Consider the following 225,419-nt stretch of genomic DNA (forward strand, 5'->3'; position numbering starts at 1 on the left):
TGGGAAGATCCCACATGCCGCGGAGCAACTAGGCCCGTGAGCCACAATTACTGAGCCTGCGCGTCTGGAGCCTGTGCTCCTCAACAGGAGAGGCCGCGATAGTGAGAGGCCCGCGCACCGTGATGAAGAGTGGCCCCCACTTGCCGCAACTGGAGAAAGCCCTCGCACAGAAACGAAGACCCAACACAGCCAAAAATAAAAATAAAATCAATTAATTAATTTTAAAAAAAGCCTATAAAAAAAAAAGATAACCAACTGTTTAAAGCAAAATCAAAATAAATTGTGGGCCTCTGTAACATATGATACGGATCAGGGCCCTGTGGGCTCCTGGGCACAGAAACCTTTCTGCGTTCCCCATTTGTTGATTACAGGAAATAAGCTTCATTCAGCCTCCAGGACCTTCCCTGAGTTCCAAGGAGCAGGTTCAAACAGTTGCTAATCAGGGAAGGGAGGGGATGCAGAGACAATAGAGGAGCAGTCAGGAAACAATAGCGCAGCCTTGGGCCAGGGTCCTGGTCCCCCTCAAGGGATGCACACAACAATATCTTTGAGCTGTTTTGCTGACACTGAAACCCCCTCCAGGTGGTAGAAGTTAACTGTCTGCTGCCCACAAGCACGTAGACCCCAGACCTGTTGGAACCAGAAGGTTGGTGATGCCGACTCCCGATTACCTCACCACCAGCCAATCAGAAGAGTATCCACGAGCTGATCACGCCCTCTTTGAACCATTACTATGAAACTCCTCATTACCCTCTTGAAAGGGAGCACAGTTCTTGAGGCCCTAGCCAGCTGTCTTCCCTCTTTGCCTGGCAAAGAATAAAGCTATTCTTTCCCTTCCTCCAAAACTCTGTATTTCTGTTCAGCATCGGTGCACAAAGAGCCAAGATTTTTGGCACAAACATAGAAGTAAAATGTATGAAAACAGTGGCACAAAGGCTGAGGAGGGTAGAATCAGTGTATTCGAATAATAAATGCTCACAAAATATGTGAAGAGGCATAATGTGTATCTTTAATATTGTGATAACTATCGATGACAACTAAATACGCATACTTCGAACTCTAGATCACAAAATTTTAAAACAAAGTATGCCTCTTGAGTCAAAAAAGGAAATAAAATGGAAACATAAAAAATACTAAATTAATCCAAAGGAGTCAGGAAAAGAGGGAGAAAAAAGAAATAATGAAAGGATGAAGCAACAAAAAATAGCAAAATTGTAGATTTAAACCCAATCACGTTACTGTGAATGGTCAGAACACTCCAATGTTAACAGGCAGAGACTGTCAGGTTGGATTTTAAAAGTAAGATACAGCTATCTGAAACACTACTTTACTAAAACACTACTTTAAAGATGAAGACAGACTAAAAGGATAGGAAAAGCATATTTCATGAGAATAGGAATGAGACAAAAGCTAAAGTGGCAGCATAACTAAGACAAAGTCAATTCAGAACAAGGAACTGCACCAGGGAGAAAAGGGGTCATTTCTAAATGATAAAGGGGCCAATTCACCACGAGAACCTATCCATCTTACATGTGTTTGCACCTAATAACTGAGTCAAAATACATGACGCAAAAAACTGATAGAATTAAAGAGACTTGCAGATACCACAGGCCTTAAAAGGACAAATCCACCATTGTAAATGGAAACTTCAACAATGTTCTCTCTGTAACTGACAGAACAAGTCGAAAGAAGATCTATAAAGATATAGAAGGCTTAAACAACACTATCAATCAATTTGATCTAATTGACATTTAGAGATCACAGCCAACCCACAGCAGCAGGACACACGTTCTTTTCAAGTGTACACAGAACATTCACCAACAAAGAACGTATTTTGGACCATAAAACCAGCCTCAATAAATTTAAGAGGGCTGAAATTGTATAAAGTATGTTCTCTGACCACAATGGAATTAAACTAGCAATCAACAATGGAAAGATACCTGGGAAATTCCTAAATATTCAGAAATTAAATAACACACTTCTTAGGAAAAAACCCTACAGGCCCCCCAAAAAACGGCAAATTTACAAAATATTTTTAACTTAATTAACACAAAAACAGACAAAAAATTTCGTGTGATGCAGCTGAAACACGCGGTCGTGTTTTGTGTCGGGCCTTTAAAGAGGTAGGTAAGGCAAATGAGGTCACACGGGTGGGCTCGAATCCAACAGGACTGCTGTCCTTGTAAGAGGAGGAGATCAGGACACAACGCACAGAAAGCGCCACGTGAGGGCCCAAGGAGAGAGGCCTCCGGAGCAACCAGCCCTGCTCACACCTTGATCTCAGACCTCCAGCCTCCAGAGCTGCGGGGAATTAAACTTGCTGTTTAAGCCCCCAGGCTGTGACGGCACCCCACACGCACTAAAGGGCCCCTTCTTCCCGAGAATCACTGTTCTGTGATGCCTGTGTTCCAATGTCCTGTGTTTTGTCTGGTTTCCTAATTGTGTCAGGCGGAAGGGTAAATCCAATGCTGTTTTTCCATTATGTCCATAAGCATAAGTCAGAACTGGCCTTTGGTCACTCAGCAATGTCTGCTCCATCTGTGATCCACGGAGAGACAACCATTCTAGAACGTCAGGTTAGAAGGCAACCCAGTGGAGATTGTAAAAAAAAAAACACAGGTGTAAGAGGAAGAAGAGTCTCCCAGTGATGGTGGCTTGAACAGACAAACGTTTACTTCTCTCTCCCGTGGGCAGGCCATCCACCGTGGCTTGGCTGGTCAGAGCCCCTCCTCCTCCTCCTTCTCTGCTGTCCACAGAGTTTGCTCCTGTCTTCGTGGCTGGAGATGGCTGTGACACATCCACGCCCCAGCTTTCAGAAAGCTGGGAAGAAGGGGGGTCCCCACTTATGGCCTGGGCTGGCTGCAGGGCAGTCTGGGAAATGCATTTCGCGGGAGGGCGGGGGGAGTGGCGGCTGTCGGTGCCCGCCATCCGGGGAGAGAGAGGCAGCCGTCCCAGTGGGACGCAGGCGCGAACTCCCCTCCACCCGGGGACAGCGGCCACGCCCGTCTCCACCGCCTCGAGGCTGTGAAGTGGCCGCACAGGGAAGCCCCTGACGGTGGCCTCATGCCTGGCACCGAGAAAGAGGAGAAACGAGCAGCGCTGAGACACTGGGCCCAAAACCAAATGCTGAGGCGTCCCGGGAGCACGGCCTCTGCTGAGTATCACGGACAGTGCTGAGTGGGGTTGCCCAGCTGTTTAACCTGACTTTACAATCTCAATTCTGGATCACGTTTCCAAGTCTAACCACACTGACGAGACCCTCCAGGAGTCCATTAGAACAGCAGGCCCCCGACCCCCGACGGCTTGTCAGCTGTTACAGGAACAGCGCACAGAAGCTCCCACTCGCCTGGGAGACGTACAAAGGGCCGTGGACCGTGGGGAGCAGCCACGCAGATGGGTTTCCCGGCCCCCGCCCCGTTTCCAGAAAAAGAGCCCTGCTTTCATCGGCTTTACGTGCTAGTCTTCCACAGAAGATTGCATCTGAACAAAGAGTTCCAGGGTTCTGAAAATATAAAATCTAGAGCACTTTTTTTTACAATTTTACTTGGTCAATGCAACTTGACCGTCTGTACTAACAGACAATTAATTCCAAAGCCTGGAAAGTGACCTAGTCTATAAGCGAGGAGAAGCCCGCCTGCCTTGCCAGTCCTGCCCCTTTGTCCTGGGAGTCCCCTCCGAGTCCTGATCCCTGGGGGCAGCTGTGTCACCACTAATCCCTCCCCAAGCGCCACAGCTGCACGTGCCCTATGACAAGCGAGCCGCCTCACAGGACTCTCCGCGCACCCACCTCGGCAGTTTTGCATTTACTTATGCCACATTCTCCTTTTGGAGGAACCCTGGTAGCGCTGCTCCGTCAAACACAATAAACCGCAGGTTTCTGTACATAAGGTTCTACAATTATTCCGGTCGTGCACGAATCTCTTCCCTTGAGGCAACTGTGACCTTGGTTCCGCTGTCTGTTATATCCACCTGTCCCACCAGGCTCTGGGTAATTGACAGATGTGATGCTCACGCCCTGACGCCTTCACCTGAATCACAGCGTGCTCTACGGGCAGAGCCCTGGGGTGTGCCACCAGAGACCTCCCTTCGCAGTCACAGGGATGTGACTCGGCCCCAACAGAAGATTCTGAAGCCTTTGATTAAAATCTAGGTCCTTTGATGAGTTCACCGAAAAGACATGCATCAGCGATGCGGCGGGCGAACAGCTGCGAAGTCATTCCCAGGATGACTCACGTTTATCAGGGCTCTGATGCATATTTAAGAGGCGCATTAAAGGGCTGAGTCAGCGGCGCGCATAGACGAGCCACGGTGCTAATAACTCGGCGGTGCTGCAGAGCCTGCCCCTCTCCCCGTTGTAAGTCAGCGCTCAGGCCACGGGGGCCGAGAAGGGAGAGCGCCCTGGACCCTCCGAGGGCCGCCGCCAAACACGATCCAGCCCAGAGGGTGGGAGGCCGCCGCGTCGGAAACCAGCGTCAGGACTGCAGCTTCCGACGCGGAGCCCAGGAGCACCGACGTCCCAGGACACGCCCCAAGCCGAGTCCTCGAAGGCCCGGCCAGGCCTGGGGTGGGGGCGGGGGCCGCGGGAGGCTCCGGGTTCTCCCTCCCTCTTCCAGCCCCGCCCCGCCCCCAGCTCAGAGGCTGCTCCCCCGCGGCGCCCCCGGGTCCCTCTCAGCCGCGCCGGAGGCAGCGGCTGCTCAGCTTCTGACTCTCACTCCAAACAGGTCATCTGACTTAGACGTGGGAAGCCACGTTCCAATGAGGCAGGTATTTACGTGGTAAACAGTAAACGGCAGCGCTGAGGAACCTCCACAGACGCCCCGCCCACCGCCCAGGTTCCGCTCCCGCGCACACACGAAGCACATTCCGGTGCCCGCCACCTTCACACACGCTCACTCCTCCACGTCCCCTTCTCACAAGAACACGCGCGCCGCCCCCGCATCCTCACCTGCTCCTTCAACCACTGGCGTGGAGCCGCCGCAAACCCCTGTCTCCCAGGTCCGAGGGCGGAACCCGTGCGCCGACGTGCCGTGCGCCGACGTGCCGTGCGTGGGCCCTGCGTGAACGTCCCTGTGCGTGAGCTCCGTGCGCCGACGTGCCGTGCGTGGGCCCCGCGTCCACGTGGCACCTCCTGGGGCGCAGGTGCGCCAGGTCGCCCTCTGGGGCGTCACCTGCGTCCCGAGCAGCGTCCCGTCTGCGGGTCCCGCGGTGTCGTGTGGACCCCGTTCCTCTGATTACGAGGGCGGCTACACGTCTTCTCTTACGGGGGCCGTCTCGTTTCTTTCTTGGAACCGTCAGGGCAAGAGCTGCTTATTTAGAGAAAAGGGCAGTTTGGTGCCAAAAAGTTGAGGCCCTGAGGGCCCTGGAACGGGAGAGTCATTCCAGGAACGACCGAGCGGGGAGGACTGTCCCCCAGCCTAGCCCGAGGCAGAGGTTTCATCCAGGGGGCGGGGTCCGTGGGAAGGAACCTGACCTCCCCCCCCACCCCGGGTTGGGCCCCGGGCGAGCGCGGGAGGCAGGTGGCAGAGCCCGTCGCCGCCCACCCGCCCCTGCCCGCCTTCCGCGTCCCCCCCGGATGCTCCCCTCCAGGGGACCCACACGCACGCTGTTTTCTTGGCCCGTGTTCAGCCCCTGCCACTGCCGTGCGCACCCCCTCCTCGCGGGGCAGGCGTCCTGCCCGGTGCTAGCTGAGCCGCCCCCTCGGTGGCCCCTCCGCGGCAGCCCGATGCCGGCGCTCACCTCCTCCGTGGGGGCCTCCCGGTCCGCCTGGAGCCAGTTCCTTAGCAGTTCCGGATGCTCCCCATCAGGAGCCCCCTCCCCGTTTGCCCTGCTGGCCCTCCTTCCGTCCCTGTTCAAACAGACCCACCAGCCCTCCCGAAATGGCCCAAGGCCCGGAGGGGTCCCGGGGGTCATTCAGGACCCGACCCGGGTCAGAGGAGCGTCAGCCTTTGGTTCCTTCAGCTTCAGAGTAGGCCCTGGGCGCCTCCCGTGCGCGGCTTTCGGCTCTCCGGCCTCCCTGATGTCCTTGCAAGGACCCGTGGGCACTCTGGGCCCACCCAGGGGGCCAGGAGGGTCTCCCTAACTCAGGGTCGGCCGGTTAGCAACCTCAACCCCTCTTTGTCACGTAACCTGACAGGTTCTCAGGTTCCGGGAGCGGGACACGGGCCATGGTTCTCAGTCTGCAGGGCGCTTGCACACAGCCCCTCCCTGCTGCCCTCCCAGTCCCCCTCCTGCTTTGCCGCCCTGTTACCTCTGCCCTGCCTGGTGCAGGGGCTCCTCACAGGCCTCCTCTCCCCTTCCTTACCCAGAATCCCTTTTCTGAACCGCACACCCTCCCCTGTCCCTTCCAGCCTCAGTCCTGTGACTGGAGGTCTGGCTCCAGGCTTCCCAGGAGGACTGGGGGCTGTGGACGCACAGCCCGAAAAGGCGCGTCTGGTACGATCCCTGGAACAGCCCTCGCTCTGCTGTGGGCTTGGGGGGAGGAGGTGCGGTCTGAGGGATGGGGAAGGGTGAGGCCGCGGGGGCGCAGAACACCGCCACTGCGCAGTCCACGGTGTCACCAATCTGTCCTCGCCAATGAAGGGCCGGCTGTGGAGCGGCTCCCCCGGGAAAGGAGACCCGAGTTTCCCCAAGGCCGACGTGTGCCACCTCGTCAGTGTCAGGGGCAGAGCAATGACTCCTGCTCCCAAAAGCCACGGGGCTGAGGTCTCAGCGGAGTCCCAGTTCCCTGTGGACAGTGGGGTTGTCTCTGCTTCACAGGTGAGTGTCCAGCTGCCCTGACCAGCCTGGATTCGGACGTGGCTCCAGGCCCAGGGGCAGCGGGTTGCCGTGTCCGTCCCTGTGGTCAGACTTGCCAGGCGGCCTGCGGGTCATGACAGCGCTGCCGCCCCCGGCCCTCAGGCCTGACGCACTGTTTCCACAGAGGGCCTGGCTCAGTGCCCAGCCTTGGGCACTGGTCTTGGGGGTGCACTGAGCATAAGATCTGGCCACTTCATCTAACGGCCCACCTGGCGAAGTGTCTCTGGCCCAGCTTGCTGGGGAGTGCGTGAAGCCCTCATCACTGCAGCACGGGCTGTCCTCCCCTCCACACCCTGCAGGCGGTGTTACCAGTCTTCCGCTAGTTCACTGTGTTCGTTCACATAGAAGAGGGAAGTAGCTCCTGGCTAAGCTCCCCTCCAGCTCCAGTGATGTGACGGTCAAGGCTCTGGGTGGGAGGCCCGGCCAGGAGGGCAGCGGGGTCTCCTCCAGGAAATGCCCTGACAGGTCTTGGGTCGTGTGCAGCCCTCTGCCGGGCCTCCCTCTGTCTGGCTACTGGAGACAGGCCCCCCGCCCCCCACCTTTGGAGATCGGCAGCCTCCTGACGCCCCTCCTGCGGGTGGGTTCCAGAGGACAGGTCCCTGTGGCCCAGGCACCTGAGGCCAGACACACAGGCAGGGTAGTGAGTGTGCTGGTCTGGGAGGCCGATTCCAGGCACTCCTGGCTGACAGGACTTGAATGACTACTGACATGAAGGCTTCCCACAAGCAAGGAAGGGGCATCACCTACAGAAAGTCACTCTGCTTTTCCAGGCAAGCAAGAGCCTGCGGGGGTCCTAGAAGCCGCCCAAGCCCCACTGGCCAGGCTCAGTTCTTCCTCCCCAGCAGCAGAATCCCAGCCTGTGCCGGGAGTGGCAGTCTGGCGCCCCCGGTCCCCTCAGCGGCCCGCCACCCTGACACAGACCCCGGGTGGCCCACTCGGAAGCTCCTGGGGGTGGCAGGGCTGTGCGCCCACAGGCTGGCAGAGGGGACATGGGGGACACCTGCCGATTCTCCTGCCCAGCCCGGCCCCACCTGACTGCTCCCCGATCCAGACACCAGGCCTCTCCACGTTCAGTTTTATTTAAAGACTCGGAAACACAGGCATCATGGTTTGTCATCAGTCCGTCCCTCCAGAATCACACACTGACGTCTGTGTCTAACAGAAGCAAGGGGTGCATGTGTGTGACTGTGCAAAGTGCCAACGATTTCCCACCAGAGCCCGGCATTCACCGTGAGGCTGCCATCTCCTGACTCTGTGCCCGTGGCCCTCTGATGGCCCGATGTCCCTGTCACCTCCGTGTCCTCTGATGTCAGTGCACGTGGCTGAGGACTCTACCCTGCTCCTCCGTGTCCTCTGATGTCAGTGCACGTGGCTGAGGACTCTACCCTGCTCCTCCGTGTCCTCTGATGTCAGTGCACGTGGCTGAGGACTCTACCCTGCTCCTCCGTGTCCTCTGATGTCAGTGCACGTGGCTGAGGACTCTACCCTGCTCCTCAGAGCATGTCGCCTTGGCCCCAAAGGCCACGCCACGGCCACGGTGCGTGAGGTCTGGACCTGGGGAGTCTGAGGGTGTCAGGCGAAGGGCTGGTTCATCTTAGCGGCCAGGACGAGGGACCCTTCCGGGCAGGACGGCCCCCGGCAGACGGGTCTGCTTCTGCTCCTGCCCTGTCTGTGGTTCACTGGTCACGAGGGCTGATTTTCTGACCAAGGGTTTGAAAACAGCCCAAAGCAGGGGGGTGGTCGTGCGTGTCCATGCTCCCCGGAGCCTGGCCGGCGAGGAGGCCCCAGCGCCCAGCCCTGACTCTGCGCAGGAGAGGCTGGCGACAACTTTGCTAAGACACCTGCAGGGGGGCATGCCCCCTCCACCAGGCGCCAGCCTCTCAGCATCACGTGGGCGGTGCCGGAGCGGTCTGTGCTGTTGCTTGGTAACTGCCTATGTTTAGAAAGAAGACTTTCCTATCATCTGGGGACGAAGTCGGCTCTGGTTTCACTGGAGAACACGTCTCACTCAGCATGTTAATCCACGCATGTTTTTGGTGATGACATAATTGTAGACACGCACAGGATTTCTGTGCACAGAAGGTAACTAATTTGGCAACCAGTGACAAACGCGCACCTTCTGGCTGTCATAAACTCGGTGCACGGGACTCCCTGCATTTAAACCAGATTTCTTTTCCTTTGATTCGGAACAAATTTCTCAACTCTGTCAATCTATCACGTCCTGGAGAGAGGAAGAGCACTTTCCCTGGGGGCGACCCGCCAGCGTGGAGCCGCCTGGCATCAACAAGTAGCCAGGTCACACCCCAACACAGGAACTCTGACAACAGCGTTCCTGCCACGGCCTCATGGCAGGCCGGGGAGTGGGCTTCTGGATTTTGTTGCAGAGACATCCCAGAGGCTAGTGTGTTCAGCCTGATTTAACCCTGAGTGGCTTTGTGAAGAGAGAGAGGGTTTGGGAACTGATAGGAACGTATTCCTAAGGTGTCTCTCTCACGGGCTCCTCCCATCGGGGCTTGGGGGAAGGTGGACTCGTGGGTGCCCTTCGTGGACCCCCGACGGGGAAGGTCCCAGGATCAGAGCTGCCCCTCCCCGCCCAGCTCCCTGGACCTGCAAGTCTGCGTGACGCCTCAAAGCCCTCGTTATCCTCGTGGCTCTGCTCTCGAGACCAAGGTGTGCACTGAGAGCAGAGCAGTTATTTAAAGAAAAAAAGGAGAAACCGTCACAAGGCAGTCGATCTGAACGGTGGTAAAAACCGCACGTTTGGACAGTGGAAGTGCTGGCTGTGGTGTCCCCTCTACAGCGCAGAAGGGAATTCTGCCTCCTGACCTGGGGTCCACCCTCCTGTTCCTTTACTGCCACCTCTCGTCAGAACATCTCCAGATGCGGCAGGGGCTCTGGAAGGGTGGAAAGACACGGGCTTTTCCTAACTCCCTCCAATGCCCAGGCCCCTCTGGCCCCACGAGCACCGAGGCTGTGAAGACCTGGCTCTCCAGGTTCACATGGTGCCTGTAGAAGTTCTGCCCCTTTGGCGTCTCCCCAGAGATTTTTTCTTTCAAGCTCAACCAAGTCCTGACTAGTTTTACAAAAAGGCAGCACCAGATGTATGAAAAATAGGCAGTGAACGACCTGTTAGACATTTAGAAAGTCTAACAGCTTTGCAGTAAAAAGATGTAAGAAAGAAGCACGAGGGAGAGGGGACAGTGGTGGCAAAGCACGAGGCACTGCTGCCACCTCGCCCCGCGGGAGCCACGTGCTGGCCTTGCCCGGATGGGGCAGTGGACGACCCCGGGCCGGGGCACCGTGCTGAGGGTCCAGGTGGAGGTGCCTGAGGTATAGCCGGAGACGAGGAGCAATCAGGACCCACGTGAAACCCGGAGCCGCCCAAAGGACACTCTCCAAACGCGCGGGGCCCTACCCCGCACCGGCCCCGCCCGCAGACAGCAGAGGGGCATCCTGGCAGCCAACCGCCCCGGCGCGTCTGCTCCCCGTCGGAGGACGCGGGGCGGGTGGAAGCCGTGACCTCCTCGCCCCCGGGTCCTGCGCGTGGGGGCGTCCCCGCCAGGTCCCCGGAAGGACCCGGGGCCTCGGGCGGCCGCTCCCCTGGGGTCCCTGCACCTCCGTCCCTGGGGGGCGGCAGGCACAGCCTCAGAAGCTCTCCACGAAGCTGCCGGGGAAGAGGCCGGTGCGGCCGTTCCTCTGCAGGGTCCCCTTGTACCAGCCGTCCTCACGCTTCTTGTGCACGAACACCACGTCCCCTTCCTTCAGCTCGATCTCCGCCTCGCTCTGGGGCGGGTATGAGACCACCACGCGGTACCTGGGGAAACAGATACGCAGGGGTGAGCCGCCCGCCACCTCCGGGGCTCCGGGGCTCCGTCCCTGTTTTCAGACCAACGTGCCGTAAGATCCACCTGCAGACGCGAGTCTCCGCTGTGCCTCTGCCTGCCGGGCGCCTGAGCTCCGACCAGGAACAGACCCCTGGGCCTCGGCAGCTCCCGCGGTCTGAGACAAAGGCCTGCACCCCACACCTGCCCAGAAAGCCTCAGGGGAGGAGGAGGCTCTGGGGACCAGCCTTGCTCTAAGACGCCCGAGGGCGAGGGCAGACCGGCCGGGCCGCGTCCCTCGCTGCCGCCCAGCCCGGCAGAGCTGCCCGTACCCCCCTCCAGCCGGGGACCCCACAGGGCTCGTGTGTCCCGCTGTCCCGCCGGCCCCGAGCCCACCACCCTTACGGGGGTCAGGGCTGGTCAGGTGAGCTGGGGGCTCCGCGCGCAGATCCTCACTGTGGGTGTTCTCGTGGCCGGCAGGGCCGCCTGTTCTCGCTGCCTGCGAACCCCAGCTCGTAGGCACCACGGACCCCGCGGGCTGGGTGCCGGGGGAGGGGAGGGGAGGGGTCAGCAAAGGCTTCCCCATGGACCTGCCGGGCGCCGGGCACGCTCCTCTCCCTCCGCCTCCAGCCCACCATCCACACTGCCCTCCTCCGCTGGAACCCCGTCGCTCGGACTAGAGGCAAGCTGGGAAGAGGCTCTGTGCTCCCATCGCCTGCCCCTGCCAGTGCACCGGCCCTTCCCAGTCATGGACCAGGCCGGCCGGTCCCTGCCACCCCCGGGCACCGCCCGCCTCTCCCTCCGCACCAGACCGACCTCAGCCCCACACTGCGCCCCCAGGTCCTCGGGGCGGGTGGGTCGAAGGGTAGGGCTGCTGGGAGAGTTGCAGGAGCAGTGGCCAGGAGTTCACGCACAGCTGACCCCGTTCCCTGCTCCTGGGCCCAGTCTGGCCAGCACCCCTGCCGTGGGCACTGGCAGAGCAGGAGCGCCTGTGGGCCGGGTCGGGGAGAGCAGCTCACGGGCGCCCTCCGTCCTCAGCTGCCTGCTCCCAGCCCCGCCCTCAGGGCCCGGGTCCTCCTCTAAGTCCCCAAAGGCCCAGGCGGCCTCCCTGGGCCAGAGATGCAGACCGTGCTCCCCCTTCCCTCCGGCCACCTCCCCACGCTCTCCGAACTCCAGGCTCTCCTGTCCCTCCTCCCTGGCAGCGCCTGGCCTGACCCTGTCCCCTGGGCCGGGCTTCCCTGTCAGCCACAGCCAGACCAACGGCCCCTGACGGAGGCCATCCGTGTCTGGCAGCTGGGGGTCCCTAGGGCCCTCAAGGGGTTCCGTATGTAGAGCCTCTGACCTGCTATTTCCTGGACGTGGAGAAACCGGGATGCTATACAGCAGGTCCCAGGTCAGCTCTTCTTGAAGTGAGGCCACAGACAGGGACCCTGGCCCTACCTGACGGGATTCTGGGGGACGGGGACCAGGGAACGGGGGCTCTCGGGATCTGCCCACGGACGCCTGAGGACCGAGGTGCCGAATGAGGCCGACTTCATCCCCCTCCAACCACCTGCGCACAGCCTGGGGCTGGCCCGTCCAGCTGGGGATGGTGCGGGGGACTGGGGAAGACGCTCACGTGCAGAAGACCCGGCCCGGCCCTAGGAGCTCACGGGCCCAGCCCACTCCAGGCGGTGGAAGCAGGGGGCAGAGAGGAAGCGGGTCGCGAGGCCGGCCCGGCCTCCCCAGGTGCCTGCAGCATGCAGGCCAGGCCAGTTGCCACCGTGGTCCCTTTCAGGGTGTGGACGAGGCGAGGAAGGGGACAACAGCTCCTGCCCTCCCAGCCCCGCATCCCTGCAGATAGCTGGGACACATCAACGCCTGTGAGATCAGCCAGCACACGCAGACTGCAGCTCCCACACCCCGGCGCCCAGGCTGCATGACTGCCAGGACCAGCACCGTGGCCCCCCAGGCTTCCTGCCCATCCTCCTCCTCCAAACACTCGCCCCCTTGCCTCAACTCCCCAGGAAAGAACGCGTCGAGATCATTCCTCATGCTCCCAACATAAGTTTTAGCTTTTGCCTCAACTGCCAGATGTGAAACAAGCAACTTTAAAAGTGTAATTTGCTAGAAAAAAATTAATTTGGTGCTTCTGAGCAATCCCGTGATTTAATGAGCCCGGATGGATGATGTGGGCTGAACGTCTACAAGACCAGCATTCAGTTTTCTGTCCAGATCCTTCCAAGACACTGAAAGAAACTGATGTTCAGCGGCCCCAAAGGGCCAAGCGAAGAGTGGCATGATCCTGGTGTCACACGTCAGAGACTGTCCTGAGCGGCTGCGTCCACCACAGCCACGCTGTAGACGTCAGACTCGGGAATCAAAGGTGCAGAATTCGAAGGGAATCCGACCGCTGCAGATGCAGTCGCTTTGCCTGTGGGGTTGGGCACGTCCTCCGTGTCACAGGAGGGGCCCTTCAGAGCACCCGTGTCGGTCCCCATGAGGACAAGTGGTCTGGGGTCAGGGGCTGTGGTCATCACAGTGGTGTCCCTACAGGACCTTGAAAATGGTAAGAATACTCCCTGGACACCAAACTCTAAGGTCTACACACGCCTCGGGTCCCTGTGGCGGCTCTGACGGATTCCCACGAACAGCGCCTGACGACGTACACGTCTCATCTGGGGGTTCTGGAAGTCCGATGTTCGACACAGCCTCACGGGGCAAAGTTGAGGGATGGAGGCTCCGAGGCAGGTCGTGTCCCCTCCCCTCCTCCAGCCCCCAGAGGCTGCGGCGTTCCGGTGGAGGCCTCTCCCTCCATCTCAAAGCCAAGACGGCGGGCTGAGCTCCTCGTCCACCTGCGAGGACTCCTGAGGTCACACGGGCCGCTGCGGGGCCTGCACGACCTCTCCACTTTACGGTCAGCTGCTCGGTCCATCTGCCACCTTATTCTTGGTTTGGGGATCAGGGCAGAGACGTCTTTGGGAGCCTACCATGACCCACAATAGATCAAAGCAAGAAACTTCTAAATCCCAACAGAGCCAAACAGCTGAGAGGCCGGCGAGAGGTGAGGACACACGGACTGGGCGTGTGAGCACGTGGGGAGGCCCGTCAATCAGTGCGGAGGTGCGGGGACCACGGCCCTCCCCATGGCCTCACTGTCGTGTACGTGATGTCACACAGCGTCGTCTCACACGTCATCCCGTGCGTTGTTCCGGTGGTTGTTGCCCTTGGCGTTCACTACTCATTCATCCTGTTCCAGGTATTAATCTAGGTGTTTTGCGACCATTATGGCCACCAGGCACTATCATCCCCATGTTGTAAGTAGGGGCCGGGACTCAAAAAGCAGACACTCGTTTGGGTGAAATGGCTGTTAAGTGGCAGGTGTTTCTCTTGCTGCAAGACTGTGATGCACGTTGGGGGCGTGGACTGAGCCCAGCCTGCCCTTCACGCACGGCCCCCCGCGGCGGGCCCCCCAACAGGGGCTGGGGTGTGAGTGAGGGTGCGCCCTCCGTGCAGGACTCTGGTCACAGCTGCGAGGTCAGTGTGACCCACCGGCCCGAGTCCAGGTGTTTCGGGAGCTGCCCCGGCCTGAAGGTGACGTTGCCATTGTCACGTCCTCAGCTCCAACCTGCTGGGGGCCGGTACATGGGAGTCATGAGGGCTGCGCGGGGTGAGGGCCGCGCTAGGCAGTAGTGGTCACTAAGGAGCTGTGCAGGGTGCTGGGGGCAGGAGGGCGCCCAGGGCCCCGGGTACGACATCCCCAATTAGACAGGAGAGTCAGCTAACGGGAGTAATTCCCTGAACTTCCTAGTTAATCCTAGACTCCCATGATTTCTTTACAACAGGGTCTTTAAGCCCTTTGTGGAGTCTAGAAGTTGAGGATCTGGGAAGGCAGAAGCCCAGGGGAGACACGAGAGCAGCTTTGACACGTTTAGGGACCTGTCATTCCCCAGAGCCCCCAACTTTGGGACCCAGAGGAGGGGCCAGGACTCCCATTCAGAAATCACAGGCAGCTGGGTTGGTCCCGTGGAAGAAAGAAGGTTCTGATGTGGGAGAGCCGCCCAAAGGCGGAGGCTCCCTTGGAGAGTGGAGGGAGAGAGGAGGGGGTGTGTGGAGTGCACTTGGTGTGTGTGTGTGTGTGTGTGTGGTGTACATGTTGGGTGTGCGTGTGACGTGTGTGGTGTGTCTCAGGCCACACGGAAGGGCTGGCATCGGTCAGTGTGGCCGAGGGGGGGAAGGATCTGCCAGGAATGCCAGGACTGTGTGCTCAGGAGATGCTCCCCTTTTTACCGTTTAGGCAGCTCTCCCAGGAGGAGGGGCACTTAGAAAGGAAAGCATTTCCTCCCCTGAGCACCCTCAGCCCTCTTTGAGGCTCTCTAAGGACCCATGACTCAAACGGGCTGGCCCACAAGCAGGACATCAGCCTCTGGCCCCTTCCACCCAAGGCCTCGGGGGACTCAGTTTCCTGACCTGGAAGACTCTGTGCTGAACTCTAAGAAATTGTTGTCTTTGGCAAAAAACACGAATACCGGACATTTCACATGGTGTAACCCTGAAGGCAGTTTGGGGCCAGGTGTCAGAGTGGGCCGAGCCTGGAACAAGAGCTGCCCCAGGGCAGGGCTCGCTCAGGCCTACGGGGAACTCAGCCCGGGGTCACTGCGGGTTCTTTTGGGGCAGGAGGATGCAGGTCCCTCACTCCATTGCTCACTCTCCGGGCTCAGGACACCATCAGCTCCACCAGATTTCCAGATGGATCCCTTGTAAATACAAACTCAGGACCCAGATGAACTCAGAGTGTGAAATGTGCTCCCGTTTTATCTGAGCCGATGGGATAGTGAGGGCCGCCTGGCGGGTTGAAACCCCAGAAACCTGCATCGTCCCTGTTCCCCAGCATGGCTCCAGACCTCACAGACCACCACACCCAGGCCCGGGAGGACGCAGGCCCACCCTTACCTCTCTCTGGGCAGCAGCTTGGGCTCGGGGCGGACGGCGGCCATGGAGAGAGGGGCCTGCCGGGAGGGCGACGGGAAGCTCAGATCCAAGGAGCCCGCCTTCCTGTGCAGCGGCTCCAACCCCAAGGCCCCCTGCATCTCGCCCTCAACGGGGCAGGACCCGGCCCTGCCGTGGACCGACAGTGAGGACACTTCGGGCCCCACCGCGCCCTGGAGTGAGGCGTCCACCGCTGCCTGGGGGTCGTGGGTGGGAGAGGTGGACGGCGGGGAGCGCGACTTCTTCCTGGTGGACGCGCCGGCCAGCAGCTTCAGCAGCCCGGGCTTCTTGTCTTTCTAGAGAGACACACAGAACGGAGGCCAAGTGGGTTAGTTCTCCCGGAGGCCCTTGTTGTCAGCGAGGGGGTAGGACCCTGTCAGGAAACTCTAAACACGGCCCCGTAAAGATGCTCAGAGGAGGAGAACAGTGGAGACGGAAAGCTTTCCCAACTCTTTCCTTCCCAGGTGTGGCACAGGTGCCAGCACAGAGCCGGGCCTGGAGGCGCCGATCCGACAGCAGCCCCGCCATCGCAGGACTGCGTTCCAGCCTGGAAACTTCACCTGGGGGGGCCGGTTATTCCACGTTAGCCGCCCCCCGCCCCAGGCTCACAGAACCCATGTGTACAGACACAGCCTCATCTGGAGGCCCCGGCAGCACCGTGTGGTCTGTACCACACGGGGAACCGAGATGCGCGTGTGCGTGCACGTGTGAGTGCGGGGTGTGGAGGAGGAGGTGTGTACACGCAGAGATGCTTCCAGAGCAGTGTCTGGAATCTAGACAGTTCCAGGACCCTCCTGGGATTTACTTTTCTGACATTGGATGCGGATTAGCTGGCATGGGGTGTGGTGTGAAACAGGCAGCGCACGGAGCCTGACACGGAGCTCCTGAGTCGGTGAGGCCACCACAGAGTCTGCTCTGGTCACGGGGCCCGCCGGACCCTATGGCGGCTGGATGGGGACTCCTCTGCCCGCCCAAGCTGGGGACAGTTAGTGGTGCTGAGATCCCCTTAAAGTGCACTTAGTAGGGATGTGCATATCCTCAAGGTAAGTCAACAACACTTTAGTATGAACAAATCTGACGTTTTTCTCTACTCCCAGCACTGGTACTGATAGGAAGGATGGAAGCTGATGTCCTGCATGCTGTCCACGGGTGGCACGGGCGAGCCCTGGCCTGGAGGGGAGCAGGTGTGTGGGGAACGTGGCACAGGGCAGCCCTCTTCCAACATCCAAGAGAGATGTGTGGGGGGCACACTTAGGAGAGCGTCGGTCATTTGGCCACCAGGGGGCGCCATGCAGCTGGCTCAGAGGCGTCCCCGTCCTCCAAGCAGCCGGGCTCCTGTGGCCACCATGCAGAGGAAGGGGCTCCCAGGATGCCAGTCTCCTAAGCTGGGACCAGCAGGATAGGCACTGGCTCCGGTGGGCTGGTGGTCCCTGGCCCTCGGGGCCTCTGGAAGGGAAGCCACGCCGCAGCCAGACACCCACACACTGCCGGGTCTCAGGAAAAAAAGCCACAGGGTATCAAATGGTCAAGTGCGATCCTGAAGCCCAAAACTCTTAAAAGTGATTTAACTGTATGTGTGTATGCATGTGTATGTATGTGTGTATATATGTGTGCGTGTATGTGCAAGTGTGTGTGCATGGGTGTATGTGTGCATGTATGTGTACGTGTGTGTATGTGTGTGTGCATGTATGTGTGCGTGTGTATATATGTGTGCATGTACATGTACGTGTGTGTATACATATGTATGTATACGCATGTATGTGTATGTATGTGTGCACGTGTGTGTAAGCAAGCACACAGGTGAATAAAACTAAGAGCCACGTGATGGGTCCCCAGGGCTCCCAGTGGCCCTGTGGTGCCGTCCACGACAGGGGGGGGCCATCACCCGACCCGCCTCGTCCCCGGGCTCCCCCAGAACACCATGCGGGCAGGGGACGTGGCTCTGACGTCCCGGCGCCCCCGTGTCCAGCCCGGGCCGAGAACGCTGCGGGCACCGGATACGCGCCCGCCGAGCGGACGCGATGGAGGGCACGGGCTCGCCAGCGGGGGGCCCTGCGGGTGTCCTTCCTCCTGACGAGCACGTTCCATCAGCGAGCGCCTGCCTCGCGGACCCGCAGGAGCCCCGGGAAGGGAGGGTGCGCGAGGCCGGCGGCTGCGGGTTTGGAGCCGGGCGCCCACACGCGGGGGGATTTCCTGTTGGTCCCCGTGGTCAGTCACCACCGGTCACCCTCCCACTGACCTCGGCGGACGCCGCCCTCCCCAGACGTTCGCGTCCACACACCCCGTGGAGCGGAGCGAGGGCTCGGGGGCCGGTCCAGCCCCTCCGGGCCGCCCTGGTCTGTGGGCGCAGCCGAGAACCCGCCGATGGGCCCCTCGCGGGCGGCGGGAGAGGGAGGACGCGCGCTGGGGGGGATCTGGGCCAACAGCTTACGCTACAGGAGCACGGGCTTGCTGGGGTTTCCCCGGGCCTTCGCAAGCCCGGGCGGCGTGGGGAGTCGCGCCCTGTTGCTTTTTGGGGCCACCGCTTTCCTCACAGCCCCCCCTCAGCACCTGGCTTAAATTCCCCTCCCCTGAGCACGGGTCACTTTCCACCCCAGTGACCCTCCGAATGACCGAGGCTCAGTCATTTCAGCCTTGCTGGGGGACCCCAAACATCTGAACTGTGGGAACACAATGCCCCCCGGCCCCCCACCGCCTGCGGGGGCGGAGGGCACACCTCCAGAGAAAGGGGCCCTCGCTCCCCCAGACGAATGACGGCCCCAGCCACCCAGCCGGGCCGGCCCTTCCCCTGCGACGCCCCGGCTCCCCGTGCAGCTGACCACCCCGCACCCTGCCTGCCCCTCCCCTGACAGAGCTCACCGCGGCGGCTGCGCACTGGACGCCAGGAGCCCAGGGCAGCCCCGGTCCAGTCCCGGCTTTGCGTTTGGCTCACCGAGTGTTTAAGATCAGTGCAAGAGCTGGTTTAAACTATTAAAGTCCTCACAAAAATATGATTCTGTTGCTGTTTTTATGGTGTGTCTGGATATTTTTAAATGTTTGCAAAAAAACAAGTTTGCAAAATCTTTAGCTCCCAGTACATCTTTGCTTGTTTGTTTTTGGCAGGGCCACGCAGCTGATGGGATTTTGGCTCCCTGACCAGGGATTAAACCCGGGCCCGTCGGCAGGGAATCGTGGGGTCCTAACCACTGGACTGCCAGGGAATTCCCTGCCAATACATTTTTGTTTTTTTTTTTTTGTTTGTTTTTGTTTTTTTAATTAATTAATTTATTTATTTATTTATTTATTTTTGGCTGTGTTGGGTCTTAGTTTCTGTGCGAGGGCTTTCTCCAGTTGCGGCGAGCGGGGGCCACTCTTCATCGCGGTACGCGGGCCTCTCACTGTCGCGGCCTTTCCCGTTGCGGAGCACAGGCTCCAGACGCGCAGGCTCAGTAGTTGTGGCTCATGGGCCTAGCCGCTCCATGGCATGTGGGATCTTCCCAGACCGGGGCACGAACCCGTGTCCCCTGCATTGGCAGGCGGATTCCCAACCACTGCACCACCAGGGAAGCCCCTACATTTTTGTTAAATGAATAAAATCAACTTCACTTCCTGTTAACCCTTGCCTTGCCTTGGGAGAGCCCAGGGACCAACACGGGGCTCTCGGCTCCAACTTGTACAAAGAACCAACCAGGGAGTTCGATAAAATGTAGATGTGGGGCCCTGCCCTCAAGGATTCTGATTCAGCAGGTCTGAAATGGTTCTGATCTAGAACCAAGGAAGTGATCAATTAGAAGCCGATGGTCACCTGTGCAACCAGATAAGTGATTCTGGAAGACGGCAGACAGGTAAGACACAGGGAAGGGCCCAGCTTCATGGGAAGGTGATCAAAGAAGGACACTGTGTCCCCTACCTACTAAGTGCCCCAGCCCAGGGGACAGGCATGGGCTTAAAGTCGTGCTATGAAGTGCCGGGGTGCACGGGGGTGGAGATTCTGACCCGTGTGTCTGGCTGCCTAGCTGGCTCCCAGGCGAGGCTGCCCTCCCCAGTTGCACTTTGGGTGGCAAGGGCCATCGTTTGCGTAGGAGCTCACCAGGCACGGCAGCCACGCCGGGCATAGGAATGGGTGGGAGCCAGGCCTGCAGGCATGAGAAGCTCCGGCTCTCACACTACACACGCACCTGGGTCTGCCCTCTGCCTCCCATACAAACAATGTCATTACGTTAGAGAAGGGATTACAGGCGACATTAGGGAAGCAAGCACACCGGCACACACTCACACATCCTGAAATAAAGTCACATCCTACTTTAAAAGAGTCATCTGGAAATCTAATATGAAAAAAAGAGACGTTCATTCATTATAGAAAAACTGTAAAACATTTTACAAATAATAAAATGATAGTGTCTGTCCCCAGAGGCCTTGTTTCATAAAATATTAATGCAAAAACTTGGCCAAAGGAAACAAAATTTAAAGCTTAAATTACGAATTGTTGCCAGTTAAAAGTCAATTAAAATTATGGAAAATTATCTCTGAAATTAAAGGAAGTCAAAGAGAATAGAATTTGATTTATAAAATGTGACATTAAATTTTTCAGGGAGTCAATTCATTTCATTAAAACGAAGTAAACCCGTAACATGGCCTATGAGTGCCATGTCCTCACCGTCATCTCCTCATTATCCTATGGTGATTAGGTGGAGAAATTACAACTAACACCACAGAAATACAAAGGAGTAACAAAGTGTTACTATGAACAATTATACGCCAACAAAGTCGACAACCTAGAGGGAATGGAAACATACAATCTTCCAAGGCTGAATCATGAATAGAAAAATCTAAATAAACCAAATACCAGTAACAAAATTGAATCAGTAATCAAAAATCTTCCCCCAAACAAAGGTCCAGGTCTAGATGGCTTCACAGGTGAATTCTACCCAAGATTTAGAGAAGACTTATACCCATCCTTCTCAAATTATTCCAAAAAACTAAAGAGGAAGGAAACTCCCAAGTTCATTTTATGAGGCCAGCATTTCCCTGATACCAAAACCAGTCAAAGGCACCACAAACACACAAAAAGAAAACTATAGGCCAATATCCTTGATGAATATAGATGCCAAAATCCTCAACAAAATATTAGCAAACTGAATCCAACAATACATTGTAAGGATCATACACCATGTCAAGTGGGATTCATTCCAGGGATGCTAGGATGGTTTAACATATGTATATCCAACAATGTGATACACCACATTAACAAAACAAAGGATAAAAATCATATGATCATCTCAATAAAAGCAGAAAAAGCATTTGACAAAATTCAACATACATTCATGATAAAAAGTCTCAACAAAGTACATATAGAGGAACATACCTCAACATAATTAAGGCCATATATGAGAAACCCACAGCTAAATTATACTCAACGGTGAAAAGCTGAAAGCTTTTCCTCTAAGATCAGAAACAAGACAAGGATGCCCACTCTCGCCACTGTTCTTCAACATAGTATTGGAAGTTCTAACTACAGCAATTAGGTAAGAAAAGTAAATAAAAGGCATCTAAACTGGAAAGGAAGAGGTAAAACTGTCACTATTTGCAGATGACATGATACTATATATAGAAGTGTATTCAGCAAAGTAGCAGGATACAAAATCAATATACAGAAATCTGTTGCTGATAATGAACTATCAGAGAGACAAATAAAGAAAACAATCCCAGGTATAATCGCATCAAAGGAATAAAATACCTAGGAATAGATTTAACGAAAGAGGTGAAAGACCTGTACTCTGAAAACCATAAGACATTGAGGAAAGTGACGGCAGATGATACAAATAAACGGAAAGATATACCATGTTCATGGAAGAACTAAGGTCATTAAAATGCCCATACTACCCAAATCAGTCTACAGATTAAATGCAATCCCTATCAAAATTCTTATGGCATTTTCCACAGAACTAGAACAAACCCCAAAATTCATATAAAAGGCCCTGAATAGCCGAAACAATCTTGAGAAAGAAGAACAAAGCTGGAGGTATCACAGCCTCTGATTTCAGGCTATACTACAAAGCGACAGTAGTCAAAACAGTATGTTACTGGCACAAAAACAGCTCCATAGATCAGTGGGACAGGCTAGAGAGCCCAGAAATAAACCCACAGTTATACGGTCAATTAATCTATGACAAAGAAGGCAAGAATATACAGTGGGGAAAAGACAGCCTCTTCAATAAATGGTGCTGGGAAAACTGGACAGCTACATGAAAAAGAATGAAAGTGGACCACCTTCTTACACCATATACAAAAATAAACTCAAAATGGATTAAAGACTTAAATGTAGGACCTGAAACTATAAGACTCCTAAAAACATAGGCGTATGCTCTTTGACATCAGTCTTAGCAAGATTGTTTTGGATCTGTCACATCAGGCAAGGCAAACAAAAGCAAAAATAAACAAACAGAACTACATCAAACTAAAAAGTTTTTGCATAGCAAAGGAAACCACCAACAAAATGAAAAGGCAACCTACTGAATGAGAGAAGATATTTGCAAATCATACATTCAATAAGAGGTTGATATCCAAAATATAAAGAACTCATACAACTCAATATAAAAAAAACCCCCAAACAACCCAATAAAAAAATGGGCAAAGGACCTGAATAGACATTTTTTCGAAGAAGACATACAAATGGCCAACAGACATATGAAAACATGCTCAACATCACTAATCATCAGGGAAATGCAAATCCAAACCACAATGAGATATCACCTCACACCTGTCAGAATGGCTATTATCAAAAAGAAAAGAAATAACAAGTGTTGGTGAGGGTGTGGAGAAAAGGGAACCCTTGTGCGCTTAGTGGGAATATAAATTGCTGCAGCCACTGTGGAAATAGTATGGAGGTTCATCAAATAATTAAAAATAGAACTACCATATGATCCAGCAATTCCACTTCTGGGTACTTATCTGAAGAAAACAAAAACACTAATTAGAAAAAATATATGTACCCCTTGTTCATTGCAGCACTATTTATAATAGTCAAGATATGGAAACAACCTAAGTGCTCACTGACAGATGAATGGATAAAGAAGATGTGGTACATATATACAATGGACAACAATGTGTATATATATACTCAGCCATAAAAAAATGAAATCTTGCCATTTTCGACAACATGGATGGACCTGGAGGGTATTATGCTAAGTGAAATAAGTCAGACAGAGAAAGACCAATACTGTATGATTCCATGTGTATGTGGAGTCTAAAAAACAAGACAAATGAAGAAATAATCCAAAACAGAAACACAGTCATAGATACAGAGGACAAACTGTTGGTTGCCAGAGGGGAGGGGGTTGGGGGAGGAGAGAAATAGGTAAAGGGGATTAAGCGGTTCAAACTTCCAGCCATAAAATAAATAAGTCACAGGGATGTGATGTACACATAGGGGACGTAGTCAATAGCACTGCAACAACTTTGTATGGTGACGGATGAAAACTCGTCTTCTCGGGGTGAACATTTCATAATGTGTAAAAATATCAATTCACTATGTGGTATACCTAATATGATATAATACGGTATTTTAATTTTAACTTAGAAAAGTCTAAAGTCCAAAGTCTCATCTAAATATCATCTAAATCAGATGTGGGTGAGCTCAAGCTATGATTCATCCTGAGGCAAATTTCCTCTCCAGCTGTGAGCCTGTGACACAAAACTAATTACATGCTTCCCAAATGCAAAGGTGAGGAAGGCAGAAAATAGACCTTCCCATTCCCAAAAGGAGAAATGGGAAGAGGAGGGGGTGACAGGTCCAAGCAAGTCCAAAACTTAGCCAGGCAAGTTCCACTAGATCCCAAGTTGGAGAATAATCTTCTTTGGTCAACGCCTCTCTTCCAGGCCCCCCACCCCGGCTTTGGTCAGAGGCCACCTCTGAATAGCCTTCGGGGCCCTTCATCCTTTTCCCGGAAGAAGAGTGCATGCTTGCAGCCAAACGGCCCTGCGGTCTGGTCCTGCAGAATCCAAGGAGCCCCACAGCCGTCCTCCCCTCCACCCTGCTTCCTCTGACCCCTGAAGTTCAGGCTGGCAGAGCCCTTGGTGCTTTAATCCCACCTCTATTCCGGGCCCGGCTGCGACGGCTGGCTTAGCCCGTGAGTTGCACCCGTGGTCTCTTTATCAAATGGTGGTTTGGCCACATCCCTGGCGTCTCTTCAGAGCACGCTTTCTCATTTTGCACAATACGGTGAGGCTAAGGGTTTTCCAAATGTCCAAGCTCCGGTCCTTTTTGGTTAACAATCAACTCATTTCTTTCCTCTTGCATTTAACTGCCAGCCACCAGGAGGAACCACGCCTCTCCTTCAATGCTGCTCAGAAATCTCCTCAGCTAAATATCCAACATCGACCTTCTACAAGACACGAGGACACAGCTAGGCTGCCCTCTTTGCCACTTTCTAACCAGGGCTGCCTTCCTTGCCATTAACAGTAGCGTGTCCCTCCTTCCACCTGGACGTCCTTTAGCATTCACGCACCTACCAGCGTCTGCTCACGATCACTCTCGAAGGACCCTCGCCAGAACTGCCTTTAAGGCCAAACGTCAAGCCTCCCAGCCTCTCTCCGTCACCTGTTCCAAAGCTGCTTCTGCATTTTCAGGGTTTGTAACAGAAGCCGCTGCCGCACTCACGGAACCAAAATCTGTATGGTTGTCTCTGGTGTCCACAACCCAGTACCACAGCCTGGGCGGCTTAATCCACAGACCTGACCTTTGTCGCCGTTCTGGGGGCTGGGGGCACCAGCATGGATGGGACCTTGGCGAGGACCCTCCTGGGCTGCAGACGGTGCCCTCGGTCAGGTGGCCGCGTGGCCTTTCCTCAGGACCCGTCTAACCCTAATTACCCCCAAGGGCCCCCCCACGCTGGGGCTTCAACTTATGAATTCTGGGGGGACACACACATCCAGTCTGAAAGGGCCACAGCTACCTCAGTGAGAGAGAGGAAATTCAAGTCCAGAGAGACGACGGGGATGGACCCCGGTCTCTGGCTGCAGAATCCCAGACTCTCTCGGCCACCTCACCGCCTGTCCCCGTGGCCGCTGGTGCATGAGGAGGAGGAGGCTTTGCTCGTCCTTCACCCGCCAGGCCCTACTCTGCCCCGTGCCCCAGGGTCTTACTCAGTGTTTGCTGAGCCCACCCGGTCCCCAGCCAGCGCCCCCTGAGCACAATCACGCGTCCAAGGCTGACCTGGCCCCAGCTCGCCCTCAGCTCAGGCTGGAGCTCCCTGGACCCAGCCCCACCTTCTCTGCAGAATGCTCTCCTGCCAGCCCTGGGCTCCCGCACCCGCTGTCCACCAGACACTGGCGGTAACCGCACACATCACCCTGACTTATGAGGAACAGCACCCTGCATGCCCCCATCTGGCCCAGAGATCAGCCCACGTTCAATGAGGGTCATGGTGTGGCCTGCACCCGTCACCAGCCTCCACGGCAGGAAACCTGAGCAATGGACCCTGGGTGCCACCTCGAGATCTAGTTCAGCCGCTCTGGGTGGGCAGCCAGGTCACCTCTCTTGTGACCCTTGGTCCATCAGAGGAGCAAGCGCTGGCATCCCCAACTCCTCAATGTCCCACAGGCCGTCCTGGCCTCCCGGGGGCAGGACTGAGCAGCTCGCACCCTGGGGCCGAGCCCAGCCCAGCCAGCACCCCGAGAGGGCCCTGAACGCGGGATCAGAGCCTGGTGGTCCAGCCTCTGCCGTGGGGCCCCGTGATGCTGTCACTGTGCCTGGGGCAGGACCAGGCGCCCTGGGTGGCGTCACAAAGGCCACCACAGGGCAGGCGCCGTGGCCGGTGCTCAGCGAAGGTGGGAGGCCTGTGGCCATGCACGTTCCACAGGGGCCAGAGCCCAGGCCAGGACCCGATGCTGAAGGGCAGGGGCCACACCGCCTGGCTCTTCTCCTGCCTCCCAGCCGGGTGCCCTTGAACGCGTGATTGCATTTCCTGGGCCTCAGTTTCCTCACCTGTGGAGTGGGGGTAACGACGGCACCTGTCCGAGAGAGCCGTCTGGGGACCGGATGAAATACGACATGTTAGACATTAGCCTGCTGTCACCAGCACCCTCTCCATCACCATGGTTACCACATAGCCATTTGGAGCCTTCTTTCTGCAACAGCCAGTTCGTCCAGTGATACATGAGTCTCCCTCCACTGCTACATCTTACTGTTTGGGAAGGAAAGTGCCACTCCTCAGCCAAAGGCACCGCGCCAGGATCTTTTTCTTCTAAAGCAGCGGTCCTCACAGGTAGTGAGTTTGAAACCGCACTTCCCACAGACTGCGATGACACATGTGGTGGAGCGGACCCTCCCCTGTGCTGTGCTGCAGGCGCCGCCAGCAAACCCGGAGCAGGAAGGAGAATGGTCTGAAGGTCTGTCCCTACCCGGATGTGTCACGTGCTGGGCCGTGAAGGACCTCAGGGGTCTGAACCGAGGTGGCTTCTGGGCTCTGTGAAGCCCCTGGATTTGCCAGGCTGGGCATGAGTAGCTTCTCAAAGCAGGCCATGCCCCTCCCCGGTGTGAAGAGGCTGATGGTGTAATTCAACTGAGAAAAAAGGAGGTGAAGGGCAGTGGGTGTGCAGGTCTGACCGGTGGAAGGCGTGGACGGGGCCGCGGGCCACCCGCACCCAGGCCGCTGCCGGGACGTCAGCTGGAGCCGGAGGCCAGGCTCTTTGGGGACAACAGGGACAACAGGGCGTCCTTTGCTCTCAGCCTGAGAGCCCCAAACAGGAGGGAGCTGTGACAGACGAGGACTCAAGGGAAGAGGGAGGTCACATGTCACCCTGGGTGGCGTGGCGAAGCGAAGCTTCCAGACGCGGCATGGTGCTGTCTCTCCTCCCTCGTCTGCCTCACGTGGCCCCTCTTGTAGGATCCACGTCCCTGCCATGCGCTGGGGCCTTCCATGGCTCCAGACGCAAAGCGCGGTGGGGACCCAGGGCTCGAAGACGCTGCCAGCTCGCCCTTGAGCAGAGACCATGGAGGGGCCGCACGAGTGTCCGACCGACGGCCGACTGAGGTGCAGGCCAGCAGCTAGGGAGCGGCCCGCAGGTGGCCCCGGCCCGGCCGGTACGGCGTCCAGGCCTCCCTCCGCTCAGCCGAGGCCCAGCCCCGGAGCAGGATCATTACAACCCGACGGGAGACGTTCTCCCGCACTGAGGTGCGGCAAGTTGTTGTGGCCTCTACGTGAGTTAACTTGAATTTTGTGCTGACTAAACAGCCTGTGTGTGACCTGTTAAACACACACTGCACGCCGGCTTTAATTATTCAAGAAAAGGGTGCACTGACCAGAAGTAAAGAATGTCCATGTTATAATCAAGACTGGGGCTTCCCTGGTGGCGCAGTGGTTAGGAATCCGCCTGCCAATGCAGGGGACATGTGTTCGAGCCCTGGTCTGGGAAGATCCCACATGCCGCTGAGCAACTAAGCCCGTGTGCCACAACTACTGAGGCTTCACTCTACAGCCCACGAGCCACAACTACTGAGCCTGCAAGCCACAACTACTGAAGCCCACACACCTAGAACCTGTGCTCCGCAACAAGAGAAGCCACCGCAATGAGAAGCCCGCGCACTGCAACGAAGAGTAGCCCCCGCTCGCCACAACTAGAGAAAGCCCGCGTGCAGCAACAAAGACCCAACACAGACAAAAATAAATAAATACATTTATAAAAAGAAAAAATAATAAAGATGAAATGCCTCCCTTCCCAGGACACCAGTGCTGGTCCTCCATCCATGGTAAGCCTTCCTCCCCAGGGGCCAAGGCCACACTGACTCAGTACATGCTGGTCTGTTGTTTTTCTAAACCTTGAAGGAATGCATCCCTGACTTGATGTTCTTTGTTCTGACAAGACATAACACTGTGCTGAAAACCCTGCTTCTCCAGGGCAGTTCCTCAGGTTACCTGAGAGGCTGTCTTCTGGGCTAGAGTCCTCAGTTTGGCTCAGGAAAACTCTTTGCTACCCCTAGCAGAGACTGTTTATTGATTATTTTCATCACCAAAAGTGAAAGCTGTTCTACACAACTGAGGCTGGGTGTGTGTTACACGGCAGACTTCACGAGATGCCTCCAAGATTCCCCGTCCCAGACCCAGCAGCGGGGCCGGGGTGCTGGCGGCCCTGCCCTCTGACGTGACCTTACCCGGGAGCTTCACACGCACACGCACACACCTCGAGCACAGGCACTGTAGTTAACAAGTGTGGGACGGAAAAATGAAAGCACCTCCCAACAGACTTCTTTGGAAAAGTTTACAGAAATACTGGAAACATGTACAAGTAACAGATGAGAAGAATTCCGTGCGGAAGGAAGCCCAGAACTGAACTTCAGCAGAGTTTTACTGGAAACATGAAGACCTCCAGACAACCTACAACCAACCAAAACGCAGGGCCCTAAAATCCCAGGTCACACCCCACACTGATAGGGCCTTGGAAACTGGAAGGCCCGCCCTGATTCGGAGGCAGGACGCGTTGCCAGACGCCCGGGGACCCCAGCCACGCAGGTCTGAGAGCACCAGAGGAGCAGAGCCGGAGCCGCAGGGACAGGGGCGACGCTGAATGAGACCGTCCGCGGCTGCTCAGGGCCACTCCTCGCGTCAGGCGGCTCATCTTCCCTGTGCATCGGAGTCCCCGCGGCCCTCCCCTCGCTGTCAGGGATGGAGCACGCGGGGGTCTCTCCCTACAGGCCTCTCTCAGCCTTGTAACCATCCCAGTAGCATCACTGGGGGTGGGCAGAGCAAGCAGGGCCCCCCGGGTGGAGAGGTGTCCTCTGCAGGCCCACCCGGAAGGAGGGTTCTGTGGGGCCGGCGTCCCATCGCTTCAGTCTCCACCTCCTGTGGGGAGAAGCCCTCAAGGAGGCGGAGGGCAGCCGCCCGCCCACCCACCACGTGTCCGGTTGGAAGGGGGCCCTCAGCAAGGCGGGCACAGCGTGAGGCTGACCCACAGGGCCTCCTGTTTCTTTCTGACAGGCAGAGGCTGACGCGCTCTTTGGCGGGAAGGCTGTGCCTTTGTGGAGGAGGGGGGAGTGACTTTCTCTCCTCTGGGTCAGGTCCCAGCAGCCATCACGTGATGTGGGCTTGTGCGCCCTGAGGCCCCGCCTTGGGGAAGGATTTCCAGCCTCCCTCAGCCCTTGCACAGCAGAGCCAAGCTTCACACCCATTGGAAGAGTCCCAGCACCTTGCTTCGGGTTACGTTACAGCCGCCAGGGACTCGTCTGAGCGTGAGCTCATTTGACCTTCACCCGAGTCCCCAGGGGCACTAGGCCGCAGCCTTGGTGTCCCCCGAGGATGCGGCACCTTGGATGCTGGCAGGCCTGGCGTGAGCGAGAGCCGGGCAGGCTTCTCCGCGGTGGGACCTTCTGTAGCCTTCACTGTGCCAATAAGCTAATCTTTAAATTTAAATTTTATCTTGTAAGAACACGTAACGAGACATGTACTCTTTTAGCGAGTTTGTAAGTGACCACGCTGTCTGGTAGACACCGTAGGGGCACTCGCCGTAGGGACAGTCATCGGCGGATCTCTAGAAATAACTCACCTTGCTTCACTGAAGCTTTATCAATGACCTTAAGTTTCAGCGGAGCAAGCCAAGTTCTAATAAGCTGGGTTTTCCTGCAGGAGTTTTTTATTTTTTATCTGTTTTTTTTTGGTGGGCCTGGGGGTCTTCTGAAAGTGAAGGGAGGGTTCCGACGCCTGGAAAGGTAACACCCAGCCGGCCCGGTGCAGGGAGGCCCCCAACACTGCTCTCAGTTGCCCTGCACGCCGCTGGCTCCCAGCGGGGGAGACCCTGCGGCCAGGAGACGCTCGCGACCACGGGTGGAGGTACTTCTGGCTATTGCGAAGCTGGGGTCCCGCGGGTAGAAGCCGGGGCTGCTCCGGGTCCTCCAGGGCGGGACTGCGCGGGCGTCAGGCTCCCTCCCCGACAGCGGCCTGAGGCAGATGCTGGCCATTGGCCTTCTGCACCCAGGCCGCCTCTCGCATCCCATCCTCCCCCACCCTTGGCTCCACGACCTGGGGGCTCAAGTGCTGAACTTGGAACAGCTCTTGGAGGCTGGGGGCCGGCGGACCCTGGGTTTCCTCGGGGGGCGAGGAGGTGAAGAAAGAATGATCCAGGAGCCCTTGCAGAGCCACAGAGAACACTGGAAGGTGCTAGTCTGCTTCTGGGACGCGGGGAGGGGGCCAGCCGGGCCGGCTCTGGGAAGGCCGCGGAGCTCTCCAGAGTCGCCCCACCCCGAGCGCTAGGGACCCCAGGTCTCCGGAGCCATCCACGGCCCTGTCTCCTGCGGCAGCAAAGAAGTATCTGCGGCACTTTGGACAAGGGACAGGGCCCGGCCCCGACGCTGTCCAGGGAGGGCCCCGCGTCTCCCCTGCCCCCAGCGGGCTGCCCACGGTCCTGAAGCCGACGACACGGGCCCAGGGCCGTTCTGACTGAAGTCCCACCCCCAGGCCAGCATGGGCCTTGCTCACAGCGCCACGTGCCCTGCTCTCGGTTGTGCCCACGTTTTCCATCAACAGGGTGCCACGTCCATCGTGGAAACAGCCCCCCGCCCCGAGCTCTGCTAGGACCTCACCAGGCAGACATCCATGATCAGCTCGTACCCAAACAACTCCCAGAAAACAGGGGCTTTCTTTCCTCGACCAGCCTGACACACAGCCATCAGACTCACACTTCAGCCCCTTCCTCCTGGCCCGAAAGGACAGCCACAGACAGTGTGCCCACACCCACTGCCCCGGAGAGTGGCCGGGGTCCTGTGCTGGTGGGCGACAAGCACGGATTCTTGGCGGCCGCGCCCCCAAAACCTGCGTCTCTGAACACCCGCGGGCTCTGAAAACCGCCGCCCCGCCGGCCTGCCCGGTCCATCTCAAGTGGGAGTCACACCCCAAAACCAGGGTGATGAGTCCAAACAGAGGCATGGCAGGTTCCCCCGGCACCACGGCCCAGTCCAGGACCACACTTCCCGCCTCTCTGTGGACCTTCTGACCCCTAGAGCGAGGGGGGCTGCTCTAGGGTGTGGGGACATGATCCCCCAGGAGCAAGGGTGGCTGTGTGATGGGGTCGAGCCACACAAGTCAGCGGTTAGGAGCGAGGGGACAGAACGTGCGCCCCAAATCGTGTCTCTGTGGCATGAGGATTAATTTATTATGATGATTATATATATAAATAGAATTCACTTATGATTCTTTCTAAGGCCCAAAAGACTCAGGAAAAGCCTTCCCCTAACTGCCTAAAAGAATGTAGATGGAGGACCTGTTCCAGGAAGAGGGCATCACCACAGGTAACTGTAGTAAAAACTGTTTGCTGAAACTTCTATGTCCACGGTTCCTGCCTGGCCCAGCAAACACGCGTTCACCAAACGTTTGCTTTTCCGTCTCCAGGTGAATTGCCTCCCTCCCGCTCTGAGTCCCAAACCCCCATCCCTGACATACTCCTTCGTCTGGGGCTGAAGATGGGATTTAAGGTGAGGGCTTCCACCATTGGGGGAGTTCGTTTTCCTGGGCCTCTCCCACGCGCATGCTTTTAAACTTTTCTGATTTCCTCCTGTTGATCTGTCGCCTGTCAGTTTAATTCTCAGATGTACCAGAAGCACCTGAAGGCAGAGGACAACGTCTTCGCCCCGACAGGAGACACCCCAGGAAAGAGGCGCCGGGGGCTAAGGCGGTGGATGAGCCCCACCGAGAGGGGGCCCAGGGCTCCCAGACAGGCGCGCTCAGGGCTCTCGCAGGGGCAGCCGGGCCGGGGTGCCGGGGGGGCACCCCCCTCTCTTCGCTGGCACCGCAGTCCCCTATCCCCGCCAGCCCTGTTCGTGCTTGTCGCCCTGACTGGGAGCCGGCTCCTCCCTGGACCTTGGTGAGCATTTCCAGGAGTTCATTTCTCTCTCGCCTGCTCTGTCCCCTCACACGTGTGCTGCTTTACCTGCCCCCATGTGGACCCCCATCGTACTCATGCTGGTGCAGGTGCCGGCACCTGGGAAGCGGCCTGCGCCCACCTGCAGCTGCCCCCACGGCCAGAGGGAGGGTCTGGCACAGGCAGGGCTCCGTCTCAACCCCAAGTCCCCAGAGGAGCCTGGCTGCAGAATGGCCAGACTGGACCTCTGGGTGGCACTCACGTCTCCAGGCAAGAAGCCGGCCCCTCGGCGATGCAAACTCCCCCAGAGCTGAGACAAGGGTTAACGGGCTTTAACGCAGTTAAATGAGGGAGAGTTAAAGTGCTGAGCTTTCACTTCTTTACAGATTCTTCTGGACTCAGCACCTGAGAAGCCGCGGCAGCAGGTTCTGTTCCTTTGCCATCTCATCCAATGCCATCATCTTTTCACTGAAGCAGGAAGGCCTGTTACCTCAGTAGAATTTATAGTGTAACATTAATTTCTCTAAAATGGCTTCGGAGGAGGTCAGGCCAACAGGCAGAGACGAGAAACCAGAACAGCCCTCTGGCTCCAGGCTGTGTCCGGGCTGCTTTCGGCTTCGTCCTGTAGGACAACCTTGCCTTGAATGTACGTTTCCAGCAGGCCTCTGCTTGTTTTCTGTGGAACAAATGTGGGGCTATCACAAATTATTAGATTAAATGCAACGCATTCAGATGAAACCTCTGTAAAATCTGGTATCCTTCGGAAAGGGTCTGGAACGGAACATGAAAGATAAACACTTCATTATCTACTCGGGTGTGCCAAGCTCATGTGCTTCTGAATATTTTTTAAACAAAACAGAGGGGTAGAAATCACCTCATCCAACCAGAAAGGCAGCAGCAGGCCCGTCAGTTCCACATGGGAGGGGCTTTGTCAAGGGGATGCAGGATTTTGGAGGGTCACTTAGGAATCTAAGCTATTATTTCCATTAGCGCTGACGGGCAGCCCTGCAAGCTCTCAGGGAGGATGGGATCTTCTTCCTGGACTTTGTGTGCTTCTTCAGACAGGCTGCTTCCAGGAAATGTGAGATGACACCCAGCCTGGGCACCAGCTCGGAGATCCAGGTTCAGAGGCCGCTGGCCGGGCCCCTCCTGCCGCTGCCCGCTGCACGCAGCCCAGACCCTGGCCCAGCGGCTCCTCCCTGAAAAGGGCCCTGCCTGGGCTTCCATCTGGCCCTAAATTTCTCTAAGGAGCCGCCATCATGACTGCATGCCTGGTTGTCGTTATCCCATTAGAACGATTGGGAAAGGATGGAAATTTGGAAGAAGCCGAGGTGTCAGAATCCAGGTGAACTCAGCCCAGCCAGGGGCTCGACGCGGCCCTCCCTGAGCTGCCAATGTAACCAGGGAGGAAATGGCCCACCTGGGAGATGGGGTCACAGGACTGGAGAGTTGCGGCATCCACTTCACCCTTCTCGAGCAGTCCTGGCAACGGAGGGTGTGGGAAAGTTTAACTAGAGCTGCTCCAGTGCCAAAGGGTGGGGTGAGTTATCCATGGGTTATGGGTTAGTTTATCTTCTACGACTCAACTCTTGGGGCCGTTTCTACTGCTGGCTACTGGTGGGGGACCCTGACGCCCAAGGAGACGGGAGGAACCCCCAAGTGAACCAGCAGGATGTGGGGGGACTGAGGGGGGAGGAGAAGTGGAGGCCAGACAGGGTCGGCACCCCTGAGGCCGGGGAGATCTGGAGATGTAGGCAGGAGGGGCCTTCCGAGAGGAACGGGAGAGGAGTGGAGGGCGATCGCCTGGCCCACTCGAGCCCAGGAAGCCTGCTGGGCTCCCAAGTGAGGTCCGCTGCCCTCTGAGACCAGGGGTGGGGGGCACGCCTGGGCCCCTTCTGTTCCTTGAGCCTAAAGCCCCACCCCCACAGTCCCCAGGGCCTTTTCCAGCCTTGTGGGTCCTGAGCGTTGGCCCCGCCCACCACCCAAACTACACCCTTGCTTAGGCCCTGGCCTCCACAGCCAAGGCCTTCGCCGCCCGCCTTTTTTTTTTCTTTTCCCTCCTCCTTTTTTTTACTATTGTGGTACTGTGGTACCTTCCGGTTGTTGATTCATCTGTATTTTTATTTTTATATTCTTTCTAGCATGTCTGTTAGTTTCCTAGTCTAAATTTATTTTTTACTTTGTTATTGTCCTCTTTTTTTTTTTTTTTTGCCGCCCCCGGCAGCTTGCGGGATCTTGGTTCATGAGCCGATGGTCGGGCGAAGCTCCTGCAGTGGGAGCTCCCAGTCCGAACCACTGGACTAACAGAGAACCTCAGGCCCCAGGGACTGTTCATCAGAGTGAGGTCTCATGGAGGTCCTCATCTCAGCACCAAGACCCAGCTCTACACAACAGCCTATAAACTCCAGTGTTGGAAGCCTCAGGCCAAACAACCAGGAAGACAGGAACACAATCCCACTCATAAAAAAAAAAAAAAAATGAGACAGCAAAAAAATATGTCACAGATGAAGGAGCAAAGTAAAAACCTACATGACCAATTAAATGAAGAGGGAATAGGCAATCTACCTGAAAAAGAATTCAGAGTAATGATAGTAAAGATGATCCAGAATCTCAGAAATACAATGGAGGCACGGATTGAGAAAATACAAGAAATGTTTAACAAAGATCTAGAAGAACTAAAGAACAAACAAACAGAGATGAACAACACAATAGCTGAAATGAAAAATACACTAGAAGGAATCAATAACAGAATAACTGAGGGAGAAGAACAAATAAGTGAGCTGGACGACAAAAGGGTGGAAATAACTGAGAGGAGCAGAATAAAGAAAAAAGAATGAAAAGAACTGAAGACAGTCTCAGAGACCTCTGGGACAACACTAAACACACCAACATTCGAATTATAGGGGTCCCAGAAGAAGAAGGGAAAAAGAAAGGGTCTGAGAAAATATTTGAAGAGATTATAGCTGAAAACTTCCCTAACATGGGAAAGGAAATAGTCACCCAAGTCCAGGAAGCACAGAGAATCCCATACAGGATAAACCCTAGGAAAAACACACCAAGACACATATTAATCAAACTAACAAAAATTAAATTCAAAGAAAAAATATTAAAAGCAGCAAGGGCAAAACAAAAAAATAACACACAAAGGAATCCCCATAAGGTTATCAGCTGATTTTTCAGCAGAAACTCTGCAGGCCAGAAGGGAGTGGCAGGATATACTCAAAGTGATGAAAGAGAAAAACCTACAACCAAGATTACTCTACCCAGCAAGGATCTCATTCAGATTCGACAGAGAAATCAAAAGCTTTTCAGACAAGCAAAAGCTAAGAGAATTCAGCACCACCAAATCAGCTTCACAACAAATGCTAAAGAAACTTCTCTAGGCGGGAAACACAAGAGAAGAAAAAGACCCACAAAAACAAACCCAAAACAATTAAGAAAATGGTAATAGGAGCATACAGATTGATAATAACCTTGAATGTAAATGAATTAAATGCCCAACCAAAAGACACAGACTGGCTGAATGGATACAAAAACAAGACCCATATATATGCTGTCTACAAGAGACCCACCTCAGACATAGGGACACATACAGACTGAAAGTGAAGGGATGGAAAAAGATATTCCATGCAAATGGAAATCAAAGGAAAGCTGGGGTGGCAGTACTCGTATCAAATAAAATAGACTTTAAAATAAAGACTGTTACAAGAGAGAAGGAGGGACACTACATAATGATCAAAGGATCAATCCAAGAGAAGATATAACAATTATAAATGTTTATGCACCCAACATAGGAGCACCTCAATACATAAGGCAAATGCTAACCACCATGAAAGGAGAAATTGACAGTAACACAATAATAGTAGGGGACTTTACCACCCCACTTACACCAATGGACAGATCATCCAAACAAAAAATAAATAAGGAAACACAAGCTTTAAATGACACAATAGACCAGACAGATTTAATTGATATTTATAGAACATTCCACCCAAAAGTGGCAGAATACACATTATTCTCAAGTGCACACGGAACATTCTTCAGGATAGATCACATCTTAGGTCACAAATCAAGCCTCGGAAAATCTAAGAAAATTGAAATCATATTAAGCATCTTTTCTGACAACAATGCTATGAGATTGGAAATCAATTACAGGAAAAAAACTGTAAAAAACACAAATACATGGAGGCTAGCCAGTGCGCTACTAAATAACCAAGAGATCACTGAAGAAATCAAAGAGGAAATAAAAAAATACATGGAAACAAATGGCAACAAAAACATGACAACCCAAAACCTATGGGACGCAGCAAAAGCAGTTCTAAGAGGGAAGTTTAGAGCAATTCAATCTCACCTCAAGAAACAAGAAAAATCTCAAAGAAACAATCTAACTCTACACTTAAAACAACTAGAGAAAGAAGAACAAAGAAAACCCAAAGTCAGTAGAAAGAAAGAAATCATAAAGATCAGAGCAGAAATAAATGAAATAGAAATGAAGAAAACAATAGCAAAGATCAGTAAAACTAAATGCTGGTTCTTTGAGAAGATAAACAAAACTGATAAACCCTTAGCCAGAGTCATCAAGAAAAAAAGAGAGAGGATGCAAATCAATAAAATTCGAAATGAAAAAGGAGAAATCACAACTGACACCACAGAAATACAAAGGATTATAAGAGACTACTACAAACAACTGTATGCCAATAAAATGGACAACCACAAAGAAATGGACAAATTCTTGGAAAGGTACAATTTTCCAAGACTGAACCAGGAAGAATTAGAAAATATAAATAGACCTGTCACAAGTAATGAAATTGAAACTGTAATTAAAAATCTTCCAAGAAGCAAAAGTCCAGGACCAGATGGCTTCACAGGTGAATTCTATCAAACATTTAGAGAAGAACTAACACCTATCCTTCTCAAATGCTTCCAAAAAATTGCAGAGGAAGGAACACTCCCAAACTCATTCTACAAGGCCACCATCACCCTGATACCAAAACCAGGAAAAGATATCACAAAAAAGAAAATTATAGACCAATATCACTGATGAACATAGATGCAAAAATCCTGAACAAAATACTAGCAAACAGAATCCAGCAGCACATTAAAAGGAGCATACACCATGATCAAGTGGGATTTATCCCAGGGATGCAAGGATTCTTCAATATATGCAAATCAATCAATGTGATACACCATATTAACAAATTAAGGAATAAAAACCATATGATCATCTCAATAGATGCAGAAAAAGCTTTGGACAAAATTCAACACCCATTTATGATAAAAATTCTCCAGAAAATGGGCATAGAGGGAACCTACCTCAACATAATAAAGACCACATATGACAAACGCACAGCAAGCATCATACTCAATCGTGAAAAACTGAAAGCATTTCCACTAAGATCAGGAACAAGACAAGGATGTCCACTCTCGCCACTCTTAAAGACGTGTGCTCAGAAAACTATAAAACACTGATGAAAGAAATCAAAGATGACATAAACAGATGGAGAAATATACCATGTTCTTGGATTGGAAGAATCAACATTGTGAAAATGACTATAGTACCCAAAGCAATCTACAGATTCAGTGCAATCCTTGTCAAACTACCAATGGCATTCTTCACAGAATTAGAACAAAAACTTTTACAATTCGTATGGAAACACAAAAGACCCTGAACAGCCAAAGCAATCTTGAGAAAGGAAAACGGAGTTGGAGGAATCAGGCCCCCCAACTTCAAACTATACCACAAAGGTACAGTAATCAAGACAGTATGGTACTGGCACAAAAACAGAAATATAGATCAATGATACAGGATAGAATGCCCAGAGATAAACCCACATACATATGGTCACCTAATTTACGACAAAGGAGGCAAGAACATACAATGGAGAAAAGACAGCCTCTTCAATAAGTGGTGTGGGGAAAACTAGACAGCTACATGTAAAAGAATGAAATTAGAACACTCCCTAATACCATACACAAAAATAAACTCCAAATGGATTACAGACCTAAATGTAAGACCAGACACTCTAAAACTCTTAAAGGAAAACGTAGGAAAAACACTCTTTGACATAAACCACAGCAAGATCTTTTTTGACGCACCTACTAGAGTAATGGAAATAAAAACAAAAACAAATGGGACTTAATTAAACTTAAAAGCTTTTGCACAGCAAAGGAAACCATAAACAAGACAAAAAAACAATCCTCAGAAAATATTTGCAAATGAAACAACAGACAAAGGATTACAGACAAAGGATTAATCTCCAAAATATACAAACAGCTCATGGAGCTCAATATCAAAAAAACAAACAATCCAATTAAAAAATGGGCAGAAGACCTAGATACACATTTCACCAAGGAAGACATACAGATGGCCAAGAGGCACATGCAAAGATGCTCAACATCATTAATTATTAGAGAAATGCAAATCAAAACTACAATGAGGTATCACCTCACGCTGGTCAGAATGGCCATTTTCAAAAAATCCAGAAACAATAAATGCTGGAACGGGTGTGGTGAAAAGGGAACCCTCCTGCACTGTTGGTGGGAATGTAAATTGATACAACCACTATGGAAAACAGTATGGAGGTTCCTTAAAAAACTAAAACTAGAACTACCATACGACCCAGCAATCCCACTACTGGGCATATACCCTGAGAAAACCATAATTCAAAAAGAGTCATGTACCACAATGTTCATTGCAGCTCTATTTACAATAGCCAGGACATGGAACCAACCTAAATGTCCATGACAGATGAATGGATTAAGAAGATGTGGCACATATATACAATGGAATATTACTCTGCCATAAAAAGGGACGAAACTGAGTTATTTGTAGTGAGGTGGATGGACCTAGAGTCTGCCATACAGAGTGAAGTAAGTCAGAAAGAGAAAAACAAATACCGTACGCGAACACATATATACGAAATCTAAAAGAAAAAAGGTTCTGATGAACCTAGGGGCAGGACAGGAATAAAGATGCAGACATAGAGAATGGACTTGAGGACACAGGGTGGGAGGGGGAAGCTGGGGCAAAGTGAGAGTAGCATCGACATATATACACTATCGAATGTAAAATAGTTGGCTAGTGGGAAGCAGCAGCATAGCACAGGGAGATCAACTCGGTGCTTTGCAATGACCTAGAGGGGTGAGATAAGGAGGATGGGAGGGAGGCTCAAGAGGGAGAGGATATAGGGACATATGTATACATATGGCTGATTCACTTTGGTGTACAACAGAAACTAACACAGTATTGTGAAGCAATTATACTCCAATAAAGATCTATTTAAAAAAAAAAGACCAGTAAAATTGATAAGCCTCTAGGTAAGCAAACTAAGAAAAAAAAGAGAGAAGACACAAATTTCTAATGTCAAAAATGAAAAACCCTATGGATAGGAAAAGGTAATAAAGAAATATTACAAATCATTTTATGCTCACAAATTTGATAAGCTAGATGAAATAGACCAATTCGTTAAAAGACACAAAGTGCCAGATCTTGCACAAGAAGAAATAGGCAATCTAAACAGGCCACTATCTATTAAAGAAATGGAATCAACAATTAACCTCCCAAAATAGCACCAGCCCAGATGGGTTTGCTGGTGAATTCCAGCAAACATTTAAGGAATAATGATGTCAATTCTCTACAATCACTTCCAGAAGATGAAAGCAGAAGGAATATTTCCTAACTCATCCTATGAGGCCAGCATCATCCTAATACCAAAACAAGACCAAAAAATCACAAGAAAACTACAGATCAATACTTCTCATGATTATAAACGCAAAAATCCACAACAAAGTATTAGCAGATAGAATCCAACAATGTTTAAAAAGAATTATATACCACAACCAAGTGCGGTTTATCCCAGGTATGCAAGGTTGATTCACAGCTCAAAAATAAATTAATGCAATCCATCACATCAACAGCTAAAGAAGAAAAATCACATGATCATATCAATAGATACAGAAAAAAAATTTGACCAAAATCCATCATGATAAAAACTCTCAGCAAACTAGGAATAGAGGGAAATTTCCTCAACGTGAAAAGGAACATTTACAGAAAACCTTAAGCTAACATATTTAATGGTGAGAAACTAGCAGCTTTTCTGCTAAGATTAGGAACAAGGTGAGGATGTCCCTTCTCACCACTACTCTTCAACATCATACTCGAAGTCCTAGCTAACACTAAATCAAGAAAAGGAAATAAAAGGTATACAGGTTGGGAAGGAAGTAATACAATTGTCTTTGTTCACAGATGACATGATTGCCTACATAGAAAATGTCAAAGAATTCATACACACACACACACACACACACACACACACACACACACACACACACACACATACATAAGACTCCTGGAACTAATACACGTTATGGCAAGTTTGCAGGATCCAACATTAATATAAAAATGTTAATTGCTTTCCTATACACCAGCAATGAACAACTGCATTTTGAAATTAAAAACACAATATTATTTACAGTAGCACCTCCAAAAGTGAAATACTTAGACATAAATTTAACAAATTATGTACAAGGTCTAAAAGAGGAAAGCTAGAAAATTCTGATAAATGAAATCAAAGAAGAACTACATAAATGGAGAGATAGTCCCTGTTCAGGGCTAGGAAGACTCAGTACTGTCAAGATGTCAATTCTTCCCTACTTGATACACAGATTCAACACAATCTTAACCAATATTCCAGTAAGTTATTTTCTGGATGTTTGCAAACTGATTCTAAATTTTACATGGAGAGGCAAAAGACCCAGAATAGCCAACACAATATTGAAGGAGAAGAGCAAAGTTTTAGGACATACTACCAATATCAAGACTTACTATAAAGCTACAGTAAGCAAGATGAATTGTATTGGCAAAAGAAAAAGATCAATGGAACAAAACAGAGCACCCCAAAATAGATCTGTACAAATATAGTTAACCTATCTTTGCTAAAGTAGCAAAGGCAATAACACAATGGAGAAAAGATAGTCTTTTCAACAGAGGGTACAGGAACGACTGGACATCCACATACAAAAAAAAAAAAGAAAAGCAAGAATTTAGGCACACACCTTATACTCAAAAGGGCTCATAGACTTAAATGCTTAAATGTAAAATGCAAAACTATAAGCCTCTTAGAAGATAATGTAGGAGACATTTTAGATGACATTGGGTTTGATGATGACTTTTGGATACAACACTAAAGGCTTTCAAACCATGAAAGAAAAAAATTGATAAACTGGACTTCAATAAAATGAAAAACTTCTGCTCTGCAAAAGACACTGTGAAGAGAATGAGAAGACAAGCCACCAACTGGGAGAAAATATTTGCAAAAGACAATTATGATAAAAGTATACAAAGAACTCTTAAAATGCAACAATAAGAAAACAAACAACCTGATTAAAAAGTGGGCAAAAGATCTGAACACCTCACCAAAGAGATATACAGAAGGCAAATAAGCATATGAAAAGATGTCCAATATCATATGTCATCGTGGAACTGCAAGCTAAAACAACAAAGAGATACCACAGCACGCCTATTAGAATCATGAAAATCCAGAGCACTGACGACATCAAATGCTGGTGAGGATGTAGAGCAACAGGAACTCTCCTTCACTGTTGGCAGCAATGCAGAATAGTGCAGCCACTTTGGAAGACAGTTTTGACAGTTACAAAACTAAACATGCTCTTACCATATGATTCAGCAATCACACACCTTGGTATTCACCCATGTGAGCTGAAAACTTATGTCTACACAAAAACCTGCACACAATGTTTACATCATCTTCATTTTTTTTTTTTTTAAAGGTAATTTTTTTTTTTTTTTATAAACCTTCCATTTTATTTATTTATTTATTTATTTATTTTTGGCTGTGCTGGGTCTTCGGTTCGTGCGAGGGCCTTCTCTAGTTACGGCAAGTGGGGGCCACTCTTCATCGCAGTGCGGGGACCGCTCTTCATCGCGGTGCGCGGGCCTTTCACTATCGCGGCCCCTCCCGTTGCGGGGCACAGGCTCCAGACGCGCAGGCTCAGCAGCTGTGGCTCACGGGCCCAGCCGCTCCGTGGCATGTGGGATCTTCCCAGACCAGGGCTCGAACCCGTGTCCCCTGCATTAGCAGGCAGATTCTCAACCACTGCGCCACCAGGGAAGCCCCATCTTCATTTTTAATAGCCAAAACTTGGAAACAACCAAGAATCCCTCAGTAGGTGAATGGATAAACTGTGATCCACCCAGACAATGAAATATTATTCTGTGCTAAAAAGAAGTGAGTTATCAAGCCATGAAAAGACACGGAGGAACCTGAAATGCACGTTACTAAATGACAGAAGCCAATTTGAAAAGGGTCACGTAGTATGATTCCAACTCTGTGACATTCTGGAAAAGGCAAAACCATCGGGACAGTTAAAAGGATCAGTGGTTGCCAGAGGTTAGGGGGAGGAGGGATGAACAGACGGAGCACAGAGGATTTTTAGGGCAGTGAAATTATTCTGTATGATACTATATTGATGAAAACACGTCATTATATATTTGCCCAAACACATAGAATGACCCTCTGTTAACTGTGGACTGTGGGTGCCCATGGAGGTTCACTGACTGTGGCAGATGTCCCACCTGGGGGGATGCCGTGCATGGGAACAGGTGAGGGTCTATGGGAAATCTCTGCACCCTCTGCTCCAGAATCCAGAGAGGCCCACTAGGCATTGTGTCTCATTTTTGGCTGTCTCAGTTTTGCAGCCACTTATCCTTCACCTTACAAGGGGTATCTCGACATGCTCCACACACTGGACCCTAGAAATTTCACTGAGGGGGAAGAACCCTGAATTTTTGTTGGATTTATTTTCTACCCTCTGACATGCAATTGTCCTCCTGTAAGTCTGGAGTAGGTGCTCCTTCTCTCTCAGTAGGTCCAACCAGCATAATCACCAATGAAATGGACCAGTATGATAGTTTATGGAAGGGAAAGTGATCAAGATCCCTCAGAACTAACCTATGACTGAGGGCTGGAGAGTTGACATACCCCTCAACAGAGGGGTAGGACAGCAGAGGTGTGTTGCTGACCCCACTAGGTAAAAGCAAACCACTGCTGGTGGGCCTCAGGGATGGGGTGGAGAAAAGAGCATTTGCCAGATCAAGAGCTGCAAAGCAGGGACCAGGAGATGTGTTAATTTGCTCAAGCAATGAAACCACACCTGGTTCAGCAGCTGCAATTGGGGTCACCACCTGGTTAAGCTTAAGATAGTCCACTGTCGCCCTCCAAGACCCAGCTGTCTTCAGCACAGGCCAAATTGGAGGGCTGAACGGGGAGGTGGTGGGAGTCACCATCCTGCATCTTTCGAGCCCTTGGTGGTGGCACTGACCCCTGCAATCCCTCCAGGAATGCCCTATTTCTTTGGTTCACTGTTTTCCCAGGTAGAGCCAGCTCCAGTGGCTTCCACTTGGTCTTTCCCGCCATAACAGCCCTCACGCCACTGGTCAGGGAACCAGTGGGGGATTCCACCAGCTGCTGAGCACGTGTATTCCAATGATGCATTCTGCACCTGGGCGGTGGGGGGGCACAGAAAGGGTCTGCGGACCCACTGGACCCACGTGAGAGGGGCCTGTGCTAACCCTCCACTGATCAGTTGGCCTCCATGATGCCCTGCTCTGACTGGGGGGCCACGGTGGCATTTGGGGTCCCCTGGAATTTGTGTCAGTTCAGAGCCCATGTCCAATTATTTCCTTTTCTCCAATGTGCGGCCACCCTGGTAAAAAGCTGCAGGTTCTTTTGGGAAAGGCAGGGAAAGATTAACAGTGTAAATCGTTGGCAATGTAGTGGGGTCCTTCCTCAAGGAGACCTGGCTTCCCCTTCACTGAAGGGGTTCTGGGTCTGGAAGTCTGAGAACTGACCGCGGGGCCGTGACTCTGTCTTTGTGACCCAGGCCAGACTTCTGCTCACTAGACCCAGAGCTCTGCTGCTGACACGGGTGGAGCCTGAATGCCATCGCCTGCTCAGCTGCTTCTCTCCTGGGGCACCAGGGTCCATCACCCAATGCCGTGGGTTTCTTCTGATGGATGGTTTGACGCTGCTGCCCACTGTGGGAACTGTGCCCGCCTTGTCCTTGGCAAGTAACCACTGCCCCAGATCCAATCACCCTGTTGCTTTCTGGTTTCCTAATTCATGCCCAGCTATCACTGTGGGGTCTGGCCTATGCAGGGCAGCAATCACAGAGCCCTCCTCACAAATCCCTTCTCTCCGTCCTGGGTGGGTGGGCAGGTCTTATGAGATAAACCCACGCGGACTCCAGCCTCCCTCTCTGCCTCTGCCATGAGCCACGGCAGCTCTGGCATTTCAGCCTAATTTGCTGCATGTCACCTTCTGGTCCATGTTTCAGCCGAACAACCAACCAAACAGAGCCTTTCTAACCCCTTTAGGTGAGTCCAGGGCAGGCCATAGGGTTTGGGAGCAAAGCCCTGCCAGCCTCTTCAAATAACTACTCTCCTCTTGAGAAACAGCTCTTGGCTGCTACTGGGCCTTAGCAGAGACTGGACGCTTGACCACGGGTCACCACGGTACCATGTGACCAAGCTGCCCATCATGAACTGGCTGTTATCTGACCCACAAGGCCATAAACTTGGATGTGCACAGCAGCACTTTACCACCACATGGAAGTGATAAATATGTGATCAGGCCCTGAGGGCACAAGGAAGCAGGCCCTGAGGGCACAAGGAAGTCACATGAAGAAGTGGCCCAAGGGCCCATGGTCCCCACCCCTGCTACACTGCCTTCTCTCCCAGCCTGAACCCAGCCTCCTGGGGAAGTTCATTCCCTACAATCAGTAACAGAGGAAGTGACGCCTCGGGCCGGTTTACAGCTGGTTCTGCACGGTATGCGGGCAGTCCTTGAGAGTGGACGGCTGCAGCTTGACAGCCCCTTCTGGGACGTCCCTGAAGGACAAGGTGAAGGGCAGTCCTCCCAGGGGACAGGATCTCAGGCCATGCATCTGCTTGTGCGCTTTGACTGGAAGAAGCAATGGCTGGACTGTGTGATTATAAACTGAGTCACGGGCTGTGGCCAGTGGTTTGGCTGGACCGTCAGGGACTTGGAAGGAACATGGTGGAAAATTGGTGACAAGGAGGTGTGTGGGAAAGTGGTTTGTGGACAGACCTCTCCGAATGGGCAGAAAATACAGAGATACATTTGTGTCCCATGTGGGTGTTCACAAAGGCGACCTCGGCAGGGAAGGGTTTCCATGACCCGTCCTGTGGACACCAGTCAGCCTCTTTCCGCAGCCAGTCCTGTCAAAGTGGCCGTGGCGGCAGGGATGGAGATGACGTGTAGGCTCATTATCATGGGCGTCCACTCACCAAGGCCTCCCCGGCTGTGGCCACTGCCAAGTGTCCAGTCTGCCAGCAGCAGAGACCAGCACTGAGCCCCTGACACAGCCCATCCTCTGGGTGGTCAGCCAGCTCCCCGGTGGCAGGCTGGTTTCACTGGACCACTTCCACCACGGAAGGGGCAGTGTTTAGTTCCCACCGAAACAGCCACTCATTCTGGATATGGAGCTGCCTTCCCCGCGTGCAGTGCTTCTGCCGAAACTACCCCCTGTGGACTTATGCAATGCCTTAATCACCCGCACGGTATCCCACACAGCACTGCTTCTGATCAAAGAACTCACTCCACAGAAAACGAAGCGTGTCAGTGGGCCCCTGCTCATGGAGTTCACCAGTCTCACCGTGCTCCTTATGGTCCAGAAGAAGCCAGCCTGACAGAGAGGTGGAGTGGCCTTTTGAAGACCTGGTTCCAGGACCTGTGAGTCTGGATCCAGGAGACCCCACGGGGCGTCTCAGTGTCACCACGCCCTGTGCTCAAGGTCAGTGGGAAACAAAGGCTGACGGCCATTGTTTCCCCAGGCAGGCAGGACCGTTGACGACCCAGACCCTTCAGGAACGGAGCCCTGAGTCACCACCAGGTCAGAAGCACGGCAGCCGAGCTGCTTGCTGAGGGCGAAGGGGAGACGGAGCAGGTGGGGGGAGAAGGTGGATACAGAGACCAGGGCTGTAGTCGGCGTGACGGTTTCCTCCTCGTTCTGTTAGGAATATGGCTGTGTGTGTAGGTGCACCCGTAAGATACCCTTGTTTCTTCACTCTCCCATCCCTCACGATGGAACATCAGTGGTGCTGACTTTACAGCGCAGCGTTTCAGTTACAGGACACCAAGGAGGAGCGCGAGCGTCACGGAGGACTTGGCGTGCTCCCTGGGGAGCGTTGCGCGTTTCAGTGGCTCACAGCACAGCGGTCTCACGCACATCAGCAGAAGCGAGCTCCGCCGCTGACTGTATGTGCAGACAAGGCTGGGTCACAGAGTTGGGCCCGGGTGCCAAGCTGACGAGGGTGGATTGCGATGGTCCGTCTGTGCGGCAGCTTGGCCAGGCTGTGCGGCCAGCGGTCAACCGCTCGTCTGGATGCTGTGGGGAAGGCACGTTGCAGACGTGATTCACTCCCACAACCAGGGGCTTTAGGGAAGGGGGCGCCTTAGAGCATGCGCCTCGATGGTCTGGGTGGCCGGTGTCAGCGGTCGAGGGCCTGGAGGGCAAGCGAGGTTTCCTAGGGAAGACCTTCTGCCTTGAGACGGTGTGTCAACTCCAGCCTACGTCCCAGCCTGTCGGCCCCAAGGTCTCAGCTTCCAGCCTCCCCAATCGTCGTTAGAGCCAGGCCCCCAGATGAGTATTTCCACCTACACCTCTCTCTCCTATTGGTTCTGCTTCTCTGCAGAACTCTGACTGAACAAACCAATAATTAATTTTTTAGTCGTTAGCAGAAGACGTTATTCCCATCTTACTATTAAACAAGCTGAAATCTTTGGGATTTGTTTAAGGTGATAAAAAGTGAGGACGTGAGGACCTCCCTGATGGCGCAGTGGTTGAGAATCCGCCTGCCAATGCAGGGGACACGGATTCGAGCCCTGGTCCAGGAAGATGCCACATGCCGTGGAGCAACTGAGCCCGTGCGCCACAACTACGCAGCCTGCACTCTAGAGCTGACTCAATCTGCATGACAGACTGGAAAAAAATCTCCCACGTCTTTATGAGGACACAGTGATCACGGAAGGCGGCACCAGTGGTGGAATTCCGCACAAGAGAATCCAACCTGAGGTGGGATCACCCGTGGCCACTCGGACACACCGGATGTCCACCTTCCACACCACCAGCGAGCTCTCGTGGCTGCCCTGGGTGTCCAGGTGTGAAATCCACCCCCCATTCTGATTAGTTACAGCAACTTCTGCCCTCTGGGGAGAGCTACAGAACGGCTATTACAGGTGATTCACAATTCTTTTCCATTTCTAGAGTTTATTGCTATTTTAAAAATGAATTTTGGTTTATTGTTTTGCAGCAGAAACCCAATTTCTGACTGGAATAGTTCTCTTGGGCGCCATCCATCCTTCATGCTAAATGTCAGGTGTGAAACTGACAACTTAAAAAAAACCCTTTCTACCCGTGTTTCTTGGTGGACACAGGAAATGGAGCCTCCAGTGAGGAGATGAACATGTACCATTTCACAAACAGAATGCCAACTAATCTGGCTTCATCTCGAGTAGCCTACGTGTCTCGATTTGGCAACATTAAGTGTCCTTCTTCTGAAACTGCAAAATCAAATCCCCTCTTAATTTTTCCTTAGAAGCCTTGGGGATACAAGTTTTACCTCTGTATCTACCCCACAATTCTTATGGGATCTGGCCTTCAATGAACTATCAAATTCCTAAGAATGATCTCCAATAGTTTTGTCCAACTACCTGTGCTAAGCATGTATGAGATTAACTCACTTCCCCCCTCCAAACCCCAGGGTGGGAGATGCCATCGTGCCGTCTTACTGATGGGGAAACCGCGGCAGAGGAAGCTCGCCTGAGTCCTCACAGCAGGCTGCCTCACCCCAGCCTCACTGCCATACTCATTCATCCACTTGTGCCTTCTTTCTCCAAATTCAGGTTTCACTGGTTGTGCAGTAGTTTTGGCTCCTGCTTCCTCCCCCATCCTCCGCTGTACCCTGAACACCTGGACACCCAGAAGGAGAAGCTGCCCAACAGGGCAGAGGAGAGGGTGTGGGCCCTCACTGGCCAACAGGGCCTGGCTTTACGCCCAGTGGTTACTAGATGCCTGACCTTGGGCCCTCATGGGCACATCTGTGCCCTGAAAGGCTCACCAGCACCACGCCAAGCTGAGACCCAGAAGTAGCTGGATTGAGTCTCAGCCCAGGACAAAGTCCAGGGGCAGTAAAAGGAGAACTGGGGGTGGCCAGGCCTTCCTGGGAGAGAGCAAAGGAGAAGGTCCCGGGCTGCCTCTGAGTTCTCTGCTGACCCAGGAGGCCCCATCCTGTCCCACTCAGGGCCTGTGCCCTTGTCACAGGGAGGGACGCTCCAGTGGCATATCCCCTCCAAAAATAAGTCGCCTGTAAAACCTCTGATGTTGCTGTTTGGACAGCTGGGATTCGTGCTTTCAGGATGGGCTCATTTTCTGCCTGAAGATGACTCATCCACCACATGCCAGCTCTCCTCCTCCCACAGAGGGCAGTCCAGCCACAGGGAGTCGAGGGGAAGGCCTGAAGTCACCGGGGCTCCAGCGGCCCAGGGCATTCAGCAAAGGGCCCTCTGCCCCGCCAGGGCGCCAACCCCAGCGCCGGAGCAGGCTGCCCAGCACGCGTGTCCCCGGGAGGACGCAGGCTTCCATCGGCCACAGCTGACCGGATGACGGCCAGACTTCTCAGCGACTCATTCATGAAGCGGACGGGGTTCCCAAAGCCCTTGAGCACGTGCCACCTGGGCCGTGGGCTCAGCGGAGCTTCGCGCGTAATCTGATTCCACTGCGGCCACACCTGAGGCGCAGCACTGATCGCGGGGCTCCCCGTGTTTGGGCCTGTCCTCCCCAAGGAGATCAGTGTGAGGACGGGGCCTGCAGTGGACTCCAGTCCTGCTGCGGTCAGACCCGGCCCACTCCCCCCGGGTTTAAGGTCTGCAGGACGCCTCCCCCACCCCCGCAGCCAGCGTGTGAGGCGGGAAGGCACTGCCTGCCTCAAAGCTGGAAACACGCTGGCAGCGACTGATATATTGGTTACAGAGCGACGGCAGCCCCCTCCCAGTCCACATGTTAGGAACAGCACAGGCAACGGCTTGCTTAGTGCCGTGAGGCTCAGTGGGGGAAACCAATTCACAAACCAGTGGTTCTTCGCTTTAGGGAAAGCTGCCTGGTTGTTCTAAGAGCTTCATCTGCAAGATTTCTTCAGATTGCACAGTCCTGAGTTTTCACTAAATGTATCATTGTAACCCTCCCATGGTATATACCACACTTTGAATCGGGGGGTGTGGTTAATAAAGGACCGTTCCCCTGCACTCCCATTTCCACGAGGTCCCGACGGCAGGCAGGCCCGCCTGCTGCTGTCCTGGCTGTCAGCCCCAACCCGTCCCCCAGAGACGTAGCCACAAAGGCCACACCTCGTGAGTGGGCTCGGTTGAGCGGTTCACTACTGTGGGGCCCCCTACAGCTGCACTCGAGTCGTGCGGAACCAGAAGGCAGACAGCCCAGCTCACAGGCCCCTTTCCTGGGCTGACCTCAGGGCCTCCTGCCAGCAGTTACCCTGGACTTCTCACCCCTCAACTCCTGGACGAGACAAAAACACCGGAGGTCACGGCCTCATGGGGATGGGGGGGCCACCAAAGTCAGCGCCCTGGATCCCAGACGGCACTGAGACCAGAGTTAGGCTGGCTCCACTGCCAACGCTCTGTGACCCCAGGCAAGTGCCAGCACCTCTGAGCCTCAGGAGGATCACCAAAAATGAACATTTTAATGCAAACATCTTTAGAGGCTCTTTCCAGTTCCAACACGCTATTGCTTTGCGAAACGGAAACTCGCTCATCCATCAGCAGAAAGTTAACTTTCTTCTGACCCATAAAGTAAAGAACTTCCCACAAGTCACGTGAGTGAAACTCTCCTGGCAGCAGTTTTTCTGACACTCGTCAGTCAACAAATGTCACCAGGCCTTCTATGCACTCAGCAGCCTCCAGGATCTGCCAGTCAGAGCCCTGAGACTATCTGAAATAAGTTTTAAATCAGGACTGAGCACAAAACAACAGACGCCCCCAAATACGCAGACCCCTCCTGTGTGCTGGACCTGCCGACCTCCTGCTGCGTGTCCTACTCTGTCTAAAAGCACGCTGGTCCAAGCCCACTAAGCTGGTTTCGTAACGCATGATGGGTTGCTTCAGACTCGGGGCCACAAGGAAGACCCTCAGCACGCTGGTGCCACGGAGAGCGCGGCCAGAGCCAGGCCCCAGCGTGAGGTCAGCGGGAAGGTGAGGGCGCAGGGGCGGAGGGGGCGGTGAGGGTCCTCGGTCAGGCCTGGCCCCCGACAACTCCAGCCGGGCAGCCGCGCTGACCTGAGCCGCCTGCCGCCCCCCCAGTGGCTCTTGGGCTCGCCCCCTTCAGGCCGCCTCCTCTGGCCCTCGCTCGGCTACAGCTCCCAGGAGGCCTCCCAGTCCCAAGGCGCCCCTGCTCCCCGTCCTCAGGCCTGCCGAGTCCACGTGCCCGTCCTGGACTCCGCCTGCCCCCTCGCCGTCGGCCCAGTGCCCAGCGCTCTGCCTGGCCTGGCGCCCGCCGTGTGACAAACAGACAAGTGAGTGGGGAGTGAGTCCAGCTGGCCGGCCAGGAGGGCTCTAGCGCCAGATGCTCTCGGCTGCAGGGCGACCGCGAGATGCTTCCACCTTCCTGGGGGCCCAGGACTCCCCTTTCTGATGACTTTCCCTGGAGTCACCCCGAGGGATAAGGATCCCCGCCACCTGGTGCTAATGTGCTCATAAAACCTCAAAGACAGGAAACAGCCGCTGACGGACATGAGAGGTGAAATCTGGTAGTTGTTCCAAGCACAAAATAGATTTTCTAAGTGCAAAAGGGTTAACTGAAATCCTACAGAGCACCTTCTTAAAAGGCTTCCAAGATCTGGTTCCTGCTCTGCGATTTCTGGGTGCCACAAAGATGACCCCAAAAGTAGGATCCCTCCTTCAGAAGCACTAGATCCAAGTCCTTCAACGGGAAGATATGACTCCCACCTGCTGCACCTTCCGAAGACGAAACCTCCCTGTCTCCACTCCTGGGGTCTTCCCCACGCCCTGGAGGCCTCTAATCCTTCCACCCATGGGGGCTGGGGGATCCCGCACTCGATGGCTGCACCGAGGGTCTGCTTCAGACTGGCAGCTTCGAAGTACACGTACTTCCAGGTCTCCTCGGAAGCACCGGCCCCTCCCATCCAGGGCCACCCCAGGCAGACCCATCCCCAAGCAGAACAGATGCCTGGCCGGGCCAAGGGACCCAGGTTCTGGGAGAGTCTCCGGTGCTGGATCAGAACCAGCCCACCCAGGCCCCCCGGCTCCACACTCCGCCCTGCATTCCTGGTCCTCATCCCTGTGGGCTGCAGGGCCGTGGAGCTGCTCTGTGCCGGCGGCCTGGCCGCAGGGCAGGCCCTGCAGGGAGCGGGTGCGACCAGGCCGGCGGGCGGGAAGAGCGCTGGGAGAGCGGCTGGGGGGTACACACGCTGGCTCAGGGCCCTCCTGCCAGCACGTGAGTCTCTCTCACCCCCACCCCCGGGGGCTGAGCAGGGCCCACGTGCAGGGCCCGCCTGGAGCAGGGCTGACAGGCCCGACCCCCAGGGGCACAGCTAGCGATGCCCGCCTGCCAGGGATGGCCAGCAGCACCTCCACATGCTGGGCCACCGCGCTTGGAGGGCCGGATGGAATTGCAGCGGAGCTCAGCACTGGGAACGCGGGCGCTGAGGTTCGGGTCCCTGCGGACGGTGCGGGTGGAACTCACTGCCTTTTCCTGAGGAAAATTCAGTAACAGAAACAGCCTGGAGAATACCGCCGATTACCTTAATAAAGCCTTTTGCCGTAATTAAACACGTGTGCACCTACGATGGGCTCACCCAGGGATAGACGGGAAGCAGCCCGCCGCACTCTCAGGGGGTGCAATCTGCGGCTCTGGTCTCAGAGGGGCAGGGTCAGCCCAGGGCCCCGCGGACAGGCCCCTGGCGCCCAGCTCGCCCCGAGTTCCCTCCAACGGCCGCCGCCAGCCCTGCTGCCAGAAACGGCAGCTGCGGCGCTTTGCGCTTCACTCTAAATTGGGAAAAATTCAACTGGGGGTGCAGGAGGGAAAACACCCACAGGTGCCTTTTCAGACCGGTGCTTCTTCTCGCTGTGTCTGAGAAGTGAGAAAAGCAAGCCACACAGACGACGTGCTTGTCTCCCGGCTTTGACGCTGCCGGTCACGGTTGCCCCTGCGGACACCTGCCCACTTCCTGCCACCAGATCCACGTCACCTCTGCCGGGAGCGCAGCGGGAACCCCACACTCCCAGCTCGGCTGGCACGGGCTGCTGCCTGGCCGACCCGAGCCGCCTGAGCTGAGGTGACGCGGCCGTTCCTTGTTAGGCGGGAGCTGCTGGCGGAGCGTGGGCCTCGAGCGAAGCCAAGCGCCCCTAAGAGCGGAGCCAGCGACCACGGAGGAGGGCGGAGGGGTATCACTCCCCACGAGGCCCCCAAACACCCGACCCCGCTCAGGCAGCAGCCCCGTCTCTTTCACAAACTAGAAGGGGGTAACTTGTTCACAAACTAGAAGGAGGGAACTTGCGGCCAAGAACCAGAATCGGTCACGGAGCTACCACGGCTCTTCCCTTTCTGAGTCAGAGGCCCCAGGGAGCTTGTCTTCAGGAAGGTCGTCCAAGTGAGAGGGTGGGACCACCCACCCTCCTGGGGAGACCTGGCTACGTCTCCCGCCCAGGCAGCGAGGTGGGAGAAGTGGACCACGACGGGTGATCTTCAAGCAGACGTGGACGCAAAACACAGAGCAAAGAGTCCCTTCATGCCCAGGCACCTGCCGGTCTCAGGAGGAGGCAGCCGTCATGGCCGAGACGGAGGCCTCTCCTTCTCCAGGGAGCGTGGGGAGAGCATCCCTCTGGACCAGGGGACAGGCGGTGAGGAGGCCTGAGCATCTCTGCGAGGTGCCTGGGCCCCGAGAGCACGGGGTGGTGAGGGGTGGGTGTGCCTCTGGGGTCCCAGGCAGATAGCCTGAGCCATCTGGATTGGGTACTGTCCCCGAGGGAGAGGAGAGGCTGCCATCTAGGTCGAGGGGCACACTCTAATCAAAGGCTGGCTTTACAGTGAGAGGTTTGAAAACATCCACAGACCGTGGCAAAGCCAAGAGACAGTGAGAACAAGCCGCTTCGAGAACAAGGCCAATAAAGGGAGTGGCCCCTGCCGGGGACCCAGCCCACTCTCCAGCACAGCCCAGGCAGCTCTGAGGCCTGACCACCCGACACGTCTCACTGGCTTTGGATGTGAAAGAGGCAAAACAGCTCATCAACAATTTTTTATACAGATCGTATGGTGAAATGACAACGTTTCTGGATATTCGGTCTAATAGAGTATACCGCTAAAACAAACTCTATGTTTTATCTTATTTTTAAATTGTTTTAACTTTCAAAAATGTGACTTACTGGAAGACTGTAAGTTACATACGTGGCTTGAATTATGGTTTCATGGGACAGCACTGACTTAGAAATCTGGACTCTCGTGCTGGCTCACCTGAGGTCTAGCTGGTGGCAATGGAGGCAAGCTCCCTGGACTCTGATTTCTTTCTGAAATCAGCCCAACTTCCTTCACTGCTAAAGAAGAGCTGAAACGCCATCCACACCCACTGGGAGGCTGGCCTCCTCCTCTGGCTGCTGCCCCGTGGCTGAGCGGGTTGTGCTGCACGAGGACAGCACACTGAGGGAGAAGGCCCTGCTCACATGGCACGTGAGTAGATCCGTGGATTTGTTCTTAGAGGCCCTGGCACTTGGCAGAAGGTGTCTAATCCCAGCAAAGTAAGTAGTTTACAATAACTTTGCAACAGGAGGAACGAAGCATCTTGAGGGGGCACTTTTTCTCATGTGCGAGAAAACCAGCTGGGCTCTGGTCAGCCCTCCCCGAACCCGCGGCCACCGGAGCGCCACCGCTTTGCTGGCTTGGCCTCCCTCTGTGTCACGCGCCCGGTGCCCACACGTGAGCCTTAATTTACAAAACGAGATTGGCGTCTGATACCCAAGAGGGACAACCAGCCGGGCCCGGGCCGCCCAGGGTGGGCCACTTACCCTTTCGCTTCTCCTCTCGTCGGGTCTACCTCCTGCGCTGGTGGGGCTGGGTGCCGACCGGCCGCCCGCAGGGCCCGCTCCGGCCTCCCCGTTGAGGTGGACGGCGCTGACGTTGGGAGGAGTGACGGCCGAGGCTGCCGACGTGAGCGGGATGGCTGGCCGGGGGCTGTGCTGCGGGGACCCCACGGCGGGCAGGCTCTGGGCGCACAGGGGTGACACCGCGGCGGTGGGCCGGCCCTGGGCCTGGGCCGGGTGGGCAGCTGGGAGAGAGGGGCGGAGAGAGCAGGGGGAGGTGAGTCTGCAGCCGGCAGCGTGGGGGCCGCGGCCCGCCCTCCACCCGCACCTCTGCTGAGTCTCCAGCCCCAGCGGCAGCCGCAGGCGGGGCAAGGAGGCCTCTGGGCAGCCGGCCGCCCCCGCCGCACCAGGAGCCGGGAGGCGGCCTCTGAGGCTGCCGCAAACGGGGCCCTTCCCAGTTTCTCCCGTCTTTGAACTGGTGTTCTCTGCTCTAAGGAACCAGTACGCTCGGGAGGGTTTCAGAACCACCCCGTTCGGCCCTTCGTAGACCTGAATCCCTGCAGGAGCCCGGAAGAGGCCCGGGGAGGCCCTGGGCTGCCGGGCACCGCTGCGCGTGAGAGGACCCCTATGGACAGCGCGGCCCCGGTCGGCCTCCACCCGCAAGTGGAGCGGCCCAGCCCTCGGCCGCCACGCCCGCTGCTCGAGCTGGCCGAGCGGGGGCGGTTGTGTGAGGATCCACGGACCGATTGCTCACCGTCCGTCTCCCCACTCCAGCGTGAGCTCCACGGGTGGGACTTTCGTGTCTAATTCACTAATGTATTCCAAACAGCTGGAACAGTGCCCGGCACGTAGTAGGTGCTTAATAAAATTCATTCGGAATGAACAAGTCTTTGAGAAAGGAGAACCCTGGCTAAAACATCTCTACAGATTTCCCAGAACTGAATGGTTGGAGAAGAAAACAACACTCCATGAGAGAGAGGCATGGCTCACAACACAGGCCTGTGGCAGGCTCGGAATCCACAGGCCTTCGGTACAATTCACCCTCAACCTCACCCGCCCGGCAGGACCCAGACACACGCGGCCGACCCGTCGCCCTGCTGGGCCTGCTGGTCAGTGACGTCAAAGCAGACGTGGGCTGTCTGAGGACGAGCGTGGCCACGCCATTACTCCCAGTCTCTGCCCCTCCTCTCCTCTCTATCCCGTTGTTTCAGTAGCTCTGGAGCCCCCAGATCCCGCTACCCCGCACAGGTCCACTCTGCCTCCCAGGACCAAGGTCCAGTGGTGCTTTAAAGAGAGCAGGTGAATGAGTAAATGACCTACCTTATCGCCCACTCTGTCCTTTCCTTACTCTCAGGCTATCACTTCCCACTTCATGGATGGAACGGACGCTGGAGACTCCCCCAGCGTCAGGGCAACCTCTGTCCAGACCCAGCCCCTCAGCCTCCAGGGTGCAGGGTCCCACGGGGCGACCCTTCACCCTCACTGACACCTGCCACACCCCATCTCTCCTGTCCTCAACTCCGCCCCTCCTATAACTGACTAACCAGCCCGAGGCCCTCCTCCCATACCCCCTCCTCTCTACCGGCACCTCCTTTCCTGCTGCCTTGGCCCCTAGGTGCTCGGAACAGTGTCCACATGGCCCTTCCTTCCTTTTCCCTCGACTCTCTGATGGGCCTGTGTTTGGTGTCTGCTCGTCCTCTGAGGCTTGACGGTTATGGCGAGTTTGGGTTTGCGTTTATGTCTGTGATTCCGCCTCACACGAGGGCCCATCTTCCATCTGGGGGACCCTGCCGTGATCATCCTCGAGGATTCTCTCTCCCGGCCTCTGCTCTCTGCTTCTGAAAGTCGTGTTAGAAGTCATCTGGAGCTCGGCGTCCACCCCGTGTGTACTTTCTTCTCGTTTCGCCTCTGCTCCATCTCTGGACAAGCTCCTCTGCGGGGCTCCCGGTGTGGCCAAGTCCATCTCAGCTGTGTCCAGTCCAGAGCATGTGTCACCCACAGAGGTTTCGTATTTAAATATGTTTCCTTTCCAAAGTTTCAAGTTGCTTCTGTCCTATCCAGTGGTTTCTGATTCACATCCATCTACCTGCTGTTTTACTTTTCTTCTTCATAATACTATTTTTTCTTCCTTTTGTGGGATGGACATTATTCCTTCTTCTTCCTCTTGGAGGAGCTGAAATGTGCCGATTTCAAAGCCTTCTTCGGTTCTCCTGCCCGTTCTTCAGGCTGCTGGCTTCTGTGATGCAGCACTTTCCCACGAGCTGAGTGCAGGCTTGCCCTGAGCGTGAGTGTCTCGCTGCCCTGTTTCCCTCTTTTATCCCCTCCTGCAGTTTTGTTGCTGCTTCTGCCTGGCCTCTGGGACCTCCCCTCAGAACCAGGTGTAATCGGGTGGCTTGAGTCCGGTCCTGCAGGAAAGGTGCAGATCTAGCCCTCAGGCCAGAGCCAGACTCAGCTCCAAGTCCAGGTGGGGCTCCATTCCCTCCCTCATCCCAGGCAGGGGCTCCGTACCGACCAATCCCAGGAGGGGGCGCAGCCCTTAGACCAGTGCACCTGGCTTGCATCCCTGACGCCCTCCAGGGGCTGCCTGTCCGTGTTCTCCTGCAGGAGGGGAAAGCCACCACCACCTGCTTCATCCCGGAACCCAGGAGGCCAGCATATCAACCCTCTCGTGTCCCATCTGTTTACATCCAGAGTTGCTTCTTTAAGCATCAAAAACCAACCAACCTCTCTGTGTTCACAGCAGAAGGGGGTGGGATTTCCACATGAATCACTCTTCCAGGCTTCCAGGAGTCCTCGACTCACTTCTGTCTCCTGAAATACGGTTTCTCACCCCATCATTCCATCAAATGTATCTGGACAAGATCAATTATGACTCCCCTGTCACCAAACTTAATGGACACTTTTCTGTTTTCAGAAAAAGTATCTATTGATCTAGCCATTTCTCTTCACACCAATATCACACTGATCACTGTGGCTTTTTAATATGTCTTGAAATCAGTGTTAGCTTTCCAACTTTTTCTTTTCAAGGTTGTTTTAACTATTCTAGGTCCTCTGCATGCTTGTATGAATCTGGGAACCAGACTGTCAATTTCTACCAAAAAGTTGGGTGAGATCTTGATTGGTATTCTATTGAAGCTATAGGTCAGTTTTTGGCGAATAAACACCTTAACAATACTGTTTTCTCACTCCTGAATAAAGTATACCTCTCTACTTATTTAAGACTTCTTTCTTTCTTTAACTTGCAATATTTTGGAGTGTTCATTGTGCTGGTCTTACTCATCTTTTGTCAGATTTATTCCTAAGTAATTTATATTTTTGATTCTATTAAAATTGGTATCATTTTTTAAATGTCAATTTCCAATTATTCATTGCTGGTGTAGAGAAACAAAACTGACTTTTGTATATTGATCTTGTATCCTGTAACCTTGCTGAAACTAATTTATTGTCTCTAAAAAAATCTTTGTCTGTGTCTGTGTGTGTGTGACTGTGAATTCCTTACGGTTCTCTATGTACAAGATCACGTCATCTGCAAACACAGATGGTCTTACTCTTTCCTTTCCCATCTCCATACCTCTTCTTCCTCTGCCTTGACTAACTGTTCTGGCTAGAACTTAACAGCACAATGTTGAATAGAACTGGTAAGAGTGGACATCCCTACCTTGACGCTGACCCTGGGGAAAGCTTTCAGTTTTTGTTTTTTTAAATTAATTTTATTTATTTTTGGCTGTGTTGGGTCCTCGTTGCTGCATCCAGGCTTCCTCTAGCTGCGGCGAGTGGTGGCTTCTCTTGTTGCAGAGCACAGGCTCTAGGTGCGCGGGCTTCAGTAGTTGTGGCGCATGGGCTTAGTTGCTCTGCGGCGGCATGGGGGATCTTCCCAGACCAGGGCTCAAACCGGTGTCCCCTGCATTGGCAGGTGGATTCTTAATCATTGTGCCACCGGGGAAGTCCCAGCTTTTAGTTTCTCACCATTAAGTCTGAGGTTAGCTGTGGGTTTTCACATATACCCTTTATCAGGCTGAGAAGCTCACTTCTCTTTTCTCATTTTCTGAGAGTTTTTATATGCAGACGTGCACAGCGCAGCAAAAAAACTTGAGTCATTTGATGCACATCTTTGTTCTGAATCCTACTCTAATTTATGTTGGATTTTGTCAAAATTTTTTTCCACATCTACTGAAATGATATTATGTTCATTTTTGAGTTTGTTAATACATTGAATTGTATTGACTGTCAAACATTAATCAAACCTTAAGTTCCTGGGATAAACTCTACTTGATCATGATGTATTATCCTTTTTACTTATCTCTGTATTTTACTTGCTAAAATTTTGCTGAGAACTTTTACACCTATGTTTTGAGTGATATTGGTCTGTAGTTTTACTTTTTAATGTCTTTGTCTGGTTTTGTTATGAGGGTAATGCTGGCTTCATAGAAAGAGTTAGGAAGCATTCTCTCTTCTTTTCAATTTTCTGGAAGAGTTTCCGTAGAATTGTTATAATTCCTTCCTTAACCAATAGGTATAATTCATCAATGAAGCCACTTAGGCCTGGAGTTTTCTTTGTGAAAGGTTTTAAACTAATTCAATTTCTTTAATAAATAGAGGTCTATCCAGGTTTTTTAGTTCACCTTAAGTTATCAAATTGTGTCTTTTAAGAAATATATCCATTTTGTCTAATTTGTTGAGTTTATTGGCATAAAGTTTTTAAAAATAATAATCCCTTATCATTCTGTAGAATCTGAAGTGATGTCAGTTTTATTATCCATGGTATTGATAACTTGTGTATCTCTCTTTATTCTTTATCCATCTGTCTAGAGGTTTATCAATTCTGAATCAATTTGGATCCTGACTCCGTCACCTGTTAGTCAGGCAGCCTCAGGCAAGTCACTTAATACTTCTGAACCTCATTTTCTCTTTTGTAAAAGAAAGAAAATAGAATCTACCCGGATGGGTTGTTTTTAGTATTTAAGACTGTAGTCTGTGTGAGACGCACACATCTCACTTAGGGGCCACAGCTCAGTATTCACTAATTCAGTGCTCATGGAAACCTTACAGAACACCATAAAACCACAGAGACTGCGAATAACGGGATCAACTGTGTGTCCTTCTAATTTTAACTGATTTATGGTTTTATATTTAAAGTATTAAAATCTGTTTTCTGTTCACAGCATATGGTTGGGTCTTGTCTTTTTTTTTTTTCCATAACAATCTCTGAATTCTACTTCAGATGATTTGTATTTAATGTGATTATTTATATGATTAGGTATAAACCTACATTTTACTACAAGTTTTCTATGTGACCCATGTGCTTTGTTCCCGTTCCCCTCTTTTTACACCTTCTTTTGGATTAATGGAAGTTTCTGTGATTCTATTTTATCGCCTCTGTTAGCCTGTTTGCTGAAACTCTTTGCTTTGACGTTTAGCGGTTGCCTGCGTCTCTAGTTTATGGTCACCTACCTACACGTCCTCACACAGCACACGAACAGACTCAAGACTCCCGACAATGTGCACGGTGCTTCTGGGCCTCCCCTCCCACCCTCTGTGCATCTGCCATCACATACTTTACTTTTATACACATTTTTAATCCCAAACTGCACTATTTCTATTTTTGTTTAAACAGTCAGTTTTAAAGATTTTTAAATAGTAAGGAAAAAATCTTATGCATTTATCCATGTAGTTACCATTTCTAGTTCTCCTCATTCCTTTGCATAGATTCCCATTTCCAACTGGTGTCATTTCCCTTCTTCCTAAAGAACGTTGTTCAACATTTTTCATAGTGTGGGTCCATTGGTGATGAAATCTTTTAGCTTTACTGTGTCTGAATGATTCTTTATTTTGCTTTCATTTATTTATTTATTTATTTTTTTGGCTGCACTGGGTCTTCGTTACGGCATGCAGGCTTCTCTAGTTGTGGCACACAGGCTTAGTTGCCCCTCGGCGTGTGGGATCTTAGTTCCCTAACCAGGGATCGAACCCGTGTCCCCTGTATTGGAAGGCAGATTCTTAACCACTGGACCACCAGGGAAGTCCCGCTTTCATTTATGAAAGGTACTTTTACTGCGTATAGAATCCTAACTTGACAGATTCATTTCTTTCAGGATTTATTTAGTTTCCTACTGTCTTCTCACTTGCAGTATTCCTGACAAGAAATCTACCTTCATCCTTATTTTTTCCTACTTCACATGTGTTTTTTTCTCTTGCTACTTCTAAGGTTTTCTTCATCACAGATTGTGAACGATTTGATGATAATTTGCCTTGGTGTAGTTTCCTCCATGTTCCTTGTGCTTGGGATTCGCCAACTGTCACTGATCTGTGAGTTTACAGTTTTCATCAAATTTAGAACAATTTTGGTCATTATTTCTTCAAATAATTTTTCTGTCCCACCCTTTTCCCCTTTAGTTTGGGGACTCCAGTTAAAAATATATTTGGCCACTTGAAGTTGCCCCATTGCTCACTGATGCTCTTTTAGTTTTAAAAAATTCTCTTTTATCTCTGTTTCACTTTTCATAGTTTCTATCACTATATCTTCAAGTTCACTAATATTTTCTTAGCAACGTCTAACCTGCCATTAATGCCATCCAGTGTATTCTTGATCTCACACAGTGTAGTTATTTCTTAAAGTTTGATTTTGGTCTTTAACGTATCTTCCATGTTTCTACTTACCTTTCTGAGCATACTGAATGCAATTATAACATCTGTTTTAATATCTTTGTCCGCTAATTCAAACATCTGTGTCAGTTCTGAGTCAGCTTTGATTGACTGGTTGGTTGATCTCGTCACTGTGGGGCATGTTTTCCTGCTCCTCCCCACGCCCAGTGCTTCTTTACTGCCATCAGACACAGGTGGGACGAGAGCGGTGCTGCCACTACCAGGCGAGGCCCCTCTGCACGGACGGCCCTGTGCCCTGGGAGGCGGCTGGCGGGAACAGGCGCCTTCCAGCTGCGTATCTGCGGACACTGAGAGTGAGGACCCTTCCTGTCACTGTGCTCCTGGCTCCATGCATTCCTCACACACACCTGCCTATTAGTCCTCAGCGTCCTGGTCCAGGGATGCTGTGTACCCGCTGGGCTTTTCTCTCTGTGCAGATCCCTCCCCACTGGGGCTCGGTCACCCAGACCCTCATCTCCGCACCGCCCCCTCCAGGGCACCTGCTGGGCTCACCTTCGCGACCCTCCCCATGCCAACGCCTGGCCTTCTCTCCAGGCAGCGAGCTGGGATCCTCCTCTTTGCTCTCATCTACCGTGGGTCACTGTCCTTAGTTTTCTAGTATCTAGTGTCTCACAAACCACTGTGTTATATATTTGTCTGTTTTTTCAGTTGTTCTGGTGGAAGGGTAAATCCTGACCTCATTACTTTATCTTAGCCGTAAGCAGAAATCTAGTTTTATCCTTTGGATACAAAAATCTGGTTACATCTATTATTTAAAACCCTTCAGGAGCCCTGCTGCCCTCAGGATAAAAACTGAGGTTCCCGGACACAGTGGAAGAGCTGTCCTGCCCTGCTCCCTCCCGCACTGGGCCCCTTTGGGTCCTCAGGCCCCAGCCCTCAGCTGGCTGTGAGCCCCTCCCGCGTTCCACCTCACTCCACCACTGCACGCTCAGCTCTGCCGCTTTAAGACCAAAAGTAAACTTTGCCTCGGCAGGGAAACGTCACCAACACCCAGCTTCTCCTTCCTACCTCTGGCTCAGTCACATCCAATTAGATAAAGTCACCCCACGTAGAAACCACAGTCTCTCTCCTCCCCACCCTTCCGCCCGCTCATCCCCCTGCTGGACTCCCTTTCTGCTTTGTCAGCCCACATACTTCCTATCAGTCCTTTAGGAAGCAAGGCGGCATCACCTCTCGAAGACGGTTCACAGGCCCCTCTGCAGCCGCTCCCACTTTCCTCCCTGGTCTGAGTGAGGTACCCCTCCCACTCCGTGCACCTTAGTACCCCCCAGGCCTCCACCCCAGTGCTTTTCAAATTCCACTGTAAGCGTGTGTCTCCTCGTCCTCCTCTCTGAGTGGGGGTAGAAACGGGTTTCTGGTTCTTCTCTGTATGTCTGGACCCCGGCAGAGGCCCCAGGTACCCAGCTCTCTTCCAGCGCTTTTTGCTGATGAGCGAATGGCCGTACAGGGCTCTTGCCCTCCAGTGCCATGGCCGGGGCAATCGGGCCTTTGTTCAACTGCCTGACTTTGGCTCGGGCTGAGAACACTGATGAGGGCCTCTCAGGTGCCTGGGCTGGGGTTTGCGGAAACGGGCAATCTCTGCAGTGAGCAATCCACTGCCTGTGCTGTCAGCAGTGTGTTCTCGCCCTCTAGATGCAGAGTGAAGTGGAAAGTGCCGTGGGAACTCCGTGGCATTTAATTACTGAAATGATGGGGGGGAGCCTCCCGTAGCCTGGCTGTGGCAGCACAAGCATGCGGACAAGCCCTGGGCTGGAACGCGCCGGGGAAGCCGTTAAACCATCCTGCGCCTCGCTCTTCCCACACGTAAAATTAAACAGATGGAAGAGCATGCCTGTCACCCATGGTGGTTACCATGGTGATCGAGGACAGAGACGCAGTGTTGTTCTGCCCTGGCTGTGCCAATTTCTTTCATTCTGCTCTCCTTCCGTTCCATAAATGAGACGGGCAGGTCACGTTCTGCTCTGAATTGGGGAGGGCGCTGTAATGGCGGGGCACGGAAAGGCCACCGCAGGGCACCTGGTGCAGAGCCAGGGCGGCCATGCTGGAGGCACACGCCGACCTCTCGGGGTCACCAGGCACGGGGAAGTGCGTGAGGCGGGCTGGGCGAGTGGATGAGAGGTTCACAAGCAGAAGGGACCTGGCTTGGGACTCGGGCTGCCCAGAACCTGCTCAGGTGCTCCCAGGGCCCAGGAGACCAGCATCTGGGTGCACGTCTCACCAGTCATGCAGCAGCAGTCAGGGAGCTCCCGGGCTCACTTGATCACTAGGCGCTCCGCGGCTGCATCGTAGCCAGAGGCTGAAATAAACACCATCAGCTGCTCTAAGCCAGGGCCAGCTGGAAGGTAACGGCTGGGGCGAGAGGTCTGGCACAGATAACATTCCTGCAGACTCTTTTAGGACAGAGACAACTGGTTCTTCCCCAGGGCCCCGGAGGTCAGTTGCAAGAACAGACCTTACTTTTCATTAATTTAAGCAAAACAACAACAAAAATCCATATATGAAGGACTATAGGCATTTACAGGGTCTCTGAGATGGCAGAGTCAGTCTTGGAGGCTCTACACCAGGGCAGTACCAAGCCCACCCATGAGGCTTCCTTGGTACAGATCCCATTGCTGCTGTTTGGGAACACCACCCAGCACGAGGCTGAACACCAGGCACCAGAAGTCCACCCTGTACCCACGGATGACCGGGCCCTGGGCACAGGAAGACCACCCTGTACCCACGGATGACCGGGCCCTGGGCACAGGAAGTCCACCCTGTACCCACGGATGACCGGGCCCTGGGCACAGGAAGTCCACCCTGTACCCACGGATGACCGGGCCCTGGGCACAGGAAGTCCGCCCTGTACCCACGGATGACCGGGCCCTGGGCACAGGAAGTCCGCCCTGTACCCACGGATGACCGGGCCCTGGGCACAGGAAGTCCGCCCTGTACCCACGGATGACCGGGCCCTGGGCACAGGAAGTCCGCCCTGTACCCACGGATGACCGGGCCCTGGGCACAGGAAGTCCGCCCTGTACCCACGGATGACCGGGCCCTGGGCACAGGAAGTCCACCCTGTACCCACGGATGACCGGGCCCTGGGCACAGGAAGTCCACCCTGTACCCACGGATGACCGGGCCCTGGGCACAGGAAGTCCACCCTGTACCCACGGATGACCGGGCCCTGGGCACAGGAAGTCCACCCTGTACCCACGGATGACCGGGCCCTGGGCACAGGAAGTCCACCCTGTACCCACGGATGACCGGGCCCTGGGCACAGGAAGTCCACCCTGTACCCACAGATGACCGGGCCCTGGGCACAGGAAGTCCACCCTGTACCCACGGATGACCGGGCCCTGGGCACAGGAAGTCCGCCCTGGTCCCCTGAAAAGCTGGGTGTTTCACCACCACCTTCACCCCCAACAGGGATCCAGGGGCCCCTCATGTTTCGTCCTCTGAAAGGGAGTCACGTTCAGGATGTCTGTCCCGAGTCCAGGCCGGCGCCAGCACCTCACCTGCCAGGCGCGGACGAGCAGCACTGCCCCCTACCGTGGCGAGGGGGGATTCACACACAGACAGGAGCCCCACATCTGGAGGCTGGTCCAGGTCTGCCAGGGCCACGCTGGACCAGCGCCCACTACACCCCTCAGAGCCACAGGCCATACCCTCCCCCGTAAACCAGACCCCTCTGGTCGCCTCTAGGTCAGGGGGCGGCTTCGCTGTTCTCCAGGGCAGCCAATCCAGACACCGGCAAACTGCACTTGCAGCCCTGCCCCTCCCAGCTCTTCCATGCGGCCCCTGTGCCCCCCAACAGCTCATTATTTTGTCCCAGTTCTGCAACCCCATCCCTGGGGCCAGGCCACTGTCACCTCTCACCTGGACAGCAGCACCTCGCCAGTCCCCAAGCCAACTCTTCCTGCCTACTGTGCCCGGTGACGTCTGCTAAAGCGTCACCCTCTTGTTCGAAAGCCCTGGGGGTTCCCACGGCCTGGACCAGAGTTCGGCCCTGACCGCTGGTAAAGAATCACATGTGCCTTGTTGACTCCGTGCCCTGCGCGCTCCAGGGCTGTCCTCTCACAGGACGGTACAGGCGGCTGCGCTGAGCACGCGCCACACCCGCCGGGGGCACGTCCTCGCACACCATCCCGGCAGCAGGGGCCCCAGCGCAGGCCCCCTGCTGCCCCTCGGGCCTTCAACCCGCCCTGCTCGCTGCCCTCGCTGAACCGCTCCTGCTGGAGGACAAGGACGCTCTTCTCCCACTTCTGCGCCTTTGTTCCCTTCCCTCTGCCTGGGTGCTACAGGCGGCTCCGCCTGGGACCGACCCCTGCGGCGAAGCCCCCACCCCAGCCTCGCCACAAGCGCCCCCAGCAGGCCCCGCGCCAGGCACTCTCCGCCGCCCCCGCCTCCCCGCCGGCCCCGCCTCCCCGAGGGCCAGTCCCGGGGCTGAGAGCAGGGCCCGCTCTGAAACGCTGGGCTTCCCGCCAGCGCTCAGCAATTCTTCCCCGACAATGGGGGGCGGGGGGCGCCCGGACACCCGCCCCCCTCGTGCCCCTCGGCCGCGACTGGGAGGGACTGTGGCCCCACTGTGCTGAGTGTTGTCTGGGCTTCTCACACCGAGGAGATGCTTTCTGGAGACTCCTAGCGGGCCGTCTCTGGCTGGCCAGAGTCTAGAAAACAGTGTACTTTACTGCGCTAAAGAATTCACATGTTTTGTCCTTTAAGCCTTACTTTGAAAAGAAGAGAGATGATTTCTGAGAATAAGGTTAGGGTGGGAAAAGGAATTCTGTGTCATTTAAGTGAAATTCAGAGGTACCTCCTCCTGTTCTGGTCCCTTGTCACTGCACGGTGACAATGTTACTGGTTCTACGTGTCAGAAAGTTACTGGCCTGGCTCCCAGGAGCATCACATGAGTCACGCTTAGCAGCTCCTCTTAGCTCACTGCCAAGCTTCCAAGCAAGACGTGCTAAACCCTCTTCACGCCTTCACGATCCACCCCACACTTTCCGTCATCTCACTCTACACTGGGAGCGACCTGGATTCTCCTGAATTCCGGTCAGTCTGGCTATTGGTGAAGCTGCATGAAGGTGAAGAGTCAATGGCCATCACTCCCTCCACCCTCAAAGCATTTCAGGAAGGGACCCTCTGGATCTGTCTCATTACCGGCTCTGTCCTGGGGGTGCTGCCTAATCAGGAGACCCCTTTAGCACCTGGCACTTGGATGTAGGTGACCCACAGCGGCTGACGAGGGTGCCCAGAGGCGCCAAGGTAACCTCACTGGTCAACCCAGTCCTCTGGCTACCTGAAGTGTATAAACACCTGTGAATTCTCTAATCCATTCCAGCTGCCAGAACAGGCTAACATGATTAAGTCAACACATCCCCCAAGATTAGCACAAGTTCATGATTACGACGGGCCCCTCCATGGACTGCTCGAGACCTGGGCCAAAAGGATGCTCATGACTTCTGACCCTGAGACCACCCTCCTCAAATTTTCCAGCAGAGTGAGGCCCATGGGAGCCTGCTACGTACCGGGGGTGCCGGCGCTCCGGGCTTGGCTGGCCGCTGGCTGAACTGAGTGCCGCAGACAACCGCCCAGTGCGGGCGAGACTGCCTGGTGCTGGGCTGAAGCCTGGGCCATGGTGAGGGGGAGGGCCGGCCTCAGGGCCGTGGCCGGGCTACTCAGACTCCCACCGCCTGCGTGAAGGGTTGTGGCCATCCCCTTGGCCAGCGGAGACCCTCCGACTGCATTATTCCGGGGTGGCCCAGCCCCGCCTACAGGAACCCTGAGGAAATAAACAGAATGACGTCAGGGGAGGGCACAGATGCAACCACACCACACAGGCCATTGACGAAGGCCCTGAGAGATGGAGGCCACGTGGTCCAGGGACAAATCCTGAAGCACCACCAAGAGAACACCTGCAGGCATGCAATGCCCAGAGCTCAGGCTGGCAGCAGAGCCCCCTTTACAACGGCATGGTCTCTCGATGCGAATATTTGAGAAACAGCAAGAGAACCCTAAGAAACAGAGAAATGATGCTAATCAGATATTTTGTTCCAGAGCCACTGCCTTGATTTAGTGTAACAAACAGCTGTGTGTCCCCAACACATGCAGAAGGAATGGGCTTGGACGCATCTGGCAGGCGGCAGGCGGCAGGAAGCAGGACCCGTCTCCCTCTGGACACAGCTTCCTGGCTCTGGGGCCTCCAGGAAAGGGTGCAGACAAGCCCTGCGCTCCTCAGGGACGCCGGGGAACTTGCAGTTTCGCCCCATACTTTCCAGATGAAGCTGGTGTCGACAGCCCAGGAACACAAAAGAGCACAGGACCCTGAGACGGGCTCTGAGGGTCTCTCCTGCACGTGCCGGCGCTGAGCCGTGCACCAGCTCTGAGCATGCGGTCTGGGCTGGGAAGCTCCTGGGGTCCAGTTTCAGGGATCAAATGCCTTCCAGTTGTCTAAGAGCTGGGAAAACGTCCCTTCTGTCCCCTCAGGACCTCAGTCGTGAAACCCCAGAGCCACACGTGGCGGAGGGCGGGCACTGCCGCCGGGGCCCGGGGCCATGTGGGAGGGCCCCGGGGAAGCAGAGCCTCTGCGGAGCAGCTGTGGGGAGAAGGGCCTCCTCTCCAGGGCCACGGGGCCACGGGGCTCACAAATGGTGGGCCTTTCCAGGAGGAACCGTGGGTGACGTGGCCCCCCTCCCCGCTGCTTCGAAGGTGCGAGTCGGTCCGGCGTCAGGGCAGGTTTGGGCATTGTTCAGTTGTCTTCCTGGAAGTCTTGTTCCAAAGAGAGCAGAGGCCCGGGGGTGAGTCTCCAGCGGACCTGCGTGTCCTGGGCTGTGCACCAGGGCTGGGTAATCCAGGGTTCCACCCTGCAGTGGACGCTCCCCTCCACGGAGACATCTGACAACCCTGGGTCATCTCTAGCGAATTTTTAAACTTGCTTTTCCTAGGTTATAAAAACTATCAGTAAATTTGTAAAACACAGGAAATCACAAGGAAAAAAAGAAATTAATCATCCATAATGCTCCGCTCAATAATAATGGTTAACTTCTGGGAATATGGAATCTTGCCTTCACGTGTGTGAATGGCATGTGCTTCTCGCACACCCCCCCGCTGTACTCACACGTGCACACATGCACACGCATTCACACATGCCCGCGTGCCCACGAGGTCCCGCCCTGGAATGCACGCCCCCGCGTGGAGCTGCCGCGCGCGGCTCTGCTCCTCGTGGGCGCGCCTCACCTGGAGACGGGCGTCACGTAGTTCCCCGGGAACACGCCCGAGAGCCCCGTCCGCAGCGCTGTGCCCTTGAACCAGCCGTCCCGACACTTCTCCAGCACGCGGTACGTGTCGCCCTTGCGCAGCTCCAGCTCGTCGCTCTTCTGGGGCTTGTAGGCATAGAGCGCCAGGTACCTACGGCAGGAGAGGCAGGCCGGTGAGGGGGCGCAGCCGGGATCAGCTACCAGGAGGGGCGGGCAGGGAAGGGACCGAGCTCCCCTGGGGACCCAGCAGCCACGGCCCCCAGGCCCTGTGCTGAGCCGGCCGGCGGAGCCCACGGAGGCCACGCGACTCGCCCGGGGCCCTGGAGGACCTGCCAGACCAGATGGCGGCGCCAGCTCTCTGGGCGACCCCCCCCCCCCCCACCGCTTCATTCTCTTCTCTCTGCTCCATGCCTGATGCTCTGGGCAAGAGAAAGCCTTCGGGAAAACGGCGGTGAGCTACGCAGCCCCAGGCTGGGTTTTCCTCATTTCCTCTCACCTGCCTGCTTACCCATCCATCTAAGCTGGGAGAGACTCAGGGGCCCTTTTAAAGAAAAGGCAGCCCAGTTAGGGACTCCTTAGATCTGTGACTAATTGAAATTCTGCTTTTCTTTTAAGCCTTTTGGAACAATTTAGTGGTGTGAATCCTGGCCTAGGGCTTAGAAGCTGCGCCCTCAGGCACCAGCTGTATGTGCTCTGCTACCTTGGGGCTTTGTGGAACGGGTGGGTTTGACCTAACGAGAGAGTGGTTTCAGGCAAATACACTGCTCACGCTATCTGGGCAGGAGAAGTGGCGGGGCCTTCACTCCAGCAGGAAACCAGATGCATTTAAAGAAATATGTCTTGGCCGCACCACGCAACATGTGGGATCATAGGTCCCTGACCAGGGATCGAACCCGCGCCTCCTGCAATGGAAGCACGGAGTCCTGACCACTGGACTGACAGGGAAGTCCCAAGCCGCATTTTTAAGAAGTGTCATCTCCTGGGCCGCCTACCAGGACGTGCCTGATGGGCACACTGCCCCTCCCGGGCGGGCTCCTGGAGACAGGAGCTCACCGACCCCCAGAGCACCCTCCTGACCCTGGAGGCCCTTCTTAGCAGGTGACGCAGAGATGGGACACAACTCACTGGGGTCAGGCGAGGAGAAGGGAGGCCTCCTGGCTCAGAGGGGCCTTGGGAGGAAGAGGCTAGAACAGGCGGAGAGCCCCGCAGAGCACAGACGTCCCGGCTGTAAAATTCAGTAAAATGAGATAAACTAAACAAAACCCGCGCCACTCGGGTGCCCCTGCCCCGCCAGGCGAAGGCCTGGCCTCACCACTACCCTGCTCCCCTGTGAGAGGGAGACTGGGTGTGAGAGGATGGACTGGGTCTTAGAGACAAATCTGACAGGAGGAAGGACTCGGGGCCTCGGGGAGGGTGAACGAGGCCCCATCGGGAGGACCTCCTTGTCTGGGGTGAAGATTCACGCCAGCCACATGATGCCAGGCGATCAACAAAGAGCTGGGTGTCATCCTTCTGCTTGCACGTGTGTGCTGCTCGGGGGCTTCTTGGAGGGCGAAGAGGAATCACTACAAACCAAAGTCCCATGAAAACTGTGTTCACACCCAGACTGCCTCACTGGGGGGCAGGATGGGAGGGAGGATGGGGGGAGGGCCGCTGGGCTGGTCCTGGGGGGCTGTGAGCCGATAAGGATGAGACCTGCTCTCAAGGAAACAAAGTGAAACACAGATCTCACTCGTCTGCCTCATTCTGCCCTACGGTGGTGTGAGAACAGTCTTTCTGATTCTGCTGCCGGGGACGCCAAGCTGGGGGACACGTGGGCAAGCATCATGACTTGGGCATCCTCCCTCGAACCCCTGGTCTGTGGACTGAAGTCCTGCTGACTGAGGCCCCTCTTCCCAGGCTCCTGTCCCACGGGACTGCAGGGTGGGCGACCTCGAGGAGGGTGTGTGTGGAGAGTGCAGGTTCCCTTCTCCCGTGAGGAGTCCTGGCAGCTTGTCCTTCTGGGGCAGATCTTTTGTCCTCAGCTGGGATCCTGGCGGGTGGCCACCTGCTGCCCTGCGGCTGCGTCCATCTGCTGCTGAGGGAACCCAGGGACCCACCCAGAAGAGGGTGCGTGTGCCTGTCCAGCTGAGGGGACCCAGCAAACTGAGGTGCTCCCGGCACACACAGGCACACTCCTGCCTCAGGACCTTTGCACCTGCCCCCTCCACCTGGGGCTCTCCCCTCTCAGCTGCCCTCCCCCACAGCACGCTCCCCACGGGGTAGAGACGTTTGTGTTCTGTTCGTGCCCCACCCCGGGGTCTAGAGCAGTGTCTGCACCAAGCAGACGCCCACTCAACATTTACGGAAAGAACAAAATAGGGACTCTGGTTTTGAGACTAAGATCAAGACTGTTGAAGGAAAAGGGGTGTGTGTGTGGACGTGTGTCCATGTGTATGTGTGCATGTATGTATCAGCATGTGCGTGTATGTGCATGTGTTCATGTATTTGCACGTGTATGTGTGCATGTGTGTGCATGTATGTACTTGTGTGTGTGTGCTGTGTGTACGTGTGTGTGCACTGGGAACGGTTTCATCCAGCCCCGAGTTCTGCCGGACAAGCTGGGCTACGAGGATAAGTGGGGGAAGCGGGCTATGAGTTTCCTCGTCTGGGGTCCGAGCGCACAGCTGGGACCAGAAGGAGGAGGGGGTGCCCTGGGAGGTGCTCCTAGGAGGATGGAAGGAAAGGCAGAGGGGCTGCTCTCCAGAAAGGAAAGGGAAGAAGCGAACAGAAGCAGAGGATGGGTGACACAGGCGTCGGTCCACAGGGCGCTAGGTCCAGAGGGAGGTGGAGGGCTGGCGGGACGAGGGGCCCAGACGGGAGCTGAAAGGGCGTCTCTTAACACGGATACCAACCGGCGTGCAGCCCCGGTGGGTCAGGGTCCCTCCACCAGGGCCCGGCAGGTGGCCTCTTTCTTTGCCCCCACCAACCCTTCTAGCCCCTGGGACCGGGTGACTTCAGGGGCCACCTGCCGTGGAGCGTGGAGCTGTGGATACAGGGGCTCCTGTGGGAGGGGGCGCCGTCCCTGCCGGGAGAGGACAGACCCCGGGTGGCGAGCGTGAGGCTCGGGGGTCTCAGCTGCCCAGGGCGGGCCCCCCCCACCCCCGGCGCAGCGTCCGCCAGCACCCACCTCCACGGCGGAGTCAACTCAGGTTTTCAAAGCAAGTGAGTGTCAGCGACCTCGGCGAAGAGCCGACGAGCCGTGTGTGTGTCTGTGATCTGGGGAGCGGCCATCAGACGACAGAGTAACGTTCCTGGGGACAAGCTGATGGTCTCACTCAGCATTCTGGGATCCCCAAGCCGTTAGGGAACAAGGTCTGTGTTGACTTCTCAGCATCTTCCCATCACACAAGAATAAGCATTCTTCAAACCGTGGGCCTCAAGTCATCTGGATTAAGCCTTTAAATCAGAAGAGGCTTCTTTCAAAATCCCACTGGTACTTTAGAGAAATACACCACGGTTCCTGATGAAGTCATAAAGGCAGAAAACGGGCAACTGAGGCGCACCTGGCTGAAACCCCCAGCCGACTCGCCCGGCCTGGACCAACTGTGGGCCCCGCAGGGGCGGGGGCGCCGGCCTCCAGGACCACCGACTCTGCTGAGGCGCGTCCTGAGCGAGTCTGCAGGCAGACTGGATCTATTCTGCGTCCCGCCTCCTCATGTGGGACGCCCAGAGTCTAACGGGGGAAGCGAGGTTTCCTTCCCAGTTTCAGCTATTTATTTATTGGATGCATACTGGTTCTGGCACCCCTCGGGCGCTAACCACACGTGGCAGAGGGGCTTACTTCCAAGGATGCCTTCAGCCCCGGGGAAACGAGGCGTCCTCCTCCTCCAAGTCATCAGAGTCAGAACTCTGCCCTACCTTGTTGACGGGGAGCTGTTGACGGGCAGCTGCACCCGTGGGGCAGCGTGCAGAGCCCCACCCCACCTCGGGTGCCATGGGCCGAGGCAGGACGAGGGTGCAGGGCAGGAAGCTGGCATTAGTCATGGTCTCGCCCAAGCCCCACGTGAGCTCTGAGGGTGGGCTACCCGCCCATTTCACAGCTGAGCACACTGAGGCTCAAAAAGATGGAGAATCTGTGTTTACACAGCAGTGAGCTGCAGGCTGGTGGTTCCGTGGCCCCAGGGACCTGGCGGGGGTGAGGGGCACTGCGGGAGGCTGGGGAAAGGCCCGGGCGGGCGAGGCCGGGGAGTGGGGGCTCCACGTGGGGGGCCTGTGTTGAGTGGCACCAGGGCACTAATGCCCTTGCTGCCTTCATCTTTATTTTCAATTTGTTCTCTGAGGAATAATCCCTCCTCTGGTCTCAGTATTTCAAGTTCAGCCTCTCAGTGTGCATGGCTGGGGGGTGGAACGTAAACAAATCTGACTTCACCTGGAACACCTCTGCCCCCCCTCCCCACGGGCGTTCTCCTGCACTTGGGGCCCGCACATCTGCGTGCAGCTTGCGCTGGGGCGGCGCTGGCCAGGGAACGTGGCATCTGTTTCCCCTGTTGTGACTCAAGAAAACGCCCCGGAGGGACCAGCCGGCTCCCAGCCCGATGCCTGCAGCTCTGCGGTCCCTGCCGTGCGCCGGGTCACTCCGTCCAGGTCCGAGTGCGGCCACAGGGTAGGGTGCATCCTTTGCACCCCTTCCCACCCCATGCCCTCAGCCGCGCCCACCAGAACTGCGTGCTGCCATCCTGGGAAAACTGGAGGACGATCCTCGATCCTCATGGAACCTGGGGGCCCCACGCTCCCTTTCCACTCCTTCCAAAGGCCTTGAGCTCAGCACAGGCCTCCACGGAGGACGCAGGGGGTCCTGCGTCACATGCAGAGCAGGCCCGGGGTTCGCCTCTGCGCGTTCACACTCAAGGTTGGTACTGAAGGTACTGATTTCAGGCAGGAGTGGGAGCGTCTGGATCCCAGCGCCTCTTCCCCACAGCCTGGTGGCCAGCAGGGGGCTCTCGTGCCCATCGAAGAGGCGACCCCTCCTCCAGGCAGACGCAGCCCCATGTGAGGCGGGGGGAATGTCAGGCCCCTTCCCGGTGCCCTCGGCCGGCAGTGGCAGCCGTGACCACCGAGCCTGGCATCGTGGGAACAGCAGCCAGCTGGGAACAGCCGTCACTCACCGTATTACTTGCTCTTTCCTGTAGAAGATCTTCACTTGCTGTTAATTGTCTACAGACTCTAATCAAGCAGTGATTAAAGAACTCTAACGCCGTCATTAACTTCACACCCTTCCGCCTCCATGTGACGGCTTGCTCATTTCTTCTGAAACAAGCAAGGTTCCTTTCCATTCCTCGTGGGAGGAGTCTGCTCCTGTTCTTCTGGCTGCCAGGGCCGCACGGGCTCAGGTCAGTGAGACACGTGCTGCTCGCTGACTCACAATCAGCAGGATCAGCTGAGGAGAGGGTTCAGCACAGCAAGTTCCCGAGCTCGCCTCTCCCCACGGACACAGCAAGTCCACAACCACATGTGGGACAACTTCCTCGGAAAGGGACCTGAAAACTGGCTGAATGGAGCCTCCACCACGAAGGGTAGAAGGACAGCATGGAGACGGGCAGGGGAAGCAGAGAGACGGACTTGCCCAGGAAAGCCCCTCCCCAGCCACCGCAATCCAGTCAGGAGGGACCACAGGGGACGGATCTCTTCCCTGAGGAGTGAGGGATTCCAGCTCCACACGCAGCCCCCAACCCTAGATCCTGTTCAGAGAGACCAGCCCCCAAACACCCAGCTCTGAAAACCAACAGAGAATACCCAGGAAAACTACAGAAGCACAGGGAATGGAAAACCCGCTCTCAGTGGAGTTGAGTGTGCAGACTCACTCAACCTAAAAACCAGCGCAAGAATACCAGACTGAACAGCTCACAGTCTACTTACTGACGCTGAAGCAACTGCCAGAGAGGCAGGGACCAGGTGGGATGGTCCCTGGGGACTGAGTCTCTGGTGGGAGCCATATCCGTGATCTCCAGCTACCTTGCTAATGCTGGCTGGTGGGTGCAATTTTGGAATGCTCCATCTAACCTGTTAGTGTCCGTGGGCGTGCCCTGATGAAGCCCCGCCCACCCTGCACGTTGGCTAGGCCTCCCAGCCAGCTGAGCAATAGCCCTGCCCACCAGTGCCCAGCAGCTGCTGCGGCTGGGCCCACGGCCGTTTGGAGGCCAGCCCCACCCACCAGCATGCCTCAGCAGTGGCTGCAGCACCCCCACAATGGGAGGCTGCACACAGCCCACACAGGGGGCCCTCGAGTGCCTGACTCTGGTGGCCAGGCAGGATTGCACCTCTGGGCCCACAGGGCATCTCCTAAGAAGGCCACTCCTTCAAGACTGGGAGCTGAAGGAGCTGATTTACCTAATACATAGAAGCAAACACTGAGAGAATTAGGCAAAACGAGGAAGACAAAGAATATATTCCAATTGAAAGAACAAGATAAAACCTCAGAAAAAGAACTAAACAAAATGGAGATAAGCAATCTACCTGATAAAGAGTTAAAAGTAATGGTCAAAACGATGCTCACCAAACTCAGGAGAAGAATGGACTTAATGGATACGTATAGAATATTCCATCCCAAAGCAGCAGAACACACATTCTTCTCAAGCATACATGGAACATTCTCCAGGATTAATCACACCAGTTTACAAAACAGGTCTCAATAAATTTAAGAAGGTGGAAATCATATCAAGCATCTTCTCTGACCACTATTGTGTGAAACCAGAAATCAATCAAAAGAAAAATTGGGGAAAACCACAAAAACATGGAAATTAAACAACATGAATGGACCATTGAAAAAATCAAAGGAGAAATTAAAAAATACCTAGAAACAAATGAAAATAGAACCACAATGATCCAAAATCTATGGATCACTGCAAAAGCAGTTCTAAGAGGGAAGTTTATAGTGGTATGAGCCTACCTCAGGAAGCAAGAAAAATCTCAAATAAATAATCCAACCTTATACTTAAAGAAACTAGAAAAAAGAAGAAAAAACAAAGCCCAATGTTACTAGAAGGAAGGAAATAATAAATATCAGAGCAGAAATAAATGAAATAGAGACTAAAAAAAAAACAATAGAAATGATCAATGAAACTAAGAGCTGGTTCTTTGAACAGATAAACAAAATTCTCAAACTTTTAACTAGGCTTATCAAGAAAAAAAGAGAACTGGCCCAAACCAATAAAATCAGAAATGAAAAAAGAAAAATGAAAACTGACACCAAAGAAATAGAAAGGATCATAAGAGACTGCTGAGAACAATTATACGCCAACAACAACCTGGAAGAAATGGAAAAATTTCTAAAAACATATAATCTTCCAAGACTGAATCATGAAGAAATAGAAAATCTGAATAGACTGATTACTAGTAAGGAGAATAAATTAGTAACCAAAATTCTCCCAAGAAACAAAAGTCCAGGACCAGAGGGCTTCGCTGATGAATTCCATAAAATATTCAAAGAAGATTTAATACCTATCCTTTTCAAACTCTTCCAAAAAATTAAAGAGGAAGGTAACCAAACTCATTTTACAAGGTCAACATTACCCCAATAACGAATCCAGATAAGGACACCACAAAAAAAGAAAATTACAGGCCAATATCCTTGACAAACATAGATGCAAAAATCTTCAACAAAATATTAGCAAATCGAATTCAAAAATATTGATACATTGAAAGGATCATACACTGTGACCAAGAGGATTTACTCCAGGGACGCAAGGATGGTTTAACATCGGCAAATCAACCAATGTGATACACCATATTAACAAATTGAAGAATAAAAACCACGTGATCATCTCAATAGATACTGAAAAAACATTTGACAAAATTCAACATCCCCTTATGATAAAAACTATCAACAAAGTGGATACAGAGAGAACATATCTCAACATAATAAGAGCCATATATGATAAGCCCACGTCTAACATCATACTCAACAGTGAAAAGCTGAAAGCAATTCCTCTAAGGTCAGGAACAAGACAAGGATGTCCACTCTTGCCACTTTTATTCAACATAATACTGGAAGACACAGAGAACGGATGTGTGGACACAGGGAGGGGTGGTGGGATGAAATGGGAGATTGGGACTGGCATATGTGCACTGCCATGTGTAAAACAGAGAGCTGGTGGGAACCTGCTGTATAGCGCAGGGAGCTCAGCTTGGTGCTCTGTGGTGACCTAGATGGGTGGGATGGCGGGGGCGGGGGGTGGCAGGGAGGTCTAAGAGGGAGGGGATATATGTATACGTATAGTTGAATCACTTCATTGCATAGCAGAAACTAACACAACACTGTAAAGCAACTATACCCCAATTTTAAAAAATAATAATAATACTGGAAGTCCTAGTCACAGCAATCAGACAAGAAAAAAAAAAAAGAATCCACATTGGAAAGGAAGAAGTAAAACTGCCACTGTTTGCAGATGCAGGATATTATACATAGAAAATCCTGAAGATACCACCAAAAAACTGCTAGAACTCATCAATGAATTTTATAAAGTTGCAGCATATGAAATTAATATACAGAAATCTAGCAACAAACTATCCAAAAGAAAAATGAAGAAAACAATCCCATTTACAATTGCATCAAAAAGAATAAAATATCTAGGAATAAGTTTAACCAAGGAGGTGAAAACAGTGAAACCTATAAGACATTGATGAAAGAAACTGAAGACACAAAAAATGGAAAGATATTTTGTGCTCATGGATTAGAAGAATTAGTATTGTTAAAATGTCCATACTCTCCAAGGCAATCTACAGATTCAATGCAATCCCTATCAAAACTTCAATGGTATTTTGCATAGAACTAGAACAAATAATTCTAAAATTTGTATGGAATCACAAAAGACGTCGAATAGCCAAAGCAATCCTGAGAAAGAAGAACAAAGCTGGAGGTATGATGTCTCTGATTTCACACCATACAACCACAGAATGCGCGCATTAACTTGCAGTAGTCCGTTACGCTCAGGCTGGCCACAATCCGTCTGATGACCACCACGGCCAGCAGACACATTCCTGCCAAAAGGCTTATCACCCTCTGAAAGATGTATCTGACTCCCTTCTGTTACCCAAATGAAAACCTCCCCCCAAGCAGGGACAGCCATGCTCTGGGGGTGAGGCAGAGGGAGTTGGCGGGGGGCTGGGGACCACACTGACCCCTCATGCCCCAGGGCAGAGCGGGGGCAGGGGGAGAAAGAAGTCCCTCCAAACTTAAAATCCCTCAGTGATGTGGAAGTCTGTACGTGGCCGAGGCCTCCAGGATGTGCTGATGACTCTCAGGGAGTGATATTCCTGGAACTGGGTCTCCGAGGCAGAGCGGCCTCCTTGGGTGGCTGACCTGGTGTACAAGAGCAGGGGCTCTGGGCTGCTGCCAGGACCCTCGGCACCCAGGAGGGGAGGATCGGGCGCTCTCTGAACAAGGAAGAGTCACTGACAGCCTACGTGCCAGGCATCTTGCTGGGGACGCCAAGATGAAACACCCGGGCCTCATGCTTCACGAGCTCTCCTGTCCCGCCTTGCACTTGGGCAACTACAGTAAGGCCTCACTGTCTCCCATGGACCAGGCCTGCTTCCTCAGGTAAAGAGTCCTGCACCCAGTTCTCATGAGCAAGAACACTGCCCATCCTTCCCCAGGTGCCCCGTCCCCAGGTTTCAGTGGAGGCTGTTGGAACTCATCCAGAGACCTAGTTGGAAGACGGTGCCTTCTGTCCAGTGTTGGTGAGGCCTGAATTTCTGCCTAAAGACATCGAGACAGCACTTACTAACCTACGTCCCCTCAGGAAGCTATGCAAAGATAGGTAGGTCCCAATGTCCTTGGCTTAGTTGGTTTCGGCAATAACCCAGTCACAGGAGGATGTTCAGGGATTCCTGTCTACCGCCTGATAGAGCTGAGCGTTTGGCCTGGGCTCGAAGAAGGTGAACCTGTACCAGCGGATGTAACCGCCTTCTAGGAATCCTTCTGAAGACTGGCAAACTGCATTTTCAAAAGGCTTCGTTCGCTTGAAATCCATTTTGATCTGCCACTACACAGGTTCTAAGTGTCCCTCTGGCCATATTGGACCTTGGGAACTTCCTACCTTGCCACGTTGTTTGCCAAATTCATATTCTCCACCTTAAACGGTCATTCAAGTAACTGGACTCATTGCCAAATAACAGAGCAGCCAGCAACGTGACTCTTCGGAGCACTCTTTAAATGGCGATTTTAAACAGCACATCTTTTAGGAGCTGTCATTTAACAAGAGCAGATTCTCTAAACAGACGAGCATCTCACTTCCCAACAACGGTTCATCTGGCTCGATTTGCAGCTGCTGTGCACTGGATGGCGGTGGGCTGTTAAAACACAGAGCTGGGCTTCCCTGGTGGCGCAGTGGTTAAGAATCCGCCTGCCAATGCAGGGGATACGGGTTCAAGCCCTGGTCCAGGAAGATCCCACATGCCGCGGAGCAACTAAGCCCGTGAGCCACAACTACTGAAGCCCACGTGCCTAGAGCCCGTGCTCCGCAACAAGAGACGTCACCGCAATGAGAAGCCTGCGCACCGCAACAAAGAGTAGCCCCTGCTCCCCGGAACTAGAGAAAGCCCCGGCGCAGCAACAAAGACCCAACGTAGCCAAAAATAAATAAATAAATTAATTAATTAAAAAAACAAAAACAAAAAAAACCCCACAGAGCTGCATCTGGGCAGTTGGTGACGCCGGCTGCTCTGGCCGCCCTCTGCCCCGCAGGGCCCACGCCCACCTCCTCAGGGGCCTCTGGGGCCCTTTCTTGAGTGGCCAGTGAAAGTGTCATTAAATATCTGGACCCCTCCCCCGCTTGTACCAAATGCCGGGGGGCAGTAACGTTGAACCCGCCAGCCTGCTGGCCAGGCGGCCCCGCCATCAGTCCTGTGAGCTGCACAGAACCAAGCGGGTGACACGCTAGAAAACCCCACGTGGACACGCTAGCAGGGTGGTGGGGGGAGGCGCTGAAGGCTGGGACCCCAAAAACATAAACGGCAGCTCACACGTTGAGGGGCAGCTGGACTTTGGGAGCCGTGCCCTGCTGTTCAGCCGCTGGGGTGCATCCGGCCGAGGCGTCCTGGAAACAGACAAGAGGAGACAGTGAGTGGACACAGGCTCCAGGGGCAGGAAGCAGCCCGGGTGGAGTCTGGGCATCTGGCCCCCTCGGCTGCCTGACTCTGTGGCCTCCACGGGCCCGGGTTCCGCTGCCCGGGCTTAGTAGCCGTCCTTCAGCCCCGAGGGGGCCTGGCAGCCAGCGACCCCCGTCCCTCCCGCAGCAGCTCGGCCCGCGTCTGCCTCGGACAGCGTGGTGCTGTGTCCATCACGGAAAGGGGCAGTGGGGTGGCCAGCCTTCATTCTCAGGACTCGGATTCATTCCTCCTGTGTTTGGCCAAGAAAACCCAGACAAAACCTTTCACGCTACAACACGTCAGCTTATTTAGGAACCGCGTCCCCGAAAGCTAAAGAAAATCGGTCCTTTGGCAGTGGACAGAGGGGCAGCTAGAGGGTGCCAAGATGTAAAGCACTGCCTCTCCTGCCTGACCCAAGGCGCGCAAAGCTTCAAGGGTCTACTCTGCGAGACGACGGAGGGATGGCCCTCTTGCAGGAGGCTCCTGCCAAGTGTCAGGTGCACGGTGAGCTGGGTGAGGGCCAAGCAGCGGGCTCCGGGCTGCAAGATGATGCTGGGCTGTCCTTAGGGAACCCCGTAGACCCAGCCTGCCAGGGGTATCATCCCCCGAGTCCCCTCACCACACACTGGCTCGTGCCGCCCCTGCCCTCCCCAGGTGGCATCCCATCTTTCTGCTCAGAGTACTGGGTGGCATGGCGAGTTGAACTCTGATCCCCAAAGATGTGCACAAGTCATAGCCCTAGTGCCTGTGAAGGTGACCTTATTTGGAATTGGGGTCTTTGCAGGGGTAATATCAGGCAAGGATCCTGAGATGAGATTATCCCACGAGACAGAAAAGAAGAACAGAGACACCAGAGGGGAGAAGGTGGCGAGCAGACACTAGGGCGACGCGTCTGCAAGCCAAGGAGGTGGGGTGCTGGCGGCCAGCAGATGCTGGAGGGGCCTGGGTGGGATCTCCATCAGCCCCATAAGGAGCCAATCCACCGACAGCTTGATTTTGGACCTCTGGCCTCCAGAACGCTGAGCAGGCACTGCCTGCTGCTCTGAGCCACCCGGTTTGTTACAGCAGCTCCAGGAAACTAACCCAGATGGGGACACCCAGGGGTATCTCAAAGCTGAGGGAGCTGGGGTGTCCTCCCCTCCTGGAGGCCCCCGACAGGGCAGGACAGGGACCCCTGAGGAACAGGGACCCAGATGAAGAGGGAACCGGGCAGCCTTGGGCAGAGCCCTCAGGAGCTGCTGGTGCCTTGGCCCCGGGCAGGTGGGGAAGGTGACCTGTCACCACGTGTGGGTCCCCAGGGCACAAAGAGCACTGAAGCACAAATCACAGAGAAGCACCTGGAACAGGCCTGGGGCGGCAGGACAACCCACACAGGACCGACCACCTCAGGGCCCTCTTGCTGCGCGGGAGGGTCATTCTTGCCCATCGCTGACCAGCTCCATCCTCGAGTCTGGTCTCCGAGGCAGCCTCCCAACCCCCTCCCCCAGGGACCACGATGGGTGCCGGGACCACGGCCTGTCAGCAGCCCCTCAGGCGGATGTCAGAACTGCTTCTCCTCGTCAGGACACGGAGCTTCTGGCAGACTGAGAACGTGCGACACCCACACGGAACGCCGCCCGCATCCCCAGGTCACTGACGTCCTGGGGCCTTCCCCCCGAGCTTCTGCACCTGCGAGAGGGACCCAGCTCCTCCGCAGACCTGTCCCTGCGGTTGCTGTGTGGATGCTGCGTAGCCAGGAAGGCGGGGACGTCCCTTTCTGCCCAGAGGCTCCGGGTCTCCTGCTCGCTGGGCACGCCTGCCCCCAGGAAGGGACAGCCCCGCAGCCAGGGAGACAGCACCCAGGCCCACGGCTCCCCTCGAGCAAGTGAGGGGCCCTCCCTGCTCGCTGACAAGGAGCGGGCAGGCGGCATCCGCCGACCACCTGAGCCCAGGCCCGGCTGGGGGTGCAGACACAGCCTGCGATCTCACGGGTTTCCCTGGGGTGGGGAGACAGGCATCAGGCAGGTCGTTACAGACACGGGGTCCCAGCAAGAGCAGCGCCGCAGAGCACACGACGGGGGCCGAGGCTGGGTGTGGCCAGAGGGGCTCCTTGAGCACCCACTGAAGGGAGAGGGAGGAGAAGGCAAGCTTTGCAGGTTGGAAGCAGAGGCTGGAGGACCAGGGGCAGGGGAAGCCCCGGGAGCTCCTCCAAGCCAGCTGTGGATCCTGGGCAGCACCTGGAAGCCAAAGACACAGCTGGTAGGGAGGGCACCAGCCCACGTCTCCGCCGAGGACGGTCAGTCGTGGATCGGCGGTCAGGGTGATGAGAGGGTGACAGGGGGTCTGGATGCGCAGGAGGCCGTGGGTAAGGAGGGTAAGAGCAGGGATCAAAGCGGCCACCCCCCCCCACCCAGAGCTCACCAGGGACCAGGCTCTGCTCCGAGCACTTCGCCGGGAATAACACATTTACTCCTCAGAAAAGCCTGTAGGCAGGTGCTGCTTTCTGTCACCACTTGACAAAATGAGGGAACCCAGGCCTAAGGCAGGAGGTGCGTGGCTCACAGTCACCCAGCCAGCCAGCGCCCCAGGCTGGGCGTGAACCTGGCAGCCCATGCTGGGGGCCGTGTGCGTCCCCACCACCCCGTCCCCAGGGGCTTCCCGGGGAGGCGCCAGCGAGTGACCGCAAGCCCAGGGCCCGAAGCAGCACGGAGTCACCATTTCACAGGCCTGCGTCCTCACAGCCAGCAGGGCAGGCGGTCAGTCCTCTCGCTTCTGACTCTGACCCAGGGGATCCAGGACCCTCTTCCGTCTCTAGTTCCCTGTCTCTTGCCAAGGGAGACAACGTATTCGCAGGTTCTGGGGATTAGGACGTGGACACGTCTGGGCCGTTATTCCCCCTCTACCAACACAACTAGTGGATTCAGAGGCTGAAGGGCGCGAAGGAAGAGGATGAGCGAGTTTCCAGCCTTTGCGACTGGCCAGAGATGCCACGAGAAGGGATGGAGCACGAGACCCGCGGGAGGTCACAAGCTGGGCGCTGGACACGGAGAGTCTGATGTGCTTGGACACCCTGAGGATGAGGCAGCAGGGGAGGCCGACCAGGGGCTCAGAGGCGGGCATGACCTGGACGTGTACGTTCGGGGGTCAGCACAGGGTTGATCTGCCCTCAGCTCTCAGCGTGCGACCCTGGACGGGTTATGCCATCGAGCCGTGGACTTCTGCCCCGACCACGGTCGAGTGACAGGGACTGGATTTACCCTCCACCCGGAACAACTGAATACCAGACAAAATATGAATCCCTGGTTCCCAAGACTTTGGAAATCACGCAGTGAAGACAGAGGCCCTGGAGGGATGAGGAAATGGGGCCATCGCGGCCCCCAGCTTCTAGGTCAGTTGGAACATTAGACACAGTAATTTAAAGTTTGAGCAAGCCCTCAGGAAATGCTGGCATCGTTCTTTCTGCAGCCATAGGAGGTGAAGATTCGGCCTCAGGAAAGGGCGGATGGAGGAGAGGGCTGACCCGAGACTCCGTCTGCAAACCAACACAGCCCCACACGACGGGGAGAAGGACCTGCACGGGTGGGTGTGGAGGGCTGGCGGAGCACAGCGAACGGGATGGCGTGAGGGAACTGGACACCTAGGTTTAGCTTGTTTCTGTACAACGACGGGTGCATTTACATGGGGAAATTTACATACAAATGATAATGCCGGTACTCAGGGAGCTGGGCTTTGAGTTAATATTTTTAAAAATCTGTACGTTCAAATTTTCCATCGTTTTACTATCAGCAGTGGTTTTCCACTACATTTTCAAAGTAAGATACACAGAATGACAGAGTTCAATTATCTGAGGTCTGTTTCAAGATCAAGCTCTGGCTGAGGTGACCCCACGTTTACTGGATTCTACCCATGCCGCCTTTGTGGGGGGCCAGGAGGGGACAGGAGAGGACCATGAGGGGACCCTGATGATTGGCTATTCTGCTGACCAGACCCGGGCACTGCTGGCCACAGTGGGGCCGAAGGGCCTTAGCCGGGCGGCAGGGCCCACATGACTGGCTTGGACGGAGCCAGACCCGTGACCCCGCTCTTGTCAAAGGGCCTCCTGGCCAAATAAGCTCTCCTGAAACAGCCAACCAGCCAAAGGCACCACACGGGAAGCCCCATGACCCGGCTGGGGGCTGCTGAGTCCCATTGTGCCTGGAAGGTGGCCCGCCGGGGCTCTCTGCACCCTGCCGGCCTGCCGGCCACTCGGGCCGTAGTTCAACAGGAGGCGACATGTGCAGAGGAGGCTGGTCCCTGCCTCCAGGGCAGAGGGAGAGGCTGGCCATGGCTGTGGGCCTCCAGACGCCCACCCGCCAACTCCGCGCTACAGGTGTCGGGGGGCAGCAGGCCTGTGGCGCTCCCCCAGCGCTGGGGCAACGAGGCTGCCCTACAGGAGCCACGGGGAGCAGCTTCGCCAGGAGCCTGGCCCTCAGCTGAAACCCGACACAACAAAGGCCACAAAGCAAATAAGTGGGATTTCACGGCAGACTCTCTGAGGTCGTTCTGTGCAGCGCCAGAGTGTCTCGTGCCCCACGCCCTCGGCTACGACCACGTGGAACAGGCTTCCCGCGGGACTGGGGCCTGTTTCCTCCTGGCTGAGGGCCCTGAGGCTGATTCCGCTCTGCTTTTTAATGGCTTACTTTTAAATGGCTCTGGGCCTTAGGGGATTAGTGAAGGCTTGGCAGGAGAGAGGGAATCGGGCAGGGAGGAAGGAAGGGAGGTGAGGGCTCCAGCTGCTTTTGGACAGAAATAACTGGGACCACAGCCCGGGGACAGGCTCTTCTGCATCCTGGCGACACCCCGCCCCTCCCTCCGGGCCTGGCCCAGCCCCGTGCGCGCATGGCCCCATCGTGGGAAGGTGGTCCACCGTGATGAGGTGGAATTCCTTTCAGCTGACTCGCAGCGGACGCGCGTTGGGGCTCAGCCCAGGAGCACAGCCCGACCCGGGGGAGCCGCCAACAGTGTGAGGATGCCGGTGGCTCAGTCCTTGGGGCCACTGAGCCCATGGGGTGGGCGACTCCAGTGATCCCTTAGGCCTCGTTCAGCAACAGCCCACGGGCATTTGACAGGAGTCTATGCTGAGCGGCCCTGGACCCTGATTCTAAACCGTCAGGTTGTTACTAGATGCCAGAGGCTCCAGTGCTGCATCTGCCGGGGCCCCTGAGCAGTAGCTGCGAACCAGGCCTTTTATTTCCCATTGGGATTAATAAAAGGGAAAAGGGTCTGCGGTTGGCAAGCTGCACCCCCGCTGAAAGGGGGCTCCAAGTCGCTTTCCTTGACACAGACCAAGACCCTAGGAAGAAACACCTCCCTTTAATTTTTAACATGTGTCCAGAAAACTCTGTCATCACCCTAAGGAGCCGTGCAATGGGCATGTTTTACTCAGCACACGCCACCCCTCCATAGCACAGGGTGAAAATCGGGCTCTCAGGAACGTGCTTCCCAGAGAAAACTTCAGAATAAAACGTCTACAGCCTGATTCTTTGCTTGGTTCCAAAAAGAACACCCAACAGCCTGCAGGGCCAGGGGTTTGGGCGGGGAGGACGGTGGGCGGGGCCTGGGCTGGCAGCTGGAGGTCGGAGGCCAAGGAACCCGGAGGAGACGGTCTGTCCTGGAGAGGGAGCCGGTCGCTCCGTGCCGACAGAAAGTCCCCGGTTCTCTCCATCAGCCCCAGGAAGCTGGCTGGCCACCTGAGGCAGAGGCAACCAGGAGGCCAATCTCACCTCAGGTGCCGACCGGCCCACAAACTATTGACTCAGCCCTGAGCATCCGAGTCCAGGTCTGCTCGGCGGTCGACAGACTCCTCCGAGGTCACACCTGGCCGTGCTGTCCCTGCTTTTGTAAGTAAGGTTTTCTTGGCGCCCAGCTGCTCCTGCCCACACGGCAGCTGCAACAGAGACCACGCGGCAGCAGTCCAGCATGCTGGGAAGTCGGCCGGCCCGCCGAGGCGTCATCTGCCGTGAGGGGACAAGCCTCCAGCCTCTGCCCTCGTCCCACGGGGCCTGCAGCGGGCACCAAACGGCCACAGCTGTGCCGAAAGCGGGGCAGGCCTCCCCGGGTCACCATGAAGGGGAGCTACGGGAGAACAGCACCCCCAGACCTGCCCAGTTCAGGGGTGAAAATCTCAAAGCGCTAACGTGTTGGGGGCTGGGGGAAGGCGGTTATAGGCTACTCCTCACCCATCGGGCATCGCGAGGCTCGACTGTGAACCAACAGGTGGAGCCTTTTTCCACCAAGAAGAGTCACAGGCGGTCTCCTCGCTCTGCTTCCCCACACACGCGTCCGCCTGCTTGGTGGTCTTTGGCCACAGGAAGGTGCCAGTAGCTACTGCAGACCCCCCCACTTCCACGTGTGTCCACAGACGAAGGCATCGTCCTTGGCTTGGCACAAAATGCACGGCTTTCACATCCCAACGACCTGTCGCCTGCCTTCAAACAGAAGGTGCCTCCTATGGAGAGGCGGGACTCAAGAACCCGCAGCCCCGTTCAGCGTGTCTGCCTTCCCTCCACGTGTCCGTGAGCCCCCGTGTGGAGGGCCCCTGCGGGCACTGAGGGTCTGAGCACGGCTTCCGTCTCGGCCGAGCTCCCGGGCCGCCGGCCGGTGGTGGCCATGGTCGGGCCACGGCTGCAGGGCCTGGGCGTGCAGCCGCACCCGTACCGTGGTCCACGTGACGGGCCTGGGAGGGGCAGGGCCGGGCGAGGGGAGCGGGGAGGCGGGGAGGGTCCTGAGCGTCCTCATCGTCCTCATCCACAAGCCACGAGCCTCTGCAGAGGGGCCTGAAGGAGACATGGGGCACCACGGGAGCGGCCGCGGTCCCCAGTGGCCCCTCTGGCCTCGCCTGCTTCCTCCGCAGGCCCACCTCCCAGCGGCCGCAGCCTCTCCCTGCCCGGCTTGCACAAAATGCACGACTCATCCCTGCAGCACTCCCTGCGCTGAGCCGTGTCCTCGTCGCCTGGTGCGCCGGCTGGTCCCAGGGGCTGGGGTCCACCAAGAGCCCTCCTGCATCTGCCCGGGCTGCTCCTTTAGCCAAGAGCTCGCCAAACGAGAGGGAGGACGGAGGGACCCGCAGCTCACCAGGCCCAGGGTCCTGTCCCTCAGCCGCCGGCGATGGCCCGGGGCCCGGCGGTCCCTGCCCTTAACGTCGCAGCAGAACAGACACGGTCGGCAGCTGACGTGGTGGACAAGACGCCCGGGCCGGGCGGCCAGTGTTCTCATCCCTGCAGCCAGCGAGGGACAGCACTGCCCACGTCTGCAGAGAAAGCTCTTCTTGTGCAACGTCCTCAACGATGAGACGGTTTAGTCGTCTCGTGCTCGCTTGGTTTTTTTTTTTTTGCTCCTGACAAGGCACAGAATTACCTTTGTAACTTTCTGAAAATGCTAAACACAAGCCCAGGCTCCCCGCGGGCAATGTGCGCAGGAGCCTGGAGGTGGGCTGACAGCGGGAAGCCCGGCGCGTCAGTGCCCGCACTTTCCGCTTAGAGCCTGTCCTGGGCCGACCCAAGAGGAGGTGGTGAGAGGGGCTGCAGGCCACCCCACACACAGGTGGATGCGTTGAAAGACGCCCGGAAGCTTCCAGGAGGACTCTTAGAATTCACTCCTCAGACGCTAGAGAAATGCTCCCTTTTGATGTTCTCGCTGCTGAATTTCAAACACTCCCCTTTTCTCTGATTTTAAAGCATGTCTTTCTGATCTCAAGGGCTTCTGTTGGCTTATTTGAAGCTGGCCTGTAAGCCATGGTCTCTCTGAAGCTGAGAAACACCGAGTCTGGTGAGAGCCTGCCGTTGGCTGGACGAGGCCAGAGCCTGCTGGGTGCAGGTCCCGCCCACAGCCGTCCACGGACGGCAGGCACAGAGACGCCGGCTTCAGCTTCCGTGGGTCACCTTTGTGCTCCGAGGTTGCCGGCCTCTGCGTTGAGCAGTTAAAGCTTACAGACAACACGGAGCCTGCAGGGAAATGGTGCCGTGGGCTGTTCCCAAACACCCGAGCTCCCCCTGGGTGCCCTGGACCCCACTTCCCACTCCCATCCCCACTGTGCAGAGCCAGGCTGGAGGACTTGCTTTGGCCACTGAACATCTCCACGCGGGAGCCTGTAGGGGCCAGTGCACCAGTGGCCACATCCCACCCCTGCCACGGCAGTGGGGACACTGCCGCCCGGGGCTGGGCCATTGTCCCTGCACAAGGCCGGGAGGTCAGAATTTTAGCGTCCCTGGGTCACGTGGTCTCTTCACAACCACCAGCCCTGCTGTTGTGGCCTGAGCACAGCTGGGCAGACAACATGCAAGTCAGCATGTGTGGCTCTGCCCCAGCAAGGCTTCTATCTACCGAACAGGTGGCAGGCGGGCTTGGCCCACGCAGCTGCGGGTGTCGGGATGAGGGCGCAGCGCCCCCCGCCTGTGGCGGATGTGCGGCGTGCGCAGGAAGCAGGCCTGGAGGATTGGGGCTGCCCGTTCCGGGGCATAACTGGCCACGCTGCCCAGCCCGGGAGCTCCTTGCACCCCCTGGGGCTTCCCAGGCAGCGGGGGGGGGGGGGGTGACCTGGGTCACCTGGTGACAGGCCGCTCTGAGCTGTGGGCAACCATCTCCTGCTTTGACCCGCGACCTCAGCAAGCACACATTTGGACTCTGAGCAGTGGAGCTGGCCTAGACAGCCTCTCTCCCCGTCCCCTCCTGGGAGCCCTCCCTCCCCAGCAGCAAGGCGCCCGCGGTGCTCCGCTGCTCATGAGGACCTCGGCCGAGGCCGGACTTCTCCAAACGGCAGGGGGGGATGATTCATCAGGGTGGGCATCGGAGGCCCAGCCCGACCTCGCTCCCCTGGGAGCCCCGCTGCCTGTGGTGGACGCGCCGCGTGCGGGAGCAAGCCGGCCACCTCACAGCTGCGCCCTCTCGGCAGCCGGCGGTGTGGGCCCTGAGCCCGTGGGAGCCGTCACGGGGGGAGGTCAAGTGGCATCCTGGGGCCACGGTGTTTTCACGCTCAGACCATTCAGAATGCAGCACGGCTGACTCGGGTCCCACGGCCACCCGAGGAGAGACGGCCGGGTGGGGGTCAGGAGCCAGGACACGGCACACGGGGTGGACGACACCCCGTCCCTGCCCAGGCCCTCCGAGTCCAGGGGTCGGGGAGAAGGCCACGAATACAAGCGACAAAGGCAAAACAGTCCACGGCGGATGCGGGGGGAAAACCCTGCGGGCGGGTGCTGAGCGGGACGCAGGCCTTTCTGTGCTGTGGGCGCGTGTCTGTGCCGCATCCACGTGTCTGTGCTGCGAGGTGGAGGAGGGACGAGCGCGGGGAGGAGCAGGAACAGCCGCGGGGGGAGGGGGGAGCCAGGCCAGCACGGGCGCACAGGTGCAGGGCCGGTGCGGGCGGCGCAGGGGAGAGCGGTGGAGATGCTGGAAGGACGGCAGGGTGGTGGCCTAAGTCTGAAGGGCTTCTCAGGCCACGCTAAGAGCTCAGAGCTCCTGTGAGGCCACGGGCACCTCCAGGAGCGCCCAGGTGAAGGTCAGCGTGACCGCAGGGCCGAGGGGCAGCCAGAGGCAGGCGGCTGGAGTGTCTGAGGATGCAGACCCAGAAGGTGGCGCCGGAGGTGGGGGCAGAGGGGGCGGGGTCGGCCTCTGGGTCCCACCCATGAGCACGGACTACGCTGGCACCTGCCATTCGCCGCCCTGGTGGCTGGCCCTCAACTCGCAGGCGCTCAGCACCACCCCTCCTGTCTCCTGACAGGTGAATTAAACGGGTCCACAGACAGGTTGCAAACTGCTTCCCTTGACCTCTCACCCTTTCTGACGACGCCCACTAAAGTCCTGAGCCGGGTCACAACTTTCACTTCGAGTGTAACTGCGGGAAAATGGGTCCCAGGGCCCGGTCATCTCATTCCTGGCTCCGACACTTCGTCTCTCGATTGACTGGCCTGTCGCGCGGCAAGCAGGACCAGCGTGGACTCGGCACCAGCCTGGCTCCGGGGCTGCCGGGTCTGGTTGGCTGAGAGCAAGGTGCCCCCTTTGCTTCCCTGGTGGACGGAACCAGTGCCCCGTCCCACAGAGGAGGGCTCTGTACACGCATGGTCACTTCTGGTTCTGTCCACAGGGAGCACGTCAGCCAGTGTCACGAGATGCTGAAGACACAGCAGCGCTAACCCAGACTTTCTCCCGAGGCAGAGGGCTGAGGCGGGCTGGGACGGGACCTTGAGAGGCTGAGTCACGGGCACTTGAGAAGCACCTCACATCCCCCTGGGCTGTCTGAATGCTGGTTGAGACCAAGACACACCTCCCACCAGGGCTTCGGGGGCCCTGAGGCGGGGACCCCAAAAGGCACTGTTGCCTGGCCTCCCTCACACCCACCGGGGACCAGGGGACGGGGAGCAAGCGGAGCTGAGGAGGGAGCCCCGCCCCAGCGACGTTACCTGGGTGGGAGCGCTGCGGGATAGGTGCGCCAGGTCCCCGATCCTGGCCGCGGCCCGGGGGTCGCTGGAGCTGATCAGCACGGGCGCGCTGATCTCCATGGAGCGCCTGTGGCTGGCGGCCTGTGTGGACTTGTGCGTCACGCTGAGCGCTGTGAAGGAGTGCCGCTTCTTGGCATTCTTCTTACTGTCCACACGCCGCTGGAAGGCGCTGACCGCTCCCGTGCTGCCTGAAGTGGGACCCGGGGCTGCGCTGGCCCCTGTGCCGGGGTCAGAGGGCACAACGGCGAGGCAGCCGGACGCTGAGGCCGGGCCCAGCCTGTCCATCTCCATCAGCTGCTTGGCGGCGGCGTTGAGCTAAGGAGAGAGGGGAGAGGCAGGCGTCAGTGGACAGCAGCTGCACCCCACGTCCGGTCTTCCGCTCGCGCCTCAAAGCCACCAGTGCGTTCAAGCTGCCAGGCCCTTCCAACAGCACGTCCAGTATGAACGGTGCGGAGAAAACACAGCGAAGGCCAGGGCGGCATCTGGACATTCTACTGGAAAGCTGTGCTTTCCAGGGGCTGCTCCCTTCTCCCCACTTTGGCCGAGTGGGGCTGCCTGGGAAACACCCAGAGGGGGTACCCAGGGTGGGAGCGGCCCCCATGTGCTCCCCACCTCGTGCACCAGCAGGACGCAGCTTCCCCGGCACGCGGCCACCCTAGGCTGACCGGACTCACGGTGGAGAGGCCTCAGGCTGCCGGCAGAGCCCTGCCCGCAAGGTCCGGGGAGGGGGCAGAACAAGGGCCCTCCTGGAACAAGACACACCTGTAGACCAGGTGGGGACAGTGGGGTCCAAGGGAAGCAAAACCAGAGACCAGGGTGCGAGCTCAGTGCTGGCGCTGGGTCACCGTCCCAGGTGCCAGTGTGAGGAAGGGTTTAAAGCCTTTGTGGGGCGGGGGCGGTGCTGGAAGGACACACTGGATCCTGACAGGAGCAGGAGAGGAAGCGTGTGTGCCAAGGGAACCTTCAAGGGCACGAGGTCCCTGCAGGCAGGTGAAGGCCACGTGGTGCCGGCTGTGGATCTGCAGGGCGCCTGGTGCAGGCGCCGTGCCACGTCCTCCTGGGAGCCTGGAGCCGTGGGCCAGGCCGGGAAGGGCCCCTCGGCCCTGCAGGTCATCCCTCGCATACCGACCGGGGTTTGCGGCTGGCAGCATCTCGATGAGTTAAAACCGAACAAAAGCAGCACCGCTGGATTTGCGCAGCGAGAGGGAGGGATGCCCTGTGTCCACAGGCCAAGTCGATCACAGGCGCTGGGTGTGCAGCCGTCTTCAGACGGCTCAGGCACAGGCTGTCAGCATTTCCACTACAAACTCCTGTCCTTCGCGGGGGTTTGTAAAACTCACTCCAGGCCCCAAACCGTGTGATCTAAGTCCAGGATTAGCCCTGAAACGCTGCCTCCAATCAGGCTCAGCTGTCTCGCTCTGCTTTCAGGCTTTATTCATTTGCCCCGTCAGCAGTGCTGCTCGGAGAGCAAGCCGGTGCCCAAGCCCCTCCCTCGCAGCCTTTGGGGGCCCTGTGACCCCCGCGGGCCGGCCTCCTTCACCCCGTGTTCTGCGCCCGCCTGCAGGGCCAACAGAAGAGCAGAAGCAGGAAGCGCCAGGCATGACGCCTTTGCTTATGGGCACCAGAACCCGGTCTAGACCTGCTTCCACGTGGCAGGCTTCCGTACAGAAATAAGGGCACCGACGACGCCCCTGGGTTCAAATAATCCCATTCGTCCCCAGAGCAGCAGGCCTGGAGTCCCTCACTCAGGCCCCGGGGACCCTGCTGAGTCAGTATCAGACACCGCAATTTCAGGATCAGGAAATCCAGGCACAGGCTGGCAGTGTGCACATGTCCAGACCTGAGCAGGCAGGTCACCAGACCACTGGTTCTGTCCAGAGGGCTCTAGACTGAACGGAACCTTTAAAACAGGAGTAAGACTGGAAAGCCAGGCCCAGGGGAAGACGTCAGGGATAAGAGCGATCGGTGGGACGCGCCCAGCGGTTTTCAAGGAAAACAACAGGGAACAGGCGAGCACGCCGACCCCTTCGCCCTGACCCAGGGGGAGGACTGTGGTCCCCACACGTCCGCACAGGAGCAGCGGGCCGTGACCGCGCCCTGGGGAGCGATGTGTGCCCTCCCTTCCGGGACTCAGGGGCTGGAGGACAGGGCTTAGACGTAGGGACAGCACGTGTCTCTGAGCCCTGCCGCCCGTCTGGTCAGATCCAGCTGCACTTCAGTGGGCGCTGCCACCCGGGAGCCTTTCAAGACGCAGATTCCGGCTCAACAGGCCTGGGGTGGTGCCCATATCTCTGCATTTCCACAGCCCCCAGAGACCCTGCCGCTCTCAGGAGAGCCAGCTTCAGAGTGGAAGCCCCCGCCCCGTGAAGCATCCACGTGACCCTGGACGGCGGCTCTGCTGGCACTTCCTTTAATCTGCTCCTCCCGGCCGGGGGCTGAGGACAGCACAGGTCGTCACGCTGGCAGGCGGCTGTTATTCCTCAGAGCTTCACAAACTCGGCAGCTGGCGAGGAACGGTCTTCACCCGCCCGAAGCTTCTGTGAGGAGACACTGCAGGAGCACCCCTTCGCTGACAGGGGCAGGCAGGCAGCTGATGGGCATTTTGATCAGTGCTGCTTGGGTGTAAAACACTCTGCTTTTCACCAACTAAACCGTCTGTGGGGTGGTGAGAATGGAGCCCCAGCTCCCCTCCCCCTCCCAAAGGCTGTATCTGGGGCACAGCTGGAGCCCCGGGCACCAAGCCTCTCGACAGCTGGCCGGGCTGGTTGAGCGTAGGTGGCCTGCTGATGACCACCGGCCAAGCACGTCGGACCGAGAGCCGCTGTCCCCCCCAAAGGCTCGTGTGACCCTTACGCCAAGTGAGCAAGTCCCAGGCGGCAGTACCACCGCTCACGCCTCTCTTCTCCATCTCGCCGGACACACCACGGCTCCCCTCACGCACGGCATGGGGGTGCTTGTCCAGCCCTGCAGCATCTTCAGGGTCCAGTGAGGTATACCTGTGCCTTTGGCAGTTAGAGGGGTTGGGTTCATTTTGGAGATTCAAATGTCTTTAAAAATCAGACCTGGGCTTCCCTGGTGGCGCAGTGGTTGAGAGTCTGCCTGCCAATGCAGGGGACACGGGTTCGGGCCCTGGTCTGGGAAGATCCCACATGCCACGGAGCAACTAGGCCCGCGAGCCACAACTACTGAGCCTGCGCGTCTGGAGCCTGTGCTCCGCAGCAAGAGAGGCCGCGATAGTGAGAGGCCCACGCACCGCGATGAAGAGTGGTCCCCACTTGCCACAACTAGAGAAAGCCCTCGCACAGAAACGAAGACCCAACACAGCCATAAATAAATAAATAAATAAATAAATACAATTAAAAAAAAAAAAATCAGACCTTTTTTTGGCACGAAAATTAGGTCACGTGAATTCTCACACTGGGAGGCCAGCTACAGCTACTGAGGTTCGGGCGGGGAGGTTCTGTTCCCTTCCTTTTGTTACAAGCATGTGCCGGTGACCTCGCGGGCCTGCTAGCAGCCCCAGCCTGTGTTTAGCGGGACGCCGAACGTGAGACGTCTGTAACACCAGGTGCAAGGTGTCCCCACCCACTGCAGGGTGTGTCCTACACCTGCTGTGGGACAGGCCCCCACGTGGGAGGAGGTTCCCATCCTTCGAGTTAACATTTCACACAGTGGGCAGCGAGGCCGGGGGCCCTGAGGGTGTGGCGGAATCACAGGACGACCGCCCCTGGCTGCCTCCCCGCCAAGCCCCCGCCGCCCCCCGCGTTCCCACTCGAGCCTGCTCTGTCCCCATGTGCCCGAGGTGACGAACGAGCCTGCAGTTCTGCTGCCGAAGTGAACAGGCGAACTGAGGCCGCTCTCCGGCACCTGAGGTTAAACGAGAAACATCCATCCACTAAGGCCAACGCGGGCCAACACCGGAGCCGCACACAACTGCCTCGTATTGCAGGAAAAGGCTGATTAGAGGCAAGGATTTGGGGAGAGATGATGTCTAAAAATGGAAGCGGGGAGGGGCAAATGGCATTCACTTCAGCCCCCATCACCCCGGGCTGGACAAAGCCCACCTCTGCCAGCCGCCAGGTGCTCCCCATGAGGGGTGGACCGCCGTCCGCCAGCCTGCGGCCCAGCTGTCCTGCCAACGCGGCCCTGCTCTGAGGCGCCCCCTCCTCCTGGGCTCACCCCGCCTGCGGGAACGCGGCCGCCCTCTTCGCCCTGAGCCCCTCCGCAAGGTGCATCTGAAAGCCAAGGGCCCCAGATTGGAGGTTCCAAGGTTCCTGAAGGACCTGTGGTAATTCCCCCTGAAGATGAACTTAAAGGAGACAAAGGCAGGGCTTCCCTGGTGGCGCAGTGGTTGAGAATCTGCCTGCTAATGCAGGAGACACGGGTTCGAGCCCTGGTCTGGGAGGATCCCACATGCCGCGGAGCGGCTGGGCCCGTGAGCCACGGCTGCTGAGCCTGCGCGTCTGGAGCCTGTGCCCCGCAGCAGGAGGGGCCGCGATGGTGAAAGGCCCGCGCACCGCGATGAAGAGCAGTCCCCGCACCGCGATGAGGAGTGGCCCCCACTTGCCGCAACTAGAGAAAGCCCTCGCACGAACCGAAGACCCAGCACAGCCAAAAATAAATAAATAAATAAATAAAATAAATAAATTAAAAAAAAAAAAAATGTACGTCCAAAAAAAAAAAAAAAAAAAAAAAAAAGGAGACAAAGGCTGTTTTCCAGCAAAAGAGGGGGGCACAGGGCACCACTTCCTGTGCACATTCTAGGGAACTGAGCGGGGCGAGGTCCCCAGGGACGTGTGGCTGGGGGCTGCCTGGGCGCTTGCAGGGCACTTCTGACCAAGGTGACCAGTCCCACAGGGCCCTTTTGCCTTCAGGAGGCCACGGAAGTCCTTACTGAGGAAGGAGGGGCCTGCTGACACCCGGGGAGGAGACAGGAGGTGGGAGCCCTGGGTGTCCAAGGAGGAACAGCAGGCAGAGGGGCCGGAGAGACACGTGGTTGGGAATGGGGGCCAGGGGTCAGCGGGGCCGGGGCCCGGCTCTCCTCTGTGTGGGTGGAAGGCATGCAGGACTCCAGCGGGAGGACCCCCTGACTTCTGTCAATTTTCCAACAATGTCGTTGGAAAATTCTCACAATTTAATGAAGAAAGCAACAGAAATAGTGATGCAGCACCATCCCAAATTTGTTCACAATGTATGTAAATTTACACGTAGAAAAGAATAAAGAGAACAACAGCACGCTCACAACGTTTCTGTTCATTCTTCTCCTACACGTGTATTTTATTCACATTTACTGGTAGGATTATGGGTGACTCTGATTTTCCTCTTCACACTTTTCTGAATTTCCCTGTTCTGAACAATAGCCAGGTGTATCCGGAAGTCATTAAAAACAAAACGAGCAGATTAGGCTGGGACAGCGTCCGATGTATGGTGAGACTTCCCAGGCCGCGGTAGTACCATGTTTTTTCCACTTCGTACAGAGCCTGAGGTGCCGTAAGAGACCTTGCTGCTCCCCAGTTTAGATGCAGTGGCTTTGGGAGCCGAGGTTCCACGGCGATCCGGCACCGGTTTCCTCCCCGTGGGTGGCTTGGTTAGGAGCCCGGCTGGGGGGTCTCTACGGGGAGCACAGGCCTCAGAGGGCTCACCCCCGGCACCACACTCCCACGGGGGCCACAGGGCTGTGGAGAGCTCAGAGGCGGACAAGAACCTACCAGCCAAGCGGGGGGAAGGCTGAGAGAGGCGGCCCGGGCAGGCCGGCCCCCCCCTCCCCCCCCCCCCCCCCCCCGGGAATGCTCGCCTGTGAGTGCTCTGGGGTGGGGGAGGACGCCACTGCGGGTCCGTCTTCTTAAGCAGGTGGAGCTCAGGCCTGGGGGCTCCCCTCCCTGCTCCCAGCTGGCACAGGGCGGCAGTTCTAGACCAGGGGCCAAGCCCTCGGGCGGGCGGGAGGCCCAGGTCTATGCTTGAGGGCGAGGCGCTAGCGAGCTCCACTGCCTCTGGATCTGACCCATGTTCCTCCACTGAGATTTGTTGGTAATGAAGTTAGCACTTAAATTTCCATCTCTTAGACTTTCATCTTTCTCTCAGCTGGATCTGAGAACAGGGTAGGAAGACTTCTCTGGGGACTTCCCTGGCGGTCCAGTGGTTAGGACTCTGCGCTTCCACTGCAGGGCCCGGGTTTGATCCCTGGTTGGGAAACTAAGATCCCACAAGAAGAAGAAAGCCTCTGCAACTAAAAGCTCAAGGACAACTCAATAAACTCTCCCCAAAACTTACATATTTAAGAACATATTAACATAGGAACAGTGTTGCAAATTTAGCAATAAGAAGTCCTAACAAGAGCAGGTTTCAAACACACGTTCGTCCCCCTTTAAATACAAAGGTTTACAGAAGTGTGAATTAACCCCCGGGGATCATTTCTCTGTAGCCGGTCCTGAGCCGAGCCTCAGCCATCAGTTCCCACGTGGGGAGCTGGGCGTCACGGCCCAGCCTTCCGATCTGAATCTGCACCCCCGCCCGGTGACTGCAGGTGACCGGTGCAGCCCCCTGAGAGCCCAGGCTGGCTGCTCTGGCCTGGCCCACACGCACGCCGCCACCTTGGCCTTGGCCTCCAGCAGGACTTGAAGCCCGATTATTCCCGCGGAGGCCCCGCCCTGCACAGTTCACAGATCCTCATTCTCCAAATGACAGTGTTCCTTCATTCGGAATGAAACGAGAAACTGTTCCAAATGGCTTTTTAAAGGATCAAAGATTTTCTTCCTTATCCATACAACAGCCTCAAAGACAACACCCTCGCAGTAGAATACAATTTTGCGAGGAGACTCGAGGGCTCCTACTGCCCGCAACGTGGGGCTGGACATGCCGTCACGGGAAACGAGGTCCCCATGCGGCCCTCACGGCACCAGCACCGCTCCACGCCTGGCACCCAGGCCCAAGGAGGGGGAGGCCATCACCCCGCGGCACAGACCGGGAGCCGAGGCCGGGAGGAGCGCGGGCTGGGCCCCCAGCCGCCTCTGTGCCCAGGCACGGCCTGTGGGCTGCAGGGAGGAGCCCGGATTTACTCTGAGAGCCACGGGCCCCCCGGGGGCTGTAGGCAGGAGTGAGGCCCGAGTCACCTTCATGGAGACGGTCTGGTCCACGTGTGACAACGGACCCTGGGGAGGTGAGATCGCTGGAGGGTAGACTGGGAGATGGTGACAGATGACAGGGCTGCTCTCAGGGGCCCAAGACCCAGCACAGCTGAAAACTTTCCGCCTAGAAGGTTCTCTCTACGTTCGTTTTACGCTATCAACCCCAAGGTAAAGGCAGGGCTAGAAATGAAGGACACGGCTTGGGGGTGGTCAGTGGACAGAGGCCCAAAGGCCGTGTCCTGAGCAGGGCGGGGATGTGGACTCACCCACTTGCGGTGCGTGCAGCGAACTCGAAGGTCAGGCCGGCCTCCCGCGGCCCCCGCCCCCACCCCCCCACCTCGGCCCGCTGCTCCTCCCCCCTCCCCTCCTGCCCCCAGGGGGCTTCTCTGAGGGGCCCTCTGAGCAGGAGGGCCCGTTACAGTCCCTGCCCCAGCCTCCCGGCCCCTCTCAAGCTCTGTCTGCACAGAGGATACACTGCCCTCTAGGCTTCATCTTCTCTTCATCCTTCTCTCGTCCAACGAGAACGTGGGTTTCAAGATGATTCTCCCCAGGGCCTGGCACACGGCAGGCGCTCAATAAAAGAGTGACTGAAGGGCTGAGCAAGCGGAGGGGTGGCCGGTGGCCCCCGCGGGCCTGCGAGGCACAGCTCAGACAGGCTGGAAACCTCTTTCAGTCCAGGGCTCAGACGCGCCAACAGACACAGAGGCACAGGAACGGCCGCCCAGGGAGACCGCGGAGTCCTCACCGGCCTCACACCGTAACTCCTAACTGCTCTCGCTTTGAGGATTTGGAAGAAATAAAACAGCTCTGAGTTTCTCTGAGGAGGCTGGGCAGAAGGAGGTGAGGCCAGAGCTAGCTGCGCTTTCTCCCTTTGCAGTAACTGGCGAAGTCGAGGCGGCTGCAGAAGGTGGCGCCCCGAGTACACGCTGGTCTCCGAAGGGTCCAGGTCACCAGCGACTCACAGCCTCCTTCCAAACAGAAGTGCCAATCAAAGGTAACGGGAGAGACACCACGATGGAGGCCCAGACGGTTAACCTGGGAAGTAATTCGTGGTCAAGTCTTAGAACCACTGGGGAAGCGGTGGCTGGCACTGCAGGGCCATCTCCCCACAAATGCTCTCTGCTCTGGAGGGAAGGCACCTGGAGGCCCCATGACCCTTTCCAGCTGCACAATCAGACTCGCTGTGCCTTCCGCACTGAACACAGGCCTGAACCTCAGCCAAGGCATACTCTGCTGTCACCTTATAAACACCCAGAGCCAAATCTCTCCACGGCTAAGTGTGCTTTCACCTTCACCAAGGAGGCCCACCCAAGGGGCAGGTGGCCTCGTAAGCCACCTGGGTAGGCGGCCCCCATATCGATGGCCAAGGCCCACCCTTGGGGCCAAGTGGAATCTGCAAAACAAGCCTCTTCCCCAACTTATTTCTTAGACACGGGTCCGCCCAGACCCACCGCGTCAGACTCGGGGCTGGGCCCGGAGCTTTCCAGGGGACTCTGACGCTCACTGAAGTTTCTGAGTCGCTGACCTGGATGACTCGGTAGGGAAGGTAGGGATGTGGATACCCAGGAGGGCAGCTGAGTGAAGGCACCTGTCGAAGCCACGGCCAAGGGGAGGGCAGGTGGGTGGGGAGGCCCAGGCAGCCTGCGGGGACAGGGAGGCCTGAGGAACCTGTGTCCCTGAGCAGGATGAGGATGAGTGGACGGCGGGTGAGGACAGAGAGATTCTGAGTCAAAAAGCGTCCAGTGGAGGGAGCTCAAGTTGGCTGAAAAAAATCCCATCCTGCACGTACTTGGTTTTCAGGGTTACTATTGCCCATGTGAGCGACACGTGATGGGAAGGAAAGAAAGCAGCTGGAGCCTGGGCAGAAACGGTCAGACACAGCACAGCTGGCTGCCGTTCCGCCGGCTGGGCGAACCGAGGCCCCAGGAGAGGCTTGGGCTCAGCGGGCAGCCAGGCCTGGCTCCTTCCAACATCGCCGGCACTTCAGCCGCAGGTTGAGACGCTGTCATCCCTGCTTGTCTACTGAAGATGGAAGTCATCTCTGCTTTCTTCTGGGCCCACCTGCAGCTGGACCTCCAGCCTGTGGGCAGGGCTACCACACAGAAGCTCCTGGGGAAGCTGCAGGGGCCGGTTTCACAAGGCCTTGCTAAGTCCCACCACGTGCTTCCAAGAAGACAGGCTGAAGGTGTCCCAGCTAAGACCTCAGAAATGGCTGATGGCTTAGCCCTTATACTTTGACCACTTCTGTGAAACACTGGCCCAAAACTCAACAACACTACACAAACGCACTAACTGCCTACTATGTGCAACCACTATGCCAGGACCCAGAAGGGAAAAGAATTGTTACTAGTCTGGCCTCAAAGTGGCTGCTTATGTAGTTATGAAGACAGAGACGATGACCGGAAAACTGAGACATTACATGTCATTTTGTGTGTAGTACATTACAAGATGTCAACTTCACAAACTGTTCAAAAAACACTAAAGGAGGGAGTCATCAGGGAGAGCTGGTCCCTACGCACCTACCTATCTCCGTGGAGGAAAACCCCAGTGACCACGCCCCAGCGCCCAGATCATGCTTTGGGGTGCAGACCCGGATGCCGGCGGGGCCACCCAAAGGACACTGAAGTCCTGCTCCCCGGGAGCCCCACCGCTCCTCCCCTCCGTCGCCTCCCTTGCTGAGCCTGCCCTCTGGTGACTGGGCATCGCCTGTTGGGTGAAGTGCATTAAGTCTTCACGAAGGCACAGTCGGCACCCGGACACAGAAACGTGGGCAGGACTCATATTCAGGTCCGGCGGGATGTCCCTGCCCCCAGATGCCCACTGACGTAGAAGCCCGTGAGAAACAGGTCGTGCAAACGGAAAAACAAAACGGAGCTTCAGGCAAGATCACATCTCCCCCACGTTCTGCGGCAGGAACCCCTGAGCGGTGTCTCTCCTGCTTCCTTCCTGGGGTTTTGTCGGGTCACCTCTGATGTGGCAGAATCAGGGTGTCCTGAGAGTTAGGATCTGGGTGAGGAAGCAGGGGTCACACCTGCTCGCAAGAAACGGAGGAGCTGCCAGCCCACGCCACCCCACGCCACCCCACTGGCCCACCAGGAGCACTGGCCGCAGGACGGTGTTTGGACTTGGTTGTAACCCGTCTCCACAGAGGATGAGGGCCTCAAAGGCTTCCACCCAGTCCTCACGTCTCTGATGAAAGCTGACTGTTTACTCTGGGCCCTGGGCTGGGGAGACTCAGCAAGGGAGAGCCATGGCTGACCTACTGCTTTTCCGTTCTGTCAAAAGTACCTCTTGCATCCTAATTTTATCCTTATTTGTCCCCCCCCCCCGTTTTACTGAGGTATAACTGACATATAACCTTGTATTAGTTTAAAGTGTACAACATAATGGTGTGTCACCCTTATTTCAAAATTCTAAACCACTGCAGGTTAACAAGACGGAATAACAAGGACCATTTTTACCCTCTCACCTGAAACGCTAAAACCAAATTTATGAAACAGTTTTCAGACATGAGACATCAGATAGCTCAGCAGTGAAGAACCTCATAAACCGCAGGACATGGAATAGAGAATGCAGCTTCGCAAGTGGGGATGGGGTAATCAGCCCCACATTAGAGGCACCCTAGTCCTACCTATCAAAGGGCAAGACCAAGGCACAAAAACATCATACTGTTTCTGTATAACTTACATCCCAGAACAAGGCTTGCAAATATTTGTAGGAATACAAAAACATCCAGCACTGGAAAAGCCAGAATTCACAACACTGGCATCCAATTAAAGATACCAGGCAGGCAAAGAAGCAGGAAGATGCAGCCTATACATCAACCATATAGACATTCATAGAAGCGAAAAGTCGGCCAGTGGAGCAGAGCCAGAAGCAGCCCAGGACACAGAGTCCGTAGAGAAGCACGACGCAACATCCCGAGCACCCCGCGTCCGAGAGGCAGGGCAGCGTGCATGTCAGGAGACACACCGGGGCACGAGGAAGACGCCCTCCACCTTCCAGAGACGAGCCCCGGACACCCAGCCCAGCCGTCTGCGTTGCAGAGGCCCCGTCCACCTGTCCGCCTGCCGTGCGCTTCCCACCTGCTGCCCCCACCGAGGCCGCTCCCGCCTCCTTCCACACAGGTGGGGATGGAGCAGCCGGCGCCAAACCAACCTCCACGGGGAAGAACGCGGAGGTTTCGACAGGTTCCGGGGCCAGGCCCGCCCACCCGCCGGCCGCGAGAGAGGCCACGGGACGCGAGAGGTGTGGGAACAGCTGCAGCCACGTGAATCCACCTCGAGCTTCACAGAGAAATGACCACACGTGGCTGCAAGTTTCTGGTTCTGAACCGTGTCCAGGTGAACTGGTATCGCTGCCTTGTCAGGCACGGGCCTGGGGGTCTGCGTGGCTGCCCAACGAGGGTCCCGTCTCCGTGTCTCCCTCTGGAGAGCCCGCCTGGCTGCACACCGTCCCTAACTTCTAACAGCCTGACGGTCACACAACCATCCCTGTGTCGGCGCCAGGACCACTTCAGAGAAGTTGGCAGAGCTGGTTGTTTGTAGGCAGTACAGAATGATGGGAGGAAAGGAAAGGAAGAAAACGTAGCTAGAAGAGGGGCTTCACCCCGGGGAGCCCCTCTGCTCGGAGCCGTGGCCCCCGCTCGCGGGGCTGCTGAGAGCGTGGGGAACGGCGAGCCGGCCCCTCGGCCGCTCTGAGGGCCTCCCACCTCCTCAGAGGCCTCGGTCCCCTGAGAAGTGCCACACGCAGATGCCAGTGGCCGCAAACCATCACCCTCTGGGCGTGTGGCGCTGGACCACCACTCGGGACTGTGCCTGGTACCTCACGGGGTCCTCCTGGCGTGCTTTTGGACGTGGCACCGTCCATACCTGCAGAGGGAGAAACTCGTGCTGACGCATCACACAGCTCAACGAAGCTCAGGCAGCCTGCAGGTCCAGTCAGACCAGGAGCAGCATCTTTCCAATCCCCGGGCCCGCATCCCCCAGCGGGAGCAGGAAGTTAGAACCCCACTCCCCTCTCCCACCGCCCATGCTGGGCACGACACGTGGGGTTTCTCGTCCAGGAGCCGCGCCCCCTCAACCAGGGACACCCCTGCAGGTCTGTCCACCCGCATCCCAACTAGAATGTAGGGTCTGTGGAGGCGCTGAGGCCGAGACAGGGCTCGGGCCTCCCGCGTCCATCTGCTTCTCCCCTGAGCTTGGGCGTGGACCTTCCACTAGAAGCCACAGACCCTCCCCAGCCTCCTCCCTGGAAACGCTCTGCCTGCCCCAGGGCCTGAGCTGAAAAACCAAGACAACGGTGAAGAAATAACCAGCAGTTACTGGTGGGGGGGCAAACCCAATGCATGAGGGGCAGCTCCAGGCTGTGGGCCTTTGAAACAATAGAGACAACTTCAGAGCTGCGTGTTCCCAGGGAAGTTGGCAGCTTCGATACCATATTTAGAGACGGAGGCTCAGAATAATATGCTCTCTTCGGAAATAAAGTGACAAGGAGACGGCGGTGCTATGGGTGCAAGAAGGGCCAAGTTCAACATGGCAATTAGCTGAGGCTTAGACGACATCCGCCCTAATTTCCGCACTGAAGACAAGGCCTCTCAAACGGGAAGCAGCTGCCGTTAGTAACCGCACCATTTGGGGCATTACATCCATTCGGCTAAATCAGGTTTCAGTTTCTGCCTCCATCATCTCCCAGCGTCTGTAAATAGCATCACTTCAGCAGTTCGCCCTCGCAAGTCACACGATTAGCCGAGGTCAAGGTCGTGGGACCCACCAACAGACAGAGGCCTGGATCTGATTCCCCGAGGTCAGAACCCTCTGGACGCGCACTGGCCCTGGGATGAGGCTGCCTCACTTTGTGGGGCTCGCCCATCCTCCCCCATCTCTGAGTCCAGAAACCTGTAGGTGCCGCAGGGCCCTAGGAGGCGGCACACACATCATGGTCCCCACACCTGGGGGCCCTGAGTGAGCATGGCAGGGACTGGAGGAAGCCCTTACCCCGAGGGGTCAACCCAGGGGTCTCCTCCAGAAGGCATGGGGGCTCCGGCCACAGTGAGGCTGGGAAGTGAGACAAAGTGTCCTCAGAAGGAGGGAGCGCCGGCCAAGCTCACCACGCGAGGAGGGGCCTCAGGGGAGTGAGCCGTGGAGGGCAGAGCCCAGGGGAGGCACAGGGCGGGCGCCAGGAGAGTCTGATGAAGGAGGTCTGGCGACCGCATCCTCCCTCTGCTTCCAGGCAGCCCGCCTGGGTTCGCCCCTCTGAAGGCCATGCGTTTTCCTCTTCAGAGTTAGCTAGTCTGACAGCTCTCCTGCCTCAGTCCGTATCTCCAAGTCCCCAGAGCCCCGGCTCTGCACAATCCCTGCGTTCTGCAAATCCAAAAACTGGCCCCTAGCCACTTGTCGGGCTGCTGTCACTCTCGCAGTCATTTATTAAGCACCTGCCACGTGCAGGCACTTTGCCAAGCATGAGGAACATTAAGAACGAACACGGGGACCGGGGTCTGGGTGGGAGCCAGTGCAGAGGCTGAGGAAGGACCGGAAGGGGGCTCAGCACGGCTCATTAGGTGAGCGGGAGTGCAGGGCTCCCGGCACAGGGACCCGAGCCTGGAGGGGAGCGGGGAGGCCTGGGTGGCTGGGGTCTCGGCGCAGGGACAGGGACATGGGGGCTCGAGGCACTACACCCTCGAGGCAGCGGAGCCCGGGCTGAGAGAAGGAGGCGGCACAGGGCGGATGAGAGAAACAGAGCTTCCATTACAGTGAGGACACACGCGTGTCAAGGAGCGGGTGTTGGGGCAGGAATTATTCTAAAGAGACACCAGGACATGATCTGAGGACCCCCAACCTGCACCCATTCCTGCGGTCGTCCCGTCTACCCTTGGGAGGTAGATCCCACCCACGTGCCAAAGGCTCCGGCCCAGTGTCCCCATCCTGCGCCTGCGCCTCCGATCTGGCCGACGCCCACTCAGAGGTTTCCCAGGCAGCTGGGTGCTTCCATTCCTCATCTGCCCTCTTTCGCACGGCGTCTTGGGTGTTTGGGGGACAGGTCATCCTCCCGTTTGGCTGACGAGCAGTGAAGCTCCACGCACGGGGCCCTGGGGGCTGGCGCCTGACCCCAGGCCCTCAAGGCCCAGAGCACGGAAGGGAGGCCCTGCCACGTGTGGGGTTTGTCCTCCGAGGACAGGAGTGACCTGGCCCACTCCGCTCTGTCCTGAGCGACCCCCGACGAGCCGGCAGGTGTCCGTGGGCTATGCCTTGGTCCCACTGTAGAGATGGCTGCTGGACGGTGCCTGTCCTTGGAACCAAGGGGGATGAAGAACAGGAGGTGGGTTCCAGGACGCAGGAGGAGGAGCTGGGAAGGCAGCGAGGAAGGGTCTGGGCCAGGGGATGTGCCGACGGACGAGTGCCCCTCTCCCAGAGCCAGCGGCCCGGGCCCTGCTGTGGATGCAGCCAGCAGCTGAGGAGAGTGTGGGTGAGAGGAGGGTTTCTACAGTGCGTCAGACATATGGATGCTTCTGGAGACTGGATACCCGCTCAGAAAACAGCACGAGGCCAGGCCAGCTCAGACTGGTTTAACCGCTTGTCCCCCAGCCCACTCAGCGAGCCCCAGGAAAGAGCCTGCCTGGGATGGGAGCGGGTGCCGCGTCCCCAGAGCAAAGGTCACTCCGGAAAGGTCCTTCTTGGGCAGGTGTCACAGCTGGACTGCACGCGGGGCCCTAGCAGCCTCCCCCCATGCCCTTCAAACCACAGCTGCAGGGCTGGAGAGGGCTCCCTGTAATTCAGCCCTGTGAGGGCGTGATTTAAGACAGGGCAACACCCAGGAGGATGACCACCACCCCAAACTGCCATTCGCCGACACACGCCCCACTCCCTCCCGGCCCAGGCCCAAACCTGCAGACCCCAGATCCACCCTGTGGCCTCAGATGCCTGCTTGTCGCCCAGAGGAAGATGGTCTGAGCTCTATCACCCATGCGGGATGCCCTCGAGGCCGCGTGAGGGTGAGCGTCAGTTCAACGCTTCGAAAGGGAGTGGGTACATAAACAGCGAATCAGCCTCGGGAAACACCTGGCCAGGGCCTCCTTCTTCGGTGCTTCCTGAGGTCCTGGGTCTGTGGCTATTGCCAGGGCCCCTAGGGCAATTGTGCGGGGCCGGGCGCTGTGTCTGGGGAGGTGCAGGACTGGAGCAAGGGCCCTGCTCTGCCTCGGCCCCTGGAGGAGAGCCCAGCCCCCGGCTCAGGGGACCTGGGGGGGCAGGAGGCTGTGTTCAGAGCAGAGCGCCTGGGAGGGCGGTGGGCACACAGGAGCCCCTACGCCCTTGCACTGAAGGAGCGTCTCCAGGGTCCAGTAGTTGAGCCCCAGGGGCACTGACCCCCAGTTGGCTGAGTGTCTGAGCCACGAGAGCCTCAGGAGGCCCTGCAGACTGGTTTCCAGCCCCGAGCCCACACTCTCGGCCTCTGGGATGAGCCCGAGTCCCTTCCAGAGCAGGGGTGCCAGTGTGCCGGGCTCGGCCTCCCGCAGGGGCACCATTACCTGCCTCAGGTTCCCTACAAAATTTTTTCTTAGCTTCTTAAACTGCATTTTAAAGAGAATTGCAAAAATGTTAGCTACACCACTTCACAGCTGCACAACTGCACCAGCACCTCCCAGATCAAGCCTCGAAGCCTCTCCACAGCCCGGGGGCCTCCCTCTCGCTTCTTGCGCTTGGTCTCCCCCAGGGCACCCCCTTCCATCAGCCGGGGGTGAGGGGGGAGTTCTGCTGCTCCTGAACTTCCCAAAAGGGAAGAAAGTCTTCAGTGCACTCTCTTTTCCATCTGGTTTCTTTAAAAAATGTGTCCGGGAGCTGCATCCATGCTTTTAAACGTCCGTCCTTTCACCTTCTCTGCCCCCCACTGGGCAGATGTCCCAGCTCCACAACTCGTCTGAGTTGACTTCATTTTGGGGCGTTGTCACAGGCCCCTGGGATCGTTCTGAGTAGGGCTCCATGAGAGTCTGCCTTGGAAGAGGTTCCACTGGCCAAAGATGTCGGGGAGACAGACTCTCCACGTCTGGACAGCGCTGTGGTGGTTTCATGCGTCGAGTTCTTGGGTCTGAAGCCGCAGATGGAGAAGACCACCTCCCAGAGTTGAAGCAAATGCACAAGTGAGGCCGGAGGTGCTGTGGACTGTGGTCCTCGCCGGGGTGGGAGGGGGCAGAGAGCAGAGTGTGTGTGTGCACGTGTGTGCACATGTGTGCCCCTCGCAAGTGTACCAGAGAGGGGAGTGTGTGTGCGGACTTACTGTTGGGGAGGGTCTGAGAGTCACCCAGGGAGTTGCTTCAGAGTACATGTAAGAACCGCGGGTTCAGGACATGTAGGGGAAGGGGAGGAAAGGGCCGGAGATGAGGCTGGAAAAGCAGAGGCTAATAAGCGCAGAGAGCCTGGGCCACCCACCCCAGCCAGCGGCCTTCATCTGGCAGGTGCCGGAATCCACTGGCCCACGGGGCTCAGCAGGGGCGAAGCTGGCCATGTCCCCTGCATCGTGTGTGGCCCGCCCTGGGCTGGGGGAGCACAGGCTCTGAGCGAGGAGGCTGGGGGCCGGGAGTGGAGCCCAGTTGAGAGCCGCTGGCCTGCGATCGCACCCGGCTCTGGGCCTCTGCGGAATGGGGGGCGGTCCTGCACACGTGGGGTGCGAGAGGCCGGACAAGGACTCCTCAGGAGGATCCGGGGCCCACGCCCCGTGAGCACTGGCTGAAACGACTCCCGGGGGTGACGCAGTGCGCACAGGCGCGGCGTGGGGTCAGCCTGGGGACGTGCGCATGCGGACATGTGCTGACAAACAGCAAACACACACACAGCCCATAGCGACCAGGGGCTGAAAGGTCAAAGGTTCTGAACGCTCCTCGCTTGGCCACCACCCATAACTTATTCACTGGAAACCCAGAGCATCTCGGTCACAGAAAAGAGGCAGGAAGCCAACAAGCCTCAAACAAGCCCGAGCACGCTCCACTCCAGGGCTGGAGCTGAGGAGCCACCCCAAACCCCAAGTCCGGGGAGCCTCAACGTTCCCTTCAGCTGTTGGCCGTGTCCCCGGGGAAGCTGCTTCCTGTGGTGAGCTCTTCTCCCGGGGGTTCTGGGGGCAAGCCCAGCAGAACCTGGAGGGTGTCGGAGAAATGGGGCCGGGCCCAGTTTTCCGTGAGAAGTAGGGAAGATCCTCACGGGAGCCCTGCCTCATTGCCCACGTGGCAAGATGATGCGCTAGGATGGACCACCCCCAAGAGGCGGAGGCAGTTCTCACAGCCTCAGGGTTGAATAAAACCCACATGTCATCCCCATCTGAACTCAGATTACTGTGGGGTAACCGTCTTCCCATGAGGAGAGGTCACCTCTGGTCTGGTGAAGCAAACAACAAAGGGCAAGAGAGGGCGTGGGTCTGGGAGCCTGGCCTCACCACCACGTGCAGGAGGTGTAAGTCTGGGAGCCTGGCCTCACCTCCACGTGCAGGAGGTGTGAGTCTGGGAGCCTGGCCTCACCTCAACGTGCAGGAGGGGTGAGCCTGGGAGCCTGGCCTCACCTCCACGTGCAGGAGGGGTGAGTCTGGGAGCCTGGCCTCACCTCCACGTGCAGGAGGGGTGAGTCTGGGAGCCTGGCCTCACCTCCACGTGCAGGAGGTGTGAGTCTGGGAGCCTGGCCTCACCTCCACGTGCAGGAGGGGTGAGCGTGGGAGCGCAGCCTTACCTCCACGTACAGCAGGGGGAAGATCCCGATCTTGTCTCCCAGCATTCCCTCCGCCCAGTTGTCATCCACTCTTCTGATTACAGTCAGGACTTCATCCTGGAATTGCCCCGTGCAGGCAAGCACAGGGACACGCACAAAAACAGAACCAAGAGATCGGTTAGTGTCATTGAAGCTAAGGAAAGACTCTAAGCGATGACTCATTCTGAGATGGGTCGTGAAAACCGTTCCTCCCCACATCTTCACCCAGGATCTCTCTTCCTCTCCCATATTGATTTTAGCGGCAAAGAGCCTCCAGGGGAAGTGTGTGGCAATTCACAATCTAGTGAGCACTTTAAAATTCATGTTCCTAATATTTGCTTATAAATATAATGGTTTTCAACAAATATAAATTCAACTAAGTATAAAACTTTCTATGTTCCTGCCTCCACCAAAGCACAAAAGATGACCCAATCCAACTCCATTTATTTAGAGTCGTGGAAGCTCTGAATAACCCTGTTAAATCCGTGTCGTGCCAGGCAAGTAGCAAGGACAGAGGCAGAAGGTGGGCAGACGCAGGAGGAAGGAGGGGCGTGAAGCAGGGACACAGGCGGGCGGTGAGGGAGGACTCGTCCGGTGCCCCCGGAGGTGCCACGAGCCGCGGGGACAGAAGACAAGGGCGGGGGAGAGGACGAGGAGCGAGGGGACGACCGGGCAGCAGCAAGCGTCGGGGGGCCACGCTGGTGCCGCACGGGGTGCAGTGGAACCGTCCACGGGCTGTGTGCCCAACCGCCCTCCACATCAAAACTGCCTGCCTTTATCCCCCAGGACCTGCATGGACCCCAGAGGCCTGCCTGGCGCTGCAGTGCGCTCAGGAGCTGACAGCCAGAGCAGCCTTGTGGGTCCGGCTGGGTCTGAAAGCACAGCCTGCCTTACCAAGGGGCCTTCGACCCCTTCGTGTGAAGCAGTGATGTGGGGTGTGGGCCCCTGGGGTCAGAGGGATGTTCCAGGCCAATGGACTTCCTGACATCACCGGAGAAGCTGCTTCCCTGCGAAAGGAGGGGCCGCACAGTTTGGGGAGTTTATCTGGGGCGAGGGGGGATGAGGTGATGGGCGCTGGACGTGCCTCCCAGAGGACATGGGGCGGGAAAGGCAAGGCCGGGAGTCTGTACTGGCAGGTCCCCATGCTCCCTTCCAAACCTCCCCCTCCTAGGGGTTTAGGGGACAGCACAGGGGCAACCGCACCCCTCCTTCTCCAGGTCCTCACCCCAATTTCCCAGCTTAAACAAGTACCAAATAACAAGGGCTGTGTGACTTCAAAATATTTCTTTTCCCAATTGATACAGTCTAGAAAACGCAACAGACACTGAGGGAATCTAGGCTTTCCCACGTTTCGGGGTGGCTGGTTCTCCACGGCAGGGTGACACCGACAAGAGTTTCCTTGTAGTCAGTGCTCGGCCATCAAGGTGGCGGGCTTTCCTGATAAGCATTAGGGCCAAAGTGGCCGAGTGGCTTGAGAAGGGATGAGCAGAGAGGGCACCTTGCTTATCTCACATAAAGTTCATGACCAGGAGAGCCCTGTACCCATAATAAACTCCACTCAGACTCAGCCAAAGGGCGGCCCCCAAGACCTCGCCAACGGTGCAAAGGAAAAGGTAACTGAAGGCTTCCTACAAGCCAGAGCTTTTGCAAGAGCAAAATAAAACAAAAAAAGACATTTAATTTTGTAAAATTAAAAGTTAAAAAGAAAAAATACCAGATTAATTTTGGTAAAAAATAAAATACCATAATATCTACACGGTTATTTGAGACTGGTCTAGAAATTAGAGCCATAGAAATAAAAGGAAAAAAATAGGAAGTATAAATATTGGGAAGAAAAATCATATGATTTTCTACCTAGAAAAATAGAGCAGTAGTTTAAAATTAGAATAAGAATTTGAGAAAGGCTGATAATTTTAAAATAAATACATGAAAATCATTGGGTTTCCCATCTACCAGCAATAACCAGTTAGAAAATGTGATTAAAATTGGCTAATCATTAAAAAAACAAAATTAATTCTCTAATTCACTGTATATGCCAAAATTAATTCCCTAAGTATTAAAGATTTAAATGTTAGAAAAAAACCTTGAATAACCAAGAAGAAAACGTGAATAGATGTTTAATCTTGAGGTGGGGAATGGTCTTAAGAAGTAAATAACAGGGGCTTCCCTGGTGGCGCAGTGGTTGAGAGTCTGCCTGCCAATGCAGGGGACACGGGTTCGAGCCCTGGTCTGGGAAGATTCCACATGCCACGAAGCAACTAGGTCCGTGAGCCACAACTACTGAGCCTGCGCGTCTGGAGCCTGTGCTCCGCAACAAGAGAGGCCGCGATAGTGAGAGGCCCGCGCACTGAGATGAAGAGTGGCCCCCGCTCGCCGCAGCTAAAGAAAGCCCTCGCACAGAAACGAAAGACCCAACACAGCCAAAAATAAATAAATAAATAAATAAAAACAAGCTCCTGCTTTGGAAAAAAAAAAAAAGAAGTAAATAACAAAGATTTGGTTACAGAAAAATGAAATTCTCTATGTTAAGAACAGCAAGAACAAAACAAAAAGGGAAATACTCTAGAAAAATACTTGCAGGACAAACTGGAGACAAAGACCTAATATCCTTGCTACATAAGGACGTAAGAGACACAGCAGGAAAGAGAGACACATACTTTAAAAGAAAAACAGGCATTTTATGTCCAAATATCAACAAGGAAAAAAAAAATTACTAGACATCCTAAAAGGCAAAGAACAGTTTGAAGAGACAGAGCAAGCATCAGAACCAGACTCAGATATGGCAGGAATGGTGGAATTATCAAACAGGGAATTTAAAACAACTGTGCTAAGGGCTCTAATACATTAAGTAGACAGCATGAAAGAACAGGTAGGCAATGCAAACTGAGAGATAGTAAGTCCAAGAAAGAAGCAAAAAGAAATGCTGGAGATCAAAACACTGTAACAAATAAAGAATGCCTTTTATAAGCTTATTAGTAGATTTAACAGCTGAAGAAAGAATCTCTGAGTTTAAGGATGTCTCAACAGAAACTTCCAAAACCGCAAAGCAAAGAGAACAAAGACTGAAAAAGAAAATAAACAAAAACCCAAAACAGAACAGAATATCCCAAAACGGCAGGATAACTACAAGAGGTGTAATATACACGTAACAAGAATATAGGAAGGAAAAGAAAAAAAGGAACAAAAGAAATATTTGACACAATAATGACTGAGAATTCTCTACCCTGAAAAATAACCCTTCAATAGTGAGAAAGAAATAAAGACTTTCTGAGACAAACAAAAATTGAGGGAATTTGTTGCCAGTAGACCTGCCTTGCAAGAAATGTTAAAAGAAGTTCTTTAGAGAGAAGAAAAGGTACATAGGTCAAAACCTTGATTCTACATAAAGAAAGAACATTGGAGAAGGAATAAGTAAAGGAAAAATTAAAAAAACAGTTTGTTCAAAATAATAATAGCAACAATGTATCTAATTACATATGCTTATGTACATACCATATATATGTATATCATATATATAGTGTTTGTGTATATATATATATATACACTTATGTATGTTTATATATAAGTTAAATGAATAACAGCAATGACAAAAAGGACAGGAGGAAGGAATTAGGATTATTTTGTGATTATAAGGTACCTGCACTACCTGTGAAACAGTACAGTGTTATCTGAATGTGGACCTGGATTAGTTGTAAATGCATATTGCAATCTCTAGGCCAACCACAAAAAAAGTTTTTTCAAGGTACAACTGATATGCTAAGACAGGAGAGAAAATGAAATCATTTAAATTGCCTAGTTAAAACTGCAAAAGGCAAAAAAAGGATGGAAAACAAAAACAGGAACAAAAGTCAAAGACAACAAATGGGGTAAATATTAATTCAACAGTATCAATAATCACTTTGAATAGCAATAGTCTAAATGTACAAATTGAAAGACAGAGATTGTCAGGGTAGATCAAAAAAACAATACCCTACTATATGTTATGTACCAGAAGCGCATTTTAAATATAAAGATATATATAAATTAAAAGTAAAGAGATAAGGAAAGATATACCATGCTAACACTAATCAAAAGAAAGCAGGAGTAACTATACTAATTTCAGGAAAAGCAAACTTCAAAGCAAGGAAAGTTATGAGGGATAAAAAGGGGCATTACATAATGATAAAGGTGTCAATTCTCCAGGAAGATAACAATCCTTAACATGCATGCACCTAACAACAGAGTGTCAAAACACGTGAAGCAAAAACTGATAGCGCTACAAGGAGAAACAGATGAATCCACTGTTACAGATTGGAGACTTCAATGCCCCACTATCAGAAATGAACGACCCAGCAGGCAGAAAATCAGTAAGGACCAAGCTGAACTCAACACCACCATCAATCAACTGGATATAATTGACATCTATAGACTACTTCATCCAGCAATGGCAAAATACACATTTTCTTTGAGGTCACATGAAACATTCACCAAGATACATGACATTTGGGGCCATAAAACACACCTTAACAATGCTAAAAGAACAGAAACCATACAATGTCTGCTCTCAGACCACAGTGGAATTAAACTAGAAATCAATATCAGAAAGATAATTGGAAAATTCCAAAATACCTGGAATTAACACAATTCTAATAACATTTAGTTCAAAGAAGAAACATCAAGAGAAATCTTAAAATATTTTAAAACAAATGAAAATAAAAACACAATTCGTCAAAATTTATGAGCTGCCGTGAAAGTAGTGCTTAAAGGTAAATTTATAACACTGAATGCATATATCAGGAAAGAAGAAAGATCTAAAATCAATAAACCAAGCTTCCACCATAGGAAACTAAAAGAGAAGAGCAAGTTAAATCCAAAGTAAACGGAAGAAAAGAAGAAATAAAAATTCGAGCAGAAATCAAGGAAGTTGAAAACATGAAATCAATAGAAAAAAATCAACAAAGAGCTGCTATTTCAAAAGATCAATAAACTCAATTAGCTTCTAACCAGGATAACCAAGAAAAAAACAGAGGCAACACAAATTACTAATATTAGTAATGAAAGAGGGGACATTACCACAGATCTCATGGGCATTAAAAGGATAATAAAGAAATATTATGAACAATTCTATACCCACAAATTTAATAAACGAAGTGGACCAATTTCTTTAAAGACGCAATCTGCCAAAACTCACACAAGAAGAAATAGACAATCTGAGTAGGCCTATATCTGTTAAAGAAATTGAATCAATAATTAATAAACTTCCAAAACAGAAAGCACCAGACCCAGATGGGTTCTGAATTCTACCAACATTTAAGGAAGAAATTATGCCAAATTCTCTAACAATTTATTTCAGAAGACAGAAGCAGGAGGGCTACTTTCTATCTCATTCTATGAGGCCAGAATTATACAAACTAGACAAAGACACAGTAGGCAAAGAAAACTAAAATGTCTCTCATGAACAGAGTTGCAAAAATCCTCAATAAAATATTAGCAAGTTGAATGCAACAAAGTATAAAAAGAACTATATAGCATGACCAACTAGGATTTATCCCAGATATGCAAGGCTGGTTTAACATTCAAAAATCAATTACTGTAATCCATCACCATCAACAGGCTAAAGAAGAAAAATCACATCCTCACATTAATAGATGCAGAAAAAGCATTTGACAAAATCAAACGATTCATGATTAAAAAAAAAAAAACCTCTCAGTAAGCTAGAAATAGAGTGAAGCTTCCTCCACTTGAAAAGGACGTTCACAAAACCCTTCAGCTAACATCATACTTAATGGTGAGAAATGTGACGCTTTTCCTAAGATCAAGAACAAGGCAAGGATGTCCCCTCTAACCACAGCCTTTCAATATCATAGTCAAAGTCTTAGCTAATGCAATTAAAACAACAAAGGGAAACAAAAGGTATACAGATTGGGAAGAAAGAAACAAAACTGTCTTTGTTTGCAGATTACATGATTGTCTATGTAGAAAATCTGAAAGAATCAACAAAAAACTACAACCAATGAGCAATTATAGCAAGGTTTCAGAATATAAAATTAGTATATGAAAGTTAAATATTTTTCTATATACTAGCAATGAACAAGGGGAATTTGACATTAAAAAATGTAATACTGTTTACATTAGCATGTAAAAAAATGAAACACTTAGGTATACATCTAACAAAATAAGTACAAGAGCTACATGAGGAATATTACAAAACTCTGGTGAAGAAAATCAAAGACGAACCAAGTAGAGAGATGTCTCACGTACATGGGTAGAAAGACCCGGTACTGTCACAATGTTCTTCTCAACTTCTAGATTCAATGCAATCCTGATAAAAATCTCAGCAAGCTTTTCTGTGGATGTTGACAAACTGATTCTAAACTTTATATGGAGACGCAAAAGACCCGGAATAGCCAACTCAACACTGACAGAAAAGAACAAAGACTGACACTATCCGACTTCAAGACTTACTATAAAGCTACAGTACTGAAGACAGTGTGGGATTGGCGATAGGATATAAAAACAGATCAATGGAACATAATAGAGAGCCCAGAAATAGACCCACATAAATGTAGTCAACTGATCTTTGATGAAGGAGCAAAGGCACTACAATGGAGCAAAGACAGTCTCTTCAACAAATGGTGCCAGAACAACTGGACATCCACATGTAAAAAAAAAAATGAATCTAGACACACACCTAACACCCTTCACAAAAATTAAGTCAACATGAATCATAGATCTAAATGTAAAATGCAAAACTATACAACTCTTAGAAGATAGCACAGGAGAAAATCTAGATGACCTTGGGTTTGGTGATGACTTTTGGATACAGCATCAAAGACTGGTCCATGAAAGAAAGAACTGATAAGCTGGACTTCATTAAAATTAAAAATTTCTGCTCTGTGAAAGACGCTGTCAAGAGAATAAAAGGACAAGCCACAGACTCGTGAAAATATTTGCAAAAGACATATCTGATAAAGGACTATTATTCAAAATATACAAAGAACTCATAAAACTCAACAATAAGAAAACAAACAATTCGATTTAAAAATGGGCCAAATACCTTAACATACACCTCACTAAAGAAGACACACAGATGGCAAATAAGCACATGAAAAGATGCTCCACATGATATGTCATCAGGGAGATGCAAATTAACACAACAATGAGGTAACACTACATTCTATTAAAACGGTCAAAATCCAGAACAATGAAAAGACCAAATGCTGGTGAGGGTGTGGAGCAACAGGAACCCTCTTCACTGCTGGTGGGGATGCAGAATAGCGCAACCACTTTGGAAGACAGTCTGTGGTTTCTTACAAACCTAAACATACTCTTACCATACAATCCAGCAATCACACTCCTTGGCATTTACCCGATGGAGTTAAAAACTTACATCCACACAAAAAACCTGCACATGGATGTTCATAGCAACTAAACTTGGAAGCAACAAGATGTCCTTTAGTAGGTTAACGGATAGATAAACTGTGGTCTATCCAGACAATGGAATATTATTCGGTGCTAAAAAGAAATGAGCTATCAAGCCATGAAAAGCCAGGGAGGAACCTTAAATGCATATGATTAAGTGAAAGAAGCCAGTCTGAAAAGGCTATATAGATTGTGCGATTCCAACTATATGACATTCTGGAAAAGGCAAAACTATGGAGACAGTAAAAGGAACAGTGGTTGCCAGGAGTTGGGGGGAAGGAGGGCGGAACAGGTGGAGCACAAAGGTTTTTAGGGCGGTGGAACTGCTCTGTATACTACACACGTGCATACGTGTCATTACACATTTGCCCAAACCCACAGGATATGTAACCCCAAGGGTGAACAGTAATGTAAAAACTATGTGCTTTGGGGAATGCCAAGTGTCAGTGTGGGTTCAGCAGTTGTAACAATGTCCCACCTGGGCGGGTGTGGATAACAGGGCGGCTGCGCCTGTGCGGGGGCGCGGGCATCAGGAAATCCTGTACCTTCTGCATGAACACAACACTGCTCTACAAACGGAGTCTATTTAAAAAAATAGCTAAAAGTACCCCAGACTGATGAACGTGAACAGACTATAGCACTCACAAAATATAGGTGCAGTTCACACACGTACCGTGGAGAGGAAACAAAGTTGGACACGTGAGTAGGTTCTGCACGATCCGTTTATTGGAAGTTCAAGAACAGACATGCGCACCTACAGTGCTAGAAGACACGGAGGGGAGCTGGGCGCCGGGGTGCTGGCACCCCGCCATTTCCCCACTGGGTAGTGGTTATAGGACATATTCTTTCCGACCACCAAGCTGCATAATTTTGATCAGTACACCTGTCGGTACATTACACTATACTTAGATGAAAAGCTTGTTTTAAGGTCACAGTCTTTCCGGTGTGGACAAGCCACGGCACGCCCTGAATCCTGCCTGTGGCCCTGATGCACCTCTAAAGGGACGTTGCATTCTGAGGAAGCCAACACGAGGTGAAGAGTGTGAAGCACAGAAAACCAGAGAAGTGGGCACCAAGCCTGCGGGTGAGGAGGCCAGGAGGGGCCGCGCCTTCATCACTGCACTGAGGATCCAGGCTCACTGCGCGCCACCCAGGAGGCTCCGGTGACTGAGAAGCAGACACAGCTCCAAGTAAGGGACAGCTGCCCCCAAAGGAGCCCCGCCTCTTAGGCCGGGGAGCTTGTCGTCACCCGAGGGCCACGAGGGGCCAAGCTACGCCTCCCCCAGCTCAGCGGCATCCCCCGGGCATCCCCTAGGTGCCCGGCACCAGGAGGAAAGCATCCCTCACCACGGAAAGCTCAGCACCCACGCGCAGGGCAAGTGCAGCAAAATCCCAGCGCAGTGCAGCACGTGGGTCCCGAATCCAGTCACATCAAACTGCTCCGGCGAGGCCGGGACATGAGCAGACGCAAATCCGGGCCGTGACCCGAGGACGTGGCAGGACCAGATGCTCCTCTTCAGCTCACGCAGTTTCGGGGGGGAGGCCGGGCTCTGCAGGGGGCAGCCACACCCAGAACACCAGCAAGTGACTAACTTCCCGAGGTCGCGGAGGACGGGTTCCCGCCGCTCTGCTCTGCCTCTAACCCAGCTCTCGCCAGGGACACAACTTCGGTGAGGAGTGCTGAGCGCCGGGCAACACCGCAGAGCCGCCAGCACCAAATGCCGTGGTCCTGCAGCCAACACCTTCTCCCGCCATCCACGCATGACCGGGAGAGCGATGCCTGGATCCCCGTCAGGCCTCGGATTTGCGGTCGTATTTCACAACCCCGGGGCCGGTGCTTTCACAAGGACAAGGACAGGGGAGGCACCTGCTCTGCGGCCTCTTGGGAATGCGGAGAACCACCGCCCCCAAACCCTAACTACGCGAGACAGGGCGGGCCACGGTCACGAGGGGCAGCCTGGCACGACGCCAGCTGAGCGGACGGACGAGCAGGGAGCTCTGCGCTGGGCCGTCGCCGTCCAGGCCCCCACACCCTTCCAGGCCGGGCCGCGGCGTTGGCGTTGCAGGATCTGCCGGCCGTACCGTGCCGTCTCTGCCTCGTGCTCAACTCTCCTGTTTCAGGAGGGAAGCAGCCAGAGATGTGGAGCGTGACGGGGCCTGGCTGAGGGCCAGTGAGACTGTGGACAGACAGTGGGCAGGCTGGCCTGCACCCCGGGTCCCCAGCGCTGCCCGGTGCGGAGGAGCAAAGGGCCTCTTCCGGACACCACAACGCCCTGAGGGATGGCGGCGGGGCAGACAAGGTCTGGGCCAGTCTGGCAGCATCGAGGATTTTCTGGACAAAAGCTGCTTCCACGACATCGTTTCACTTTCAGACGCACGACAACTTCACCTATAGGCTCCTCCGCAAGCGCTCCTCTCGCGGGTCAGGGGCCTTCCCTGTGCCGCCTCCCCGTCCCCCCGTTTCCAAGCTCTGAGGGACACCGAAGGCCAGGGCCCAGCGGCAGAGCTCCCTTGGAAGTGGGTGGCCTTGGGGTGGTCCCGTGCGACCCTGAACACAGAGTGGTCATGGAAGGAGTGGACTGCCTTCCCGCCCAGGCTCAGTGGGCAACGCACTTGCAAAGGAGTCGGGCACCACCTAAAGGGGCCTTAACTGCATTTCTGATTAACTCACCGAACTCCCCAGTGTTGGTACGTGATTCCTACCGGGGGGAAAGCCGAGCTGCAAACAGATGGGGCTGTTAGGAAGCCCAGGCCTGAGGCTTTCCCTCCCTGACCTGCCAGGAGGCTGGAGTCTCTGTCCCCCCTTAAGTCCCCAGACACCAAAGCATGGCTAGCGGAGTGCACTGTCCTCAACACCAGGTCAAAGGTACGTCTCACACTCCGAAGGCCCGGCCCAAAACACCCGGAGAGTTCCCGCAGCGGCTCCTCTGGGGCCTGACAGCTTCCTAAACGCGCTGTGGGGCAGACCACACGCACGGAACCTGGACACGGGCCGGCTGCCTGCCCTCCCGGGGGCCTCCCTGCTCCTCCGCTCCTCTTACTTGCAACCAAGTGGCTTCCAAGAGACACCGAGGGGCAGACACCAGGATGGCCCTTCAGAAACGTGGCCACGCGGCCTGTCCGCTCAGCGCTGACGCCCACTCAGCCGGGCCACGGCCGCGGCCACCTTGCGCTGCCCCATCCCTGACAGTCCCTCACTGCCAGCCGCAGACTGAGCGCCGGTCACTCCGGTCCCAGAGAAAGGGGAAAATCCCAAAGGAAAGAGCTCACAAACCCCCTGCACCTTCTGCTGCAGACGCAGCACAAGACTCCCCCCGATGGCTCCGGGGTCCCAGGGGAGGCTCTGAAGGGACCGGCTGCTGGGCTGTCCCCTCCTTCCTGGTGTGCACCGCAGCTTAGCTCCAGACGCTGCTGGGGGCTGGGAGGGCTCCTCCAACCCCGCCTGACGCCGAGAGAAGGGGCTGGGTGGGGACAGACTTCAGAGCCCAACCTGCTCCGAGCCTCTGGGGGGTCGGTCCCCTTAGGAAAGCCGCCTCCTTGGAGGAGCCCGCAGGCTGCTGCCCAGCTGGAGGGTGGGGGTCCGGGAGCCGCCCAGCCCGAGCAGAATGCAGCACTGCCTGCTCCCTCAGGCTCACTTGCTTTGGTCACTAGGTCCCCGAGACTTCCAGCCCGGGAAGCATCCCAACTGCCCCTCAGGGCAGAGGACATGCAGTGGGTCTGGGTTGCCCACGACGGGCACGGCAGCCTTGACAGGAGGGCTGAGGGGCTCCACACCCCCGGGCAACCCTCTCCAAGACGCAGCCACCGGGACAATACAGGTACAGGCGACCCGTCCGCAGAGTCTCAGCTCCAGGCGGCGGGGGTTTGTGGAGGAGTCCCATCTCCCCCACCACGAGCATCCTGGGCCAACACAAAAAGTGATGCGCATCTGACAGAAGCAGGAAGCCAGCTAGGGTGGAAGCCAGAACTGGTTGAGTGCCTATTTTGAGGTTGGTTCCCTAAATGCCTTTGTTCACGGAAACCTATCAACTCCATTTTATCATCAAAAAAGAGACTCAGAGGTGAAGTAAATGTCCCCAAATCACCATATAAAAGTAGAAGTGTCACAATTCAATCCCTGTCTCACTCTAGAGTCCAAACCTCAAATACATTTGATTTCTATCCACCTACGTCTGTCTCCCAATCAGAAGAACATAGTTTGGGATTAATGCTAGGTTCATTCACAAAGGAGAGAATCCCCACATCGGGGACGGACGATTAAACACTCAGTGGTGTAAGAGGATCATGTGGAAGGATATTGTGGTGACACCAGCAGGAGGGAAGTCTGCCCAAGTCAGGACAGCTGGTGGTGTTTTAAAAGGGCTTTGCTGGGCTTCCCTGGTGGCGCAGTGGTTGAGAATCTGCCTGCCAGTGCAGGGGACGCGGGTTCGAGCCCTGGTCTGGGAAGATCCCACATGCCGCTGAGCAACTGGGCCCATGAGCCACAATTACTGAGCCTGCGCGTCTGGAGCCTGTGCTCCGCAACAAGAGAGGCCGCGATAGTGAGTGGCCCCCGCTTGCCACCACTAGAGAAAGCCCTCGTACAGAAACAAAGACCCAACACAGCCATAAATTTAAAAAAATAAATAAATAAAAAACAACTCTAAAAGGGCTTTGCCAACTCAAAGCATCCCTCCGGCCGTGCAGGGCTGGGCGGGTGGGAGGGTGTGAGATGGGGACCAGCAGGGAGCTGTCGCCGTGTCCACAGGTGCTGTGGCCTCTCCGAGGGGCCAGCGTAGTGATGGCGGGTCTCCAGTCTCCGCTGCAGGGCAGGTGCAGATGGCTCTGAGATGAGACACACGTGGGCTCCTAAGGCCACAGGGCTGAGGCCACACAGGTGATCCCAAGCGCAAGGTCCCTGCACCCAGCAGCCCCTGACCCCAGCCCCTCCCCGTCACGTGGAAGGCACTGCACACGCGGGCCTCTGGGGACAGCGGGGAGCCACCGGCTGACAGAGCAGGGACGCTGCACTGCCTCCTTTTGTCTTTTTACCTGCACATGCCCAGCTTTTTGGAGTGGGACTGCTAAGAAGTTATAAATTGTGCTTTTCATAGCTGCTTTACAAGAAGTAATTATCCACTCTCTTCTTCAATGAAACAAAGGCTTTGGTTTTAGAATGACTTTAATTAATGCAATTTTTTTTTTTTTTAAAGTTTTTTACTTGATTTTATTTATTTATTTATTTTTTATTTTTTGGCTGTGTTGGGTCTTCGGTTCGTGCGAGGGCTTTCTCCAGTTGCGGCAAGCGGGGGCCACTCTTCATCGCGGTGCGGGGACCGCTCTTCATCGCGGTGCGCGGGCCTTTCTCTATCGCGGCCCCTCCCGTCGCGGGGCACAGGCTCCAGACGCGCAGGCTCAGCAATTGTGGCTCACGGGCCCAGCTGCTCCGTGGCATGTGGGATCTTCCCAGACCAGGGCTCGAACCCGTGTCCCCTGCATTAGCAGGCAGATTCTCAACCACTGCGCCACCAGGGAAGCCCAATTAATGCAATTTTAACAGGACTGTTCAGAAGCTGACACCAAGGTAAAAACCTTGCTTTGATACACACGCTTCAAGCCTTTGTAAACCTCATCGATCCCATCACAGTGAAGGTTTTTAAAGGTAAGTTAGCACCCTCCATGGGCTTTAGACACCCCTGCTTTCCTTGCTGAGTCCAGAAGGGAACATATCCAAACAACAAAACATTCCCTGGAGGCAAAACCAAGCTGGCCCGGACCATGTGGTCACTTCAGGTGACGAAACGGAGGCTGTTAGAACCAGCATTCCAGGCAGGTGGAGGGAATCCCTCAGGCTGCCATGTGGGGCGGCGGGGATGCGGAGGCGGGAGGCGTCTGGAGAGGAGAGATGAGAAAGAACAGGTGCTTGGGCGAGGGGGCTGCGCCCTAACCTAAGGCGGGGGGGGTGGAGTGGGCGCTGGTGAAACGCTTGTGTGAACACAGTGGGGAACACACGGGGGAGTCAAAGGACGGTCTTCACCGGGAATCACACCCAGGGGCCTCCAGCCCTCCAGGTTAATCCACAGACTGAGAGAAAGCAAGCCCTGGAAGAGCAGCCTGAGGGACGCGTGGCCCAGCAGCTCCCACACCTCCGCTCCCCAAAACGGGCTCAAAGGTCAGGTCCCGGGGAGCCCTGAGGACCGCCCCCCTCGACAGCGCTGCCCGCACAGCCCAGGGCGCCGGGACCGCCCCCCACCGGGACGCAAAGTGGCAGCAGCGCCCACCACAGGACGAGTCTCAGAGAGCCATCCCGAGTTCTCACTGTTCCCACGAGGGCGGCTTTAATGTTTCTTTTGAAATACCGAACACTGACCGCCTCCTGATCAGACACCCTGCACACCTCCTGGGTGACTCGCACAGCCCGTCACTCTCAGAAGCTGTCCCTGGACTTGCTATTCCTGCCTCTCCCACGCGAAGTCAGGCTCCCCGGATACAGCACAGCTCCCGGTGGGATGAGCAGGCAGGTGCCCCTCTGCCCCCTGTCCAGTGGGCTCTGGTCTTCGCCCTGGAGTCGAGAGTCCCAGCAGAGGCCCGCACGCGGAGCCGGAGGCCTTCACCAGAGATGCTGGCTGCTCCGGCTCTGCATGTGTCCGCTGGGTGAGCCTCCCGCCACCAAGGCTGGGAGCGGGGCCCTGTGTCTGTCCCTGTCCCTGTCAGCCCCTAACGGGTCTGTCTCCTTCAAGGCCTCGATCGACCCTGGGGGTGGCTGGGTCCCTGCTCTTGATCTTGAGTGAGAGCACAGAGCACCAGGGCCCAGGGTCTCTCTCAGGGTGGGCTGGGCAGAGGGGCGAGCGCGAGGGGCTCTGTCCGCCTGGCCTCACACTCTGCAGCCTGCGTTCCAGCCTCAGGAGGAGAGGGAGCGAGGGAGGGGGAGGCCTGACCCTGCGTCCAGGGAACCTGCAGGGCCAGATGACAGCTGGAATTAGCATCAGAACACCTTGCTGAAAGGAAGAGGGAAGAGTGGAATCCCTGAATGAAAACAGATCATTCGTCGTCGTCAGGCTGAACAATGGAACAAGACATAAATAGCAGCTGCGACAGCCTGCACAGAACAGGCCAATTGTGCTCAAAATGGAGCGCAGGTACTCACAGCCCCGCGGACAGCTTGGCACCACAGCCAAGCTCTGCTCTGAGCAGAGGAGAGAATCACAGTGAGCTGGACGTGCACTCCAAGGTCAAGATCTGAGCTGGAACCCAGTTCTGTGCTGACAACCGCGTGTGCAGAGAGACTGACAGAGCCACAGGACACGAGGACGGAGCAGGGCCAGGCCCGTGCCAGCCTCGGGCAAGCGGCGCAGCCTCTTAGCGCTGTGCTCTGCTCGGGAGCCACCGACCAAAGCCACCGCGCTGGCCAGGCACGGTAATAACCACTTGCACGAGTTCTCTCACAACGCGAGATCCTGATGGGAACTCGGAACTAACAAGCTAACGCCGCCGCCGCCGGAAGGATCTGGGAGGGGTCGAAGGAGGGAGGGGACGCCAGCCCAGAATAAGCTCTGCCAACCTCCCAGAAACCCTCACGCTGGAATCCATCTTGGATGAGAGATGTGTGTGCCACCAGGAAGGGCCCTGAGTCAGACCAGATACAGGCCGAGAAAGATGACCAGCCAAAGACAGCCCGGGAACAAACCCGATCACCGTGGAGCCCGAGACTGCGAGCCGCGTGGCTGAGCAGTCCTCCTGGGTTCCCTGACCTGCTGCTCTCCTCCCGGGCGCCCCTTCCCCATGAAGTCTCCTGCTTCGTCAGCACGTGTGTCTCCTCGGACAGTTCATTTCCGAGTGTTAGACAGGAGCCCACTCTCGGGCCCTGGAAGGGGTCCCCCTTCCTACAACAGCTTCAACATCGGGAAGACAGGCTCCCACGTCTCCCCGGGGACCCTGGCGGGCAGTCATGAAGGTAATTAATCAATCGATGACGTAACTCGTTACTGCCATCGGGGAGAAGCAGGTGTTCCAGAGTTCCAGGCGCCCCTGCCCTCCCAGCCCTGGAGTGGGAGGAGGTGAGGAAGCCGGGAAGGAGGCACGTTCACAAGGCCTGAGGCTGCCACCTCTGTCCTCCACGCTGCACCCCCGAGGCCGGCAGGCCAGAAACCAGGCCCCTCCACATCTCACCCGCACCCCAGGACGAGCGCACAGGAAATACTACTGGTTTGTCTAAGCGGGTCCCGTGGCCTCACTGGCCACCTCAAGTGGCCCAAGCACACGCATCCACCTCCTGTGCTCTCCAAGAGGGCGTGACGGGCTGGCCTCTGGGCCCAGCTCCCACTCCCAGGACCCGACAGGGGGCTCTGCCACAGTCTCCCCAGCAAGACCCCTCCCAGGGCCTGTGAGCTCTGGGCACACAGTGACTCCGGCAACGAGGGTCCTGCTCCCGTAACCTGCAGGCACCTGTCGGGCTGGGTGCCCGCTCCTTCCACCCGGCAGACCCTCAGCGAGGAGAAACCACTGCTCTCCCCACGGGGAGGCACAGGAGGGCCGGGATTCCCGCTGGCCAAGCGCCATGCCCACGTTCCCTGCGGGGGCTGCGGTGGGAGGCCGGCGCGCTGGAACCCACTTACCTTGCTGAAGGTCAGGCAGTCCTTGTCCTGGTCTCTGTCCTTCATCTCGAAATCATAGAGTGCTTTGCCCTGGGGCGGGGACTGGGGCAGGGGCCGCACGCCCTGGACGTAGCTGGCGGGCAGGAGGCCGTGGTACCAGCGCTCGTCCACCCGGTGCCGCAAGACCATGACGTCCCCCTCGCTGAACCTGAGGTCCCCGGGCTCCTTCCCCTCGCAGCTGTGCAGGGCTTTGCTGGGGGACGGCTGGGGAAGGCTCTGGAAGCAGAACACAGCGGTTACTCAGCAGCTGCCCAACCGGCCCGCCTGGCACCTGGCCTGAGGGGCCCCCAAGTCTGAAAGCCCAGGTTGGGGAGATACCTCAAGGGAGCAGCCCCCCATTCCAGGAACACGGGGCCAGGCCCTGCGGGACAGGGGGTCTGCAGAGGGTCCCGCGACAAGCCCCAGACCTCCACGCGGGCTGCCACACTCCACAATGGAAGGATGCCGAGGAGGGCGCTGGGAAACTTTCATCCGAGGCGCAGAGAGAGATGGGACCCCTCGCCGGAAGGAAATGCAATCCCCCCGCCCGGGCTCTGGCTCCAGATACCCTGGGTGCTATTTCTATCCGCCAGATTTCCAACAACTACTATCCCACAGCGTCCCTTCCCTGAACCTCCACGGCAACTCAGAACGTGCGTCCAGGGGCTTTTCGAGCGGAGGAGACAGACTTGCAGGACCGTGCTGCACCCTCCCATGTCACTGCCTCACAGCCAGGGGCACGGGCTCGAGGTCCACAAGGGACCCCCAGGGCTGGGAGCTGTAACGAGGGGTTCCGGCCGTCACGGACCCCTGCCCCCCGCCCGCCATGGCTCCCAGCTTCCTGAGGCCACGGCAGCCTCGCCCACAAGTACAATTTCAAGAGCCTGAGACAGGATCCTCTTCAGGTCATGGGATGACCCCACCCTCCTGTCAAAGGTCAGCCAACCCACCCACCTGTCTGACCTGCCATCCGGCCACAAGCAGAGCCCTGGGCTCCCTGATCTTCAGCAACGAGGGGTCCGGGTTTCTCTCCCCCTTCTCTGCAGCAGCCAAGTTCCGCTCAACTGAGCAGCCTTGCCAAAGGTAAGCTGCCCGCCAGGAAAAGCACACGGACCCTCACCTCGTCCCTGTGTCCACACCCAACGGCTCCCCAGCAGAGGCCGTGTTTCCTCCCCAGGGCTGCCCGGCCAGGATCCCTTTGCTGCTTGAATCCACCTACACAGAGGCACGAAGCCCGAAGCCGCTGCATACAAGAGGCTCTCCGAGGAGACGCAACAGCGCGCAGACCGGTCTCTGCGCCGATGCCTCCGCAACACCCGGGACGGCAGTGGAGAGAGGACCCGCGGCAGAGGGACGCTTGGCCACCACCAGCCAGGGCCACAGCAGCACCACAGGGCTTTCCTGGAAGAACCCAAGGGGGAAAAGCCACAGCCAGCTCTGTGCTGGGGCACGACGGGCGAGCTCAGGGAGAGCCATGGCCAGGAGAGAAAGGCAGCCACGCGACTCCACGGCCAGGGGGCAGCGAGCCCTGCCGTTGGCGCTCCATCAGGACACTCGGTCCCCCCCACCGCCCCCCCCATCTGGCAACACCTGGAGACATTTCTGGTTGTCATACTGGGAGGTGGGTGCTCAGGATGGGCCCACCCAGAGCTCCTGGCTGAGTGTCCGTCCGAACCCCGCCCCGCCCCTGAGGTTAAATTTCCCAAAAGAAAGGAGCTTCCTCATCCTACGTGAACTTTCAGTCCTTCACAACTAGAAGCCTTTGTTTTCGCAGTGGGCGTGTTTCACCGGTGACTCTGGAGAAGCTGGGACACCCATCAAGGTGAGAGGTGTCGGGGGACCTCCTGCCGCCCTGGAGCGTGGGCTCGGCGAGCGCACACCCCCCATCCTTTCACATCCCCCCCCCCCCAAGGGCCACGCTCGAGAGCTGCTCTCTCACAGCCACAGATGGAGGCCAGCTGGGAATCGTCCCCACTGGGGAATAAATGAGAGCAGAAGGGCCGGACCCACCCTCCCCGCCTGCGGGCCCTGCGCCCGCCACGCCCTCCCACGCCCCCCCCCCCCACGCCGTCCCGTGCAGGGGACGCTGAACTTCCCCTCGGGCCTGCCCACCACCCCACCAGCCCCGATACAGAGGCCGCGGGCATGCACGGAGGGTCAGCGGAGGAGCACCGAGGTGCCGCCCCGGCTCCGGCCCGCGTGGCCCGCACTCCGGACGTTCAGGGGGGCTTTGTCCTCCGCCGATTCTGCAGAGCGGGCACGGCCCCCAGAGCCGGTCTGCGTGCGGGCCCCGGCCTCCTGGGCCGGCCTCTACCAGCCTCTAGGCTGGCTGTGACCTCAAAGATCTGCGCTTCCAACTTCCCTCCCACGAGGTGACTCGGGTCAACCCAACTGCAGGCTCCACACCCCTGCCTGGCCCTGCGCGCCTCACCCCCGCCGCTGAGGGCGCGCTTCTGCTGCCCCCGCGCCCGCCTTTCCCTCAGCCGCAAGCGCGGCTGCCCCCGCCGCCGAGGACCCTCCGGGGACCCGCGCGCCCCGCTTCCACCCCACCGCCCGGCCCTCCCCTCTCCTGCCTCGTACCTGGGCCCCGCGCTCTCCCCCTCCTGGGGTCCGCAGGGCGCCCTCCGCCCACCGTGGTGCCCCCGCTAAACCAGGGGCTCCGGAACAGGGCGCAGCGCTTGCCCGGCCGCCCCGGGCGCTCCTGAGACACGCTGAGGAGAGGCGGGTGAGAGAGCGGCCAACGACAGATGTGTCCTGGCAACCGCTGGGAGCCGCGCGCCTTTGGATCTGGGAAACGCCGGGCCGAGCCTGGGGTGAGCGGAGGAGAGGCGCCAGTCACCTCCCGGGCAGGGGCAGGAGCGGGCCTCTGCCTCAGCCTCAGGCAGCCGCCCTGACCCCGAGGTCAGAGCGCGGGGCCGGGAGCCAGCAGGCAACCTCACCGGCTCCGGCCGGCCGGCTGAGGCAACCACGCCCCGCCTGCTCCCGCCGGCCAACCAGGAGGCCGCGAGAGAGCGAGGAGGCGGGAGCAGGACGGGCAGCGCGGGAGACACCCCTCACTAACCCCCGCCCCAGACCGCCGAGACCAGCCTCTGCTGGAGCAAACGGAGAGGGCGGAAGCCTCTCTCAGACTCGGGCTGCGCTCCCGGGAGGGAAGAATAAGAGACGCCGCTAGAGGGGCAGCTGCCCCTGGACCGACCTCCCAGCCCGGCACTGCTCAGAGCCGGTGGCTCTCGGCACCTCCGGCCTCTCATCTTCAGAGACCTTGATGACGTGAGCTGATGAGTCCCCGATGAGGGCCCAGGGCAGGCGGACGCTCTGACAGGGGAAGACTCCACAGACGTCACGGCAGCAGCCAGAGGAGCCCTGAGAGCGGCCCCTGGCCCAGGCCGAGGACGTCCACGGGGTCTCTGCAGCCGGTCCCTCTAAGGCCTCACCGCGCACTCCCCTCGGAGGAACCGCGAGTCCAACACTGCCATGGAGCCCCCCTCTGGAGGCTTGAGACGTTCAGGAAACAAAATACAATAAAAGGGAAATGAAAGGGAAACGCAACTGGGATGCCTACAGGATAATTAACACAGCCACCCCGTGGGGCGTTCGTGATAATTAAGACAGATGCCGTCAATCTCACGGCTCACGACTCGGACGTGGAGGAGCTACGGGATCTCACGCGTGCACAGCAGCCCCAGCTCTGTCTTTCACTGGGATCGACATGTAGGCGGGCTTTACAGACGCCCTGCTTGCACCAGGCTGCCCACGAGGCTCCCGAGGGGGCTGCCCGGGACCGGGTCTCACTGCCCAACCCCCCAGCAAGTTGCGGTGAAGAGTGTGGACAAGGAACTCACTCAGCCTTTAGACCCTAAGGACGCACCGGTTCTCCTCCCACGCTGCTCCCCGGGCGGCACGTGTTACCAGTGGAGGCCGCGGGACTATCTGCCCCCAGGACAGATACCACGTGCTTTCGTTTGCTGTTGCATCCCTGACCCTGGCCTGGTACAGATCACACGCTCAAAACACCTACCGAACGGATAACCCTGTGGGCTGCCAAGCCAATCCCCGGACTAGGGCCTGGCTGAGGGCCTCGGGCTGGAAGGACTTTTCCCAGGATGGGAGATCCAGGATGCATGCAGCTCTAAATCCTGTTGTTAACACCGGCCGGGCCCAGAGGACCCGAGGAAATCCCAGTGATCATTCAAAGAGGAGCCAGGCTGAGCGAAGGCTTGGAGATGGAGACCCAGGGCCTGGCCTCCTGGGGGAGACAGCCGGGTGAGGTCCCTGGAGCGTGAGCGGGCCACAGGGGGAGAGCGCCCAGCCCCAACCAACCAAGCGTCACGGGATCTGAGAAGGCAGCAGAGACAGCCAGTTGTCCCCCGGGTCCACCTGATCCTCCTGTCGGGGAGAACGTTCCAAGTTTCAACTGGGGCCAAGCTCACCAGCTAAGAACCTTACCTCCCAGCCTTGCTCGCAAGGAGCCTTGGCCACACGTCAAAATTCCAGTCAATGGAGACAAGCGAGAGGGACTTGTGCCAATTCTGGGCTGTGTTGTGTTTGGTAATGACATTTTTTTTTTTTGAGTCTTTATCGAATTTGTTACAACATTGCTTCTCCTTTTTTTTATGTTTTGGTTTTCTGGCTGCGAGGCATGTGGGAGCTTAGCTCCCCGACCAGGGATCGAACCCGAACCCCTCGCGTTGGAAGGTGAAGTCCCAACCACTAGACACCAGGGAAGTCCCCTGTAATGCCATTTAGAAGGAAATTCCAATTCCTGTCCCTCCGCTCCTGTGGCTTGAACAGCATGGTGGGGGTGGGCGGGGGCAGCTTTCCCCACCAAGATTACACTCCATGCAAAGGAGGGACGGCCCCGGGTCCTCAGATGACGCTGGGGAGCAGAGCCTGGATGTCACGGGAAAAAAGGAAACTTCATACTGATTGAGCCGCCATGTTTTGGGATCTTCTCATCAGCAGCTCAGCCTGTATCCTGGCTAATCCGAGGGATCTGAGGTGCGATTTACGATTTCTATGCTCATAAGCGGTTTTCAAGCCAAAGCGTTTACTCTGACATCGCCGTGGAGGTTGTCCCATGTATACTTTCCTTCTAACACAGATGCTCTCAGATTTACAATTACCTGAAAAGGCATGTGTTAATAATGTATTTAACCAGAACATCCCTGTTTGTCTCCCAGTTTACAAATTTCACCTGTAATGAAACCGTCACTATATCACACTCCAGCTGGGAGGTCCCTGGGTTTCACCTTTATTGTTGGTTAAATTTTGAGTTCCTTCTTCCCTTTTTCTTATTAAAAGCTACCCTTGGATCCTGGCTCTTTCTTTGATCCTTTCGTGCTGTTGGTTTCTTCCTTCCTTGTGTTTGGACGCTCGCTTCTCCGAGAATTTATGGAATAGCACACTGCACCAGGTCCCGCACCAGGCTCTGTGCTGCAGGGAGTAAAACATCCCCCACCCAGAAGGTCACGGAAACATACGACTGAGACAAGTGCACAATGTGTCCCCACGCAGGTGGGCGGAGGGCCCACCAAGGGCTGCCCTGTGATGTGACCACGAGGGCAGAAGCTGCCTTTAGCTGAGTTTCATGTTTCAGCGAGATTAAGGAGGCTTAAAGAGCCAACGTACCTTTCTTTTTCTTCTTCACCTTTTTTCTTCCTATTCCCAGACTCAGGCAAAGGCTGTCTCTCAAGTGTCTGCTCCACTCTCTGGGGGGCAGATTCCCCCATGCTCCTGCTGTTCTGCTGGAAGGTGGTGAACTGTCAGGGGAGGTGGGATCCGACGGGGACCCCTGGGCCTGGCGGAGTCGCCCCGCGGCTACGGGCATGAACGGGGCTGTACGGGCAGAGCCACCGCTGCGCCAGGTCAGGGGTGTGGCTCGCGCGAGCTCTGCTCCAGTGAGCTGATACAACCCGATAACAAAACCATCCTGTCGTAAGAAGAAAAAAGCCTCTTCGAATAGCACCCTCCTCTTCGCAGAATTTATGCTTCAGCACTCAATTCACCCTTCCGAGGGCGCGAGGCCCGTGTCTAAGCCACCGCGGAAGTCTGGCTGGAAAGAGACAAGGGCTCAAAACCCAGTCCCGCGGAGTCACAGGTCGCAGTGAAGGGGGAGAGCGACTCGGGACCGCCCTTAGAAAACGCAGCTCCTGACAGAAGTGGCTCCGTCTCCATTTGGGGGGATGTTTACGGCCCACATTCGTGGAGATGCTGGGAGTGAAGGTAACTGTGCCGGACAGTGGGGGCACTCACACTGGACAGTCCGCACGTGGCCGGGCTCGGGCTCACGCTGACGAGGCTCCCCGGGGACACTGCTGGCGGGGCCACGGTCGCCTTCATTCCGTAACACGGAAAGGTCCACCACTCAGTGCGCGCCCTTAGGGCCCGGCCCGATCCCAAGTCCACTGAGGCCCGCGGGCGTCAAAGTGCCGGCAGCTCCCGACAACACGGCTGTGTCCCTGGGCACTGGCTTTTCAAAGTTCCCACAGGACCAGAGAACGCCTGCCGCATTGTGGCCGACACGACTTCACAACGCTCTGTGTCGACTGCAAGCTCCCTGTTTCTGGTCTGTCTTGGTGGCAATCTCCGCGTTTCCGGTCTGTCTTGGCGGTGGTGGCCGCTTTCCGATCTGTGTCCGCAGCATCTCCCCGTTTCCGGTCTTGGTGGCGGTTGCTGCTTTCCGGTCTGTGTCCGCCGCAGTCTCCGCGTTTCCGGTCAGTGTGCGCGCTGGTGGAGTCGCAGTGGGAGAAGCCTCCCAGGCGCCCTCGTGCCGCAGTCTCTGGGGCGGGAGGAGGGGCGGCCTCAGATCCTGGCGGCCGGGGCAGTCGGGGCTCAGCTCCTCCCCATGAGGGCCCCTCGGAGCCTCCACATGGAGGAGCGCGGAGATGTCCCTGAGCAGCCTGACAGCGGGCGCCCGCCTGCGCTCCCGCCCCCGACCAAGGGGATGTGAAGAGGCGCCTGGTGTCGCGTGGGCGCCAGCCGGAGGGCGGAGGAGACACGCAGATCCAGGAGCGGCGCAAGGCAGGCCGCCCACGCGGGAAGCGAGGCAGAGACGGGCGGGGCGGGCTGGGTTCGCTCCAGCCTCGCGGACCCGGTCCCCGAAGTGCACCGGACGTGCCCTGCTCCCCCGCCCCTCGAGGGATGACCCGACCCAGGACGACCTCCAAGCCGGCCCTGTGTTCGTGTTACATTCCCACGCGGGAGCGCCGACAGCCTGGTTCCTCGCCCAGGAGCCCCTGCTCCCCACGCACCGTCGTCACAGGTCCCGGCGGCAGACCCTGGGCCGGTGCTGGGCTTTGCTTCCCACCCACCCGCATGGGGAGGGGTGCTCTGTAACGCCCGGTTCACAACGAAAATCACAGTTCTTCTGACAAGTATGGAAGGGTGAGGTAGAAGGTCAAGGGGAGCAGCGGCCAGCTTCAGAGCCCGAGTCTCCCCTCATCCCGGGGCAGCAGGGCGCCCAGCCACGTGCGGAGCAGGCTCTCCGCTCAGCCCTGGCTCACCCACCAGAGGTCATCAAATCCATCCTCCCGCATTTCCCAGGAACACCAAGAGGCTAAAACTGGTGGTACGTAAGGAGTTTTTTGTCTCTTAATGGAGAAGCCTCTAGGGAAAAGATTCGTAGAGGATGCTAAGGCAAACAAGTGTTCCAGGAGCCTGGACGTGGTCCTAGAAAAGGCAGACGCTTCTAAGTACAGAAGATGGCCAATAAGGAGCCCACCTCTCCACCAGAAATACAGGTCAGATGGGTGCAGTGAGGACATCCCCTGCCTAGCACTTGCACACGGCCCGCTCTATATCGCCTCGGATGGAAGTCAGATCAGAAAAGTCTAACCCTCGTGTGACACCCTCTCTCCCCTGCTTTGCTTCCAGAGGACCCCCTTTATCCTGACTCACAGTCACTGTCACCCCTTCGTTGTCAGGACCGGCCGCTTCCTCCTGAGTACCCGGGCTGCACCCCTTACAACCCACCGGGTCCTCACAGCAGCCCTGTGAGGCTGGCCTTTGTTACTGATGCTCTGCAGGCAGGAAGCTGGGGCACAGTGCAGTTCGGTAACTCGCCCGGGGCCCAGACGTGGTGAGGGCGCTAGGCGGTCTGCCTCCCAAGCCCAGGGCACACCCGCCACTCACGCTGCTCCTGAGAGCAATGCGACCGCTTATCTAGCTGCTACCCCGAGCCACGCACGCCAGGTAACCTGATTACTGCTCACAGGAACCCTTTGAAGTGGGAGTCATAACTACCACTTTTTAAGTGAGAAAAGTTAAGAGGCAAGTCAGCTCCAGGATGTCATGGGGCTGGTTAAGAGGGGGCCAGCTCTTAGCTCTTCACCACCACCCACACCGGAGAGAGGGGGGCCCCCAACAGAGCCCTGATCCTTCTCTGTTTAGTGTGGAAGGAAAAGGAAAGGTGGATCGTTGACCATTAGGCTGGAAGGATCCAGACCTGTGTTTGCATTTATCCAGTTTAGAGAAGAATTGCTCATTTTTCCACTTTCTGGGAAGACACGCCCAAACTGCAGGCTGACTGTGAGAAGCTCCTAGTCATATTTTGGACAGTGGTTACCAAAGGAGAGTGTGACGGAGTCCCCTGGAGGGGTCTATTTGGTGGCATGCATGCCCAGGTGCTCCCCGTGGGGGATGAGGGGCTCCCCCCCCCAGCCCCAGGACTGTTCTGGCCTCGATCCAGGGATGCTCAGCCAGTCATATGTCCGACACGTTCCACCCAGCCTCCTGCGGGAAGTCCACTCACCAGAGCCTGCATTATGGGGTCAGCGGGGCCTTGCACTAGGATCTCCAACCACCTTGGAAGAAGGCCTGGGTGTCAGGAAGGAAAGCAAAGGCTTCCCATCAGCATCTGTCCTTTTTTCAGGAAGGGAACTAGGGGTAGATGGTTCCTTTTAGGCCCTTATTTCAGCCCACACTAACCACCACATTATCTTTAAATACTTTTTAAAACATCATTGTTTCAATGCTACCAAAAAAAAAAAAAAAGAGTAATACAGGAAGGTAAGGGAAAAATAAGGTATTTGTAAATATCCAGGTTAAAAAAAAAAATAAGTTTCCTTAGGAATCCAGCTCTGAGGGCCAGAAGGGAGACCCGCGTTAGAGCAGATCCCAGGCCCTGGAGGAGTTTGGGGGTGGCTGTGCATCAACATGTTTAAGGGCCTGGCTCTGCCACATCCCAGCCACCTGTGCCTCCGTCTCCTCATGTGCAAAATGGGCATCTTAAAGCGCCTCTCTCCCAGGGATCTCGTGAGCCTAAACGAGGGGACATCCCTCTGTTGCTCACACAAGTGCCTGGAAGCAGCAAGTCCGATGCGTGGTTCCATGTTGGTGTCAGAAAGCGAGATGTGACGTGTCCTCCAAACTTGTCCATGTCACACGACACACAACGTATACACAGGCGAGCTCTGTGGAAACAAAGACCTTAGCCGGTAAATCTGATGAGGACAATTTTTTTTTTCTTTCTTTTTTTTTTGGCCATGCTGCATGGCATGTGGGATCTTAGTTCCCTGACCGGGGATCGGACCCCGTGCCCCCTGCAGTAGAAGCGTGGTATCTTAACCACTGGACCATCAGGGAACTCCCCGACATATCTTTTGGTATTACGTGGCAGCATCAGTTACAAGACGGAAAGGGGGAAACTTCCTGGTGCAGCTTTGCTCCAAACATATTCTGAGTGCTAGAGAGCCAGCCGGCTACGTGCTGTCGTGCCCATGGGAAGTCCCTTCTCGCCTTCACGCTCCCGTGTGACTTTAGAGTGAAAGTGGGTAGACCCTGGGCGCCAGTGCCCATTCCTGCGGCGCACCTGCCAGGAAGCAGACGCAGGGGAGGTGGCCGCTCCAGCCAGCCAGGCTCGGCTACACTCGCGGCCCAGGGCCCACTGCCGCGCAGCGCTCCCACGCGGATGGGGCAGGTGAGCAAGGCTGCACTTGCCTTCTGCTGGCTGCCATGCCAAGGCCTGGCTTCACCGTTCCTTCCCCCATGAGAATAGCTCAAAGGAACCCAGCGGTTTCCGATCATTTATTATGCATGGCAGGAAATGCTTCCAAACGTTCGTGAGGACACGATTAACATCCCACGTAAATTCAAGAGCGTGGTATTTCTCGCCGCGGCCTGCTGACCCTGGGATGCTGTGAGACCCGCTGAGCAGAGAGGCGGATGCTCCCACCTCCTGCCTGGCTGATTAAAGCAGGTCCTGCGCACCTCGGGTGGCCAGCCCGCTTAGCGCTGCAGGGAGAGCTGGGAAAGGCACCCCAGCACCAGTGGAGGCACACGCCTCCCTCCAGCAGGGGCTGAGCCGAGGGAGCCTGGGCCCTGTGCGCGGGGGCGGGCTGCTGGTGGGCTGGCTCTGCCTCCCTCGCACACAGTCTTGGGAGCGGGTAGGGCTCAGCGGCGCCGTCAAGGACTTCGTGCTGCACCTGCTAGAAGAGCTGCCCTTCGTCCAGGCTGAGCTGCAGGCGCAGAGGAGCCGGCTCGGCCTTCACAACACCTGCCGCAAGACCGGACTCGGCGCTGTAGGGCGTGCACTCCTGTGAGACAGGGACAGCATGGCACGGGGGACACGGCAGGTAACTGGCTGTCCCCACCCCGAGCCCAGAGAGGCCACGGGGGCCAGAGCGGGCAGGACGCAGGCAGGCCGAGGGGGGCTCCAGGCCGCAGCCCTCTTGGTAAAGAGCCTCTGCTGCCGCTGTTTACAGTCAGCCTCGGCCAAAACACAGGCCAGACCAGAGCGCTCGGAGGGTCCGCAGACATCACACCATCTTCTCACTGCAGCTGGAGGGAAAGTCACCGTCCTGGACCCGCTGCCGCCCCACAGGCACCCACAGCTCAGTGTGGACGGGCTCAGCCCCAGTCCTGCCCGGGCCCAGATGGCCACGAGGCCGCAGGGAGGGCCTGGGAGCCGCAGTCCCTCCCAGAGTCTTAACAAAAGACTCTTAAGAACTGTTGTTCATATTCATTCACCTGCTGAGTGTACACTGGCACCTAACATGTACCAGACGCAGTTCTAGGAACTGCTTACACGTCAGAAACAAAACAGAAAACATCTCTGCCCCGTGGGAACACACATTTCAGAAGGGGAGAGAAATATACAAAATAAGCCTTTAGTACCTGCGGCACATTGAAGACAGTGAGCCTTGTGGACCGAGCATGCCAGCAAGAGGATCGGAGAGCCAGCGCGCACGGGCTTCACAGTTTAAGTCGGAGGGAGAGACCTTGGAGGGGCTGGGGGAGACCCTGGAGAGGCCGGGGGAGAACTTGGAGGGGCCGGGGGAGACCCTGGAGGGGTGTGAAGTCTGCAGCTTCTGGGGACACACTCCAGGCGGGGAGGATGGGCCGCAGGCCTGGTGAGGCCCCGCCTTTGAGAAGTCCTCTTTTCACACTCAAGTCGATTTCCTTTTTTCTTTTCTTTTTTTTTAAAAAAAAACTTTGGAATTTAAAAAATATATTTATTTATTTATTCTGCCTGCGCTGGGTCTTAGTTACGACACGCAGGATCTTTAGTTGCAGCATGCAGACTTCTTAGCTGTGGTATGCGGGCTTTAGGTCCCTGACCAGGGACTGAACCCGGGCCCCCTGTGTTGGGAGCGTGGAGTCTTACCCACTGGACCACCAGGGAAGTCCCTCAAGTCTGTTTCTTTAAGAAGCAAAAGGGCAGAGAGAAAAGGGGAGGAAGAGGCAGGAGCAGCTGGGTGGCTTTGACTGATGTCAAATTTGGGCTCCCGTGATGGCCAATTCCTGGCCCTTGCTCGGCCCAGCACCCCAGGGGGGCGGGAGGAGGGTGCGTGCTCAGTATGGAGAGATCTCAGCGTCATGATTCCCGATGCTTAGGGCAGCGGAGCTCCAGGCGTACAGCATGGCCTTTTGGTTTATCTTCTGTCATCTTGGAAAGAGCACCTTCCTGTGCTCAAGAGAAAAGCTGAGGAGTCCTTTGTAGATTCTGGTCCAAAGTCAACCACAGACACTGTGAAGATTCCAAATCCCTGGCTTTTCGCATGGGCTTGGGCCACGAGCTGACCCTCAGCACCACCTGTACTCAGCGCATTTATCGGGGCTCCCATGATAAATACTGCCCAAGTTGCTAGTGACTGGCGATGAGGGACTCAAAGACCCTTCCAGAGGGTTCCCAGCCCCAACACAGAGCCTGTACACACACACACACACACACACACACACACACACACACACACAGAGCTCTTGAGGGGGTTGGGGCGGTGGCATCTGTTGTGCATCTGTGTGCAGATCTGAAGTATCCACCTTGTTCCATCCATCACCCACCCACTTCGTGGCTACTCCTCTGTGCAGGTACTGCGTGAGGAACCGAGCGTGTAACAGTGGCAGGGCGGACACAGGCGCCCTCTCACAAAGTCTGTGATGAAGATGGAACATTTATTTATATGATAACACACAGAGCTTACAGGACTTGAAAAATCTACAGGATGAAAGTCTTGATACTTCTGAGATAACGCCAAGATGAGAAAATGAACAACAAAAGTAAGGAAAGAGACAGAGACATGGCACAAGGAGGAGTTTGCCGTTTCTCTTTAGTTTTACAATAACATTTGAAATCAAACCCACACCGAGCTGGGCAGGCTGACCGCACACATTCCAATGTGACAGAAGCTGGGCAGAGGATGCTTTCCAGCACTTTCCATCAGGGAAACTCCACAGCCCGGAGCGGGAGGAGACAAGACAGTTGGTACAGGCCACATGCAGCTCATCACGTACTCGCTTTGAAAATCTTTTAACCATTGCTTCCTCCGGATGAAATTAAACACTTCTTAAGGGCCAAGAACCTGAAGGCATCCCCTTCTCAAGGCCTGGTTCAGTGACTGGTAATCCGAGAACCCACTGGACCCAAAGCTGAAGGTTCCCCAGAGAGACTCCTGGACGCCATTCACTTTCACATATCCCTCTTCTTCTGTTTGCTGAGCTGCAGACACCACAAAACCACCCGAAGATGGGAGAGCGGGAGGGCTGAGGTGGAGGCTCCTGCGGTCTGTTTTCCCTTCCTCTGCTTTCTCGCGTCTTGGCTGTAAATCAGGCTGAGCGCTGCCCTCATGCAGCCCGGGAGGCTGTGAGCCTCTCTGCCGAAGCTCCCCTGAAGCTGCAGCTGGTGGGAGCTGTCCCCCAGACTCATGGGGATCAGCCCCCATCTCGGGAGGAGCCCAAGGAAGGCGGAGCGGCGGGGGCGGGGGCAGGCACGGGTTCTAGTCTTGACCTCTGGGGCCATTTGTTTTTTCTCTCAAGGCAAAGCTCCCAGTGATCTTCATCCACTGGAAAAGTCTTAGTGAAGAGCCCACCTGCTGATCAACCCGACTGTTTTGGCCTCATGGGGACCTGGCCTCAGTGCAAAAGCCTTTTCCCCAAGAGTTACTCTTTCCTCAGAAATCTCCAGATGGATCCACTAAGCTTGGTGGGGGTCTGCCAGTGACTCGGCCTAGAAACTGGGGACACTGGCGAGCACTGGGTGGGGGTGAAGTAGCAAACAGATGCACAGAGACGCCACTGAGAGCAGAGAACCAGGAGGGAGAGGAACAGCCTTGGGAAGGAGAGGAGCCTGGCACACAGAGGTGTCTTCCCAGGGCATTTTGTGCCCATGTGAGGCGCTGTCACATTCCTGCCCCCAAAGTTACGTTAGTCTCTCCGGTTCACATGCACAGAGATTTGGGGGCGAGGAGAGCATGCTGCCAGGCCGCATGACGGTGGGCAGCTGGGAGCCTAATGTGGAGAAGCGTCCCATTCCCAAACCCCATTTCTGGACTTCCTTTCTGTTAGTACCGCGGCAGAGGCACCCTGGACAACCCCCTCACTGAAACAACTACAGTGTAGATGAAAGAACACTCCGTCTTTGAAATGCATTGCTGGGACTGGAGGCTCACAGCACCACCTCAAAGCGTTCTTGGAAAAAACTAACACAAACAGGTAGGTAAACACACTGTTCTAATCAAACGGTTTACAAGAAATTCAGGGGATGGTGGAACATGACAAACAACAACACAGGATGCAACCAACAAAGTCAAGAATGGGGGACTCTCCAGGGCAGATGACCAGGTCTCTTCCACAAATCAATGGCGTGAAGAGGCAGCGGGGACCTTTAGAGGTGACAAGAAATGGGAGAGACATAACCTGTGCCATGTGTGGGCCTTATTTCAGACACTATCAGGGAAACTGCACATGGACTGGTATCAGGGAGATATTATTCATTTTGAAAGATGTGATCATGGAACTGTGGTTACTTTTTTTTAAAGACTTCATCTGTCACGGATACACACTGAACTGTTTAGGGGTAAAATAACAGAATTTGGTAATTTTCTTTAAAAGATCCCCCCCCCCGGCAAAAAATGTGGAGGGAGATATGAAACAAGATTGGCAAATGCTGATAACACTGGGCACGCAGGGGCCACTGTACCAGACTGTCCGAGATCGTCACTGTATTTGAAAGTATCCGTAATTACAGAAGAAGAAACACCTTGCTCAGATTTCAGGAAATGGAGGGTTAAAGCCAGTGGCCAACAGAGGGGCCCTGAGAGGCAAGCACCATGGTGGTTTTCACCACGAGGTTTCTGCTGAGCCGTCCTGAGGTTGGCAGTGGGTAGGCTGGGACGCTCGGACGGGGGTCCACCAAGAGCCCCCTCATGGAAGCAAAGATGAGAAGCGTGCCGGCTGCCCTGAGGGCCAAGCACCTCAACTCAGGACTCGCCAACTGACTCCACCGAGGTCTGTAAACAGGACGTTGTGTCTAACTTGGGGACTCCAGGAATATAAGGTTGGTTTAATGTAGGACGATTACGCATTTCTCACATTGAAGATTGAAAGGGAAAAACAATGTCATCTCAAAAGTTAAAGGAAAATCATTTGATAAAATTCAAATCTGACTTATGATTTTAAAATAACCTCTTAGTAAGCTGAGACCGAAGAGAATTTCCTTAACCTGGCAAAGAATATTACCAAAGCCCCAACAACTACTATAGTCCTTCACGGAAGATCTTGAGCACATTATCTTTAAGCCCAGGAACCAGCCCAGGATGCTTTTCTATCCCTCCTATCCAGCACTGCACCAGAGATGCTGTCAGACAGACGAGAAGTGATGGAAAGGAAGAAACAAAACTATGCTCATTTGTAGATGACATGATTGTCTATGTAAAAACCCAAAAATACCAGCCAGAAATTACTGGAATTAGTAAGAGTTTGGAAAGGTTATTGGATACAACCACTAATATACAAAAGTCAATTGTTTTTCTATACACAGTCAACAAGCAGAGTACATAAGTTTTAAAAATACTTTATATTTTTGTTGCTATTATAAATGGTACTAGGATAAATTTAACAAAAAATGTGCATTCTCTTTATGGAGACTATTATGAAAGTTTATTGAAAGATGTTAGAGATTGCCTAAATAAACGGAAAGAAATACTATGTTTTTGAGTAGGAAGATTCAGAAGATTCAGATTACAGAAAAGCTGTAATTGTCTCTCAAATTGGTGCATGGTTCAAATGCATTTCCGATGGAAATCTCAGCAGGATTTTGACAAACTGATTCAAAATTCATATGGAACAGCAAAGTTCCTTGTCCTGCTAGACATCAAGGCTTTAAAGAAGTTATAGTAATTATTAAAACATAATGGAATCAGGAATAGACAGACGGAGGGGACTGAGCCAGTCCAGAAACAGCAGCACACAGAGAGAGGCGATCACGAGCGTGGGCACTCAGCAGGGAAAGGCCAGGCATTTAATAAAGGGTGTTGGCAAGATCGGATTATCCACATGGGAAAAAAATGGTCCTCTACCTCATACCATATACGAAATTATTTCCAGCCGAATTACAGTCTTAAATGTGAAAAGCAAAACTATGAAAGTTTTAGTAGCTAATCTAAGGATCTAAGGTAGGAAAAGACTTTTAAAATAAGACACAAAACACTGACCATAAAATGTGTTAAACAAAACTAAAACTAAGAAAACTTCTCTTCATCACAGGACCCTAAAAAGAAAGGAAAAAGACAACCCACAAGGTGGGAGAAGATATTTACAACCCACTTCAGAAGCAAGTACTGGCCCCAGAACACATAAATGAGTCAGCGGTTAGAGTGGCAGGAGCCGCCCCTGCCCTGCTCTCGCCGGCTGGGGTCGGGTGAGACGTTCCGCCTGCCCCTCAGCTTCCTCACCTATGAGGCAGGCACCACCGTAATAGAAACTACTTCACTGGGAAGGGTTACAACAGTTAACGTATGCAAAACTGCTGAGAACAGTGGCAGTAAACACTAGATGAATACTGTCTACCTGTCTTCAAAGAAAAGACAGGTAATTCCAACAGGCATTGAATAAAAGACAAACACGAATGGTGCGTAAGTGCATGAAGGGGTCTCAGCAGCACCGGTCACTGGTCATCAGACATTTGCAAATTAAGGCACACAGCATGCCATTTCAACCCACCAAGTTGGCAAACACTGAAAAGTCTGACAATAGCAAGTGTTGGCAAGGGTGTAAAAACAAGCATCTGTCTCCACGGCCGGTGGGAGAGAAAGTGGTGCCCACAGCCCCGCAGGCAGGCCCAAGAGCTCAGCCCAGGGAGTCACAAGCAAGAACACACTGCCTCGGGGACATCGAATGCCCAAGGGCTGTAAGGAGGACGACGTGTGACACGTCGATCACGGACGCTCTCCAGTGGAAACGCTGGACGCCTGAGGTGAGGACACGGCGAGTCCTTGCCGAGCAGGAGCAGGTCACGGAGAAATCCCCCGCGATTCTGAGTACAGAACGTCCAGTCGACCAGCCAGACCCTGTAGAGACATGCGTCCGAGTCCTTGAGTGGCTGCACCCGAAGGAAACGAAGGAAGGACGGCAGGGCCTCCGGTCCTGCGGCTCCGGCTGCGCAGACACACCCTAGCCTGTCCCGCTGTCAGTCTGTAAAGTGTGCGCATGGGAACAAGCTCTCGTGTACCATGTGTCTCACAACAAAAATGCTGCTAGAAGATGAAGACTTGCATCGCTAACCTAAGCACCACACACGTTTCAACTCTCGGAGCTTTTCGCCAGGAGTGGTTTGGAATGAAGGCCAGGAGGTTCATGGTGGGATCAGGAGGGGCGGCCGTGGGAACCGCAGGCCCGACACACAGCTGCAGGCCTGGGGCTATGGGAGGAGCAGGGCGGCCGCCTGGCCTGGACACTAGGTCAGGGGGTGGGGTAATGGCTGTTTTTAACTGTTTTATTAAAGTGCCAGCAGGTGGACACTGGGACATGCGTGCGCCACAGGCGGGTGTTCCCGGGCAGCAGACTGGGAGTCCGTATAGAAGAGAACCTTCCAGCCGACAGAGCTGAGGAGGGAATGGGCTGCCTGGAGGTGGCGACTTCCACAGGTGTCTGGGACCCAAGCAGACAGGAAACGGCGCTCTGGGGACTGCTGTAAAGGAGGCCGAGCCGCTGGGGGTGGGGGAGGGGAATCCCAGGAAGTGAACAGGGTAGGGGGTCCCTGAGACCCACCTCAAACCGGAGATGCTATGATTCCTTGGCTTGCTCTGTGTGGACCGACCCACCCTGACTTCGGCGGTGCCAGCTGGGGGGATGGAGTGAGGCGCTGATCTGCACGGAAAACGAGACCAAGCGCTGCTTCCGCGCACAGCAGGAAGTGTGGCCAGCAGCCCCTGCACTGACCTCCAGGGCCTAGTGAGAGTCATCACACCCTCTGTCAGCCTCCGGGAAAAACAAAACCAAACCATACACACAGCTTAAAACGCCTCTAAATGCAAGCCAAGGCCTGTCCCAGGACAGACTTCCCTTGCCAGGTTCAGTGATTGCACCTTCCTCTATTAACCATTACATTACTTAGAAATGGGGACAGAGAGGATCTGGGGAGGCGACATCTCTCCTGCTGCTTCCAGGAGAAGACGTGTCAACACACGTGCTCACAGAACCACGTGGAGTTCAAACTCGCTGCACGGTGGGGAAGAACCATGCCGTGGAATCAGAAGTAGATTCGGGCGTCTGGACACCCATCCTGTCCTCAGCATCTCCTTTACCACTAGAACACATCCACAGCTTCGAGCAAGTCACTCAGAATAAAGGGTCAGCTTTGGGCTTCCCTGGTGGCGCAGTGGTTGAGAATCTGCCTGCCGATGCAGGGGACATGGGTTCTAGCCCTGGTCTGGGAAGATCCCACATGCCGCGGAGCAACTGGGCCCGTGAGCCACAATTACTGAGCCTGCACATCTGGAGCCTGTGCTCCGCAACAAGAGAGGCTGCAGTAGTGAGAGGCCCGCGCACCGCGATGAAGAGTGGCCCCCGCTTGCTGCAACTGGAGAAGGCCCTCGCACAGAAACGAAGACCCAACACAGCCATAAATAAATAAATTAATTAATTTAAAAAAAAAAAGGGTCAGCTTTGCCTTCTTAAAATATGACCTTTAAAGAACTTACTGGCACTTTACATACTAGTTCACAGATCATCAACATGGTTTTCCTTCCAAGGTACGTGGTGGCTTTAACCTTCATCATTACTTTATTTTAATTTCTTTTTTAAAATAGATTTATTTTATTTATTTATTTTTGGCTGCGTTGGGTCTTTGTTGCTGCGCGTGGGCTTTTCACTAGTTGCGGCGAGCGGGGGCTACTCTTCGTTGCGGTGCGTGGGCTTCTCATTGTGGTGGCTTCTCTTGTTGCGGAGCACGGGCTTCAGTAGTTGTGGCTCGCGGGCTCTAGAGCACAGGCTCAGTAGTTGTGGCGCATGGGCTTAGTTGCTCCACGGCACGTGGGATCTTCCCAGACCAGGGATCGAACCCTTGTTCCCTGCATTGGCAGGCAGGTTCTTAACCACTGTGCCACCAGGGAAGTCTCCCTTCATTATTATTTTAAAATCTAAAAGATAAACCCAAACCACTTCACACCCACAAGGAGGGCTATGACCATAAAAAGACCATAGTGAACACTGGCACAAAGGTGGAGAAACTGGAACCCTTGTACTTTGCAGGTGGGAATGAAAAATGGTTTGGCCACTTTGAACAACCGTCCGGCAGTTCCTCAAAAGACTCAACAGTTACCACACACTCCAGCAATTCCGCTCCTAGATCAATGAGGACGTTCGTCCACACACGACTTGGACAGGAATATGCACAGCAGGACTCGCCACAACGGTCCAATGAGAGCAGCCCGAATGTCCACCGGCTGATGAGCATCAGCATGAACTGGTGAGCATCTCCACGTGACACATCATGACTCGGCCCTCAAAAGAAGGGGGTGCTGACACATGCGCAAGCAAGACGAACTCTGAAAATACTAGGCCAAGTGAAAGAAGTCAGACACAGAAGGCCACATACTGTCTGGTTCCATTTATATGGAATGTTAAGAATGGGCAAATCCATAGAGACAGAAGGCAGCTGAGTGGTCCCAGGGGCTGGGGGACAGGCAGAGAGGGAGTGACGGCTACTGGGAGTGGGGTTTCTTTCTGGCAAGACGAAAAGGTACAGTGGTTAGTGGGATTAGTGGTGCCGGTTGCACAACTTTGTGACTATACTAAAAACCACTTAAAAAGATAGCATATAAACTTAAAAACTGAAAGGTTAGCACTCTGAGCGCTTTGGAGACCTACGCTGACAACAACTGCTGACACATGTAAACCAGGTCTGTGGTCTAGGCCAGCGTCTCCAGGCCCATCTCTCCTCCGGACTTTCCCGCCGCTGCAGGAGGGCAGGCGCAGGCATCCTCGTGCCCCGCACTCCCTCCGGCTGCTGCTGGCTAGCTCCCGGCCAGACCCGCGTGCAAACCCCACGGGCGTCCAGGGCACTGGCCCTGGGGCAGAACCACATCCGGGCCGGGTCACACTGGATGCTGCTATGTTGGGGGCTTTAAGTTTATCCCCCGCTACCACCACCTATATTCTTCCTGGGGGGTGAGGGGCCACAGATTCCTAGCAGAGAATGCACTTGGGGTGCTGATTATTTTACATCTCACTGAACTCTCCTTGGGGTGACATGTCCTACGTGTGCCCACGTGTGTGCCTGTGTGGCTTTTTTTCCCCCCACGTCCCCATTCGTGCAGCACACACAGAGCCCAGAGCTGGAGTCTCCCAGCCTCTTCTTCAGGGCACCCTCCCTGGTGTCAGCTGGCTTACAGGTGCCTGCACCTGGGTCAGCCCTGACTGAACACCTGACGACCTGCAGACCAGGACCTGATGAGCCGGAGGGTCCTGAGGGCCCTCTGGCCCTCCTTCCCCTTCAGAAATACAGGCCCCGCCTCTCCTTCCAACGCATCCTCCAGGGAAGCCTAGGCCTCTCCCCGGAGCAGGTGCTGGGAGCCCAGCACGGCTGGCAGACCAGAAGCAGCACAACAGCTAAAAGTTCCCTCCCATCTCTGCTGTAACGTTTCAATGAAACCGCCCCAGGGGTAGGACGATACAGACACAAACACAGTACAAGAGATCCCTCTGCAGCTCTGACAGCCATGCCCGCAACCCACACTTCGCTTTTTTATGATGTCTGCCTACTCATTAAATCCCAATCCAGCCAGGGAAAAGCCACCTCTTGGCCTCATCTTAACATTACAAGGTCTGAGCATGGAATTTTAATTGATGGCAATAAAGCTGTCTGCCCAGATCCTAACGTGGTGAGCACGCAGACCCCGGAAGCCTGACAGCCGAGGTGGAGAGGGTCCTCATTTGAATTCTTATCTGCTGAAAAACCGAAATCCAGCTGGTGGTCCAGTCCTTAATGAACTGGAAATCACTCTCCCAGGCACCCTTTGTGCTCGGTTGATGCACCTTTTCAAAGGTTATTTCTGCGCTGGACTGTCCTTTCACATCTGACTGGAGGTTACTGCAGATTTATTCATTCAGCAAATCCATTCTTGCAGTAGCTCTCAAAAATCAGCACACACTGTTGTACGGCACAGGCCCCAACTGTGAAATTATTCACAGCCTTATTTAGAAATCCAAGCTTGCTTAAGACTGACAAGTGGGGGCACAGTGCCTCTTAGCCCAGTGCCCTGGGCTCCCGCCAAACTTTCCTGCCAGGCTGCTCCAGGAAGCGCTTCACAGGCCTGGCTGCCCTCGGGCTCGGTGGGCTTACTTGCTTGGGGGTTCCAGGCTGTTAGAAGCCATGCCAGGTATTCATCTGTCCCCCACCCTGTGCTGTCCTTTCCTTCTCCCCCTCCCCTCCTCTTTCCTTGCTGTGCCTTCCAGTTGTCAAGGTGATTCTTTAAAAAACCATCCACTCCTTGAAATGTGGTATTTGCCTTGGTTCTGAATGATTAGGACTGATGATCTTCTGAGCTCAGACCTGCAGGAAGTGATCCCAGCTCTATGTCACAGAGGCCTCAAGTCCTGGCCACGCCAGGCTGGGTAAGCGGTGGGAACCCACTGAAGTCTGGTCAGAATTTTGTTTTTTTCGTTGCTGGTCTCTGGTGTCAGATGTGAACGAGCCCCTCCTTCCATATCTTGCACATTCGTCCGGGAAGTCAGAAGTAGACCCTCACCCTTCTACTCTCCGGAAATCTGCCTTCCCTCGAGCTGCACGGCAGGGACCAGGCTGACACTGCTACACATTCATTCATATTTACCAGGTCTCTGCTGCCACAAGAGGGTTTATCCAGACAGGATTCCTAAGTTGGCAAAATTTCATCCTCTATTGATTGGTCTCACCTCCTGTAATCCATCCAGTCACTGCAGAGTGTTTGTTAAATTTCTATTTTAGCTATAACGCCACCAACACACTTTCCTTCCTTTGTTAAGTGGAAACAAAGCATAATTTAATTTTTAAAATACTATAAGCAGGTATTCAAGATTCAACAACTATCTGCCCTGACTCAACTCATTTCTACTTCAAATGCTTCTAATCCATGGTGGCTTTGGCAGTGAGGAATGTTCTAGAGGGAGAGGCAATTTGCATGCCACATTTGCTCCACCAATTTACTAAATTAAGTGGCAAGAGAGTGAAGGAACGGCCTTTTGATGAGAACAGTCTAATTAAAAGTGACTCGGAGGATGTGAGGTTTGCTCCTTTACTGCCCGCATAACCTCGGAGGTTGCACAGAGCAGCAGAGTCCTTGATGGACGTGTTCCTGGCCCCCCTTCACGACCACATTTCTGTGACTAATGCTCGTCAGGAGTGACCACGCCTCCCCTCACTGTAGCTGGTCGTTACCCACAGCCTTGTTCTGAGCGCCTGTGAACAACCTTTGATGCTTTACATATGTCTGGTCCTGGTTAAAACCCTGCAAGATGCAACATTATCCTCCTTTTACAGGTTTGTGGCTCAGAAAGGTTAAGGAAGTTGTACAGGGGCACACAGATGATGGAGCAGGGCAGGGATCTGAGTCGGGGTCTGACCCCACAGCCCACGGCCACTGGTCACACAAGCCCGGCAGAGCCCCAGCCCCGGGAGCTTGATTTTCCTCCAGAAACGGTTCGTTTGCAGGCAGGACGCGGCTCACCCACCTGAAGCATCTGCCTCTGGGTGGACATTTCACGGGGATTTTACATCGACGACGCTCCGAGCGCTGCGTAAAGAAGAGGGAGAATCCACACCAGTCCTGGTGGCCTCGGAGCAGAGGGCTGGGACGTTCAGATCAGGCTGGGAGGGGCCTCGCTGCCCCTGGACAACAGGTGTGGATCCCGCAGGAGAAGAACCTCCTCTTTACCATGGAAACTGGCCTCCGACTAGGAAATGCCGGGAAGCTGTGACTCGGCCGAGGAGGGAGAGCGGACCGGCTGTTCTCAGCAGGGGAGAGCCCTGTGCTCCCCGTGGTCCCCTGGCCCCCTGGGGGCTGAGGAAAGAGCCAGAGCCTGGGCCTTGCTCTCCAGGGAGGGAGAAGGACCTCTCCTCTTGGTACCCCCCGCCAACCTCCCCAGAGACAGCCATGCAGGCAGGCTGGGCAGGACCAATGATGCCAGGACAACAGTCACCCTCACCCCAAACGTGCCCCGGGGCTCACGTCCTTCCCATCCTCGCCAAACCCCACGCGAGGCAGGGCGTGCTTTCTTAGTGAAGCCAGGACTGAGTCGGAGGTTCCAAGGGGGCAGACGGGCAGAGCTGGAGGGCTCGAGGGGGCCGCGCAGAGCGGGGACAGTCTAGACTTGGGAAGACGGGCAGAGGCTTGCCGGGTGGAGCAGGGGATGCAGCAGAAACCGCTCGACCTCCGGGCCCAGGTGGGGACCAGGGCGGAGCCGTCAGACTGACGCAAGACGACATCAGAGGCTGGTCCCGGGGCTGACGGCCTCAGACAGTGTAAACCTCGGCCACGGTCGCTCGGGTGGTGCAAAACTGCTCATTTTAAAGGAGCCACGCTGGGGCTGCGCTACTTCCTTCTGTCCGGTGGAGAGGTCGTGTCGGGCGATCCGACTGCCTGGAACTCCGAGCCATCAGCCAGGGGCTGCTTTCCCCTCCTTCTGGCTGCCCAGGAGGGGAGGCCAACTGAAATCCAAGTTGGCACACAGCCCGCGCCCACCCCAGGGACCTGGTCCCCAGCCGGGCTCAAAGCAGGAGCTCCCTGAAGATTTAAAACGGAAGCTACTCATGCTGCGGCCTCCAGGGTGACACACCCATCACTGCGGTCAGGGAGAGTCCTGACTCCTAAACGCAGGGCAAATGGACCCCTTCTGCCATCAAGGGGGCCCCAATCTCACCAGCCAAGGGTCGGCACCCACATGGTTCCCTCCAGAATCTGGTCCTCTTCAGCCTGAGTTTGAACCTGTACACCCCACACGACAGCCTTTATCCCACAGAGTCCCACATACGGAGGTCAGAGGCACTGGGACGTAATCGCTTGGGCAGATGCGTGCTCGGGAGCCGCCCTGGTTCGCCGCTCACACGGGGCCCCTCATCTCCCTCCACATGGGCACGTGCAGGCGCTGGGGAAGGGGCTCAGCGCTTCCGTCTCCCAGGGGCCGTGCTGCTGCACAACCTCAGTCTCGGCGTCTGCCCAGCGCTTAGCTTTCGCTTCACGCGAGATCACGCAAGGATTTCCACTCTCCCTCTCAGTATCACTGGAATGGGTTTTCCGCTTTGGGGGCCTTTTAGCATCTGAAATCCAGCCTCCTCGTGGTTTAGTGAAGCAGAAGGAGAGGGAGGATGGGGGGACCTCGCGGTGAAGGGTCTGCGGCCCTCAGATCCAGGCCTCCCTCCCGTTTTCGCTGCAGCTTCGGCAGTGAAGGCGCCAAGCTGCCCAGGTTCATCTCTCCTCTGAGCTGCACTGCAGCTCTGTGGCCCTCGAGAATCTAAGCCCCAGACAGATGGGGGCTCCTCCAGTCCTAGGGCTCGCCCCCGGCCAGCGCCAGGCCACCACAAAGGCACAAGCAGAGTTACGACCAGCGAAACATTTCTCTTCAAAGGCAGGCACCCTGCTAATTTTAATACCGTGATCTAAAAATAAGGGGAGCTAATATTATGTATCTGAAGTCATTTAAACTCGGGTCGGCTCTCTCTTCCCAGGGACAGCAATTCACAGAAAGCCCCGCACCTTGCAAGGGGCGTCGGAGCAGAGCAGGAAAACCTGGCATAACTCAGTCCCCCCGAGACTGAGCCACATGCCACAGCGCCCTCAGGCCCAGTGAGCCGGGGCTGGGGGCTGGGGGCTGGAGGGCGGGGGACACCGCCCAGGACTGGGGCGGCCCTGGGTCTCCTCCCTCTGCCCTTTCTCCCCCGAATTAACTCCCAGGGCTGGGGGGCAGTCACAGTGAAGCCAGGTGACCATGGGCCAGACCCTCCACGGGACCTCTGTCAGCTCTGACCGAGAACCGCCGCCAGGAGCCCACCGTGCCAAGAAAGCTCGTCCAAGCAGGTGGCGCAGCTGTGATCTCACGAACCCAACGCCATGAAAACGGAGGAGGAAAACAAAGTCCGCACAGAAAGCTGCCCACGGATGTCTACAGCAGCCTTATTCTTAATCACCAAGCGTGGAAGCACGTTCAGTAGGGGATGGGTGAGCAAACTGAGGAGCATCCGGACAACAGAGTGACACTCAGTGCCTGAAACAAGTGAGCCCTCGAGCCCTGAAAACACATGGAGGAACTTTAATGCATGTTATTAAGTGACAGAAGCCAGTCTGAAAAGGCTACAGACTGTGTCATTCCAACTACGTGACATTCTGGAAAAGGGCAAAGCTGTGGAGACAGTAAAGACTGGTGGTGGCCAGGGGCTGGGGGGAAGGCGGATGAACGGGGGAGCACAGGGGATTTCCAGGGCAGGAAACTATTCTGTGTGACACACTAACAGTAGACAAGGGTCCTTACACGTTTGTCAAAACCCACAGATCCTACAACACCGGGAGTGAACCGTATCGTAAACTGTGGACTCTGGGTGATGCAGAGGTAGGTTCATCACTCGTAAGAGATGTCCCGCCAGGGGTGGCGGTAGGTCGATAGTGCAGGTGGGGCAGGGGGCGTTTGGGGACTCTGTACCTTCCTCTCAATTCTGCTGTCGAAAAGTAAAATCTATCTTTTTAAAAAGCAGACGGAATTCCTATGATGCGTGACAAGCTCTCTTCACGTCCCAGACTGTGCAAAGGCCACCTGGGCAGTGATGGGCACAGTGACATGCCTACCCGCTGACGCTCCTGTGCTGGGCAGGGGGCCAGCGCCTGGAGGAGGGACCCCAGCGCACCGAGCCCCCCGGCAGCTTGCGGCCATCTCCCAGCGTCAGCCAGGAAGGGGCGAGCCTCACCCTCCTCCGTCCGTCATCCTTCCCGCGTGCGGGCCCCGCAGAGCCGAGAGCAGACTGGCCGCTGGGAGGGAGCCCGCACGACCCCCGGCAGGCCCTCAGGGTCAGGGAGCCGGCGCGGAACTCGCCTTAGCCACCCGGCCCTCTCTCTCCTTTGAAAGCTCCAAGCCCCTAAATACCAGAAACCTTTGCAATTTGGACGGAAAAACTCTGATACATTCGCATGAAATCTAATCGCAGACCAAAAACCTTCAAACACATCTCAAAAGCTCCCCGTTCTCCAGCACGACGAGTGCAGAAGAAGGACAGGCCTTCCGGTCCCACAAGAGCCAGGCAGGGATGAAGAAAGGGCCCCAGGGACGGGCGAGACCTGACGGGAGGCCCAAGCCAGGGGCTGGACTGTCCCCCTGGGCGGCCCTGCTCGTCGTGGCCATGCTGGCCGTGCTTGGAAACACGGTGGGGCTCGCGCTTGACAAGGAGGCCCCGAAGGGCAGATCGTGAGACACAACCACTTACCAGCAACACAGCGGAAGCTGCGGCCTGCCCTCACTCGGCCCGGGCACTGCATCCGCGGACGCCCTCTGCTGAGGCCATGCTGTGCTGTCACCGTCCAGCCCGGCAGCCGCTCTCTGCACGTGGCTGGAGCTGCCCCACTGGACGCACGGCCTGGGATGAGCGCCGGCGGGGCTACGGCCAAGGGCTTCACAAAGACTAACAGTCACAGGGCGGCTCTGGGAGCGTCCTGCCCTGCCGGCTCGGGTCGGGGACGGGCCCGTTGAGCACGCTTACTGGTGGTTCAAGTCCCCCCGCTCACTGACAGAAGTTGAAGCCAGTACAGTTAAAGCCCATGTTAAACAAAACTAAAACGGTGAAGGAATTTACAGAGTAAGAACTGGCTGGTGAAGAGTATTCCCTTTAAAAAGAGTCACTCAATGATTCATGAAGGAGCAAGTTTGTATTGTGCGTCTAAAAAAATGTACAAACTTATACCCAACCGTAAGGGTGATGCAGGGTGACAGACGCATGCAAATTAAGATGCAGACGTTCTTCCTCAGGTGCTGGGATGGTAACAGTGAAAAACTTAACAGTTTTATTCCTACAGCAGAGGACTCCATTCCTGCAGGGAGGCAAGGCCTAGGGACAGGCCACGGAGGGGGGACCACTCCTGGCTACACCCAAACATCATTACTGCCATCCTGAGCCTCTAGATGACAACTGAGGATGTATCAATGTAACCATTTCAGGAAAAAATACATTCTTCTAAACTGTATTCCACGCCTAGCTTTCTTAAACAGACTGCATGACACAGATGGCCCGCCGAGCTCCTGGTCCCCCCGGCTACAGCCCAGGTCACCTCTGCCCTAGCCCACCTTCAGGTAATGGCTCAGGCTGGCCGCCTTCTGCCCCACACCCACACAGGCCCAGCTGCTCACGGCGTCTTCCCCGCAGCCTCTCCCCTCTCCCGCCACCTCGGAGAGGAGGGTCCTGGGGCTCCTTCTGGTCGCCTTCCTCTCTGCCCCCCAAACCACCCCCCGTCCCTCCCACGCCCTACAAGACAACATCCAGACCTCAGCTCTCACACAGGCCCCAAAGCCCCTTCCCAGACGTCCTCTAGGACCCCTCTAGGACCCCTAGTCCCCTAGGACTGCCCTCCTCGGACCCCTTTGCTCCGCTGAGCCCGTCCTGCTCGTGCCCACAAGCGCCGGGAAGGCCAGCCCCTCTCCTCGGCTCCTGCTGCCACCGGTGCCAGGGGTGTGGCCCCTCGGTCTCTATGGTAGACCACCAGCATCGTTCAGGGCTTAAGGCAAACACCACTGCCTGGGGAAAGCTGTGCCTTCTTTGAGCCAGGAGAACTGATCTCCCTGTCCAGCAAATTCCAGAATATTTCCTTCTCACTCTCCTGTGCATGTTAAGCTTGAGAGGCAGGTCCACGCCAGCCGAGCCCGGGTCGTCCACTCACAACTCTGTGGCCTTGGGCTAAGTCAGGAGCCTCTCTGGGCCTCAGTCTCCTCTTTTTCAGAAGGTGGTGATGGAGACCCTGGTCTTGCAGGTTATCTCGAGGTCCTCCCGGAGCCGGAGCACCACTCACGGAGGGCACAGGGCAGTCGGCACACGGCAAGCACCCAAACGTGAGGACCAGCGACTCATGAACACGCCTTGCAGTCTGACAGTCCGCTGTGGGTGCACCCCTGGCGGTACATGACCACCCGTATCAACCACAGACACAAGTGCGGCCCTGCCCTCGAGAGGTTTAGGGTAAGGCCTGGCCCCGCCCCGAGGAGGGAGGGTCCGGACATCAGGCCAGGGTCAAGGATGCTGGTGCAGACGAGGTTCCCCGCCTATTTCCAGGTCCCGCTTGGCTCCTTGAAGAAGGCAACGAACAAGGACACATGTACCTCCCGGGTGGGCTTGAGCCGAGTCCCCTGTCTCCCGTCCCTTCTCAACCCTACGGACGGGCCTCCCTGTCACCGTCTCTCCTGCTCCCACCTTAGTGCAGATGGAAACAAAACCCAAGAGCTGCTGGCGGCTCCTCAATAAGGTAAACACAGAATTACCGCACAACCCAGCAATTCACGTCTGGGAATATACCCCAAAGAACCGAAAACAGGTATTCGAGCAAATGCCCACACAAGAAGTTCAGTGCAGCACCATTCACAACAGCCCAGAGGCGGGAGCAGCCCAGGTGTTCATCGATGGGTGATGTATACAAAAAACGCATATAAACACATGGAGCATTAGCCTTAAAAAAGAAGGAAATCCGGACACAGCCTACAACACGGATGAAAGTTGCAAACATTATGCTGTGCGAGAGAAGCCAGATGCTAAAGGACAGATCCTATGTGATTCCACTTATGTGAGGTCCCCAGAGAAGCCGAATTCAGAGACAGAGAGTAGACAGTGGGTACCAGGGGCGGGGAAGGGGCATGCAGAGTGACAGCTCAGTGGGTGTGCGTTCCCTCTAGGGTGATGGAAGCTCGTGTAGCTGTGGGCAGAGAATGAGAAGATAACACCAGAGCTACGTGCAAAGAACAGGACAAGGTCACCGAATGACGAAGGATTCACCGCAACGCGACCTACTCATCACCTGAAGTTAGAGCTGTTTCCAAAGTGAAGCCAGAGAAGAAAAACACAAACACCACTCGGGTCCGCCAGTCAGAAGTGAGTTTCCAGAGACGCATCTCTAATCGGGTCCCAAGTCACTCCTCAACCACCCACGACTTTCAGCAGGAGCCCAAACCAAAGTGAAAACGCACCTGTTCCAAGTGCCACACAGAACAGGGGGCACTGGGTGAAGAAGCAGCATCGGCCCCGACCCCGGCCGGGCACCGCTGCCGCTGCCACAGCAGGTCCTGGACGGCATCTGTTACACTGGACTTGAGGATGAGGGCAGCTTGCTAAAGGAAAGTGCAGTTGGTGACAAGGTCCTTCTGTATATTCGATTTCCAAACGGGCATCTCTCAGCAATGGGAACTAAACGTGAATGTTACTGGTGAACAGGATGCCAGGCGCGGACACTTTTCTATCTCAAGTCAGTATAAGAGAGGAATAAAGACGTTGTGCTGGTCACACAGAGAGTCGAGAAACACACATCCAAAGTCTCCGGCTTACAAGCTACAAACGCACTGCGATGACCTGGGCGCCCTGACCGTGGTGCCTGGTGCCCAGCGCACACCCCAGAGCCCCTGCGGCCCCGGCCTGCGTGAGGGGCACGCGCGGGACCACACGCGGCTCTGCTGCTGCCGTCCAGTGGCACCGCCGGCTTCTGCCGCCCGAGCTCTCGTCCTGCCACCTCTGCTGGCGTTTGCTTCCTGAGGACCAGACCCTCCGCCCTCACCCCTTGGCTTCCCGTCACTCCCGGCACAGACCACCCCCTCCCCCACCCCGCCCACTCCAGCTCAGTCCAGGCCCAGCCCCCTCTCCTTCGGGGCTCTGGTGAGTCCGGCCCTGTGTGCACCCCGGGGCCCCTCCTCTAACCCCTCATATCGGGCGGAGGCAGGAGAACACACGCGGCCTGGCAGACAGAACTCTGCCTCGTTTTCTTCGTGTTTCAGGGCAGGAAGCCTCGGTTCTGTGGGTTACAAAGTGAAATCTGTACTTCTGTGCTCCTTCAATGATGAAGATATTCACGGGCTCACGAGTGTTCTCCCGCCTGGTGCCCAAATGGAGGTGAAACGCAGGCAGGGGAGCAGCGCTCCGGGAGCGGGCTGAGAGCAGAAAGGGCGCCTCACCCGCTTGTGAGCTTTCACGGCAAAACGCCCCCACTTCCCGGTAAATCCCCGAATGTAAGAGAAAGAACCAGTCGACGGTCACAACCGGCTGCAGAAGAGGTAACTGAAAACACCACGACTCCGGGGCTAATCCCGCCTGCAGCTCCTCCCCGAGAAAGGGGCTCCCCCCACCCCCGGACGTCTCAAGTGTCTACAGCGCAGCTTCACCGCGGGGACCCGGGTAACGTTCAGAAGAGAAGCACCCAAGGCCTGGGAAGTGCCCAGGTGGCCAGGCGTCTGGGTGAGTCAGCTAACGGACACCCTGACGCTCCTTTTCTCGGTCGCTGCTGACTTGCAGGCGGGACTGAGGCCACCTGGCCCTCAGCGGCCTTGCCTGGGTCTCCCCGTCGCCTCCGGCCGCCCTTGGTCTCCGAGAACCGGCCCCACCGAAGGCCCCCGATGACACCAGCCAGGGCTGACGGCACAGGGAGGGGACAGCTGGCCGCTGGCTGGCCAGACCCTAGGCCCTGCAGGGCCTGACTTAAAGCAAGCTGGCCCAGGGCAGAGCGGGACAGAGCTGTCCAGTGGTGATGGGGACGGGCCGAGTCCGTGCTCTCCGGGACCGCGGCACCAGTTCTCACGCACTGGAAAGGCGGCCAGTGCAACCGAGAAACTGAATTTTACCTAATTTCAATTATTTTAAATTCCAACCTGAACACCTTTAAACCGCACCGGGCAGAGCTGCTATCAAGAGCGTGGACCAACAAGACAGCGGCTGTTCTGAGGGCAGGAGAACTCGCGCTAACAGGTCTTCCAAGCCTTGGTGGGCACCACTCACCCCGGGTTGGGAGGGAGGAGACTCGGAGCCACGGGACGGGGACATGGTGACAGCCTGGCGATGGCGTGGGGGCCCCGTCCCGTCCCGCGTGTGGCACAAGGGGCTCGGCCTGGACGCTTGGGAGAGAACCAAGCCCCCGGCTGCCACGTCTCAGTCCCAGGAGTGTCTCACTGAAAAGCAGGGGTCCCTCATTTTCAGTGTCAGCAGCCTGTGGGTCTCCACAGAGATCCTGGGGACGGACAGTGTAGCCTGAGCTGGAGGAGAAAAGCCCCGCCCTGAACCACGACACAGCTCATCCCCACAGACGGGACGCGGCTCTTCTCTCAGGACCGCGCTCTCCCAGGTGCGGCTCTGCGTTCACGGGACGCGGGCAGGACCTGGATACAGACTCAGAACAGGGACAGGAGGCTGGGAGCTGGAAGGGGCAACACGTTCGCCCCCAAATGCTTAGCAGCTCTTTGGGGGACGCCCTGGACAGACGGTGTCCCGGAAGGAGGGCCCAGGATGTGCAAGGATCACTTGCAAGCACAGTTCAATCAAGCCCTCTGCTGAGTCACCCCCTCCTCCACGGCTACAGCCTGGACTGGACGTGGTGAGCAGGCACCCGGGCACAGCAGCATCCAGACCCCCCCCGTGGTAGCCCCTCCCCGGGCAGCCGGCCCCAGGCCCTGGCTGTGAGAGCTGGGAGGGCTGCGTGTGCTCACAGCACGCACACACACACATCCTGACCGGTTAGTTGTCTGTGGCCTTCAGACAAACTCAGGGCCCAGAGCAGACTGGCTGGCATCTCACAAGGACCGAGGCAGCAGCTGTCGGTCACTGAGAACTCGGGGAGCCGGGCACCCCACACACAGCTTCGCTGCCTTCTCAAGTGACACAGGGTTAGCAGGCCGCAAGCATCCCCACGGGGGTGGGGGCAGAGCCAGGGCTCTTGTTCCAAGTTCCCAGGAAGGTGGTGGCAGGGCAGTGGGCCCGGAGGGCACAGCATCACGCACGAGGTGGAGCCGGGGGCCTCCCCACGGGCGTCCGCTCTCGCCCCTGGGCTGCGATGCTCCCTGCAGGCAGGGGGGCCGGATGACTCACGTGGACCAGACGCCCGGAGCTGTCCACGTGGAGACGGACACCCGGCGCCGGGCTGCACCCACGTCCTTCCCTGAGGAGGCCTCGGGGGGCTGACTCCCACCCGGTGGGCACCTGCCCCTGTGCCCACGGCCCTGCTCCCCCCGTCCTCCCCCACCCCCCGAGGCAAGCTTCCCTTCCTCCTGCATTCGCTTGCTGGCTACACCGAGGGCCGCGGTGCCCCGGCTCCAAACTGCAGAAGAAAAGGCACGGGAGCGAGCCAGGGCCCCGCCGGCTCCGAGCAGCCCCTCTCTGAGAGGCTCTGCACAGCCCGCTTGTCACCCAGCAGTGCTGAATTTCCATGGCAGGCTCTTCCTGGAATGTTCAGCCTGGCTGTACACGCTGGGTTTTGTCAGCGTTTTAATCAATAAATAAATGAGCCCCCACTGCAGCCACGTCCTCCATCTGGGGCTGACAGCAGAGCGGAGAGCGAGCAGAGAAAAGCCTTGCTGGAGGGTTCTTTTGTATTTCTTATCCCCCTGGTTACGAGAATATTCCAGGCAGGACCGGTTTCAGATTCACCAAGTGCAGGAGCCCTAAAGCCAGGGTTTCCCATGTCCCCCCCGCCCCGAGCACCCAGGGGCTCCCAGCCCAGCACCGCTGTCCCCTGCTCCTACCCCTGGGTCCTCCCCTAGGGAGCAGCTTGGGACGGTCCCTCTCTGTCCTGGCACATGGCCATGGGTCAGCTCGGGAGGCCCGAGGGCCCGGTGAGGGCAGGCTCCTCTCCAGGGGCCGGTCAGCTCTGCTCACCAGGAGGCAGAATCTCACCTCTCCACCTTCCCCGCTTTTGTGGGCTTCCTTTCAGCTGTTTCAGCAAAGGGTTCCCAAAGAAGGCAGGCAGAAAGCAGCGTCTTCCGTGATTTATAGCACTCCAGGAATGCCGCCGGTATGAATCAACAGCAACTCCTCCTGGGGACTGGGCTCCCAGGGGCCGCATGCCGACCCACCTGAGACTCTGCCCCCAAGGACCCCTGTCAGCGTCGGCGGACGTGTGCCCGCGACAGCTCAGCATCCGGCTGTGTCTCCGCCTGGACCAGGAGCTCCCTGAGGGCAGAACCCGACCTGTCCCTCTCAGCCACATACTCAGGGCTTGGCAGCTGGCACATAGCGGGCGTCCAGGCGGCGGGTGACGTGGACGTGGCAGGTGGTTAGACCCTGGGCAGCTCCAGGCCGCAAGCGTCTGCACTGCAGCAGGAGTGTCGTAACCATCGAGGTAGCGGCTCCTCCCCTCCCCCCTGCGAGGTCCTCCTTCTCACCCATTAGGTCCCTCTTCTGGCCACCCCACCTTCAGGCTCTGGGTCAGGGTTTGGCTGAGGCTGGGTGAGCCAGCACCTCCTCCAGGTGGGCCTCCCCGAGCCATGCTGCCCACGGTGGGTGAGGCCGCAGACCGGGCGCGGCCCCGCCCCTGCAGCTGCGTTCTCCCCGGCTGAGCCCCGGACCACACAGTGGATGCTCAGACATTTGCAGATCACGCAAAGGAATCAAGCGTGTTCTAACTACAGCTCTTTCTGCAGAGCACCTGTCTGCAGAGACGCACCCCAAAGGCTCCAAGGGACTGTAGCTGGCATGCGGGCGCCTCCTTTGAAAAGACAGAAGGCAGGCTTCTGGCTGGGGCCACCCTGTCTCCTGGTGGGGGGGATGGAACAACCACAGACCACAAACAGCTCCCGCCTGGTGCGTCGGAAGGAAGAGTCCACAGTCACTCTCCAGGCAGAAAAGGGCAGGACAGGAAGGCCACGACACCACCAGCCACTGGGCCAGGCGGCCCCGGGCGCGGGACACCCAGCTCTGAGGACACAGAGCAGCACAGGCGTGCGGTGTGCAGCAGCAGGATCCTGGTCTGAAACCCCAGCCCCGCGTCCCGCCCAGGGCTGGGCAGGGAGCATTCTGGCCCCAGGAATTCTGTGCGGTGATTTCAGGAGGGCGATGGCCAAGCAGGGACGCTAAGACACGCCACCTACTCTCGGCAAAACCCACTCCCACTCTGAGAGGACACGGTCCCAGGACGACCGAGTCTGGGCTCCCGGGTGGCACGGTCTCCCTGCCCTCTGTCCTCTGGGGGTCAGTGGGCTGAGCCAACGCCCGCCACGTGTGCAGGCAGCCGTGTGGGTTAGAGGAGCGAGCCCCCGGCCCCTCTGTCCGTGGCCTGAGCCGGCGACAGTCTGAGTGCCCAGACCAGGAGGAGAAGCAGGGCCGGGGCCCCTGCACCTGCTGTGGTGGCCTCGGCTGTGGTGGCCTCTGGCTGCCCGTGGGTGGACACGGCCCAGGCCCGCACGCAGGCTCAATGCAAACTGGCAGGAAGGAGCAGACTCCGGTCAGCTGTGAGAACCTGCAAGCCCGAGCTGTGGTGCTGGATGTTTCTAAAAGGAGGCTTTCCTCTCCATCCCCGCCGGGCCAACCAGGAGGCCGCACGGACCGTGGGCACGACGGGGCGGGTGCTGCCTCCGGAAGCGCTGTCCCCAGCCTTGTCCCCACCTGCCCCCCTGGATCACAGTGAGGCCGTCACCGTGGGGCTGACCCGCCCCCCCGCACAAAGCGCCCTGCGGTCCCGGCCCAGCCAGGCAGGCGGGCACCCCATCGCGCCCTCAGCAAGACAGGTCCTGTCCGCACAGAGTGTGTGGGTAGAAAAGTGGCAGAAGGGAAAAGAAAAAAGCCCAAAATAGAAATGAGGAAAAATACAACTGGAAACAATGGGATAAAATATTTAAAATAGAGAAAAATGGGAACAAGCCCGAGTGTCTAACAGGAGACTCGTTACATGAAGCAGGGAAATACCGGTGATGATCTATTTCACAGCCATTAAATATCCCGTTTTAAAAACATTCTAATGAAGTGAAAATAGTCTAAACAGAGGATTAAGTGGAAAGACCAGCATACAAACATGATCCCGATCATGTCTGGAAACAAACTCGTATGCAGAACAGCAAAGTATTAACGAGGTTTTCTCTGCATTAGGGAAAGGGCAAGTTCTATTTCTTTAGACAGTATTTTTATACATTTACACATCCCACATTTTCTGTAATGAGCATAAATAATGTTTCTAATTAGACGGAAACATTTAAAAATACATATTATTTTCAGACTGAAAAGACATCAAATACGGCTCAGCTTCTGGCGGCTCCTTGGCAGAGCTAAGATGCAAGAGTCACTCAAGGGCTTCCCTGGTGGCGCAGTGGTTAAGAATCCGCCTGCCAATGCAGGAGACATGGGTTCGAGCCCTGGTCCAGGAAGGTCCCACATGCCACAGAGCAACTAAGCCTGTGAGCCACAACTACTGAGCCTGCAGACTAGAGCCTGTGAGCCACAACTACTGAGCCCACGTGCCACAACTACTGAAACCCGCGCACCTAGAGCCCATGCTCTGCAACAAGAGAAGCCACTGCAGTGAGAAGCCCGAGCACTGCAACGAAGAGTAGCCCCCGCTCATGGCAACGAGAGAAAGCCTGCACACAGCAACGAAGACCCAATGCAGCCAAAACTAAATAAATAAATAAATTAAAAAAAAAAAAAAAGAGTCACTCGAGACCGGTGACTTTGCTGAGTTGGGTGCCAGCTCTGGAGCCTGTGGACACACCAGAGGGGCAGCCGCTCGGAGCCAGGGGGCATCTCCCCACCCCGCAGGGGCCGCCTGGGCTCAGCAGTGACCCCCCAGGAGCATCACAGGACAGGAGGGGCCCCCAGGCCCGCTGGACCACAGCCCCCCCCCCGACGCCCACAGTGGTGAGGCCCTCCCCGTCCCGTCCCCGAGCGAACACACCCTCCACTCGCCTTTGGGCACGTGGGCCTCGTCCAACCACAGCCGGCGGAGGCAGCTGCACGTAGAACACTGAAAATCAAAACAGTTTCCCACCCCCTCGAGCATAATGCAAAAAAACCAGACATTTCTCAGTTTCTCTTTTCTCCTGACAGCCTTCTGTTGCTGCTTTTCTGGCAAATCTTCTCACCATCTTGACAGCATCTTCAAAGGAATCATGCTAAATGGAGCCTCCCCTTCTACCCCAGACTCAGGAGAGCAAGAGTCTCAAGCCAGCTTCCATTTGACCCGTTCAGGGACGTCCTGGCCACCTCTCAGGTTGGGGAACCGTGGGCCCCACAGGCACCAGGTGACCCACGAGACTGTGTCAGGTCACCACCTACTGTGCACCCAGCACCCTGCCGGGCTCCCCAGGAAACGGGAGACGGCAACTAAGTAAGGGGCCACACACACGGCCCCCATTCTCAGCAAGTTCACCACCTGGCCAAGAGGCAGAAAACACACACAGAAAGAAGGAAGATAATATTTAAGCCCTAAACCAGGCGAAAAAGACGTTTCGAGCAGTTTGCTAGAGGCGCAGGAGCGCTGGGTTTGCAGGACCCTGAGGCCCCACCCTGAGGCCACAGAGGGCACGTGAGCAGCAGCAGGGGCACAGCTGGGCAGCACCTGAGTCCTCGACCCCAAGGGGCGGGCGTCAGGGACGAGGAGCCAGGCGGCTGCGAGGAGGGGTCAGGGCTGAGCCGATCCGGAAAGCGATGGGCCGCGAGGGGTTCATGCAGGAGATGCTGAGGAAACGGAGGCTGTGCTGGAGGGTGAGGTCAGGAGGCCGGGACCTCGGGGACGCCGGCGGGGGCCTGGGGTGTGCATGTGCTCCCGTGCGTGCGCGTGCCCGGGGGAAACCTGAGTGTCGTAGGCCTGGATACACCCACTTCTCCCAACAGGTCACGTGATAAATGCTGAGTGAGTGGCTGGCGCCGTGCAGCCGGTTTCTGGAAACGGAAGTTCTCACTTCGCCGTCCCTGTTTCTCTTTGCTGCCAAAGGGAAAGAGGGACGCAAGGCTCTCCAACAATCTGCAGAGGAAGAAAGGACCTGGCTGCCACGGCGTCTCCGTCTGCGGATCGGAGTCAGAACCTGCACTTTAACAAGCCCCCCAGCGTGCTGTCAGCACCTCAAGACGAGAAGCCGGATCCAGGTCGTAAAGCCCAAGGCCTGGGATCCCAGGCCTGTGGGCGGAGCTGGAAGGCAGCTCAGTGGTCACCCAGCTCAACACACCACGTGCCGGATGAGCAAACTGGGGTCTGAGAGCACTAACTGGTTTCCCAGGGCTCCCCCTTTTAAGATTTCATTGTCACCCAGTCTTGGGCTAAAAACCCCAAACCATCATTCCCCAACTGCACGTCCTCCCCCAGCACATGTCCCCGGAGTCAAGCAGCCACCATCCTCATCTTCCATGTTGCCGCGTGAAGTCACGGGGATGGAAATCCGCAGAGCTTCCCGTGTGCCTCAAAACCAAACACGGAGCCGTGTGTGCCAGGTGCATCCCAGCGCTGCCCGGGGTCACCGTGGTTACCGAGCTCTGCGCTGATTTCCACCACGCCCAAGGCTCGGCCGATGAGACACACGTCATCCAGAAATGCGAACTCAAACACAAATGACAACCGCTCTACAGAACAGTACACACAGCTCTTAGGTGAGTAACCCCCTGAACTGGTGGTTTTTAAGGCTCCTTTGTGTAGAAGCAAAGGGTTTGAAATCTGCTCCAGTCGGGAGTAAATAATGAGAAAACTGCTCTCCAGCCAGTGGGTGGTGACGTGGCATCACTGCCACGCCGTGTGGAGCTGCACCCCGAGTCGTGGGCAGCAGAGAAGGGCCTTTGTTCCCGGGGGACAGACAAAGGGCCGGAGAGGGATAGGTAATGATTTCTTTTCATTCGACAGCTTGGCAAATCCCGGTTTGTCTTCATAATGGCAGCTCCTCAGTTATAATTTAACACCAATTCTAAGAACAGTTGACAAACGAATGTTAGTGACAACACAATGCCAGTTTCATCTGCAGCCAGAATGATTTCTTTATGTCCTTGACGAGCCCACGACAAGTCTGTCAATCTGGTCACACGGGTGTGTGCTCTGCAGACGGCACCACCATCTGCCTTCCCGCACGTGCACATAAAGAGTCCCGGAAGCTACTGAGTGCGGGGCAGCTCCCTGGCCACCAGCTACCCCACTGTGTCCTCCATCACAGGCGAGGCTCTGGGCCGGCCACCTCCTGGCCCTCGCGGGCAAGGAAGAAAACAGCAGCAAAGAGCGAAAGGACGTGTCCTCTGGGGACAGCACCTTCCTTGCAAAACTCCCAGTGAGCTGTCAGCAAACGCAGGACCGCCCTGCACAGAAGGGGTCTTTAGCCAAACGACAAACATTCTGTTCTGGGAGGCCCGTGAGTGCTAGTAACGTGGGGCATCTCCGTAGGGAACACACGTCCCGGCTTCATCCCACTTGCAGAGCTGGCGTATCCACTTTAAAATCCTCCTTCCTGAGCTGGGCCAAGGGACGCCGCTGCCGCGCTGCGTGCTCCTGGCCCCAACACGTTAGGTGCTCGGGTGGCCTCTGGCCTCCAGGCCCCCCCCACCCCGGGACTCCAAGTGGACTCTGCAAAAGCAGTTACTGTTATGAAGGCCGCCCTGATTGTTAAGGTCCTTTTCCTACGAGTCCGGGATTCAGGTTCCTCTGCCTTCCCCGGGTTGCACATGAGGGGTGTCTGGGCTCCCCGAGCCCCTCTTGGAGCCTCATCTTTTGGGCAAACCAGAGACCTCAGGGGCCGGAGACTGACGGGCTGGTATTGAAAGGAGCAAGGTCACGATGGGGCACCGTAGCCAGGGGCATAGGGCTGCTTGTGATGGGGCTGCCTGCCCTGGTTTGCAGCGTTCATCAGGCAGGTGCGGGAAGCGGAGAGACGGACACATACTGGTGAGAAAAGGGCCCCCAGGCGCATGGGCGGGTCAGGAGCCGCGTCAGGGCAGAGCGGCCCCGCGACCAGCTGCAGTGGGTGAGCACAGCATCCTGGCCAGAAGCACCAGCAGGGGCCCCGTGGGAGAAGGCGGCACAGGCAGACACTGGACACGTCCGACCACAAGCCAGGATGTGGTCCAGACAGCTCAGCCTCCTGGGCTCACACAGGCTGGGGAAAGGCTCTTCAGGGCCAGGGGAACCCCCAAGAAGGGGGCTCTCAGAGACTCCAGGGCAGCTCAAGACGCCAGAGCACCTCATCCCGTGTCCTCGATGAGCCACAGAGAGACGTGTCCACTTATCCACATCTGCAGTCCAGACGGTCTGCAGACCCCGGTGCTGCTCTTCTACCAGGGGGTCAGGAATTGGGGAAAGGACGTGATGGCTGGGCAGGTTTGGGGGCCACCGTACCCCACCCAGAGGAGGTACGGTGGGGTCTTCACATGACCCCAGCAGAAACCAGTCCCAGGTGACATCATCACAGTCCCCGACGACATCGTCACATCCTGGGTGACGTCATCATTCCCAGGTGACGTCACAGAGTCCCAAGCGACATCATCGCAGCCCAAGGTGTAAAGCAGACATGAGCCCAGGTGTCCTGATTTCAGAACTCGCTCACACATTGCTTTTTGCGAATGAGCCACTTTGTGAATCAGCGCCTTTCATTTGTTACAGGGGCACGTGGTTTCCTTCCCTCAAAGGAATTCCCAAGTCTGGGAATAATGCCACAATTGGGTCAGGGCCCCAGATTCTACGTCCAAGTGTCTTCGGCCTCGGGAAGTTTACAAAGTCCAGAAAAGACCTGAGAGTCCCCCGAGGCAACTCTAACTGGAAAATCTGAAGGTCAAGGAATCACAGCAAAAACGATTTACGATGAACTTCCTGAATTGGTTAGTACACTGTTCTGGCCAACTTCAAAGGAAAATCTTGGTGAATCTGGGCTCGGTTCAAGGGATGAGACGCAAACATGAAAAACCATGAAGATATTTTATAAAGAGCCTTAGACTTGTCTCCCTCAAAGCCCAGTTTTCTATAACAAGTCGGTTAAGAGGTGCAGCTTGTCCAAGAAAACAAAAATTAATTGGCTTTCAATTTCCAGTTGACCTTGGAAAGGAGAATTAACCCATTTGCAAAGGAGGAACTAATGTCTAAGTCAGTTTTCCAGACTCTGAGGGTCTGAGTATCCAGACTAAAATCGCCACAAGGAAATAAAAACTCCATCTGAGCACCAGGAGGGGGTCCAGCTCCAGCGCAGGCCAAGGGACTGGCGTGAGCTTGGGACAGAAGGGGGTGACCGCAGGCAGGGGCCTCACTCCGACTGCAGCAGCTCTGCTCACCATCTCGGTCTGAACGCCTCAGGGCAGCAACACGCTGACCTCAGGGGTGCAGGGCCCCTACGGGAAGGAACCCGGAGCACACAGCCCAGCCAGGTGACCGGAGCTGAGAGCGGCAGATGTCTGCCCGGAGAGACAGGACAGACATGGCCGGGGTCACATCTGGGGTCACTTCCGGGGGTCGCCATCAGGCGGCAGCTCAGCAAGAATGACACTCCCCCTCCTTGGAGGCAGCCGTGCCGGTTGGGGGGCCGACCCCAGACCCACCCACTCGAGCCTCGTCTCAAGTCTGACGTGCTGTCCACACTGCACGAGCCGAACCGCTGCTGCCAGGGGTGCAGGCTGCAGTGTGGACAGCGTGTGGCTTCTGCTTGCGGCCCCCGCGAGGGTGTCCAGGGCCACTGCCCGCTTCAAGGGCCTGAGGTCGGAGGCTCTCTGACCCGGTTTCTGGAGGCTGAGACCCTCGGGGCTGCCACCAAGGACATTCCCAGGTCCCCTCCCGGTACCTGCCCGACAGAGATTCTGGTAACCTCTTTCTTACTAACTGCATTCTTGGGTTTCCCTCATTCTGCCAGCTCATCCCTGAAACAAGTATTAGGCAGAACAGCTCTCATCTTAAAAACATAGTTCCATAAGCGCAGGGCCCTGTAAATTCAATTTGCAGTCTCACACTTGGCATTTGTTTGGGGGTATTTCCAACACATCAGGAAGACAGAATGCCTTCATGGGTGAAAACCAGTACTGATGGTTTTGCCTAAAGACTTACCATAGTATTTATTTTCCTAATACTGCCTGAGGTTTACGTATCATGGCAAATCAGCTGCATGCCGCTCTGCCGAGCTGGTCCTAAAAGCACCAAGTGCACATCTCCTGGGGAAAGCTTTTGCGTGAACTTTCTCGTGGCTCGTGTGCGCTTATGAAATGTTTCATGCTCCCCTTACACCTCATCTCCTGCTCAGATGAGAATCCATTGTTTTTCGGTCTGTAAATAGTACATCCTTCAAATAGTACAAGGAAAACAGAAACACAGCTAAGGAAGATTTGCTAAATTTTCAGTGCAAGGAAACTATTGTTTCCATCAGCATTCCAGGCAGCCTAGGACCAAAAGAATAAAAAATAACTTCCCTACAATTACCCACCCTCAATTACCCTCAATTCTGAGGATCTGATATAAAACCTGGTGACTACAGGTGACAACTCTGTGTTGTATAATTGAAATTTGCTAAGAGGGTAGAACTTCAGTGTTCTCAGCAGAAAAAAAAAGATTAAGATGTGAGAAGATGGACGTGTTAATTAACCAGATGGAGGGAATCCTTAAACAAACTATTTCTTCAATTAAAAAAAATATATTAACAGGGACTTCCCTGGCGGTCCAGTGGTTAAGACTCCATGCTCCCAATGCAGGGGGCCCAGGTTCGATTCTTTGTCGGGGAACTAGATCCCGCATGCATGCTGCAACTAAGAGTCTGCATGCCGCAACTAAGAAGTTCGCATGCCACAACTAAAAGATCCTGCATGCTGCAACTAAAGATCCTGCATGCCGCAACTCAAGAAGAGATCCCATGTACCGCAACTAAGACCCGATGTTGCCAAATAAGTAAATACTTAAAAAAAAAAATATATATATATATATAAACAAAAAACATGCTCCGAAAATATTCCTTCCAGTCTTTTCCCCCAATACATACACGTAAGGCAATGAACATGGGGAGGATCTGACCACACAAAGAATTTTGTTATTTTTTTTTACTTTAAATGTTCCAATATCCTTCCACCCTTTACAATGGCCTCATTATTGGGATGAACTTCTTTACAAATGAATCTTTGTCCTTTTTTTCTTTTCCCCACCAGATTCAGGCTGGAATTGCCAGATCAAAGCTGATGTGCATCTTTTCCAGATGTAGACAAGTTGCTTTTTGACTTGTGGAAACACAAACTGGCCTCATTCTCTTCATCATCATTGACTGTTATCTGATTTTGATTAATTTATTAGACAATGAGGCCTCTCATTCTTAGAGTTTATGACTAAGGTCGCTTATTTTAAACATATATTTTAGTAATTCTTCTTCTGATACTCTATAGTGTCCTTTGGGTCAAAGGAGGGGTGGGTTTGGGGGACGTGGGTGAGGCTGGAGATGGGGAGAGAAGTCCCTGTAGGAGAGGAGGCCAGAGAGGGATCAGTTCCCATAAAGGCAGTGCCCCCAGAGGCCAGGGGAGGATCTGGCCTAAGAGAGGAGAGAAAACCTCAGGGATCTGAGTGAGGGGGACACAGGGCAAGTGTGAGCAGCTCACAGGTGGAGAGAGCGGGGGAGGCACTCCCACCTGACAGTCGCTATCCTCCTATCCTCCCGTGAAATCACCGCTTGCAGGTTACCTACCTGGGGGGGGTGTCTACCTTGGGGCGCTGTCTACCTGGGGGGGCTGTCTACCTGGGGGCGCTGTCTACCTGGGGGGGGGTGTCTACCTGGGGGGGGGCTGTCTACCTGGGGGGGGTGTCTACCTGGGGGGGGCTGTCTACCTGGGGGGGGTGTCTACCTGGGGGGGGCTGTCTACCTGCGGATGCTGTCTACCTGGGGGCGCTGTCTACCTGGGCAGGCTGTCTACCTGGGGAGTCTGTCTACCTTGGGGGGGGCTGCCTTGAGAGGGAGAAGCAAGAGTGGCACTAGGAGCTTTTCTGCGGCCACCACAGGATACTCCAGGGGAACCCAGGCAATCACCACTATTACGTCAGGTATGGAGGCTCTGTTGCAGAGCTGTCAGTCACAGGTTTAAAGACTCGGTTTTATTTCATCATTATCAACAGAATACATAACACAACCGTAACACATAGAAATGAGAAATCTGCTTTAAGGCACCATAATCTACCTGTCAGTCGTCTTTTGGCCTTTTCTCCTTGCCGAGGTTTATAAGATTTTTAAAAATATGATGATATCCGTGTATGTACCATTTGGTATCCTGTTTCTTTTTAAGAGCCAACACTTTTCTACTGAATTAGTCTTAGTAAAAATCAACTTAAATTGGATGCATAACACTGAACTCACTGCATATATGAGAGTTTAGAGATCCCTACGGTATTAATTAATAATATGGAAGCTGTTCTCCACTGTTGGCTATTTTTCACGATACTAAACGAAACCTTTGTGTACATGGTGTTTGGTTTCTGTGTGTTTGTTTTGAGGCTTATTTTCCGGTGGCGGATCCCCAGGGTGACCACGGGGCCCAAGACACGGAGCTTCGAGTGCTCTGAGTCCATCACTCGGGTCCCAGGGGCCCGCGGCCGACCGTGACCACAGCCTCCTCCAGACTCTGCTCTTCCTCACGTTCCCATCAATTTGACAGCCGAGAAACAGCATTTCATTGTTTTTTCAAATGTGCGCCTCTTTAATTTCTTAGACCACACGTTTCTCCACGTTTTCAGATTACCAAGATCAAATGTTTTCCAACATTAACTATTGTCATTTCCTCTATCATGAATTATTTACTTATGTTCTTTGCTGTTTTACATGATCAGGTTTTTGGTTGTTTTAAACAACCGCTTTTAACAAATTCTCCATATATTAAGAACATCCACTATCAAAATATGCTCTGTAAATATCCTTCCCAGTGTGTATCTTGTCTTGTAGATTAACGAGATTTTTAACTTGCTTCTACTGTTGTGTGTGGTCAACCTGGCCGCACTGTCTCCCTCCCCAGGCTGGGGACTTGTACCGGGTGCCGACTCTCCTGGTCTCCCTGTGCTCTGGGTCCTGGTGTCTCCCCCTTGCGCCGGCTGACACGTGTCTGGCGGCTGCTTCTCCCCATCCACCCCACCCCCACTCCAGTCCGGCCGGCTGACCTGGGGCGAAAGCACAGGACCTGAGGCTTTTAGGATCTGCCAGGCGGCTGCAGTTCTGAGCCTGGGTGGGAGGCCTCCTAACTGGGCTGCCCCCAAGGCTCACGAGTCTGTCCGCATCAGATTCTAGCCGCAAACAGGAAACAGCCCCACGGGCGTCAGGACGTCGTAAAACGACACGAGGGGCAGGCGGGCGGCCAGGAGGCCCTTCCCCGCCCCTACCTCTAAGGTTTCCTCCAACCTCCCCGAGAGCCTCTCCTGGAGCTGGTGTGGGCAGTGGGGGCGCTGCTTCTCACAGGGCAGAGCCCTGGTCCTGGCCGTCTTCAACCAGACCTGGCAGAGGGACAGCCAGGGAAGCACAGTGTTCACCCTCAACATGCCCCGCAGGTCTCCCGTCTCCTCCTGAGGAAAAGCAGCCCAGGGTCCCGTGCCCGGAGAGGGACAGGTCACACTGACGGTGTGAGCAGGGGTCCTGTCCTCTGGACGGGGATGAACCTCAGAGGGTGGCAGGGGCTCCACTGGGGGATCTGGGCACCTCCTGGGGCTTCGCCCCGTGACTGCCCAGGGGAGGCCAGTTGTTAAGGGAAGGTCCGAGGCTGTCACCGGGAGCGGCTATCACTCCCAGAAGGAGATGTCTTTCTTTCAGGCAGAACCATTACAGCTCAAAAAATGTCCCCAGAACAAGCCACTAATCTTGGAGAGGTTTATGGCTTAGGTGGGATTAATGCAGGTCACAGCATCACAGCAGGTCACACTGAGTCCCACAGCCTCCGGGACCCTCCTCCACGCAGTCTGGTTCTGCGGGGTCCAGAGGGCAGCCAGGATGAGCAGAAGGGGGCGGGGGGGCCCCTCAGGTGCAGGGTGAATGTGCAGGTGAACAAGGATAGGGAAGGGCCGCACAGGAAGAGTCATAACGTCACCGGCAAAGCTGCCCCTTCCCTCAGGGACGCCCGGACTGCAGATCTGCCATCTCTGTGGTGCAGACATGCACCTCCCTCTGCTGACACCAAAACAGCAAAAGCCAACAAGCCACAGCCTCGAGGCCCGAGGCCGCAGTGCCCCCCCACACCCAGCCAGGGCCCTCGCACCTGTTCCCGCGTCTCCAGGTGACCAGGCGGCCCAGCGTCCCCTACCTGTCACCCTGCAGGAGCCCGATGTGAATGGTACACACTCACCCGGCTCAGCCGCAGAGGAGGGTCAGAGATGATTAGGGTCTCAGACTGGACCCTCAAGGGCCCTCAGAGGTCACGGGGGCGGAGTCAGGGGCTGCGGGAACCACACTCGTGTTCCTGGTTCCCCGGCTGCACCTGTCCCAGAACCACTGTTTTTTCACTTACAGCCTGACGTGCCTTGTGCGCTTCCACCTGAAGAAAGCTGCTCCTCTACAAAGTGCTTGGAGACCACAGGCGACAGCATCTCCGAGGGACCCACCCGCTCTGAACCATGTCACTCTGTGCTCTGGCTTAAAGTGCTGCCTCCAAGGAGGAGAAACTGGGGCCCGAGGCATCAGGGAGGCTTCCAGACACGCGGACGAGTGACAAAAACGCAGCCCAGAACCAGGACACGGGCAGAGCCCCTCCGGACTCAGAGGGGGATGCGGCCGTGCGGGGATGCCCCCCCTCCCCAGGCACACGTCCTGGGCGGGTCCCCAGGAAGGCAGGTGTGGCCCTGCGCGCGCGTTCTGGCCAACTAAGGCCGGCGAGGTGTGTCACCCGAGAGCCGGGGCAGACATGTTTCAGATAAACGGAAGGAGCACCGACAAGGATTTGTGTTTTCCAGCCCAGCGTTTCCCAAAATTGGTTCCAAAGGACACTGGCTCTGTGAGACATCTGTCATCAAATAAATTCAGAAAAACGGTCTACTTTACCTTCCTCCTGAAGGGCCACAAGTTTTGGACACTAAATGTCTTTCAATAAAAAAAGAGTTTAACATTTTTTAACCTAAAGTTTTCCTACATGAATCTGTCCACGGAATGTGCATTTGACAGCATTCCTGCCAACAGCCTGAGAACCAAAACCCTGGTCACTTTAGAAATACCAGGAGTAATCAACTAATCAACCAGTAATCGATTCAGAGATTTGAGCCACCTGCTTAAAATATTCTTAATTTTACCGCATAGCTACTTTGGGAAAAAATCTGGCATTTCTTATAAAGTTAAACACACATTCACCCTACGACCCAGCAATCCTTCTCCAAAATATTTATCCAAGTGAGACGGGAAGTTACATCCACATAAAATCCGTTATGTGAGTGTTGCAGTGACTTTATCAATAACTGCTCCAATCTGCAAACACTCGGTTCCCTTGGGTGTTAAGTGGACTCAGTGTGATGCGTCTACGCAACGGGACCTCAGGCCGCCATGGGAAGAGGCTGGACGATGTGGATTGGCCACACCTGTGCTGGGCCGGGTGAGGGGCTGACTCCGGGATCCAGGGAAACCCCTTCACCCAATGTTCCGGAAAACGCAAACCACACGAAGGAACACTGGCTGGTGGTCCCCAGGGGCTGGGGGGGGGGGGGGCGGGTGACAACAAAGAAGCAGATAGAACTTGCAGTTTTATATCTTGATGGGAGCAGGGCGGGGGCAGGTCACTCAACTGCAATTATTTGTCAAAACTCACAGATCTGTAAACTGAAAGTGAGAATCAATAAAAACCTAAAATGAACCTAAATTTAACTTAGGTTCAGGTGTAAAATAAGGGGCCAGATGTGTTCACATAACCCTGTAAACATCATCAGGGAAATCCAGGCCCAGCTCTGGAGCTCCTGGTTTCCATCACTGACATATCGAGGTAACCCACCTCTGCTCAGCCAGGATGATCCCACGTTTCCCTAAAACACACTGCTGGTTGGTCACCCCCTCCCAACGGGAGGGAAAGGCAGGGTGGAAGGAGAGGGAGACGCACAGCTGCATCATTCACGACCAGGAGAGAGGCTCACACCGATTGCATGTGAAGAGGCGTGAAGCTCCACGCCATGTCACGTCCCTGTCAATCTGCACAAACATCGCACGAGGTGGACACAGACATCCTACCTCCAGACACAAACCAGGGTCCAGAAAAATGCAGCACCTCACCTGGCTACCCAGGCAGTAGGTGGTGAAGCCATAAGTTGAACCTGTATGGATCCTTCTAGCAACTCTAGTGTTTCCAAGGCTAGAGAATCGATACCTGTAGGGCAGCCGCCACACCTCGCGTTGGGGGCTGTGGAGAAACTGGAAGCCCCGGCACCCTGGGGGGCGGGAGGTGATGCAGCCACTCTGAGAAACAGTCTGGCTGATCCTCAGATGGCCAAACAGAGGAGAGGCACCATATGACCCAGCAATTCCATCCTAGGTGTTCGCCCAAGAAAATGAAAACAGAGCCCACGTAGAAATGTACACACAAATAGTCACAGCAGTGTTACTTATAATAGTCAAAAAGTGGAACAATTCAGGTATCCATTATCTAGTGACCAGGTGGATGAAATGTGTGTATTCATACAGTGGGATGGGACTCAACAATAAAAGGACCCGTGTTCTAGAGCTGACCGTGGTGAGGGACCACAACCACCAAATCACACACCTTATGTGGGCAAATTCCATCCCAACAAGGCTGTCTTTACAAATGGCGTATACCTATCCCGGTTTCATGAGTGAGAGAGTGACAACACAATAAATACGTCCCAGTACTCGGTAGCTGCCTTCAGAATGCACGGTAAGATTTAACTTGGAAACAGACTAAAAATACTAATTACATTCTTACTTAGGCTAACGTTAAAATTAGTACATATCCTCCACCACATGTCAACTCAAGAGTAGAGGGAAGGGGCTGGTTCACCGGGAGGGGGAGAAGCAGCCCATCACTGAGTAAGAAACAGCAGAATCCCCAGCAAAACCTATGAACCGATGCTGACGTTCACTCCTGTAGATGTTTCTGCAAAAAGAATTCGAGCTGCACCTTGGAAATGGGGGAGAGCCGATCGCCACAAGAAGAGAAAGGCCCGCAAGCCACGACGCAGGGGTGCGGGGGTGGCGAGGCTGCTCACTGCCCTGACTTCCCCGCGATCGGGGGGCACGGGGCTGACTTCTCCCAGGAGCTCTCTGTACCGTCACAAGCTCGTCAGAACGTCGCCGGGGTGCCGGGCCTCCACCTGCCCCCACCACTCCTCTCGCTGTGAGAGAAAGAGCAGCAGGTAGAGCAGAAAGGAGACAAGGAGTAACCGCTCCAGTGACAGTGCCTGCAGCCCTCCACGCTCGCTCCCAGGAGGCAGCCCCTCAGAATGCTGCCGTGGGGACCACGCAGGGCCTCTCGCGGTCAGCCCATCTCCTACACGAGCGACCTGCCCTCCTGCCTGAGCCACACGGGAGGGGCCCAAAGGGACCCATTAAAAATAAAAAACATTTATTTTTATCTCCTTTAAAAATAAATATGGGGCTTCCCTGGTGGCACAGTGGTTAAGAATCCACCTGCCAATCCGGGGGACACGGGTTCGAGCCCTGGTCCAGGAAGATCCCACATGCCGCGGAGCAACTAAGCCCGTGCGCCACAACTACTGACCCTGCACTCTAGAGCCCACGAGCCACAACTACTGAAGCCTGCGCGCCTAGAGCCCGTGCTCTGCAACAAGAGAAGCCACCGCAATGAGAAGCCTGTGCACCGCAACGAAGACCCAATGCAGCCAAAAATTAAATAAATAAAATTTAAACAAATAAATAAAAATATAGTTAATGGATAAACAAAATGTGTGTTATGTACATAAAACGGAACATGACTCAGCCCTAGAAAGGAGGGAAATCCTGACACCTGCTGCAACAAGGATGAACCTAGAGGCCAGCAGAGCCCAAATCCTGTGTGATTCCACATGTGAGGGGTCCTACACGGATGGGCACGTCTTATTCTGCATCCGATGCTCTGGCGTCCGGGGCCTTGCTGACCCTGCAGGGACGGCCCTGCCCAGCGCTGCCCAGTCTGGAGTGAGTACACGACAGGCCACGAGAGGGCCTTTCAAACGCAAACCCACCGGCCCCCATCCACACCCCAAACACCCCCGCCTCCATGGGGCCTCACACTTGGGCCACCCGCCCCTGCCCTCATGACCCGGGGCCAGGACCAGGCGACCTGGGACAGCCCCTGCACCCCAGAGCCAATGTTGAGCCCGCTCCTTCCCTGGAACTACCACGAGGCCCCGGCTCACGGCCCCCCACTCCCCCTGCCCCCGCCCAGCCCTGGTGCTTCCCCGTGTGACCCCACCTTGCTGTGCCCCCTCCTCTGGGGTCTGTGAGCAACAGCCTGTATTCTCAGCCATCTCTTGATCTGTCAGCCTCACCATGCCTGAGTCATAACAAAACCCATATTAAAGCCCCCGAACAGTCCAACCCATAGAGATGGAAAGTAGGATGGTGGGGGCAGAGGCAGGGGAGGGACGGGGAGGGAGTGTTTAGTGGGGACAGAGCTTCAGTTTTACACGACAAAAAAGTTCTGGGGATGATGGGGGGGATGGTTGCACAACGATGTGAACGTACTTAATGCCACTGGGCCGCGCACTGAAAAATGGTTAAAACGGTAAATGTGCACGTGTATATTTTACCACAATAAAAATATACAGATAGCCAGAGAAACAAGCAAAAGGAGGCTAGCAGATGCCCTTGATCTCATGTGATGAGAAGGGCGGTCACCTCTGTCCTCTTCCTCCCAAAGCCCACCCCCCAATTATGGGAAAAACAGCCAACGACCCCAAATGCGGGACAGCCTACAAAACCCCTGACCAGCACCCTTCAAAACTGTCAGGGCATCAGAGACAAGGAGAGTCTGAGACCTGTCACAGCCCAGAGGAGCCTGTGGAGACAGGACGGGTCCGCGTGGTGTGATGTGCATCCTGGGTGGGGCCCTGGGACAGAAAGGGGGCTTTCAGGAAACTGGAACAGAGTGCGGAGGTTACTTAATAATAATGCACCCAGGGCACCACAGAGGGAAGGGGTTAGCAAGAGGGGAAGCGGGACATGGGGCGTATGGGATGCAGGCACAGACATCCTAAAGTAAAAAGGCACGGGTGGAGACAGAACTGGTCCCCGACATCCTCCGGGTAACAGAGGCTCCTCTACCAGGCAGTTGACCGCACCTGCTCACTGATGAGACAATGAGAGCCCCAGGGGGACAGACATGCACAGGGTGACACCTGCCAGCAGGCACATCCCCGGGACAGAATTTTGACGGTGTAACAGGCGATCGGCACAACATTTGCCAGACGCGGCAGGTGCACGACCCGCAGCGTGAAAATCTAACTGGACCGTCTGTACACCATCACGAGAGAACCAGGTTCCACGCCAGACACACAGCGACGCACACGCCCACCCCTGAGCCAGGATGGCCCCGACACAGCATCAGAGGCTCCAGTGCCAGGGCCAGGCCGCCGTCTGCGGAAGCCCCAGGAATCCAGGGCACAGATACAGATCAGGGCTGCTGGCTCACTCGTTCAGGGGAGGGGGCGTCCGGTCCTGCCAGCCGGGGCGGGGGTCCTCCCAGAAGAAGGGCAGTTGAGCTGGACCTGGATGGGCTTGTAGAATCCTGACATGGGCACAAGAGCGGACGATGTGGCAGGCGGGGCACAGGAGGGGAGGCCGGGAGCCAGGGGAGGGCAGTCCTCCACACACAGATGACCCCCATGCAGTGGCTTCCCCAGGAGACAGGTACAGATGAGGTCAGGGACCAGTCAGGCCAGGACGCCCACGAACAGCCCAGCTTCCCCTAGTGACTCCGTCCACGTCCCAGCGCCTCCACGGCACTTGATCTTGGCTGGCCTTGTGACTCCTTTCACGTACCAAGGGTAAGAGGTGCCTGGACCACCCGCCCACATTCACTCGCCACCCCCTCCTCCCCGACCTTCACCCCAAGGCCTGGGCAGGATCCCCTTGGCTTCCCGAGGGACCCCAGGACCGAAATCTAAGCTGCAGCCACGTGACCGGCTCACACAACCACCAGATGCACCTCGTGCTCTGCAGACATGGCAGAAAAGACAGGAAAGCCTTCCAGGAACAGGACGGAGGCCCACGTCATCCCCTCCCACAGGCGTGACCCTGGAGCCGCCAGTGTCACCTGGAGACGCAGCTCCGGAAGAATGCAGGTCGTGAGGGCACCTCTGGGTGGTGAGTCCGGCCCCAGGAGACGCCATCGACCCTGGACGGCCCGACACCTGAGCAACTAACACCCCTTTCTCTCCCTCCTCGTGTGCACTGGTTCAAGTCAGGGTTTCTGTCTCTTGCAACCATGAGGACCCTGGTTCTATAGGCAAGTATTTCTCTTGCTGGGACAGAAACTCCTTGGCGCATAAACCCCGCCATGTGTATCTGCGTGTCCCCAGGAGCCAACATCACGCCTTCACACGGGAAACCCCACCAGTGCCCAGGACTGAACTGAGTTTCCGAGTGAAGAGAAGCAAGAGGGGAGATGAAGCAAGAGCAGTGATTCACACAGAAGTGAGGAGGGGCTGAGAGAGCCCCTCCCGGAAGGACAGTAAGAGGTGGAACCGAGGAGGGCCTGGCAGGGGCCGCGGCTGCAGCTGGTTTGCTGGGTGTCTCGGGAGGTCGGGAGGCTTAGCCGCTGCCATGTCTCCCATGCGGCCGGGTCCTTGGTGTCAGTTTCCATAACTACATGTGCGTCAACTGGTGATCACATCTAAACAAGCTCAGTGATCCTCACCTGCCTGCTCTGACATCAGCCGTAAATAAATAAATACGATACAAAGGAGCTCATCTCCGCAGACGTTGATAACAGGCCTGGAAGCTGGGTTGTCACCCGGGAGGCAGACGACAGCGCCCCCTCGTCCCCCCACCCAGAGATAAGACAGGGGTTTGGCCTGAGTCGAAAAGGACAAGACCAGCGGGGCACGAGGGTCCAGGGTCAGGCCTGCTTCTCATGACAGGCGACATTCTAACGTCACAACCACATTCCCTGTGCTGGTTCCAACCACAGGAGGTCAGGGCAGGGTCTCTTCAGAAGCAAACCTGAAGCCAAGAAATAAACAGGAACGTGAGGTCAAGGACAAGTGCATGGAACTGCTCTCATCCCTGCCTGAATATTTACAGGAAAGGGAAGCAACCTCCGATTTTCTGGATTCAAGCAGAAAGGGAGCTGAGCTGCCAGCCTGGCCGGTCCTGGACAGGGGCTTGGGGTGGTCCACGTGGTGAGCTGCCAGCCTGGCCGGTCCTGGACAGAGGCTTGGGGTGGTCCACGTGGTGAGCTGCCAGCCTGGCCGGTCCTGGACAGGGGCTTGGGGTGGTCCACGTGGTGAGCTGCCAGCCTGGCCGGTCCTGGACAGGGGCTTGGGGTGGTCCACGTGGGAGACCGGCCTCTGTCCACACCCTGAGCCAGGCCGGTGGCTCTCACGGTCCAGCGGGAGGGTGGTTTGTGTAAGAATTGCTGGGAAACTTGTTAAAATACAGGTTTCCTGCCTGGGGAGGGGCCTGGGCGGAGTCCAGAAACCTGCAGTGTGAAACCGTCCTCACTCTTCCGGGTCTGTCCTCCCACTGGGCTGTCCACCACCCGCCCAGCCCGGCCTCCGAGTGTTCTTCTCCTATTAAAATACAGCTCTTCGAAACGCTGGCAGCCACCAAGGGGCCGGGGCAGAATCCCAGACTAGGAGGAGCCTTAGAGCCTCACTCCACACGCTGGGAACTGAGGCCAGAGGGTCCAGTGGCTTCTCTGCCGACCCCCAGTCCCGCCCGCCACCAGAAGGGTGGTAAGAGCGTCCGGGCTCGGCCACTACCTTCTTCCAGACCCAGTCTTTCCTGCAAATCCACAAAACTGTTTTCAGTATTAGATTAAACAAAAATTTTTTTAAAAGGTGAAACAAAGCAAGAGTGTGTTATAATTCCCTAACTGTCCACTTGAGTAGCAGCTGTGTCAGCTTCGACTGTGATCGATTAAAATCCAGTTCCTAAAGCCACAGGGGCCACATCTCACGGCTCAGGAGCCACTCGGGGCCCGTGGCCAGGGCTGGCCCGGCGCCTGCGTCTGCGCTGACGTGCTCCCCGCTCCCTTCACACCAGGAGAAACTGCTGCTTAAAAGGGTTAGGCTCAGGGGGCAATCCAAAACCTACAGCCACACCTACAGAGCTCACCTACGACAAGCTCTAGGGCTCCCGTGGTAACACCGCGCCAGCCTCGGTTTGTGGTGAAAATCTGACTTTGATGCATCTGAGCAGCTACCCCAGCAAAGCTCACGCCCCACAGCTACGCCTGCCCCGCGCCACACACTCTGTCCGGGGCTCAGCGGGCTTGGGCCTCGGTTCTCTCTGTGTAAAACGAGGGGCTGGGCCGGTTCCCGCTCTGAAATTCTGTCCCTTTCTGAGCCAAGCTGGCATTTTAATGTCGCTTCTTGCACTAACACACGTGTGCCCAGGGAGACCACACGTGCACACGGTTACAGGGAACGCAGTCGTGCGGGCGGGCGGGTGGTGAGGGCAGCACGAAGCGGCCGCCACGCTGGGTCCTGCCCACGAGGCCTCTGAAGTGGGCAGCTAAGTGGGTGGCCACTCGTCTCGTCTCCGGAGATCCCGCTACAGGTGGTTGAGAGGAAAGAATCCCGACAGCTTCCATCCGGCTGCTGACCCGGAGGCTGACCTGAAATAATCTGGGAATCGAGCTCTTCCAGGACTCAGTCAAAGCCAGCAGCTCCGCAGCTTCTGACGCCTCTCAGGTCTGGGAAAGCACCGCAGCCCAGCCCGGAGATGGTACACGGAGCGTCACGGGACACTGGCCGAGCCAGCAGGGGACACGCTCAGAAGGCTTTGGGGGTGCCATGTGGTGGCAGGAAAACACACTTCCTGCTGAAAACTGGGGAATATGCGTGTTCGCTATGCTCTCTGTTTTGTTTTGTGTTTCAGCAGACGGAAAAGTCTCGAGGCAAGTCATCCACTTTCACAGACACACTGGGAGGCTGGCACCCGCAGCAACGGGCCCAGCTGGCGCTGGGGTTTTGGGAGCGGAGGCCAAGCCGCCTCTCCTCCGGCTGCCAGAGCCCCCGCTGCACTCGGGCCGCACACGCTGGCTCACACATAGCACGCACCCGGCCCCACGCGGGAGCCGCAGCGGGGACAGCGGCCGAGAGCCGACTCCTGCTCAGACCCCAGCAGGCGGTGCGACGGGCAGCCCCTCACAGTCACCGCCTGACGCTGGTCCGGGGCCCGACCAGCTCCTGCCCCCTTCTGTCCCATTTCTCCCCGAGCTCTGGCCAGTCCACGTGGGATGTGAGGAGGGCAGAGGGTCCACACCTCTCCAGGCAGATGACTCGACCCGGCTTTGGTTAACCCTGAACAACCACCACGGACCCGCAAGCTGAGAATCTCACGTCAAGAAAGCAGCTGCACATGTTGACTTAAGGTTTTATCTTGAAATTTGTCTCCGTCGTAATTAACACGTTCTTTCTTCTATTTATAACGTACTCATATGTACATGGTTGCTTAGTGCCCTTTGTCGGAAACAGCTTTCTACTTAAGATAATGTTTTTACTGTGGCAAAATATATATAACATAAAACTGACCATTTTAACCATCTTCAGTCACGGTTCAGTGGCATTAAGTACATCCACACTGTTGTGTAAGCATCGCCACTGTCCCAGAACTTTCCATCCTCCCTAACGACTTTGTGCCCCTTAAATGATAACTCCCCCTCCCTCTCCCGTGCCTCTAGTAACTTCTATTCTACCTTCTGTCTGTATGAATTTGACGACTCTGGGCCTCATACAATATTTGTCCTTTTGTGACTGGTTTATTTCACTCAGCATAATGTCCTCAAGGTTCATCCATGTTGTATCATGTCTCAGCATTTAGTTCCTTTTTAAGGCTGAGTAATATCCCACTGTATGGATGGACCACATTTAGCTTATCCATTCGTCCACTGATGGACACTTGGGCTGCTCCACGTTTTAGCTGTTGTAAATAATGTTGCTGTGAACATGGGTGTGCAAATGTCTCTTCAAGTCCCTGCGTTCAGACCCTGCATATATACCCAAAAGTGGAATAATGGCTGGATCATACGGTAATTCAACGTTTACTTTTTTGAGGAACCTCTACACTGTTTTCCACAGCAACTGTACCATTTTTCACTCCCACCAACAACAGTACACAAGGGTTCCAATTTCTCCACATCCTCAACATTTGTTATTTTCTGTTTTTTTGATAGTAGCCATCCTAATGGGTGTGAGGTACTATCTGATTGTAGTTCGATTTGCATTTCCCTAATGATTAGTGATATTGAACATCTTTTCATGTGCCTATTGGCTATTTGTATATCTTCTTTGGAGAGATGTTTACTTAAATTCTTTGCCCATTTTTTAATTGGCTTGTTTGTTTTTTTGTTGTTGAGCTGTAGGAGGTCTTTTTTATACTCAGGATATTATTCCTTTATCAGATATATGATATATGATTTGTAACAGTCCTCCCATTCTGTGGGCTGTCCTTTTACTCTCTTTACAGCGTCCTTTGATGCACATAAGTTTTTAATTTTGATAAAGTCCAATTTATCTATTTTTTCTTTTTTTGCCTGTGCTTTTGGTGTCATACTTAAAAAATTATTGCCTAATCCAAGATCGTGAAGATTTTCACCTGTGTTTTCTTCTTAGTGTTTTATAAAACTCTTATGTTTCGGTTTAGCTCTTACATTTAGGTGTCTGATCCAGTGTGAGCTAATTTTTGTATGTGGTGTGAGGTAAGGGCCTGGCTTCCTTCTTTTGCATGTGGTTCCAGCTTCCCAAGCACCATTTGTTGAAAAGACTGTGCCTTCCTCACTGAATGGTCTTGTTGAAGATCAATTAACCACACATGTGTGCGTTTACTCCTGGACTTTCTGTTCTGGTCCATTGGTCCATCGTCTCTTCTTGGGCCAGTACACATACTGTTTTCACTTCTGTAGCCTTGTGAGATGTTTTGAAATCTATAAGTGAGTCTTCCAACTTTGTTCTTCTTTTTCAAGATTGTTTTTTGCTATTCAGGATCCCTTGAGAGTTCACGTGAATTTTAGGACGGCCTTTTCTATTTCTGTAAAGAAACACCATTGGAATTTTTTTTTTTTTTTAGGATATTAGTCATTTTATTTTTATTTATTTATTTATTTATTTATGGCTGTGTTGGGTCTTCATTTCTGTGCGAGGGCTTTCTCTAGTTGTGGCAAGCAGGGGCCACTCTTCATCGCAGTGCACGGGCCTCTCACTATCGCGGCCTCTCTTGTTGTGGAGCACAGGCTCCAGACGCGCAGGCTCAGTAATTGTGGCTCACAGGCCCAGTTGCTCTGTGGCATGTGGGATCTTCCCAGACCAGGGCTCGAACCCGTGTCCCCTGCATTGGCAGGCAGATTCTCAACCACTGCACCACCAGGGAAGCCCACCATTGGGATTTTGATAGTGATTGTGTTGAATCTGTAGATCACTTTGGGAAGTACTGTCATCTTAAAAAATATTAAGTTTTCCAATCTATGAACAAGCAATGACTTTCCATCTATTTCTCTCAGAAATGTTTTGTAGTTTTCAGTGGGCAAGTCTTTTACTTCCTTGGTTAAATCTATTCTTAAGTATTTTACTCTTTTTGATGCTGTTGTAAATAGGATTGTTTTTTGAATTTCTTTTTTGGGTTGTTCATTGCAAATGTACAGAAATACAACTGAATTTTGAGTGTTGATCTTATGTTCTTCAACTTTGCTAAATTCATTTATTAGCTCTAAATACTTTTTGGTGGTATCTCTAGGGTTTACTATCATAAGATCATGTCATCTGCAGACATAAATAAATTACTTCTTTCTTTTTGATGTGGATAACTCATTTCTTTCTCTTGCCTAATTTCTCTGGCTAGAACTTCCATTACTTTGTTAAATAGAAATGGCTATACTTTCTACTTTGTGATATTAAAATATTCATTATTAAATGATGGTGAGGGACTTCCCTGGTGGCACAGTGGTTTAGAATCCGCCTGCCAATGCAGGGGACCCAGGTTCAAGCCCTGGTCCGGGAAGATCCCACATGCCGTGGAGGAACTAAGCCTATGTGCCACAACTACTGAGTCTGTGCTCTAGAGCCCACATGCCACAACTACTGAAGCCCGGGCGCCTAGAGCCCATGCTCCGCAACAAGAGAAGTCACTGCAATGAGAAGCCTGCGCACCGCAATGAAGAGCAGCCCCTGCTCACTGCAACTAGAGAAAGCCCGAGTGAAGCAACAAAGACACAACGCAGCCAAAAATAAATAAACAAATGATGGTGAAATTTTTTTTAACGTTCTACTTGGTAAAATGAAGAGGTGAAAACTATGTACTTATACAAGATGCTTTGGAAAATATACTGAACTGAAACAAAATACTGATCAAAACAAAAGTCTGGTAGAGACTGCTGGACGTGCTTGAGAAAGCCCAAGACCCTCTGATTCTCCAGGCGATGGAGCCCCACCCGCTACAGGTGAGGCTTGGGACGAGGGGTGGGACTCCTCACGGACAATCAAGTAGAAACCATCCAAATCCAGGTGAGTTACATGAGGACTTGAGCCTCAAATAGCACCCCAACCAAGAAGGAAGGGCCAGTCCCCATAAAGGGCGTAAAATCAGAAGAGAAAGGAAGAGACGGCCGTCCACGAGCTCAGACGCCAGAGAGAAGGCAGCGCTCCACCTGGTTCTGGTGGAGTAAACAGGGTGAAGCTCACGGGGGTCCGAAGAGGTCAGCCCACAGCCCCTCCCCACCCAAAAGGATGACGGCGCCACCACCCCTCACCCGCCCCGCTATCACCCGTCCCCACCCTGTCGTGCACGTCACATGCTGAGAAGCATGACCAGGGATGGGCAGCAGGGGCACTGAGAAAGCCTGGGAGACCAAGACGGTGGCGGAAGAGCCCAAGTGAGGCCGGGCGATGAGGGGTTAGAAGAGGCGCTGGCGTGGGGTCAGCTCTGAACGCGCCCGGCTCCCCCCAACCAGCTTCCCGACCTCTGTCTTCTTGCATCCACGGTGGGGCTGCCTCCCAGCCCATTAGCGCCAACGGAAGTGTCCCGAGGGCAAACTGGGCACACGCGACAGCTCTGAGAACTCTAATGCGACAATAACATCGCAGGTGGCGAGTGGGGACCAAGACCTGGACGGATGTCCACGGTGAGTCGAGCCCTCCCCGAGGCCCGGTCACCTCCTCGGTGCTTGGCAGTGGGCCAGGCTGGCGCTCTGTACCCTGCTCGTCGCGGGTCAAGAGAGAAGCCCTGGCCTGGAGTCGGAGCCTGACCCTTCTCCAGCTCTGGGGCTCACCCTGCACCCCGGGGAGGCCCTGCCACCCTGGGCTTAGCTCCTCCATCTGTAAAGGAGGGATGGGTCTAGACCAGTGGTCCCTGTTCAGGAGGAGGGACAACACACATGACAGCGCCAACACACATGGAAGGGTCCCTGGCCTTCGTCAGAAATGCAGGTTCTGGCGAGGCCCTGCCCACACCTGTGGCATCAGAAACCGGGGGGTGGGAGTGGGAACAATAGGGGTCCCGGCTCCACAGAGAGGCAGCCCAGGTCGAGAGGTTTGGGGCCTATTTGCTAAAGGTCCCTGTTCTCTTCCAAAAACAGAGGCTTTTCTCTTAAAGCCACCTCTGCATTTGCTGCCCAGACCATCGGGCGTGACACACCAGCCCTGCTGGGTCCAACCCACAGCCCGGAGGCACAAGCATTGAGGCCCAGCCCCATGGCTGGGCCGGTAAAAGGGCCCCGCCCGCCCCACCGCCGGACAGGCTGGCATTAACTACACACAGCGGGGCGGTCATCTGCGTCAACTGCTATGCCGTGGTTATTTGGTGTTAAAATACAGGCCTGCTCCCCAAAAGGCCTGGAATATCGGCTTCCTCCTGCTGTTGGTCCATTTCACTCCCCCTTAGGCCTCTGCTCTCGTTCTGTCCACTGATTCTGTCCACCAAACATGCACAATGTGGGAGGTCAGAGTAAACTGCCCTGAGGTGGACATTCTAAAGATGCTCAGCGCTTGGGGAAGGCCAAGGTGACTTCCTCTCCCAGTGAGATGGGAATAAGCCCATTTCTCCATCCTGGCCATCAACCTTCAGCTGGACAAAGAAACTGGCAGAGCAGACTAATGACAAGACCAGGGACACCTAGACGCAGCTTGGCCTGGAGGACGGGCCGTGACCCGGGACAAGCAGGTAACATTCTCATGGGAGCCGGGGCTGCCACCCAGCTTTCCATGTGATACCCGCAGCCCCAGCTCTGCATCTACAGGCGGGGCCACCCGGTTCTCCAAGGACATGCCGTACACTAAAAAAAGAATAAAACGTGCTCAAAGCTTCAAGGAAAGCCAGAATTGTACTGAGTGACTGCTCCCAGAATAGTCTACAAAAATGTTTGCAAAAGCAACCCAGCGACGGATGATGGATAAGTGAAATGTGGTCCATCCACACCACGGAATATTTTTCAGTCTTGAAAAGGAAGGACATTCTGACACCTGCTACAACACGGATGAGCCTTGAGGACATTGTGCTCAGTGACATAAGCCAGACACAAAAAGACAAATACTGTGTGATTCCACTCATGTGACGTCCCCAGAGGAATCAACTCCACAGAGACAGAAAGTAGATGGTGGGGCCTGGCGGCTGAGGGAGGGGGAGGGAGTGAGTGTTTACTGGGGACAGAGCTTCAGCTTGGAAGGATGAGAAGGTTCTGCAGATGACGGTGGTGATGGCTGCACAAGGACGCGAATGTGCTTAATGCCACTGAACCCGACACTCAACAATGGTTAACATGGTAAAATTTATGTTATGTGTGTTTCACCACAATTTCAACTTATATCAAGTCCTAGCAGAGGATCAGGTAGGCGCGTGACTGCACAGCTCTGCCCACCGTCACCACAGCGGAGGACGCCCGCCTGGAGCAGGGGGCCCGGCGAGTCTGCGGCCGAGGCTCGGGCAGCCCCCATGCTGGAGCTCCGCCCCCTCCCCCAGGCTTCAGGGTCCACTTCTGCCCTTTCTCCTCTCGACGGCCCAGCTGGGCCGGATGTGAGGCTGTGCTCAGGACATCTGCTCTCCTGGGGCCCAGCTTCCTCCTCTGCTATGTAGGCCTGACCACCTTCACGCAGAGCATGGCCTCCAGCCCCAGATTCAAGGGGGTGATGGGGCCGGTAAACGGTGTGCTGGCTGGGTTCCTAGAACCACCTTTCCTCCACATTCGGGGTTGAAGCAGCCATGTGGGAAGCTGCTGACACACTTGGCCTGGGATTAACCGGTTGGCATCTCTCCCCACGACCACGTAGGACCGTGAAGCCAGAGGCGGGGACGTTAGCAAGCCCTGGGAAAGGGGCATGCGGTCACTGGCTTGGACGCCCTGTGACCTCCTGGCCCTGGCAAGAAAGGAGCCAAGAACACATCCGCAGCTCTGAGTGGACCACACTCCACATGCGCCCCGGGGTCCCTAACATCCCGTTTCGGAAGAAGGTGCACACGGGGCGAGTTCCAGCTCGCCCTGCATCCTCGAAACAACTGTGCCTTGTCTCCCGTGAGAGGTACGCAGGGGGACGCACAGGGGACCCAGCATCACAGGCAAGAACCCACCTCCCAGCCGGTGGAGACCCGGGAGCCGGCGGGGACCTGGGAGCTGGCGGGGACGGGTCCTCTGGCGAGGCCCTCAGCAGAGGCAGGCTGGCCGCTCCTCAGAGGAAGAGACACACAGGAACCCGGACTCGTCCTCCAGTCCCTCCTCCAAGAGGCCTGGGACCCTGACCAGCCGGCTGTCGGGCATGATTCCGGGCATCACCACGGCCACTGCAAGCAGCCCGTTCACCGCACGTGGAACCCGCCCATGTACCCGCAGGGTTCGGCCCCTGCCCTGGAATCTGGAGCCAGCCGATGCCCAGAGCAAGTGTCAGCGAGTTATGTCTTGAATCCAGGGGCCCTGGTTCAGGCTTCAGGCAGAGGCACAGAAGGGGCCATTGCAGAGTCCACTCTGTCCCTTTAACGCGCTCCATGCTGCCGTGCTCTCAGCTCACCCGCCTCCGCCGATGGCCCCTGCTCTCCTAACGCCTGTCCCCGACCCCGAGCAGGGTGGCCAGGCCTCGCTACTTCCTGCCGCGTTTCCTCCTGATGTGACGCCACCTGTGACTTCCATTAAATCGCTCTTTACAGCACTTCCAGCACCAGTAATAAAGATGGTAAACAAAACCCAGGCTCGGAGCTGGCTGTGCTGGCGGGCACTCCCCACCCCGACCCCGGGCAGCGACCTCGTGTCCCTGGGACCTCGGACCTGGAGTGTGAGCCCCACGGAGACGGCCTTCAGTGCCCGGCACAGGCGTTCAGTAAACGTTCACTGAGCTGTGGGGTTGAACGGGTCCACACTGAAGCTCCCTCTTCTCTTAAATTGCATCAGAATTCCAAAACTGGGGCTGGGTTTGGGGAGTATCCTCCCCTGCACATGAGCAAAAGACAGAATTCCAAACCAGAGCAAAATACCCAAACGCCGGAGACATGAGGACAGACGGAAACAGCATGTGTCAGCTGTTAAATGGGTCCCCAAAACGTGAGATGCTGTTTAATTAAAGAGAGACCGAAAGAAAATGGATCAAAATCAGTGATTAACCAGAGTAAAGCCGACTTTAGCCACTGACAAAATCACATATGCAATTCAGCCTCAGTTGAGTCTTACGAGACCTGCTTTATTTCCAAATTCTACGGGCGACACACCACCTCCTGCCGCAGCTGCTCCCCTCCCACCCCGACCCCCCGGAACAATCCCACCTTTATCGTTCACGAAGACAACATCCTAACAACCCACAAACTGCACCTTGCTTCTCATGGAAACACTGTTTCCCTGGAAAATTCCATGACACCCGTTCGCAAGGCAGATGACTCTGCTGCACATTATTACATACATAATTACCTGCATCACAAATATTTTCAAAAATCGAAGCTGAGCCTTCTTGCTGTCACTTTTTCTTATGCCGTCTCCATAGCAACCTACCTCCCCTCCCCCATAGACAAGAGAACACAGGAGACATCTTTAAATTGGCATAAATTAGAGACAAATTCTTTATTTAATCAGATACATGGCTTACTCTAATGATTACCATCCCCCAGAACGACCCAGACATAATAACTGTAGCTTCTCAAACTGAGCCGCTGTAAACAGACCTCCCCGTTTACAATGGACGATGGTGTAATTATAAGATACGACGTTCAGACCTCCACACACGGCACCTCGCTCCCTTCTCAGCGCACTCAGCCCCCCACCCTTCCCTCCTAATGATCCAGGATGGTTCTGCCCCGGCTCCGAGGGCTCACACACAACCAAACATAGATGACCTTCCTCACCCAAGGCAAGCTCGGGGCTAAAGCGGGGTCGGCACACACAGTGACCACAAAGCCCCTGGGTCAGGACCGTGGTTACAACGCCCCACCGAGCCCAGGAATAGCAGCTGATGCCAAGGGGAACTGCAGCAGGGGGGCCAGCCCTCTATCATCACACTTTCAGTCACAAAGTACAAAGCAACCTCAGAGTCCAGGTGATGCCCTGAGGGTCCCAACTGCCGCCAGGCCTGCAAACGCTTTTTAGAAAGTGAACACGATCATCTCAGTACTGCACGGAGCTGAGGGAAACACACACCTACTAAGTAAACAAACCAGCCTGCAGCTGGTTTCCATGGAAAACAGGAGGAGAGGAGGAACATCAGCTGAGGTCCAGGAGTGTTGTTCACACAGGTGTCAACTCCCCAGGTGGGTGCTGGGAAGTCACGGAGAGGACCCCGCCTGGCCTGTCCAGGAGACACCAGCCCTGCTGAGCCCAAAGGGAGCTGACCCTGACCGGGCGCCCTCAGCAGCCACTCCCCACCCCCATGAGTGAGGAATATGCCCAAAGCTATTTTCACTGTGAGCATAAACTGTCACATACGTTGCTGTATTTTAAAAGTTAAGCTTCCAGGGGCTTCCCTGGTGGCGCAGTGGTTAAGAATCCGCCTGCCAATGCAGGGAACACGGGTTCGAGCCCTGGTCCGGGAAGATCCCACATGCTGCGGAGCAGCTAAGCCCGTGCGCCACAACTACTGAGCCCACATGCCACAACTACTGAGCCCGAGTGTCACAACTACTGAAGCCCGTGCACCTACAGCCCGTGCTCTGCAACAAGAGAAGCCACCTCAATGAGAAGCCTGCGCACCGCAACCAAGAGTAGCCCCCGCTCGCCGCAACTAGAGAAAGCCCACGCACAGCAATGAAGACCCAAAGCAGCCAAAAATGAAAAATTAATTAATTTTAAAAAAGATTTATGTTATATTAAAAGTTAAGCTTCCAAAATTATTTACCTGGGACATGAGAAAGCCTTTGGTTTGGCCCCCACCTCCAGTTCAGAGAACGACACCACTGAAACGACCCACAAACCCAGAACGGGGCTTTTACAGAACAAGGGGCCTGGTGTCATCAGAGGGTCGAGGCCTTGGAGAGCAGGGCTGGGGACACGCCCCGGAGCAGGGTCCCACACAGGGTGTCTCACCCCCGTGGTCTCTCTAGGACAGTGCAGGCGGCCTGACATCGCAGGGGTGGAGGCCAGATGTTTACCTGCACAGCTGAGAAGCAGCAGTGCTATTGAGAAGCCCTGGTCTGGATCAGAGCGACCAGAGCCGCATAATAAGGAAAAGAAACGAATGAACTGCGTTTTAACAAAACCCACAAGAAGATTTTTAAGGGACAAGTGGGGAAATCCCACTTCCTGGACCAGATGTTCGCTACTGTTCCGATATTGACAATATTAGGAAGTTCTTGCTGGTTCTTAGTGGGCTGATGGTGTTATACTCCCTTGTTCCTCAGAGACGCTGGCTCATCTGGGGCAGAGGGAACAGGACGTCTGCAGAATTGAAGTTTCATTTCATGGTTCATCCAAGGTGGACAGACAGACCGACAGGCTGAAAAGGAAAAGCAAGCGTGGCAAAATGAATTGAATCTGAATACAAGTGATGAAGACACAGGCCTTCACCAGATTTTTCTTTCATCTTCTCTCCTTGTTTGAAAATGCTCACGGCAGGCTGGGGTGAGGTGGAAATACTGGCCTTCTGTGAACGGCTTTCTGACGTTTTCCTGAACATAGAATATTCCAATTCTCACATTCAGAACGTCTTCTGAGCATCAACATCGGCACGTTTGAAGGCCGTGGGGGGCGCCGCTGGAGGATCTGCAGGCTCAGCCCCGCCATACAGTTGATCAAAGAACCGGACTTGAGGAGGAGGGAGGGGGGAGCGAGGTGGGGGGCCTTGTGAGACAGAAACTGCAGGCATCCGGGAGTGCGGGAACCGAGACGGAGGACCTGCCCCACTCACGGGCACAGACGGAGACCGTGGGCCTCGGGCGCAGCTGCACCACGGGGAAGAGGAACGGCCACGGGAAGCACGGGAGGCGGCCACGGCCACGCCAGCCATGCAACGCGAGCCTCACTTCTGAACAGAAGCGGCCGAGGAACCAGACCCCGTCCTCAGTGACGCAAGGATCCCGGGGCCGCGGCTGACGCTATGGGCGGGCCCGTCACTTCAGGGCAGAGCCAGCAAGGGCTCCTCAGCTGCAGCTTGGTCTGCGCCGTCCACCCAGGAAGCCAATGCCTGACAGCGGTGCGTCTGCTGTGTAGACGGCTGCCCCTGCTTTCTTCACCCGCCCTTCCACGCGCTCCCTGACGGACAAGGGCCGGGGATACAGGCCGGGCCCCGCCGCGCTCCAGACCAGAGAAGCCCGGGGCCCCCACTTTGCTGGGAGGAGCCCCCATAGCAGGTTCACCAGGGAAGCCGTCCGCGTCTCGGGGCATAAGGGCGCCAGGCGACCGCGACTGCAGGGCAGGGGTCCGGGCTGCAGACACAGGCCAGAGCGGGGGCTTGGGGCCCCTGACCAGCCGGCACACGGGGCCAGAGCAGAGCCAGGAAAAGCCAGGAAGGGGGAGAAGGACGAGCAAGGTCTGCGGGAAAGCGGGGCTCGGTGCCACAGCCCACGGGGGCCGAGGAGGCTGTGGGGTCTGTGGGAGTCCGTGATTAAAGGACCCAAACTGCGGGCAGCCCTCCTGCAAAACCCGAACCCCACTGGCCCGTCGGGACCCCCTGGCATCACCTCTGCAGACCGGGGTTTGGAGTTCGGGTTTTATTCTGTCCTCCTGTAAACTGGCTACAGCCGTACCCCCAGGGCTGCCTTAAGAGAACGTGGAGACAGTATGTATTATCCACCACCTCCCACCCCAGGCAGCTGCCCACAGTCTCCTCAGAGACGATGTCGGCTCTCTCCTCCCTCCCAGGACCTCGGGGCCAGGCTCTGGCCGAGCACCCTGGTCCCACCCACAGATGCCAGACGCACCCCCTGGGCTGTGACCACCGAGCTGTCCCCAGATGTTGACAAAGTCCCAGGGGCCATACACGGGGCCCTGAACTGTGTGGCAGCCCGTCGTGCCCCTCCCCACCCCCCCCAGCTCTGAGTCTTATTTTAGACTATTTGTCACCTGGGTGTTTAACCCCTGTTTCTCACTGTCGAGAATTTATTCTTCGGGGCCATAAATTTTACCACCACATACACGATGCTGCAGCTGTGGTCTCATGGGGTGAGATCATGGGTGAGTTTTACTTCTTTCATTTACAACCCATGCAGTCAAATGTCACTCACGGTCCTGGAAGGTCCCGGAAGTGACCATCCCCTGCATCCGGGAGGGACCTCTGAGGGGGCTGCTTAGGGCTCACGGTCCTGCGGGGAGCTGACCACACATGGCCTGACTGCCCCCAAAGCGGACGTGTCCCTGCTCACACGACACCCACCTCCACGACACTGTCACCTCTCCCACCTCCCAGATTCCGAGCTGAGGCTGCCAACCTGGGCCTATCGACGGTCCGTGGGACCTAGGGGAAGCCAAGCGGGGCCTTTGTGCAAAGGGCAGGAAAGAGGCTTTTCTCCCTTCTCCTGCAGACTCCCCCCACCCGCTTCCCCCACCCAGCACAGTGTTTTTTATGGTATTTCATGCTGGTCTCTGGGTAGGAGGTCCAGGCAGGGTCATCACGGCCTCAAAGACATCCACCCCCCTGGGACTCCGGGGGGGCCCAGCCGGGTGGCAGGACCACGTGGGAGCCCAGGCACCATGTCCCAGCAGGCCCACTGTCCCTCAAAAGCACAAATCAAAGACAGATCATTAAGGGTATGAAATCCCAGCTCGGGGGTCCCTGGAGGACCTGCCGCTCTGGCACCTGGGCTCGTGGCCATCTGGGTGCCGAGTCACGTCCACAAACAGGACCTCGTTTGCTCCTGGGAGGAGGAGGGCCTGGTCCTCCCCATTACTGAGGACAAGACACAGGGTCCCAGAGATGACACCTGAGGACAAGGAGCTTGCAGGTGGCAGAGGCAAGATGGAAATGCACGTTGGTCTGGACCCTCCCTTCCAAACTGCGCAGTGGACGCTGGGACCCCCAGTGGGGGCAGGAGGCACACAGAGACCCCTGCACGTCCTTCCTGTGCCCATGGACTTGTCCACAGGAAAGGGAGACAGCAGGTCCCCCCACGCAAGGTGGGGGCTAATGGACTCATGCAGGGCACTTGTGACCAGGACCACAGAAGCCCTGCTGGACAGGGGCTGCCACGCTCCCTGGCTCTGCGCACCCGTGTGCAGGAACCCCCCAGGGTCGCGTCCCGAAAGTCAGCAGTCAGAATGAGGCAGAGGCGAGGTCTCCCCGCTGAGCCCTGACACAAGGGGGCCTGGCAGGGTAGGGGCAGTCGTGCTGCGGACACTCCCGCGCACCTAGCACAAGCCACCCAGGGTCCGTTCCGGTCCCTGCCCAGACCCAGCGGCAGGTTCAGGTGAGCCCGCGATCCCGGCACAGCGACGGTCCCGCAGCTGTGAGGCTGGTCCTCCGAGCATCACCCAAGTCCAGTCCTGTGACCTGGGCTGCCCTCAGCCAAGGGCCAAGGCGCGGCCTTCCCATCAGGTGGTCTAAGCAACAGGAACCCAGGCTGAAGGCTGCACACCAGCGATTAAATGACCATGACTACCAGGGCAGGACCCCGGCCACGGCCAAACTGCCAGGGCTGAGGGTGAGGGTGGCCCAGCGTGAGCCGGGGCAGCAGGGGACAGCACCTGCAGACCAAGGGCAGCCTCTGCCACCTGCTGCTGGAGGTGGCCTGTGGTGGGCCCAGGGAATGACCACCCCAGAGGCCACCTGACACACCTCGAAGGTGCACAGGGATTCCAGGGAGCCAGCTCCACCCTGACTGACCAGCTCATGACCTTGAGTGAGACCCAACCCCTCTCAGCCTCTGAGAGGCTTTGAACAACACGGCCTGAAGACGCCCAGTGTCCAGTGTTAACACACAGGGATTCCCGCTTTTGAAAAGCGCGTGTCTACACATCAGCAAACACAGGTCCCCAGAAGCTTCCGGAAGGCCCACAGATGGACACGTCACCACCCTTTCCACTGTGGGACGGGTGCTGGCAACAGGGTAAGTCAGCACCCAGAGGAGGGAACAGAGAAACCGTCCAATGACCTGACTTACTCTCTCCCAAAGTCAAGAGGTGACAAAAAGCAGAAGAGTAACTTTAGAAGCCCAACAGCTCACAGCAGGTCCAAAGGCTATTTTAAACACCTTATCAGAACTCTGAGTCAAATGAGTAACTAAAAAACCAAAAATAGCAAGTGCTCAGAAAAATAAAACGCGATAGCAGAGCCATCTGGCACAGTCAGAGGCTGCCTGCGGGGAAGAGGCATCTTTCCAGAAAAGGACCCAAAAATAGCTCCAACGAGAGAGAAATCCACCACATATGCCAGGTTAGGTGCAAACGGGGACTGAGTTAAGCAGGTCTCCAGAGAACGTGGGGTCCCAAGTAAAACAGCTGGCTCGATGTCAGGCGGGAGGGGGTGGGGACGCCCCGTGGCTGGACGCTCAGAATAGGCAGCAGACACTTGCCTGCAGGCCGGTCGCCTGGGCGGGCTGGGGACGCCCTCCGTCTCCGCTCCTCCCTGAGCACCCGCCTGGGCACTGGAGGACACCGGGGCCCCTGCCTGGCCATCGGCCAGCGGCAGGGAGAGATGAGCCTGCACCAGGACGGGCCACCAGCGCACGGAGTGGCTGCCCCTGGCGGAGCCTGCACGCGGCACGGGGGTCCCAGCCTGAGCTTAGGGAGGCTTCCTGCGGGTGAGGGGCCGGGGTCCCCACCACGGGTGGGAGCCGGCCCGACGCGGGAGCTCGGGCTTCCTGGGGGCGCTGGTGCGGGCGTGGAGGCCACAGCCCTGTCCACGAACCCAGAGCCCTTGGGGCTTTTACCAGAACATCCTGACGCAGAGACCCCGCACACCATGTGCACACAGGCCGAAGAGGCTGCTCTGCAGCCTTCAGAGCTCGTTTACGACCTCCTCTCCTCTGGTGCTACCTGGACTCTACATGGCCACCACCACTCACTGGCCGGAGGCCTTGGGACACCCTTAGTTTGACCTACTATGTTCCCTTTAATTGCCAGAAAGTTCTCACGTGAGAAAAAGAATGATCTGGGTCTCAAAATGGATGGGGCATACTTATCTTTCTGCACAACTATTACAAGCAAATGTAGAGGTGGAAACATCCCAAATGTCCACCAATGGGTGACGGGTAAACACAATGTGGCATTATCCACACATAGGAATATTATTCAGCCGCTAAAAGGAATGGAGTGCTGATTCCTGACACAAGGGATGAGTCTGGAAAACCGTATCTGACTGAAAGAAGTCAGTTTCAGAAGATCACATACTATATTGTCCCATTCACGTGAAAACCCAGAAAAAGGAAATCCAGAGACAGGAAGTAGACCAGTGGTGGCTCAGGGCTGGGGACAGGAGGGAGGGAGCGGGTGATAGAGGATCATTTGGGGGTGATGGAAACTCCCTAATATTGACTGTGTGATGGTCGCACTCTTCTCTGAATGGACGAAAAGCCCCTGAACTGTATACTCTGTGTGAATTTCATGGTATGTGAATTCTATCTCAGTAAAAGTGTTAAAAGTAAAAAATGTAAACATAGGATGGATGACCAGGGATGTACTTTTCATTCCCCCAGCTTCTCTTCCTGGGGAGCACGAATTGTTTAATCTGATTACAGTTCTCTTACAGTGAGGCCTCTGGCATGTCCTTTGGGATCCAAAATCCAACTGTTAGGACTATTAAGACATTTTTCTTTGCAATTCCAATCTATAATCTCTGCTTACTCACCTCTGGACCAGGCCAAGTGATTTCTCTCCACACTGATATTTCGGTCGTCAACAGACCTGCATCCCAGCTGCCCAGGCTGCTCCGCTCCGGGTCACAGGAGCCGCCGTCACCACGCTCCTTTTGTCTGAATTGCCCTTAATTTAACACGGCTGCTGCAGTTGATGTAGCATCTCTTGGAAGAATGTCCTAAATTAAAAATTTATAGAACCAGGACACACGAGTACTTGCTCAAGACCCACACGGTGACCCGGAGTGTTTCCAGTGTCCGTTCACATCTGTCAAAGTCAGAGCTCATGGGTCCCTGCTTGGACCTCCACCAGGGGCGCCACCCTGGAGCCCCAGGGATGGAAACAGTTTCCAGACTTTAAAGTCAGGCCTTGGAAACTACAGCTGAGGGTAGAAATACCGCTCCACAGCTGGAACGCACGCGTGAACTGACTCCTTCACGCTGAGTGATGGGTTCCTTCTGTCCCACTGTTGCCTGCCATTTCAAGATAAAACCCAACTTGAGGACCACATTGGCAGCTGCAGAAACTACCACATTTGCACACAAGTGACTTCATCCAAACCAGCACAATGTGCACCAGGCTAATGAAAATTAAACCCTAATAATAAAAGTCTTTTTCCCACAGTAATAAATGCCATAAACACTCCACATTTTGAAAATGATGCCTGCTCAAGAAAAGAGATTTGGAAAACTCCTTCTCCTGTTCTTTGTATCCAAGCATCTCAAATCACTTTTTGGTAAGCCACGATTTCCCCAAACATCCCCATGAGGCTGGGTGCCAGCGACGGGCCCCCTTTTGGGTACAGACACAGCCATGCAGAAGCAAAGTGGCCTGTGCACCAAGCGAGTCAGTGGCATCTGCAAACGGCCCCCAAGGAACCAGCTCTGGGTGACCGTAAACCAGCCCGTTCTCACCTCCGTCACTGTTTCCGCATTTGGGAAACGAGAGCAAGGAAAACGAGGTCAACGGTTTTCAAGCCACTTCCTCCAAAAGGGTAGCCGGGTCGGAGGAGCTGGGCCCCCTTCATCAACCAGAAAAGCACCACTGTCACCCGTTTCCGTTAAGCAGGGGGTCTTCTGCTGAAAATGTGGAAATGAAGGTTTCCACAAGCCTGGCCTGAATAACCCAAAGGTTGTTCTTTTCTAACCAGAGAGAAGTCCCGGCCTAGCCACCGCGTCCACCACATGCCTGGTGACCCCATGACGGAGGCCCAGGCATGGGCATCCTCCAACGTCAGGTGGTGAGAAGGGCTCATTATACCTGGAGCGTCACCTCCATCTTCTGGACGGCCTTTTCCTCAATTACAGTTTCTTCATGTAAAAATGTGGGAAAGGTCTGCACGTGCAGCGATATGACACAGGGACAGTACCCCACCCAGAGGAGACCCAGAGGGCACCCGGCGGTGGCGGGGGGGGGGGTCTCCCTACTGCTAGGCTGCTGAGAATGACCAGGAACAGCTCAATGCTGCAGGCGGGGGCTACCCCAAACTCATGGATTCACAGTTGACCCTACTTTCATCTAAACAGGATTCACAGTAGGGACTCAACAGTCAAGAAAACCAAGACCTGACCAGAGACCCCTGGGCTGCTCAAGTCCTCATGGACCCTCCACGGATCAGCAAATGCCCCCTTCATCTCACAACCGGCCCTACTGCCCTGTCGGCCAGGAACCCTCCCCCCTGTGTCTCTAAGCGCACACCCTCCCACCTGCCCCTCAAGGGCCATCGTCCTTGCCACCCCCCGCCCTGCCCCGCACACAGCGCCCCTACACCTGCCATCTTCCCCATTTCTCTCCAATTGCATCTGCGTATTGTCCACGGCCGCTTTCCTTCGTGCCCGCAAAGCTTAAAATATTCCTCAGCTGGTTTTTGCAGAAAAGATTTGCTGATTCCTGCATTAAAGCAATTATTTAAATTAATTGGAGCTATCTCCCCCACAGCTGATGACTCTCTAAAAATGATTAATTTGAGCCTCAGTCTTGTGTGTCACACTTACTGGTCATCCCATCCCGGGGGCGTCAGGCCATTTGGCTGGAAAAGGAAGAGACAGCAGACACAATGAATTTTTTTAAACAGTTTGCAGGTGACTTTAAGTGCGCACGGGCTGTGGAAATAAAACAAGAAGACAAACGGGCACCAGTCACACAACATAATTAGGTGCAAGGGAGGCTGGTAACTTGCCGTCCCCATTAACTATCTGCTCATCAGTGTCGTGAAATTCCACGGGAGAAGAATCTACATTTTGGAAGTTTACGACCCATTAGCAGCAACCTATAAAAATAAGACGCTGCTCTGATTGCAATCGAGGGAAACAGCTTCATCACAGCTTTTGTTAAAGCTCACATACACAAAACCACCCAATTACAGGAGGAATTAAAGCAACAACAGAGTCAGAAAGCCCTGAGAAGCTTCCCTCCTTCTGAGTCCTTCATCACAACCGTGGACAGATGGTTCAAGATCCACAACCCTGGCTGCTTCCAGCCGCCTGCAACTGCGTGCAGGGCGTGACCCCCGCCTGACGCCAACCAGGGGTGCACCTGAGACCGAGGTCTGTTCCACCACCGGCTGGAGGACCTAGACGTGCACTGCGGGGGGCGGGCCTCTCGGGGCTCACAAGAGAGGGTCAGAAATGCTGGACGCTGCGGACAGGCAGCCGGGAGTGATGCAAACACAAAAACCATTTTCTGGGCTTTTAATTTCGACTTTGATTATTTAATAAGACATCAGATTGATATATTTCCAGGATATATATTTGTAATTCACTAGGAAGTCATTTGGTGAGAGAGTATGAAAAATGGAGAACACTGCTGTAAATAACAACGAGGCTTTTTCATCTCGCTAAATAAAACTCTTTGTGGAGAAACTCCAGTCCGGTGGTGATGGTCATTTTTCCCCAGGAGGGTGACACAGGAAGCCGGGGGGTCCAGCACATAACCCCTGCCGGTCGGGCAGTGAGGTGCACGGAGCCGAGCACTTGGGACACAGAGGCTGCAGCCAGGGCTCCCCCAGAGTCAGGCCCCACGACAGGTACCCTCAGGACACCCGAGGCCTCGCCCTCACCGGGGGGCACGCTCGCAGTTTTCCGTCCAGAAGAAACTCAACCCTCAGCGAGATCACAGGCTCCTGGAGCCTCGGGTTTCGGCTGGAGCTCGGGGTCCCTGCCCACGTCCCCACTCAGGCCAGGCCCCAGGGAAGCCGGATGCGCTGGGGGGCTGCCTCTTTCCGCAGAAGAAGCCTCTATTCTTCAGACTGAAAAGAGCACTTCAGGGCTTCCCTGGTGGCGCAGTGGTTGAGAATCTGCCTGCTAATGCAGGGGACACGGGTTCGAGCCCTGGTCTGGGAAGATCCCACATGCCACGGAGCAGCTGGGCCCGTGAGCCACAATTGCTGAGCCTGCGCGTCTGGAGCCTGTGCCCCGCGACGGGAGGGGCCGCGATAGAGAAAGGCCCGCGCACCGCGATGAAGAGCGGTCCCCGCACCGCGATGAAGAGTGGCCCCCGCTTGCCGCAACTGGAGAAAGCCCTCGCACGAACCGAAGACCCAACACAGCCAAAAATAAATAAATAAATAAATAAATAAATAAAATCAAGTAAAACTTTAAAAAAAAAAAAAAAAAAAGAGCACTTCAAACGTATTTTCGGATTCTTTTATTAAAAACAGAAAGTGCTAGAATAAATGCCAGCTGCTATAAATGCCCAGAAGAGCAAACACTTCCTCCCTTTCAATGGCACTTAAAGGAGCAGCCTGGAAAGTAGGCACGTTTCTATTGTATTCATAGATGTCAATAAATAACCAAATTGTAACGTTTTGCTTTTGCAGCGGTGCCTCTCAGAAAGTCCCAAAGCCACGCCCACAGCAGCAGCGCATGATGTTTCCGTGAAACTCTGAAGCAGGATGAAGCACTTTGCGATTAATCATCCCCCAGGCAGCCGGGACCAGAGGGGATTCCCCTCCGCGCGAAGCAAAGCCGTCCGGCTCCCTGGACACCACGTGTCACACGCCGTCCAGCCCTGATGTGCACGCGTGTGGCCCACGTGTCTCGGTCCCGGGAGGACAGAGGCCCCTTGGAGCACAGAGGCCCCTTGGAGCCGAGGGGGAGAGAGGACAGAGACAGGCACGCTCCAGACCAGACGGTTGTTCTTTTCTGCTTCCAGATCTTACGGAAGCAAGAGCGAAAGCCGGCAGGTGGCGAGTGGGACCATGAGACTGGCAGCAGGGACGCCTTCCTGGGCCCAGGGTTCTCCTCTGTCGTCTTCCTGCTCATCAGACCGGGCCCCGCAGGGAGCACACCTCCACCTGCACGGGGTGCGGCCTCCACCCAAGGAGGGGGACCAGAGTGGAGGGGGCCCCATGCCACTGCGATGGGCACGCACGCACATACGTTTACGTGTGTGGCCTCAAGCGCAGCCTGAGCTTTTCTACATGTCGTTTTTTAAAGTCTACGGTTGTCTTTCACCCTCTAGAACAAAACCCTAAACGAGTTAAATCAGGATGACGAACTTTTTAAATCGGGCAATCATTGGAATTTCAAGTAGATTTTAGAAACCCAACCCAAGATAACAGAAGGTCCACCATAATGACAAAGCAGCGGTGGGTGTGCACAGGGGCAGGGCCCTGTCTCCCCCACCTGGGGGTCTGAGCACTGTCCCGGGCTGTCCCGTCCACGGCGGGGACCCACTCCAACACCGAGAGACCCGGCTGCCTGGCCTCGGGCGTCTGCACGGCTCAGTACGGTGCCCTGTCCTGGTAAAGCAACTGGCCTCTTCAGATTAGGATTTCAAACAAGTTCACAAAGAACAAACATAACTGCCTTCACTCTTTGCTGAAGCTCTAAGAATCCAACTTTCCACTGTTTAAAAAAATGCACACGCACTGAATTTGTCTTACATGGGATTTTATTCACATCGATTCAGAAAGAACCGTTTACCTGGCAACACATCCTGCCACAGGATTCTGGTCGACACCCAGAAAAGCAATTGCCCTTCAAATCCCCAGGAGCAATTGGGAGAACATTCCAGATGCAACACAGCGTCCACCAGGGTATATAATCCACCCTGGTGATGTGTGATTATCCTACAGGCGTGACTCAGACCCAAACAAAGGGGATGGGACACTGACACTGACCCGTCAGTCCTGTGTTTTAATCACAGCTACGACCTTGGTGTAAGGCTGCCAAGGGCACCTTGAAATAAATGGAAATGCTAACACTTTCCATGGCTGATGAGGCCACCATCTCCCGGGACCTGCCTGGGTGCAAACATGGACCTTGGCTGGGTGTCCCGCTGGATGCTCGGCTGCCTCGGTGGGCAAATAGGTTCTAGAAAGGGGCATAGCGGCCCCCTCGCAAACCCTGACCAACAGCCCCACCCAGCTTGGAGAGAGAACTGGGCGGAGGGGCTGCTTCAGGTGGAGGGAGGGGGCCCCCCTGAGTGGGCGGCTGGGCGGGGCGTGGTCACTACAAAGGCTGAGTGACCCCGAGCGGAGCCTGGGCGGCGGCAGGACAGTGGGAGACCAGTGCCCCCACCCCCACCCCCAGAAACGGCCACGGCAGCACTGGCCACACCTTCTGTGTCCACCCCATCACTTGTCATTTTGATGGCCAGGATCGGAACCGGCTCGTCAGAAGACGGGAAAGACCGTTGATAACGGTTGGCCAGCAAGCCCCCCAGAACTCCTAAGGGAGTGGCCACCCTGGAGGGGGACACGGATCTGCCCCCAGTCGGCCCAGCAGTGTCCTGGGTGGGACACGCGACACCACCTCCGCGGAGACATCAGGTCCCCGGCACAGCACGGGCTCCACACGCACCATGTCGTTAACCCCACCCACAACTGCTGCGCGTCCGGTTGTAGACGAGAAAACGGAGGCCTGACGCGCTGAGGAGCACGCCCCCAGCCGGTGAGTGAGGGGCAGGGTCACTCGAGAGCCCACCCCCCAGGATGATGCCCCAGAGAGCGCAGGCCCTGGGGACGAGACACTGATGGCCTGGGTCCTATGAGCTGTGTGACCTTGGACAGGTAACCTGCCCTCTCTGGGTCCTACCTCCGCATCTGTAACGTGGAAAAACTATTCCTGACGGAGCTGCTGTAAGGACCAAATAGCGTGGGGCAGGGGGGGGGCTGGGGGTGTTACATGGGTTTGGGTTTTGTTTTGGGGGGGTTACCTGCACGTTTCAAAACCAGAGTTTTCCAGGCCATTATGTTGGTCCCTGTTGGGACCTGGACTCAGGACACCTCCTGCTGAGCCAGGAAAGGTGGCCTGAGCGGGAGGCAGGAGGAGCAGCGACTGAGCAAACCAGGGCGGGGGAGGGGTGCAGGGGTCAGACAGAGCTAGGCCAAGGTCAGCGGGAAGACAGCTGGAGAGGGGAGCTGGCAGGCGGCACACACCCTCGGCCAGGCTCTCCAGGGGCTCCTGGCCTCCTGGGCCCAGTGTTCAGCTGGGTCCCCACGCGGGGGAACCGCCAACAAACTCCCACCACCCGAGGGGTCCGGCTGGGTCTCTTTCTTGCAACCAAAAGAGCCTTTAAAAAACCAGAACAAGCCAGCCTCTGGTTTGCTTAATAGCCCTGGATCCTTCTTTAGTGATTTCTTCGGCCCCTCGATTTCCCTCCCACGAGGAACTCTTCGAGGGTAGGAAACAATGTGGCCTAGCCAAGAGGGCCCTGGGCTGGTGGGTAAGCGCCCTGGGGACCTCCAGGTCAGGGACCAGGACTCAGGGAAGTCACGGACGCAGGATGCTGTGTGTTCACCTGCTGCGGGAGGACTTTAGTCTCAGCCCCAGGAGCTGTGAGTCTCAGGACCACCTTTCTTACGTCAACCTCTTACGCTCTGGCTTCACGCCTAGAGCCAGAGAAGGGAATTAGAACCTGAGTTTCCCCAGAGCTGCGGTGAGATGCCCACCTCCCTGGTCATGACGCCCACAGCCCAGCCCTCCCGCTGCCGCTACGGGCTCTTGCACGCTCCTCCAGCCTCAGAGGACACAAACCCATTTTCCTTACAGACGCTCATCCTGGTTAAAACCACACACACACACAGTATCTTCAGTCTAAAAGAAAAAGCACATTTCTTTCCTTCAAAACCTCCATACACACACAAAAAGTCAATTTCCATATCTTATGCTGAGAAACCTAAAGTTCTCAGGAGTTTCCATGAAGTCATCATTTAACTTATTTATTAATTCAGTGACTATGTACATATTCATTTCACTGTAACACAATTATTTTTGCTCATTACACATTTTGTGCTGCCAGAGACACCTATGAAATCTAATAAGCAGCTTCCAGAACTACACAACACCCCAATCAAAAATGTTAATTAGATCTAAGTGAGCGGCACAAGATTTTTAACCAAGTGAATTCCAGGTGGGAGGGAAGGCCGAGCCATCATCTGCCTCACTTGACCAGGGCTTGATTCTGAAAAACACCGTATCTGACTTCAAAGATTTGGGGTCCAAAGCTGACATGATATAGTCGTCCCTGAGTACCCATGGGAATTGGTTCCAGGACCCACGAGGATACCAAAATCCACAAAAGCTCCAGCCCTCTGTATAAAATGGTGCATATGACCTATGCACATCCTCCGCAGACTTTAAATCACCTCTAGGTGACTTACAATACCTAACACAGTGTAAGTGATGTGCACACAGTTGCTCGTGCAGCAAATTCAAGTTCTGCTTTTTGGAAATTCCTGTATTTTTTTTCTTTTTCAAATATTTTCAATGAGAACCCACAGATACGGAAGGCCAACTTCCATGCCTAGAGAATGGAAACCATCCAAATACAGTGTCTCTAGATCACCTGCTACAGGAGACGCCAGGGGGGCCCAGGGCTCAGCTAGCCCAGACACCTGCCATGGAGCAGGACACAGGACAGAAGGCCACCACGGCCTCCAGCTTCCTCAGCATTCGTCAGGCCTGGGAAAGGCCCTGTGTTAGTTCACATTGGGCCCTTCATAATGGAAGAGAGAACATGGTAAAAGAGCTCTAAAAATCACAGTGACAGGGAGGATAAAAATGTGGTCCTGTGATCCTGAAGAAGTTATAGAACGTGACTTTGCAAAGAGGAAATGCACGGGAGGGTGTTTTGCTTGGCACAGAAGGGAACCTCACCTGGACCGCAGTTAGTGTTAACGGGGCAGATGGGGTTCGGATGCACGAAGAGAACCTCACCTGGACCGCAGTTAGTATAACGGGGCAGATGGGGTTCGGATGCACGAGGAGAACCTCACCTGGACTGCGGTTAGTGTAACGGGGCAGATGGGGTTCGGATGTAGGAAGGGAAAGTATTTGGGTTTTAGGATGTGTGCTTGTTTGTTTTGCTTATACCTTAGCATAGAAACATGCTTGAATAACCAGAAGAAAATATTTGGTTTGTTAGGTCTGCTGGCTTCCAGAGTATGTTAGATGCTTTGGAAGATAGAAAAAACAATCAAATGAGGCTCCTGCTCCCTAGAAACTTCCAGTTTAGGAAGGAAACCCTACCTCAAAGGAGAAGGACAGATTAAACAAACAGGCTTACCTGCTTGTGACCCGCACGCCATCAGGCAGTCAGCCAAAATAAATCAAAAGAACTGCCTTGTCTAATAGGCTTTGATACTCCTTACATCTAGAATCTACCCGAGGATCAAGTGGAAGCGACTCCTGCAATTTTCCTCTGAGCATTCCTACCCTGAGTCATTCGGAGAGTTTTCAGATTCCTTTACGAGAGCAGGACCTCAGCGGGGTAGGGACACTCAGGCCTCCCTCCTCCCAGGCCCACCCCACACACCTCAGAACCCCTGTGTTTGCTCTTTATCACTGATTCTAGCCTGGTGGGGTCACATCCCCCCGTGAGAATCTGACGGCCACAGTCCCCAGGGCAACAGAAGCTCCACGAGTAATCACATACGGTCCCCAGGGTTTCGGGGCTCCCAAGTCCATCCCTGGACCCTCTAAGGAGCCATGGTCCCAAGGTAAGAAACCCCTGCCCCAAATTACTTCATGTCCAATTATTCCTGCCTGGTTGGTGACATTCATCAGTCCCACCACAAGCACCTTTATAGACATGAACAAAAACCACTCACCTGGCCCCTTCTGTGCACCAGCCCCAGGCGGCATTAATCTTCCTGCTTAACAACCCTGCCAAGGGGCCACCACTCCTGTTTTCACAGATGAGAAAACAGTCCCCTCATCCCAGCCGTGGGGTTGGGTGTGTCTCACTGACAGACAGGTCCCCGCGCCCAGTAGACAGAGCTTATTGTCTCAGATTTGGGAACACTGGAAAGTAACTGCCCCCAGGTCACACGGCCAGTGGGTGACAAAGCTGGGAGAAGCCTGCTGGCCCAGACCCAGGGGAGGGCTCTCTCCTCTGCCCCTCAGCCTGGTCCTCAAGTCATCTTCTCTTCCTTCTTCCACATCTCAGCTAGAACCCAGAGCCTCCCCTGCGATCTTCGACCAGCCTCACCCTGACGACTCCATCCCCACCTCCAGACACCGGGGTCTTTCTCCCCTAAACAGGCATCATCTCTGCCGAGAGCCGTCCAACAATGCCCCTGCTCCCATGAAATTAGGTTCAGGGCTGAGCCCGGCTTCTGCCTCCATAACAGCCTGCCTTCCGCCTCCATAACAGCCTGCCTTCCTGCCTCCACACCCCTTATGCCTTTGACCCAGAAATCGTGACCGTGTTGGTCTCCGAAGCACAGCATGCCTTGCAGGTGGCATCCTTCCTACTGGAGAATCTGTGTCATGACTGTTCACACGTCCTCTTTCAAGGCCCCTCCATCCAGCCCTCTCTGAAATGACTTCTCAACTAACTGGCTTCCTCCTCTGCACTTCCATATGTTTTATGAACATCTACAATTACCATTTAACTCAAGCTTTACAAAATAACTATGGTACAGATGGTTTTTCCCCCATTAGGTTGTATACTGGTTATCACCCTTTGAATTCTCAGCACTTAGCACTGTGCCGAGCAAAGAGCTGGGAGCCAGGAATGCAGGCTGACTAAGCGAATTTTCCCAGTATGTCATCCAAAAGCAGGAGAAGAAGGGCCCCAGGCAGAGACAGAGGGTCTCTCGTGCATATAAACAGAGAGGATCATGGGGACACCTGCTTGCTCTCTCATGTGCTTCAATATGTGATCCTGATAAGTGAAGTATTACCATAAAATGTTGAAAGAACTCTCAGGAAAAATAAATCAGCACTTATCCCATAAATAATTAAAATGCATGTTAAAAACTAATCTACTGGCATGACAGCTTAAAGCTAGTGGAAAATGAATTATCTTCTATTAAGATCACACTGTTCAAAAGTACTCACTTCCATTTTAAGTTCACCCACCTAGAAAAATCCCCTAGTGGAGGCAACCATTTTCCTTTTACTGATTCTGGAGATCCTTAAAAATAAATTTTCTGCTCAGAGCTCACTTTTAAGCCAAAGCAATATCCTAAGATTTCCGATTTGCTGCTCTCTGAGCAATCACGGGACTGGCCTCGTTAAGGGGAGCTATGAGTGCACCTTGTCTACTCAAACGAATGTGCAAACACCAGCTGGTTCATGAAGCTGTTAAACAGACAATGGCCAAGAGCTATGTGTTCACCTCCAGGCTGCTCAACCTCACCAGCACACGTCTCAGTAAGAGAACCTCTTCTGTTTCTGTGACACAGGATGATGTACAGACCCCTCAGGGAGGCGGCCACTGAGACAAAGCCACACAAAGATCAGGTCACAAAAGGGGGAAATGATAAAAAACGAGCACCAGGGACATGGTGGGGAAGTCCCACCATCCAGGCACCAAACTGGCCTCAGCCCTGACTCTGGAACTGGGATTCGGATCCCAGTCTGAGGTGTGAACAGGTCTGTAGTTTCCGCGCAATTGACCAGGACCAGGACCACCAGCAGGGGGATGCCCTTCCTGGGGGCCTCGCAAAACACCTTGAGGGTGGGCTTTTATTGTCAGACCCAAATATGTGCACAATGTGTATTTCGGAAGGAGGTAGAAACAGTCCCCCTTTTAGGCAACTGGACGGAATCTCCCCATCAGATGACATCAGCTTGAACAAGCCCAAAAGAAAACCCGAAATACATGGGGAGGGAGAATGTTAGTGCTTGTGCTGGTCCCAGCACCCTCTGGGCCCTGCCCTCATGGTCTGCCCGGGCTGCCCCAGGACTCATTCTACACAATGGTCAGGTTCCCACTTTGTCCTCTGAAAGGCCATTAAAACCTCCCACCTCAATTCATGACCACCATCAGGAAAAATCCTGTCTTCCAAATAAACTGCATTTACTAACGCTTCATCTTCCTGGTCCCTACCACATACGTACTCATTTCCCAGTCCAGGCGTCTGCCCCTCTGGACGTGGGCCCCGTTGCCACACCAAGGGACTTCCCAATGCTGTGTGACGCAGAAGAAAGGCCACCGTGCTGGGTCAAGTCTGGCCAGGCTGCTCGCCAGCAGAGTGAGTATGGCCCGTGGGCTGCGGATCGCTGAGCCCTGGTCTTAAACATTTTCTGTGAATACGGCCTTAACAGGAAAGGAAATGAAGAACTCTGCCATTTGTCCAAATTATCTCAAAACAGAATAACCTATCTTTACCTGAAATAGTCACGTAATGGACACCTAGGTCAGGGATGGCTTGGCTGGAGGTTGGAAGGGCCCAGGGGGCCGGAATGAAAAGGAGAAAACCTGAGCGTGGGCTCTGCCCCCTCTCACCTCAAGTCTGGATCTTTAAGGCTCTTTCCAACTCTGCAATTCTGTCATCCTGAAACCTGTGGCGCAGTCTGTATTCGATTTCCATGAAGAAAAACAGATTCTAAAACTCTAAAAGATGGCAATTTTAAAAATCTGAATAAAAAAATAATATACGCTCACTGTGGAAACTTAAATAGAACAAAAAACATGAAGAAAAAAGTTAAAATTCCCCTTGAGTCCCACTACCCAGAGATGACCCCACAGGGCCAGCATCTGTGTAGACGCACACGTTACATGTGCTACGCGCATCCACACTGAGATCCACAGCAGGCGACAGCTCTGAACTCACATGTTCATTTGCAAAAGAAATCCTGGCCTCAGCCACGGCCGTCCGCTTCTCTAAAAGACACCAGCTGCAGTTAGGTGCTGGGCCTATGGAACGCAGGGGCCACGTGCGCAATCCACGCGTGCTGCAGCTGGAGCTCCCTGGGCGACCTGCCATCTCATCCCAAGTGCAACGGGGAGAGGAAGAGCCCACCAGACACAAAGACCCTGCCCTCCGGCTGGGCAGCTGACAGACATTCACGTGACACAGCGGGGGAGGTGAGGAGGGGAAATCACACAACTAAAGGGTGTATCTCTCATCCGCGAGGAGAATAGGGGTTGATATTGCCAGAATGTTTTAATGATTTTAAGTAACAAACGCAGCCTCGGGGGAAGGGAGCCCACCGCAGGCAGGAAGGGCAGTTAGGGTCAGTGTGTGGTGAGCAGAGGCTGCTGACCCCTCGGCTGCCTGCTTAAAGGCTCGGGAAGCTGGAGAGGTGTTTTCAGGAACGTGCGTGCCCGGCACTGGGGACGGTGGCCTTTCCTGCAGACAGGCGTTCGTGACTCAAGCCCCAGTGCCCGAGGACCCTGCACATGGCACGGACGGCCAGCTCCTCATCAGCGCGTCCAGTGTAGAAGGTTCCAACGGAGGCAGCCGCTCTCCACACCCTTTGCCGCAGGGTCACATCAATGGAAACGCCTGTGACTGGGAAACGGGAAAGTTGGCTCAAAGCCACCGGAAAAGGAATGGGTTTTACCAAAACCAAAGGAAGCAGCTACGATTCAGTTCTCTGCACATTCATGTATTTTATGGGAACACAAAATGAGATTTTCACAAACAAATCCACATAAAACACGAATAGAAACTCTTCAATCTATGAAAGAGACTCAGCCAGGAGCAAGCCGTCCAGCCTCTTCCTCCCAATCTGGAGTGTGTTAGGGCCTGAAGGGCCATCTGGGGCACAGGGCAGGGGCCTGGGAGGGCACTGGGAGGGGCAGGGCCTCCGGAAGGCATCACCAGGACCAAACTCCCAGAGGCGCAGACAATGTTTCCAGATGTTGTCTGGAAACGTCTGCCAGACAACAGATGCTAAGGAGGAAACGGCATATCTGTCCTGTGTCCAGATGAACTTACTGTCCCACTTCGGGCCTGAGGGTCCTGACACTGCCGTGAGCCCAGACCCCAGCAGCCTTCTGAGAAGGACAAAGAAGGAGCAAAGGCTTGGAGCACAGGGAAGGCAACACACAGCTCCTTTCCTCTGCCCCTGCAGAGTAACTGACAGCAAACCCCATCATTTGGCTCGAAGATGACAAAAACCCTGAATTCTAAGCAGACTCTAGACAAGACACAGATATGACAAAGAAATATAAGGACAGTCAACCAGACAGACACTTGCAACCAACAAAAACCCAGTGAGCTGTTTACACTCTGTAAATTACTCAGGAAAAGAAAAGTCGAAAAGCAAGCAGGGCCTCCACGAACTCCCCCTCCCCACCCTCCCCTCGCTCGGACCCACCCTGGCTGCAGTCCCACCTGGGCCCAGGCTTGCCCAGGCTCCTGGGCTTGGGAAGCTGTCCTGTTCACCTGGGGGCCTCTGACTCCCCGAGCCCATCGTGCGCTCTGAACTGAGAGGACAATTGCATGTCTCCGCCGGCTCAGAAGTCTGCCCAGGAACTGACCCTGAGTCCCACTTCATCACCTCTACCGTCATCACCTCCATTACTGTCATGACTTCCATGACCTCCATTACCACCATGACCTCCATGACCTCCATCACCTCCATCACCGCCATGACCTCCATGACCTCCACGACCGCCATCACCTCCATCACACCGTCATCAAGGGCACCCTCACAGCACAGGGCAGGGGAGCCGTCCTGAGACCCTGGAATCCACCGGGAGGTGCTATGAACTTAGCAGAAGCAGCTCTCCTCCTCCTGGTCACACAGATACATCCTGGCCGTGCTGAACTAGCAGAGACACACGGCATCATCCAAAGGTGGCCTCTAGCCACAGTGAAGCCACAGCTCAGGTCATCAGGTAACTCCTGGCAAGGCTGCTCTGTGGAAAAGGGCTGACCCCTCCCAGGACTCCTCGGCCCACAGGAGTTGAGAAGCCCAGGGAGGGTCGCCCAAACCCTTCTGTCCCCTCCAGGAGGTGAGGAAGCCGGGGGAGGGGAGTCCTGGAGATGCGGCAGGGGGCGCATGAGGGTGCAAAGTCATTCGTGTGCAAAGACCATTCTCACCCTGCATCCTGACACCACACAGCTGCCCCAGGAAGGCGGAGACTCCTTCTCAGGCCAAGAGGAAAGCTAGCCACATTGACGGCTGCTCACCAGGTAGTCCTGGATGTCAAAACAGGCCAAGAAAGTCCCTTGCTCCTGGACTGACGGGTCCACGGCCGGAGAGGCAGACGCCCGTCCTTGCTGGGGGATCTACATCATCAACGCTCACCTGCAAAGCCCACCCAGGTGGTCTGGACCTACCTGCACAGCTTCGACAGGCTTATCAGTAAGTTATAGACTTAATCAGGAAATCTGGACAGGATTTTGCCTCTTTATTCCAACAGTGCGACCAGGGGAATCTACAGCTGAGTGGGTTTTGAGGGCAGAGGTCCCCAGTCCCAGGAGTGACACCAGAGGCCCAGTAACAGCCTTGGAGGGGCTGCGTCCCTCGTCACCCCACGTGGCCGCAGCAGCCTCCCCGCCCACCTCCTGCCCACGGTCCCTGTCAGGTGCACGAGACACAACACTCTCTCTGGACACACACACCCATGCGGTGCCTGTCCACCCCGACGGAACAGCAACTGCTTGGAGGAGAAGCTGCGTCGAATGATGGGACAGGAGTGGGACTCAGAGCCTGAACGACCCAGATTTCCAAGGTCACGGCCGCCCAAGCCCAACTCAGCAGTCAGCCCAGGCCCGAGACTCTCGGAAACGGGGTCTGTGGGCAGCACAGGACTGGGGCCCAGAGCACGAAGTGGGTCAGAGTGACATACGTGAAGGTCCTCAGTCACCATCACAGCCCCCGAGGTAACGTTACAGCAACCTGGGGAATCTATTCAGGGTTCTCATTCCAGCTGATAAGAACATGCTGGGCACCATGACTCGAAGCCCCATATCCACCAAAGAGACGGCGGCACCCTCCCAGGTCAGAGCTGCCAATCCTTCCCGGCAAGGAGCAAGCTGAAGGAATATGCAATCCCTGTGTGATTTCAGGGAGAAATCGGCCTTTGTTAACCTTTATTCGGAAGTCTTCAAATACGACAGTATTCAAACTGAAAACAACATGCAGCCGTTATCAATAAATCAGGAGCCACTGGTTTGAACCCATCATCAGGGAAGTTACAACAACCCCTCACACCACTTTTCTTTTTTTTTTTTTAAGTTTTTCTTTTTTTTTTTTTTTTGATGTGGACAATTTTTAAAGTCTTTATTGAATTTGTTACAATATTGCTTGCGTTTTATGTTTTGGTTGTTTGGCCGGGAGGCATGTGGGATTTTAGCTCCCCAACCAAGGATTGAACCCACACCCCCTGCACTGGAAGGGGAAGTCCCAACCACTGGACCCCCCCCCCAACCCCCCCCCAGGGAAGTCCCCGCACCACTTCACTGAAAATGTAAAATTCACGCCTTCGTGCTCACACTCAGGGACTCTGCCCTGAATCATCCGAAGGTCCTGACACAGACGCCTCGGGGCACTTGCTCCCCTGCGAGATCCATACGTCGGATGGACCACTGGCCGCATCAGCGCCCAGGCCGGGGAGCCACCAACGACTGGGAGACACGAAATGCATCCCGGCCTTGATGAGACGGGTCTGACCCTCCCACCTACAGCTGCAGAGACCGGTGCCAAGCCCAGCCAGCGAGTTCCACAGCTGGTTCCATCTGCAAAGGTCACCGCAAATTAGCCACAGAAGCGGGGAGGACGGCTCACAGCCAGCATTCCCTAAAGTGACAGCAAAGAGGGGAGACCCCTGCTTTTGCCAACATGGGGCATTTCATGCAGGAGCACAACAGGCCCACAGAGCAGCTTACGGGACCCCAGGGCGTCCCTGACTCACAGGACAGCTCAGTAACTGCCATGAGTGACCCCCCAGTGACCAAGCACACCTCATCCTTGGTGCAGTGAAGGCAGTGAATAAAAAGACGCCAAACCAAACAGTTAAGATAAAGCCTTGCAGTTTGGTGGGGGGAAGGGGGTGTATGCTGCATCATTTACACAATTTACACACAGTGGCCCGTGCACTGTTACATGTGCACCGTTACACAGAAGCCACAGCAAAGCTCAACGGTATCATTCAGGATTGAATCACAGACCAGACACTCTGCTTGAAATAAACTGTAAGTAACAAAAGATGTGTCCTCAAAGCAAAGACACAACTTCAAAAGTCTACAATCATTTAAAACAGTCAGTGGGGTGCGGAGCCGCTGTCCCGCTGGAGAGGACACCAGGGGACACCCAGGCCCCGCCCAGGCCGCCTCCAGCCGGAACCGGTAACTGAATTTCCAATGAAATGCTAACTCCTTGCTAAATTATGCCATTTAAAGAGAATGATAGTCCCCACAGCCTGGAATATAAATCTGGTAACATGCCGTGCGGATCAGAAAAGGCAACAGTCAGATTTCCATGCAGTGAACTTTCAAACGCTCCCCTAACCCGGCTGCCCCCCGGACGCCGCCCCGAGGGCACGTCAGCCCCGAGGCCGCACTGCCTGGTCGTCCCTGAGATGAGCTCAGAGTCCCCCACCCCGGCATCGCCCCCCACCACGAAGGCACTGCAGGTGACGGAGAAGGGAAGCACCCCTCCCCCACGGTACGCCTGCCGCCGCAGAAAACAGACACCCGGGCAGGCGACAGTTTTGTAACCACTTACCTCTGGGACTCTGGGCCCTCCTCCTACCAAGAGCTGGATTTCACTCCATCCCGGGGTGGTGGGGGGCAGGACTCCGTGTCCGTCAGGACCCCGAGAACAGCCTGCGGACGAGGAGGCCTGGCGGGCAAGTGACCTACGTCATCGGCCGGGCGGGAAACCCGCGCTCTCGGGGTTCAGCGGGGTCCTCAGCACGCCTTCCTGAAGCCCCCGGCGGTCACCACACCGAGGCCCCCAGAGCCTGTGTCGTCCGCACATCCCGTCACTGCGGCGGCTCCGAGGCCGTCCTGGCGTCGCCCCAGACGCTCGGAAAGCGCATCACGTGGGCACAGATCTCCCGAGAGGTAAAGAGCGCGCGAGACTTCAGCCCCTGACCGCGGTGTCTGGAGCTCCACCGCCAACGCTGCCGCCCCCAGCCGGCTCCGCAGCCCCTGGCGGCCCTTGGAACGGGGCCGAGGTGTGTCGGCGTGTGACACACGCAGCAGGCTCCGCACCGAGCCTGACAAAGAAGGCAGAGCACCCGTTAACGTTCTGTACTGAGCGATGCTCACGTGCTCACATTTTGGATGGAGTGGGTTAAATAAGACACATCGTTAAACCAATTTCACCTGTTGCTTTTTAACTTTTGTCATGTGGCCACTAGAAAATTTTAAATTTCACAGTTGGCCCACATTCTACTCCTACAGACAGCGCTGCCTGGAGTATAAAATTCAGAATCCGACCTATCAGAAGACTTCATTTGAACACATGGTTAATCCGTTAGCTTTTTGTAAATGTTTCTGAGACATGTAAGTGCAGATGTCCACGGGAAAAATTCTGTATTCCGTCCATTTCCATGACCACAAATTGCGGAGCCCTGAGGAAATCTGGGCCCGATTTTAACGCTCAGTCCAGGGTGGGAAGCCTCAGATGGACGGCAGAGGCTGCTGCGTAAGAAAACTGGACGGGGAGACACTGCCGGAGACCCGGGGTCACGGACCACATTTCCATAACGTTCGTTTCACCGTGTGACTGGAGAACCCTTCAAACGTAGAAAGAACCCACGGCCCGTCTCCCCAGACTCAGGGCGGTCACCCGTGTCGCACGGGCCTCTGTGGTGAGCGGTTACCTCTGGCTCCAGCCCTGAGTGACAGCACGCCTCCCTCCCCTCTCTCCACGCCGCCCAGCTCTCCCTCCACATAGTCTCCTTACGTTCCGCCAGGAAATTCTCCCGCCAGCCAGCCAGCCTCTCTGACAATGTAGCAAGCGACAGCAGGGCGTATCCTGGTTTCTCCCCCAGCCGGGCAGCCTGGTGAGGAGGAAACGATGGGACCTCGGAGGTGACGGGAGAAGGATTTTACCCCCAGCTCACACCTTGCCGTCCCGCCCAAGCAGAGCCCAGAGTGCGCCTGGGTACAGGCCCTGCTGCACCCCCAGCTGTGCCGGCTCCTCCACTCCTCTGGGCCTGCAAAGCGGGGGCAGTCACAGTGGCCAGGTCGCTGAGCTGTCACAAGGACTGAGTGAATTAATGAGCTGAATTTATTGCTTCTGTACGAAACTTTTTCCTAGAGGAGTTATTTTTAAGAGAACGAATGAGCAGAACAGTGTCAGGCTCCTAAATAACATGGCTGCAAAAGACCCTCTGTCTCCAGGCCCCCTGTCCAGCTGGTCGCTGACCCTCCTTCCAAGACCACGTCCGCTCCAAGCACCTCGGGACCCCAGGCCTCCACGTCCGTGTTCCCTCTCTACCCAGCCGGCTCCCAGGTGGCAGGGCTCCCCAGGCCTCTGCACTTGTCTGCGAGCTGGGAAGGGCTTCCAGGAGACATCTCCCCGATCCCTCCAAACTTTCCCGGCCTCTGTGGTTCGGGCCAGTACTGCCCAAGGCCGGCGTCCACGCCGCCTGAGGACTCTGACAAGCCAACGCCCGGCTGCACCGGGACCGGGCACGTCAGGACCTCTGGGATGGGCCACGCTGCAGCATTTGGGGGATTTCAACGTGCAGCCCAAGTCCAGGAGCACCGGGCTAACGACGGACCACGGCTGCAATGCTTTCAAGGACGATTTCTTCCATAGGTAAAGGCATCCTCTATAGATTGCAAAGAAAGCTCACTGCCTTTTTTTTACCCTAAATTAATCCAATTAGAGGATAAAATACACACATCACAAAACGTCTCCACTGAAGCTGAGCTTGTTCAGCCGGCACTTCACTCGCTCTCTTGGCCGCATCCCCATAATGCCCGCAGCCTAAGCTCCAGGGGGTCAGAGACTGGACGTCAGCCTCTGCGAGGTCACAGAGCCGCGTGGACGCCCGGAGGGGACGCGCAGCCCTCCTCCCCCGGAACACAGGCGGGGGGCACAGAGCAGGCACTCGGGACAGCAACCCGCACTCCTGTCTTTGCCTGTCCCTGAGGGAGGGAGCCCCACACCCGTGGTCAGTGAGGCGCTGCAGCAACCCCTGAGCTGAGGGGGTTACAAGTGCAGATGACTGTCAACGTGAATGCAAACAGCAGCATGATTAATTAACGACCGGGGCTCTCCGCCAGACGCTTGACTCTGATTAAACCGAGTCCAGGAGCCAAGGCCCAGTGGGACGGACGGTGCTTCCAACGTCCGACGGAGATGTCTGAACGGTCAGGTGGGCCACGGCCAGGGCAGCGCTCAGCCAGGCCGCTGGGCCCGCTGCCCACCCACCCCCACCCCCCCAGAGCCCAGAGCACCCGCGGATGAATAAACAGAGAAGGGAGAGAGGAAGGAAGGGACTCGGAGCTGAAGCTGGACAGTGCAGACGGGACCTCAGACCACAGCTCACCTGGGCTCAGCCTGTTCCACGAAGAACAAAAACAGGACTGCTTTTTTTTGGTAGAGTCACCAATCAGAACCGTTCCAGAACCTGTCAATTCACCTAAAATAAATGTTTAAACCACCGTGGTCTCTGACACTGCAAATATCTGAGACTTAAGAGGACACCAGCTGTAACCAGCGCGGCAGCTTCACTTTCGGATACACCCCCATTGCGTCCTGTCTCCTAAGTCCTGGATGTGTGTGTCAGCCTGAGAAATTATCCCGTTCCCGTTTTTAAATGCTGTGGTTTCTGCCTGACTAATGCCATCTTTAATTATACATCATCGAGCATCTTACTGTGATCTAATGGGGTCCATCACTCATCAAAACGGCCCCATCGGCAACCACGGTCCCCAGAGCCAGTTACGCAGACCTCGCTCCATTTCTCACAAGTGTCCACCTGCACCTGCAGACACCGGCACACACACCTCCAGCCCCAGCATCTCACCCATTTGTCCAGAAGACACGACCGCACGATGCCAGCTTTCTGCCGGCCCCACGTAGCACAGTGACAGCTAGTGACACTCGGGCCTCCACCCGGGTGGCCACACATCCAGGTCCTTCACGCCACGCGCTCTGCCTGGGCAGCACCCAGAAGGCCAGCGTTGCCCGAGTCCTGCAGCAGCTGGCGGTAGAGCCAGAGGGACCCGCGGGGATAGACAGACTGCAGGCACGGACAGGCCTTTCCTGTTGCCACAGGACACAACAGGCCAGCTGGACGGGCCTTCTCAGCACATGACACATTTCAAGCAAACTAAGGTCGGCAGAGGTCAGCTAGTCCCCAAACTTTCATTCAAAGGGATGAACTGCCAACCAAATTAATGACTGTAAATGTGTAACTTATAAAATGATATCTGTATATGTATGTTTTCTATATATTAGTATATGTGTGTGTATATATATATAGGTACACAAATCCATTTACATATATTGAAATGTATTCACTACTGAGTGCGAATGAATAGGTCAGGCTCTAATTCTGGACAATTTACCTTAACAGCTGATGATTACCCTCTCATACTTATAAGAGAAACTCAAGTTACTAAACCAAGTGCCCTAAGACCTAGAATCAGAAAGATATAACTAGAAAGGCCACTCAGTGGACAATGAAGAATAAATCACTTTTGAAAGAACTGGGAATCGTGACAGTGTGAGACCTCGTACGTACGCCCTCTTGAATAATTGACGTGACATCTTTCTCTGGCCCCTTTATGGGTCTATGTTTAGAATTCCATTTAGGGCAGCAAGATTTTCACTCAACGTGAATCAGATGTGTTGACCAAGCAGCAGATGGGAAATAACAAATACACACAGAGCGTTTCTCTGCCGTGCGAGCATCAGAGCTCATCCCGGGCTGCCCGTGGCGCGTGGACCCAATCCTGCCTGCAGCGTGCCGTCCGTGCACCTGCTCCCCGAGGGCCCCAGCAGCGGCTCTCTGGACTCACGTCCTGCTAACAAGCCTCCCAGTGGCACTGACAGCTGTGATTCCAAGAAGCAGGCATTTCGGCCATTTCTTTCTCCTTCTAAGGAGGTACAGCCAACACCTCTCTCTTTTGGACAAAAAGAAGACCCACTCTCTGACTCACTCCAGGGTCACCAAGAGGGGAAAAAGGAATAGAAACCAGAAAAAGGGGAGAGCCCAGCCCTCCCGCCCACAGCCAGCGACTCCCCTGGGTGGGTGAGGCCTCCTCCGGTCCCGTCCCCGGCTGGGGACACGGGAGCAGAGTGAGCTGAAGGGGGGCGGTTCGTTACTTTACCCCAAACACCCCAGAGTGTGTGGCTGCAGTGGGTGAGGCAGAATGAGACAAGAGGGACATCCCAAGCTTGGGGAGAAGGGATCGCAAACAAATATCCAGATGCAGACTCTGCGGGTCCCCCAGCCCTTGCCCCCAGGTCCCTCCCCAGGCTCCCAGCCCGACTTTGTTGGGGGTCATCCATTCCGATACTTATTACGATGAAAACTCAAGGCTCAAGAGTAACACCAGCCCCGCCAGCCCTGCCAGCAGAGGTTCCGAGGTGCTCATGCACAGCCAGGGTTCTCCCGGCTCCTTCTAGGTAGGAACCCATCAGGCCACAGCCTCGAGGTGCCCAGGCGCCTACACGCTGCTTGGTCAGCACCTTGCAGATGAGGACTCTGCAGCACAGAGGTCACACTGCGCCCAGCACGGGCCCAGGCGCACCTCGAGGATGTGTGGAGGGGGCATCAGCCTGGCCCCAGGCAGCCCACGTGCACCGATAACCATCACCTGCCCCGGCTGCCAAGGTCCTGCTCCTGCGCAGGGCGAGACCCAAGGAAGGGCATGGGCCTGACCCTGATGAACTTGCAACGTGCATGGGTGAAAAGACCCAAGACCCCGAAGGCAATCAGGGAATAGGTTCTGGAGCACAGACATTCAATGAGAATGTAGGAAACTGGCTCCGGGAGTGCACAGGGCCCATGAGTGCTGGGAGGTAAATGGGGGACAGACAGTAAGGACAGGGCAGCCGGGCGGGGGTGTAAGAAGCAGGACAGACCACGTGTCGATGCTCCTCTGCAACATCCCAGGGACACAGGAAGGAGGCGTGGACAGACCTGCGCTCGACGCTGGACAAAGTGGTGGTCTGACGTAAGCCAAGGGCAAACGCCCAGCGGGAATGAAGAGCAGGACAGTTCCTGGCCGTGCAGCTGGGGCCCAGGTGGGGCAGGACAGGGACCTAGAACCTGCCCAAAGGGAAGAGTGGAGGGCACCTGTGACCCAAACGGCATCTTAGGGTGGTCACCCGGCTGGGGGCACAGCAGACTGGGGACAGCGGCACCCGGTGGGGAGTTTGGCCAGCAGGGACCCGGCCGATGTTGCAGGGGCAGAAAGGAAGATGTTAACTGTCCCTCCCGGGAGTCATGATGAAACTTGGTGACGCAGACACAGCTGAAGGGGGAAAATCAAAGACGACCCCAAGCCCCAGAAGATGTCAATACCAGGGCAGGCCCTTCCACTCAGCTCATCAGACAGCCCTGCCGTGAGCACGGGACCAGCCCAGAGGCCCAGGCTCACCTGTCTCCCCGTCCCACCTGTCTCACCCTCAGCCCTCAGTGGCGGGAGAGCCTGCCTGACCATGTCCTTTGCCCCAAACCCGTCTCTTAGTTCAGAACCTTGTGTCACTTTTCTGCTGTGTCCACATCCTGGCCTGGCACCTGACAGGCTCCTGGACACGAACATGACTCCAGGCCATGTGGGCCCCTGGCTGCAGGTGGACGCATGTCACTTTTAAAACTTCTTGCCCATTTATATTTTCAGCCTCAAACAAATCCCAAGTTTTCACACTTGCTATTTGAGTTGAAAAACCAAACGCTGGCTTCCAAGCATAAAGTGCTGCCCTGCTTCTCACACTCACCTCATCCAACTTCTCCATCCTACAAATCCTCAGCACGAATGCAGCCCAGGCCCCAGCATCTCAGGCACAGAGCAAGCGAGGGGTTGAAAAGGTAAAAGTCAAGCTGCTCAGGGAAAATGAACTCTGGTCATTCTAGGACTCCAGGCAGTTTTTATCCAAACTAGTCATCCAGGTCTCATCCTCACAACATTTACTTTAAATCTGACTTACTTTTTATTTAAATCTGTTCCAAATCAAACCTCACGTAACTGCCATAATTTTTTTAGTGGACCACTTGGCATACATAGAAGAGATCATTAAAGGACACAAATGTTAACATAAAGCCCATCGCCAGGTGCCATCAGGGACGTCTGTGGCCACCGTGGCAACCCCGCTGGGAGCACCAGCGCCCTGTGTGGCCCTCCCCTTCTCTGTCACCAGGCCAGGTCACACTCCACCAGCGAGATGCCACCGCTGTGCTCACTGGTGGTCTGTTTCCAGGTGGTGTTAACAGGGCACAGGCCACGTGCCCCTCCGGTCCTGACACCTCATGCTGCACAAACACACTGGCTTTCGTTACCTTCAGACGGGCTTGGGGAGGGAAACAGGTGCAATTTTTAGGTCATGTAGAATTGGGAGGATGATTATAAAGAGTTAAGGAATCCAACGGTTTATCCATCAACAGTAAATATTTATGTCTTGGGCTTCCCTGGTGGCGCAGTGGTTGGGAGTCTGCCTGCCAATGCAGGGGACACGGGTTCGAGCCCTGGCCTGGGAGGATCCCACATGCCGCGGAGCGACAAAGCCCGTGAGCCACAATTACTGAGCCTGCGCGTCTGGAACCTGTGCTCGGCAACAAGAGAGGCCGTGACAGTGAGAGGCCTGCGCACCGCAATGAAGAGTGGCCCCCGCTTGCCACAGCTTGGGGGGGGCCCTCGCACGGAGATGAAGACCCAACACAGCCATAAATAATAAATAAATAAATTTAAAAAAAAAAAAATATTTATGTCTTATGTAGAAATCTCTGGAACACGTGTAGGGACAAGGTGGTGGTACTTCAGCTTTGTGTGTAGGAGAAATGAACGCACGGCAGCTGTTGTTGCCGGGACGTCTCCGCTGTTTCAGATGCGCTTCGTGCTGCATTTGCTGGTGAGGTGGCAGGCAAACTGTGCCACTTCCTAGGCCAAAATAATTCTTACCCCAAGTACCTGGGTGCTGGTTGTAGTGCCTGGTACGTAGTAGGTCCTCAGATATGCATTCAGTGAAGTAGAGAGGCATGCATCACCGGCCCATCTGCACGGCTGTGTGACGGCCCCCTGTGCCCCAAGTGCTCCCGCCCGGCTCGGCACCGCCCAAAACCCACCCTCCCGTCCCTAGCCCCTCGGCTCCACAACAACTCACACCTGCTTCTGGTGCCGGCGGGTTTCTAGATGTCACTTGCTGCTTCTGTCGACCCGAATTCCTGCAGCGAATTCTAATTCACTGAAACTCACAGAAATTCACGGGAGCAGCGGACACACATCCCAGAAGTAGAAGAGCCAAGATCCTAGTGTCTTCCGTTTCCAGATGAGCACCGTGGACTCATTCCCACCGCAAACACTCGGCAGGCGAGAGGGCCGGTGTCACTCGTCATCCGCACGGCAGCGCGGCCAGAGTCCAGCTCAAAGGTGCAGCCTGTGAACAGTGTCCGCATCGAGCTGCTGCTTCACACGCTCTCATTCCAACGTTGCTCAGAGGGAGAAGGGAGACATGTCACAGTTCTTAAACCGTTCCCCACAGCTGACACCTCTGACACCCTCGTCTTTCAAGGTGAATCAGAATTCCAACAGGACAGACATCACACGTGCATCAAATTCTTCAAATCCGAAGATCGACCGAGGAAGGCAAATCTGACAAAAAGTGACCTTTGTCCCTTCAAGCGCCATAAAGATCATTTCTCCCTAACTGAATCCTTGATGTTTTATTTCAAAAACGTACCTTGAAAAACAGCACGTTAACTGCGAAAATAAAGATTAAATACAGATTGAACTGAAATGCACCCTTGAAACAACTGTATAATTGAGACGCAATCTCGTCCTGCTCTGGCGAGCCTCACACGCTGGATGAAGGAACAACGGTGTGAGTCCGTCCTGCAGACAAGGGAGGTGTAGGTGGGCCACCCATCCTGCAGACGGGGTAGCTATGCTTCCCTCTCAGCAGAGCCCTGACCAGTGTGTCACGCTGAGCAGGATTACGTTCCCGGCTGCCTTCCTTGAAACAGATGACCTTTTGGACTTTTTTTCACTTTAATGACACTTATAAGGATCAAGCACGCTACCTCGATAACAAAGATAAAACCTGGAAGCAATTTAAAGGTGAAACAGGTTCAAGCCCTTGGCTAGACGCTCATCAAGACTCAACAATCCAGTCATGGGAACTCAGCAGACTTTGAACCTAGAGGCACAACACGCATCACACACACACACACACACACACACACACACACACACACACACACACACACACACACACACACACACACACACCCGTAATTTAGGACACCGTATACTGACCCCACTAGCAGTGAGGTGGGCCTGTGGAGCGCACCTCAGTGGTGATTCGAGGTTTCGAGATGCATGTTAGTCGTGGCGCCGAGCCAACGGCCCACAGGGTGCGCTAAGCCTGCACCTGCATTGCCTCTGTCACCCAGTAAAGCAGACAGGTGCCCTCACTCACTGATAAGAAGGCCCAGAAAAGCTAAACCATCTGCCAAGCGACTAACACACACCCCACCCCGTGCCAGTCCTGGCTGCCCACCAAGTCCCCCACCCTCCATCCTCACAGGACCCTGAGGAGCCCAGGGATCCCTCCGTCACCTAGTTCGGGATGGGGGTGGGAAGGGGCCGCAGCCTCAGGGGGAGGTGGTCCTGGGTCCCAAACCCCCCCGAGATGGGCTGGTCTGGGCTCCGGCCAGGGGGAAGCGAGTGAGGATGGCCGAGTCAGGTCTGCTCCCCAACTTGGAGAGTGACCACTTGGCCTCTCGGAATGTCACTAGGACGAGATGCCCAAGGCCCCTGCATCTAACCTTGAGACACCTGGGTGGGGCTGGGGTGACACCGGGATGGTGGCAGAGCAGAAAGACGGATGAGGACGCATCCCTGAGGACAGAACGGAGCCCCGGACAAACCTCAGGCACCCCGGGCTCCAGACCTATGGCTGCCAGTGACCTGCCCCCAAAGCCACCGCACTCCCCGGGGACCCCCTCCACCGCACTCCACACCAGCCCGCCACAGCAGCCGAGCCAAAAGCAGCTGCAGCCGCGTGCAGAGTGGACCTCAGGGCCCAGCCCACTTGGTTTGGGACCAGGGTCTCTAATTAAGCAGGTTCGTGGTAGGGAGAGGCGTCTAACCAGGAAGCCAGTTAGCCGGTACGTCCAGAGTTCACCTTTCAAGGTCACCCCAACTCCAGTGCCCCTGAGCGATGGGGTCTCGGAGCTCAGCTTCCCATGTGCTAACCAGCTGCCTCTCTGAGCTGCGGTCGGGAAGCGAGGAGACACACACCACCCGGCCCGCCCTGCACACAGCAGACGCTCCATCAACGGTCACGCATCCCACCGCCCTTCTGAAAACACGTCCCGAAATACTTGCCGTGACTCATGTGTCACAAAGGCCGGCGTCTGCCCCGGCATCACAGTGACCACAGTCACCACTGTCTGCCGTCCCGGGAGCTGCCTGGCTTTCGTGAGGCCTCCAGGCCTCTTCTCTGGAGTCCCCGTTACACCCCAGACCAAGCCACAGCCGCCCGCCCCCACGACGCAGTCATGTCCTAACCCTAACCCTGCACTGGACAGTCAGAGCGTCCACCCCACGGAGGGCTGCCGCCTGGCCAGCCACTGCCCAGGCCGTCACTCCTGCCCAGGGAGTCTGGATTCCCAAGCATGTTGATGCCAGTGTGCTTACATACTTACATATAAACATAAACTAATTAAATAGTATGCAAACCAAAGAAATCTAAGTGCACAAGAAGTCACTCCTTGGAAAACCAAGGTGACTGCTTAGGAAAGACTCACCAAAGAGAGACAGCTTTAAAACTGTCACATCGGCAGGAACAAAACCAGAACACATTGAGGGGGGATTATGTAAAATCTGGAAGGTGCTCCACTCAGAATTTTTGGAAGGTCTCTTAGTTCCCAGTCCACTTGAAAGAAACAAATAGGAAATCATAGGTTGTGACTGAAAGACAGGTTGGAACGCGAAGAACAGTCCAGATCCTGCATCCAAAAAATGGCGAATTATTATATGTGTGTGTTTATAAGATAAAATATCTAATAGACACCATTTGTGTGATTCATTTCACTCTCTCATTACTGGGTCCCAGTCACACTGGCCAAGAGATACACAGGTTTCCAACTTAAACATCTCCAAGTACCTGCAGGCAAATTAATCAGGTTCTAACATGGTTTCCCATCAGCAAGAGCCTTACCCAAGCCTTCTAGAGTTCTTTGATTGTGATAACGTCCTCCCTTTAACATTCACAGAATTCTGGCCGACACCTGCCCCGTGCCCACAGGAACCTCCTGAGAGCACAACGGCTTCGGCCCCTAACACCAGCTCCAACAGGGGACACACCTGCCTGGCTCACCCAGGATGGTGCCCGGCCCAGTGCAGGTACGTAGCAAAAGCTGTGTATGCCAAATATAAGGCAAGGGATTCCCACCAAAATAATCACCAAAAAATTGGAACTGTCTGATATATTAGACCCTGATTCAGACACATTAAAAAGTACTCTCTGGGCTTCCCTGGTGGCGCAGTGGTTGAGAGTCTGCCTGCCAATGCAGGGGACACGGGTTCGAGCCCTGGTCTGGGAGGATCCCACATGCCGCGGAGTGACTAGGCCCGTGAGCCACAGTTGCTGAGCCTGCGCGTCTGGAGCCTGTGCTCCGCAACAAGAGAGGCCGCGATAGTGAGAGGCCTGCGCACCGCGATGAAGAGTGGCCCCCACTTGCCGCAACTGGAGAAAGCCCTCGCACAGAAACGAAGACCCAACACAGCCATAAATAAAAAAATAAAAAAATAAAAAGTACTCTCTGAATTACTCAACTGAGAACCTCAAAACCCTCTTGGAAAGACAAGTTGCACTGAAAACCTCCATCAATGTAGTTAGGGTGTTTAAGGGGTCACCTTGCAAAACTGTAAAACAGAACAAAAAACAGATTAGGCCAAGAAACTCAGCAATTGCGATGGCAGCGCATTCAAAGGGCTAAGGCGGCTCTGAGCGCCAGCACAGGATGGCAAGCATTTGCTAGCCTTGGGCATCATAACACGGTGTAAAAGTTCCAGGGCGGCACAATTAACTGATTCCTGATGCCTCGTCTCAGAGGCACAGGTGAAAGCAGAGCTCCGCCCACCAGGCTGGAGGGTCCAGGCAATGCCGGTGAAAGATGTGAGTGAACGGTGTGGAAAGTGCTTCAGGAACCAAACGGAGTGAGTACATTCCCAGCAGCCACCTGTCACTAAATTAACAAACATTTAAGCGGATATCTGCTAATCTACCCACCTAAAACGTCCACACATCCCAAAGGAAGGTTGGAGCAGCATCTCACTGGGAAACGGGACTGTCTTATATTTACAGTCACCTACTACTAAGGCATATATGGTACCCGTTGATAACGAGTGCCCATCTATTAAACAGCACGCGGCAACACCCGGGCCCAGGACTTAATCCAGTGGACAGTCAAGTACCAGAGACTATTTGGAAGTGATGGTCAGCTGAAGGCTTTGCCCGCCACGCTCACAGAGCTGCTTACGGTGCAGCCCCCTATGCGGGACGTCTGGTTGCCCGAGAAGACTCCCAGTGACTATTGAAAATCAGGAGATTAAAGGCTAGATGATACTACAGTCCACAGGGCCACTACTTTTTCTTTCTTCTCTGAAAATGATCAAATGTAATATCAGATTTAATTCAGACTCTTCCTAGGACCCAAGCTTAGTTCCCCTGGCGAGTGGGACCTGGAAGAAAGGACCGAGGGTCACACTGAGATAACACAGGAAAAAGAAAAAAAGGAAACGTGTTCCAGAGTCCGCTAGGCTCAGACAGCTCTGGACATAGTCTGTTAGCTGTATGTATGTGTCCAGAGAGAAAGTCAACCAATCATCCCAAAATCCAGGCGACAAAAATTAATGCCCTGGTACTAAGTGTTATGAATAAAAGTTGTAAGTTCAGCCCCTTCACAAATGTCTTTAAATGCCACAAATGCCACGGAGCCCAGGAGCTGCCTCAAGGCCGGTTGTTACCCCACACCCTCCTGATCAAACACGATTCACAAAACGTCCCCACTGGAAGCATCATTCCAAAAATCATTTAGTTCTCTGAGCAAGAGGAAGTAACCTGGTTACTTCGCAAATAAAGACCTTTAATTATAATACTTTAGATAATAACAGCAAGGCAGGAAAGAAAACTTTGAAAACCTGTAATAAGAACACTTGTAACTGGATTTAATCACAATTAAAACCAAATAAATTAACATCAACTCCTCTTTAGCAGTGATCCCATTTATAAATATTCCTTGACTATTCTTGACTTGAGAATGGGCATTCTCCCTGATTCTCCATTTCCCTGATCTATAGGAAAAGCCCAGTTTGGCAAAGTCTGACTTTTAACTCCAAAGCTTAACACTCAAGGGCTTAAGTTCCTAACCTCAGAGACACTGCAGTGCTGAGCAATTCGGATGGAGAACTTGCCCCTCACCTCAGCACTTCACATTTGGGAAGGATTAGTTAAATGGTTTATACACCACCAGATCTTTAAAAGGTCAAAAGTAGAGGGATACGGTTGTGCTTTCTAAAATGAATGATATTTGCAATAAATCAACAATCTTTTCAAGCATCTCTACATTTAAAGAAAATACAAAACATGAGTAGTTCCTTGTTTCTCACTTAAACCAGCATCCCATGGGCTATCCTTCCCCCAGCAACAGTGCCCAAGGTGGCCGAGGGTGTGAAATGACACACTCTAAGTAGCTCTTGAAACCAAATCACCGGAACCCTCAAGATAAGGTCTTTGAAACAGAAGCAGTCCATGCTGTACAATGTAGCTGCACACACACACACACACACCCCTCAAATAGCAACCCAGTGGGAACACAATGGGCCTGAGAACCCAGGGGAGGACCAGGGCTGCCTGACAGGCCAAGTCCAGAAGGGCTGCGCCAAACATTCCTGGGCTCCAGGTTAACTTCTCCCCTCCTGCTAAAGGAGTTTGTACTTTGCATTCTTGCAACCCAGGCACTCACTTGCCTCTGCCAGGTCCTCCCTGGCCAGACACCAGGCAGGAGGCCCACCATCTTCCCAGCAGCCAGAACCTGGGAGAACACTAGGTGCTAACTTCAGTCCAGGCGGGCGAGGGTGTGGAGAGGGCTGGTCTGGGGGTCCAGGAGAAGAAGGCTGTGTCTGGGGAGATGGAGGGCCCAGCAAAGTTAAAAGGTGGGGAAAGAGGCCCAGCCCTGCGAGGGACTGAAGGGGAGCAGGGGGGCAGGGAGCCCTGCCCGCCTCAGGGAAGGCCGGGGGCTGCCACACACGCACAGGCCACCACAGAGCAAGTGCAGGTGGAAAGGGATTCCAGGGGAGAGGATGGGCGGAAGGCAGGTGCCAAAGAGAAGTTCAAAGGGGAGGGGGCGGGAGGGGAGCACGTGATGTCCAAGAGTTGCCAAGTGGGACTTGGAGGGTTACACTCACGGAGTCCCTGGGGGGAAGCAAGTCGAGAAAGAAGGCCATCGCGGAGCACCTCTGGTCCCCTGCCCTTCCTCGCTGCCCTCCCCGCCACCAGCACACTCACACCTCTGCGAAGCGCATACCCACCTTTGCTGGGGGCGCGCTCCTGCTGGTTGCCAGCTCGCGCAGGCTGGCGTTGGCGCTGGTCGCCGCGGGGAGGAGAACCGGGGAGCCAGGGGCGCTGCCCCCAGCACCCGCGAGCGCCGAGGCCGCCCCCGAACCGGGGCCGGGGCCCGGACCAGGACGCGCGGGCGGGCTGCTGCCAGGGCTGGCGCCGGCGCGGGGCCGCTGGCGGATGCCGTCCAGCAGGCGCACCAGGAGGATGTTGGCGGGCAGCTCGTCCACGCCGCAGCCCACGAGGATGCGGCACTCCGGGCAGCGCAGCTCGTGGCGCGAGCACACGATGCTCTCCAGGCAGCGGCGGCAGAAGGTGTGCTGGCAGGGCAGCACCTTGGCCGTCGTGTCCAGGCGTTCCAGGCACACGGAGCACTCCAGCAGGTCCAGGAGCGACGACTCGTCCATGTCCCCGCCCAGCCTGTCGCCGTCGCCCTCGCTCTGCGCAGCGGCGGCCGCCCTGGACGCGCACAGCCTGGGCGCTCCGAGCAGCATGGGGGCGGCGCCGGCGGCGGCGCGCACCTCTAGGTCCCGGGGCCGCTGCGGAGGCCGCCGCGGGCAGTGGGCGCCAGGGTCGCGTCCGAACAGCCGCTGGGGAACCGGGCTGCGCCGCGACTTCCTTCCCTGCGGCTGGCAGCGCCAAGTGGTGCCAACCGGCCTGCGTGGCAGGGATCGAAGCTCCGAGCCCCGCGAGCCCCCTCCGGGCCGCCGAGCTCACCCAGTTCTTCGGCGCGAGGCGCCCCAGAATACGGGCTACACCTGTCCCTCCGCGAGTCCGCCCCGCACGGAGTCCAGCGGCGCTGCCGGGCGGGCACAACACCCGGCGGCTCCGCGCTCGCAGCGGCCAGTCCGATGCCGTGGAGGCGGGGGCGCAGCGTGCGCGCTCCCCCGCACCGCCTCTGTGCGCCCTTGGCCTGCCCGCGAGTGGCTGCCCAGCTGGCGCGGCGGGACCCCTCCTTGTCCTCGGCCGCGAGCACGTGCGCGAGGAGCGCGCGGAGGTCACGGTCACTACTGCGGGGCACGGGGAAGGGGCAGCTGCGCCCTGGACCTGCCTCCGCCTGGGCGCACGCAGCCACCAGTCCTGCCCTTAGGGCGCCTCCAGGGCCCCCAGGAACTCCGGGGCGCTCTCCCGCGCAGGCTCGGGCCTGTTCCCTCTGGCGCCCGAGCTTCCCTTCGCTCTCCGTGAGCCTCGGAGCGGGATGTTTCCGCCTGACGCCGCCGCGAAGGAAAGTTTGGGCGGCGCTATGCGGACCGCCTCCCTGGGCAGCGCCGGCCAGCAGCTTGGGGACGCAGCCAACACCCGGGCATCCTCCTCGACGACGGCCCGGTCCCCTACCCGGCGGCGCGCGGAAGTGACAGCTCCGGAGCCGGGGTGGGCGCGGGGCGCCGAGCGAAGCGGAGGGGAGGGCGCCGGGGTCCTCCCGGCGACGCGCGTCCAAGACTGCGCCGCTGCCCGCCGGACCCCAGCCTCGCGCACGGCGCCCTTGGGGACGCGCTCGACCCCCTTCTCGGGAGGCGCAGGCGAGGGGAGACGCGGTCTCCTTCCCGGCGCCCGCCTTCGGGCGCGTCAGAGCGACGCAAGAGCGCACGGAGGCCCGGGGGCCGCGGGGCCGCGGCCGGTGGCACAGATTCCCTGCCGAGCGCTGCCCCCTCGTGGCCGCTCTGGGCCCAGTCCGGGGTCGGCGCAGCCTGGTTCAGGGCAGGACGCTGGACCGTGCACATCTCCGAGCGTGGGCTACAGCAGAAGGGCGCGAGGCTCCTATTCCCGGTCGGTCAGGCTGTCTTGCGGTTTGTGAAGCTAAGTGTAGCTTTTTTGACTTTCCAGGGAGAAAGTAATACTTGTTGAGGCTTCCATACCACGAACGTGCATCTTTTTATTTAATCCTCTAAACAGCCCTGTCGGGTAATTATTTTAACCTCATTTTGCATGTGAGGAAGGTGGGGCTTATAGTTATGAAATCATTGTGGCTGCATTTTGTTCATGTTTGTGTCTCCAGAACCGAATGCGTGGAAAAGATCACAGGCCACTAAGATACCAGCTCCCTACAAGCCACATATTTTTACACTGTAATATCCCCAGTGCCTAGGGCAATGCCTGTCACATAGTAGGTGTTCAATAAATATTTGCAGAACTAACGAAAAAACAGCCTCCAAATCCTCGCCTAGTGGTGATTTGAATGCACATCTTAGTGTCTCTGTTCCGGGTATACTGAGTCACACCCTTGGTCCATGAAGTGAGGCTGCCATTTCATTGAAACTTTGCTCCTGACCTCTGACGGCCGCAGGAGACTTGCCCCACCTGCCTTCCGGGTTCTCCTAGTGTGGATTGTGCACGATTATTCACATCAGCACTGCCAGTGAGAGATGGAGGCGTCTCTCCCGTGCTGCCCGGGGACCCAGACCTCGGGCCAGGCCTCCCCGGAGGGGCCACACATGGCCCTCCTTCCACCCTTTGACCCGCACTCAGAATAACAAAGGACCCAGAATGCTTGATCCAAAAGCAGGTGGCATGGACACAGGACTCGGGGAAGCTGGGAGAGGTAGCAGAGAGCAGGGGCTGTCTAGGGTGACGTGCCCTGGGTGCTTTGGGTTTCAAGCAGCAGAAACCAGCTCTTGCAAGGTTTTAAAAGGAACCAAAGAGATCATGGGAATCAGGACCCCAGGCTAAGAGCTGGGCCAGGTCACTGCAGATGGGCCCCGGGGTGGGTGGTCTCCTTCCCTCTCTTGTACCAGCTGCCTCTAC

General features: G+C 55.4%; 1 protein-coding gene and 1 pseudogene across 2 annotated transcripts; one reads left to right on the top strand and one right to left on the bottom strand.

The window, feature by feature from the left end:
• Window positions 1-7,731: 7,731 nt before the first annotated feature.
• On the bottom strand, window positions 7,732-223,491 carry SH3RF3 (SH3 domain containing ring finger 3). Of its 2 annotated transcripts, XM_057558592.1 has the most exons (10): window positions 222,650-223,491; window positions 122,877-123,131; window positions 106,864-106,959; window positions 88,998-89,351; window positions 78,457-78,530; window positions 67,433-67,603; window positions 65,725-65,978; window positions 53,537-53,796; window positions 15,549-15,880; window positions 7,732-10,609 (listed from the first exon to the last, which is right to left on the bottom strand). In XM_057558592.1, the coding sequence occupies exons 1-10, from the start codon at window positions 223,169-223,171 to the stop codon at window positions 10,441-10,443; spliced, it is 2,487 nt and encodes an 828-aa protein (XP_057414575.1). In that variant the 5' UTR covers window positions 223,172-223,491; the 3' UTR covers window positions 7,732-10,440. The 2 variants fall into 2 exon arrangements, with proteins under 2 accessions (XP_057414575.1, XP_057414576.1); XM_057558593.1 differs by lacking the exon at window positions 122,877-123,131.
• LOC130709428 (collagen alpha-1(I) chain-like) lies at window positions 223,170-224,472 on the top strand (annotated as a pseudogene).
• The last annotated feature ends 947 nt before the right edge of the window (window positions 224,473-225,419 follow it).

The sequence above is a fragment of the Balaenoptera acutorostrata genome, chromosome 12, assembly GCF_949987535.1.
Source record: "Balaenoptera acutorostrata chromosome 12, mBalAcu1.1, whole genome shotgun sequence".
Lineage (NCBI taxonomy): Eukaryota > Metazoa > Chordata > Mammalia > Artiodactyla > Balaenopteridae > Balaenoptera > Balaenoptera acutorostrata.

Bases quoted from the DNA above. Each gene is read 5' to 3' on its own strand.
- SH3RF3 (XM_057558592.1), bottom strand. From the start codon at position 223,171: ATGCTGCTCGGAGCGCCCAGGCTGTGCGCGTCCAGGGCGGCCGCCGCT. The intron at 106,960-122,876 runs GTAAGTGGGTTC...GGGCAATTCCAG, and splicing joins ACTGCCTGACCTTCAGCAAG to GATGAAGTCCTGACTGTAAT. The intron at 53,797-65,724 runs GTACGTAGCAGG...CCTCTCTCCCAG, and splicing joins CCGGAGCGCCGGCACCCCCG to CTGCCCACCCGGCCCAGGCC.